Source organism: Ursus maritimus, unplaced genomic scaffold, assembly GCF_017311325.1.
Source record: "Ursus maritimus isolate PB19 unplaced genomic scaffold, ASM1731132v1 scaffold_12, whole genome shotgun sequence".
NCBI lineage: Eukaryota > Metazoa > Chordata > Mammalia > Carnivora > Ursidae > Ursus > Ursus maritimus.
The window spans coordinates 41477837-41766194 of NW_024423564.1; the positions used below are offsets into that span (position 1 = coordinate 41477837).

Genomic DNA, 288358 nt, shown 5'->3' on the forward strand with positions numbered 1-288358 from the left:
CTTGAATTTTATTTTTTCACCAAAATAACAATGTTTATTTTCTTTGGATCAATCTAGCTGCTGATCAAAACTATAAAAATCATCAAATTTCAATGGTAGAGTTCTCCATCCATTTTAGAGTACAGGAAACAAAGCCTGCAGATTGCGGGAAGTGACCTGACCAAGGTTACCTAGTTTGTTAGTAACGAAGTTGTTCACGGCTTTTATTTCTGAGGTTTGCTAAGTGTCATCTGCTACAGAGGACCCAGCACCAGCTCTTTCAAAAGCAAGGTAAGTTAGGGACTCTTCTAACCTGGGAGACTGAGATAGTGGCCTTCAGCAGAAGATGGAACTGCCAGGGCTATGATGCTAAACCCTGCATGTCTGTCTTCTCTCAAAAACTCTCAGCTAAAAGGACACTTCCCCAAGGAGAAGGTCTTTAAATTTAGGGCAGAGGGGATTGTGCTTAATTCTACCAAGAGATCTGACAAGACTCCTCTAAGAAGGAGGCTCAGAAAACATTAGTTCTAAGTATGAAATTAGCTCCAGGCAGATTGCAGTGGCTGCAGGAAGGCTTTTGAGTATCATTTCCATGTGCTTACAAAATTGACATTCTCATCAACAAATATTTGTTGAGGACCTAATATATACCTAGTACTCTGCACAGAGAAATGTAAGACAGCCTTGAGGGGCTTCCAGACTCGTCAATCCCACTGGCCAGCCAGAACCATGCAGAAAGGATAAGAAATAGCCAAAGCAGCCTATACCGAGTGTACGATACAGGGCAGGCAAAATAAAGGCCTGATGAACTCGCAGGAAAGAGAGATAAAGAGTGCTGTTAGAGAAGGTGCATGAAAGAACCGACTCTTGAGCTGTGCCTAAACAGATGTAAATGACAAGAATACCACAGGAAGGGCATTTCAGCTGCGGAAACAGGGCTAGCAAAAATGCAAGGCTCCAAGTATTGTGCGATAATGGAGACTCATTTGGTTGGGCTAGAGAGTACCTGTAAAAACAAGTTGGTGACAAAGTTGGAGAGAGGGTAGGGCAGAGTCCTCAGGACAAAAATGCCAGATGAAAGGCAACGAGGAGCCATCAAGGACTTGCGGGCAGGCGAAGTAAACGCTGGCATGATTCAGTATGATTACTCCGCTGGAAGTACAAAATGTGCAAAAAGGGCAAAAGATGGGAAACAGAATAGATGGAGAAAATTTTAATAAGATGATGAGAGTCTTGAAATAAAAATAAAGCATTCGATCATATAATACTATGACGCAAGAAACCAAGGATTTGGTAACAGAGTTTGGTTTGGAAAAATGAGCCAAGTTTCAAGACGGGTTAAGTTTCCCAAAGAAAATACCTAATAGCTAATCTAGTTTGAGAGAACAATGGTTAGAAGTGATATCAGAGATTGAGATAACAGGTAACAATGACGGTTGGCTGCTGGATGAGTCCCCTCAGCGAATGAAGCTTCCTTTGTGCTTACCTTACAAACCGAACAAGAAAAGAAAAAAAGAAAGGCAGGCTAGTGTCATAGCTTCTTGGAAGTACCATAGCCACAGACTGGTCTGCAACTTCTACCTGAACTTCCTTCCATAGTCTAGGCTTCCTAATGATCCAAGACCGATGACAGTGGTCAAGGGTCTGGAAGGAACCCACAGTCCATCCTTCTGAAAGTAAAACCTGAAGAGTGGGAAGCCCTGGTGACTTAGCCAATGCCTCCCATCTCAAAACTCCATTCGGAAGAACACGCTGATCACTTACTAAGGGTCGCATGCTGTTTTCAACATGACATGTACAATAACTTTTTTTTTAATTAAAGAAGGGAAAAATAAAAGTCTGAGTGATTACCTGAATACATAATAAAATGTCAGTGAAGGAAAACTGACACTGAGCTTGGAATTGTTCTCTTGATATTATAATACAGCTGTAAAATAAATCATAATCACTATTATTTACTAATGCTTACCATGTGCCAGGGCCCGGCTAAAATTATAAATTAAATTTATAATTAAATGTTAACTCCAACAAAAGTGCAGAAGGGAGATATTATTACTTTCACACTAACTTTACACACAGGAAAAGTGAAGCACACAGAGTTGCCACAGAACACACAAATAGAATACAGGATAATCTATGGTAAAGCACTAACGCATCAAACCCCATCCAGTATTATCACCCCAATCCGGGCGAACGTCCACTGACTTGAAATTGTAGTATGACTCGATCATTACAGACAAAAGATAAATTAATCAAGTGCACAGAAACACACAATTTGTGAGAGAAGAAAGGCTAATGGCTACTTTAACTACATGAATGACACAATCCAAGAAACCTTTTTATAAAGCTACCCTTGGTAAGAACTCACACGTCCAGTTCATTTAACAAAAAGGCACTAAGTTACGGTTTCTAGTCGGACTGATGGTTACATTTCAAAACTCATAATAGTGATGGACCTCAGCTTCACTAATGTCTCCACATACACTGTTTCAAGCAAAATATAGTCCATTTACAAGAAGTGCAGAAATGTTGTTAAACTTAATTAGATGTAATTGTCACACTTTCATTAGCTATTAACATTATGTAAAGATAAACTAATGCATAATGAGTTCTTTCATTGTCACATAATTGTAATTTTAATGATTACATTATGACCATTATAATACAGCGCATATTTTCAATTTTCCCATTAGTGGGCAATTATTTATAAGGTTTTCTATTACAATCTGTCCATAGAGACCCAGTTATTAATGTCTTCATTTTCCTAGAATGATGACCACAGTGTTCAAATCAATATGATGGCCACAGGGAGAATTGCAAAGCAACATGGAAAGAACAACAAAACTACAACCATGAAGTCAGCTCATTCAACACATGCCTGAGGATATTTCAAGATGAAGAAAAATAATATATTAATATTCTTATGAGAAGTTCTAGTTTATAAGGTTTTCTCAAGTCTATTTTCCCCTCATTTTTTGTGGCCTTAAATATCCGATCTTTCTTAAGTCGGTTTCCATGGTATGAAATATTGAATAGCCTAACCTTTGAAAAATGTCTTACGCAGTTTTCACCATTCAGAGAATTAAATTAACAGCCCACAAAGCCATTTCTGGGAAATTTTTTGAATTGCTCAGTCTCAAGGTTGTGCGTCAAGAAGTAAAATGCTGATGAACTGTATGATTCATCCTCAAAGATGATGAAGAGTGGGAGACATTTTTTAGAACAAAGGTAAAGGGTGATGCGAATGGACAATGATTACAATGATAGTGATTATAAGTCCTGCAAACTCACAGCAGCAACAATAATAATAACATCTGACAAGGTTTTCATTTTTAACCACTACCTCAGAAAGATCGCAGATCCCCTCATTATTCTTTCTGGTGAAGACTGACACTATTTGGTGGACGTGGAGAGGTGTCAAAGAGTATGAAAAGAGATTTAGAAATGTAGCACAGAAAACACCTGGCCTTAGCTGGTTGTATTACTTGGTCTTGAGGCCTCATATGGAGGCATCACAAGCCCCTCAGGGCTTCCCCGTAGCCCTTTGAAACCAACTTCACTACGTCTCCCCCCACTTCATTAGGGCTTCCCCGTTATGTCTGAATCCTGGGCACCTTGAGCTCTACAAGGTTCATGGAAAAAATTAATGAACTAGTTAGACGGAAACCCAAAACTTCAAAGGAGCTCAAAGCTTATTATCTATCTTGATGATAAAACAGAACAGATTTTAACATGGTCCAGTGTCCCTCCCTGAGAAAAGCTATTGGTCAAAGTGTTCAACAAAGATGTATTCATATCATTTGGTGATAAGATTTGAATATTTTATTTTTCCATCAATGGAGGAGAATCAAGAATCCTAGCACATGATATGTGATTTATCCTCAAACACTGGTAACATGTAAGACACACCTGAGGGACTGATTAAAATGCAGAGCCCAGAGATTATTAATCTATAGGGCTGAGGAGCTGTTTTATCAAGATGTTCCAGAAGATTCTGAAACAGATGGTCCACAGAATACATTCGAGAAACACTGCTGCAGCTGGTGCTCAATGCAATGGTGGGGAAGCCACATGGACCAGTAAACATGGCACTACTATAGGATTCAGAAGACCCTTGTGATTGAAGTTCCACTACAAGAAGAGGTGTGACCTTGAGAAAGTCCTTAAATCTAGACGTTTCCCATCCATGAGATGCATGTTGGGCTCATTTTGGAATTTTCTTACTGTGATCTCTGTACGAGGGGACCGTGAAGTTGGCAATAGAGATTATTGGGCTATGTACAAAATTCTGAAATGTCAAATAGGAATCATTTCTATATTCAACTCAAAGTCTTATTGACACATCCACTTTTTTGGTTTCTGGCCGGCACTCTATCACCTCTGGTTATCAGAATTTTTGATGGCAGTTACATTTATTTCAGATTTATGTAGACAGAAAAAATGAATACTACTTAACAAATGTAGTTCTTTTGTGGATAACATTTTTCAAAGTATAAAGCCTACAGGGGTAAAATTGCACAAAGGAATATTGCTATGAAAAATGTTGGGACAGAGTAGGGTAGAGATTTCTAAGTCCCATTCCAACCCTAAAAGTTCTTGACTGATGCTGCTTCTTAAATTAAGAAACTAACAATTCCAAACAGAATCATGCCATCCATTCAGCAACTGGGGAGTGAGTGTCACCTATGTGCCAGGTGCTACTTGAGGGGGCAGAGATACAGCACTGGGTCCGTGGGGTCCTGCTCTCCTGGTGCCTATAGTCAGGTGAGGCGAAGATGGACAAGAGCAAAACCATTATGTGTCAGGCCATGATAAGTGACAAAAAAGACAATAAAGTTCAGAGAGCAGGTTATGGGGAGGGGGGCAAACTGAGGGTATTGTCAAAGAAGGGCTCTCTGATGAGGCAACATTTGAATCAAAACCTAAAGACAATGAGAGATAAAAATCATAGAGGTCTCTGGGAGGTCTCCAAGACATACTGAGTTATAGAATACATGCTTTTCAAAAGAGGAAAATGATTCATCTTCTATATTATCATACGCCTTGCTTTAGCTAACATATTTATGAGCTCATGTTCTGGGAAGACTCCAAGCTTTGTAGAAAGCACATGGTCATTATTTCTTAACAGGGCTTGGGGAGAGCACAGGTGAAATCTCTAGGCCACTGATGATCTGACAGTTTTGTAAAGGTTGGACTTTGGCACCACAGTAATTTTTGCTGCTTCGAGAACACATCTTGGTTTGCCGCACATCCTTGTGGTCAACATATTTTTAGTTCACTCTGGGATTTGTTCTGTCTTGGCAGGGTTTCTCAGCTACTTTCATTTCCTACCTACTGACAGCCTGATGAGCGTGATTTATAAATATTAAAAATAAGGAGGTGAGACCGGATGCAAAGAACCTGCCAACACATGCCAGGACCTCTGATGAGTTCCCAATAAAATGAGAGAATATGTTTCAAGTATCAGTGCATCCCCCATGTCTAGGGCAACGTCTGACACTTAGTTAGCACCCAGGGAATACGGGCTCAAAGAATGAATGAAATGTTTGTAAAAGACTTGAGCACGTCTGTGCTGCCTATCTGAAACCAAAATAAAAACTCTGCCTGAATAGAATAGCTTGGTGTGAGCGTAGTGGGTGAGGGTGTGTGGGTGTATGTTAGTAAACAGGATGTTTTCAATCCTTTATGAGAAAGCATGGCAGCTGCTCCCCAAGCTCCTAGTAGAGGAAGCTGCCAGTTTTACATCCTTGAAAGCCCCTATTTGCATAGACCCTTTATAGAAGGCAGACGTTAGAAATGGAAATAGTATATGATCACCAAATCTCACTTGAGCTAGAAAGTTCTGCCTGTGGTTTGTGATTTTTGGAGATGTGTGTGTGCTGACAACAAAATTAACTTCTCCAAAGAACTGAGAATTGCCTACTCTCATCATCCCTCTCACTGTAATTTACATGACTTGACGAAATTAGACTGTTATTTCCATCGGGGTGATCTGCAAAATCATAAAATGATGTGTATTTTGGGAATGCCTAATTAACTCTCCTTAGTTCCACTGAGGTTTCAGCTACTAATATAAGCATTGCAAATACCATGGAGGTGTTCACATCTAATTTTAGAAACCATAAAGAGATACTCAAAGGACTTGAAAGAAAAATTTCTTTAGAAATCAGGCAGTAACAAGGATTCAAGTCAAATGGTGAGCCTGTGGGATGAAATCAGATACACAGTGATTTGCCAAAACATGCCTTGCAGCAAATAGTAAGAAATACTCTTATAGCTGAAGTCAATACTAATAATCAAAACAGCAGAATTACAGACATACACAAAGTCCACCCCTATTCACAGTTTTTATCATAAACATTACCTAATATTGATCAAGCTGTTTGTCATAAAAGTTTGCTTTAACATATAATCAGCATCTGAAGTGAGAGCCATGTTTCCTAGACAATTGCCAGCACCTTGTGTCATACTTGTAAATAATGGGCTACTCCTATTGAGCACCATCTGCTTAATATAGAAAAATGTTCATCTTAATTAGGAAATTCTTCTTATTATTTAATATTAACTGAGCACCCTCAATGTGCTTGGCAGCAAAAACACCAGAAACACACTCTCTGCCCACCAAGAATCCACCTGCTAAGGAAAATATGATGAACCAGTTATGCAGTCATTTCTGTTTTTCACATATTTTATGTAATTCTTTCCAGGTGACAAAGTTGCCAACAGTTCAGTCTTTAGAAGCAACTTCTCTTCTGACCAAGGTGGGATGGTGAACTATCAGATGAGTTATGAATGAAGTAAAGATAAAAGAGGAGAGAAGGGGCCAATTAATTATAACTATATAAAAACATTAGTGAAATTTGCTCCATTGATGGAAAAAAACATAATCCACTCCTAAGTAAACATGACTTTATTTGTTAAGGACTGCATAACACATTAGAAATACAGAATAGGTAGTAAACAAGTCACCTTGAAACAGCAACCCTTTTTTTTGTTTTGTTTTGCATTTACTTTCAGAGCTCTTGGCCCTCCACAATGATACACATAAGCTGTGGAATACTCATTTCATCATGAGGATATTACCATCTTAGTTAAAATAGACATAATGGCCAAATATCTACTGTCAACTAGAAGAATGAAGACAGATTGGCAACCCCTCCCAGAACTCTTCGACTAGATCTCCTTCTCTTTCCCCTACTCTCCACTCAACAACAGTTCAGGAAAATTTGACATGTTCAATATCGCCATGGTATAGGGAAGCATTCTTGGGGATAATAAACTGTTCATATTGGGAGACAGTTACATATATGGCTGTCATAGTGTCTTTGCCAGAATTTTCTAATAATAATTTAATTATCCTTTTAGTGAAAACCATAATTTTTCTCCAATAATTTAATATCTTAATTATTAATATCTCCAATAATTTAATATCTCCAAGAATATAATATCTCTTATATCTCCAATAATTTAATATCTCAGATATATAAAATATATATCATATATATATATATGATATATATATATATATAATTTTTTTTGGTATCTTGAATTCTAACTAGTTCTCCACTTCACCGGGTAAGAGGATCTCTGTCTACCTTGCCAGTGTCTCAATAAGTACCTGAAGTTTCCTTTTGTTTTTTAGCAATTTTCTTTAAATCATATGCCTTTTTTCATAAGAAGAACATACAATGAATGAGAAGAATGCAATGATTTTGGTCATAATGTTATTTTTTTCCCCTCAAGTTTTATTGTTTTTCACTAAATTAGCAATACCAATTGCCCCACTTATCCATTTGGAACATGGTAAGTCAGAGAATAAAACATTACCCAGCATCTTCATTTTATGGATATTATTTCCTAGATAACCACCTCACCCAGATAATTTAGGCAAAAGAGAACTTACATATTAGTGGAGGTAATGCTGTGATGATGGCAGTTGTCAAACGGTGCCGATACGAACTTTAAATGAATATAATTTGAAAGAAATACTTGACAGAGGGATAATGACTAGCTCCTATATTGTCAGGGTAATAAATACCTAATGAGCAAAATTGTAAAGCAAATAGTAGGTTGAGCATACACCCAAATGTTGATTCTTGACTCAAAGTCAGAGAACAGAATGATTTGTCTCTCTGTCTAGAATGATAAAGCATCCTTTCCTCATAAGCTAATGAGCAGCACCATCTGGCATGATTACAGAGGAGTAAGATCTTAAGAAAGTGAAAAATAAAACGACAGAGCTGTAGTTGGATTTTTGCAGGAGGTTAAAAAATTCTCACCGTTAAAAATATCATAATAAAAATAACTTTAGGTGTTCACATAACACTACACCAACAGTATAAAGATTACAGGACCAAATGTTTTCAAAATAATTGAATATAACTCCCGATATCTTTCTCTGCCACAGTGGTTCTCAAAGTGTAGTCCTAGGACAGCAGAAGGCTAGAGGCTGAAGGAGGGAGCATGCCTACTATGTCTGAGATGTAGTTAAGAAGTCCGTGTCGCTGGAGCAGAGTGAGCACGAAGGAAGTTTAATCAGTGAGGGTCAGTGAGGCAACAAGGGGCCAGATCACCCTGAGAGTAATGGTAAATCACTGTAAAAACTTGTGCTTTTATTCTAAGGGAAACAGTAGGCTATACCAGGGTTTTGAGTGGAAGAGTGACAAGATCTAAATTATGTCAAAACACTTTCATTAATTCTCCTCTAAATCCATGTACAAATTCACCAATTATTTCTGCAGTGGGTTGGAAGATACTCCTACCATCTTTTTTTTTTTTTCCTTTTATGAAGTTTTTAGAAAGAATTTTCGCTAAGGCAATTCACTTTCTTTGTTATCAAAGAAGAAAATGTTCTGTGGGAGATAATTAGAAGATAAAGTTGGGTACTGATCAGTTCTCCTTTACTTGGGTCTTTTGTTCCCTGTCTTCGGGGATGGTGGTTGTATTTGCTTCCTAGAGCCCTAGAGTATAACCTTGGGTTTGGGTGCTAGCAATTGTTTTTTCACCAGGCAACTGACAGGTAACAGAATTGTGAGTGAAGTCTCAGAACCTGCTTTGCCACGGACATGAAACTCAAATGGAAACCTGTATTTGAGGAATGGCTCTGTCAGCGACTTATTAAAAACCCAGTGCCCAGTCACAAAGTCCCTAGAGAAGGTAATAGATGTGGCAACCTTTGGGGAAGGTAGAGCGAGGGGTGGTCTGTCTGAATAGAACTGTGGAAACTTTTCTATCAAAACACAAACCCAGAACTTGCCTTGTTCGTATTATAGTGACCCCTATATACTAAAGAAAGAAATTCACAAGGATTTCAACAAGTGGCAAAGGGACTTGTAAATTGAAACAAAACAAAACACCTATCAGGTATTATTTTTTTCGTTCCTTTGCTCATCCATTCATTCATCCATCAAATGTCTACTGAATACCTATTAAGTCAAACATTGTATCAGGTGCTAGGGAAACAAATATATAAGAGCTGCTGTTCTCTCAAAGAGTTTATAGACTACCTGAAGACATCAGACATCAATGGCAATAATGCATGGTAGAGAGTGATGATTTCCATTTTTTAAAAAGTCCAAACGTTATGGATTTTCAGAGGAAATATGAGTTCTAATTAGAGATATTATAAAAGGCTTTAAGATATTATAAATGGAAGAGGTAACATTTGATTTGCTCATAAAGGATGCACTTGTGTGCGTGGTGATGGGATGAAGTACAATTTAGGCAAAGGGAACAGCCTCTGCAAAGCCATAGAGTCAAGGCTGTGTTAGCAGTCACCATGTGAGAGGCAAAGAGGGCCTAACCTGGATCAGTTGTAGTGGTGATGATAAAAGAAAGAAAATGAGCTATTGCTGAGGTCATTTCAAGGAAACCTGAAATATCTGTGGGCCATTTAGCTGAGAGAAGTAGAGTGAAAACAATACATTTGCTATTTTAGTGACAAACCACCACTAGGGTAGGTTGGAGAGTAAAATGGACATGGGCACAGTCCCTGTCCTTAAGTATGTCATCAATGAGAGAACGACAAATAAACACAGTGAGATCAGATAAATAATTCTTGTTGAATTCTTTTTTTTTTTTAAGATTTTATTTATCTATTTATCAGAGAGAGAGAAAGAGAATGGCAGGCAGAGGGAGAAGCAGGCTTCCCGCTGAGCAAGGAGCCCAATCTGGGACTGCATCCCAGGACCCTGGAATCATGACCTGAGCAGAATACACTCAACCGACTGAGTCACCCAGGCATCCCAATTCTTGTTGAATTCTTAAGACTTAAGATGGGCACCATGCTTAATCGGCCAGGAACAAAGCAGTCACAAAATTGGGATTCAACTACAAGCAGATTACCAAACTATCTGGGAAACAGCTACTCTTCACTTATGCATTTCTCTGGCTCAAGGAATAATGAAATGTTGTCTTGTCCCTTCAATCAAAGCAATCTAAAATAGCAGAATTCGAAGTATCATTTGCAGATTAACAGCACTGGCCTGGCGTGGAAACATGTTCAAAATGCAAATTCTCAGGTTCCACTCTAAATCACCTGAATCAGCAGGTGACTATAAGCACAATGAAGTTCAAAAAGTACTGTGTTAAAAAGAAAGAGAAAGAAAAGTACTGTATTGATTTAGAGGACCCATTCTTTAGTGAGAGAAAGAGCCAAGGAGGGAAGTCCATTTAGAAGGTCAATAATACCACACCCTGGTGGCGCAGTCATTAGGCGGCTGCCTTAGGCTCAGGGCGTGACCCCGGGCATTCTGGGATCCAGCCCCGCATCAGGCTCTTCTGCGGGGAGCCTGCTTCTTCCTCTCCCACTCCCCCTGCTTGTGTTCCCTCTCTCGCTGGCTGTCTCTCTGTCAAGTGAATGAATAAAATCTTTAAAAAGGGGAAAATAATAATAATAATACCACACCCGATAAGAAGTCTCTTATTTTGTTTTCAGAGAAGCAAAAAATTCAATTCAGCAGATACTTATAGAGCCCCTACAATATCTCAGACACAATTTTTACTTTGAAATGGTTGTCCAAGCAATTAAAAATCTAGTAATCCAGATGGATACAGTATAGCACGAAAAGCCTCAAAACAACCAACTTTGTCTTAAGAGTCAAGGCATACAACAATTGAGGAAAAAGAAAGGAGACTGTTCTTGGTTCATATGTTTTTTATGGGCAAGTGTATAACCATTCATAATATTCCTGATTTTACCCTCAGCTTGAACAGAGACAGAAATGGTTGAAATTAAAAATCAAAGGAGGGGAGAAATCCAAATTATAGAAAGAGGGAAGTAAACCAGTTTAAGAGATATTCCCCCGATTTTAAATAAACAAACAAACAAGGGAAGAAGTTAAAAACCTTTAAAGCCCTTATAAAGTTTAAAAGTGTAGATATATATTCTAACAACTCTTCTAATTTCAGGCCTATTTGTCTTTGAGTTTCACACCCTTTGTAGTGTTCAAAAGCCTTCATATTGAGGGACCGTTCACGTTCAGCTTAAGTGTCTGTCGGGACCTTCTTTCTCTACGATATAATCTGACTATTCATTTAGCTATTCTGTCAACTCATACCCTAAAGCCCAGGAGAACTTATTTCCCCAGGTAGAATGGTTGCAAAGTCTTGATTTCTACAACTACCAGTAGTCGGCACAGCCCTCCTTTTAAAAATATGGTCACTGAATCTTAGCTGTTTCTCTTCTATTAATCCTCAACCAAGCTGTCTTGTCAAATATATCATAGTTTTAACCCAGTGTGTGTGCATGCACACATGTGTGTGTTTTTAAGCACATGGCAGGATGGTACTGATAGCTTGATAAATTATAAACATCCCTTCCCTTCTCCCACTATTGAAATAGATTCTTCCCTCTTTTTTATTGAATTTTTAATTTCCAGCCCATGTGTACTATAGAGGAGGCCTAATGTAGGTCATTGGATGCCATAATGAATCATGGGAAAAATGAAGTCCCTTGTTTCCCAATGCTTGTTAGCATGAAAACAGAGCCCTGGACGCCTTATTACACTTTTTGACTCAGGAGCCCTATGGGCCTGCCCACGACTGCTATGTGAACTTATTGTTCCTGCCAAATATATCAGCTGGGATGGGAACATTAATTCATTTTAACAGAGGTGTGTCAACATTGCTCTTGAAAAAGTGCTGAGATGCTGTATTTGCAAAGACCATCTTCAAAAAGGAAAAAAAAAAGGAAAATACAGTTTTTAATACTGTGTCCCTGCCTTTCAATCCAAGAATTTTTCTACTTTGCCTATTTTCTGTTGGTCTAGGATTTCCTTGAGTTTATACCTGTTTATTCTGAGTTCCAAATAATTAGACATCTTTGTTTTCAGAGTCCAGGTAGAATAATAGTACTAGTTTGGGTGAATTAGGCACATTTCAGTGCCTTGTGGCTGACTCTCAGGCTATCACAGTGTTTTGTTCTATTTTGGTTTTGTTTTTGCCCCTGCCCCTTGCTGCCCTACTTTTATTGAGGCAGCTTACCTTCCTTGTAACCCAACTGAGGGAACTGAGAGTTCCCCAATTCTCAGGGGGAGGAGGCTTGAAACTTCTTCCCACTCTAGAAACCACAAAGGGTTTGCAGACCTAAGGGATGTGAGCCAACTTAGCCCTTAAAGTCGATCACATGGCAGCATAAGAAACTTTTAAAATGGCCAAGCTGAAATAGCAAAACCCAGGCGGACTTAACAACATGCCAGATGACAAACCTGTCTCCAACAGAAGGCAGTGAGAAATGACGCCTCACTGATCTCTTTTTCTCTCCTTAGGATGGAGGGGGAATGGATGGAGCGTGCTGGCAAATATTAAACACGCAGCCATCTTGATATTTATGAATCAGTTTGCCATGTTGACAGTGTCTTCCGAAAGTGACTTTCGTGCACCCTATTTCCTAAACGATCCTTAAAAGTAACTCCCTCCCTTCTCATCCTCTGCACCTGAGGCAGTAACATCTTGAAACATTGATCTATTTGCTGCTAGCTTTCATTAATTTCATCCATCCCTGAAGGCGGAGCCACATTGGTGCCAGCTAATTAAGACCTATTTAGGGCAGCTCAGGGCCCTTTATCAGCCCTAAATTAGCTTTGCGTTTTTAATGGGGACTATAGCTTTCTCAATTATTACTTAATTAAATAATGTGCTTGCATTTGCCAATGTATTTCTAAAGTGGGAGGCAAGCTGCAACTGCCCACCTGCCTATAGGTAAGAATATCTCACACTGGCTCTCTGTTGCTTCTCTGGGAGCGTTCACATTCATTTTGCGTCAGTACCTGGCTAGGCACCTAATCACATTCTTCAGATGTCGAGTGTGGCGCCACGTGTCACTGTCAGCCCTACATCACCTCTAGGGTATTTCAGTCTTAAGATGTATTAATGCAAATGTGTAAATGTCAGTGGGCTCATATTATTTATGCATACCAATCATTCAAAGGGGAAAAAAAAAGATCCATTTTGGTACAGATTATTTTGAATATAAGACCTTTAATTCCAAAGTTTTCTGGTTTGTTGCAGGTTGTTTCCCAGAAAAATATTTGGTTAAGTGAAAATATAAAGGTGACTGCCACCCCAAAGACCTAGAATTCTGGAGAAAAGTGGGCCCTAGAGGATGAAGAGAAAAGGACAAAATGCCTTCTCTTTCCGTGCTCTCAGCCTTTCCCACAAGGTCACTCTTTCTAATTGACAGGCCAAATAATTTTAGTAGGTAACTGAGAAGAAAGCAAATTAAATTTCATTTGGTTTGAAAAAGTATTCCAATATGCTTATGAGTTGGTCTAAACACATTCTAGGAAATTGAACACTACATATATTTCTTCTACTACTTCATATTTCCTCAATGAAGAATCCCTTAAGACAAAAATAAAAAGCACTGGAAAAAACGAAAAAGTGCACACCTTAAATGGGGGAGGGGTTTATATTTCTTTAAAAGGATTTTAACAGTTTGAAGACGCAAACTGAGAGCCAATTTTTTCTCTGAGAGACTCCATGTAGTCATTTTCCTATCATGATTCATTTTAACTACTAGGGACACCATTTTTTTATTTCTATAAATTATACATCACAATGGTGACATAACCTCTCCATTAAAAACCTGGTGATGAAAATGAGCATTTGCTAGAAAGTTCCAGTAAGTTCAGGAAAATCAACCAAAGTAGCTTTACAACAAAAGTCAAATTAAATGGACATCCTTTTTTCCTTACTCCCTCATGTCAACAATGGTATATCTACTGGACATATTCCTATTTACTTAGGAGAAAAAAAACATATATATTATATCTATATTATATATACATAAGATATATATATTATATATACATAATAAATATATATATTTATTTACTTAAAGATTTATTTGAGAGAGAGAGCACGCATGTGCAGGGGGAGGGGCAGAGAGAATTAGGAGAAGGAGAGAGAGAATCCAAAGCAGACTCCTCATTGTGTGCAGAGCCCCACGTGGAGATCTCATGACCCCGAGATCATGACCTGAGCTAAAGTCAAGAGTCAGACGTTTAACCAACTGAGCCACCCAGGTGCCCGAGGAGAAAAATACTTAAAACTTTTGTTAGGATAAAACCAACACACATTTTGTGAGCATGGACCCACATGAATGCTGGCCATTAAAACGTCATCTTGATGTAAAATAGTCTTAAAATGCTGACAGTAGTAATATTGCACATTGTGATATCATTCTTATTCTAAGATTGTTGTGTGTATGCTGTGGGATAAAACAGATGAGTAATTCCTTTGGTGTCTCTAGGACCTGTGATTGCCAATATGGCAAAAAGGAGAAACACACATAAGATATATGAGGTAAAATTAAAATGCGGTAGCCCTGAATCTGAATTGGAAATTTCAGTTCGAACACATGATGATTTTATCTTTAAACGACATGTACGGCATATATTGTTTCTATACTAGCTGTGTCCAATGGAAAGACCAAGAAACAAAGACAAACCTGGTAGCAATGAGCACCTGCAGCACCAAAGTTCTTTGGAGAAATGTCTGGATCCAGGTTTGCATCGTAATATATACAAGAAGAGCCTGAATCATCCTATAATACCAGGAATCAAAGAAGCTATCCAAAATTACCAACGGCATATCAAAAGGACTCCAAAACTACTTTGAAGAGAGTCCAATAGCACAAAATAGGACACTTTGAGCATAAAAACATAATTCTCATGGACTGAAATATTTCAAATATGGTTAAATATGTCAATGTCAATATTAATAATAACAAACTTACTGGTCACTTTTGGAGGATGCTAGGGAAGATGCCTTAGAACTAATAAAAGAAAAAGGATTGGTACTATCTTCTATCTCTCATTTAAAAAAATGTTTAATGAGGACAAGTTTCACTTTATAAAGTCTTAGCTAATATAGGTGAAAAAATGATGAAATATCACCATTTTGCAACATCTAATGAATTATTGGATTTAGACAATGATCATTAATGACTGCTAACATAAAAAGAGAAAACTAGATAGTATTCCTGCTGATAGAAGAACCACCTAATGGTCTTGGTAAGAAGCAAAATGACCTGAATCCAATAAAGAAAGCCTCAATATAGAAATACCAATGAACAAAAAACATCATGGGGGTACAACTAGCAAAAATTAGATTGTGGAATACTCTATTGGACAAATGAATAGTTTTTTGTTTTTTGTTTTTTTTCTCCAATAATGGGGGGGGACATACAGGTTAAGAGAAATATAGCAGACATATTAATTAATTGTAATGTACAGACCTTATGCTAATCCTGATTTGAGCAATGTATGGATCATAATGCTAATCCTAATTCAAGTTAAATTTTTAAAATATTAATAAAATTATTGGAGAAATTTGAAAACAAACTATATAATGTTATTAAAGAAATATTGTTGGTTTTTATGTAGGACAATGACATTGTGTTTTTTTATCTTCTAGAGATACATGCTGAAATGTTAATGAATGAAATAATATGATGTCTGGCACTTGTTTCAAAATAATCCTTGGGGGGGGCAGAAAGTGTAGAGGGATATAGATGCAACAATATGGGCCATGAGTTAATAATTACTCAACCAGAACAGTGAGTATACAGAGGTTCATTACACCATTAGTCTCTCTACTTTATAATTTTGACATTTTCCTTCATAAAAAGTTAAAAAATATTCTTGTTTGAAATCTGGCCATGAACGTCAGATAGGAAATCCTTAATAAAATTCACGCTGCTAAAGTTAGGACACAGATTTAAGTCATACAGCAGATAACAGGTCATTTGAGGCCATTTGGTCAACCTTTTGTCATCCCACCAGATTTTACCAAAACCATCCATTCTGTTCATTTCTAAAACACGAGCACAGCTGTCTTTTTCAGTTTGGTTGCAATACTCCATGATGCAGCCAGACACGAATAGACTTGGTGAGGAAAACGGAAGCATTAAAAAATCAATTTGGCTTTTTTTTCTGCTACTTTTATTTTGGTAACTTTACCCATCGAATGATACCTGCAAATTAATTTTATCAAGCAAGCTTTTTCCCACTATACAAACAGCTTTCCTCATCACAGCCCCATCACAGTAGGGAAATGAATCTTACAAAGCTATTCTCTCCCAATTCTCACTATACAATCCACACATCTGTGACAGTGTCCTGTCTCACTGAAAGCTCACAGCAAAAGCCAACATGATACAAATACGTAGGAACATACAGCATGCTGAGCTCTTCTCTGATGGCCCCAGATGATTCTAGGGCATATAGTTATGACTGGGGGATACCCTGAGGCCTGACTATGTCTAATGAAATACCAAATATATCTAATTAATTGCACTGCTCTGGGCTAATGAGAGACCAGAAATTTCCAAACCCCTTGAGATGGTCATATTTATATAGAATTGTGCTACATACCTACTCCTTTATCTCTCATACCTATCTCTTTGGACAGCTTGTGCTACACTGATTCAAATCTAACCACTGGGATTCTTCTAGCGAACTCTAACAGTGGAAAGGGCCAGCATTATGGCAATTCCTGTCTTGCATTTCATTAGAAGCTATGCATTTTGGGTGCTCGGAAGTAGGAAATGCTACGTTCAGCCTACATTATCAATAGGAGGATTGAGCCACATAAGATTTTAAAATAATTATCAGCATACAAATTATACCCAGAGATATCAGAAACTCCCCCCCCACACACATACCCTAATGTAGTTAAAAATTTAGATTTGATAATATTGAAGAGTGAAAGACATACATTTTGAGGAAATCAGATTGTTAACATTGGAATTATAGCCAATGCTCAATTTATCCATGGTATTACACGAATAAGTACAATGCACATAACTTAAAACTTTTGCAATTGGTATTTTCCTTCAACAGTTCTTTATTAGAACTAGAAATATGAACTAATAATTCTACTTCTCTTCCATATACTGGTTTTTTAAAAAGAATGAAAAAAAAATGGTAGGCAGTAGAGTCCTATCGAAGAATGAGGGGGGTAAGAGGGAGCAGAGAAGAAAAAGGAGATATAAGGAGAAGGAGAAAAATAAGGTGAGCAGGCCTCAAGAAAAGGAAGTGGGAAGGGTAGTTTACAGAAGGCTATGGAAAAAAAAAACCCAGATGTAATGAAAAATGCAAATTGGTTTGTTGGATAATTGAGTGAATGGTATTTATACCTCATTTCTCTTCAAGAATCCACTGTTAATGATTTTCAGTAATGCATAATTTCAATATGGTATTCCGCTGAACATACCGACATATCCGTTAGATACCAAGTTATGGTGCTCACGATCATAGGGTCTATCTGCATGCAAGAAGCTACACAACCTTATTAGAGAAGCAATAGCCTGCTGTGTTTTGTAGTCTCAGGTAAATTTTTACCACAACTTCCGAAGGAGTTTAGGTCCTAAAGTTCCTTAACATTTCTGTTTTGAAACAGAAACATGTATATTTCCTTTCGGCTAACATCCAATTTAACCAATAGCAAACTGAGCTAAATAAGAACAAATCTAAAGATATCTTGGGGAAGCATCCAGTATTCTTTGGATCCTCAAGCCAATCAAAATGGAGAGAACAGAAGGTAGTGTAGGTGGAATAAATGGAGCCTAGTTGCTGGCTCATCAAGTAATCATAATAGTCAAAAAACATATAACCATCAATTTGAGAAATAACTCTGTTCATTTGATAGCTGGCAAAAGAACTCAGCAAGAAACTAGCATAAAAGACAATTGAGGCTGCCTCTCAGAGGACTCACCTGTCTTTCCCAGTTTCCTTCTTAAAAATGCCATCACAGTAACTCATGCGCTTCTCTGTGGTCACGTAAATTTGGGCATTTGGGTAGATGTCAACAGTCTTTTTCAGCATGTTGTACACAATGCCATTGCCGTCTTTCCTCATATTGCGGAAAGGACCCCAAATAACATAAATAGTAGCATTTGCTTCCTTGAAAAAATAATCAGGGCTTTTTAGTAAAAGAGGAACGCTGGTATGGGACACAACTCGAATCATTGTCATGCGGCCAACATCTTCTTCATAGCCCTTGGTAGGGGCATTGTTCATTCTCCAAATGCAGGATGACTGATCTATCTCATTCCCCACCTTCTGGCCAACCATCTGACCTGAGTTTGACACTATGGCGCAAAGGTCACAGTCCAGTTGCAAAGGCTGAAAAACAGAGAAATAAGACACGGGAGAGACACGTAAATTAGTAAGTTCCAGCTATCCAAACAAGTTCCTCTGAGAAAATGAAATTCAGATATTGGGTAGAGCAGCTGAGTGTGGGATTTTCTGAAATACATGGACAAACCCTATAGTAGCTACCACAGGTTATCAAGCTAGGGGCATGCTTCCATTTAAAAAGTGAATACAGAGTGTTAAGAAATAATTTTAATTTCTATCCCCTTGTGTCGGTTTAAAATTAAATGGAAAAATAGTCATTTGTTTTCCATTCTAAATAATGACTTTTCATTCAAAACCATAATTTCAAATGAAATAAGGCAATAGGGGAAGATTTGATCTCTTTAATAAGGACAGTGGCTAAAAAAGGAAATGCAAAGGGAATATATCTAGGCATCAATTCTGTATTTTACTTATACGTATGAATAGTCATGTAGCAGTTGATGAAAATATGAAAAATTCAGCAAATGATAAGGTTCTGAAAAAGATGTTCAGAACCAAGAACTACTTAAGACAAATCTCAGGCTGGCAAAAACTTTACAAAAACCCTTTAAAAATTCCCTGTATCACCATGTTAACTGGCCTTTGTGTTTCTATTTATTTTAGATGGATAAGGAAAGGTTTCTTTTAAGAACTCAGGGGAGAGATGTACAGAGATAATAATCTCTAGTGCCGGTCTAACCACTACCCTCCTTGTTTTAAACCAATGAGGTAACAGAGACTCACAGAGGGTAAGCACCAACTTCTAGACCTTGCAGATGATAGATTCAAGTCACAGTGGTAGATTCAAATTTAGATCTTCTAGCTCTAAACCCATTGCTCTTTCCATTATTCAATGCATTCCTTCCACCCAGGCAAACCAAATAAATTCCTTTTGCCACTTTCCTCCTACATGAGGAAAAGTCACCCTACCTTTTAAAAGAGTGATAAAGGAGCAATGCACTCTGTTGATATATGTCTTTCTCATCTTCCTTCTATGAGATTCTACATTTTGTATCTGACATTTGATCCTGTATTTTCATGGTGCCTATTGGTCATTGATTCTTCTCACACTGGATACTGCCCTTATTTTATTAGTTATATTGTATTTTATTGTTTAACTTTATCTGTCCACCATACAGTAAACTCTGTAAGAGTCTGTCTTTTTCATTTTAGTCCCACTCCCCAGAAGTCCTTGGATTATTATAGGAGCCCAGTATACAGTGGTTAAGGGAGAACAATTGAATTAAAATAATTTATTAGGAGCCTGAACACTGAACTTAGTATTAGTGAAGAAAATGGACTTTTCCAAATTCATTGAGAATTGTTGATTTAGATGAAAGAGAAACACAATCCAGAAGAAACCTATCAATATACAAACAGGTCAATCTAGGTGGTTAAAATGAGAGGCAAAGTTCCTCCGAAAAGTCACCTGTATAATTACCATACAACTAGAACAAGGTGTCTTTCCTATCAGTGGTAGGAATTCAAAGTAGTTACTGAGCAACTACAATGTGCCATGTTCTAGAGGCTGGGGATTATTCAGCTGTGAAAATTGTAAGCAAAACCCCCTGACCTTACAGATCTTACATTCCACTGGGGGGAGAAAGGCAATTAATAAATCAGCATAGTATATATGTTAGATGAAGACAGGTGCTAAATAGAGAAAATTAAAGTAAGGAAGGGGGTTAGGATATGTGTGTGTGTGTGTGTGTGTGTGTGTGTGTGTGTGTGTTGGTAGAGTGACCAGAAAACACCTGGGGTGGGTGGGAAATGTTGTTTGAGGAAAGACTTGAAGAAAGTAAGAGGTCTGGCTATGGGGATTTGTGTGTATATGGTGGAGGAGGGGGAGTATTCCTGCAAAGCAAAACCAAAAGTCACTGCAAACACCCCGTGGTAGGAGAGGAACACGAGGAGAGCAACATGGCCTGCAGAGCACTGAGGAGAGTCAGTGGGTACTGGGCCGGAAAGATGGTCAGGAAGACATCACGTAGGCTATTTTACTCAGGAGATTTGGAAGGCTCTGAAGAGGGGAGTGGGTGATCTGCATTATATTTTAACAGCATTGGTGTGGTGCAGAAAACTGACAAAAAGGAAACAGGTAGAGACTTGGAGAATAGACTACTGCCACAATCATGGCAAGAGATGATGGTGGCTTGGACTAGGTTGGGTAGCAGAAGAGGTAGCAAGATGCTGGCCACACGCTGAACATATTCTGAAGGTAAAGCCTATTGGCTTGACCAGTAAGATGGACTGTGGAATCTGAGAGAGAGAGAGGAATCAAGGACAACTTCCATTTTTAGCCTAAACAACTGGAAGACTAGAACTGGCTTTAAATGAGAAGGCAGAGGCTTTAGGAGGGGCAAGCTCAGCGGAGAATAAGCTCATTTTCAGACCTGTTAGATTAGAGATGCTTTGAACACAGACTCCCTGCAGCTAAAGTTATAACAAAAGGATTCAAACTGCTTTAAAACACTTTTTCCCCCAGATTATTGAAGTCATATGGGCTCATTGCGGAAAACTTGAACAAAATAAACAAAAGAATAAAAACTCCCCATATTTCCACCACCTGACAACTTCTACAATATTTTGTTATTTTCCTCCTTCTAGACATATTAGGTTGAGAAATACTATTTATAAAATTTGGCAACCTTGGTTTTTCAACTAATTTCATTTCACTAAACTCTCCCATGCCAGTAAACAGTCCTTAGAGGTATATTTTTTAAAGAATGTATTTGTTTTGGGGGGAAATCTTCAAGCAGACTCCCCAACTGAGCATGGAGCACTGAAGCAAGGCTCAATCCTAGGACCCATGAGATCATGACCCGAGCTAAAGCCAAGAGTCGGATGCTTAACCAACTGAGCCACCCAGGCGCCCCTCTGTAGAGATACTTTAAATGCTGATACAATATTCCCTTATGTGGACAGGCCATAATGTACCTATCTGCCTACTGCTGGGCATTTGGCTATTATCTGATTTTTTCCTTTGATGAACATCTTTGTGTTTCCCACTGTATTTTGGATGCTAGCAGTTATTAGGTTAATTTAACTTTACTTATTTTGGTTTTTATTGTGCACCTGTGAAATATGCCAGATGGACAAATGTTTCCACTCGTTTAATGTCAAAATGAAGGATTTTGAAAAAACTTGACTGATTAAGTCCATAAAGGTCTACATATGAAGTTTCTTTTTTTTCCTACACAAAAAGAGATTCATTAAACTGTTAGAATCATGTAGGTTTTGAACAGGGCTGGACATGAGACCACATAGGCTCAGGCATGGACTGGATGTGCCACTGAGGTCTCACCATTTACGAAGTGTCTTAAAACTCTGCTGTCAAATGGACGGTCCATCACCCCTGCTACAGTAAGATTTCTGAACAGCAGGTTAGAATAGGTCTTCTCAAGGTGGGTGAGTATAGTAGGGCACTTGGAAATGGGGTTCTGTGGGTTAGTGCCACAGTGAAGACTTCATTGATGGTCAGATGGGGGCATAAGAGACTGCCTCTTGGGATGGGATAGTGATCTAAGACCTTCATGCAAGTAGGAGCCCACAGTTTTTCAGGGCAATAAGGAAGAACACGATATTCTTCCTGCCAGACGATTTGCAGCAGGGCGTAACATACATTACAGTTAGCTAAGTCCTCCAAACCCACTTAGAGTCATGCAAATCAATGCCTGATTTAAACTGTATGTGTCATATGGCACACTCCAACTTATCACCAAGATGCATATGGTGCAGGGAGGTTACATTCCATTTTCTGTTCCAAGAAGTTGCTTCACTGTATAATAAAAGCATTTTTGGGTATGGCCTCCACAAATTAAAAAAAAAAAAAAAAGATAGAAAAAAGAAAAAAGATAAGAAAGAGCCTCGGATGTGTTCTAATCTATAAATTTGCATCGGATTTCCTAGTCCTTGAGTGAATTAGCTTGTTGTGCTGTAACGAGCCTTAATTTAACTAATAAGAATCAGCATACTGGTTTCACTTGACAATTGTAACCTCTGAAAGTGATCAATTAAGACATCACAATCTGTTTCATGACAACATATCAGGATGCCGCAGCTGTGCAGATTATGAGGTCAGCAGCTGACTAACAACTTGAGGGCAAACATTGGCAACCACAGCCTCTTATTTATGTAACAAATATGCAACTGGGCAGAGGGCTAGGAATGTAATGGCTTGGGGGATAGGTGGTGATCTTTAAATCGTCCTTTTCCTTTCCGTACTGTCACCATAGCCAGAGTCGTAAGAGCCTTCCACGTACCTATCCTGCTTGACCACAGTCCTGCCTAGCTGCCTGATGTCCTCAATGAGGTACCAGGAGACATGACTCATATGGTGACACTCTATTTGCCACTTAGTTGCAGGGACCATTTTACAGTATGGTAGGAAAGCCAGACTGGCTGAATGCAACAGTCCTAATCATAATCAGAAGTTTCAGGTAACACCAAGAAATTGCTAAGGCCCAAGGGAGTCATTTATACGTTTGAAGATGTTTCAAACTATGGTAAGCCATGATAAAAAAGAAATACCTAGGCACAGATGGACGGTTTGACCCGAGAGTCGCACTTATCTGGTTATCTCAGTTCCTTTTATTAGCTTTATCGCCGCATCTTGGGATCTCAGCTTTCTTTGTTAAAATGTACTGCTGTTTCTTGAACTCGTTTATATTATTTGACTTGGGGCCCTTGCTCGAAAATGTATTCCGTATGTCTCCACTCGCTCGGTTCTGCCTCAGTAAGCAGTTTCTTCCCAGACTGAGGCCCTGGATATGCCGAGACCTTTGGAAAGATTTAGCCAGCTCCAACTGTATCAAGCCCTATCTTAGCTTTGAATTCTCCTTTTTAGTTGACTTGTCCTTGTTTTTGTTTCTTTTCATTAAGAACAAACTTGACATCTTCATCTTTTTCTCTAGTACATTCAAAGCACCATCAAGCCAAATGCTTTGATTGGGCTTGTGCTGTGTCTATAAACGGAGATCACCACAAATATTCAGCCGACTGTGTCTGTGCAACTGTGTCCCTCTTAAAAGAAAGCCCACAAATATCAAACACGTCCTTTCTTTCTTTTTTTTTAAGATTTTATTTATTTACTTATTTATTTATTTATTTATTTATTTATTATTTATTTATTTATTTGAGATAGAGCAAGAGAAGCATGAGCAGGGACCAGAGGGAGAGAGAGAAGCAGGGTCCCCGCTGAGCAAGGAGCCGGACATGGGGCTCAGTCCCAGGCCCTTGGGATCATGACCTGAGATGAAAGCAGATGCTTAATCAACTGAGCCACCCAGATACCCCCAAGCACATCCTTTTACTTAAACTCTAAAATTATGAATTTTTTTTTAATGGTAAGATCACTATATTTGATTTGGGTATTTCTCCCTCGCAAAAGGATACGAACTCTGTACCTGCATATCTGATTATGAACACTCAGCTTGGGGAAAGTTAAGAATTTGGCAACATCTATTAAACGACCAAGTAATTTTTACTTAGTACTAATTCTGTGAAAGGCCCATGAAGGATAAAATAATTTTAGGATTCTAATCAGTGTGAGCTTTTAATCTCAGTACACAGCTCTGAGGCATAGCAGAGTTCGATGATTAACGAGGGTCGAGTCATACACTATTTTAAAGGCCTAAGGGATTCCCTTGAAAAACAAGTCCTTTCTTTGCTAAAATGAATCATGACCTTTGCTTCCTTACAAGAAAAAGGGCTTGATTCCTGTCTTGGGCACAGGGAAAGGATGAGAGAGGGGGGAAGGGAAGAAACAGAGTAAGAAAGACATCTAAGCATAGTGTATTATACTTATTAATAAAAAAATGACTGAACACTTATTATGGGCCACTCATCCTGCCCGGCACTTTATTACATCACTCCATTCATTCTCATAATAAATTCTTCCTAAGCTGGACCGTTTTTATTTCCCATTATAGAGTTGAGGAAATTGAGATGAACATGATATCCAGTGGGTACTAGACATCTTTCAGGTTAAAAAGAGGAGCATATGTTTTCTTTCATAAAATACATTCGCAGGACTAAGGGAAAGATATTAAAGAAATATTAATATATAATATATAAATATATTTAATATATATTTAATATATACAATATACAAATATATATAAAATATAAATATATATTATTAATAATTTGCATTATTCCTAATACACATTTAGGCAAACATCTTAAATCTCACCCACTATTATATTAAAATTATTTATATTACATAATAAATTAATGCTTTGAAACATCTTGTTGGCCAAGAATTTCACCAAAAGAGGACAATGTTTCTCAACTGATGAGAGGCTCCTCAGGAATATTAGGGTTTGCATATGAGCAGAATTATCCTCTCTTCTCTGGCAATGGTATTAACATGGCATAAGAAATTATGTAGAAAATTTTTTCTTATTATTTTTGATTTGAAATCTAGCTGAAACTTCAGTGGAAGATAAACTAATCACGACCAATTTTTTTAGCCTCCAATGGTTCTCCACATCTTTACTTGTTTTTCAAAACTTTTTCATAACAGCAGTGAGTTGTGTTTCCTTCTGAAGCATTAAGTGATTATAATCCATGTTTGAGGAAAAAAAGGACATGGCAATGATGTTTTTAGAAGCTGATCAACGTGGCTAAAGGGAATACCTCCCCCTGCATGAAAACCTCCTGGACGTAAATTCACTTTAGAAGCCAACATGGCTGCTTTTAAGTACTTGGGAATCAAAGTTAGCTCAAGACTGCCAAGACTTTCTCTAACTCATGAGTCATTCTTCCCTCTGTACTTATGAAGATTCCAGAACACTGGCTGATTGGGAGACTATGTCCCTACTACAGGTCCTTTTACAGCCATGTCAAATTTTATTTTTATTTTATTAGATGCATGAGTATTTGGCACAAAAATGAACTTTGTTTGCAAAAATGCTGAAGAATGCAAGCTCAGGGAAATCAAGAAGGTCCTATATTTTCTGATCCTACGGGGGAGGGTGGGAGGAAGGTTAGCTGTTCTTTACCTCTTTTTAAGAATCTGTGACATTTTAATAATTAGCTTTATCTTCCTGTGTTTAAATATTATTTATATGGACCCTAGAAACCAATTTACCATGACATGCACAATTGATCCTTTCTCAGTTAAGAAAAAAAAAAGGAAAAATTAACAAAACTAACATACCACCCACTCTGATTGGCAAGCTTATTCTTTTGTTACTTTTCAGTCACTTTTCTCTTCAGATTAGTACACATATAGTTAAAGAACGCTTCTGTTTCTCTGCTTCAAGTTTACACACACACACACACACACACACACACACACACACATGCAGATACCTTCATCTGGCTAATAAGACCTCTCACTCTCCTAGCCACTTTTTCATCCTGCTCCTTACCAAACACTCTGGAAAATTCCCCTTTTCTCTTCTTCGGGTAAGAACCTGACAAATTGCCCTGTCTTTTTTGAATGATATATTGGGACAACTGCCAAGCACTTTACATTTTAATCAGCAAGAAGAATGAAATATTTAACCTTTCCTTTTTTTCTCTGTGAATAAGCGTAAAGACAAGATAATTAGAGCTTATAGAATAGATAATTAAAATCTGCGAATTAAAACTTGCAAAACAGTGTGGTTTCCCCAGCAAAGAGAAATGGCCATGTACGAAAGGTCACCTGTCAACTAGTTCTAGTTATTAAATCTCTGCATTTATCACTAAGGTGGCTCTATGGAAAACGAAGGTCAAGACATTAAATTATGAAACAGTCAGGATTAGAAAAGGTCACCAAAAACTCAAGTAAAATTTAACCAAACCTGCTAATTCTGCACCCAGAAGCAAGCAGACACAGCTAGGGATGAAACATTACACTGGACAGCACTAATCTCTCTCCCCACGCTAGCCCATTCTGAACATGAATTTCTATTTGACGTCTTGAAGTATAAAATGAGACTTGCTCATCGCAAATAAAAACAGGAGCTTCGATAAATATTTCAGAATGAAAATCATGTTTGAATCGAACTAGCTTAAATTATTAAAAACATTGTTTTACACTACTTTAATGGTTGCTTTCATTTCAACCATAAGAACGCAATTTAAAATATTGGCCACGGGCACTCCTGGCACCCTAAACGCTTTACAGGACAATTAGCAACTCACCACTCACTAATTTACTACTTTAATATTGAAACAAATGAGATCTTTGCTTTTCATCATCCAATTTGAATGAATTTGAACAAAGCAAGTTGAAAAAAGCTCCAGAGATGCACTTCAGTTTGCTGTCATTTATTCCTCTACTCTTCATGAATGTCTTTAGAGTTTTAGTTTTTAGAGGCTTCAACATGTATAATGATGCCATTGGGGAATAGATTTTTTCTTTATTCTCCTTGATGTTCTTTTGAGGTCTTTCAAGTGAAAGGTACAAAAGAGGCATTAACAATCTGGCATTGTTTTTATTGCTTGACAAAGAAAAAAATGTATTTTAATTTTTCCCGTGTTTCAGGAATGATTAAGCAAGCTGTTTTCATCTACACCGAGTCACTTTCAGCAGACCTCTAACTGTGAGCAAAGAATTGTGAAGACTGTTCTAGAGAGAAATCAGCACAGTTCAACCAAGCCAGCCTGTAAATGTACTTCCTTGCCCCTCTACAAACCAGCATCTTTCAGTTAATGCAGCTTTCAAAAGCAGTGTATATAAATCACACACTACGAGTAACGGCATATAAAAAGACAGATTTGATAACCCACGGTTTGGCTCTGATTCTCTGTGGATTTGGGATATGGCATTTACCTTGATTCCTACCTGGTGGCATTACATCTAAGCATAAAACTTAATATGGGGGTGCATAAAAATGTTAATGTCAAGAAATAATTCTAAAACAGGCAACATAAAGCTATGTTTCTCAGTTGCCATAGATGATGTGTTCTTTTTATTTGGAAGTTCCTTGAGGGAAATGGATCTGTATAATCATGTAGGCATGCCAAAGGAAAACAGCTTGCATTCTCTAGAGTAGAAGGCAAAAAATGAGTCTTCTCAAACCAAGAGTTTTCTCCTGTGGACTGCAATAATGGAAATAATTCATGTTTCACTATCTCTGGAAGGTCATAAAATCTGACTAATTTTGCAACCAACTTACCTCTGGATTATTTTCCTCTCAGGAAAATGTGCTCAGGACACAGTGCTAACATTCTACCCACTATGTCATATCAGAAAGTAAGAAACACACTGATTCATGCTACAGTATTGGTATCTTAACACATCACTCAATTAGAGACATGGTTATCAACTGAATTCAACAATGACCAGGAGAGCTTTAAAAAAATTATAATGGTGATACTCCACCCCTGACCACTCTTGAGGATGGTGCCCACATATTAAGTTGTTGTTTTTTTTTTTTTTTTAACAAGCTCTGCAGATGATTCCAATGGATATCTAGCTTTCAGAAATGTTGTCCTTCAGGAATGAGCAATGATAAATGAGGAGAGCATAATGCCTGATTAAAGAGATGAAAAACAAAATGGTAAAGGTGGATCCTGGGGTACTATACGGAGAAGATCCTAGGGTAGTAAATCTTGCCAATTAGAACCTTGAATACTACTAGATTGGTGACAAGTACTTACAACTGAAATCAACCCAAGAAGTCAGAGGCTATGAAGAACAAATGGAGAAGATATTGAAAGTATGCATGTAGTACCAAGCATGAGAACTTTTATTTACCACAAAGTTATGTTAATTATACAGCATTAGAGGTCCTCTGTATGTTCTGGCTAAAATTTGCTCTGGAAGTAAGGAAGAAAATCATGTTACCTTATAAATTTTCTTAATTGTCATGTGGAATTTCTGCCAGCATTTAAGGCTAGTGATCAATTGAACATTTCTTCAATACAATTTTTTCCCCATCTTGTTTCATTTTCTAGGCTGAAGGATACTTTGAGAGAAAGAGGTTGGTGAAGATGGACTGACTGCAAATAAAAGAGAAGGGCCCATGAATGGATCGAGAATCCCAGGAAGTTAGGAGTCAATAATGTAAGAGTATAGTTGAATGGTTATCCTTTGAAAAGATAGAGACACTTCTTCCTCTGAGACAGGAAGAAAGAATTAAGAAGGAGAGGAGAAACCTTACAAGAGAGGATTGCAATTAGAGTTTACTCAGATTCCCTTGCATTTCTAGAAAGCAAGTAAGGGTTAATTACTGAGCAATGGGATACTTAGAGGTAAGGTGAACTGACTTCAGGAGAGGGATGGACTTTTGAGAAAAAAAAATATTTTTTAAAGATTTTATTTATTTATTTGAGAAAGAGAGAGACTGAGAGAGAGAGAACATGAAATGGAGAAGGGTCAGAGGGAGAAGCAGACTCCCCACTGAGCAGGAAGCCTGATGTAGGACTCAATCCCAGACTCCAGGATGATGACCTAAGTCGAAGGCAGATGCCCAACCGACTGAGCCACCCAGGCGCCTGAGAAGATTTTTTGAGCAAGAATCAAAAGGATTGCCAGTAGTGCCACAGCCAGAATTTAGGAATTACAGATTTTTGATGAATGTGCTGCAAGATTATACATTCTTTCTAGTGCTGTTCAGGAGCACAGAGGCAGGAATGAAGAAGCTAGCCCACTTGATCCAGGGCTGGAGATTGTGGCAAGCGATCTACTGAAAGTTCATAGTTGAGAAATAATTATGAGCACTACTAACATGGATTCCCACTAAATGTGGGAGGAAATGGTGTCAAAAAGAGCAAATAGAAGAGATAAGAGATAAACTGAAAATGAGAAATTTTAAAAATAATAATATACCCATTTCATGTTAACATTTTTTCTGAAAAGTACTATATTTTTCACACAAGTAGTGAAAAGAGTAGCATTATTTATATTACATTTTTGTAAATTTCTTTAGTGTCTAGATTAATTGAAGATAGCTGGATTCTCATATCTGGTTCAGCTTTCAATTCATAGCAACGTATGTTTTTGGTTGAAGCAGAAGAAAAAAATCCAGCTTCACAAAGATATGTAGTAGGGAAAGGAAGATAATTGTAGATATTTTTCTTTGAATCTATACCAAAATTTGACAAGTGGCTATTTCTTCAATTTTATTTGCAATATGGAACCTCAGTAAAATTTTATACTATTACATTAGAATCCACTGGTCTATCTAACACTTTTCATGGATCTTTAACACTGTGCGTACATGATTTTGTAACATCACACACTGGTCTTTGAAAAATATTAGTGTAATGAGTTACGTCGATACTTGAAGTGTTGAAATTTTTCAATATATATTTTAAACATATTCATTGATATTATCACTGACCTCATCAGAAAAGCCTTTAAGTTTGGAGAAACCAGGAAGCTGATGGTGACAAATGTAAGTTTTCTAAAATGTTAATTTTGACTTGAAAGCTCAATTTTTGTCATTAGTAAAATAGGCTGTTATTTTCTTGAAGTGACAGGCTCACTTCATTCATTTTTAAGAAAATGTCTGCCAAATACCTAAATCTGAATATTCATAATTTGTCTGTGGGCTGTTATTTCAAGTAAAAATGGTATTCAAGGAAACTTGCAACTCATACAAAATTTTTCAGAATAAAAAAGCTGGGGAGCAAAATGCATCAATGTAATTTACAAAACTAAGAACATTCACAAACAAAAACAAAAATTCTACAGTCAACATTGTACTTTACATTTAATCACAAAATTTTGGAAATTGGGAATAAAACAGTGATTTCCACTTTCACCATTGTTATGCAATATTACACTGAGGTCCTAACCAGTGCAGCAAGGCAGGAAAAAAAAAATGAAAGGATAATAAATGGAAAAGAAGAAACAAAATATAATTACTCACAGATGATATGACAATATAAAAGAATGCACATACAACTTGCTATAATTTTTATTATACTTAGTAGGATTGCTAGATACAAATCAATTGTATTTCAAGTGTATCAGCAACAGTGAAAATTGAAGAAAGTATATCATTTGTAACTGCATCACAATAAAAAATACCTAGGAATAAATACAGTAAAAGATGTACAAGACCTCTGTGGAGAAAATAACAGATCTTTGATGATTAACATTTTTTAAAAAACTCTATATAAACGAAGAGATATAACATGTATATAGAATAGAAAACTTAATGGTGTGAAGATGTAAACTGTTCTCAGATTGAACTATAGATTCAAAGTAATCTCAATCAAAATTCCAAAATACTACAGGATTTCTTTCATCAAATTTTATAAGCGGATTGTAACATGCATATGAAATGCAAAGGGCCAGAAAAGCTAGAATACCCTGGGATGAAAAACAAGATGTTCCTGGCACAAGGATGGACAAATAGACCAATGGAACACAAAAAAGACCCCAAATAATCTGGGATCCAAGTACCAAGCAGAGTAGTGGAGAAAAAAAATCAGGCTTTGAAAAAAGGGGAGTTGGAAGAACTGAATTTTTTAAAAAGTAAATCTAGGCCCTTATTTAAATGCAGGTGAATTGGAAACTTGTATCTGAAAGACAGTAAAGCTCTATTAGAAAAAAATGTAGGAGAAAAGTTTTATAACATTATAATAGGAAAAATTTTTCTTAAAGAAGATACAAAAGCACTAACAATAAAGGAAAAGGCTGACAAAATAAACTATATTAAATTTAAGAATGGCTGTCTTTCAAAAGACATTAAGAGAGTAAACAGGCAGGGTACACATGTGTGTGTGTGTGTATCTATTCTCTTTCTTTCCCCCTGTGATGTGTGTGTGTATGTGTATACATATATGCATATATATATCCTAAAAAGAATCAATATACACATATAAAACAAATCCTTACAAATCAATAATAAAAGATAACAGACAGCCAAAGCAACAGAAAGATGGGCAAAAGATTCAGTCATTACATAAAAGAGGAAATTCAAATGGAAAATAAACATCAGAAAAGGTGCTTATCATTAGTAATCCAAAAAATGCAAATTAAAACAATGAGATGTTATTGCACCTCTACCAGGTTGCCTGAAAATTAAAATGTCTGACAATAATAAGTATTAAAAAGAATGTATAGGAACTGGAAGTCTCAAACAATAACTGGTAGGAGTGTGAGCTTTACATAAACATCTTGGAAAACTAAAGCAATCTCCTGTATACTTGAATATCTATCTATCTATCTATCTATCTATCTATCTATCTATCTATCTATCTATTCATATTTATATATATCCTAAGACCCAGGAATTCTACTCCCTGCCATATAGCTTATAAAAATGCATTCCTTTATATACCAGGATTCATGTACAAGAATATTCAGAGATGCATTGGTTATAACACCCTCAAATTGCAAACAACACATATATTCATCAACATTCTTGTGCAAAAGAATACTATCTAGCTTTGAAAAAAAAGAACATGTATGAATCTTAAAACATTATGTCAAGCAAAAGCCATACACAAAGGAACACATAGTAGAAGATCCTACTTATACGACATTCTTAGTAAGCTAAGAGAAGGACATTTTTTTCTTAACATAAGGAACATCATTCTGAAATCATAACCAACACCACAGTTAACAATGCCCTGACAGAGTAGCACTGATGTATTGTAATACGGTAGTTAAGTGTTCTTCAGAAATGGTGTGCTGACAACAAATATGTTGGCAAATGTCACGTACATTCTCTACCTCCGGAGATGGCCAATGCATATTAAATACTAAAGGCTGGCGCGCCTGGATGGCTCAGTCAGAAGAGCATGCTACTCTTGATCTCAGGGTCATGAGTTCAAAGCCCTACATTGGGTGTAGAAATTACTCAAATAAATAAAACTTAAAAAAAAAAAAAAACACCTGAGGCACCTGGGTGGTTCAGTCAGTTAAGCATCTGCCTTCACCTCATGTCATGATCTCAGGGTCCTGAGATGGAGCCCTGCATCCCTGCTCAGCAGGGAGCCTGCTTCTCCTTAGGGCTGCCACTCCCCCTGCTTGAGCTCTCTCTCTGTGTCAAATAAATAAATAAAATCTTTAAAAACAAACAAACAAACAAACAAACCCTAAAAGCTATAATATTTAAAAAAATACTAAGGCTGTGAAAAGTCATTCACTAAAGAAATCTGCCTCATTTTATTTAATTCGGAGTTTCAGCAAATTATTTGGAAAACTTACGCTCTTTTTTCTGTTGTTTTTAAAATTTTTTTGTTAGAAGTCTGATTAACATTTTATGGAGTAACGGTTTGGAAGATAGTTTGGAAACTCTGTACGAGATATGGTCTTTTCAGGGCTGGAAACAAGATGCGAATGCTCACTGATTTCATAATTATTTTACATTGTTCTGGAAGTTCTACTCAATATAATAACTGAAGCCCAGAGGCAGGGTTGGAGGAAGTATTAATACTGGAACAGAGGGGGAAAATCTTCATTATTTTCAGATGATATGCTAGTGTTCCTTGCAAACACAACAAACCAGAGAAATTTAAAGTGGTAGCCAGCCACAACTTGGATATACAAAATTACCATCCATAGTACATCAGCAAAAAACAGAACTACAATAGAAAAATATCTACTGTACAACAGCAACCAAAATGCAAAATACTTAGGGGTAAAAGCTGAATAAGAAATTTGTGAATACTCTAAGAAAAATGAACATATAGGCTGTCAGTACAGACACGGAATTATAAGTGGTTTTTTAAGGGAAAAAAATACTTGAGTTTCTACCTCCAGACTAGATGCTTGCTAAAGTTTATTTCAGGTCTAAAATCTTGTGTTCCACTATCGGACAAGCTAAATAAAACCTTTGAGTTATAGGAATCCAATATTAGGATTAAAATATAATGTTTATACTTGCTTCGGAGTCTCTTTCTTTCCTTTATTACTGTGGTAATTACAGTTTGAAATTCCTTTCTTGTTTGAATAATTATTTTTAAACTATTTTAAATCTTCTTCTAGATATCATGGGTTATTGACCCAGTAAATGAAATTACTGAGTCCACAGTATTTTAATGCTTTAATGAAGTGGCTTTCTAAAAGGCTCACTCCCTGTGACCATGTAACGCATAGCAATTAGCTAAAACTGAAAATTACCACCCTTCTAGTACCCAAGATTGTGGAAACCAGACAAACTAGAGACTTCACCCAGGATTCAGAAGATCAAGAGACAACAATAAATAATTCTTCACAGGATGAATGAACCAAAATGCTTCATCAAAAATTGTGGTGCCTCATGGCCACAGTTTTAAGAGCAGTTTTCTGACTTTCTTAGAGTCTTCTCCAAAACCTATGTAACTGGATTTTAGAACTCTCCATGGGATCATTTTGATAAAGGGCAATTTGAGCATCTCAAGCACTGAATATTGTAGCAACTTTACATATTTTGAAGTTGAAAAGAAATAAGGCCCCGAAGTTAAAACATTAAATGGGAAGGCACAGACAATCCAAAATGTAAACAAACTTTCATTTTTGTTTCATTTACACAATAGGCTTACTGACAGGCTATGAAAAGAATGGTGTCCTTTTCTTTCCTTCAAAGAAGGAAATCTGACCCTATGGAAGTTGTGGCTGTGTGACACACGTCCTCGTCACGGCTCCCCTGCCTCACGCCTGGGCTCTTGTCTGTCTGTCGCTGCGTATTGAAACATGGGGCCTAATTAACAAGCTAATGAATTACGTATGAATATATTATTGAATATACGGGCCTGACCATAAAAATAAATAAATAACCCTGTTCCATAGAATTCCATTTGCGAGGTGAAGTGAGAAGCCAAATAATTTTTCTAGTTCAGATTTTTATGAAAATGGCCTGCCTCTGTGTGTGTGTGTAACTGCTTTAAACAAACAAGTATTAATTTTCTGCAAAGAATAGGTAACGCTTCAAAAAAACTGGAACTTGTTGGGGTGCCTGGGTGGCTCAGTCGGTTAAGCATCTACCTGTGGCTCAGTGGGCCAAAGCCCCACATTGGGCTCCCTGCTCAGTGGGGAGTCTGCTTCTCCCTGTCCCTCTCCCTCTCCCTCTGCTGCTCCCCCTGCTTGTGCTCTCTCTCTCTCACCCAGCTTCAAGCAGCATAGCAGAGCACAGATACACACTGACTTTGACATCAGACTTGTGTTCAAATCCCTCTCTGTCACTTTCTAGCTGGGTACTTTCACATCCATCTCTCAACTTTGTGACTCTGTTTTAGAACTTCTCCCATTCATTGATTAGCCATCCGTGAGCAACCACTGTATTTTGCCACATGGCAACCCTGAATTAAATTCAACATTACGTTCATCCCCCTAAGTCATTCATGGGCAAGATAAATTTAGCTGAAGACAGCTGGGGGATATGAAAGAGGGCTTTCCCCTCCGGGATCTTCATTTCTTCCTAGTGACACACCCTAGACTCTATTTCTCTGCATTTCTTCACAAAGCAGTATATTTCTCCCGGTTCTTCCAAGCTGGTATCTTCAAGACTATCACTCACTCAGCCCTCTAAAGACTCTCTAGTTACCAGGATCGACCCTTCTCGGGGGTTAGTAGAGATGTATCCGGAACAAATCATGTGGTTGATAAATAAAGGCACACATACACACATTTTACAAGAGGAAATGGGGCTTTGTTATTTTCTGCATTGTATCATGTGAGGAGGATTCCATTCAGGAATAGTAAAATCTTTCTGCTTTGTCTTTAGCTCTTTGTTATTTTTCTTAGAAGATGTTAGTAATAAAGTTAAATATGTTTCAGAAGCATCAGACACTGGCTTCCTTCCTCTTGTTTCCCCCACAAGTCTGCTCAGTAGAGAGGTGCTATGAAGAACGCATCTGAGCAAAGGCTTCCGTGGGGGCAGGATCGGGACTGGAGAGCACGCGCTGTGAAGAAAATCATTCCTCTCCCTCATGACGAGAATAATTCCTCAGATCGAAGTTCTCCCTCTGCCCCATGGAGGAAACGTAAGTAACAACCGTGATCCTTTCTTAAGACCGCACTGCAAGCTTCAAAAGACAACCAAGGCCAGGAAAATTCCTCTAACGGTTATCTGTCTCCTCCGAGTGACAGTAAGACTGTTCCAAATCAAACACGGCACTGGGCTTTGTTTCTTAGAAACAAAAGGATAGATTACACTAAAATTTTAGAAAGAAAATTAATTTCAAAATAGATTTCCTGGCTGGGGGTTAGGGAGACTGTTCTCAAAAAATAAAGGGCTATTTGTAGTCTTTTTTGGAAAACTAGTAAGGCTTTATGCAGAGTATGGATCACCCCAGATGGCTGTAAAGTGTATAATGTATGCACAGGGGAACAGTTCCAAGCTGATATTTTTTTCCCCTGGAAAACTTTCTAATACTTCCACGTTAATAATGGGCCATTATCTTGAAATTGAAGCTGGTAAGTCCAAACACCATAGGACTGGTAGTTATGCTTTGAACGCGTTCTTGCAGTTTTTCAGCTGCAAGTTCAATGCAGGGTAGCCTACGGCTTCCCAAGTTGAGTTTTGACTCTTATTTCTAACCAATTGACCTGTGGTCTGGTTTTTGACTGCAACAGTAGGTCAATCAACAAAAATATCCTGGATGAATGAGCTGACATGGCCACCAAACCCTGAGTTCCAACTCTCAAGCTGGAAGTCGAACCCCTAATTTACTCTAGTCCCAGGCTGATTAGACCCATTATTTAATGAAGTCTCTCTTGGCTGTCTGTCTATCAAATTATTTGTATTCATGGAGAGAAAGTGATAAGCCAAAATGCTAATTATCCATTTTTCTAAAATAAAAGGTCCATGCTAAGAATAACAATGAGTTATTAAAATAGCACTTTTCATCTGACATAATACATCTTAACAAGCTCTTTAAGTCCAGGGATTTTCATTGCTGGACATCTTATCTACTAAAAAGGAAGATGTTTACTTTCTATCTATTCAGACTTTGCTAGCATTGGGCAACAGCTTTTGAATTTGAATGCTGTTGAAAAAAGTGAGATAAGATGGGGAATCCAGTCTTTAAAAACATTTTTTTTTAAAAAAACCCCTACACTTAATGCATTTAATGTATTGATTTATATGATCATTTTCCATGTACCTGAGTCTAAGATAATGATTCTCAGCTGGGATGAATTTTGTCCCCCAGGGGATATTTGGCAATGTCTGGAGACATATTTGCTTGTTATAGTTGGGGGGCAGGGGATGGTACTACTGGCATCTGGTGGGTAGAAGCCAAGGATGCTGCTAAATGTCCTACAAAGAACAGCAAAGCCACAGCCTCCCCAAAGAATTAATCAGCCTAAAATGTCAATAGTGCTGAGGTTGTGAAACTCAGATCTAAAAGAAATGAAAGAATTCTAATAAATAATTAGGCATTAGCTCTAATGAAATTTGGCTACATTAGGGCTATGAAATATATATATGCTCCTAATAGCTTTGCAACCTGTTTCTAAAGAATATGCAACCCTACAAAAAGTTCTGTCAGTGAGTAAACTCCTCTTCTACTGATCTCATCAGCACTACCTGCCCACAGAACCCAGGTTCGTCCATGTAAAACCAACCAGCAGGGATAAGCTCCATCCCCTGCCCCACACTCACAACACACACGCACACCTGAGGCCTGTCACACACAGGCGCTGCCTTAGCTCACCACCACCAATGTCACCACTGCAACAATTACACTGATCACTTTAAAAAAAAAAATTAGACATTTTGATAATTGGGAGCAAAGCGATTCAGGGAACATAACTCATGCACCAATTTGTTTTCTGTATAAAATTGTAGCATTAAATTTCCAACGTAACGTCCTAAATCATTTTTAACCACAAAACAACTTACAGGTTAACTTCTAGTGTTCCTAGAGGAAAAGTCAAGAGAAAACAGTTTATTTTCTAGACAGGTTTCTGTTTCCTTGGCACGCCAACTTTTGGCACTGGAGAGCTGTGAGAAACACAGTGGTTTGGGGTTGGCAAGCTCTGAGCATTTCAGTTCCCAGCAGCCAGGCTCCTCTGGGGCCTGCCAAATCCACAAAGCAACACTTAGTCTTTGGAGCCAAAAGCCCTTGGGAGGGAACCATTCTCTGTGCAAAAAAAATCAATATATGCTCCATTAGCTAAAAGGTTGATTATCAGTAGCAGAATCCTTAATAAATCTTAGCTAAGTTTTAGAATCTGAAGGATACTAGTATTATAGAAGTTTGGTAGTTAACAGAGTATCAATAACGTAGATGCCAGAGAGAGGCAACCATCTCTAAAGCCACCGCTTTAGTTAATTCCAAAGTCCCTCTTCTTGGCTCAGACTTAACTTATTTAATTCAGTAAGTTCCTTTCAAAAGTAGAACAAACAAAAACAAAAAACCTTGGATATTAAAGACAATAATAGGTGCAGACAGTGGGCAGAAAGAATCATGAACATTTATTTATTTACAACAACTTGCCTAAAGTTCATGTATACCCAATGACAAAATACTTGTTAGAATACAAGGTGCTCCACCAAAACAAAACACAGAAATAAAAGCACCATGAAACCAACATAAATAATAAATCATTCTATAAATAAATGAGCACAGAGAAATCTATCAAAGTCCATTAAAACAAGAATCATACATAAAACTGAGTTTGTGTGTAGAGGCTGGATTAAAGGTCAGTACGATACAATGATAGGAAGTGTAGCAGATCACTGAAAGGGGAGAAAGCAAACATCCAGCTGCTTTAAATTGTTAGCTATTATGGAAAATTAAATTATACACATTCTTTGTTTTTTTAAAATTTTATTTATTTATTTGACAGAGAGAGAGAGAGAGCACAAGCTGGGGTAGCAAGAGACGGAGTAGCAGGCTCCCCGGTGAGCAGGGAGCCTGACGATGCGGGGGGCTTGATCCCAGGACCCTGAGATCATAACCTGAGCCGAAGGCAGATGCCTAACTGACTTAGCCACCAGGCATCCCAAATTATACACATTATTAATAAATGGTATTAAAAAGCGAGGCTGAGAGTACAAACAGTATTTGCCATTCTGTAAAAGCAGAATACTAAATCATCTAGAAAACAAATGCATTGGGATGTTTGGCACCAGATCTTATTTTGCATTATTTTCTCAAAGTATGATCATTTTTTTCATTTCCTCCTTGACAGATAAATTCTGTTCCATACAAAAATCTTCCAGAAGAAAGTAATTAAAATGTTGATGTGTGCCCTACTTTCTTAATAGAAAACTTTTTTTTAAGAGGGTGAATTAAAACTGATCTCAAAGGTTAAATGTAATGAAGCGTGTCTAAGATACACAGTTACCAATTAAAAACATATTTGTGGTAATTAGCATTCAAAATAAACATGGAGATTGTAAACTCTAGAATTCACATCTCATACTCTCACAAAGCTGTGGATCCATGAAAATAACTGAATCAAAACACTAAGTACACAAAGGAAGACGCTGCCCTCTGGCATTCCTTGCTAGAAGAACCCTTAGGGAGGTTGCTTTGTTACTTCTGTTAACCCCAAATCCACAAGGTTCCCACTGTATGTACAATAAACTCCAAACCCTTCAGGCGGCTTCAGGCACTCTGGACTCTGGCCCTCTCAATCACAGCCAGCCAGCAAACTTCATTTGTTTCTTGACCATGTCATGTTCTTGCCACAGCCCCAGGACTTGGAACATTGTCTCTTTTTTCCTGGACTACTTTACCCTCTACTCGACTTGCCATTTTCACAAGTTCCTTCTCATCATGGAGGACCTAGCCGAAATGTCAGCTTCTCAAAGAAGTCTTTTCCTGACCACTCATTCAAGCTCAAAGTAAATCATCCTCATTAGGCCCTTTCAGAGCACGCAATGGTGTACCTTCAGAGACCCTTATCATCATTACAACTGTGTACTTCCTAATCCATTTACTCATTTATTATCAGTCTTTCTCATGAATCCCTAAGTTTCCTGGAGAAAGAGAACATTCTGCTTGCCACTGTATCAACAACACTAACAAGTTGCCTGGCCCAAAGCAGATGTTAATAAATATTTTTAAATGCATAAAAGTAGTTTCAGATGCACTGTAAATACCACACAGGTTAAAAGACTTAGCTGTGATGTTTACTGACAGAGTGGTTTTAGCACCATTACCCAATATCAATGTTAAGTAGGATGCTACTTTATTCACATAGCATCTCATATTTTTCAGCGCATAAATCATAAATTTTGATAAGTTCAGTGAATTCAGAGGAATCTCCAAGAATATAGAGACCTCTGGTATCACTGGGACATACGGTTTATCCATCTCCCATTGACTAATCAATAGTGTAAAATACACTCAGCGTAGTCACTGTCTACACCACATAAATATATGTCTGTGTGTACAGGAGCACGTGTGTGTGTACGTGTCCAAACTCACCTATAAGCAGATTCCTAGTCAGGGACCCTGCTGGACAGACTGTCCTGAAATAGACATGTCAGGATTTAGCCCCTGAGTTCTTTCTTCTCCTGAACTTTTTAAAAGATTGCTTTCTTAACCTACATTTTACTTTAATATCCAAGAGGTCTAATGTGAAATTTCAGATAAAGTATCACACCGAATTAGAGGGACTGGATCTAAAACAAACTTAAATTTGTAATGAAAAGGTTATGATTGCTGGAGAAGCCAGGATCACAGGACATTTCTTGTTTAAGCAGGTCTGTCCAAATTGACACAACATGAAAACAGAAGAGAGGTTAGAAAACAGGGAAAGTAAAGGATAAAATTACAGTAGGATATTCATCTAAGTTCAAGAGTACAAAATCATGTTTAACTCCTATGCTTGAGAAAAGAAAAAGGCAGATTTTAAGGGTCATTGGAAAAGTGTATAAAGCTTAACTTTCAACTGCAATTTTATTTTTATTTTTTTAAGATTTCATTTATTTATTTGTCAGAGAGAGAGAGAGAGCACAAGCAGGGCGAGCAGCAGGCAGAGGGAGAAGCGGGCTCCCCACTGAGCAGGGACGCCGAAACGGGACTCATTCCCAGGACCCTGAGATCATGACCCGAGCCGAAGGCAGACACCCAAATGTCTAAGCCACCTGGGCGTCCCTCACTTGCAATTTTAATGTTTATTTAATAATTAGATGGTTAGTTTTAAAAAGCAAGGAATTTGTTTGGTTCTCCATATAACTCCAGCATTCATAACTGTGCCTGCCATCTCGTAGGCCGTCAGCAAATATTTGTCAAAGGAACAATAACAGCAACTTCTATTAATGCTGTGCCAAACACTGTACAAAACCATTCATAGATAAATATCAATAACCATCACAACAGTCTTAGGAGGAAGGCTTATCATTACCATTTTATAAACGAGTTAACAAAATCCCAATAACTTCTCCAGGATCAGAGGGAAAAGCCAGCATTCACTTTTAAGACCAGTTGGCTACAGAGCCTACTTTCCCAGCCACCGCATTACGCAGGCTTCTTGGACATGCAGAATTGTACAGAGGCCAAATGCGGGCACATTTAAACGGGTGTGCAGGAAAAAAATCAGAATGTAAGATGAGCTATAGAGCGGAAGAACAGGGCTTGTTTCTGCATATCAGCTCGCCAAAGCTGCAAGCACAACGCCACAGGATATTATGGAGGAGGCTAAAGGCAGGATGGGGGTGGGAAAGGAGTCCAGAAAAGACAGATAGCAAATAAATAAAGAACTTATTCCTTTCCACAGTAACAACTATACCACTAGCTGCAACACTGCTAGTGCTGCCAGAAGAGCCCTACAGAAATGAGGCAGACCCTGTTTTTCAGAAGAGTAATAATGAAAAAATAAAGTCCTGTGGTGCTTTTCCTCTATTGGCCCTGCTTATAAATTCATAGCACAGCATGGAGGTTATTAAAATCCCATATGTGAGAGCCACACACAGCACAAAGAGATATGAATTGGCGTTCCATGGAGATAATGCTATCTAATGGCCAAAACAAGTAGTAGGGTTTCATTTTTATTCTGAGTACATGTGAAAAGGGCTCAGCATCAAACTACCGTGCATGGATAGTTGACCGTCCAAGGACTGTTTCTACCCTTCCTTCCTATGGATTAATAAGTGGGATATAAAGAGCAGGGCTATTATCTGCCCAAGTCTGGATATTCCTATGATATTTTTTCTTTGCTTACAACCGTTTGAAATAGAGTAGATTAAAAGCTTTTCCAGCTGCCCTGGCACAGAAGAAAACCTTCCCCTGCTCACCACATAGCATCATGGAAGCCCAGGGGTCTGAAGGAGCTCACGATTTCCACTCAAGAGTCTCCCAGAGACTCACCTCTATGCCCAGTGCAGACTGGCTTACATTTTGTTGTTGTTGAGTTGGTTTGTTCGTGGTTTTTTGTTGGTTGGTTGGGTTTTTTAGGGGGCCAGAAGAGGCTGTTGAATGTCCTATTACAGAAGATCAAATCTGACTAATCAGAGCAAATGCTATTCTATATGATCTGGCATTCAGAGTGGAAGGCGGCACCTAAGATCAAAAAGCCAGTTTTAAGAATATCCAATGACCCTAAACAACAGAAAACCTTATATCTGAAATTTCCTAAGAAACTTAGTGCTGAAATTTAATTAAGACAAAATACTAGCTATTTTTAATTCATTTACTCTAATACCAACCTTCAAAAGCAGGTAAATTTGTGGTCATAAACACCTGGACCAGGGTATGGGCAGAAGATACTACTCTAAGGAGCCAGGAAGTTTAAAATCCAGCTAGTAACACAAAGTAACTCTACAGCCTTCTTGGTAACCAACCCCCCCCCCCAATTTAAATAGAATCTAATTTAATGTAATTCAAGAAATGTACCATGTAAGGGATAACCAGTGGTAGGTCATTAATTAAAATGTGAGTGATTTCTGAGTTACTACATCATTCATTCATTCATTCTGCAGATATGTAATGAGCATCTGCTCTGGTCCATGACCCCAGCCTATCCTCATGAAGCTCACTATTGTGCTGAGAGGGCAAGTAGATCACCTCCTCTAGTCCTAGAGTCACTCTCAAAGAAAATTAAGTGGCATGGCTGTTGACCTATCAGTTCCTCAAGGAAACTTTAAGCGCCAGTGTAAAAACACACGATTGAGTCTTCTTTGGTGGCTTAAAATGAGAAGCAACAAACTCGAGAGCCATGGGTGAGATAACCATCTCCAGGCGGGTAGGCAGAGGACCAGAAAAAGGCCACCTCAGAACAAGGAGAATGCAGCAAGATGAAAGGCTATGTTAGGGAGAGCTAAAGTGAGTGCTAAGGTGGGAGAGTGAAATACTGGTTTCAGAGGGATGGAGCATCCTTACATGAACTTCAATATCAAACATCTCAGACCTCTTAGAAACCTCTACTGACCAGTGTCAACCATCTTACTACCACATCTGAAAAGACGAGATGTTGCGCTAGTAATTTGGGGTAAAAACTCTCTTTCAAGAATCCTCTACTCAGGGGTGATGAATACTCTTTCACTTGTTATCAGAAGTAAGAATGTAGACAGAGCAGGAAGGAATAAAAACCTCAAGGCTAGCATTGAGGAGGCCTGGGTTCTAGATTCTTCTCTAACACTAACAGTCATGAGATTATGAGACAAACAACTTTATCTTTTTATATTATTCTCTCATAGGCCAGTTGCAGATAATAGCACCTATCCTGTCCAAACTCTCAGGGTTGCCAGGAGAATAAAAGCAAAATGGATTTTTAAAAGTTAGGAAGGAACACATTTGAAAAGCTTACGCCTAATTTTCACAATTCAGTTCTGCCAGGTCTAAGCCTCCTGAATAACAGAAATTTAAAAATATAAATAAAAATATAAATAACATCTATAGTAACAGTAACTGCTATGATTTACTGAGTGCTTCACACGTGTATCAGGCACATACCTCATTTAATCTTTATACCAATCCCATGAGGTTCTTATAATTATTGACCACATATTACAAACGAAGAAGCTAAAGCCCTGAAAAGTTAAATGTTTTGTGAAAAGACACACATCTGGTAAATGGAACTCAAATCCATCTGACTCCAAAGCCTAGGAGTTAAACAACTAAGCTATTCTGGTTCTTACTCATCTCTCAAGATTCACTTCATTTCAAATCAGTACAATTCAATTCGACTCAACCTACAAACATTATTGGCAGTAGGAGGACTTAACATATAGACTTTCAGAGTTCAGGTCGTTTACACATTTGCCAAAAACAGACACACACATACCGTTGCTAGAAGCTCCCAGCCTACAGAGCCGTGAATGAACACTGCAGTGGAAGCACGGTGACTTGCACAGGGAAGGGACTGAGTTCACATGTCTTGGCACTCATCACTTGGTTTGCTAGCAGAGCACAAAGCTGCTCTTGGTTGTAGGGTGCCACCAGTGTTGAGAAAACAAATTTTTCCCCATCTTACTCTTAATACACTAAGTTATGCAGCTCTATTTAAGCTTCTGGTTCATGAGCCAAAATTGTCATCAATGTAAGCTCATCCTCATCCATGGAGAGAAAACAGAGTCAGTTCTCTAAATATCTTTGCCTCCAGCTTTCCAGAAATCCCATCTTCTTGATTGCTCAGTATAGTTTCAGGTATTAGAGGGATTTAAAACAAATGTATGGAGTGGCCCAATCCCCCAAGGTAGTTACAATAATAATCACATTTATTGAGTGCTCACTTTTGTACCAGACATTGTTTTAGGTAATTATTGACTCACTGAATTCTCAAAACAACACTATGACAGAGGTATTGCCATTACCTCTCATCAACATGAAGAAACCAAGACACAGAGAGTTTAAATGACTCGTCCAAATGTTAGACTGGGATTTAAATCTTAGTCCGTCTCCAGGGCTGTTTTACACCACTCTGCCTATGTGCGCCTCACAATGGGGGAGAAAACAGATCTGAGACGATTAAAAATACAATTAGTTGGCATATTTATTTCCATACTAAATAATCGATGAGAATGCTAATGGAGTTTAAAAGTAAGTTTACTAGGTGAAGGAAAGTTCATAGAGAATATAAAACTTGGGGGCGCCTGGGTGGCACAGCGGTTAAGCGTCTGCCTTCGGCTCAGGGCGTGATCCCGGCGTTATGGGATCAAGCCCCACATCAGGCTCTTACGCTATGAGCCTGCTTCTTCCTCTCCCACTCCCCCTGCTTGTGTTCCCTCTCTCATTGGCTGTCTCTATCTCTGTCGAATAAAATAAAATCTTTAAAAAAAACAAAAAAGAATATAAAACTTGAACCCAAGAAATTTCCCTGTTTGTAACGTTTGCCCACCTTTCTTCACCCAAAAAGCACTTCTACATTTAATCTTGAGGTTTTTTGGGTTTTATCATTTTTTTAAAAAACGTATTTTTAATGAGTTATAACACATATATAGTAAGAAAACAAAACACTATTCTGACCTGTATCGTTATAGCTTAATTTTACTTGTTTTGAAATTTACAAAGGAAATTACACATTCATTGTATCTGACTTTGTTTGCTCACATTACACCTACAAGACTCATTCTTGTTGTTGTGTGTAGCAGTAATTCATTAATTACTCCATTATGAATATATAGCATAATTTTTCCATTCTACTATGGATGAACAAAAGGTTATATTTTCAATTTTATGATCATTATTGTCTATTTTCTCTCCTGCCAAATGTACCCATTTGTGTCAAGTTTCCAGGAACAGAGTTACTGGGTCATAGGATAAGTGTATGTTCTCGTTATCTTTTTGTTATTGATTTGTAGCCTAATTCTATTGTGATCAGAGGAAATACTACATGTAATTATAATCCACTTGAATTTTTTAAAGACTTACTTTAGGGACTAGTATGTAATCAATTTTGTTAAATGTTTCATGTTTATTTGAAAAGAATGTGTATTCTGCAGTTTCTGGATGCAAAGCTGTATATACATGTCGTTTAGGTCCAGTTTTTTAACTGTGTTGTTTAAATCTACTCTATCCTTACTCATATTTTTGTCTGCTAGCACTAACAATTAAAGAGAGAAATAGCTATTAAAATCTTCAACTACGATTGTTGGATTGTCCATTGTTCTTCTTAGTTTTGCCAGTTTTTGCTTTAACTGTTTTAAGTGCATATCTTTTTAGATTACTGGATATTGCTGTCAAATCGCCCATGTAGTTACTATTGACATGACTTTTTCACTTTTAGCATGACTTCTTTCCTTAATATCTAAAATGTCTAATATCAGCATAGCTGTATCAGCTTCCTTTTGATTACAGTGTCTGCAGGGTATATCTTTTTCCGTTCTTTTCTTTTTCAACTTTTCTGTTCTAAGAGTTGTATATTCAGGTAGCATAATAGTATTTTTATATAGTATGTCTTTTAATGGGAATATTTAGACCCTTCATATTTAATATAACTATGGATGTATCTGGACTTAAATCTACCACATTGTTGTTTGTTTCTCATTTCCATCTGTTCTTTGTTCTTACATACTATTTTGTCTTTTTAAAAATTAATCAAGAAAATTTTTTTTATTTTTCTATTTTTTCTGTATTCATCTGTTACCCGTATATTCTTGCATTATTCTTTTTTAGTTGTTATCCTATAAATTACATCATTTTTTCCTTGATTTATTAAAGTATAATATAATTTAATATTTTCACCAATTCCCAAACATTGCAAGGCTCTTATAACACTTCAATACTTTACCCTGCTTCTGCATTTTGACTATTATTGCCATGTATTTTAGTTTCACTAGACATTATTATTTCTTTTTTGCACAAGGTTCATCTATATTTACCTTCACTTTAAACTTTTTTCTTGCTCTTCATTCCTTCTTTCTTTTTTTAGAAAAAATATTTTATTTATTTATTTGTCAGAGAGCGAGCGAGCACAAGCAGTGGGAGTGGCAGGCATGGGGAGAAGCAGGCTCCAGGCTGAGCAGGGAGCCCGATGTGGGACCCGATCCCAGGACCCTGGAATCATGACCTGAGCTGAAGGCAGGCGCTTAACTGACTGAGCCACCCAGGCATTCTGCATTTTTCTTTCATTTCTGTACTTCCATATAAGATCATTTCCTTTTACCTAAACAGTTCCCTCTAATATTTAGCATGAGCCTGATATCAACAAATTATCAGTCCTTGTTTGTCCACAAATATCTATTTCATTTATACTTTGAAGAAATTAGGTTCGCAGCCTGATTACTATTTGCTTTCAACACCTTGAAGATGCCGTTCTACTGACATGAATCCACCATTTCTGTTGAAAAGGCATTTTCAGTCTTACTATTACTCCTTTGAAGGTTTTCTTTCCTGATAGACTTCAAGATTTTTTATTTTAACTTAGGTTCAGTAGCTTCATTCTGATGTGCTTAGGTATGGTTTTATTTGTATTTATGATGCTTAGGGTTCATGGAGCTCCACGAAGTTGTTCCTTGAGGTCTTTACAAGTTTTGAAAAATCCTCAGCCAATACAGTTTCAAACATTACTTCTGCCACATTCTTTCTCTCCCTGACTACTGGAACTCCAAGTAAACATATGTCATACCAGTATTTCTCCAACTATTTATGATGAATATGTTCTCCTTTTATTTATAATCCCTTGCAGACCAATTCTGTCATAAAATACATTAAAGATTTTGTGGCTAAATCAGTTGCTATAAATATTTGTAAATACTCTATCTTTCTTTACTTATCTTGTCAGGGACCAGTATGAGACGCGGTCTCAGAATCATACTTTGAGATGCACCATGTTAGATTTTTTTCACTAGTCTCATATGTCTGTTATGCTCTTTTTTTTTTTTTTTTTGGTCTTTCATCCTTTTATTCTCTATGCTTCAATCTGTTATGTTTTACTAACATTCTCAGCTTTCCTAATCTTCTCTTCTACCAAGTGTAATGAGCTACTAAACACATCTCTTGCATTCTTTCTTTTTTAAAGATTTTTATTTATTTGAGAGAGAGAGAAAGAGAGAGAACTAGTAGGAGGAGGGACAGAGGAAGAAGCAGATGCCCCACAGAGCAGGAAGCCCAATGTGGAACTCAATCTCAGGACCCTGGGATCATGACCAGAGCTGAAGGCAGATACTTAACCAACTGAGCCACCCAGGTGCCCCATCTCTTGCATTCTTAATTTATGTTTTTCAGTTCTAGGATTTCTATTTAATTCTTGTTTATAGATTCCTGTTGGGAAATAATAAATTTGTAAATCTACTTTCTTAAACATATTAATTATAGTTATTTAAAAATCTGTCTGATAATCTCAATGTATCAATTACTTATAGTCTATTTGTATTTTCTCTTGAAATTCAGGTATTTGGTCCTGTTTCCTGACATGCCTGGTAATTTTCTATTGATTATTTGTACATTTTAAGTTAAACAATTATTTAAGTTCTTCCTACATGGAGGATATTGTTTTCTTCTGAAAGACAGAGCACAGACTCATCACCTTGATCCAGTAGGAATGGTCTATTTCCAGTTTGTGCTTACTATTACAGTCTAGCTCTTCTGAGTCTCAGTTGAGAGTTGGTCATTTTTACCAGGACCCTTCTTCCTTGGGAGGCTCTGACCCACAGTTTCTGCCTCTTCAGTTATATGGGATTGCTTAAATCCCTGCTTAGACTTTTGGCCTCATAACTGCTGGATTCTTCTTGGTTTCTCTTGTGCACTGTGTAAACTCCACAGACTTTTCAGGGACTGTTGCTTGCAGAATGCTGGCTCAGATATCTCTGGTTCCTTTTTCTCTGGGATCTTGGTCCTTCATATCATGACTCTCTTAGTATTCCTGTATATGAATTTTTGCCTTCCAATTCCACTGAAATTCCTGTAAGATCTAGGCCACTACTTTCTGTTTGGCCTCATGCCCCTTTTTGTATTGCAAATGTATCAAAGAGAAAAGACCACAGAGAGGGTCATGCTCACCTCAATGCATTTCCTTTTCTCAGCTTTCTTGACTTCTCAAATTTTAGTCCCCTTAGGTGCATTCTGATGCCTTCAAGCAGTAATTTATCCAGCTTCTTAGTGGGAGAGTTAGTCTGATGGCAGCTACTCCATTATGTCTGCAAGCAGGGTGCTCTTGTGAGGATTAAATAATAATAGCTAGCATTACTAAATAATAGTAAATATTCAACAAATATTTACTAACATTATTATTCCTACATATTAGCTAACTTTTAGCTCAGGGGCATCTTTTAGTGTAATGTTCCTGGGAGTCCTTACTCCAAACTCCCAATTCCAACTGCTCTTTATTCTAATACTTGCCCCTGGCATTATAAGTACACAGATATTGCCCTTAGGTTACACGGTCTTATGCACCAGACTTTCCCTGTGTCTCGTAATCTTTTATCACCATATTAACAGTCCTCTAAAGAAATGATTGTTTTTTTTTTAACAGCCCAAGCTTTTTTCAAACCAAATCTTATGTAGACCCCAAGTAAATGTATCCAAAGCTACCTATTTTACCCACTATTATCTTAACCCTCCAGATAGATAGATAGATAGATAGATACTTCTGAGTTACATGTCTTAGAGCCCAAAAGCTCTGAGGAATCCAGCTTTAAAACTACTACCATAGGGATAATTTCTGGACACTGCGTCTCTTAGAACAAAATAATACTTAAACATTAATACCATAATTTGGTAAACACTGTCTAGTGTTTTACCCCTTTTAGGTCCCACTAGAGAGAAGTTTGGCATGGCTCAACCCAAATTTCTGGTGATGTTTACACAACACTCCACTCTTTTGTGCTCACACCAGAATCCAAATTATCATTATATTCCCTCCATAATAACCTAAATATACATCAGAGCCGAGGTAGCAGGCCTGTTTATCATCCAGAATAAACAAACATCAGATGAAGCAGCAGACAATCAAAGACATGTCTGACTCAGGATAGTCTAAATGTCAGTCTTTGATTATTTGTTGCTAGAAGAGAACTACACAGGACTCAGAAGGAAGAAGGAAAGAGAAAAGACAAGCAACTAAACAGAAAGGCAAACCTTCTGGGTCCCATGTGCTATTGTTTAGGCACAAATCACATTAGAAGGAATAGAATTGAACAAATACAACAATTTTAAAACAATTCCAATCTTACTTTGGTTTATCAAAAATAGATAGATAATTGATAGACAGATATCTAATTCATAATCCAATTCTCCTTCCTCTTTTTAATAGACTTTTAAATTGAAGTATATCATTTAAAAAGGTAGAAATAATAAATTTACAGCTTAATGGATTATTTCAAGTTGATCACGAGTGTGTAACCGCTGTCCACAGTCATGAAATAGAATGCTACAGAGACCTCAGAAATCCCTCATGTCCTTTCCCAATACTACACTCTCTGTGCCCAAGAGGTAAACACTATCCCAAATATAGACTAACCTGGTCTGTTTTTGAATTTCATATAAATGAAATCCCACAGTATGTAGCTTTTAACATCTCATATCTTTTTTTGTTATTTTATGAGACTTGCCCACACATCATTCTTTTTCAGTGCTATATAGTGCTCCACGATATAAATAAACTATTTATTTATCCATTCTATACTGATGGACATTTTTATTATTTCCACATGTGACTATTATGAATAAAGCTGCTATAAACATCTATGTCCATGAAGTTCAGTGCTCACATATACGCATTTTATTTGAACATATACCTAGAAGTAGAATGGCCAGGTTATAGGATATGCATATGTTCAATTTTAATAGATAGTAATAAACAGTTAGCCATGGAAGATGTACTAATTGTACTCACATCAGCAGCATAAAAGAGGTCCATTTCCTGCCTATCCTTGTCAACACCTGGCTTTGTTGTCATTTTTGGTTTAGCCATTCTGGTACTATTTTTATTTCATTGTGGTTTTAATTTGCATTACTCTGATCAGTAATGCGGTTGAGCATTCTTTCACTTATTTATTGTCCATTTCACAATCCTTTTTTGTGAAGTGCCTGTTCAAGATTTTTGCCCATTTAAGAACACTTCCTGAAAGTCTCCTTCTTCCCTTCTCCTCTTCTCTCAGGAGCCTCTCCCTCATCCCAGCCCATGTGGCTGATTTGACACATTTCTTGCCCCCTCACCTCCTCTCATTCATTTTTCTTAACACAGATTGATGGTGGCCCAGCTGCCATAGTTTTTTTCTTATCTCTCTGTTTCTTCTAATACTCAGATTCTCCCCAGTGAAGGAGAGTCTGGGATGCAGCCAACAGGAATCCTCCCCCTTTTTCCCCTGCTGCTAGTCTCTATCATCTTCCTGTTTCTGCATCACCAAAAGCCTATGAAAATTCTCTTTCACATAGAAATCTTTTATAAGTTCCATGAGTTTTTCTAATTCCCTCTCATGACTCTACCACTCTTACCACTCTCTCATGCCATGTTGGCCACTTGGCACAGAATGAATGCTGAAGATGAGCTAGGAAAGAAAGGACACATGCAGGAGGCCACTCTAAGATCTTGGATGTCAAATTTGACCCTTTCCCAGAAGAAGCCTGTTTTTCTGGGAGATGAGCCACACATTACAAAGAGCACAAGCTGCCTACCAGCTCTCTTAATCTTCCTCTAGGGCAGACTCATGTCTCAGTAACCTCAAACCAAAGCCATTATCAGATTCTCTGTCCTTCCCTACCATGGAAAACTACTTGGCCACAGTTTGACAGGCACAGATGGTACCACCAGCTGCAAGTTTTTTGGGCTCTTGTTGACTGTAAACTGCCCTCAGTCTTAATCTCTTTGCAGTTTGCTCAGTAGAATGGGAGATGGGGCCAAACTTCTAATCTGGGAATAAAATTTATGGTGGGAGATTTAGCAGGGTCTGGTGAAGGGTGAGATGTGGTTAGGGCTATTGGCAAGATGCATGGGAAAAAAGCCCTGAAAGAAAATGTATGGATAGTCAAGTGAATTTGAAATTGTTTAAACAAAGATCAGGGAAAAGGGACAAGGAGAGGAAAATATTCTTAGCTCTCATGATAATCTTTCTGCTAGTCTGAAAATAGAGCCAGGTCTTTGCATCATGAAAGTTATGTATCAAGTAAGGAATGGAAGAAATAAAATGAAAGACCATTCCCCAAGGAAGTGCTTTCTCTGTGGTTAGAAATGCCTGTATGACCATTCTGATTATGTGAAGTGCCAGCCAACAGACCTGTATGATTTCCTGTACTACAGAAAGCACTAAGAAAGCAACTGTAAGAGTCATTTATCTATATTCTGGGTCCTACATAAAATGAATAAACATCATGAAGTCCATGCATTTCTATCCAAAGATCTGTCAACAAGGAAGCATAAAAGCTAGAAAAGACTGATCATGTATCTTCTTGCTAGGGACCAGACTACCAGTTCTGACATCTTTCTCTCATCCTCCAAAGGTAAGAACCTCTGAATCTATATCCAACTTTCTTATTTTTCACTCTTTGTTTTTCATATCCAACTACTACCAAATACTAAGACCATTAGTCTAAGTAGGGGAAGAGAAATGAGCCTAAAGGCCTAGAATAGGCTCTTTTTACCCCAAACATGGTTATATGTAAAATCTGGCCTTCATGGAAAAAAAGTAGAAAGATGGTGCCATCCATGCAGTTAAAGGAGTGAACAGTACCAGCAAAGGGGCATGGCTAGGGACACTATCTTCTCATCCTGAGGAATGGCACCATGACATTGTACATCTGCAAACCCTGGACCCAGGCAGGCACTCTGGAGAAAGTTCAGTTGTACAACAGCAAGTATTTGTTTGAGTTTTTGCCATGCGCCAGACACAACACTGAGAACTTTATATACGCTCTCTCAGCAAATTCTCACAACAATTCTAGGAAGCTAGTTCCACTATTGACTTCCTCTACAGTTGGGACTTAGAGAGTTTAAGCAATGGAATGAGTTCCCCCAGGTGGTGCATGTGAGTGGCAGGTTTATAAAAACCCAAGGCCTGGATACTCAACAATGTAGCTTTCTCTACTCTATACTTCAGAGGTCCTGGACAGGCTCCCAATTTCCAATTTCTGAAGCATGCCCTGGAAACATTTGATTTAGCGCTTTCTCCCTCTTCAAGATTTCTTTGGGCTATTTCTTCCCAAGTGCTTTGATCTTCATTTTTCCCATCTACAGTCTGACTATACACAGGTGAGTTTTTGGTTCATTTGTTTTGAGTGTGATTAGAAGAGGACATTTTGGTTTGCTAGTTTTATTTATTTATTTACTTATTTATTTATTTTTAAAGATTTTATTTATTTACTTGACAGACAGAGAGAGAGAGAGCCAGTGAGAGAGGGTACACAAGCAGGGGGAGTGGGAGAGGAAGAAGCAGGATCCCAGAGGAGCAGGGAGCCCAGTGCAGGGCTCAAACCCAGAACCCTGGGATCAGGCCCTGAGCCAAAAGCAGATGCTTAAGGATTGAGGCACCCAGGCGCCCCTATTTATTTATTTTTAAAATGAACTTCCAGGTAATAAAAAGTAACCCAACAGGTGAAAAAAGAATATAACACTAGTAGATTTTGCTAATTTATATATGAATATTGTAATACTCAGAGCAACCACTAAAAATACTATACAAAGTGATATGATCACAAACACTGTAAATAAATAAATATAGAACCCTAAAAAATGTTCAAGTAATTCTCAGGAGGATAAGAAAAGAGAAACATAGGAATGGCAAGTGGAAGAAACGAACAGAAAACAATAATATGGCAGACTTAAGCTCTAACATACCAATAATTTCCTTGCATGTAAATGATCTAAAAAGACCAATTAAAAGTCAGAGATTTCTGCAGAGTGGATAAAAACAACAATCCAACAATATGCTGTCTGTAAGAATAGATACAAGCAACACCTTAGATAAATCTCGAGGAAATTATGCTGAGTTTAAAAAGCCAGTATCAAAAGGCTACTTGAGTCCATTTACGCAACATTCTTAAAATGACAAGATGATAGATATAGAGTACAGATTAGTGGTTGCCAAGGGTAAGGAAGGAGAGAAAGGGACGGAGGGAGGTATGGTTATAAAACAGTGGCACGAGATCCTTACGGTGAAACTGTTCTGTATCATGACTGTGCTATTGGTCACGCTACACATGTGATAAAACTGCAGAGAACTGAACACACACACACACACACAATTGCATGTAAATCTGAATAAACCTGGTGGATAATATCAGTGTCAACTTTCTGGTTGTGATGTTAATCTATATTTCTGAAAGATGTTACCACTGAAGGAAACTGGGCCTATCTGTACTATTTCTTACAACTGATGGGAATCTACAATTATCTCAAAATAAAAATTAAAAAAAAAAAAAACTGGAGAAGGAAATACACACTGAGAAGTAGTCTCCTCTACTTCTGTCTCTGCATTCCTCCATTTTCTTCTCCAGGAATAACCACTGTGGCTCTTTTCTAACACATCCTGTCAGAGATCATCTACCGTCTCTTCACATATAAATATAGGTAAATGCATACACACATATAGGTTTATAGTTTTTACACAAATTTTAACACCATACCCACTTTCCCCCAACATTGTTAATTTATCTTTTTTTTTTTTTAAAGTTCTTATTTAAATTCCAGTTAGTTAACACAGTGGGGTATCAGTTTCAGGTGTACAATATAGTGATTCAACACTTCCATACAATACCCAGTACTCATCATGAGAAGTGCCCTCCTTAATCCCCATCACCCATCTAGCCCATCGCCCCACCCACCTCCCTTCTGGTAACCATCAGTTGTTCTCTATAGTTAAGAGTCTGTTTATCAGTTTATCTGTGTGTTTTCAGCAGTGATAGAGCTCCTCAGTTTAATAGCTGCACAGTATTTCAACCCATGAATGAATCCTGATTTACTTAACCCTTTCTTCACAAAAAAACATAATCCAACAAAAAACAGACACATAGCTTATTTTCAAATAGTGCCCATAATAGACAATACTCCAGGGTGGGCCAGTGATCACTGATTTTTTTCTAACCATGATCCCATACATACACCCTCAAAAAACAACCCTTGGTCCTGGGCTTCTGGAAGCCAGGGCCAGACCCTCCAGTCATGTCATGGTGTGCTGGGCTCTGAACTTAGGAGATGCTGACCGGAGGCTTATTTAGCTCCGTGCCTGTGTCCCTGGCTTTGCGTCACTCAGCTTCTCATTGTTACTCTACTCTATTTTTAGGCTTATAACTTTTCCTTAGCGAAAGTGAACCTGTTCATAGTTTTCTAAAGATATTTTCCTCCACTTTATGAGGATGCTCCCTCTCAGTTCTCTCCCAATTACCTAGAACACCCTCTTTTCTTATTTATTTACTTCCCTGCCATCTCTGCCATGACTTGTCCTCTTTGAATGAATGAAATAACTTTTCTCGCAACCCCACTTTGACAAGCAGCTCAATCAAAACTATAATTACTCTTTCTCCTTGAGTACAATGGAAGTAAGGTATTCTAATATGTCTTGCAAGTGTATAAACATGGATAAATAGTGTGGTGTTTACAATAACGGGGAGTAGGCACTCATATTTTGACATCGTATGCTCCCTCCACCTTTTTTCTTCATGGAGCACCTCCCCTCATCTCTGTGCAATTTGCAAACTCCCAAAGAGGCACTGTAGACAGAATGGCAGATATAAATTAATGAATTTTGCTATTAAAAAAATAAAGAGAAAAAGAAAAGCTGGCCACTTCCCAATGCCTATTGCAGAAAGTGCAACAAAAGAGCGTTTTGTTTCCACAACCAGTCATAGCTCAGCTCATAAACTGGTATGTTAGCTCATTTCTGCCAGCGAGTCAAGAAAAAAAAAGTGCTGAGTGAACTGAACGTGTGTGTCAGTATTAGTGTAAAATTAAGGTACTATACATAATGACATACCATGACACACATATAATCATTTCTAAATTATTCCATGTAATTTTATTTTTTTATTTTTTTTAAAGATTTTATTTATTTATTTGACAGAGATAGAGACAGCCAGCGAGAGAGGGAACACAAGCAGGAGGAGTGGGAGAGGAAGAAGCAGGCTCATAGCGGAAGAGCCTGATGTGGGGCTCGATCCCATAACGCCGGGATCACGCCCTGAGCCAAAGACAGATGCATAACGACTGCGCCACCCAGGCGCCCCCCATGTAATTTTAAAACGTATGTCTCTAACGTTTAATAAGTGTTCTCAATATATCCGCTGAGTAAACGTGGACGAATCAATGAGAATGCCTGTTCTTGTCAATGGTTTTTCTTAGATCATCTGTGTCTACACATCAGAGATCTGTTTTATTAGTGTTGCATTGCCTGCGATTATGAAAGTTTAATACAAGTTAGGTGATGAAGCTTTTCTTTGGCTTTCCCTCTTCAGGCAAATATTCTGTAGCCCTTGCAATATTCCATTATAAGCAAGCTCTGCCTTCTCCCTAACCATTATTACTCTGCGCAGCAGGACTATTTTAACGTCTGATCTATTCCACCAGGTGAAGCAAACAATTTAGACAGAGCACCACAGCTGCTTGATATAGGATGTCCTCATGTTTTTGCTCCCTTTTTTAATACACCCAAGCATCACATTTATTTTTTCAACAGCTGCTGCACATTGCACAGATTTCTTAATTAGCTAATGTTTGGAAAGCCCTTTGAAGATAAAAAGCCCTATATAAGTGCTAAGTGTTATTATTACCTTGACAAAAGAGTTCTCTTTTACCTTGGCTCACTGCAAAATGTGTGAGCTTTCCTTCTCTCTAACTAGTGCTAGTCAAACCACGGGCTACATAAATCACAGGAGAAAGAACTCAGAAATTCAGCTGTGGCCCCTGAATGCGGTGCTCGGGCACCCTGGAGTGTTCCTTCCCGTCTTAATGTAATATTTGCCAGGCACCAGGAGAAAAGAATGCTGGGCAAGGAAACACATTTTCAGGCTCTAGAATGCTCTGGGGGGAATGGAAAATAGGACCTTCTTTCTTGTAAGAGCTCTTTGCACATCAAACTTACATTTGTTTCTCTTGGCTTGATTTTGGAAAACAAAGCAAATGTTGAGCTATCGCAGACTGCATCCCTGCAAATAGATACCCATGGCCTAGAGATGAAAAATGATTTTCGTGAAACATAAATGTACAAGTTGCCTTCTCCCCTTCCTCATTACCAGGAGGCAGGATACTAAAGAAAATCTACTAAAATGATGGAAAAAGGCAAAGAAAGCCTCTACGGTTCAATGCTCACACCTTACCCCCCACCCCACACACGTCTTTGCTTATCAAAACACCATCCTTCAAGGATGTAGAAGATGCAGCTTCCATCCTGGAGAATTTTCCATTCTACTATTAATAAAACAACAACAGGGACGCCTGGGTGGCTCAGTCAGTTAAGCGTCCGACTCTTGATTTCAGCTCAGGTCATGATCTCAGGATCATGAGATCAAGCCCTGCACTGGGCTCCAGGCTCAGTGGAGAGTCCACTCTGGAATTCTCTTCTCTTGCTCTCCCCCTCTGCCCCTCCCCTGTTTGCTCTCTCTCTCTGCCTCCCACTCCCTCTCTCTCTCAAATAAACAAATGAATAAATCTTGGAAAAATTAAAAAATAAAACAACAATAGTAACTTCCATCAGCACCTATTTACAAGGTCTCATGCTCTGTGCCCTACATATATTATTTACTCCCCACAACACCCCAGAAAGGTATTTGTTATTATTATCTCCATCTTACAGGGGAGCAAACAGGCCCGGCAGTTCAAACGACATGCCCCAGGCTATCAAGTAGGTAATGGAGTCGTAATTTGAGCCCAGGTTTGCCTGGCCACAAAATGAAGCTCTTTCAACAAACTATAGCACTTCAATGTCATCGTCATTAGAGTCACAAGCATGGTACAAAATAAGTATGGTGTCACTCCTGCTACAATTTTGTATTCTTATAGAAAGGTAGTGGAGGTAAGAAGCATTCTGGCTGGTAAGATCAGGGAAGTCACTGGGAAAATGACTTTGATCACTTGGTGAGGAGACAGCTTTGCTACATTTGGCACAGTGTGAGAACTGGCACACTCAGATCACCAACTCATGGATTCACATTTGCAACTATTCCCATTTCAGAATTTATTCAAGGGAGAGAAGGCAAAAATAATGGAAATGAATGGAAAGAACAAATACCTGGGTCATGGAAATGAGCTCTGTCCTTTGGAGTTAATTTAAATAAATAATTATTATTTTTTTAATTTTTAAAGATAAATAAATTACCTAAAAAATAAATTATGCTAGTACCAGTTTTTCCCAATGGCACTGAAGTTTCAAATCTGAATACCTGGGAAGATACGACAGTGGCGACATTAACTGAGAGAGAAGGGACTTAGAGGAAGACGAATTGGGGACAGGGGAAATAACAGATTCTACCAAAAGATCCAAAAACTGGAAAATTTTCCATTAAAACCCCCAACTGTTAGGCAAGGACTCTGAAAGCAGCTTTAGTACCGTCTGCCCATGCAGAGCTCTTAATCAGCCTGCTTCTCCTATCACTTGAAAGCTGCTGTCTCTGCTTCCTGGTGCCAAAGTACACTTATGGAACAAGGACACACTCGACAGGCTCACGTGCCAAGACAAAAACACTTTTTGGTGTCCTCTCTAAATGATACTAGGAGTAGGAAATACTATCTGTTATTAAACTGCTCTAGGGCTGAAACACTTGTGAAGGTGGAAATCCACATTCCAGATCAGCTCCGTAGAAATCTCTTGGAACTGGGCACAATTCATTGCTCTCTGCTGAAAAGCAGGAACAGGGATAGTCAGATGCTCTGTGGTGAAAGCTTATTTGTGGCTAATATATCAGATAATGTTTTCAAGAACAACATCCTTGTGAGCCTTGTGATTCCTGTCAAGTAACTGAGCTTGTTGACCTACAAAATGTAGATCAAAGACCAAATCTGCATTTCACACAAGATTCCTTCCAGGCTCTGGAAAGAGAGCTGGCCAAGCTGCTGATTTGAAAACCCAAAACATAAAGCACAACATATTGTCTCTCAGAAGTTATAATGCAGGGAAGATGGAAGGGTTCAGATATCAGAGAAAGAGAATCATTTTGAATTTACCACTGCCAGCAAGTGCCATCAAAATTCTCTGTAATTTGGTTCAATCACCCTTCCCAGATAGATGCTCCAGTATTCCCTTTTTGGTCTCCAAGCTTCCTCTAACGGGAACCACTTGCCTTTCTGTCTCCCATAAATCTTGTATTTCCCACCTTCACTTCTGAACTCCGGGTTATCACTTTTTCTCTGGAATGCTTTTCCACTCCAGCTCCCCACACTTCCAAATCCTTTCCCTTGTTCAGTTCAATTTCTATTTCATATGTCACTTCCTCAGGGAAGCCTTTCTCTCAGGGAGAAGTATAAATAGCACGTCTGATTCATTTCTCATATGGAAACAAGTTATTTTCCCTGTATAATGATGCTGTTTAAAGGACATATTTTGGTAATGACTTCATTAGCCTGGAATCTCCTTGAGAGTGAGATCCATATCTGTTTCATCCTAGATCCTTTTTGGCTCTCAGTCCAGTACTTTGAAGAGCATTCACTTATTGCCAGGTACTATTCTAAGTGCTGGAGATATGCTATGAACTAAGTTGGCTAGCCTTTCTGACCTAATAGAATTTACATTCTAAAGTATCGGACAGACAAAAAATAAAATAAGTAAGCTGTGTAGAATAGCAGATGATTACAAGTACAATGAGGAAAAATAAAGTAGAGAAGAAAAATAAAATAGGTCAGGGTAGTTGAAATTTTAGATTGCATGGATGGATGGATAGATGGATGGCTGGGTGGATACCTAGGTGAATGGAATCGTTACACGGTTAAAAAACTGACTTTATCAGTATGTGTGGGGGGGACTTACCCCAAACTCTGCCTATTCTTTATATAAATCTGGAGCCAAAAAGGTAATGTTCATCTCATCTACAATAATTTTAGAGAAGTAGAGGACAGAGAATCTGATTTCTCAATTTATTGCTATATTGACTTCATGTGCCCCTGAACAAGTTACTTTTGGTAACCTTGTTAAAAAAATTAATGCCTATGACTTTATGAAGAAACAGTTTCTTTAGGTCTGAAAAAGCATGCTTAAATCTGGAAATATTCCCATAAAAAGAATGATCTTTTCCAATGAGAATTAATCAATGAAGATGGAAATATGAGAAGGAAGATTTTTACACTGAAACGTGGATGTGTTATCTGTTTATGCTAATTTAAACAAGTCTAGAATAAAGACCGTTTTCACAAAGCATTTGGGATTTCATATCTTCAGACCCAGAGTGGCCAGTTCCTGTATCACAAAGGAGTTCATTAGGTTTATTATTACTAATTTACTAATTTTTATTTGCAACATGGAATGGTGAGAATCATTTCAAATGTGTCACCATTCTAGAGACACAGGAGTATCTAGTCCAAAAGGGTGAGAACATTGCTCATGCTTGGTCTCTGTTGCATTGTCACTGGAAAAAACAGCAACAGGTATTACTTCCTCTACATTATTTCACAAATTGATTTCAATCTTAGGGAAAATATGTCTTTATGGCTAAAACTCTACTTCAGACTCAGGGAAACACCACCCAATGAGACTCAATGAATAAGAACATTTTTTCAATGTTCCAAGCTAGCTCTCTGAAAGGAGAAAGCACCATAGCCATCCAAGGGCATTTTCATTTCATCATAATTTTCAAGGCTCATGATATCCTGGGTTGGGAATTTTCTGCCTTTTGTAGAGATAGTGTTGCTTACTGTCTAATGTGGCCTCTGACATTTCACTCCAGTCTCAGCCTCCACGGTAAGCCATGCACTCTTACTTGTTTCCTTCCCCTCTTCATTCCTATTATCTGAGATCCTAAGAGAGGAGCGGACAGAAAGCTGCAGAAGAGGGGCGGGGGAGGTCAGCAATCACAGCATCAGTGAAACGGTTTAATCCAACGACTCAGAATCAGATTGTCCAAGTTCATCTCCTAGCTCCACAATTGCTTTCTGTGTGACTTTGGGCAAGGTAGCTCAGTTCCTCTGTGCTACTGTTTTTCCTTTGGTAAAATAAAGATACTGCAATAAAGTTGCCACGAAGGTTCAATAAGATACTATCTATAAATAGCTTACAGACAGTAAATGCCTGGTGCATGGTGAGCTCCATGTACATATTTGCTATTAGTCGTTCTTCCTGCAAGAAGAAGAGGGAAAAAAAGAGATTCTTCTGTGGCCATGGTCCCAGCTTTCTCTGGCTAGGATTCAAAGCAATGTCTAGGCACGTTGACAGATTGGGAGGCAGGCCTCTTGAAGTGCGTGCCTGTAAGGGATAGAGGGGCTTTCTGGGAAATAATTCTTCCCAAATGCTGAGCCCCACAGTTTGGACCCAGCAACAAAGCCTTGGTCTTAGTGGAGTTCCGGAAGAGTTTTTCTGATTACATCTGATCTGACTCCAGACTAGTCTCAAAAGTCAAATAGAGCTATTTGGTTCTAGGGAGATAATGAGCTATATTAAAAAGGAAAGCGATATTTTACTAAAAATTCTGGAAAACACTGGAGAACAGACAACATGATTCTGGGTCTGTCTCTGAAAGAAAGAGTGTAAGACACTGGTGGGAACAGAGAGGCGTTATCCTGCACCTCAGCAGGTAGTAGTGGGGGAGAGCGGAGAAGCCATAGGCACAACCTCTCAGTGGTCAAAGACAGCCCAGATGGCACTTCGCTAAAGTAGGGCTAAAACTGCTGATTACCACAGCCTTCTGAATGCTGCTGGAACCAAGATAATAGCCAAATTGTTGCTTTGTTACAATATGGTGATGGCAACATGGCTCGTAAACTATAAAGTCCTAAATAAGTTTTACCTGCTAAAGCTTATGATCCTAAAACGTCAGGGAGAGGATAAATAATTTCATTCACTAAGCATTAAACAAATACTTCTTAAGTCCCTCTTACGTCCCAGGCATGTGTGTTAGGTGTGAGGGATATGAGGGAGGAAAAAGCAAGCAGGTTTCCGCCCTGGCAGAAATGGCAGTCTGGAGTGGTGAGAGCCACAAGTCCCCAGGCTACTCGAAAGCAGTCAGTGCTCCGGAGGGGAAGGTTCACGGTGCTGTGGGAGCACTCGAGGGGCATACAGCCTGAATTTGGGGCAATGGTGAGGGCTTCTTCCCTGAGGAGTGACTTCTACGCCAAGAGCTGATGAAAAACTAAAATCTAGCCAGGCAGAGAGAGGGAGGAGGAGCATTCGGAGCCATGGCAACGGTATGTGCAAGGGTCCAGATGCTTGCCTTCGAGAACTTCTGTAAGCAGGGGTCAGCAAATGATGGCTTCGGGCCACTGCCTGCTTTTGCAAACCAAGTTTTGTTGGAACATGGCCACGATCACTTGTTTGCATACTGTCTGTAACTAAAGTCATGCTGCAATGGCAGTATTCGCTTCTGGTCGGCAAAGCTTGAAACAGTTACTATCTGGACCTTTACAGAAAACAAAATTTGCTGAGCCGTGGACTAGATGAGAGAGGGCAACTGGCAAAGTGGTCGGCACTCTCCCAGAGAACTTTCTCCAGTATGATCCTGGTTTGGGATTCCACAGCAGTATAAGCAGATGGAATGAGTGGACAGTTACACTCTTCTGTGCACTTTATAAGTCAAATTCACAGCAATAGCCCCTGTGGCACCATGAAAGGTGTCTTTGTGGCATGTTTTTACATTTGTGCTTCAGGGAACCTTTTTTTTTTTAAGATTTTATTTATTTATCTGAGTGTATGTGAGAGAGAGAGAGGGCACAAGCAGGGGTAGTGGCAGGTAGAGGGAGACGGAGAAGCAGGATCCCCGCTGAGCAGGGAGCCCAACTCCAGGCTTGATCCCAGGACCCTGGATCACAACCTGAGCCAAAAGCAGATGCTTAACTGACTGAGCCACCCAGGAGCCCCTTGCGGAATCTTTTTATAAGAGAGATTTTTATCCAAGTTACTGGAAGACAACTAACTCACTGCATGCTGCTGAGACCAAAAACTTTCTAGATTATGGCCTCAAATTTCCAGCAACATGAAAAATAAACACACTATCTGACAAGTTACATACAAGCCCTCTTAAGGGGACATGCAGAAGGCGGACGGCACACCCAGTGTGGCCACACTGTCAGTTCCTGGCATCCAGTTCAGAGCGCTATCTATACTGTATAAGCAAAGGACCTTTACTTTGGGGCTTTATAATAAAAGCTTTATTGAACTTTTGCCCTATTCAAAATTTAGTACATGCTTCTCTTGGAGCCTTCTCCCCTCCCCTTCTATAATCCTACTCTCCTTTGTTCTTAGCTATATTTATTTCCTTTGCTCACAAGGATTCAGATAAATATTCCCACGTCTTGTTCCCATAATACACTGTGTGTACCACAGTGTTTCTTTCCTGCCATCTGCCCCAGTCCTGTCAGATCCTTGAAGGCAAAGCTGTGTCCTTTTGGCCATTTTAGGTCAGTGCCTGAAATATTTGTGGGAACTCAGTATATAGTTACTTAATGGATAAATGAAAAGGAAAAACTAATAATGGTGGAATTAATGCTATGGGATGAAATTTTACATATAGTTTACTCTTTAGTTCACAAGCATAATTACATGAATAATGAGCCCTGTGTTTCTGATATCAACCCCCATTTTCTTCACACTGAAGAATTAGCCAGGTGTCGCTCAGAGAACTTTCTCTTTTCTGGTGTAGTTTATGTCTTGTTCTGGTTTCTTGGTCCAGATTATGCAGGCCCCCGATTCTCTGCCTTGGAGAACTACCCTGTCATTTTTGAATACTGACCTGCTAGAAAAGTCACTTCCTTACATAAGAATTGTTAATACTTACTGTAAATACTTCTCAATCTCTCTTCTAAAAGAAGTTTAACTAGCTGTATTTCTGTGGAGTTTTGTTTATTCCAATTTTCTCTGCAAAGTGCTAGCTTCCAAATCTTACGCCTAGCAATGGTCCTATTTATCTGCTATAGTTTTCTGTTTTCAGCACTTGTATTTTCTGCCAGACCAGGGAGATGGGAGGGGGTTTTATCCAGAAGAAAAGATGATTTCTTGATTGATTTCAAATGATGACACCAGGGGTACCTTGATACTTGCCGGATGGGAACTTTCCATTTAATCCTTTTATACCCATGACTATGTAGAAGAAATCAAACCAAACAGGGAAAGACCTAAACCTTCTCAACAAAGTAAGGTGTCTGAAATGGGAGAAAGATCATGGTACATGGCCGTCGTGTTGCAACCTTGTATCCTTATATTTATTCTTATTCTTATCACTTAATTATTTTGGTAAGTAGATAATCCATGCAGGAAAAAATCTCATAGGTGATGTTTCAACAAATTCATGAATCGACTAGAACTGACCACGCACAGTTTTTTTTGCACTCAGGACCTACTGTCAAATGTTTAAAAATATAAATAGTAGACACTCCATTTTAGAAGCTAAATTAAAAATCTAAGGAGAAGAATTTTGGAGGGGTCAATCAGATTAGGTTTTTAAAAGATCATGGACTTGAATTCACACATTTCTGGCCTGCTTTGAAAGCCAAAAAAGGTGCACTGGACACAATTAAGCTGAGTTAAAAACTAATTTCATGCCCAGACTGACTTACAGGGAAAACATGGCATAGGGGAAAGGAATTCTGAAATGGATTATGAATCAGCTTAGAGAAAACGAATTCAAGAAGTTAATTCTGAAAATAAGGAAACCTTCCAATGTGAAAGGGAGGGACTCAGTCTGAGGTAGTAAGGCAATAGTTTTTTCTGATGCTGGCAGTTCTCTAATTTCACACCTACCACATATGTTTTGTCAGGGATTGTGGATAAGACAAGGACTTGAGGGAGAGAGTAAAGAAGAGAGAGAAAGCGAGGAAAAGTAAAAGATTGCATTTACAGATATAAACATCCATGCCATTGACACAAGAATGATAACCATGACTTAGACTAATGAACCTGATCTTTAGGAAAATTAAAAAGAGTGTAAATGGCTCTGTTAGTTTATCAATTTTCAGAACATAGAAAAATGGAAAGACTACGCTTGTCATTATTTTAAAAGAATTCTAGGACCTATTTTTACATACATACTACTCAAAGCTCTTGTGAATTCTTTCTTGAAAAGATCTTAATTATGTGGATAACACATTGATTTTCACTGGCACAGATCTCTGAGACTCTTAGGTCCTGGAATTATTTAAAATATTACAAAAAGGGGCGCCTGGGTGGCACAGCGGTTAAGCGTCTGCCTTCGGCTCAGGGCGTGATCCCAGCGTTATGGGATAGAGCCCCACATCAGGCTCCTCCGCTATGAGCCTGCTTCTTCCTCTCCCACTCCCCCTGCTTGTGTTCCCTCTCTCGCTGGCTGTCTCTATCTCTGTCGAATAAATAAATAAAATCTTTAAAAAAAATAGAGTAAAATAAAATATCACAAAAAAAGTCAACTCGCTATAGTGTCAACACAAAAATAATAGCTTCAACTTCAGTAAGTATGGAAAGGAATCTAATTGTTAAAGAGTTTTGTAAAAAGATGGATTTGTCTTAATAATTCTGTCCAAAGTGTCCTTGATCCTTCAGAAGGTCAAAAGTCACTCATTTCCATAGTCTATCCACCTTACTGCCCAACATCCACTAACTATTTTTAGAGTTTTAAATGTTCCTTGTGCTGAGTTTCACAATATCGCTCTGCCTAAAGAAATATTTGGTACCATTACTGTCAGAGAATAACAACCTAGAATAAGAAGGCTTAAATCACAAAGAGTTTTGAGAACTTTTTAGCATATTAAAATATTCTTCCTTCACTCTATAAGGGGAAATTAAAGACAGATCTGATCTAAGAACTTTATATTTCCAAATACATTTACTTTAAAAAAAAAATCACAAGAGCCAAGAAATGGAAGCAGCCTAAGTGTCCACTGGCAGAGGGAAGGATAAACAAAATGTGGTATATGCATACACTGGGATATTACTCAGTTTTAAACAGGAAGAAAATCCTGTCATATGCTACAATGTGGATGAATGTTGACAACACTATGTTAAGTCAAATAAGCCAGTTACAAAAAGCACATTCTCTAGGATTCCACCTATATGAAGTATCTAAGTAGTATTTAAAAGTAGTCAAATTCATAGAGACAGAAAGTTAGAATGGTGGCTACCAGGGGCGGGGGAGAATGGGGAGTTGTTTAATAGGTATAGAGTTTCAGTTTTGCAAGATGCAAAACATGAATGTACTTAATACTATTGAACTGTACACTCAAAAATGGCTAAAATAGTAAATTTTATGTTATATTTTTTATCATAATTTTAAAAAAAAGTAAGTTATGTTTCTGACTCATTTACATTTAATTCATTGCTCGTTTGCAGAGAAAGCAGAAGGCCACGAAACCCTTGCCATGAGCCCTTTAATTAGCCTCTAGCTCTTTTTCTTAGACACAAAATCTCCTATTTTGACAGGATTAAACGAACAGGAGTACATGAAAGGAAAGGTTTAAATTTTCCTTGAAATTGAGATGCTGACTCCCAGAAGGCCAATGAGGTTCTAAACTTGAAATGTACACTTGACAATCACTATTAATAACTAAGATATACCATCAGACCAATTCCCCAACCTACTTATTATGTATGAACACAAGCAATTATGCCTTTGCACAACACACATACCATATACCACAGAGCATGCAATGAAATTAATGCATAATATAATCTAGCATGGATAATTGATAACAGGAATATTGATTAGCCACCAGAAATATTTCATCTCAACATTTTGCATTTTCATTATTAAGCAAGGAAATAGACAGGTGTATTTATTACTAAGCTATGGAAAGAAATAGCTGGAGCAGAGAATATTTGAAATTGAGACCCAAAGCTGTTCATTCTCAACAGAGCACTAGTTATTAAGTTATATAGCTTAGTGTTAGGCTCCAGGTACTGGCACAATGAAGAAAGCATAGTGTTTGCTCTAGAGATCTTACCACAAAATGAGGAAGATAGCTAGACCTTTATAAAATTAGAATGTGAAGAGAATTGAAGAGCCATAAAAAGGGGGGGTGGTGCTGCTGTAGGAATACAAAAGAGAGGAAAAATTAGACGAAAGCCACAGACTTAGGGCCATTTAGACTCTGCTTAATGACATGAGAAAAAATGTACCCATGTACATTCCATTGTGAGGAGTTCTGGCTGACTAAAACTTCTTTCTTAGGTAAAATGAAAGTATGTCTCCTTTAGCATACACTTATTTGGAGGACTAACACATTCATTCTTTCCTCTTCCGTCTACATGGCAACGCTTATTAGTTATTAGTAATTAGTTAATTCATTTATTCAAATATTCATCAAAGTGGGTGTGGAAAATCCAAGAGGAGCTGACTTGGCATTTGGATAGGAGACTCTGGAAGCTTGGAGAGAAGTTCCAACTAAAGATGTATATTTGGGAATCACCAGCCGACAAATGGGGCTTGAAATCCTCCATTGTTTCTCAAGCTTTTCTTCTTTCTTCTCACAACTCTCCAAGTCTAACCATTCATCCATCCTCATTGATTCTACTGTCGGTTTAGCTCTCTTCTCTTTCCCACAATCACTATTCTTTCTTATTTTAGTAGTGCCGAATTGTCTCCCTGTACCGAGTTTTGTGCATTTCCAAACCATTCTCCACACTGCAGCCGGACTGGCCTTACTACGTGAATTTGCGTGGTCTGCTATAAAAAAGCACCACACACCGAGTGGCTTACACAACAGAAATGTACTGTCTTACAGTTCTGAAGGCTAGAAGTCTGAGATCAAGGTGTTGATCTCAAGGTGGTATTAAGCCCTGCTCCTTCTGCCGATACTAGGGGAGGATCTGCTCCAGGGCCCTCTCCTAACTGATAGTTCCTTGGCTTGTGACAATGTAACTCCAATCTTCACACGACATTGTCTCTGTGAGCATGTTTATCTCTTTACGTTGCATTTTTTAGAATAAGGACACTAGTCATATCCTACTTCAGTATGATCTCATCTTAACTAATTACAATGACCCTATACCAAATAAGGTGTCATTCTAAAGTACTGGGGTTAGGATTTCAACATATGAATTGGGAGGGAGACGCAATTCAACCCATAACACCTATAAAATAGAAATATGATCTTGTCATTTCCTTTTCAAATGATCTAATAGCTCTGATTGTCCCCAGGATAAAGTCTAAAATGTCTTAACATGGTTTACTGAACTCTTTATAATCTGGCCTCTAGTTTCTCTCGTGTTTTATCTCTTGGAACGGTCCTTCTCCTTAGAAGCTTACTCTCAAAGAGCATTAACTCTAACAGAAATGTGGAAGTATACCCATATATAAGTAAATACAGTGCAAAGTGTCAAAAGGAGTTTATTATTAACATTCAGAAGAGGAGGTGATTACTTCCATTAAGTTTTTACAGAAAAGGAAACATTTGAGCTGAGTCTAGTAGAGTGGATAGAATTTGGGCATCAAAGAGATGGTAGAGAAAAATCTTCCAACTAGAAATAAAATAAAATAAAATAAAATAAAATAAAATAAAATAAAATAAAATAAAGGCAGCAAGGAAAGAAATCGGAAGACTGGTGCTGGGGAGTGTGTGAAGGAAAAATGTCAGAAAACTAGATGGTAGAGGGCCATGAATATTACGCTAAAGATTACAGATTTTTTTCCCCCTTGGCAGTAAGATTTTGCTAAAGATTACTCATGATTCCCATTTATGTCTCACTCTGGCTCCTGAAGTCCCCATCTTGTGTACTTTGAGCTACCTACTTGAGCTTGCCTCTTTGGATTGACCTTAATTCTTTCCTCTAAGCATGATTCCTTCCTTCCTGCTTTCCTCCCTTCCTTCTGTACTGGCTTCCTTCCTTCCTTCAGTACAATTATACTTAGATCTCAATAAGAGTTCACCCAAAGTACCGACCTAGGACAGGGAAAGCTCAGAGAGAGGGAGAATGCCTTGGTGGCTATTATAATAGCTCATGTTGCATTATGCTCAGGCATAGATTAGTGCCATGATTTGGCATCAGTCCCAGGAGATTCAATTAAGATTTACAGAATTAGGATGCCTTTGGCTATCTTCCTTTTGTTCATGATACTAGCTTAAGTTTTAGTTAACTTTCATTATCATCTCCACCACCTGCTTTATATCTATACCTTCCCGGTCCATCTCGGCTCCCCCTATGTCCCTTCAATTGCTTTACTTTTCTTCATAGAGCTATCCAATGTACTTATGTCATTTTACTTATGTTATTTTTTTTGGGGGGGGGTCACTCTCTTCCATTCATCCACTAGAATGTAAGCTCCATGAGGCCAAAAAACTTTACCTGTTCTATTGTTCACTGATGTACCTCTGGAGTCATAAACAGGGCTTGGCACATGGCAGACACTCAGTGTTATTGAATGAATTACTTTATTTTGGTCTTTATATCTGGATCCCATCAACAGCATTCTAAACAAATTGTCTTGCTTCTTAGAAGACAAGAAATAGCATCAAGAGTCCAGTAAACAAAGGTGATGAAGGGTAGACTCAAGAAACATCCAGGAGGTAGAATCTAAAGGATTTGACAATTCCGTAAATGCTAAGAAAAGAGGAGAGAAAGAAATCAAAGATAATTCAGATTTTCAGTCTGAGTAAGTAGAAAAAGAAGGAGTTACTGGCGAGGACAGAACCAGGAAGACGAGTGAAGGAACACGTTCGGAGATTAATGTTCTAAAAACTGATTAACAGTATAATTATAATTCCCTATAAAACATCACTTTGCACTATAATATATTATTTTGAAAAAGCAGAGAAACGTGATAAATCCTCGCATTCAAATAACCTTCTTTAAGCCAACAGTATACACATGCAAGATAATACCATATGGGAAGGCGAGACAGAGAGAACCAGAACAAAGGAATTCTGACTTTGATAGATTAAACCCTTGACTTGATAAATGGTTCATGCAGATCAGTAATGGGAAGTCTTACGTGCCAACACAAAGAGCCAAAAATAATCTTGTAGGTTTAAAGAGTGAATGAATGATATGGCACTCTGAGCTTGGAAAAGCCTCAGCTGTGATCATAAAATATGTATCAAAAGCATTGGCTCTCTGAGTGATACGTAAAGTTCCTGTCTGGCTGTGGTGGAAGTTATTTTTTCTGATACAGAGTGGGCCAAATTCAGATTACAGATTCTACATTTTGTAATTCTTCTAGCATAAATTGCTGCAAACCAAGCAAAATCCAGGATATGCTTTTTCTTGGTTTGTGGAGAAGGTGGCAGTCTATAAAGGGAAATGAGCCAGCAGATTTATCCTCTTTATCACAAAGGGAGATCACAATGCATGTCTCAAAGTGGAACAGAAAAAGATCACATATCAGAAAAAGGACCGAAAGGAAATATACTAAAGTGGAAATTTTCTTTGGAATACATTTAATTTCTATCTTATTTCTTTGCCATGTATATTATTCTCCAAGTAGAGAAAATAAATTAAAGGTTTCTTTAAAAAAATTATCACTGATTCAAGCTGCTTGGCAATAAGCTCACGGGTCATTTTTTAAAGAAATTCTGGCAGTATGGCATCTCTACTGAGAGAATAAATTGACGGGGGGAGATTTTATATCAACCCAAATCATTTTGAGTTTAAGGAAAAAAAAATCCATATGATTGTTTTGGAAACAACCAAAGTATGGGCAATTCTAATCACTCTGATGAGATGGTGAGTATATTAAATTAAATGGAATTCATAGATACTCCTTAAATTCTGTTTTAATCAATAAAGTCAGCCCTGGTATCCAAAAATTATTTTAAAAAATTCAGTATTTTCTACCTCTTAAAATTTCCCTTCCTGTCTCAGTAAAAGCTTACCAAAATAGTTTTGTTTTGTCTTCTTTGCTTTGTTTTAAGATATCATAAGAGAAAAGAAAAAAAGCAGAATGCAAGGGGTAAATAACCAATTTGATAACCAAATACAGATAAATGTAAAATTCTCAATACTGGTTACATTCCCCAAACCAATATTCATAGACTTTCTGGAGCAATAGTGGCAAAGCATAACTAGTCATTTGAAAGGAAATAAAACAGAAACCTCTTCCCTTTACACTCATTTGCACAGGCACATACCTTATCATATTCCATAACATTTTCTCTTTTTAAAAATTTTAAAAAATTTTATTTATTTATTTATTTGAGGGGGGAGGGGTAGAGGAGGAGGGAGAGAGAATCCGAAGCCAACTCAGTGCTGAGCGCAGAGCCCCATGCAGGGCTCGATCTCACAACTGCGAGATCATGACCTGAGCTGAAACCAGGAGTCACAGGTGCCCCCCATAACATTTTCAAAACATAAAAACTGATTTGATTTTAAAACCAACTAACCGATCGATCAAAAACTTCCGAATACAGCATCCCTTCAGCATTCAGTGATTTAAGAGTCGTCATTTGGATCTATGAGAATTCAGCCAAAAGTCCATTATGTAAGATATACACTCAAATACCTACTGTAAGACAGGTTATGGTTCTAGCTATTGAGGATGCATTGTAAATGGAGCAACAAGGTCCCTTCTTTCCCAGAGTTGACAAGACAGCAGTGGAGACCCAACAAGAAAGAAAGAGCCATACCCCAAATTAAGATAAACTCTAGGACCCCTGTACAGGACAGGTGATGGCCCAGAGGGAAGGTGGGCTAAGTTGAAGCCTCAGGACCACGCAACAGAGGCCCAGGGAGGTGGCAAAACTGAGCAGCCTGGGACAGGATGGTAATCCCTGGGGCAGCTACTGCAAGTCTGTGGCAGTGGCAGCAGCAGAAGCAGGATGGCTAATGGAAGAAAGAGAAGGGTAGAGCAGTTTCAGCACTACTTTGCAGTCATCTCCCTTATCAGGATGGGAGATGCCATCTTGTGTGAGTGCTATGTAAGGAAAGATGAACCTGGAAGAGCCATGCAAGGGTAAGAAGGCGGCCTCGACCTTGGGCTATACCAAGACCCACCTGCTAGGGTTTATGCAGTAGGCTGGGGCTGCGATGTCCAAAGGGGTCCAAGTCTTTGTCTGATTGTCAATGTCACGGTGAATGGCGAGTGGGTATGAGCCCGTAATATGGAAGGCAAAGTTCAGCTCCTGGCTGACCCTACTGGGGCCTTTGGGGAGGGGAAAAATTTATTACGAGATGATTCTTCATTGCCACTCTTTGGAATTGCTTGGCTTAAGGGTCTCTCCATGGTAATGGATGAAGGTGTGGTGAAGGCCCTGAATGCAGAGCCTGAAGGGACAGGCTTCCCCTGCAGTCTGGCCTCACCCACCATCTCATAGCTCTGAAGCCTACACCCAGAAGCCCTCCTTCGACCCTTTACTGCCTCACTTGCCCAGCCCTGGGCAGGAAATCCCGGCTCAAAATTAGATGGGGTCATCCCGCTGGAACCTTGGCCAAATTTCTGCAATAGTCACTCCGGTTCAAAACAAAAACAAAAACAAAACAAAACTGGACATGGTAACTTCATAGTCACTGGAGAGGGGCCAGCATGGATTATAGGGCCAGAAGGGAAAGCCTCTCTGAGGAAGTGACAAGTGAGCTGAGATTCTTCAGAAAACATTGACTAGCTACAGGAAGGCCAGAGACTAAAGAGTAGCCATGTAGAGGAAACAGCAAGCAACCCCACGGCCAAAACCCTGTGAGGCATGTTCTGAGATCAGAGGGAGGCCAGTGTGGCTGGTGGGGAAGATGTGGGCAGGGTTTCTTACCGGTTATGATAAGGAGCTGGGCATTGATTCTGACTGCAATGAAAGGCCAATAGAGATTTTAAGGAGAGGAGCCAAGCAGTCTGATTTATATTTTTGAAAGGTCCCTTGAGCATCTCGGAAGAATGGGTGGGTGGGGTGGAGGCCAGAGGAGGAGAGTGGAGGCAAGAGACCAGTCTAGGTGAAAGTCAGTGGTATCTTGGTGTAACAGGGAAATTTAAGAGAAGGGGACAGGTTTGGGTTGGGATATGGAGGAAGGCAGGCAGTTAAATCTCTAGGATGCGTCTTGGGTTTTTGGCTTGAGAAACTGAGTGGATGTCATTGTCACTTACTGAGATGAGAAGGAATAAAGTGTAAGTGTGAAGAGAAAACTATTTTGAATATGTATGTAATTGGGAAAACTCTTACACAACCACATGGAAGTGTCAAGCAGGCAATGGGTTATTTAAGTTAGAAACTCATGGGAGTCGTCTGGGCTGGAGGTATAAATTTATAGAAGAGGATTTAAAGCAATGGGATTGGCTAAGAGGACCCAGGCTCAAGCTCTTTCCACTCCAGCAATTCGACATCAGCCGGAAGTGACAAAGCAATCAAACAAGTCTGAAAATAGCCAATGAGGCAGAGGGGAAACCAAGAGACACACCCATTCTGAGCAAGTCACTGTCAGTTCATGAATCCTATGAGGCCGGTAATACCCACGTTGTAAGAAGAAAGTTGTCAACAGGGTCAGAGGTGGTTGAGAGGTGAGGTCAGCCAAGGTCACGAATGAGACAACTGTGTTGACAACACTGATGTCACAAATGTCAACAAGGGCGTTTCAGGGTGGAAACACTAACCTATTGTTTAAACAGAACTACACTTATTTTCAAATTATAAAACACTTGAATAAATATTTAAAATGTAACAAAATAACGAAGGGCAGTATTCAAACAGCTTTACAACAGTGTTTCTCCACCTTTATTTCATAATTGCCCCTTCAAAGACTCTTGTTTCCTAACTGCACCGCCACTCCTATGAAATGTTAACACCACAGATAGACTGTATATCTATTTATGGAGTATAACCGTTAAAATATCAAAGAACTTTTGCCCCACCCTTGGATCAGTTTTCACCACCCCCCCCATGAAAGCAATATCACTCTGGTTGAGAATACTCACATTATGATTATAGGTTGCAGTTAAAGTTGCATTTAGGGGAAAGTGTGTAATTACTCATCGTGATTTATCATTATAATTTATTATCCAACCGATTTATTTTTGAAAGGAAAGAGGGTACTATTGGTAATTATATTGGGATAGTAGGCATACACCAAAATGTCCCAGATAAACTGGGATGTGGGACCCTCCTACTTCTTATAAAACTCTGAAAAAAAATTATAAAGATAAAATTGGCAATAAATCAACTCTAAAATGGACAAATAAACCTAAGAGCTGGTTTATCAGAAAAATGAACAAAATGGTCAAACATTGAAAATCTAAGAAAATGAGAAAACACAAAGCAAATTAAAAGTTATAAAAAGAATATAAACACATAGATATAATGATTTAAAATGTATTACAGAACACTATATATACTTTATACTAAGAAATTTGAAAATCTAGGTAAAAAGAGACTTTTCTGGGAGACTATAAATTTTTTAAATGGACTGAGGATTTAAAAACAGTTATATTTCTGCTTTTGTTTCCCTTGCCTCAGGAGGCATATCTAGAAAAAAGCTGCTAGGGCCAATGTCAAAGAGGTTACAGTCTGTGCTCTCTTCCAAGGTTTTTATGGTTTTAGGTCTCATATTTAGGTCTTTAACCCATTTTGAATTTATTTTTGTGTATGGTATAAGAAGGTGGTCCAGTTTCTTTCTTTTGCTTGTAGATGTCCAGTTTTCCCAATACCATTTGTTGAAGAGATTGTCCTTTCCCATTGGATATTCTTTCCTTCTTTGTCAAAGATTAATTGATCATACAGTTGTGGGTTTATTTCTGGGTTTTCTATCAGGACTAAATCAAAATAAAAAGCTTCTTCACAGGAAAGGAAACAATCAACAAAACTAAAATGCAGCCTATGGAATGGGAGAAGATATCTGCAAATGACATAACCAATAAAGGGCTAGTATCCAAAATATATAAAGAACTTACAAGCTTAACACCCCAAAAACCAATCCAATTTAAAAATGAGCAGAAAACATGAACAGATATTCCTCCAAAGAGGTCATCTAGATGGGCAACAGACACATGCAAAGAAGCTCATCATCACCTACCATCAGGGAAATGCAAATCAAAATTACACTGAGACATCATCTCACACCTGTCAGAATGGCTAAAACCAAAAAACATAAGCAACAACAGGTATTGGCAAGGATGTGGAGAAAAAGGAGCATTCGTGCACTGTTGGTGGGAATGCAAACTGGTGTAGCCACTGTGGAAAAAAGAGAATGGAGTTTCTTCAAAAAGTTAAAAATAGGTTTACCTTATGATCCAGCAATTGCACTACTGGGTATTTACCCAAAGAATTCAAAAATACTAATCCAAAGGGATACATGCATGCTGATGTTGATAAGCAACATTATCTACAATAGCCAAATTATAGAAACAGACCAAGTGTCCATCCATTGACGAATAGATAAAGAAGATGTGGTATATACACACACACACAATGGAGTATCACTCAGCCATCAAAAAGAATGAAATCTTGCCGTCTGAAACAACACGGATGGAGCTAGAGAGTATGATGCTAAGCAAAATAAGTCAGAGAAAGACAAATATCATATGATTTCACTCATATGTGGGATTTAAGAAACAAAACAAATGAGCAGAGGGAAAAAAGGAGAAAAAGAGAGACAAACCAAGAAACACTCTTAACTACAGCGAACAAACTGATGATTACCAGAGGGGAGGTTCATGGGGGGATGGGTGAAATAGGTGATGGGGGTTACAAAGTGCACTTATAATGAGCACTGGGCACTGTACACTCCATTGTACACCTGAAACTAGTATCACACTGTATGTTAACTAACTGGAATTAAGATAAAAACCTAGAAAAAAAATAGTTATAGATTATCAGGAAAGACACTGAAAATGTTAACAATGAAATATGTTTAGAAAGAAACTTAGGACATACATTTCTTTAGGAAGCAATTATTTGAAATCGTCAAAAAACACATAAGAATATGCTACATGATCTGTTTTCAAGTTGAACGAAAAGAAAGTTATCTAATTCATTTTATAAAGTTAACATAAGCCTAAATGACCAGAACTTGACAAAATTAATACACAAAAAAGAAAACTATAGCCCAATCTCACATATGAATATGGGCATCCCCATGCAAAAGAAATTATAGGAAATTAATCTATTATCACAAGCTGGTTAGTATGCATGACCCAGGACAAAATCCACCTTACTTCTCAACACTACATTACACTCTGAACTTTCATACTTAATTTAACACTTTTCTTAGTCACATGAGCAAGAGTTAGAGAAGAATGGGATGCTGCAAATCCTTAGAACTATAAAAGTGAAAAATGTGTCAGAAAATTGAGATGTGGTGTTTAAAATAGTGTGATCATATATCAGGATAATAATGCTTAGGAAAGCCCCAGTAGCTTACAGTTTGCCTCACAATTGCCAGCCTTATATTAGTGTAAGCACTAAAAGGCTTCTTCACGACACTAATATTTCGTGTTTTAGATGAGATAAAACAATACTTTTAATCCATTATCATAATTTTAATCCATGTCACAGAGTTGCTGTAATAGAAAGCTTATCTAAGAAGCTGGAAAATGTGTTTATTTTCAACCTGTCTTAAGTTTAAAAATCTGAGACATGATTCACACGTTTACCCATCTTATTGATAATTCCTTTGTTAGACTATTAATTGCACTTGAGCTGAAGAAATCTGTCTCAAATTAATGCTTCTAAAATGTGTCACTCAATGGACATTTTCATGGGTTTTTTTCCTTAAAATTACTAACTCTCAGTAGTTATACCTTAAATTAACCAAAGCTTAAACAGTCCTTTTTGAATTAGGTCCTTGGTAAATCTTGGGAGGGACATACAAGCATGATTACATTCATCTATTTTAAACATGCTGAAAATTCTGGACTTTGAAATGGAGTTTTTTTTTTCCCTTATTTTTTTTTGAAAAAATTTAAATCAGTAGAAAAGTTACATGACTAAGGAGCTGAAACGTGTATTCCCTGCACTTAGAACCACCAGTTGTTAACATCTTGTCACATTTATCTCTTTCTCTCCATCCATCTATCTTTTTCTATTTCTTTATATATCTATTTTTTGCTAAGCTATTTGAAAATACATCGCAGACCTCAAGCTCTTCCAAATCTCTTGCATGCTGCGTTGCAGACCTCTGTGGGAGCATGCTGTGGTCCCTCAGTATGTATATTGTAAGTCTAATGCTAGTCTCTATGTAAGCAAAATAGAATTACCAAATTGAGGAAATTTCATAGGGAAGCAATATTTTCCAGTATACAGTCCATTTTCAAATTATGGGAATCAACGTTAGAATATAAGTCCTATTTATTGGTTTTCAACTTTTATAATCAAAGTATAAAACCTGGAAACTTTAAATGTGGTTCTAGAACAGAACATGAGCACCCTCAACAATGTAATGGGCGGGGGGAAGAATAGGGCACGCACGCTTATCTTGGTGGATACACAGGGGAAGCTGCCTGAAGATGATGCGACCAAAAATCATGTAGCATTTACAATTAAAAAGAAAACAGAAGAAGCAAAACACTAACAAAACCCTCAGACTTTGTGAAGGGAATGGGCTAAATTCTCCCTCTTCATGTATGGGAACAATAAATCATGTCTAACGTTGAGAAATCAAGGAACAGTAAACTAAGGAAATAAGGCAGGAGGGTGCTACCTCAAAATGTTCATCTAGTTGTTCTCTGTGCATTTCCCTCCAATTAGTTGCCTCCTTTGTACCCCCAAGAGCTATTTTCCTCCTTCCATCCTTACCCCTAGGCCTTACCACAGGGGGAAAGAGAGATTCAAAGAGCCAGACTAAGAGGTTTGCAGAGTTTTTCCTCTTGCAGAGACAGAATGAGACTGAACTTGGAGAAGGTGTGAGAGAAGGGAAGGGCCAACCTAGTGCAAGGGACAGAAATGCATCATGGCGGGAAAAAGCAGCCACTCCCATCAAGGCCTGGACAACTGTGCACAAGGGATTCAGAAGATAAGCTCCCCGACCATGGACTCCCCCACTCCAATTCATCCTCCTGGATGGCAGGTCTGGCATTCAACAATTGGGGACACTTGTAAGACCTCCAACTGAAACAGGGTAAAAGGGAACTTTCCTCTGATAAAGGCGAATCTAGAGTGAACCAGCAGGGACCGTCCCTATGAGAGTACACGGAGGATGCATCATCCCTGGTACTGGGATTATTCAATGCTATACAGGCAACTATTGGAAAAACTGAATTGTTTTAAAAATCAAGGCACCAGAGACTATGACAGGAAAAGAAGCAGCAGCATGAGGAATTGCTGCTTTTTATGTCAGCACTTCTGCACTATTAGATTCTTGACTATGTACATTATTACTTTCGTAAAATATTTAAAGAGAAGATTAAAACTAATGGTTTTCATTATTAAATACCTACTATGAGCCAGGCACTGTGTTGGGTACTTTAAATACATTCTTTGATTTATTCTGCAAAAAAAATTTAAGTATTGTATAAATAAAGCTAGGGACTCATTGCTGATTTAATGAATGGATTATTAAATGAATGCACAGTGCACGTCTATCACGGTGCTTGCATACACAAACAATTACTGCATGAAAAGCTTCAAACAATTTCAGAACTCCAGTCTTGTCCACCAACCACTTCATCACATATATGATCATTTCTGCCTGGATTGCATAAAATTGGCATCTGCTTTTTCAAAGTTCTTGTTTTTTGGGAAAGAAAGAAAAAGGGAAGATCTACCATAAATGATAATTTCAATTTCTGTAGCCTCACTCTGCCTTGGAAGTTCTCAGCCTCCAATGCTATGGAGGAGAGGTGGTTCTTCCTGGCATGGAAACCCTTACGTTAGAGTGAATAAATGGACACTTGGCATAGCACTTCTGAAAGGTTGCCGACCTCTGCTCAGCTGCCTTTTCCACATCAACTCTCACGTGCAAAGGAAATCAGAATGTATAGGTTGCTGGGAAAGATACTTCCACATTCTGAATTGCACAAAAATCACAAGTGGTCTCTCACACTAAATTAGACTTTCAGGGTAAATCAATAGGGTCAGAAAGTGCACAAGACAATAAAACTACAGACTAGACAGTCAGTGCTAAATAATAAGTTATTTCTGTCTGTAACACAGTGTAGAAAGTTAGAAAATAAATAACAGAGGCCATTTTTCAAACACATTCAGAATGGGCTATTTTAATTTGTAGGGCTAAGAATACAATATCCTTTATGGTAAACACTTGTTTTCGGAGCTTCTTGTTAGTAAGCTTCTAGGAAGAACAGGAAAAAAAAGTTGTCTTATTATACAAATACTGCTGTAGCTTGCAGAGAGAGGATAACGATTAAAATCTGTCAATAGATTTATAAAGTTCCATTTTCTTTACATAAGTTCCTAAGATGAAAAACAAACAAAAGTCATAATAACTAATATTTATTAAACACCAAGTACCAGACACCAAGCTAAGCACCTGACATACATTACTCCTAAAAGTACCTTCTGAGATAAGATGCACTCTTGTGGCCCCATTTTGATGGTGTGGTTAAGCAACTTGTCCAAGATCACTGTTTTAGTCTGGGTTTTCTAGAGAAACAGAAGATGGATGGATGGATGGATGGATGGATGGATGGATGGATGGATGGAGAGACAGACAGTTTCAGTTGGGTTGTTATATATAGATATATAGGGAGCGATAGATTTATTATAAGGAATTGGTTCACATGATTATGGAGATTGAAAAGTCAAAAATCTACATTTAATAAGCTGGAGACCCCAGAGAGCTGATGGTATAAATTCTAGTCCAAGACCAAGTCCAAAGGCAGGAGAAGACCAGAGTTCTATCTTGAAGACAGTCAGACAGAGAGAAAAAAAGTCTTCCTTACTCAGGCTTTTATTCTATTCAGGCCTTCAACAGATTGGATGAAGCCCACCCACACTGGGGAGGGCAATTTGCTTTAACTAGTATACCGATTCAAATACTAATCTCATCCAGAAACATTCTACAGACACACAAGAAATAATATTTGACCAAACGTCTGGACATCTCATGCTCCAGTCAAGTTGACATAAAATTAACCATCACAATCTCAGAGCTAATAAGTGGCAGAGTAGAAACTTGAACTCAGGTAGTCTGACTCCAGAGTCCTGGTTCCTAACCACTATGATATACCCTTCTCGCATCCAGTAAACAAAAGTAAGGTAGACCCTATAATAAGTAGTCAATTTCATCAGGGGTAGCAGTATAGGAACTCGATAGTTGTTAGGGTACACCAGAATTTCAATATCTTAGTTACAACAATTCCTTATTAGGAGAGAATATCATATCATATCATATCATATCATATCATATCATATCATATCATCATTCTATTCTAGCTATTCTACTGTAATATATATGACAAAATTTAGAACATAATTATTGTCACAAAAATACATAAGAAGCATGTGTCAAAAATACATTAAAATCATTAATGAGGGAACCAGCAAGGCAACAAAGCTGATTTAAAAGAGAATACAAGAAACTGACAGGTAAGGAAATAGGTAGACAGGTAGGTAGGTAGGTAGGCAGGCAGGCAGACAGATGGAGGGATGGGTGGGGGGAAAGACTGCTGCAATAACATTTCTAAGATATATATCCAAAACTGCCTAATGGTTTAGAAAGCAATAAAACCTGAACATTTGGAGTTATCATCTCTACTGTTTAGAAGTCATTTGCTTCTCTATTAGACAGTACTGATTTGCATCTTCCTAGTTTTATATACATTAACATCAACTTTATAGAGCCTGGACTGCAATCAATGGTAAATAATAAGCCAAACAAAATTATATGGTCCAACGAAGTCAGAAAAACTTTAGGAAAACATGTTAGATAATGCTCTGGTATGACAGTGAAAGGATATGCAGTCATCTTTTTGTCTCATTTCCAAATTTTAGATTCTCTTTCTTAAAAAATAATAATGTATGAACAAATATCATTTCAACCAAAGCTTTCTCTGCATATATACAGTAAGTTAGCTCCAGATTGATTATGCTAATAGTAATGTCTTGAATGTTTACTGAACTCTTACCATGAGCCAGGTAGTACGCTAAACTACCCTCTGGGACAGGAGTCCTTACAGTTTAGGGAGCCCCTGGGGAACCAGCTAGCATAGCCGTTAAGAGTATTGGCCCTATACCCTGGCAGATGACTATTTGAAGACTGGCTTTACCACCTTCTATCTATGATGTTGGAAAATTTACTTACCTGATGTAAGCTTACTTCTTCTACTTTGCACTATGGAGGATAAAAAGTGGTATCCAGCTTCTAGGGTTACTGTGAGAACATACTACTCATGAATCTACTGTGAATCAAGAAGAAAGCTGGCATAGTTCCTGTACTCACAGTCTAAGAGTCAAAAGAGAAACAATTAACATAAACTATATGCCAGGTGAGGATAAGTAGCATAGAGAAAATTAAAGCAAGATGAGGAGGATGGGGAGCAGACGGAAGTGATGGTAATAGCCGTCAGGGGAAAATTTGCTTAGCAAGTAAAGTGAGAAGAGCCCCAAAGGAAGCAAGGGAGAAAGTCATGAGATTATCTGGGAGAAGACTGTTCTAGGCAAAATAAGAACCACTGCAAAGACCCTGAGGCAGGAAAATTAGTTTGATCGAGAATAGCAAGGAGGCCAATGTGGATGCAATGGAGGGAGCAAGGGAGAGAGTGGGAGGAAATACCTGCAGAGATGGGGGTGGGAAGTGGATCCTACTAAGAGGTGGGGTTGAGGAGTGGTCCTATAAGGATATTAGTTTTACTATGAATAAGATGGGACATGACTGAAGAATTCTGAACATAGGAATGGCGGCATGTGCCTTCAATTGAAAGGACCATGCAGAGGAGATAATGTATGTGAACTCTTAGCATTGTGTTTAATAAATGTTACTATGTTATTACTTTTATCACTAGAAATCGTATTCCAAGATAGAGATACTTCCCTGCTAGAATTTTCACAGACTTTGCTGTTAACATCTTTTCTGTGGGTGTCAGATATGGCAGCAACTAACAGGCTTGGTTACCTGCCTCTTTTCTCCTTTGCTCTTTTGTTCATTCTCTTATTCCCTTCCTTCTCCCTCACCCCTTTCCTCTTTACACTCTGTCCTCTCTCTATGCCCCTGCTCTCCCGCCTTGCTGTCTCCCTTCTTTAGCACTATTTCATCCTACTTTTCCTGAGGAAAAGGCTTTCAAGAAGGCTTTTCTTGAGGTTGGTTAGTGAGCATGGAAATGGGATAGGTAGAAGGCCAGCAGCGGCAGTGTCTGCTCCTCACTGCCCAGGAGAGGGAGGCTGAGCCCACATGCAGGGTGATGGTGTCTGCTAGTGTCACCTGCTCTTATCCACCCACAGTAAGGAAGGCTGGCCTCCCCTGGCACAGCGGCCGTCACTAGGGGTTCAGCATGCATTGGCTGTGAGTAATCATCTGTTCCTTTACACCAGAGCCAAGGATACTGAGGGTTTAGCACGACAGACAGGGTGGACTGGATGGGACATGATGGAAGGCTAGAGCTGGGAGCAGTGTGTGACAGAGGGAGACTGGAGGAAGGCCGGAAGAGCCTAGGAGGACCCCAACAAGGGAGTGGAGAAACACTAGATCATCAGGTTGATAGCTCTCGCCTTCCATGAGTTTGCTGAGAGAAAGAGAGCTGGGGAATCATGAGAGGACAATATTTGTTCCGTCCTTCCACCCCAGCATGGCACTCATTCTTTATGAACATACTCTCATGCAAATCTCATAATAACCCCATGAAGTATAGTGTATGATTCCAGATCTGGCAGTGTTCAAAATTGTTGATCTTTCTTCTATGCCCTACTCCTCTCTAGGGGCAAAAAGAAATAGCTCAGTGTAGTGGAAATGGTATTCTTTGAAAACCTAGTTATTCTTCTAGGCATTGGAGACACAGTCATCATGAATAAAATAGACAAAATGCGGGTCCTTATAGAGCTCACATTCTAGTGGGGAAGACAGACAATAAACCAGGTAAGTAAATTAGAAAGTATGTCAGGTATTAGTAATAGCTAGGGAGAAAAAATAATGCTGGGAAAGAGAGTAGGAGGGGAAAAGAGAGCAGAAGGGGGGTGGTTTGGAAGGGGAGACCCAGTAGTGTCCTTAGAAGCATATGGTGAAAGGCTCCTTTTAGACCATGTGACTCCATAAATAAAAATCCCCTTTAAAAAAAAATCTATTTTTAATTCAAGTGTGATTAACACATGGTGTTAGTTTCAAGAGTACAATATAGTAATGCAGCCATTCTATACATGACTCAGTGCCCATCACGGTAAGTGTACTTTTAATCCCCATCAACTATTTCACCCATCTCCCTCCCCACCTCCTCTCTGGTAATCACCAGTTTGGTCTCAATAGTTAAGACTGGTTTTTTGTTGTCTTTTTTGTTGTGGTTGTTCATTTGCTTTGTCTCTTTAATTCCACACATGAAATCATTCGGTATGAAAAGCCCCTTTTGCAAACATAGGCTTTCCCATCTTCCCAGAGTAGCCAGAGTGAACAATTCCCATTCCTGGTCTCTAACAGTGTCCTTGGCTTCTTCTCAGATTCCATCTCAGGAAGGCCATCCCTGGCTGCTGGAAGTTGCTTCCCTCATCCTATACCTGTGGTCCCTCCCTTCTAGCATAATATCGTGCCTGTCCTTTCATGCCACTTTCAACAATCTAGAATTCAGTTGCCTATTCGTCCATTTGCATGTTGTCTCTGCTGCCATTTATATTCTGAGTTCCAGGAGGCCCCAGAGAAGGTCTTGTCCCACACCCGTCCTGTGACCAGTGCTTAGCTCAGTGCCTGTCATCTAGTAGGTACCACGGCCCTTTGATAAGTAAATGAATGAATATGCCACTTGAAGCAATTCTCAGACTGCCTTAATTCCTCTATAAAAATTTGCTTTGCAATTACCTTCACTAGCACACTTATCCTATAATGCAAGGGAATCCTGCTATTCCATGGCATTAACACGCTATTGAGGCTTTAAGAAAATACAAGGCAAAGAATATCAAAGCACTTCAAAGCGAAAGGGACGTGTTTGGTCCTCACTTCTCTGTAGTCCACAGGGTTTTGCTTTAGATGTTGAGGAGAAGAAAGGAACAGGAAGATAGGTGTTTGTTCTGACCTTGAGGACAGGGGAAGCTGCCTATATACCAGGAGTTGACAGGCTCTGGTTCCTCAGAGTTGCTCTCGCTGTTCATCCTGGCTGCATGCCTGGTTTCTGTCCGGTTTGGACTATTTTCCCAGGCATTCTAGGACCCGGATTCAGCTCCCACACAATTCGGAGCACACACAGATCTCCCCTCTTTTTCTTGTCACTTCTCCTGATTTGGAGCTGCTCATCTTGCTTAGCCTGCCTTCCCTCTCCTCTTACAGTCCCTCCAGACTGCAGAGCAAACGGATATCAAAGCCTAAGTTTTATAAATGAGGCTCTTTCACAGAAAGAGTGCTAAGGCTGAAGAGGTCCATTTTACTTTTGCTACTATGCGTCTCAAAAGAGAAAGCTTCCCTACTCAGATGATAAAGCACTCACATTAATCTTTCAATTCTGAAGATATTCCATTTATCTATCAAAAAGTAGGGAACGACAGCTTAGAGAAACTCATTTAGGGGGAAAAAAAATCTAACAGGATAATCAAATAATGCCTGAAATGCCTTTCAGCGACAAGTGGATTATTCAGCATAAAGAAGGCTGAAATACACACACATCATCTATGACCTTGCCGTGGTCATTATGAGATTAGAGATACAAAATGCACTGAAAAAGTCCCTTAAACCTAAGATGTTAATGGGTAAGCACGCGGGTCAGCTCTAGACTCTGTGAACCTTCTGGGTGCTTCACACCCTAAGCCGCCTCCAATACCCCCATAGTTGTGGAGGAGAGTCTTACGTCCAAACACAAAGCCTTGTGCAGCATGTTGGTATTTTAATATTCTCAGTCTTTTATAAAAACTAGACCATTTCACCACCTGCCTTAGAAAAAGAAGTGTGTGGGGATTATATTTCAAATATTTCAATTTCATCCTTTGGCAGAGAGCTTGATTCCTCCTGGGGGATTAGTTGCCAGCGAGGCTGGGCTGTCGGAAGCTATCCTAAGTGCTTCTCACTGGTCCCTGGCCAGGTAGGGTTCAAGGTCTCTAAATTCCTCAATGATTTCTTTCCCAGAGTGGCTGTGAGCCTTCATGAGGGACAAGTACACTGCTTATAAGCCCCAGTTGGCTTATGGGGAGCACCTCCTGACTGAAAGGTGTAAGAGGTGAGACTGGCCACAGTGGCAATGATCTCCCAACCATCCTACCCTGTCCTCACCAGCCCCCCCGCCCCAAAGCTTTGCCAATCTGAAAGGTACACACACACTCACCAGCATCTCTGTGCTGGGAAAATGCTTCTCTTTCTGGGCCTCTGTGCACAATTCCCAGAGCCTGGGGCCGTCGGCTGTTTCCTCCTCACTGTTCTTCAGACAGAAAATGAAGGTGGAGGGTCACTTGGCAGCCCCACAAATCCATTTTGAGGGGCCACAGCAATGATAATACATAATATTTGCCAAGTGCTTTGAAGTTCACCAAGGGGTTTCATATATTTTGCCAGGAATTCTCACAATAGCCCTGTGAGGTAGTTATTATCATTATCCACACTGGCTCCTTCCCTGTCCTTTGAATCCTGAAGCAAGCTAGGAGAATGTGTTCAGGGCACGCGTTCCTGCCTTTCCTCGCTGAGAACGGTCTTCCTTCAGATACCTGCATGGCTTTCTCCCTCACTTCCTTAAGGTTTCTGCTGAATGACCTCTTACCACAGAATCCTTCCCTGAACGCCTCCTAAGAAACAGCCATGGACGTCAGCTTCCTTACCTGCTGTCATTCTCCCTTAACAGCATGTAGCACTTACATATCACCTACACATCCACACATTTTTTGTTGTTTATTGGTCTCCTGTCACTAGACTGGAGCAGTAGTTGGTCCGTGTTGTTCACTGCTCTACCCCAAGTGCTTAGAGTAGTGCCTGACATATAACGCGTAATCAGTAAGTAACTGTTGAAGAATGAGGCCCATTTCACAGTGGATCCAGCCCTGTTTCACAGCGGGATATTAAGAGGAAAATGTCTGACTCAACATACTAGTGTACTATCGCCACAGTAACAGATTACCACAAACTTAGTGGCAAACAACACAAATTCATTATTTCAGTCATGGAGGTCAGCAGTCCAGAACTGGGCCTTCCTGGGCTAAAATCGAAGTATCCACTGGGCTATGCTCCTTCTGGAGGGTCTAGGAGAAAATTCCTTTCCTTGCCTTTCCAGCTTCTGCAGGTGGCCTGCATTCCTCGCCTCATGCCCCTTCTTCCAACCTCACTTCATCTTCAGAACTAGCAGCACAGAACCTTTCATCTCTGACTCTCTTGTCTCTGTCTTTCACTTGAAAGGACCCTGGTGATCACACTGGACCCACTCAGGTCATCCAGGATAATCTCCTCATCTCAAGATCCTTGACTTCATCACTTCCGCAAGTCATCTTTGTCAGAGAAGCTAACATATTCACAGGAATTAGGATGGGGACATCTTTGGGGGCCATGACTGCCTACCACACTCAGTGTCACTCAGTTAGTAAATAGCAATGCTGAGAATACACTATAGGTTAGGCTTTCCAAACCAGTGGATGACTCATCAAAAAGAAGTAAAAAGAACGCTGAGAAAGTCCCTGATAATAGCATCACTACCAACGACAGACAGCTGGTCATGGCCTGGGAACCATTACAGCCTCTTTTACTGTATTCTCCTCTTGATTCCACCCTAGGTAGATACTCTGGCAGATAATCCCAGATGACTGTGATGCCTGTAGACTTAGTTTCTTTATCTGTTGACAAACAGGAAATGGAGTTGGTCCCAATTCTTTGGGTGAGAATCAGAGACAAGGGTGCTCTGGAGTAGAGTTTCTCAACCTCAGCATTACTGTTAGTTTGGGTCAGATCATTCTTTATTGGGGATGAGAGTGAGTGATGGCCTATACACAGCAGGACATTTAGCACAGGTGTCATCCTGGCCTCTCCCCACACCACCTCTCTCCCAGTTATGACAACCAAAATGTCTCCAGATATTTATAAATGTCCCATGGGTGGGGGAGGGAGCAAAAAAATAACCTCAGTTGAGAACCACTGCCCTAGAGGAAACCATCCTAAATGCCACAGCCCCGGTGTGAGGGGAGAGGGATGCATCAAACGTCCAGGAGTTTGGAATTAGAGGTGTCTTTGTCTTCATCTACGCTTAGGCCCATCACTTATAATGCAGGATTCTGGCTGAAATACATTTGGCTGCACCAAGTATAAAATGCTTCCCCATACTGCTGGCAAAACATAATTAACCAAATGACAATGGCTTTCACATACACATTGATTCCTGTAATTTCAAGTCTCCATTACTAGATAAATCAACAGCAGAATTATATTTATCAGCAAAAGCCTCCTCTCCTGGCAGACTTTTCATTAAATATATTAATCCTAGAAGAATAATACTTTCCCTCAGCTTTGCAAAGCAGTCCACCCATAAAAATGTTAATAGCCACAACATCATTTTCAGTATGCGGCTCCTGCTTTCGCGATGCGGCTCCCCCCCCTCGGCACAGCTGGGGCCTTTCTGAAGATAAGATGCACTACAGTAAGAGGCTGGTCTGCGGGGGCCACGCACCTCAAGGACGTCTGGGAGAAAGCTCATGAAACCGATAATTCCTTGTCTGGACATGTACCACTTCACACAGTCCTCTGGAAATGTCACTGTGGCCCAGAAAGGACAGCAGGGTTAATATCACTGCACCTGCAGTACTGGAGGTAAGACCCCATTCAGTGTGACCAAGTCATGCTAGAGAACCACAGAGGAAGTGTCATAGCCCCCACGGGTCTCACGAGCCCCTCAGGTTCTCTCCCAGGCTCATACGTGTTGAGGTCAGAGCTTCTCAAACATGCAAGCAAACGCTCTGGAGATCTTAGTAAAATTCAGATTTTGATTTAGTAGGTCTGGGATGGGCCCTGACTCCATATTTCTTTTTTTTTTTTTTTAAGATGTATTTATTTCTTTTAGCAAGAGAGAGCATGTGCATGCAGGGGGGAGGGGCAATGGGAAAGGGGAGACAGAATCTCCAGCAGACTCCCAGCTAAGCACGGAACCCCACGAGGGACTCGATCCCATGGCCCTGAGATCATGACCTCTGCCGAAGTCAAGAGTCAGACACTCAATGGACTGAGCCCCTCAGGCGCCCCTGATTCCACATTTCCAACCAGCAGCCAAGTGATGGTGGCTGAGGGCCACACTTTAGTTATCAAGTGCTAGACAACCTGCTCTTAAGCCCCTCACCCTTTAGACTGCTGAACAAGGCTTCATGGCAAGAGGAGCACATCCCTGCATGGAAACCACCGGTAACCAGTTCTACTTCACACACAAAGAGAAGTTTGCTGCCTCGGTTACTCTGGATTCCAAACCCAGTGGGAGAGATAATTTCATGACTTATTTCTGTACCACGATAATTGCACAGTAGCTCTTGCCATTTATTAGCACGCACATCTGGCAGCTCTCTTGCCTGCAGGCCAGCAGGCTCCGACTCCAGAGTCCTGCAGAGCCCGGGCGAGCATCCAGTTGCTGACACAGCAGCCAGAGGGTGCTTGGGGACTGCAGAATGAGTGTGCACGGTGTCCAAGGGGGCCCAGCCTGTCCTCTGCTTAAGCAACAGGAGGGGACCGATCTGGGTGAAAGCAGTGTCCGGAGATCAGAGGCTGGCCTCTGCCCAGGACATCATTTCTCCAGCTGCAGGCAGATTTGAATAATTGGGGCTGCGAGGCAAATGCAGATGCCTTCTTTGGCCTGTGAAGTGAGCCCTGCTAGTTTCCACTGTGGCGGCACATTAGCTCATCTGGAGGAAGCCCTGGCTACTTGATAATGCAGCTGCTGTTCACAAACATGCAGCAGGCCAGACCAAACGGGGAGAGGCGGGGGTGGGGGGCGGTAACTAAGGAATCCCTTCGGTATGGCTGGACGGGGGGCAGGGGTGCATTTCTGTTTAGATTCAAGACGTGAGATTTTCCACAGCTCTCACCGTTGCCCGTGCCACTGAATCAGCCTTGCCCTTTGACCTTGACCAAGTTCCCAGCCTTTCTCTTCCCTCATATTTTCTCTCATCAAATGAGAATAAAAAGAGCTCCTCTTCACAGAGGTGCTGGGCAGTGCAGTGTCACAAATCAGGCATGGGGTGGGGCAGGGGGAGGGGGGAATCCGAGACGTCCTCATGGACCTCACCACTCACAGCTGTTGCATTTGGGACAAATCAGTTAAACCTGGAGTGACTTAGTTTCCTCACCTGTATAATGAGGTTAAGATCCCAATGATTATCTCACGAATTTTTAATGGAGATCAAATAAACACATGACTGTTGTAAACTACCCAACATGCTGAGATTCCATCATTGATGGCGAACTCGATACAAGGGCCTTGTTTATACCACAAAGACACACTGCTGTTTAGAATCCGAGCTCTCTACGCTACTGTCTTGGGATTCACTTATGTAGTAAATTTAAGGGCACTCCATGACAATCATTACAGAAGACAGGAAGTATTCTGTGCCTTGCCATGCTAAGAAAAACGATACTAAGGAACATGTTTTAGATCAAAGTTTCATTATTCCAAAAAATAATTGAAACAATGCCAAAAAAATTTAAGATAACTGAGCTCAGCCTCGCCTCCCTCATGTAAATGCAATCTACCCTGTGTTCTTCCTCGTAAGCTAATGGCACTCCAAGGAAATCCACAGTGAGGAACTGCAGCTTCCCTCCAGCCTGCTCAGCCAGCTCTAGCATTTTCATCTTCGCCTTGTGTCAGGCAGACTTCGGGAGGGCGACGCTGCCCTCCAGACCTGTTTATTATCCTTCACTGAAATAGGAGTCCTTATTAAAATCTACGTAGCCTGTCCAGCTATGGCACTGCTGGCTGAGCCCAAGTTGGAAAAACTGAAAATAGCAAGTAAAAAGAGGAAAACAATTTTCACATGGTTCTTTTGGATTAATAAAATCAGTAATTTTATCAGAAGTAAGTTATTATTCTAGCATGCTGGAGATACATGGCCAGTCAACCTAGCCTGGTGGACAAGGCTATTATTGTAAGAGATAGTCATGCAACTAACATGCATTCCTTGAGCATCTACCACGTGCTGTGCCATGTGTGGTAACTGGGAAACAACTGGGGAAAGGAGGTATTTTAAATCCTCAATTAATTACTTGCTTGGTCTTTACTGAGATAGGCATCAGCCAGAGTTCTGCTCCCAAATGATCTTTTGAAGCATGTGCGTGCAGGCATGTCACCAGGGAGTGAGAAATGTAGAGTGCTCAGACCAAACTAACAAAGTCAGTAGAGGATTGAATGGCATCGACTCAAGCATTTTGAAAGAGTTAGAGTAATACCGTGAATACGTGTACCTCCTGGGTATGCATCAGAATCACCTGTGAAGCTTTCTAAACATACCTATGCTGTGATCCAGCCTAACCTCTAAAAAGCCCAGCCTCTCAAAGCATGCTTCTAGTACCAGAAGTATCAGTACTACCTGAGAATACATTCTAAATGCAAACTCTTGAAACTGACCTCAGATCAAGTGAATGTGAGACCCTGGGGTTGGGGCCCAGCAACTGGTGTTTTACCTAATCCTTCAGGTGAATGTTAAAATTTGAACACTGCCTCTCTAACTTATACTTTACAAGGCCTAAGGTGTGCTTATAGAAGAAATCAGTCTGTCGGTGGATTACTGCATACTATTGTGGTTCCCACAAAAGCAAAATATAAAGGGAGAAGTCTCAGGGGAGGATAATTAACATAATCATGGAGACAGAATCCCATTCCTCTGAGTTCAGACTAAAGATACATAAAGTTAGTTAACAAGTTTAGAAAATCATAAATGGTATAGATCAAATAAGCATGGATTTGGTTGGCCAATGCCAGATTACTAGGAAGCAATAACAACAAAGAGAAACTTAAAAGCAGAAATTTTTAGAATAAGTATAAGCAAGGACTGCCTTGTCCAGTGTGTAATAAACACATGGAATGCTACCAGGTGAAATCATCTTTGAAGGTAAGAGAGAGTATCTTACTAACTTTATTCATCAAGAGTCAGTAATGCTTAAAGTTATAGGTTCAGATTTTAGATCAGATTACTGCGGTTCTTCCACCTAGTAGCTCTATGATCTTGGGCAAATTAATTAACTTCCCTGTGTCCCAGGATTCTAATCTATAAAATGGGAAAATACTACCCACCACACGCACTGTCGTGATTAACAAATGTGTTGATATATGTAAAATGTCGGTAAGCACTTGATAAATGTTAGCTACCATAATCATTTTCATAAATTGTCTGTATGTCCTATTGCATCTGGCCCATCACTCAAGTATTGGTCGACCTAAATTGATCGATCTTTTAAGTCTTAGGAATCTTACCATGTATTCATAGACGAGGAGTGAAACGAAACATGGATAAACAAGGACAGCGAGATTCATTGGGGAGTGAGGCAGAGAAGATAATTGTTTCATTTACTTAGATTAATAAAAAAAAATTAATGAAGGTTGAGATAAATTGATGGATATCAACTCCATAATTGGAAATTATGAGAACTTAATGATATTTCAACTGAATTACAGAGATAAAAATAGACTCTTAAGACTAGAAAGAATCTTGGCGAGCACCTATTTCCAAAACAACGTAAGACTATATATTTGACAGCATCCCTGTGAGTCTTGATATGAATACTTCCAGTCATGAGACCCCATTATTTGACAAGACAGCGCATTCCAACTTTAAACAGTTTGGATGTCCAGAAAGTTATTACTTATATTGAGCTCAAATCTGCCTTCATACTTTCTGATCGTTGATCCTCCTTCCTGTGATTTTTATAAAATACAAATCTTGCTGAGCATTTCCACCCATTGAATATATTGTGTGTGAGGAGAGTCACATTTCTGGATAAAATCAATCTGTTTTTCTGTTAGGGTTGAAATAAACACTACACTGAAATTCACACATTATAAAATATTTTTGGATGTGCTTCTCTGAGTGGAGGCACTAATCCTGGCAGGAAGAAAATGAAAGGGACTTGAGTTATAAAGAGGATCGTACCTTTAAGTGGTGCATGGTTACGAAGCGGAAGTCAGCTCTGCACACAAGTCCGGGCAACATACGGTTAAAGAGGCTCTGATAGAAATATGTTGAGGCCACACAAAGAACAGAAGCACACCAAGAAAGAGGAGGTTATCAGAAAAGGCCTGGAAGCAGAGTAGTTCACCAGGTAAACGAGGGGAGGGCCAGGCATTTGAAAATTCAGAAAGGTACCAAATATACTGTATTCTGGAATTCAAAGTGATTCAGGATGGCCAGAGCACTGAGCACCACAAGAAGGGGGAGCAATGAGAGATATGCCGAGAGACGGGCAGTTGTCAGAGTCTGTAGACCAAACAATCTTAAGGGCTCTACATGGATTCACAACACAGGCTCTAAGCTTGTAACCACCTTCTCTGCTACCTCAAGGAATGCCATTAGCCCTGAAACACTTAGCAGAGCCTACACACGGTAAAAACCTGGCTCATCATGGCCTTATTTCTTTCCAAGAATTGATATTGACTCTGTTCTGTAGAAGGCAACTTAGAGTCCAGTGAAGTTAAGTGCCTTACCTCAATCTGAATACTATGGGGACCAAAGTAGGAAAATCAATCTTACAATTTGCCGAGTCCCAACTTTTCCAAACACTCCTGTGTCTCCTTCATGCATTAAAAGCAAGAAAAAAAGAAATGACTGGGTAAAGAAAGTGCACCCCACCTCACAGCTTCGGTGAAGTGGAATTGATGGGATAGATGCCAGTTGTTGGCAGGTCAGTGATGAGTCCCCCAGCAGAACATTCTGGTGGGTTCAGCTCCCACAAGACATCTGAACCAAATGCCTTGTTTTCCCTTTGGGGAACTCCACTGTTATTAAACCAAATAAGCTCCATTAAAAATACTGAGTTGGTGGAAGGTACTCTGCCCTCATTAGTGTGCCGACACAGAATTAACTCCGGGTAAGGAAAATTGTGAGTAAAAGGAAATTTATAACACTAATGACTTTAACAAATCTGAGCTGATTAACAGGACGCCATGAACTGAAATCCTTGTGTTCCAATCAATCTTCCAGTAAACTTCACGAAAGCACACTTGTGGGAAAAAAATCCATGAGATATTCCAGGCAGGTTTCTTCATAAAAAGAGAGGACTAATTGGAAAAGACACAGTACACTGACGAGTAGGGTGATTATTAGCTAGTAATTCTTTAGTTACCACTGTTTTTGGTAAACAAATGTCTACATTTACATTTACACTCAATCCCCCAAATAAAAGGAGTCTCTGACACTTTTCAAACAAAGACCAGCATCCCCCCCAGACACATACTCATCAGCACAAAGCCTGCCCTAATCAGTAGGCAGTAATGGGGAATTTCGGGGATGGGACATTTTCATGCTAAGACTTACTGGCGTAGGAACCTGCAAGCAACTGATGAAACAACAGGTTAGAAGAGGAACTGATAGCAATCCATCCAGTATTTATTTTTTTTATAATAGTTTTTTATTATGTTATGCTAGTCACCATACAGTATATCCTTAGTTTTTGATGCAATGTTCCACGATTCATTATTTGCATATAACACCCAGTGCACCATGCAATATGTGCCCTCCTTAATACCATCACTGGCCTATTCCAGTCCCCCACCCCCTCCCCTCTGAAGCCCTCAGTTTGTTTCCCAGAGTCCACAGTACTTAAAGAGGTAAATTGAAGAACACTTAGAAGATGATGATTATGAACAAGAAGTAATGTTAATGAAGCAGCATTTGAACGGGAAAGGGGAACAAAGGTTCTATTCAATCATTACTTAGCTGAAAGATTAAAGAAGCCTTTGGATGGTTGCACATCCACCGAGCGAGTGCAAAGAGGAACACATCTGCATAGAGCCCTCGGGCATTCGTTTGCCCGATTAATTTTCCATTAAAGATAGAATAAGCTTCTCCTCATAAGCTGCAGAAAACACCCACTCCTTTCTCAGTCCCGTATTCTACTACTCATTAACAAGCAACCTTTCTCTAAATCAAACTATGTGGTTGTTCATCTCCCCTGCACTGGTCAGGTGAAACCACTACAAATCTGAGTGACGACATTCGACGATCATCTTAACAGGGTCTTACTCAGAAGGAATGGCCAAGAGCCTCATGTCGTCATCATAGCTACGCTATCATCTATTAGTGCTCAGTATCTGTTTCTACCTTCTTCTGGGTTCTTCCCCTATCCTGCAGAATGAAGGCTGAAAAACAGACTTCCCGATCACTACAGTCCTCCATGGCGTTTATTTTTTGCCTGTGGAATGCGCTCCTGCAAGCTGAAATGCAGAGGAGATGGACACTCTTTCTTTGGTGGTGGCTGAAGTGCAGCCTTGGACAGTTGTGAGTTTTCACAGCATTTTCACTGACTAGACACCATATTTGTGATGTGGAAAGATTATAACACTCTCGGGAACCTCCTGCAGTTATCTGCTCTTGAGTAAGTTACTTCAGCTCTCTGTCTCTTGGAGTCGTCACCTGCAAGTAGTGGGATGATAATGATATCCATTGCATAGGGTTTCTCTGAGGACTAAGTACCTGGCAAGAAGCTGGGGTATTATTTCTGCTGCATATAACCACCTAGAAGAATGCCTGGCAAAAAGAGGTGCTCCATAAGGGTCAGCTAAGATGATGACAATAATTTGAGACCAAAAGGATATAGCTGATCAAGGAAGAGACTGAATGTCAGAAGACAGAGGAGAGCTGTGTGGCATTTTAACAAATTACTTAGTCTCTCTGTGCTTCATTTACTTAATGTTTCTAATTCAAACGGAGACTATCCAGTTCACAAGATTATTTATTAAATGGGATAATATGTTTATAAACTTTGTAAGGCAAGAAGAATTATGCAAGTGTTTATCAATATTGGTGACAATATTAAGTGCTGAGGGGTTCATAGGAAGGAACCATGACTTCTAAGGAGACTCAGGCAAACTACCATGGAGAAAATAGCCTTTGGACAGGGCTTTGAGGGATCCGTAGATTTTCTACATAGAGAGATGGCAGGGAGAAGCTTTCCAGTTTGAACTAAGGCATGAAGGTGAGAACTCGAAGGACCAATATAGAATATGTTATTCTTCTTCTAACATCTTTTTCTAGCAGTCATGCCACATAAGCTTTGAGAAGCAGTTAAGCAAAGGAATCGTAAGTGAAATCTCCTAATTGGCTTTCTGCATACTTAGCATCACTTACAGAAAAAACTAGTTATGGGGGCAGGCTGCACTGAAAAGAGAAAGCTCATGGGCATGATTATGTAGCCTACAGAATTTAGGATTCATTCTTCTGAGTTAAAAGCAAAAGAGAAAAAAGAAAGCTTCCTCCTAGCAGGAAAATGTCAAGGTGGCTCAGGTGGTGAATATTATTCTGTTGCCATGATTCCTGTGTTTTTATCAGCATAAAAATTTGTAACAGAGGCACAGCTCTCGCTGAAGAGATGAATGACCTCATGTTAGGTGACTCCATTCCCAACCTCTAAGTGGGGATAACAACAACAGGCTGAGAGTGGGTTATTTAATGAAAAGGAGAATTATAATGATCATGCTGGTTTCAAGAAACAAAGAAGCAAATTGACCACAGACCCGTGCACAAAATAAATAAATAAATAAGCAAACAAACAAATAAATAATTCTGGAGATGATGAGGGCACTGGAATCAGTTCATATGCATGCTCCCACGGATATCAAAAACAAATCTGCCTCTTTGAAGTAGATGTTCAAGAAAGAAACACAAGGGCTATTTGGCATATAGCTCAGCACCTAAAACTGTGCCTCATTTTCATCCTCAGTGGATTTCTGACAAACGGTACCAATTTCCACCTAATTTTACATCAAGAGCATATATTACCATAGACCATGAGCTCTTTAATTTGGGAACATCAACATTTTCACTCTGAAAGTCTGTCCTGAACACATCCTGCCTGAAAGCTCATCTTATTGCAACAATACAGGGTTAAAAGGCTCCGTGCAGCCAGAGATGAAACACAGCTATCAACCACACTGCTTTTGAAACAGGGCTTAAATAACTTACAAAACAGCACTGTGTCTTTTGAAAAATGTAAGGAGAGAAGTATGAGGTCAACTCATCAGCAAGATAGCCAGAACGGTGGCGTTACGGTTGTTATGCCTACCAGTACGATAGAGTAAAAAGTCAAGAGGAGAGCTTCAGTCTTGTACTCAGTCCAGATGTGGACAGCAACAAGATAATCAACTTACATCAGCTCATAGCAGTAAGTAAAAGTCTTAACTCTTATATTCATTATCCAACCAACAAAAGCAAGCAAGACCAAGTCACATAAGACAGATACAGGGAGTTGAACCCTGAGCAAAGGAAGTAGGGGGCCGGTATGGAGAATAACATATCAACACACTGGATGCTCTTGATCATATGACTAATCCTGGAGTTCTGGAGTCCACAGTTCAAGACTCAGCCCTTCCACCGTGAGCAAATGTGACTTGGAACAAGTTCTATAACCTTTCTTAGTCTCAATTTCCTCAACCACAGTATGGAAGAATAATGTTACAAAACTCATATTATGAGATATTTTTAAATTCACTGATTCATTAAAAGACTTACATACTGTTAAACTTAATTTACATGTTAATTTACTGAGCCATGATGGCTAGATGTTTGGTGAAACATTACTCTGGATGTGTCTGTGAAATTGTTTTTTGGATGAGATTAACATTTTAATTGGACTTTGAGTAGAGCAGATTATCCTCCATAATGTGGGTGGGCCTTATCCAATCAGTCGAAAGCCTATTAGAACAAAGCTAACCTCCCCCAAATGTAAAGGAATTCTGTAAGGAGACTGTCGTTGGACTCAAACTGCAACTCAAGAATGCTAGTCTACCCCATCATATTTTGGATTCACCAGGCCTCCACAATCACATGAGCCAATTCCCTAAAACAAATCTCTCTCTATATATATACACACCTCCTTTAGTTCTGTTTCTCTGAAAAATTCTGACTAATGCATACATTATGAAAAAAAAAAATAAAATTGGTAAAGGTGGTTCAAAACAAGAAAGTACCATCTTGATAAGTTTCAGGAGAAAAATCATAGAGTCCTTTCAATAGATGCTCAAAAAATCATTGACAAAATTCAACATGCACAGATATTATTTTAGAAAAGTAATTTTAAAAGCAATTGGATTCTTCCTTAATAAAGAAAATCAAGTCAGGTCAATTTTATACCGAGTGATCAAACATTAGAAGCACTCTTTTTAAAAATCTCTTTAGAAGCTATTGTTTACAATTGTTTGATAAGCTCTAGTTAATACAATAAAATATTGAAAAGAAGGGAGAAAAAGATCATTTAAAAACACTGAGATTGCACAAGGAAACAAAACAAAAGAAACTTCTAAAACTTAACTGGAACTCACAGAAGAGTTCAGTATAACAGACAAATGCAAGACAAATATATAACGGCCTTCCCAAAACAAAAGGAAAAAGGATTATAGAATAATGTAGTGATAAATTGTTAGCAATGGAAAAGATATACACAAACTTTTATATATACCACAATTATAACTTCATAACCATGTTTGCATATAGAGAAAGACTAAATAGAAAACTAAGGCATAACAGGATATTTAAATGAAACTACTTCTGTCTCAAGGGTTTTGGGAGAAACAACAAAGACCAGAAAACATATAACACAGGTGCACAGTACTTCTGCACATTAAACCTAGGGGGGAAACTACCTATACAGGACATCTGAAGTTATCGCAATGCTTGAACAGCATTTACCTTATTTATCTGTGGCATATATAAGAAATGTGAAAGAAGCATTTTTTGAGGAAGAAAGTAGTCCCTCTGCTCATCCTCAAGTTCTCCATCTTTTCTGGAGCAGAGATGTGATTACTCTATATAAATGCTAGCTCTTATTCTAAAAGGCAGTACGTGTGGTGGTGAAGAGCAGAGGCTCTGGGGCAGGGTACAAATCTTAGCAACTCCCCTCAAAGACAATGTAACCTTCGACAAGTTACTTATCCTTTCAGAGCCTCTGTTTCCTTATTTGCAAAATGGGACAATAATAATGTCTAATTATTAGAATTACGAGGTTTAAATAGATTAGTATATGTAAAGCATTTAGAATGGTGTCTGGCACATAGCAAGCACTGTATGTGTTGGCTCACCATCATCATCATTATTATTACTACTGTTATGCTATTTGTTAACATCTTTTGAAAGATGTCATGCTTTTGAAAACATGCTTTTGAATCTTGTGAGCTTTGGGAAAGATAACTGAAAGATACATAAGTGTCCTCAATCCAATAAACATTACTGAGCCTTATTAGAAAGTTATGGGCAAGGGGTGCCTGGGCAGCTCAGTTGGTTAAGCGTCCAACTCTTGGTTTCAGCTCAGGTCAGGATCTTAGGGTCATGACATCCAGCCCCATGTGGGACTCTGTGCTCAGTGAGGAGTCCACTTGAGATTCCTTCCCCTATCCTCTCCCTCCCAGGTTGCACACTCTCTCTCTAAAATAAATAATAAATAAATAAAACCTTTTTTAAGAATGGCAAAAAAAGAAAGTTATTGGCAAAATACAATATCATACAGAACCCCAAGAAGTTATTTGCTTATATCTTTCCTTCTAGGAACTGTACAAATCATCTGCACTGCCACAAGTGGGCTGCGTTAACAAGAGAGGAAACTGCTTAAGTGCACGAGGACAACTAACAGGAATTGAAAAGCTCAGATTGATTTCCAATGTGTTTTTGGGAGAATCTTTGAGGAATTTGAATTTTGTAAGATTTCTGAGGACTACAGGAATTATTTCTAGAATACTCACTTTTCCCTCAAAGTACTGTATTCAGACAGTGATGTATTCACAATGCGTTTGTCTTATATATCTCTTGCTGTGGAGCTGGACTAGTATAAATTTCAAATTATTTTGAAGTACCTCTTTCTGTGGTCTTCCTCATCTCAGTTAATGGCAATTCCAACCTTCCAGATACACAAATAGAAAGTCTAATGCTATATTTAAACATAAACTTCTTATTTTAGAACAGTTTTAGATTCACATAAAAATTGAGAAGACAATAGAGAGTTCCTAAATACCCCACATTCAGTTTCTCCTATTACCAAAATCTTGTATTAGTATGATACATTTGCTATAATTAACAAACCAAATCTGGTAAATTATTATTAACTAAGGTCTATACTTTATGGAGACTTCCTCAGTTTTGACCTAATATCCTTATCCTGTTCCAAGAACACATCCAGGATACATTACAGTGAGGAGTCCAGTATTACAGTACAGTATTGGTCATGTCTCCTTAGGGTCCTCTTGGCTTTGGCAGTTTCTCAAATTTCCCTTGTTTCTGATGATCCTCACAGATTTGAGTAGTACTGGTCAGAATGGTCCTCAATTTGTTTGTCTGGGGTTTTTCTCATGATTACACAGGAGTTATGGGTTTGGGAGAAGAAGACTGTAGAGGCAAAGTATCATTCCATGGCATCACACCAAGGGTATACACTACCCACATGATTTATCACTACTGATGTGAACCTTGTTCACCTGGCTGAGGCAGTGTTTGTCAGGTTTCTCCACTACAAAATTACTATTTTTCCCCTTTCCATATTGTACTCTTTGGAAGGAAGTCACTATAAGCAACGCACACTTAAAAAGAGGGAGAGTACTCACACTTAAAATACTCCAAGCAATATATTTATCTAGATATTTTAAATTCTATTTTTTTTCAATGATGAAAACAGCTCTGAAATGTTTCACGGGTAGATACTGCTTTAAAAATAAAGGACTTAATTCTAGTAATTTTTTCTAATAATAAATACAATACCTGCTCATTGTAGAAAAAAATGGAAAGCATGATTAAGCAAAAGGTCACCTAAAATTTATCATCCAGACAGAGACCACTACACTGAACATTTGGAGCTACTGTCTCCAAACCTTCTTTCTAGGTCTATATTTCAAGAGCTGAAATAATCTCTACATATACTACTCGATCTTGCTTATCACCATTCAACATTATGAAAAATTGCTCTGTGCTTTTCGACAAAAAGAGTTTATCTTTACAATTCCAGAGCCTACCATGGGCGCAGTACATAGAGCATGCAGCAACTGTGAGCCAGTGACCTTTCTGACTTGATGAACTGACCAACCCTCATGAAACCATTTAATGAGATTTGCTGACCAATGCAATCTCGGGCTCTGCCTTTCCCCTCACAGGACAACTAAAGTCACTGACACAGAATCACCAATTTGGGGCCTTGCAAAATTAATTAAATCAGTAAAATAGTATGTAGTCTATAAGGACTAAAAGAAATAAGGGCATGTGAAGTGCTTAAGTACACAGGTCTGCGATCCATTATACCAAATGCCTCGAACCAGGTACATTTTGGAACTGAGAAGTCTTCCATTGAGGAGGATGAGAGATCAAATGTGCAGGATATCATGGACCACAACTAAGCATAGGGAAACACGTTGTAATCAATGGAGATATCTTCGATAGCAAAGCATGCAATCATCACAATAAACAGACTGTTCCCTTGTGTTTTATAATTGTTAATGGTGCATTTTAACACTCCCTTGTGTCTGAGTTGTGGGAACACCCTCCCGAGGAGTTTCAGTCCTTTTAGGCCCAATTTATCACTAGCTGGAGACCAAATTTGGGGTTGATTTATCATCTTGCAGGTTTCCTAGAAATGCAAGTAGTAAAATTTAAACTGTAAGACCACTAGGGTAGAGGTCTAGCATTTTGAATTTCCAGCGATAATTTTTTGTCCTCCAAAGCCCAAAGATATAAATAAGCCTCCCTATCTGCACTCTGTGCCAGTTTTCAGGTTTCTTCCATAGCCTCCCCTTTCACTAGGGCAGAGCCGGTAAGGGCCCAGCTTCAGGGCTGTGTGGAGGGGGAGTTGGGAGGGGAGGGTTCTCACTCTGCTTTGGTGGACCCAGGCTTCGCCTTCTGTTCCTGCGTGGTCGATATTACATATTCCCTCAGCTGTTGATACTAATAAAACCCCAGGAAACTACACCATCCGCGTTCATGCTTACCTCTCTTTCCATCCCTTCTCTGTTCTGGTGCCTAAAGATTTCCTTCCTTTCTGGCAAGGCCAGCTGGGCATTAAATAAGGTATGCTATTTTATCCACCAGGTCCTGATGTTACAGCAAGAGAACTGTCAGGTTCTCTAAGACCACCATGTTGCCAGACCACCACTCTTCCTTTCCTTTTCCTTTTAAATCAATCATCTATTTATTAACTACTTAAAATTTTTCCATTAGCCAGATTGCTCAATAAACCAGATATACCATTTCCCAAGCCTTGGGGGATACTATTTGATACAGGAGCTGTAGAGTTACTTTTGAAATGAAAATTCTTTAATAAATATTTTTCTTTTGTAAGTAAGCCTTTGTAAGCCTACTCTGGAAAATCATTAGGCTGGAGAAATCACAACTCAATGCCATCTACTTAGTGACAAATTATCTTCCAGACATTGAGTACAATTGTTTAATTAAAATTACTTGGACGTTCTCTATTCTTATCAGCAGTGGAATAAATCTGTTGTGCTGAAGTGTCAATGCCCTTTAGGTGGTATTTTTCCAGGAAACTTGTAACTGGGCCTTTCTCATTCTCTTCCTTGGTGAACCCCAATTTTAGTTTTTTTTTTTTTTTTTTTTGGAAAGTGGGGTTTCTTGCTGATCCTTAGCACATGGCTGGAACTGAGCAACCACTTATTAAATATCTGGGGACTAATATTCATGGTTAATACTAACTGCCACTTGATGAATGATTTTTGTGCTAGTCATTCTGTCAGGCTGTTAGCTGGAACTTGAGAAAAGCTGAACCAAAACACTTACCATTGGGGCCCTAGTTCTATCATCTTTTTCAACTCTCAAATCAGGGTACTCTTTCGTGGGTGCTCTGTTTTGTCTTTCTCTGCTTGTCACAAATGAATTTCAATTTCTCATAGGCCCCTTTCAAGTGTGTTAACATGGCAGTTGGCAAATGGGCATTTATCTACCTCAGGTTCTATAATGAATAAAATTCCCTGTATCTTCCTGGGGAACCAATTACTATGTTGAAAACTATGATAATAATGGATCTTTCATCAATAACAAATGTGATTTGTAAAGTGAAAATCAATCTATTTTGACTGATGATGCCTCATAGCAATAGGGAAGATTTCATCTGAATAATTATAATAAAACTATATGATTTATCAGTTGAGTAAGACTAGAAAGTCAGTAAGTAATCAGTCTTGTCTGGCCCTTTTCTGGCTTGAATGACCTTGGGAAATTGTGACCTTCACTTCCCTCTCAAAAGAACAAGGTAGTTTCCTAAACACGTGTCCCTGATCAGGAAGACAGACAGCGTGCCTCTCTGTGGACCCGAGCTGACTGATGGACTGACAGACGTGCCTCCTCACGCACAGCCTCCCAGTGGGTATGAAGTATGGACCTGGAAAGATAGCTCCTCTCATCCTGCAGGCAGCACCTTGTTCAAAGAAGAGTTTCAGAATGTTTGGCTGTTGTTCTTATAAAATACCTACAACATATAACGTACGTATCAGCTGGGATTCTGGCTGCAAGTGACTAAAACATAGCTCAAGGTAGCACACAGAAAAAGGAGGGATTTATTAGCTTTTACACCCAAACCACAGAGGAGGGCAGACTGGCTTCAAGAATGGCTGGTCTCAACACCTCGCTTTAGCTCTGCAACCGATTTCTGCTTCTCTCAGTGTCTTGGTCTTGTTTCCTCCAGGGAACACAGCCACTGCCACCCAGAGAATCACATCTCAATGGCTCTACAACCAACGAAAAGAGCACAGCATTACCCAGGAAAACAATGAACTCTGGGAAGAGTTCAAAATGGCCCATCTTGAGCCATGTGTCCATCTCTTGACCAATCACTTGATTGGCCCATCACTAGCCGGAATTTTCTGCTCACCCCTGTCATCAGAAGGGAGGGACTATTTCTGTGATAAAGAGGCGGTGGAGAGGAGACAAGCAAATGAGACACCACATACACCTACCTGGCTAATCCTATATTTTAACCATTTAATTATGTAATATAGCATATATGCATACAGTCTGTGTGTATTTAAGAAAGTATAAATTGTTCTGTGAGCATGAGTGTATGTATAGATTGCATGCATGTAAGTATATATACGTATTATGTCTTTCCTGTATATTTGTATATATTGGTTCATGAATGTGTGTATATGTATATATTACCGTTTGCCAAGTATGCATGTGGTTTTTCCCTTTTCAGGGATCCGATTCACATCCTACATCAGCATTTGCCAGTGAATGCACTGTTTATCTTCTAGTCCCTAGAGTAAGTTGCATTCCAAGCAGATTGGCCTACTTATTGACCCAACATGTGTCTGATTTCCTTCTCCGGGAAGTCAGAGGATCATGCAGGCCTACAGCAGGGCCTCAGGGGCCCCTTGGGCATGGGATGCCATGTTTATGTTGGGGTACACAGAGGGAAGCATTATTAGACGTGACCCCATATGTAGTTTTCAGGACAGCAGGACCAAAGTAGGAGCACTCCAACACTCGGGGTCACTAGCCAAACAAAATGAGGAGGCAAGACATTAGCAACAAGGCTGACAGAACCAGAAAGAGGTAAGGAATGGATGAAGGGAGTGTGAGGCCGTGGTGATGTCCAGCACAGACAGCAGGGGTTCACCTTGACTTTTGGTGAACTGCACTTGGCCTATTGGGAGTGGTAGGAGCTGAAGGAAAATGGACAGTGACTATTCAGAAGCTTGGCTCCTGCTCTCTTCCCCAACTCAACTTTCTCTCTTCTCCCTATCCCATGCAAATCTTCTCCTACGCACAGGTCTCACCTCTCCCACAAAAGCTTCCTGGAGTTATTCTAGCCCGCAGTTCTGTCTGTCCCTCCCATGAGGCACTGGAGGAGGGACTGTCTTGAGATGCAGCGATTGCTGGGGAGTTTCTATCTCACAACCACATTGAGAAACATCACCTCTTGTCCACTCAATAAATATATGCCCTTGTACTTAGGAAAAAGATAAATTATCTTAAAAATGATGAACCCAATATGCACATGCCAAATAAGTAATCTTTATGATATGTTAATTTAGTTGTTTCCTTTTCTATAACAATTTAATAGTTGAAATTTCTTTTGCTTTACGATTACACAAATGTGAATATTCAGAATTTAATTAACAATTAAATTGATCAGATTTAAACTTTTGGAACATTCATTTGCATATAATTGCTCTCAATATACTTATGAAAAACCCAAAGCCTATATTCCCAAATATAGAAAACCTATTCATGTCAGCTTTAGTTACGTGTGTACAGTTATCTGAATCTGTGGAGTGTGTGCTTTCATTGCCAAGAAAGTCAGCTCTGTTCCTTAATTGTTGCTATAACCACAATTCAGGAAATTCTATTGCAACATCAATATGTTATGCACATCTTTAATTAGGCTAGTACGGCCTGTCTGTCACAGCAACTGATCCTAAGTATTCTTATTTAGTCTACTTGAGGCTTTAAAATGTTCTCATTTTTAAAAGAGGCATATTTCGGCCTCATTAAATTGTTAGGCAAATCAATATGCAGCCCTACAACTTGATTGCTATGTTCCAGAAATCCCATGTTTCTTCACTTAGCACATCTTTAGGTACCAGCCGAAAGGGCACTCTTCCACAAATACCAGAACTCCTCTGCAGCTCCAGCATGTTACCTTCTCTTGTCAGATGTGAGGGAGACATCTGTCACCCCCACTGATCACCAGGAAGATCTGGCCAGGCATCCTATTGATCGCCAGACCTTGAACCTCTTATCTAGTAGTTAATGCAAATAAGTTGCAGGTTCCTTGCTCTGAGCAATGTATTCACACCAGGTCACCCAACAAAAAAAGACAACACAATGACTAACTCCATGGTCTAGAAACCAAACAGATTCTAGCCTGAAGTTCATTTCCTTCTCTTTCCTCAAAATCTGCCATGATTTCAAACAGGGAGAAACAACTGCTAACTGAATCAAGCCCTATGTATCTTAGTCTTTTATACACCTTCTCTATCCGCCTCAATCAATCAATTTAAAACAAATCATTAACACTTGCATCAAGGAGAAAGCAGAGTTCATGGGTTATTGCCCAGCACTGCAATGGATTTTTTGGAAATACACTGAGTGTCATACACTTTTTACCGTGTCCAAGGTCAAATGACAACACAGTAAGTCTGCCCTAACGCTACAGGTGGGGTCTGACAAATGCAATCCTATTAAAATGGAGAGTTGCATTATTAACACAGTAACAACACTGGAGGGCACATCCGAGCATCTAGTGGGTCAGGAATTAAAGTGGGGTGCAGCGCAGGGGGAGTACAAGGCCTACTGCAAAACCTAAATTATTTTTAAAGATAACCAGAGTTAAGTGTCTGCTTTTGGCAGTCCTAGGATCCTGCTTCTCCCTCTGCCTGCTGCTCCCCTTCCCTGTGCTTTCCCCCTCTCTCTGTGAAATAAATAAATAAAATCTTAAAAAATAATAATAAAACCAGAGAATCAATTTAAGAAATCCAGCTCTCCCCAACATCCACTAAATCTTCAACCTAATTCTGCCACCCCCACCCCCACTTCGTTTTAGACAGTACTGGAGAGATACTCTTTCTCGTAAACATTTTTGCTCATAAAACCTTTGTTTCGTGGCAGCAATGTCTGGTCCAGCTAAAGCATCAGGCAATAAAGCCATCATCGGCAATGATCATGTTTGCAGATGTTCTAGGTCTAGAAATCATTGCTGGCATGTCTACATGCTCAAAAAATTCTTGGAAGTCTGGTGGTTTCTAGAAAGCTTGTGCTTTCTTCTGAGAAACTTCTGAGAAAACCTCAAGGACCAAGATATTAAAATAAACACATTGGCTTGGTGACCACTTGACTCAGCTAAGCCATGGTTATTGACCCTTCTCCAGATTAAAATACAGTGAAGAGGAACATAGGAGTGGGTGGCTACCTTTGAGGCAAGGTGCAAGCGTCACTACTGAAGATGTTTGTCTCATAATATCAAGTCTACCCCCTATCATTGAAGCTACATGACTTTGGTTCTTGAAGACTTTTTCTTCCTTTATTTAAAGCAAGCCTTATTTAAATGCAACCATCTCTGAGGAGGATTACCTCTGAAGCCATTATCCCGTGAGGACCAGCGCACAGAGCATTTGGGAGGAAGAGTGAAGCATGGACACGGGGGTGGGCGTGGGATGGAACTCTGAGAAGGAAAGATGAAATCAATGAAAAAGGAGGTAGAGGGACACCAAATTTGCTTTCCTCCCAATTTAGCCTACAACTGTTAGACTAAAATTATTTGAGGAAAATCTGTCCTTCCTTTTGGATGTTATTTTATTGTGTTTTCAACTTCCATGCAAAATTTTCTGCTCATCACCTACAATCATGTTACAATATGGACCTCTCCTTCAGTCATGCATAAACTAGAGGAGTAAGTTACCTGTCTGTCTGTTAGTCTCTGCATAGGATGAAATTGCCTATTTTAAATATTTCTAGTTTGTTTTAGATAGCTTAATGCCCATTGCTTCTTTTTAGTTACTTCCCGCTGTTAAATTAGGTGAAATGCTTTGAGTGATTTCTGGTCAGTATATACCCTCCCTGGGCTCAGAATAGATTTTTTATTTTTTATTTTTTATTTAAAATAGACATGCAAAGAAGTGAAACAAAGTGAATATGTGCTTAATAAATAGGATGTAAATACCCATGTAACTTCCAACTGGATCAAAACATAGGATATTGCAAATATCCCAGACACCCAACCTGATCACAAACTGCACATTTCTCTCCTCACTTCTATGATGATGATTTTCTTCCTCTTTTTTTTTATTTTGTCGTCTTACCTCCTATCTACATCCCAAAGATTCTTGCATCTTTGGTTCAAAGTCATTCTTCCATAGTGTCACACAGAGCTGTGGTTCGTTCATTTTCGCAGCTGTAGCGTATTCCAGTGTATGTAGCACTATTTTAATCTTCTCCTTCTGACAGATAGCTGGGTTGCTGCCAGGTTCTAGCTGTCATGAATGATGCTGCCACACATGCCATCCCTGCCCCTGGTGCCTGTGCTCTTGAGTGCCTCCAGCGAGCACACCAATGCCTGGACATGCTGGGGCATGGCATATGAAGATCTTCAACTTTATTCTGATAGCAGGAAGCTGTTTCTTCCAAAGTGCTTGTTCCAATTTATATTGCCCATCCTAGTGTATAAGAATTCCTAGTGTTCTAGGGGAACGCCTGGGTGGCTTACTCGGTTGAACGTTGGACTCTTGATTTTAGCTCAGGTCATGATCTCAGGGTTGTGAGATCACACCCCGCATCAGTTGGACCCTGACCTGAGCGTGGAGTCTGCCTCTCTCCCTCTACCCTGGTATTACAATAACTGGTATTACAATAACTTTGATGTTGTTGTCCTTACAGAACTGGCATGCCAACCATGCCTGTGTCCCTCAAAACTTAAAAACTCTTTCCAGTAATCATGCTTCCTCCCAAGATGGACCCTCTGCAGGAGCAAAATAATGATCAATATCATCTGGTAAAGTCATTGTATTAAGAACTACACCAATACTCAAAAAAAATTTAAAAAGAAAAATATAAATAGAAACTATATCAACAGAATTTTAAAGATAGCCTTGTTGATGTGACTAATTAAATAAGTGCATTTCAGGTCAGTTTTCCAGTTCTGCTCCAAGATTCAATCCATTAATATTTAGATAAACGAAAGGGTCTTTAACATTTGGTGGGATTTCCCTCATGAGAGTAGTTCTTGAGACACTGTAGTCACATGTTTCATTTTCTACCTGTGACAGGCACTTGTGAGATGATCAACACAATCCAGTAATTATAGAATATTCAGTGATGGCCGAAAATGAAAGTAACGGAAGAGGAGAGTGACACAAACTATTCTCCAAGAGATACATTTTTATATAGGCAATCGATTTATTAGGACACTCAACAAATGCAAGCCATGGACACTTTTTTTAAAAGGAATTTAAAACTAACGAAAGAATAAACATCAAGCAAAGCTTTGTCTTTTTACTATAAAGGTCTAATAAAAAGCCTGTAAATCCTGCAGCTACAGAAACAATTTTCAAAGAATCAAATTAACCAGAAGCAGTGACTCAAGTATGATATTGCCTACAAAAGGGGACGGACCAAGCTAGCTTTCAGTATCCCTCCCTGGATGCTAAGAATAGCTCTCAGGACAGGAGCAGCTAGCTTTCTGCATGTAAGTCTCCTCTCTAGTATCTCTACGAAATGACCTGTCAATGGGATCTGATCCAAAACTCTTCCCAGTGATGTAGACACTCTGATGACTTGTACCCTTGTCGCCAACAACTTCAAACAGACTTGGACTTTGCATCTATGAATATTAACCTCACATTTACCCCACTCTATAGAAACCAATAGTGAAAACAATTGTGTTAACCACTTCTATACACTTCACATATTTTGGGAGGTTCATTATTCTTTACTTCTCTCCAAGATACAAATTCTTGCTTAGAAAAGTGCTACTAGCTCAGTGTAGCATACTTTCTAGCTGTCCATATACTTCCATTCTCTCCTGTACGACCAAATGGCTATGAAGATTTAGAGGTTCAGTGATTACGGGACTTAAATGATTTTAACCCCTTTAAATTTGGAAACTCTTTAAATCCCATTATCTCTGCAGCCATGGAGAATTCTAAAATCAGCTTGGCCTTTCTAGCTCTAGGTCTAAGGATTACAGAGTTTTAAAGAATAGAAATGCTTCTCTGCAGTTCTACAAAGAGCTGTCCCCAACCAGTTCACCTCCAGGAAATAAAGCCAGCCCGTTCCCCAGCCAGTAACTGCTGATCAGAGTTCTGAAATAGAAAGATATGTATGTTCTGTCACAAACCACCAGGAAAACAAGTAATTGCCTCCTCGACTCCACGTGAAGCTAGTGAATCCGAGATTCGATGTAGCGGGGGCCAGCAGACTTCAGACAGGTGTCTGTAAATGTCGAAGAATGAGAAAAGAGCAAATGCCAGGGACCCAAAGAAGCTTAGAGAGGCAAAGAGAGTGAGTTCATGAATCCTAGGAAACCCTCCGAGGTCTTACCTCTCGCGTCCTCACATTTATGTATCCATAGTGAGTTCGAAGGGGCCGCCTGTAGCTGTGGGAGAATGGTATCCATTTTGTGCCAGGCTGTCCAAAGCAGTTTAGCAGCAGTGGGAAATTCACTTCATTTACAAGACGCACAACCAGCAGGAAGAGGAACGCTGCTATGAAGCTCACTGCGATCATAGACTTTCTCTACAAAACATTAAAAAAGAATGAATGAATGAACGAATGAATGACTTTCAACCAAAAGTAGTCACAGAAGGAGTTTCCGTTATTTATCTCTCCTTTTCTTTCAAAGGGATCAAAGGACTCTTCACTTAGGATATTTCACTTGGAGACAGAATGTAATCATTTGGTGACCAGGTTGCTCTCGTGAGCCTCTGAGAGCAAGTACAGCAACTTTCTTAGGTTATCTTTCCTTCCATACCTACCCTTCTTTACTTCCCTATATTCCTCAATAATGTCTATTCAATTTTCAAAATGCAAATCAAATATCCCCAACTATAGGAAGCCCTTCTTAACTGCTCAGCTCCCTTCCACCATCATCCCTTCACCCCAACCTATCTACCCTGTAGAAACAAGCAGTCTTGCCACTCCCATACCTTGAAGGCCCTTCTATTGGTGCACACGTTTCATTGTATAATTATTTATATGACTTCTCCTGCATCTAACTGTGACATCCTGGAGAACGAGAATATACTGTCATACTGACCTCTGTATCCCAGGTCCTTAACACGGTACCTTACATATAGTAGGCGTCCAAGAAACATTTGAGTGAATCAATGAATGAATGAATGGATGGATGGATTTTTCACATCCTTGCAGACACTTTACCAACAATGACTTTGTTTCTTTATCTAGCACCCACGACAGGGAGGAATCTTTGCCTGTGCCAAAGGATATACAAAAGTAGGACTCAAAAAGCTCAGAATTTGAGTAGGACAAAAACCATGCCAAGCAGCGTAAGAACATCCCTGTAAACGTGTTGCTATGGAGCAAGAGCAGGAGCCACGGCGTCTGGCTGGGGTGGGGGAAAGCAGGGATGTGGTTGAGATTGAGCCAGATAAAATGCATGAGTTTTTTTCAGTAGAGATGTGTGAGTGAAGCTTTCCAGGTAGAGGGAACAGAGCAAGGAGACAAAAAAACATGGGGTTATTCATAGCTACATCGCACTTTGTCTTCCGGGGGAACAGAGGAGGAGAAAAAGCTCGAAACAAATGATAACTTGATGCACTGCCTGAAAGACCAAGCTGAGAAGTCTACTGAGTTTGCTAGGTGATGGAAAACCAAAGGAGGTTTTGTTTGTTTGCTTGTTTAATGTTTTAAAGGTGACTTGTAAGTTATAATCGCACATCAGTGCTGAAGATGTTTTAGAGCAGGGAGACACTAAAGCCAGGCAGCAACTCACAGGAGGCTACTCCACTGGCTCAGACAAAAGTAATGAGGGATGGGAACTACAGCAGTGGCAAGGGGAATACAAGGGTAGGAAAAGATATGAGAAACTCCATGTAGGTGATAGGCAGAGACCGTGGCTCCTGATTGGATAGAGGTGCAGATGAAAAATTCAGAGATGCCTGAGAGTTCGAGTCTAGGTAACTGCAAAAATCCTGGTCCTACCAAGAGAAACCAGAGTGATCAGAGCAAGAACCGATGTAAAAGAGTAAGAGGATAAAGCCCTTGTCTTTCAAAGTCCTAGTTTTCATCCAGATGGTGGGTCATCTGAATGGAGCCACTCAGGAGTCAGGTGGAAGGTCAAGTCTAGAGCAAAAAGAAAGAGCAGAGCGGAGGAGGGCAGATGTGAGGAGCAACTCTGCCTTGAAGTCCAGAGTGAAGACACAATGAGATATTCCTCCATGAAGCTGGGCATGGCCCTTGATTCTTCTTCAAACGTAAGGGAAGCCAAATAACTTTTCAGGAACGACTGGATATGTGTTGTTGTGTTTCCAGCTTACCACTTCCTGGTGAAATAAGCTTCTTTTTGCTCTTCACAGAGCGTCCCAAAGGAGAAAAGAAACCCAAAGCCAAACCCTGTCCCTCCCTGGGCCACAGTCACAGTCTCTGCAAGGACAGTGGAATAAGCCTCCAGAAGCCAGAGACCCCAAAGGAAGTCTTCACTCTTGCTCAGCTCCCATAATTTACAAAAGCCCCATCCCTCTGTCTAGCCAGCCTGATTTTCCAATCACCTGAAAGTCCCTTGAGTTCTGCCTCCTCAAAACCCCTTATCTCACCACTAACTATCACCGCCTTACCTCATTTAAGCTTCTAATCATGAAAAACTGTTTTAATTTGCTCCTCTGTGGAATCATTATGTCCACAACATTGCAATGTGTCAAGGTAACAGCTTAAATGAGGTGATGGATCTTACAAGTTTAAAGGGACACAGACCAGAACAGATGGCTAAATAAAAGCAAAGAGGCCAGTCACCCATTAAGTAAACAGGTAAGAACCTTTTTTTACTGCCATCCGGTAGCTTGCTGCAAAACAGCAGTTTTCTTTGAAGGAGACCCAGATGGGATTTGTGCCTTTGTCTATTCCAGAGCTCGGCAGGGCTCTGTGGTTCTCCTGCTTGCTGCACTGCATTGCATGGCTGGGGGTTTGGGGACAAAGGCACAGAGGGCCTTTCTGAATTCGCTGATCTCGCGTAACCACATACACACAATGCATACATGAGAGGAAAATAAATCAACCATTTGGAGAGAAACTTCAATATGGAATGAAATCACAGTTGTAAGAGTTCGCTCCCTAGTAATCCATGTCTGCCTCCCATGTTTTATCAAAGGGAACCAAGTAATGAGCACAGAGAGGATGAGGGGAGCAAATGGAGAGTAGAAGCCAGACAGACTCCTCTGTGCTTGACCTGGAATCATATTCTGCAGTGGGCAGAGGCGTTCCTTTCGTAGCTCAGGCTTTGCCTGGACCAGATTCTTTGCTTTCTTTATGTTTCAATATTCTTCTTTAACATGAAAGCATTCTCAGAGTGCTGATATAAAACCACCCTGAAATTTCACTAGAAAAGGTATAATTTCAAGCACATTCTGTACTTCAGACAGCAAGGACAACAGGACGCCACACTGACACGCATCCTTCTAGCAGTCATTCCTGCCAAATCATGACCTTGAACTTTAGCAATTACAATAAAGCCCGTGGATGAGGCTTTTGGAAGTCTACCATACCAGAATGCAGTGAGAATGTGTTTGCGTTTGTGGGCGGGATGTGGGAGTTGGGGAAGTAACAAAATACTAATACATATGATATATAGGAATGTATTTACTCCTCCAATTCTCTCACTGAGCCCATGCCCTGTACAGACTTGGTGAGGGGCTGAAAAGCAGAAATAAAACCCTAAAAGACATAAAATGATGCCTCCAAAGAGTCACAGCTTCGTGCAAATGGCCAATAAACAGAATGGTAAAATGCCACATATCATGTGGTATGTGCCGGCCCAGGGGAAGCGGGAAGGGCTGTGCATGGGACAGTTCGGGGAATGCTTGTTTGGGGAGGCAGTATTCAAATGGAGTCCTGAAGAATGAGGAGTTAGACAAGTGAAGATGGGAAGGGCATTCCAGGCAGAGGGAACAGCACAGACTAAGGCCTTAAATTGGTCAGCAACCTGCAAATGATTTGGTAAAGAATACACAGACTGTATGTGGTGGGAGATGATGGTAGGGAAGTAGACAGGATTTGAATTCAAACACAAAAAATAGTAAGCCAAATACATTCAGTCAGATGCAATTATCTGTCCCATCCACCTTACATTAGGATAACGAAAGGGTAAATGCATAAAAGTGCTATGCTTTATGGTTCTAAAACTTTCTTCACTCTCCAATCAAGTGAAAATGTATCCATCACGTCATCTTATTTGAAACTGCCATCTAGCACACCACAATGCCTTGTTTCCAGTTACTTAAGTTTATTCCATCAGTGACTTATCCAAGCAATTGTTTGGAGTCCAGCAACACTCAGCAAAGTAGAAGACTCTACTTATTTCTCTGCTCAATGGCTAACAATCTGTTTATGGAAGTGATCCCTGCTGTCTTTACTGAAATAATTGGGGCATCTCCAAAATCCAACAACCAGCAACTATGTAAAACAAACAAACAAACAAACAAACAAAACAAAACAAAAAAAACAATTAAGTACTCATCAAGTTTATAAAAGACTCGATTTGACAAACTTTTCATACTGCAAAAATAGGCATTAAATTTAATAGGTCATTCCTCTAAGATCAGAAGTATGAACTTTAGGGGCATCTGGCTGACTCAGTCAGTAGAGCATGTGCCTCTCAATCTCAGAGTCGTGAGTTCAAGCCCTGCACTTGGCACACAGCCTACTTAAAAAAAAAAAAAGTATGAACTTAAAATAAAATAATACAACGGGTGGAAAACTCACCGTTCTGGCACACAGTGAGTACTCAAAAGTATGAACTTAAAATAAAATAATACAACGGGTGGAAAACTCACCGTTCTGGCACACAGTGAGTACTCAAAAATGGGAGATGTTATCATTATAACTACTAATTGCCAGAGCCTTGTTGGCCATTAGCCAGTTGGTAAGAACTGGCCAGCCCATGTGAATGCATGATAAAAACTTGGAGATATCTTTTCTCAAATATTCCAAGCAGCTGCACTGCCTTGAACTATTCTGTGAAACTTATCCACACAAGCTCTGAGAGAATGTCACTGTGGCCCAAATAGAGCTGATGAATTGCTTCAGGGAAAGCTTTCTCCTTCTTTGTTCCTCATTTTGGGCAAGTCTGAAGGGGCCTTTAACAGCTGAGACATTTAGAATTTAATCCCCTCTGTGCTGCAAAAATATGCATCAGAAATGTGGCATTCCAGTTGCTTGCTCTTTAGAGTTGGAATATCATTTATCAGACTTATAGCAGAAATACCTATTTCAAAATAAAACCCACAGAGAATTCATGATTTAGGGAGAAAACAATTGCAAATATTTGTACCTAGCAAATTTGCAAGCTATATTAACGTTCATAGGTTTTTATTCTTTCCACCACAGAATTAGTCTTTAACCTCGGCATAAAGTCTTTACTTTTTAATTTAGTCAGTTACTAGATTTTTTGTTTCTTTTTCATAAATGATTAACAAAGGTATAAAGCTGTATTTTTCCATTTAAATAGTATTATTTAGTTACCAAAGTAGTTGCTTTCCAGGGTAAAACTGTATATATTTTTGTCCATATGCTGTCATTCATCTAATAATAAATATCTGTATTGATTGATTATTTATATCAGTGCTTAAACCCCTCACACATTGATGAGTGCCTACCCATTACATATTTGTGACCTTATCAAATACAAATTCTTCTCTAATATAGAAAATTGTATCATCAATTTAATTCTACCTTGTGTCATTGGCCAAGCTCCTAGTGTGGTTCTCCCAAAATACAATACAGCTTCTTCTCATTTGTATAAGGATGAATTAGCAAAGCTCAGAGTATACAGATAAAATCTTCATTTGTTTTGTTATCTATTGAGTCAACAAACTGGATCCTGCTTATTAAACTACAGTGAACTCTGGGGAAAACATCACCCATTTGTTGGGAGGGAGGTGAGGAAAGGGAGGTAGTAACAGGGGGCCAGACCTAAATCGGTAGAGCCCATACTTAGGCAGCATAGCTGGTGACAGACTCATTGAGGTCATCAAGAAGGGGGTAGTGAATGTCAAACAAGGTCAACATAAGAGAATAAGGAGCATTTCAGAATCCACAAAGCTGCTGAAGAAAATGTGATGATCTAAAAGAAATACATTTTGGGAGTAGGCTTTGAGGAGGGCAGAAGGAGTACAGCTAGAGAGGCAGAAAGGGATCTGACTATGGACGGTCTTGTACTTCATGCCAAGGAGTCTGGACTTACACCCTAGAATCCAAAGAAGAGATCTAAGTGTGAGATAGACAGGATCAGATTTGATTTTGGGAAACTCACTCTGGACATGGTGTGGTCAATGAATGAGGAGGTGGGAAAGACCCTCTTGGGAAAGATAATGACAAGAGCAACATGGACCACTTCATCAGGTATCACTAACAGATGTTCAATTCTCAATTTGAAAACTGCAATTGTTACTTTTGGTGACTGGTTTTTCTTCTCCTAGTAGGGCACTAGGATTAAAGTCCAGACATAGTATATATGTATAAACATTCATCATAGTCTTAATAGAAGATAATATTTAGTGAGTGTTATTAGTTGAAGAAATGCTTCTGTAATCCTCATTTTCCAGACAAAGAAAGAGAGATGTAGAGAGTTTGAGAGACTTGTCCAAGGTCACAGAGCAAGAAAATAATAAACACGGGTATTTAACTCAGATATTCCGACTCCAAAGCCTGTGATCTTGTGTATGAATTAACTAAGTTGTTAATTTTACTCATACCAAAGGGAACACTCTTAGGGGACTGGTTCAGAAATTTTAAAAACTGGTACTAACCCTAAGTAGATTTTGTAATACGTTTTGTCAATAAACAAAATAATTCATATGGAAAATTAAGTGGCTGATCTGAAGCACGATAATTATATTTACCTCAAAATCAGTAATTTGTGGGCAAATTTAATTCTGGCTTTATTCCCAGTACTAAAAAGACAACTTCAGGGTCCCATTGGTTAGCACTCAGGGAAAATAAAGCAATTATTCTTCTACTTCTGCTAGAGAGTATTAGGTCCCCTTTGTCAATCAATAGTATGGAGTCCTATTACCGTAGTTTCCAGGAACCAACATGATCAAATGGACATGTCTTCCTTTCTTAGCACCACAATTCTGCAGTCCTTCTATTCAATGAAGATGCAGCGAAAACAGCATAATGCTGATGGTTTCATTAAAAAAAAAATAAGTAGTACACAACCTTCAATATGGTGACCTGCTTTAAGAATTTGGAACCCATGTCAACATGTCACCATCAACACAGGTACAGTCCATACTGAATTACAGATGCAACAAACAAAAACCAAGGCAAGAGAGTTCTCAGGGGCACCACGGTCATACATGATCCTGTGCAAAGTCCTAGGGAGAAATCACAGGTGGCCAAAATTTCTTCAGGGACTTTTTGCCCAATGGAGACTCCCTATCGTTGCAAACACTCTAGAGAAGTTCAAGTTCACATGAGCACTATCACACTGAACTTTCTAGCACTTATATTAAAACCATAATGAAAACTGTCAATGGATATTTTATATGCTACACATCTTTCTTATTTGAGGAGGGGACTTAGGTTTTCCTGTCCTGATTTGATTTTCAGACTGCTACAATATCAAATGAAAACAATCATGGCTACATTGACTGAGTTCGTTTCATTTTGAAAAATTATATAAAACCAGTTTATCTCATTTTGCCTTTCATCTTTATCATACTGCTTCAGCATATGTCCTTTCACGTGGCAGAAAGGAATCAAAATTCTTCAGAAACACAAGATAGAGCTGAAGATTGGTACTGAGTATGTAGAATGAAGGAGCCCAGAAAGCAAAGTCTCTCAGTGTGGCTGTGCAGATAGACACAGAGAAATTTAATCCAAAGGGCCAGTTCTCATGATTAAGAACATCAGAGATCGGGACAGATAGCCCTGAAGTTACTTCTTTTTTTCATTACATTCTTGAACTTAGGGGAACAAATATCTTCCAGTCTGCCTGTTGTTGTCTCTCTGTACCCCTGGCATTCTGTAGAGGGAAGAGAGGTGCTAACTAACCAGAGATGATGAAGATACTTAGGTAACCAGCCTGGGTGATTTTGTTTATTCTCTGCCACCTTACAGAACACTGGCCTTTGTCTGGTTTCTGCAAATACCTGCTTGGCATCTTTTACTCTTACAGAGATGAGTTTGTCTCTTAGAATCCAATTCTTACTTTCAAGGTGTTCAGGACAAAGAAGTGGAATATAAGGATAAATTCTGGTGATCCTGGTGTCATTAGGGAGGGAGTCATCCCCACAGGCATCATGATAATGATGAAAATGACAACCATGAAGACGATGATGGGACCCTTTATTTTTCTGTGAATTGATGCGATGTTGATATCGTACAGCATATATCTTTGAACACCCTCTCAGACCTGTCACCCACATGATTCTCCCTATAACCAGTGAAGTAGGAAGGGAAGTGTGGATGCTTGGAGGTCTCCTGTCCCATCTGTCATTTCATCCCTCCCTATTTCAGGCTGGCATCTCAACATTCCCTAAAGTCCTTTTGCTACCCAGTTTCCCGTCACTTTGTCCAGACTGCTTCTTACTGCACCTTGCTATTTTCTACCATTCTCATCTCTACAAGTGCAAATTTAACTCAGCTCAAAGGGCATTTCCTCCTTAAAGCCTGTAACCCTCTCTGGCTTCTAGGTGGCCAATGACAGTGAGGTGAGATGGGATGGATAGAGAAGGAAGATCAAGGAAAGAGGATAGGAGGAGGAGAATGAAAAGGAGGGGCGGGAAGGGAAAGGTTCCCCTATAATTTTTGTTTGTAATAATTCATTAAGGGGTGCCTGGGTGGCTCAGGTCAAGATCAGAGTCATGAGATCAAGTCCTATGTTGGGGTCCATGCTGGGTGTGGAATCTACTTAGGATTCTCTCTCTCCTTCTGTCCCTCCCTGCCCCACTCACTCTCTTTCTCTCTCTCTCTCTCTCTCAAAAAAAAAAAAAAAAAGAAGAAAGAAAAGAATTCCTTGAGAACGTGAATAAAGTCTGAGAAACATCTCAGGCAGCATTAAGCACAACATCTTGAATTTGGGAGATATTCAGTAAATATGTGTGGAAGAAATAAAAGAATGAAGGAGACAAGGAAGGGTAGAGGATTAAAAATTATTCTCTTCTAAATTCAAGTGGTAAATTATCTGAAAAGTTTCAGATCGGATCATTAGGGGAATTACGTTTTCTATGAATCAAATCATTCTTTTTTCCTCTTAATTCACCTCACTTGGACATTTCTGTGTAGATTTGATGTGGGCATGGTGGGCGGTGGGGGGAAAGGGTTAGGATGGGGGAATATAAAGTGAAGTAAGAAGAATCTGAGTATTCTGAGAATTGATTTGAGGTTCCTGGTAGAACTTGCAGATCTGAATGGTAGTAAACCTGCTTAGAACAACATCCTTTATCCGATACATAATAAAAAGATTTGACGAATTCACATTTTTTAGAAAACCAACTCTTGTCTGAGGATAACACTTAAAACATGAATCCCGGGGCACCTGGGTGGCACAGTCATTAAGCGTCTGCCTTCGGCTCAGGGCGTGATCCCAGAGTTCTGGGATCGAGTCCCACATCAGGCTTCTCCGCTGGGAGCCTGCTTCTTCCTCTCCCACTCCCCTGCCTGTGTTCCCTCTCTCGCTGGCTGTCTCTGTCAAATAAATAAAAAAAAAACAATCTTAAAAAAAAAAAAAAAACACATTAATCCCACACCAGGGAATGAGAAGTGGGTAACAAAAGGATACCCTGTCCTAGTAATAAGGACAATGGCACATTTTCTGAGGGGAGGGACTCGCAACAGTCTGCTGTGTGCTCAGCAAGGGCTTTACAGGGATGAAACGGATTCTCACCAGCAGCCTATCTGCAGACTCAGGGTGGTCAAGTAACACTAAGTAAGTCAATGTATGTCACCTTGGGCATGTTGCTCTTAACCTCTTTGTGCCTCCGTGCCAATTTCTTACTTGAAATTGGAGAAACAGTAGTACCTACCTAATATGATCGCTAACAGTTTAAATGATTTACTACATATGAAGAACCCCAAAAGCACTGCCTGGCAAAGGGAAAGTGCTCAGTAAATGTTACCTCTTCTTAACAGTTATTTCATCAACTCTGAGATACCATCAATTGTTATCGTTAGATACATGGTTACTCTAAATACAGTAGGAAAGAAAAGCAAGATGGGGAGTCTAATAATAGACCTCTGCAAAAAGCTAAGACGCCAAAATGCTATTTCCTTAAAGTTCGAATATCCCAGAAATAAAGCTGCCATTCAGAATGGCACAGCAAGAGAAGAGAAAGGAAAAATAATCTCCCCTGAGAATTCGAACCACAAGCAGGTACTCATGCAGGTTTTTGATACAAGTTCACACTACCGGTGTGATTCAAGAAAAATCTCAGTAAATAATTCAATTTAAAGTGGTCTCAGGTTGGCAGTATCCCCAGGTGACCATTTGAAACAACGCAAATCCTATCTGGGAGAATTTAACTTCGTTGCAGGCTGGTAGTGACTGCAAGGTAGTATTGAGAATACAGGCAGCTCACTCTCAGACGTGTGGAAAAAACATAGTAAAATCAATGAAGTCTGGTGGTATCAAAGTCATCGTCATCACTATGATCATCATCATCATCATTCTAGAGAACAAAGAGAATCGGGAATGGGACCTGGATTATTCTAAACACCTATCCCTTACCCTGTGTTTTAAAGGAGCCTTAACCACAAGTCCACAAAGAAAGAATAACAATGAGCCCTGAAGTTGCTTGGAACATTGGAATTCACCAACATAGAAGCCTTTTCGGTTTTTTTTCTTCTTTTTGAAATTGCACAAGTTAAAAAATATTTTTTTTAAAGCCTTCTTTTTTTGAACATATTTCGATGACCCTGGGCACGTATGCATGTCATACTGCATCTCCATGCACAGATGTCAACTGTGGCACCTCCCGGCATCTCTCTAAGGAATAGACACTGTCCTCTTGTAGGTCAAAGCAGAGCCCTGGCAGAGGAACACACATATTCAAAAGTCTTTGCTGAACACAAGTAGAGTTTTGCCAGAGCACAGGTCTCATGGTAATAATAAATTGTACTGTGCCAAGAACACTTGAATTTCTAAGTAAGACAGTTTTCCTATCGATTCTGGGTTTAATATTGCATTGGCAGTAATTTGAATCGCTCATGCAACATAAAGCATATTAGTTTATTACTTATAGTCTCCTGTGCTAGAATAGCAAAGGCAGAAAGATCTCCACTGTTAAGCAGAAGCCTGGAAATACACGCACGATGTCTGTTATCAGTGAGTCTTTGATCTATATTATTATCATACACAGATCAGTCAATGCCATATTTCCAACAGCACACAAGCCTTCTCTATTTAGATGTCCCAGAGGCAACTCAAATTTAATAGCCCAAATCCAAACTGATGATATCCTCCCTCCCCAATCCACTCTTCCTCATCTACCCTGTCCTTCTAAAAAGCTACCACTAAAGTTACTTTAGAGCCCCAGTAACTAAAAGCTCACCCTACTTAGCTATATGACTTTGAGCATCTTAATTTTCTTTGTCCATGTTCCTCATCTGTAAAATCTTCAAGTCATTGTGAAAATAAATAATGAGATAATGCGTAAAGGACCTAGCTTAGTGCCCAGCACATAGCAGGCAATCAATGAGCATTAATTTCCTTAGTTTCTCCACTTATTAGATCCCCTGCCCAAGTTACTCTGCCTTCCAGGAATGTCTTCTTCTTTCCTTTCTCTGTGAGGAAAACTGATAGTTATTCTTCAATACTAAATCTAAGCATCATCTCCTGTGAAATGGTCCTGACCCTCCAGGAAGATTTAAGAGCACTTTGTTCTGAAGCATGTTTCAGATCATATGGTAATTATTTGATTGCCCATCCCCCTCCATCATTCAACCAAATTCAGAAAACACATGCCCCCCCCCGCCCCGCATTCTCCGCAGACATTGCTAATCAACCCCAGCACCATTTCCCCCTGAGTTAGGATGCAACTTCAGAATCCTATCAACACAGTGTTCCAGGCAGTAGTGGTCTTCATCAATTCGACCTCGTATATTTACCTCTGTAGCACAAGACAAGTAGCAGCTTGAGGCCAGAACTATGCCTTGATAAGTCCGTAACCAAGGTGACCACAGGTAAGGCTGTTATCCTCTCTGGGCCTTGATTTCTTCATCTGTAAGATGGAATGTCTTTAGGATCCTAGATGACTCACGAAGGATCCAATCCCTCATGTCTAATGACAATGTAATGAGGACCCAGGGACCCTGACTGGCCAGAGCTTGTGTCACTATGAGTGAGGCTTACAGCATGGCTGTGTACATGGCCCCACGCTTGGTCAAGGCCCATTTCTTTTTTTTTTTTTTTAATTATTATTTATTTATTTGACAGAGACAGAGACAGCCAGCGAGAGAGGGAACACAAGCAGGGGGAGTGGGAGAGGAAGAAGCAGGCTCCTAGCGGAGGAGCCTGATGTGGGGCTCGATCCCACAACGCCGGGATCACGCCCTGAGCCGAAGGCAGACGCTTAACGACTGCGCCACCCAGGCGCCCATTGGTCAAGGCCCATTTCTTATCATAGAGTTAGGCATGCCTTCAGAGACGCGCAAATTGAACCCCGTGTCTATGTAATTGAAATAGAAATGGGGTGAGAATTTGTGATCTTTCAACTTGGTAGATAGCAGCTGCCACTTACCAAAGCCTACCTGATTGCAGCTATTTTGCACCTGCTGAGAAAAAGTTTGCAGCAAAAGAGATTCTTTCCTTTTTAACCCTTATCTGAACAGAAGCTTCCATATTTTTTCACCCAGTTGTATCGAATAGAATCAGGTTCGGTCTCTCATACATATACAGGCGGAAGGGTTAACACACCTGGTCACAGCACCCCCACTAAGCCCCGGCACTCCCAACAGGAGTTTTAAAACTGGGAGTTCAGTTTGTTGAAAATCTGAAATCAAAGCAAGGAGAGTATGAAAATTTTCATTTCTGTGCATATTTCTTAAAATAAGAAAATGTCTGTTTTTGTATCTTATACGTGGCTGCATAAAGATGAAGATTTCTCTGGAGATTATTTGTTCGTTCTACAAGTCAAACATTCAGATTTGTTCAGTAAACATTATCATAAAAAATATTCCCAAAGGTAGTCCCAAGGGAAGACTTACCAATAAATACATGTGAAGAAACAAAGGCCATTCCTCAAAATTTAGAAACATTCAGTTGACAGGAGTTAACTTGTGCGAGGTCTTAATATTTTAACTAAAATCTCAGCTCCGGTACCCAAGATCCAGCCCAGGTGGGTATTCTTTCGCCAGAATTAAGTCCCAAGGATTGAACTTGCACAACCACTACAGGGCTTGGCCCACGGTACACTGAATGTCCCCTGCATATCTCTGTGCATTGTTGCGATGGCTGGCTTAATATCTCTTTCCCTGCTAGGCCGTGAGTTCTTGAAAAGCAGAAGCTCTATCTGTCTTGTTCCCTAACGCTTCCCCATTGGCAAAAGCAGCCAAGCCAGACGTCTTGTGGACACAAACCTTGAAAACACATGAATAATCTGTGAACAGTCCTAAAAGGCCAAGTGAGGGCGGCATGGTTCACCGCCTTGAACCATGTGTCTATGGGCCTGCCCAGCCACAAGGGCAAGGCCACCTCCGTAGTCTAGTCTATTCTCAAGCGCCTAACCACCAATTCATAAGGCGATGCTGAGGAAACACACATTGCCTGTTCACTTAACAATATTTACCAAATTTGTTTGGTAATTTCCCAAAGCGCAAAGATTGGCCCATAATCTTAGCACATTGTGATATCTCCTTGCATTTTGTTACTTTTAGGCAGTATTTTGAAAATCAGGTTTTGCTTCTGATTTTAACAAAGGCTTTTCTTCCTGAGCAAAAGAGATGAGCAGTTCAGCAAGATAGGGCAGCTTTTATCTGCAAAAAATCTGCCTTTCAGCAGAGCAGACAATATGAGCAAAACGGAGGGAAACACATTAAATATTTCCTATATGTGAATTGTGATTCTCTTCTCCCGTGGGATGTGCAAGTGGCAAGATAGTTTATTCCCGTGTGGCTCTGATAGCAGGTCCTGAATACTCTGAATATATCACTTTTATTGCCTTTTATATTGAATTACTGTGAAAGAAAAAATACTTTTGTGAGAATTCAAAATCAAAATACTTTAGGAGCTTTTAGAATCCACCTCCAGGACATAAAGAAAAGCTTAAGAAAACAAATATTTCAGTTCTGCTAAGGGATACTAGATACCACTCCCACTGAGCGAGGGCCCCTTCACAGAAAGGGAGACGTTATCAAATATTTATGCTGACTTTCAGGGAAAATGGTAAGTGTTCTATTTGGGGTTCAGGTACTCTCAGTCCTGTCCCTGCTGCTTTAGAACTTGCCACGTAATGGGACAAAATTTGCCCCAGGGAGCTCTGACCTATAACATTTCGGCCCTGCTTGTTCCTTCTGAAACCTGGCTTAAGATGCCTCCTAACAGCGTTTTTCACTAGAAATCTCAACTCTCCATGATCCATTCATCGTAAAGGTTCTTGTTCAAGATACACCATTTCTTATTTTTTCAGATACATTTTTGGTAGATTTCCTCTTTTTTCCATGCAATCAAGAACTCCACAAACCAAAATAAGTTGTTTCCATCACTTTCATTCCAAGCTTGTCATTTTCTTTTTTTTTTTTTTTTTTTTTTTTAAAGATTTTATTTATTTATTTGACAGAGATAGAGACAGCCAGCGAGAGAGGGAACACAAGCAGGGGGAGTGGGAGAGGAAGAAGCAGGCTCATAGCGGAGGAGCCTGATGTGGGGCTCGATCCCATAACGCCGGGATCACGCCCTGAGCCGAAGGCAGACGCTTAACCGCTGTGCCACCCAGGCGCCCCTAAGCTTGTCATTTTCTATTTAGGTGAGAGAAGGTTGTCTGTAGGCTGTAGGGTAAGATAAAGTCCAAGTGGCTCAGCATGAGATAAAAATCCCTTTATGATCTGACCTCTATTTGTCCAGCTGAGCCCTCAGCCTCCCCAAGTTCATACTTCATACTTTAGCTAGAGTGAGCATCTCATGGTTTTTGGAAGATTCCATGCTTTTTTGATGGCTTCATACATGGTATAGTTCCTTCTACCTAAAATTTCAGTTCACTGGGGACGCCTGGGTGGCTGAGTCGGTTAAACCTCTGCCTTAGGCTCAGGTCATGATCTCAAGGTCCTGGGATCCAGTCCTGCATCGGGCTCCCTGCTCAGCAGGGAGTCTGCTTCTGCTTCTCCCTCTCACTCTCCCTCTGTACACACACAAGCTCTCTCTCTCTCTCTCTCTCTCTCAAATAAACAGAATCTTCAAAAAATAAAAATAAAATTTCAGTTCAGAAAAATTAAAAAAAAAATCTGTCTTTAGACACCAAAAAAAAACTTCACCTCCTCTCGGACATTTCCCCTAGCCTTTCTATTATCTTATCAGGAAATTAGTCCCTAAATTCTTGGGGAGTTCATAGTCAGAGAATAGATGGATGGATGGAAAGATAGAACAAACAAAGTTAAATACAAAACAATTTTTATATACATAAAATTTGTATCGACACAGTCATGTTATAATTGTAGTACCACTAATTCAGCACCTACTAGCACTTGGAATTATACTGGGCCCTTTGCACACACTTCCTCTAACATTAACAACTGCAATGCATGTTAATACTTTTATTCCCTGTTTCATAGTTGAAGAAACTTTTGGCCAAAGGGGATAAATGACGTGCCCAGGATAATAGCTAAAAAGTCATAATTAACGTCAAGATGCAAACCAGACTGTCCAAGAAGCTAGTGATCTTTGCATTATGCCTCAAGAATATCTTATCTCATGGTCCTGTAATTATTTAGTTATATACCTGTCTACTCCATTAGATTACAATGCCTTGGAGGAAAGAACTACATTTTGGACCCTCGTCCTGAACTCACTGTCTGGCACATATTAGGTGCTAAGAAATGGTGAATTGATAAATTAAATGAATATAATAATTTGCCTCTGTGCTTTTCAGGTGAAAAATATTTATTATAAGTGGAAATCAAGATGCTTATGTATCTCTTGATGTTTTGTTTTAATCATTTTCAAGAGGCAATGGTAGTCAAAAGAAAAGATGATTTGGAGATAGAGAGACTATGGTCTACTCTCATCTCCACACTGAACGGATTAGTGCCTATCTACAGATTTCTAAACTGTAAAATGGATATTATAAGAGCCCCTTTTTCACAGATTTATAGGGTTTAACTCTGATAAAGCTTATAAAAAGCCCTATCTTCATAAACACCAAAGTTCCATACAAATGTTGACTAATGCTGATCAACTACAGAAGATAATTTTCCTCAAAGAATATTTGTTTTAAAATATTACTTGTGTAACAAGAAAAATGAGGGCTAAAGAGATTTAATATTTTCTACAAATCAATACACATTTACTGAGCGTCAACACCATGCTTGTATGGGGTCTGAGTTCAGTCTGTTCTCCTAAAAGAAATTTGATGGTGGCAGAAAAGAAGGAGAAAACTAAACTTGATATCTTTCTCATTAAGATTGAAATTCTACAAGGGCAAGAACTGTGTTTTTGTTGCCAATACATCATCTAAGTATTATATTTGGTATACAGGTGGTGCTCAATGAACATTTGTTGCATATACACTCAGGGTTCTCTGTTTAGTAAAATACCATCATGGATAAAGGTTTCTAAGATAAGGCATGGTCTGGAAATGGAGGGTAAAAGCAAAGAGAAAAATCAATTTTCTATATAGAAAGCAACAGGAATTTTTTTTTAAGGTTATTTATTTGAGAGTGTGTGCGGTGGGCGGGGGGAGACAGAGAGAGAAAGAGAATCTCCAGCAGACTCCCTGATGAGCAGAGAAACCCACACTGGATTCGATCCCATGACCTTGAGATCATGACCTGAGCTGAAATCAAGAGTCAGATGCTTAACCAACTGAGCCACCCAGGCGCCCCGAGCAACAGGAATTTCAGAAGGAAACTTGCAACAGGAGAGGAAGAAAAGGATAACAAATGAAAAGCAGCCCAGGAAAGGAAGAGCAAGCCAGGGCCTCTGTGGGGTGACCAAAAAACATTTCTTTGGAAAGAAAAGACAACTCCTGAACTTTAATCATCTAGTGATATTACAATTCAAAGCATTTTGCTCCATGAAAATGTATTTTCTCCCTCCCCACAACACACACCCATAATTTCCCCACAGAAATTAGCTCTGGTGACCAGGTTTTATGCTCTGTCCTCTAATTCCACCTCTCTGGAGCTTACCCTAGTGAGCTAACTGCAGACACTCAAGAAACGTAGGTTGGCTCCTAGACAAGTACACTTTACCTTTCTGACCCTGCAATCTGGAAAATAGTAACCTAGTGCTTCTCATGCTAACAGTGAGCACTGAAAAAAGAAATATACATTGTGTATTTGACACATAGTGAGTGTTTCCAAATGTCTATTCCCCTCCCTGCTCCTATCCTCTGTCTATTCATCCTACATCATGAGACCAACACTCTGTAACTCTGTAACTCAGTGTAGCAGAGGTGGGAACACACATAGGCACACACTCAGACTCAAAACACCTCACATTTTACCAAATGCAATAGTACTGGAGTCCAACATCTCCAAAGAATAATACACTTGGTAGAACATTCTGCGAGTTTCTAACTACAAAGGCCCGTGCTGGTAGCACCTTGAAATACCACCTTTGGATCTCTTTAGTTTGAAAATCTTCAAGAAGCTCCAGAAGCTGTTTGATACCAAAGAACATACCTATTTTCATAGCTTTAAACTATAATTGCTAAGGCTCTCCACTGGGGGAAAAAAAAGTCTCAAAAAGAAAGAAAACATCTCAATAAAGGCTTCTGGAGGAAAAAATCTCACACTGGTTTGCAAAATTCTTAACAGAGCTCTTTCTTCTCACTATGGAGTGGGGAAGCTGCCAGGTAGGGCAGATTTACAATAGGAGGAGCAAGGAAAAAGAATCACAGCGCTCCATAACCTGATCAGGTTTTGACAAGTTGAACATCTTCCCTTCCTCATCACAAATTACGAAATTTTGACTTATTTTACCTTCTAACAGGTGAAACAAATCTATAAAATAAATAGAATCTTCCCAGGACATTTCACTTGCTTAGAGTAATAGGCAAGTGCGTTAAGTTCCCATAAATTAGATGCCTAAATACACCAACTAACAACATGCTACCACATACCCGTCACTCTGCTTCCCTTAAATGGGTTGAACTTGACCTTCAAAGACCTTGAAATACAAAAAAAACCAAAAAAACAAAAAAAACTTATTCTTTTCTGACATTTATGAGTGTCTTTTCTGCTTGACTGCCTTTTACCGCCTGGAAATAATAGTGAAAGCATTGTAGACGAACCCAGCTATAAACACTGACAAATAACAGGAAACGTAGACAGTTTTATTCCGGGCAGGTTAGAGCTAATCTAATCAAATCTAATTCCCTCTCTTTCTGTAAGCCTACCACTATGTTCAATTTATTTTTTGATTAGAAGTGCAGTATGATGGTCCTCGTTGGGCTGCAGTTAGACGATACTGAGGTTTACACAAACAAGTCTGATGAAACAACAGATTTTAAGATGGTTTTTTTAGAACACAGTCTCTTATGAAAGGTAAATTCTAAGGAGATTTTTAAGGAAAACTTTTACTCAGTGCTTTTTGACTCTAAAAATTTATGGATTGGCTCTATTCTAACCAATAATAAAATACACCTAAGAGGAAAGTGTTCTTTGGTTCTGGGTTTCAGAGATTTAAGAAAAAAAGCTCTTTGGAAATACTGACTAACAGTAGTAAAGACATTACATTACATTACATTATGTATATTTAAATACTGAATAATGGGAACAGTGAGACTTGTATTTAAAGAATAGTTAGCAATTCGGCCAGCAAGGTACAAAGAGCTATTTTCTTTCCATTGAACAAAGCTATAATCCCTCATCAAAAATGGAGCTCCCTTAGGGAACACAAAGCAAGGAGCCACGGCCCCCTGATGGTTGTGCATAAATGACCAGTTTGCCTTTATGTGAAAAGTTTTCACTGACCAGAAAATTGTTCTGTTTCTCCAACTCCTTTAATTATGGTATAAACCCTATTATGGTACACCCTCCTACCTATACACACACACATGCTTACTTCTCTCTGTAGTGGACCAGTTCTTAGGTAATGCCACCATCACGTTTTAATGTTTTATATTTGGAAACAGAGTTTTACTGATGGTCTCAGAAGAAGAAAGAGGAAAGACCATCATTGTGCTTTATCTTCAAATTAACATTAGTATATGATATGACCTTCGTATAAACACTAGGAAACCCGATAACGATGTTGTACACCTGAAACTAATGTAACATTGTATGTGATCTCTACTTCAATAAAAAAAGTTAATTAAAAAAAAAAAGACTCAGAAACCTTCCACAATATGTTGGGACTTCAACAAGACATTTAATGTTTCTGTATCAAACTTGAGAATGAGGTGAAGAGGGGCAGCTCTTAGTGGTTTGTTACAGAATGAAACATACGCTTACCACATGACCTAGCAGTCACACTCCTTGGTATTTACCCTAAAGATCTGAGAACTTATGTCCACAGAAAAGCTGCACACAGATATTTATAGCAGCTATATTCATAACTGCCAAAACTTGTAAGCAACCAAGACGCCCTTCAATTGGTGAATGGATAAATGAACTGTGGTACATCCAGACCATGGGATATTCAGCACTGAACGGAAATGAGCCATCAAGCTTTCAGAAGACATGGAGGAAACGTAAATATTGCTAAGTGAAAGCAGCCAGTCTGAAAAGGCTACTTACTATACAATTCCAACTCCATGACATTCTGAAAAAGGAAAAACAATGAAGACAGTAAAAAGTTCAGCAGCTGCCAGGAGCTAGGGGAACAAGAGGATGAATAGGTGAAGAACAGAAGATTTTTCGGGCAGTGAAACTACTCCATATGTTACTATAATGGTGGATACGTGTCATTATAAATTTGTCCAAACCCATAGAATGTACAACACCGAGTGAAGCCTAATGTAAACCTTGGACTCTGCGTGATAATGATGTGTCAATGTAGGTTCATCATTTGTAACAAATGTACCATTTGGGTGAGAGATGTCCATAGTGGAGGAGGCTGTGCATGTGTGAGGCCAGAGTGTACGGAACATCCCTGTACATTCAGCTCAATTTTGCTATGAACTTAAAACTGCTCTAAAAAAATTGTCTGTTTAAAAAAAAAGTTGTCATAAAGAAAAAAGGACAACTCCCTTCAGTATCATTTGGGCTTGGTTCTAGTCTGGGTGTTTCTACTAACCAGCTGCGTAGCTCCGGGCTCTTTTGGATTGATTTGGTTTCCTTATACTCAGAGTCGGTAGAGAGTATGAATAGATTTAACATTTTCTAAAGTCATTTTCAGCACCATGTGGAAATTTGTGTAAGCCTAATGATCACACAAGAGGGCTAAACGATAGCTCACTGTCACCCCCGGGGAGAAGAGGGCCTTCCTGGCATGCATCAAAGCATCCACAGTTTTCTGTTACCAGCTTTGTTGGTCAACGCAGCAAAGATATAACATTGTGGCAACAACGCTACTGACAAAATTAGCCAATGAAAAACTCTCAAGAAGGTAGAAAAATGGGTAAAGCCAGGATGATTCAACTTTACAATGATAAATGGGACAAGTTACAAATTCAGCTAAAAAAAAAAAAAAGCCTTTACTCCAATAAAAGATGGGTGGGAACGTTTCCTTGATATTACTTAAAGACAAAAGGACCTGAGGTTTTCGTTGACCAGGAAGTTAAAAATGATTGGCACAGCTGTTAAAGAAAATAATTAATTGAGGGAACTAGAGATTAATCTAGAGCACAGAAAACTGAAGGAGTGATTGAGAATCAAAATACTCACATGGAAGAAGGAGTTGGTATATTGTTTTTTGGGCAAAAGACAGAACTAAATCTGCCAAGTAGAAGCTCAGAAAGGTGGATTTTGACTTCATATAAATAATCATTAACTTCTGTTTCATATATCAGAAAGTTTTTCAAGGGTATTTAATATGTCACAGGCATAATCAAGATGCAGAACTACAGAGACAGGCACAGCCTCATGCTCAAGGGGCTCATAGTCCATGAATAGGCAGGCTTTGAGAGGAAGTGAACATTCCAAAGGAAGAAGGCATGCAAGGGCTTACTGATGATTTTTAAAGGGGCACCTTTACTGAGTCTGAGGGATTTACCAAGTTAAACCTCTTTTTCTTAAGTGTCCATCAATGGATGAATGGATAAAAGAGATGGGGTATATATATACGTACACACACACACACACACGTATATTATTCAGCCATGAGAAAGAAGGAAATCCTGCCATTTGCAACAACACAGATGAATCTAAAGGACATCATGCTAAGTAAAATAAGCCAGACAGAGAAAGACAAATGCTGTATGATTTCATTTTTATGTGGAACCTAAAAAAGAAAAATGAAGTCAAACTCAGAAACAGAGAGTCAAATGGTGGTTATCGGAGGCTAGGGGTGGGTGAAATGGGGAGATGCTGGTCAAACGATACAAGCCATCAGTTACAGGATGAGTAAGTTTTGGGAATCTAACATACAGCATAGTGACTATTTAATAATACTGTATTTTATACTTGAAATTTGCTAAGAGAATAGATCTTAAACGTACACACACACACACACACACACACACACACACTCACGCAGTGGTAACCACGTGAGGTGATGGAGGTGTTAATGAACCTGATTGTGGTAATCATCTCACCCTGTATTTATGTATTAAATCATCACACTGTACAGTTTAAATGTATACACTTTATCAATTACTCAATAAAGCCATGTGGAGAACAACAATTTTTTTTTTCCAACTTGAATTCCGAGCTACTGGTCCAAGGGGTGGCAGGGCATTTTCTTTAAAAATTGTTTTATATGAGCTCATCTTCACGGTACTCACCTCGAGTGTCAGGACTTCAGTCATATGGAGTACTCAGATGAAAAGAGGAGGACTCACAGTTACCAATTCATTCATTCTTTCAACAAATACTTCATAAAGGTCGCTTCAGATCTACCCTGGTAATGTCAAAAGCTCACTAATTTTTCATGAGCATTCCTCAGGACCCAGGTCTCTCAGTACATAATCTCCTACTATACCAAAGTCAACATTTCTAACAAAATACTTTTAAACTGGGATCAAGAATACTTTAACTTCCCATGAGATGAGGCACCAACAACTGCTCATTTTCAATGTTGCTGTCAGAATATTAAGTTCCCGAGAAGGTTCACTACTCATTACTGGTTCCGGCAATGTTTTATGACAGGCTACAATGAATACAAATCCCAAGAATTATCTCGGGGGCTTCTCAAAATAGTACTGTAAGATTTCCTCTGTGAGGCTGCTAAGTCGTGTGGCTATAAATCTCCCCCTGCTTATTCAATTTAAGGCTGCAAGCCTAGAGAGATTAATGAGATAAGTTGTCCACTAGTCAAGGGAAGAACACAAGATCTATCCTATCTTATTTCATCTTCTGGTTTAATCATTATAAGTGTTATATAATGTGACATTCACACATTATTGAAGACATTCAAGGAACAAATTGCATATCACTAATCAGTGGATCATTTCTCATTTTCATTTCTTGCAGGCTCTAAAATTAATGATACTCTCCCTTTTCTATTAAATTTCCCTTTTTAAGTTATATTAAATAAGAAACTGAACATGGGAACAATAAGCATTTCTTTTCTGTTTTGTTTTGTTTTTTTGTTCTTTTGCAATTTCGGTGCTTTTCCCCAAGCTAATGAACCCCAGCAGTGTTAGAAAAAGGCTTAAGAGCAGCAACCTATTTTGTTTCGGTTCGTTACATCTCTGACAAGCAACTTGCTCCTTCAGGATCCAAAATGCTCTTTTCCCACTTGATTCTTTCATGTGTGTTATTCTCCTCTTAACTTAGTGGTTGCAACACACTTGGATGCTATTTCCAGTCTGCTAATTGGGTCCAGGGGAGTGTCTGGATGGACTGGGGCAGCAAGGCCATGACGAACTTGCTGGGCTCCCTGCTCTCTCCCAGGATCTGCTCTGGCTGGAATCCCGTCTGTCAGGGCTGCCGGAGCGCCCCCTGGTCTGGGACAGCTGATGGATGTGGGCAGTCTGGTCCCTGGCATCACAGCCTTGATCAGCTGGGGAAGAAGGGGCTGGTCCAACCATCCTGATCTGCAGCCCCAACAATGTACTGGGGATTTTAATTAAAAAACCCTTTCAATATGCCATTGTGAAACAGTGAAGAAGCCTCATCAGAAAGCAGCTCAGGGTTCTCCGAAACTTAAGCTTTTCATAGGCCCCAGGAACCCTTTTTATTTTAATGTATGATGGCCAATTAGAATATCCATCTCTTCCTGTGCTGCTCAAAACAAGCCAGTGTCCATAGGTTACTGTCCCCGCCCTCCTTAGTACCTTCTCCCTTCACAATTTAAGTGTTACTTCATCCTGACATATCTCAGTCGGAGCTTTCAAATTTCAGCCGTGGATGGAGAAATCTGTGCCTCTTTTGGCATGATGACTTGGTAATCAGGTCAGGCTGGCCATTCTATACAATCTTCTCCACCCCCATTTTATTCCCACAGAGCTGTCCACCTGCAGGAAACATGACGTAGTTGATCGATCAGCACAAGTGAGTAAAGAAGCAGCAACGTTTGGGGAAGCCCCCAGTGCTACCACTAGCAAAGAGGTCACCCACTGCACATGCTCCAGTCTGGGGGAATGTGAGGCAGCTGTGGAATGGAAGGGGAAGAAAACTCATCACACTTGAATTTGGAACAAAAATACCTAGGGCCACCTGCGTGGCTCAGTTGGTTAAGTGTCTGCCTTCGGCTCAGATCGAGTCCTGCATCGGGCTCCTTGCTCAGCAGAGAGCCTGCTTCTCCCTCTGCCTTCCACTCTCCCTGCTTGGGCATGCTCTCTCTGACAAATAAATAAATAAAATCCTTAAGAAAAAAGAAAAGACCTGGGTTCTGGTCCTAGACCTGCTACTTACTGACTGTGTCACTTCTCTGGGCCTCAGTTTCCTATGCTATAAGATTATATCAGCTTAAAGAGCAGCTATAGAAATACACCCAGATACCTAAAGAGGTGGCATTCCTAGCTGTGGTAACAGAAAAATATGGAAATAACATAAATATCTACCAGAAGGAGAAATGGATAAGTAAATAATGGTATATTCCTCCCACGGGCACACAGCAGTTTAACAGAATGAGATCAGCATGTTTTATTAGGGAATGATCTCCAAGACATGTCACGAGTTACAAAAAAAAAAAGCCGGTGGTAGAAATTATACATAGTATAGGGGCGCCTGGGTGGCACAGTGGTTAAGCGTCTGCCTTCAGCTCAGGGCGTGATCCCGGCGTTATGGGATCGAGCCCCACGTCAGGCTCCTCCGCTATGAGCCTGCTTCTTCCTCTCCCACTCCCCCTGCTTGTGTTCCCTCTCTCGCTGGCTGTCTCTATCTGTCAAATAAACAAAATCTTTAAAAAAAAAAAAAAAGAAATTATACATAGTATATTATCATTAATGTAAAAAATGCAAAATAATATGTACTTTTAAAAATAGGTTTATCTGTAAATGAAGAGAAAAAAAGTGTTGCATAAAAACTCATACTTAATAGTGGTTAACCCTGTGGAGGGGAGCAGGGAAAGACACCCAAAGGGAATTTTTATGCTTACATGTAATATGTCAATTTTCTTATAAAAAATATATTTCTTTCCTAAATGTGTAATTTAAAGTTATTTTTAAAGGAAGACAGTGCTTGTGAGATAATGTGTGTGAAACTACTCTGAAAAGAACAAAACCTGGCAGACGTGAGCTGTTATCATTTCCTCTGTCCAGCCCAAGCCACTCATACCCAGACCATTGGCCCCTTGGCCAAAGTGGGAAAAGCAACTCATTCCCTCCTCAGCTCTGTGCTCCCACCACCACTAGCTTCAAGAAAAGACCCTTTGGTTAGCTCACTCTGCAAATGACCAAGAAGTGACCTAAGACTGGGCCTTGGTAAATGGGCCTTGGTAAATGCCTGCTGATTGAATGCTCTGTTGATGAGTAGGCATCAAAGTACTTCTAAGCTTCCTTTTGGATTCCTTCTATCAGTGCTTCATTAGGTCTAACTTAGTAGAGTTGATTTAAGTCAGTGTTTCCCGAACACTTCTTTGGCACACACACACACACACACACACACTTCCCAAAAGGGCAGTATTTTCCCCAATCACGCCATTCATGAATTTTTGCCCTCTTCACAGTGCTGTCACCCTTGTTGAGAATGCATGATTGAAGCTGACAATTCTTCATTGTGTCCCAGGTACTGCTTAGAGCATCACCCCTGCACCGGATGAGAAATCTGAGGCACAGAGAGGTTAAGCATGTATCTGAGTTGAGTGTCAAGCCGGGATCCCAACCCAGGCAGTGCGTTCCATCTATGTTCATGCTGCCTCCTAGAGAAAATGTGCCCCAAAATGCTAGAGAAAAATATCTTGCCGCAGAGAGAGAGATCAATGGAGTTTATCCTGAATGAAACTGTCACCTTTTCCTGTATTTGTAGCAAATAGAGGCTGAGATTAAAGGTAACACCCCAGAGTGTAAGTAACATAAGGTCCTGTAAACATAGGTTTCAAGAACACAAGTGGGAGAAAAAAACAAACCTGTTTTTATCGGAGTTTAAAAACGAGGTGAGAACATAACTGATTCCACAGGCCATACACAAAAATCAGATTTTTGCGCTCCCTACCATCATACACTGATGAGCAAAGTACAACATGTTTGTTTTCCTGCTCCCTGCAAGGGAAGCCAGGTCAGTTGGTATCGTTCTAACCTCATCATCCAAGACTCCAAAAACAGTGCTCTTCCTCCTGGCTCCGGCCATTGCCAGAGGTTTGCTCACATACCTCTGCACATGGAATGTCCTTCTCTCCAGGCATCCAAGTCCAACGCATTTTTGAGGGTCTACCTCAAATCCAATCTCCCCCCCATCCTCAGACAAGACCACCTCCTGCCCTTTCCTTGGAGATGCCCACCCACCAGCCAGATAGGATTTCTCCCTCACTTGAGCTTCCTAGGATTCACTGAGTGCGCCACTCCGCGGAGGCTCTTTGCGGTATGGGCGGACTTCAAATTTCGGTGTGCCACTCCCTCTGAAAGACCTTGAATCTTTGGTGAGAAGGACTCATTAGGACTTACACTTCTAGGTATTTCTCCAGGGCCCAGCAAATGGTAGGTGACGGATGGGTTGGCATGTTTGGGCGACTGGTGTCTGATGTGGTTTGCTGGTCAGAACGTGCCTATTCAAACATCTATATAAAGGCCTGGGGCAGGGAGGCATTGTTTTGGTCACTCTGAAAGCAAAAGTTGGACCACTAGACTTAAAAAAACATTATTATTGGATATAAGGTTGGTGAAAAGAAAATAATCCACATTTCAGCTCTGAGCTTCCACAGTAATTTTATACCATCCTTTCCCCCCCGAGCTTCTAGGCAACAGTCATAGCTTAGGTCCCCAGGCTAGAATGGTAGCAGCTAAACATCCTGGTAAAGAGAAGAGCTTGCCCCATCAGTCGAATAATGGATCAATATTCTCCCAATAGAGAGCTGGAGATGTCATTTCCTGTGCTACTTCTGCGGAGGGCAGTGGAGGTGGCCAATAAGAGTGTGGCTCCCAAGGCAGGCTGATTGCTAATCTCAGCTCCGCTGCTCACAAGCTGTGTGGCCTCAGATAAATCACTTAACGACTCTGTGCTTTTGGTTTCTTCATGCATAAAATGGGGTTACCAAATAACAGTATTCCTACTAAAAGGTTGTGGTAACAGTTAAATGTGGCACACTTAGAAGACCATCGTGAGCTATGCTGCTGTTTGCAAAAGTGCAATCACTTTTTTATTCTACTATAAAAGGTGCATATAATCAGGAAAGAGGAAACTAGCAGATGCTGTTTATGTCTGTATAATGTGGAAGAAGAACGAACTCACCCAATGGATAACTTTTAATAATGTTTAAACTCTCCGGGCATCATTGTGTACATTTCTCACATGACAGTCATAAAGCAGGCTTGCTTTTATAATGCCTGTGATTTTGGCTCGAGATGATGGAGTCACTCTTTAATTAACCTGCTGCTACCAGATGATCCTAAATAAACTATTCATCTTCTAAATAGATGAGCTTCTCACACCTACTAAAATGAATCCAAAGTAATTGCTGTTAGCTTGGCGGGGGGCGGGGGGAGGCTTCAGCTTAATGTGACCACATAACTCCATTCTTGAGGGGATTTATGCACCATCCCACACCCTGATGCTGTCAACAAATGGCAGAAAAATAACCTACAACTGACGAAAACAAACTTATTAAATAACTTCAACTACCCTTAGTCTCTTAACTGAGAAAATTATCTCTATAACAATGTTGGACAGAGGCTACGACTGAACTGACAACCAGACACACACTGGGATCATTTGTGCAAAATAAGAAATTACTTCACCTAAAAACACTTTCCACAACCAAGGACTTGTGAGCATTTTCTCCTCAAGGCTGGCACTGTCTTACAAAGAACCCACTGCCTACTGCTCCTTTCTGGCCCTGAAAGGTGGGAAGGCTGAGCTCATTTCTGGTTTAATAATTTCTCTCCCTCTCTCTCTCTTTGCCTCTCTCTCCCACCTCTTTGTTTCTTATTGATTTCTTCCTACAACCATCTCCGGCAAGATTAGAAGACCAGAATTCAAAACAGATTGAAGTATATACACTTTTTAGTGTAAATTATTTCATTTCACCGGGCTTTCTTTCTTGTAAGGCATTTTAAATGGTAGATATCTTACTGAATCTTTCATAAACAATCTCTAACCCTGTTTCCCAGAAACAATACAAGTGAAAAGGAACTGTGTGACTTTCATTTAGGTGACAAGGTCTTCATGTTCCAATTGTTCCAGCTTGTCCAATTTCTGCTTTCAGAGTGACCAAAATAATGCCTCCTTGCCCCCAACCTCTATATACATTTCTAATCAAGGCCACAGTCCCTAAGGCTCAGGCTAGAACACTTCCTGCCCCACCCAATCTCAATTTTGCAGTTTCCATCTGCTTCTGGCCATGAGGTCTGACGCTTTGTAACATGGACCATGGCACTTTCTGGAAGAGAAAGACCACTGTATTTCAACTCACCTGCAAAGAAGAATGTGGGCCCAAGGTCACGACCAGGGATTGACACAAACCTCCTTCCCAGGACTCTCATGTACCCAGGAGCATGGGGTAAAAAGGAAGTAGACTAGCCCACTCTTCTCTCTGCCTTGATTCTCCATGGCTGAGTACAAAGGGAGTGACTGGAGAGGCCTGTAACTCTTCAGAGTTCTCCTGGGTGACCGAAAAAAATCAGAATAAGGAGATGGATCCTCCCTTCTAGCAGAATGTTCCTTATGACATCTTTGTCTGTGTTTGTCTGCCTAGTTCAGTATGTCTATCCTGGCTCTCCACTGATCTCATTCTCCTTGCTTTTCCATATATATCAGGCCGTGTGTGTGTGTGTGTGTGTGTGTGTGTATCTGTCTGTCTGCCTGCCTCTCCCTCTGGGTAGGTGTCCTTCTTTATCCCCCTCTTTTTGTCTTTCTGTCCGTATCTTTCACTCTGCATGTGTCTTCCTGTCTTTCTCTCTCCGTTCTGACTCTGTCTGCCTTGGTGAGTGTCTGCTAGCCTGTTGGCCTCTCTCATGGTTGCTCAGCCTGGGCTGCATTAAACCTTTCATGGGGCCTAGACACTGTACCTTCATGGGCTCCTCCCTTCATTTTATATATAAATATAAAAACATATTTTATGGTTGCACTAGCAAGAGGCAAGTATAATCCAGGATGGATCCATTATTGTATATTCATTATTATTATATTCAGTTTTTCTTCTGATTCAAAAAAATAACTTAAGACATTTTAGTGGGCCCCTAAAATGACTGCGGGCCTCAGGCAGTCAGAGTATCTCTCTGTCCCTACACACACACACACACACACACACCCTACATCCTTCCAACTAGGGGACTGGCCTGCCTTCCCAGCCTAGAAAAAGTATAAGCTAGGTCATACAGTCTCCTTCTGCTCTAAGCTTTGGGGCTAATGTTATCTTGTTCCTGTATATTCTTTTACTTCTCATAGGTTAGGATGACAGCATTGGTCTTTTCCTTGTGCTAAGACCAAAATAAAGATAGAAATAAACCAAGTGTGTGCTCCTGCCCAACTTAGCTCTAGGTGAGGCTCAAGGAGCTCCCCAGGAAGCCAGGTCTGGTCCGCTAGACACCTGCCTTAGGGATGCAGCTGAAGCCCTGGGAAGGACTCAGATGCTCCTTTCTTTGTCTTGTTTCCTGCCTGTCTTAGCAGGAGTGCTGGCTGGGTGGAGGCAGCAGGATGTGCAGCCATCCAACTCCCTCGTATTAGCACCCCGTTGTGACAGGACTCACACCCAACATCCTCTGGATGCCTTGGCATCTCACACCGGAATTATCTGCTTGAAGGACTAACAAAACAATGACACATGGTAAGGGTCAGGAGCAATTAAATTTGATCACCTTGACCTATGAAGACTGAGAAACCTTACCTGAAAAACTTTAATAATCATGTGCCTTCAAACCTAACCATCATCCACACTCTATTCCCAAGACATAGTTTACAGGTTTGATATTTGGTTCTTCAACTTGTTTCTATAATAGTCCTAATTAAAAAGTCCCCCGTAAAATCCCTAAGCTTTTTGCTATCTCCCTGGGAAATAGAATAAAATGAAATTGATTTTCTTCTTTATCAGCAAAGCTTATAAATTGAAGGCACAAATCCCAGGAAGCCAGCACATTAAATTTATCTTAATGCTACTAATTGGACAAAAAAAAAAAAAAATGCCCCTTTTTTGCTTGTTAAAGTTTTGAAAAACAACTAAATCCCACCTGTTTCAATCATACTTTTCTATTTCTTTTGGCCCCAGTATAATAGAAAATGGTCCAATGTGCTTTTTAAAAAAGATTTCTCTCTTTTGGAAGAATTATTTGACCATTTCTGGCCCCAAACTTTTTCTTTTTGTCAAGTTTTTGCTTACAATGATGTCCTCTTCCTATTTGCTTTTATTTGCTAATAGATTTCACTGTCTGATCCTTTGTGTTACCTATATGCATTTATCTTCTAGTTTCCTTCTGGTCTCAGAAACCTGTCAACAATTCACCTTATCTAAGACTAGAGGAAAAAATTAAAATTATAAATCTAATAATGGTAATACTTGAAAGCATAAATTTCTGTCCTTTCAATATCCTCTGCATATCTAACTCAGTTCTCTGGCATTTCCATTGGTTTGAACCAATCACAAAATTATCGTCTTCCACCAAGCAAGGACACAGAAAGGATGAATGACAAAGGGATCAGGTTCCTAATAACATATTCATGAAGGTTCCCTTTTGTATGGTCACATGGAGTCTATCTATAAGTTAGGCCCAACATGTGAGATTTCCAAACAATTTGAATCCCAACATCTGAAGAAAAAATGCCACCTCTTCTTTATTAGCCCCTATGATCACATTCAGAGAGGTTCACCTTGGAGAGCACAAACAAAAGAATTGCAGTGAAATCAACAAAGGTGGATGCCTGCATTTCTATTTCCTGACTCCTCCCCACCTCAGCATCCTGGAGGAAACTCAGAAATCATAGGAAAACCAGAGCTCCATTGCAGAGGAAAAGAATCTGACTGTTGAAAGTGATAACAAGACATGCAAGGTTAACCCCAGCTTCCGGTAGAACAGCAAAGGGGGCAAGACGTGGAGAGGCACAGTAGTACCGACCAGGCCAGATCTTCTTTTTCTGTTTTATTTCAGGAGATATGGTAGGTCCTGGTCCCTTGTACCTTCCCCGATGTTAATGGCACAACGGACACTGAATGGACCTCATGTCACTATGCAGGCCTACGTAACACTTCAGTGAGGCTACCTCAGACTGCCTGAATGTGTTTAGCATAAAGCCTCTATTATAGCATACACAAATAGATTTTAAAAATTAAAATAAAAATTAGTATTAATTTGGCTGGCAACGTAGTACATCAAAACTCAAAGTGAGTTAAAAGAGAAAATGTTGTTTCTTCTTTTAAAGGAAAAAAACAGATTTTCAGTACTATGTAATATCAGCGAATAATTATATCATAGAAAAAGACAAGGGCACCTGGAGGGCACAGTACGTTAAGCGTCGACTCTTGGTTTCAGCTCAGGTCTGATATCAGGGTCGTGAGACTGAGCCCTGCATAGGGCTCCCTGCTCAGCACAGGGTCTGCTTGAGTTTCTCTCTCCCTCTGCCCCTCTCCCATCCTCATGCATGTGCACGGGCACGTGCTCTCTCTCTCTCTCTCTCAAATAAATAAATAAATCTTAAAAACAAACAAACACAAAACAAAGCTGGTATCTTAGCTGGGGTGTCCTGGGGTGCTCCGGAGTACTACGGAAGCTCAAGGGTTACTGTGGGGGCAAAAGACAAATCCACGGAAGGAAGAGCCACTTCTATGGGTTTCGCACAATGTGTCTTCCATAAGCTACTCTTGCAAGAATGACTCCAGTGCTTTAAAAAATTAGTTTGAAAACATAGAGAATTCCTCCAACTTAAGAAAAATCACAATAAAGGTTTTCCCTGAGAAATAGAAATTTGTGCCATTTAAAAGTATTTTTTCCAGGTGTCATTGCAGCATAATGCTAAAAACTGGAAATGAGCTAAATATCTGAGCATTGGCATATACTTTATAGAGTTTTAGGCAATATTAAAAATGATATTGCAGTTTTAAACATTTTGACACGGAAAAACGCTCATAATAAACTTAAAGGGTTTAAAACAGATAACAGAAGCTTAAGTATGGTAAAATCTCATTTTACAATGTTCGTGTATTTATCACCTATGAAGTTTTATATATATATATATATACACACACACACACACACATATGTGTGTGTGTATATGTAAGCTATAAATGCACTTATACATAGGAATATATTTATGTATCCATAAATCTCTTGCCCCCTTTTCCCACCCTCCCTCCTAAAATCTGTCACAAAAGTTTATATAACCAGTCTCCCAGGGTAGGAGAAAGGAAGAAAAGGAATTAAATAAATGAAGCCAAGACTCTTCAGCAGAAAGAAGAAAAGATGAGAAACACATATAACATCATTTTCGTCTCCTCACACAAGGCGATTATATTTTGTCACTAATCACTTCAGGTGACTTGAGGGCATGGATTCTGGATCAAAAAGACTTAGAGATGTCCTAACTTTCCCATTTCCAGTCTCCATGCATCCTGCCTTCTCCATTAACCTTTTCCTACCTTTGCCATGACTGTCTGAAGGCATTTCTGCTTCTCTGCCGTCATCAGAGGAGCTAATACAGGTAAAGCGCACAGCACAGCACCTGACACCTCGTATGCACTCAATCTCTGGTCCCTTCTTCCCTTTCCTTACTGTCAGTTGTGCCTAAAAATGTGTGCGTGATCTTAAATCATAAGAAATCTAGGCCACGTGAATGAACATTTTCTTGCAAACTCCAAATAGGCCACACAACTGTGTAGCAAAGTGAGGTTTGGGGTCTTCCCAAGGACCAAACATTTGAAAATGAGAACAAGATGCTGAATAAACCCAAACCACAGCCAGTTTGTAGTCATTCTTCTCTGGACCCGGCTCCAGAGCTGCATCTAAACAGAAGGGCGCTGTCTGTTGGCCCGGTTTCACTTTCCAACACTTTTCCCAGTGGTCTTGGCCCCACTTGAATTCCCATCTGTGTGCCTCTGAACACTGTGCGCGCTCTGTGCCGAGGGGGCGCGGGCTCACTGCTGGAGCAGCTGGCGCCGGCTCTCCCGGGGGCTCTGCAGACGGCTCTGTCTGGCCGGCTCCGTGGCTGAGAACGCGGCCGGGGCTGCAATCTGACGCTCCCTCAGACTGGAACCGAATGAGAACACGCTTTGCGAAATCCACTCACCCCTTTACTACATTAACACAGAAAATAAACTCACAATTAAGTGTGCTCTTACTTCATGTCGTTGTTGTTGTTTTCCTAAGGCCTCTAAGAAAAAATCTGCAGACTCAAGAGAAAAATCTATGTTGATTTCTAGACAACATCTCAGGGTAATGATCTCTTCAATTAAAATAATAAAAAACTTGCACTGAGGTGTCTTCACACAAATATCAGTTAGTGGCTTTGGGCAAGTTATTAAAACCTCTCTGGCTTCAGCTTCCTTATCTGTAAAAGTCTGTAATGATGGTGAGTACTCTAAGGGCTATTATGATATTAAAGAGTCAAGTTTATAAAACCCTTAGAACAGTGCATGGCACAAAGTAAGCATTAGATAAGTATCTGATCCATAGCTACACACATACATAGACACATCCCTACCTACGTACGCACTGCTGGGCCCAAGGAATAGACGTGGGTGGGGTGGGAGAAAGAAGGCAAGAATCAGAGAGCATCTACTCTTTGTTAGGTAATTTCATCTCTATGACCAAATGGGTATCATTGATCCCATTGTAAAGAAAAGAAAACAGGCTCAAATAGAATAAAGAGACTTCGCCAATTCTGCAAGGGACGGAGCTGGGATTTGAACAGAGATCGATCTGAATCCACATCTTTGTACCACACTGTGCACCTAATATTAACAATGATGATAACAGCTAGCAGTTCTTTCTTTCTCAATTCCATGCCTAGCATTTCACTAAATTCTTACAAGCATGCTTGGTGATAGTCCATAGAACCAGCCCGAGACCGCCCACAGTGCATCCAACTCAATCTTCTGTGTCCAGTGGCAGCAGCAAGGGAAATGCCAACACAAGATCATAGTCCTCACCCCTGACCCAAACAATTACAGAATTAGCTCCCAAAATGGCACACTAGGTATTCGTTCACTGAAATAAGAAATGTTGAAAGAACCACAGAAGAAACATAGTCCATGCACACCAACTGGAAAAGATGAAGTTAGTTTTAAGATGAAAACGAACATCGGAAAGCAGTAGCTTCTAATCTTTCCTTACTCCGTTAGCAACATACTCACATAAAAGGTAGAGCTATACAAGTGTTGAAATAAATATAAACAGGAGTTCTGACATTTTTTCCAACTTTCTACTTTGACATCACTGACTCAAATGGTAGTGTGGAGAAAGAGAGAGACAGAAGGGAGGAAAGAGGGAGAAATGCAGGGAGCAGGAGACTGAGGTGAGAGGAAGGAAGAGGAAGAGAAGTGGGGGCAGGTGGCGGGGGGAGGAACAGAAGAGAGAATGACAGATGAAAGAAGGAGAAGAAGAGAAGGGGTGAGGGAGAGGCAAGAAAGAGAGGGGAGACAGAAAAAATATTTATTGTGCATGTACTTTCTCAAAAAGCTGCCATGTTAGGAAAGCATTTAGAGCTCCTCTTGTTGGAAAACCCTTATCTCTACCCCGTGTCTGAAACTGCATGTATGAAGAGGATCTCTACTGAATTGTGCAAACTTTCTGCCCAGTTCTTCCTACTTCATCTGTGGATTCTGGAGACAGCCAGGTGAGGCTCCAGAGGTCAGCGTGCCCAGGGAGTGACAGTGATGGTCTGGCTCGAACAAGCAGGGGGACCTCCTGAGGCCATGGGCGCGGAGGACTCCGTTTCTGCGTTGGACAGCAGCTGGCAGGCACTACACCGGGCACTCTCAAGTGCTGTACTCACTCCACGACTGCCACTCCCTGCCTCTGACAAGCCATCAACAACACTAATCATCTCTTCCCCACAAAAAAGTCTTCCTTCCCATTCCTCCTGTAACAACATCCCCCGAAGCTCTGGAGGCCTGTTGGGACAGTGCAGGTTGATTGATAACAACTGTGTCTTCCAGCAGAAGATTCCACCCATGAGGATCCCAGATGGCGAGATGACTTGCGGTAATTTTCTCACTGAAGAACACTGGGCTCAGGCATCCAGGCCATAGTCAGCAGAGAATCCTTTCCAGCCCAATCCACAGAGGAGACTTTTTACAGCCATAAGCCTTTACTCGAGTTGTTATCGGAGTTTTCCATCACTGACTGTTTAAGGAAATATTAAAAGGCTCCACACAGACTTCTGCTTTACAATTTCAGTTCCCCAGCCTGGCTACGTGGACGCACACAGTCCAGGGGAAGCATGCTGGTGATGTCTGCTATCTGCTTCCTCGTGTGTGCAAAAATTCTTCCCGGGGGCCAGTCGGCCTCCTCAGTGAGCAACAGGGACAAGGAGCAGTATAAAGTGCTGTCCCACCTCTGCTGACTTGGGGGGGATGGGGGGAAGGTCATAAAATTGGGCTACGGAATGGATTATCCATTCTGGTCATTGCACTCAATGCTTAGAAAACTCTGAACATCCTTTTTGCCTGAGGGAAAGCACAGTACAATGAATAAAACCATTCTGGAGTGAAACTCTCCTCATTTTAAATCCTGGCTTTGCCATAAACACATTCACTGACTTTGAGCGAGTTACTTGACTTCTCTAAACCTTGGTTTCCTTGTCACTGAAACAGGAGAAATAACACCTACCTTGAAAGGTGGGGTTTAGTAAGATCCTGTAGATGTGGCAGGCGAATGTACTAAAATTATTTTTAAATTGTATCATTCTACTTTGGCTCTTTGTTCCTTCTCATTTCAAGCAAGTAGGCAAACTCTCATCCCTACCTCAGCGATTTGGGCTAATCAAAAAGTAGCAGTGAACAGGTATCAAAGGCCCTTCTTATGTAAAAACTAAAGTCCATTGGGGAAAAAAAAAAAGCCCAGCAATATTTCAAAAATGTGATGTTGAAAGATACCATTTATAATAGCACCTAAAGACAGGAAGACCTAAATTAGTAAAGATATGAATAGATAAAGCTACAGAAAGACTCAATGTTATAAAATTATGAAAATATCAATTCTCCCCCAAATCTATAATTGTAGTGTATTTCAATAAAAATACTGGAAATTTTCAAGCCCATTATAAAGTTTATGCAAAAGAACAAAGTGTCCAGCATGGCCAAGACACTACTGAAGAACAAGGTACAGGGGGTCGGGAGGTGGGAAGAGACCTGCTTAATCAGATTTAAAGCTAGTGACAGTGTGCTGCTGCCACAAAGACAGACAAACAGACAATAGCACACAATGGCGAGCCCAGAAATGAGTCCACACATATATGGAAAGTTGACAGGAGACAGAGATGCCACTGCAGATCATTGGGAAAAGATAAATGGTGCTGAGACAATAAATAGCCATTTCAATAAATAAATGGAATAGGATCTCTCTTTCAGGCGAGATCAATTAAAGATGTATGTGTGTGTTAGAGTGTGTATGCATGTGTGTGTGTGTGTATGTGTGTATAAAATGCAGTTGTAGTATGAAACAATTTTTATAAAGCATCAAACTATAAATCATAAGGACTACTTTGATAGATTTAATCATCTAATTTTTTTTAACTTACTAAAACACATTATTTTTTTAAATGAAAAACAGTGAAAATATAAATTGCAAACTGGGAGAAGATTCTGTAACGTAAATAACCGACACCGAATTAGTAAGCACAATATATAAGAACTTCTCTAAGTCAATTTAGAGGAGAAAAACAACCCAAAAGCAAAACAGGTAAAAGACATGAACAGATATTTCACAAAAGAGGAAATAAAAATACTAATAAACAAATAAAAATCTTTTCTACCTAATTTGTCAAAAAGTAAACTGAATCACAGTTTACACAGACCAAAGTGACAATTATTTAAACTACTGACAAAACCAAACATTGGGAAAGATGTGGAACAACAACATATCTTATATTCTGCTTGTATTGAAAAGAATTTCATCCTATTTTGGAAAATAACTTTCATTATCTAGTAATATTAAAAACTATGCATGATGGGGTACCTGGGTGGCTCAGTCAGTTAAGCATCCAACTCTTGATTCTGGCTCAGGACATGATTGATCTCAGGGTCGTGAGATTGAGTCCCATGTCTGGGCTCCACATTGGGCATGGTGCTGCTTAAGATTCTCTCTCCCTCTCTCTCTGCCCTTACCCTACCCTCACGCACTCTCTCTCTGTCTTTAAAAAAAAAAAAAAAGTGCATCATCTCAGTTAGCAATGTCATTCTCAAATATCTACGTACATGTGGCACTCCTTCCACGCAGGCACCAGGTCACACAAGAGATGTCTGGCAGCATTACTCATATGGTCTCAAACTGGAACCAACCAAAGGTCCAACAGTAGACAGATGAATGAACTGTGTTTAATTACACAATGAAATGATGTATCGCAATGAAAACATCCATCAACATAGAGGAATTCCATAAATGACGTGGAATGAAAACAGCCAGTTGTAGAAGAATATACATAGATTATATCTTTCCTATAAAGTTCAAAATCATACAATGCTAATATACTGTTTGGGAATATAGAGAGAGAATAAAATTATATAGAAAAGCCAGATATTGATAAACACAAAGAAACCTTATCTCAGGCAGTGAATGTGGGAGGCACCGCAAGGGCCTCCAACGGAACTGATAGTACTCTAGCTCTTAAGCTGAGTGGTAGCTCTGTGGGTTTGCATTACATATATTATTCTTCAAATATCTTATACGTTACATACAGTTTTATATGTATAAAATATTTCAAAATAATTTTAATGAATTTGTGGGATCCAATGAAGACCAATAAGAAGTTAACAGAAGTTTGATAGGAGAGGAATTCTTTAAATTCTGAGAAGGTACTCCAAGCCAACTGTTTCTCTCTCCTTCTGGAAGATGTGGTATGCAAATAAAAAGTCTGGAATCGCTTTAGCTATTCCCCCCATCCTCCAAAAAGGAATAGCTCTTAGGATCAACCTCATCAGTCAACACAATATGGAAGAATCAAACCGGTACCACAGTGACACTGGTAAACTACTGAATCAAACCAGTCCTAAAACTTGCACTAGCAGTGGATAAGCTAGATAAAGAGGTTAGTAAATCCCCTTGTTGTTTAAAAAAAATAAATACTGGGGGCACCTTGGTGGCTCAACCAGTTAAGTGTCTGACTCTTGGTTTCAACTCAGATCATGATCTCAGTATCATGAGATCAAGCCCTGAGTTGGGCTCCGCGCTCAGCACAGAGTCTGCTTGAGATTCTCTCCCTCCCTCCCTCTCCCTTCCCCTCGGCCCCTCTCCCTGCTCATGCTCTCTCTCTCTCTCTCAAATAAATAAAAATCTTTGAAAAAAAATAAATACTGGAGGAGATAATTTTCTTAAATACTAAGAAAACTGTCAAGTAAAAAGAAAAGATCTATACCCACATCTCCAACCATGGAGACTCCAGTATTATCCAGGAAAGACCTGAGGGTGGTTCCTAGGCACTATCTGGGACCAGAGACAACTGGTCAAGTACAGACAAATGAGCAACGATCGAACTTTGGCACAGCACTAACTTTGGCACAGCCCCAACAAAGGTCAAGTTTAGACTTCCTGCCACCCAAGAGGGATGGAGCTTTAAAATCAGAATTTAACATTTCAAAAAATAAAATGTGCTATGTCTTGCATATTTCAGTTTATAGACCAAGATTCAACTCACCTACACTGGCAAAGCTCCAACACAGAATTTCTCAAAGTAAGCTTTAGAAAACCCTACTCTCTCATGAAGAAAGGTTTCATGGTTATGCATGTTTAGGAAATGTATGCTACAACCTGTTCCTATTGATTCACAATGCACCTTAGAATATTAAAGCCCTCCAATGAATCTTCCCCTAAATGCATTTAAGCGATGAACTTTTCTAAAGGAACATCTATCACAAGCTGAGAAACTGTAATTGCTAAACACATTTTAGAAAACACTGTCCCCATAGAGCATAGGCGGCCAGCCTCTCTGTCTACAGGGACGCCATACTGTCATCCTCTCACTCCGCGTACAAAGAAGAACTCTAGGCTCCATTTATTGCCCCCTCAGAGAGTAACATTTTCCCACTTCCTAGTGAAGCAATGGCCTTCCGCCAGGTTTGAATTCACCACAAGATGAAGTTTGACATTCCCCAATTTTGAATGCTTCTGCTGTCATAGTAACAAACTGTTGGTGAAAGTCTCCACCAGTAACCATCAAATCACACGAGTTTGTCAAGAAAACAGTAAGAGAGCACTCTGGAAATGCATTCCCTTTCGACCCTCAGACCCTTAAAATGCCCATGTTTGCATTTACTCTTTCCTTTGGAGATTAGAAATCAGACAGAGAGGACTGGGAATAGCATCTTAAAAATAATATCAGAATAATATTAGAATTTAATAGGTTCTGAGTATAGAACTGCTGACATTCTTTTATTGATTGAAGAAGTTTGGGTCGTAGAAACAGCTTTAACTCATGTTCCACTCAAGGTTTTTGAATTGCTTACTAGTGGATTCCTGATGTGGAATGATGAGTAATGGGAGAAGAGGCTGATCAGAGGTAAGGTTGAGCAAAGTGAAATGCCTGAATTACTAGAAGTTGGGAGAGGTTGGGGGCAAGCTGGTGAGGACTGCTCATGTTTGCTCCAGCACGCTGTGTTGTTAAAAGAGTTACAGAGACAGATTCACAGCTGGATCCTCCAACCTCACTTTGCTTAGCAGGTGTGTTTTTAAAAGGCTGTGAGTAAATTAGAATCTTTATAAAAACTTTAAAAATTGAATATGAGTGGGAATAGGTTCAGAGTCTAGTACTGAGTTGGAGAATTAGGATAAAACTTGCTTAAAGAATACATAATATATATGCAGCCACAACTGCACACATACATAATCTAAGCATAGTTTGAAGGAGTTTTTCATTATTGAGAGAGGACAACCAGGTAAAATTCTCTCCGTCAATATGTTTTACAAAGATTAACAAGGAAAAATACTACAATATTAACTATGTCTTACTTTAGATGTTGTAATTATGGCTAGTCTTTTCCTCACTTTTAGTTTTATGTACACTCCAAAATTTCTGTGATAAATGGGACTCTCACTTCTGAGTCATATAACGTGTTCCCACTGAACAAAGAAGTAGTGACATGCCACTGGCTTTGGAAATGGTCAGAGATTTTTTTACAATAGCCCTTCATAGTATATAAAGCACAGGAGTGGTACAAGTACCATGTGCATGGGGAGGTAAACTTCCAGGAACATCATTCCATCAAATGAATATAACAAAATTTACTTACACATCTTGAATGGGTATTTAGATTGTTTCCGATTGTTCCGCATTTGTAAATCAGGCTATGATGTAAATCTTGGCTCAAATTTTAGCTTTTTCTTTTTTGAATAAAGTCTCAAAAGTAAGATTAATGGATATTAATATCCCAAAAATCTCAATGCATATTGGTTTCTAGATTGATATACCAGGAAACATTGATAAACCAAGAATGTACAAGAGGGTCTATCTTAATCTGTTATCTTTAAGTATTAAAGATTTTATTTAACCTTTGCCAATTTGAACAGAAAATGGTGTCTTGGTCTAGTTTAGTTCTCATCTTCTTTGATTACTAGAGGGTTATACCTTTTCCTGTAAGTTTATTTGCCATTTCTGTTTCCTCTTTTGTGAATTGTGACTTCTTCCTCTCAACTTCATTATCCACTGATGTCTGGGTTTTTTTCCCCTAAAGACGTATATAAACTTCTTTACATTAAGCTTATTCACCTTTTGTCAAATATGTGTTACAAATATTTTTCTGATTGTGTTTTAATTTTTTTGTGATAAATATTATGGTTTTTTTTCCCCTATTTTTTCTTTGTTTTTAAACCTTTAAAATCCTTCTCTATTCAGGGGCGCCTGGGTGGCTCAGTCATTAAGCATCTGCCTTCGGCTCAGGGCGTGATCCCAGCATCTGGGATTGAGCCCCACATCAGGCTCCTATGCTGGGAGCCTGCTTCTTCCTCTCAGACTCCCCCTGCTTGTGTTCCCTCTCTCGCTGGTTGTCTCTCTGTCAAATAAATAAATAAAATCTTAAAAAAAAAAATCCTTCACTATTCAGTGATCAAATAAATATTCACTAAATTTCCTTAGAGTTTTTTATGATTTTTTTCATTTAAATTCTAATCCACCGAGATTTTTATTTCTGTCTATGATATGAGATGAAAATAGAACTTGATGTTTCCCCAGACAGCTAATTTTCTCAACATTCTTTCCTGGCAATACCCTCTTTATCAAATACATTAAATTATTCTATATACCAAGATGTATTTCTCGTATAATAGAAAAAGTGTTATAATTTTTTTAGGTTTATAAATGTAATGAACATCTTGTCACTGAAAGGACCATAACTGAACCCTCTGAACACTTTTCAAATGGTTCTCTTCTCCCCACACCTTCCCCTTTTATCTGTTATGTAAATACTGATCTGTCCATCAAGTTCCCTAAGGTACAAGTACAAACTTCTGTTCCCATTTTATGTAAGCTCTGTCTGTTACCCATCACCTCACTGCAGTGCCCACCAAACTAGCGAGGACGCAGAGCTACCCCTTATCCTCTCGATGCTCACAATTCCTAAGGCACACACATTGACTGGGTCAGTCAGCCCCAATGGTGTTCTGCGGCGTGGCTGCGACAGGAAAGACTTGAAGTTTAAGAAGAGGACACTTGAGAGATGAAGGAAATAGTAAAATGAATACATCAAGCTGCCTCCTTGGAACAAAATTAAAAAGAGCATTCTAACTCTGCTGGGGCTCACTCAAAGTGACATTAAGTTGAAAAGCGATTCATGGTTCAAGTACAAATGTAATGAAAGAACACTGGACTACAAACAAGGAAACCTGAGGCTCTCATCCTGATTCTGCCTCTAATGACCTTGGACAAGTCAATGAACTTCCTATGACGTTAGATCTCTCATCTGTAAAATGAAGGGCTTGACTATGAGAGGATGCAGTTTGGAAGTTCACAGGCCAATTGTGCAAATGTGTTTAGTTTGGCTCACATAATGTTTTAATTTCTTTTAATGCAATGGAGCATAGCATTCTGTTTTTTCTAAAAGCCCCTACCGTCACGCAGCTGGTTTCACTTACTTATGTTCCCTGTCTGGCCTTGGAAGAGAGATAAATGATCCCTAAAGTTCCTTCCTATGTTATAAGTTTATAAATCTATCAGAAATCCATGTTAACTGTGCCTGCGAAATACCCTGTAACCTGACCGCTTCTAACCACCTCCATGGCTACCACCCTGCTCCAAGCCACCAGCTTCTCTCACCGGGATTATTGCCATGGCTTCCTAACAGGTCTCTGGGCTTCCAGGCCAGCTCCTTGGTGGTCATTTCCCAGTAGAAACGGCCAGAGTCATCTTTTTAAAATATAAATAAAGTCGTCACTCAAACGTCACCTAATCAGGGATACCTACTCTGACCACCCTGTCTTAAATAGCAATCCCTTTCCCCATGCTCCTGATCACCCTTCATTTCGCCATAGAATTGTCCCCTTCTCACATGCTATGTAATGTACTTCCATGTTGTGGGTTTGGCTGTTACAGCCCCAGTGCCTGAAATAGAGCCAGGCACACAGGGGGTACGCAGTAAACAACTGTGAATAATTAGGACTCCAAGAATAATTTCTCTATCTCCTAGAATAAGTTCTCCTGGTTCCAAGAAGTAACACCAGTTAAGTGTCATTTCAGAATGGAGCTAGGATCCTGTCTTCTAACCTTTACTGTTACAGCAAACCACTTTACATCTACTCAGCAGCCTGGAAAATTCTCAGCAAGGAAGTCACTTGCCAAATCAATGAGGGTTAGGGAGACTTTCATGTGGTAAGCAGGCTGGTCCTTTATTAACAGTAGCCCACAAAGACGTGAGTTCAAACAGGAGGGAGACTTCTTTTCCACAGCCATCAAGTAAGGAATCGATAGGAGGATTAATTTATAAAGCAAACAAGGCAGCCGGTCCCAAAAAGCAGGCTCGGGGATGCTCATATGAAATAGGTCAAAGTTCCATGATATCATCCATGTTCTTTGAGCCCATCATCCCTTGGGGCCATCTCCAGGTCTGTTTGCTAAATTCAAGGTATGCTGACAGTAAGATCTTTTGTTTCTCAAGAGTAATACATCCTCTTTCAAAGACTAGAAAAGGTCAAAACCCCCTCTCAAGCCCCCCCCCCCCCAAACCCTGAGCTGCTTGCAACAGCTTTCGGATAAATCTCTTTCAAATGTGGGCTGTATGAGGACATACTCCTTTTGCAAAGGTGACCAATTTCACTCCTCCTCCTCCTGCCCCTGGGGCTCTCTGCCATTCCCACCCTTCCCTCCCTCTCCACACATTTCATCAACTGAAGGTGTGGCTCAAGTCTGCTCACAGACTTTGATGTCACAGACCCACACAATCTGGAAATAAAGAAATAAAGAGAGATGGGAGGAACCATTATAAGGTTGCCTACTTTTTATTTCATCAAGCAAATGGACTCTTTCTAAAAAGACCTCAGCTGGATATTCCGACACACTCCCAGGAAACACCAGGTACATAATCACAAAATAAGCTTAATAATTTTAACTTCATGAAATACTTGTTTTTCTCTCACAGCATGAGATGTAGGTCAGAGAAATTTTCTCAGGAACCAGCATTTGGGGAGCACCAATGTAAATGCTCCCGAATCCCTCATCTGGAGATAAAACGTCAGCGTGAGCCTGACTTTGGAAGCACGGCTGTGATTCTCAACTTGATGCCTTATGCAAGGACGAAAGAGAGGAACTGGCCTTGCTGGGTTCCAGGCAAACATACATTTAGATTCCCCGCTAAGTCACTAGGCTCTGGAGCAGTTAGTCTGAGAAGGAAGACAGAGCTCATTAGTAAGGTCCTGGATTTTGAACGGTGTATTCATAGTGGATACGACACCGCCCAGCTCTTTACGGAACTAAGCAACTAGCTTTCCCTCTTCCTATTCCTTTCTGAATCCTTCAATGGCTTTTGCTGATCAGCAAACAGCGCTTGGCAAGTGACCAAATATGCATGGCCTTATACTAAGAGAGCCACGGTAGGATAGTCAATCCCATTATAACTGGGCAGCTATCAAATAAAACTTTAAAGCAGACAGTGCAAAACAGTGGTGCACAGGCTGAATACGGCAGCCACATATTTGGGGGTGGGGATAGAGGTACGAGGGAATATATATACATACACACACATATACACACATATTTGTTGACTATGTTTAAAAATTATGGTATTTACTTAAGACCGGATTTGACTTTCTTGAAAAATCTAAAAATTTGGCAACAATGGGCTCTCATTCCAGTGCGGCCACCAGTGCCAGGAGCTGTGCAGAGACAGGTCATACCCTCTTCCCTGGGCTGAGTCATTTCATTACCTGCCTGGAGGCTGGAAGCATCTGTGTTGATGACCCTTGGCTTCACATATAGAAGGTTATTTATACTGCCTAATCTCTACAAGGATTGAAAGAAGCTTAGAAGAGACAGACAACAAGAAAAAAGGGGAGGGAGGAAAAGAAACAATGCAATAAAGCCAGGAATGGGGTCACGACCCACAGTGTCCACCACACAGGTCTATACTTAGCGGAGATGGGCTGCGAATGTAGTTCCCAGCTTCCCCATAGCTGACCATAGCTTAGAGCCTGAGACCAAAACAAAGTCAAATTTCCTCCCTTTCGTGAAATACAATCTTTCTATAGTGATACCACTAAATCCCATGAAGCAATTAAACATGAGACAGCACTACAAGGCATCATAAAGTGCCCAAATGTGCAGTATTGGTGACAAAGTAAATTGGGTGGTCCCTGGAGGCATAGGGGTGTGACAAAGGAGCCCTCAGTTGGGCCTGGGAAGATGGGCACACCACCCGAAGCTGAATAAAGGAAAACAATACCATCAAAACAAGAGGAGAGAGGTGGAATTCATTCAGCTGTCAGGTACTGCCCTTAATTTCCAGAAGATCTACTTTTCTTCCTGAAGTGTTTTCTTGATTTGGGTTGTTGTCAAACTACAGGAAACGCGAAGATAGTTAAAAATGAAATGCCTCTTAGAGTTTAGTGCATAAGTACCTCAGCTTAGAGACTTTGGGACCCAATTTCTTTCTCTCTTCAAATCAAGATGACTCGTGCAAAACTGACTAGTTGGGTGTGGGGCTGAGGGGAAGGGCTGGCTGCCCCTGGGCCACGCTCAGAGCGACAGTCACTGTCCTTCCTGGCCCCAGCACCCCAGTGCAATGTTACGGTTTTTGCTTCTTCCTCTCCCTTAAATCTGCATCAAGCACCATCAAGACAAATACCGGCCACTACTTGAAAATCCCACCTCCATTTCTTTTTTTTTTTTTTTAAAGATTTTATTTATTTATTTGACAGAGATAGAGACAGCCAGCGAGAGAGGGAACACAAGCAGGGGGAGTGGGAGAGGAAGAAGCAGGCTCATAGCAGAGGAGCCTGATGTGGGGCTCAATCCCATCACGCCCTGAGCCGAAGGCAGACGCCTAACCGCTGTGCCACCCAGGCGCCCCCCCACCTCCATTTCTGTGTGTCCCTGATGTAGAACTCGTGTGGCCTGAGTGAAATTAACGGCAAATCCATCCGGCAAAGCAAAACAAATCCTGAATTAACAAATAGCACCACTACCACTTCTCGGTTTATTAGTGGAGAAAGATGTATTTCGTGCATTTTCTTCAGTTCAATACCTTATCTGTATCAGAATGAGGAACAAAGAGCTTATCACATCAATAATGGAATTTCAAGCCGCTGTGGGGACAGGACTACCATTTTTTTCCCTACAGAAATGGAGATCTGTAAGCTCTACAGGGAATGGGCTCTCTCCAGACAAATCAATTAAAAAATTATAAAGCATTTTGGTCGCTGAGTCAGATGGACATGAGAACATCGCGTACTTCTTCCCCTCCTCTCTGTACTGAAGAAGATAGAAAGCTGGAATGTTTTTTCATGAGATATCGACTACATCCTCATATCAAAGCAGTCACAGTCATTACAGAGACTGCCAGTATTTCTGTAAGAAACCCTATCTAGGGAGGATTTACAGAATATTGGCTGCTTTCGATTCACAAAGAGCTGATTTTAAAGCCCGGGTCTCCTTGCCATGAATTCGTTTCATTTGCATATCACACATAGTCAGAACAAAGCCATTTCTTGGTCCTCTGACCGTTAGCAATTTTACAGGGGTGACAATTAAGATAACAGTCTACTTTCTTCAGAAAATATGTATTTTTTTTAAAAATTTGAGAATCATGAAGATCAGATTCATACTCAGCCTCAGTACTGACATATTTTCCTTTCAGAATCTTGATCTTATTTTCAGTTGGGCCCTGAAGGAAAAGTGGTTAACAGTACAATGAGGGGAATACAGCTGCTCTTCACTGGTAGAGAAGGAAAGAGGGAAGAAGAGAGGGAGATACAGTGAGGAATGCAGTTCTGCCCCGTCTGACTTTGGACAGCTGCAGGACAGTGCTTAGGCAGGATGAGAAGGCAGGCAACAGAGCAGGCAACTTTAGCAAGATCCTAAGTGAAGCGGATGAGTGACCAAGTCCAGAGAGGTCACTATGAGCTGGAAAGAGAAGATGGATAGTTCCACGGGTCCATCAAGCAACGGGTCATGACCAAGAGGTCAGGCCTTGAGGACCCATAATCTGGAGAAGGTAACTGGGGACAAGGGGGTCAGGAACCTAGGAAAGAGATCTTAACATAGGTCCTTGTCTGCCACTGCCCCTGTATGGTTTCTGCTGGATAGCTAGTTTGTGTACCATACCCCGAATGCCCCTGCTAACCACTATCTTGAGAAGGTAGAGAAAGTGACCTCCCTCCATACTTCCATCAAACAGAATGTGTAGAAGAACGTGTTGCTCAGTGTTCAGTGGCTTCAGGACTCTGGAGCATGTCCTTCAGACAATGCCAGGAATGGCAGGTCTTGATCTCCTTGGAACCTGGCTGTGTAAGGAGGGAGAGGCTACCGACAGTTGCTAGGCTAAGCTGCTACACTGTAAAAGCTTGCTGCACATAGATCCAGCAGCAGACACTTGTCCAGTCGGCTATTCCTGGACTCCCTTGTATGTAAGTTTCCCCAATAAACCTGTCTCGGTCTCTGTCTCTGGGTCTTTTCTTTGGACGCACCAGACCATCATTCACCTTTGGCTTAGAATCTCCTGGGGTGCGGCTACATAGCCCTACGGGAATTCTGGGCTGGAAGGAGATCTGGAATTCTCTAGAAAGATGTGGTCCTTGGCCAAGGTTGGGGAGCTGGCTGGAGCAGAAGGGCTTTGGCTTCCACTGCTGGCTCTCAGCCCAGTTCTCTCACCATTCACCATGCTGCCCTTCAAAGAGACCTGAGCATGGCTCTCCATAGGATACAATCCAAAGACACTGCTTAACTGAGCCATTTGTGACTGATTCTACAGAGCAGCTGAGCCTAAGATTATAGGTGGCCACAGAATCTAACACATGGCTAGAGAGGTCAGATTTCATTCCAGATTGTTTCTGCCCACAGTGGGACAAAAGGGAGCAGAGTTACTGGCTGGAATGCTCACAGGGAGAATGGCAGCAGGAAGTTCAGATGATGGGTGGCTAGAATCTAGACAGAGCAGGGAGATGAGAACAAGAGATGACACCTACTAGCTAGAGGTTAGTCCAGGCCCTATATGAGCAACCAACTCTCCTCCTCTAGGCATCAGAGCGCCTTGCCTTTATAGGTGGGAGGTCACCTCTGCTGTCCATCTGAAGATAAGAACATGTAATGATAAGAACAGTAAATCTGATCTTAGCCAGGAATGCAGGGTCTGGTCCCAACAAAGGAGAGACTTCAGGCTCTACTTCCTCTAAGACAACTTCCTCCAAGACCCAACATCTTTCTGGATTAAGGGCAAGAATCCTGGCAGGGGAGACTTGAAAGGATCTACAGACCTACTTGATAGAGTCATCTTGATACTGAGGAAGAGATGTCCTGGGAAATAGAGCTCTAGGCTCCCAGGAGAGAGAGTTGCTTACCTAGTGCTCTGTGCCTCCATGCCTGCCTTGTCTGCCACTGTGGTCCCTGCAGCAAGGAGAGGTTCTTGCTGGAGAGAATGTGCCTGATAATACATGGTGAAGGAATAAATGAATTCCACTACATCCAATTTTCCACTACTAGCTATTTGCAGGTGGTGAAGCGACCCCGGGAATTTACAATTTCTTTCTCTGAAAAATTGAGGGAAGTTGACCATAGCCCAGAAAAGTTGGAAGAACTCATTATATAGTCCATTTGCCTAGAACCTCAAGCATGATTTTTCTAAATATGATCCTCAGACCATCTACCGGTGAAACTCCAGATTCCTGGTCCCTAATCAGGTCCACTGCATCAAAATCTCTGGCAGGGGATGGGAGAAAACACAAGAATCTGAAACTTTCATAAGCACTGCTGGTGATACTTATGCATACAATAATTTGAGAAACACTGAGATTTACATTTATTGAAAAACACTCTATAGTAGGCCCTAAGTTTGAGATTTCATACACACTTTCTTTTAATCCTTGTAATTATTTTATGAGACAAGTATTATCCTCCTTATTTTATAGATAAGGAAACTGATTTGAACAAGTCATGCAACCAGTAAGTAGCTGAGCCAGGATCTCTTGCTCTTACACACCAGAATTAGTTCAATGAATGCCAGCCACAGAACCAATGATAAAGAGAATGCTCTGTGTGTTATTTTCAGTCTTATTTTACTTTAATTTTGATGAAAATATATGCCTTGTGGTATAGAACTACAAGGAAATACGGCTGCAATTGTGGTTATTTACATTTTCACAGCCTATCAATGTGAAGAGCAGTAGGGGCAGAAAGAACATAGGAAGGAAGGAAAATAGCAACACGGATGGACAATGAAATGTTTGTGCACTAAAATGAAACGTTACAATTGATTTTAGTAGTCTTGATTTAAAATTATTGCAATGCTGGCTTATTATGTTATAACATGCTTAGAGCATGACATTGTACCAATATTACAACCCTGCATAGCCACCATGACTTGCCTACAGGTATCCTTGGAAGGCCAATGTAGCCACAAGTGGTCTCAAAAACTTGAATTGTGGAAAAAACAAACTAAAAAAAAAAAAAAAAAAAACACACACACACACACAAAACCCATGATTCACTGAAAGCTGCCATATCAAATTTTAATTGTGTTTACTCTAGCCAAAGTATCTTTTTTTCTTCAAAGCAGTTGTCAAAGTCAAATATCACCTGTATAATTATTCCTGGAGCAAAATGGCACTGAGTTGTAGCTTCTGGATGCTGTAAATGCTCTCTTGATGTCCCTGAAAGAGCTACCAGGCTTCATATAAGGCACTGATAATTTATCTTTTGTAATCCAGAAGGATAAAGGCCACTCCTTAAAAGTACCACTATGTAATCAAGGAAAACACATCTGTAGGTAAAATAACCTAGTAGAAAAAGCACTGAAGTTATAGCCAACAGTCATGGGGTATAGTTTCATCAATGATCAGTTTGGTGTTTTTCAAGCCAAAAAAGACATCTCCATCTTGTTTTAATGTCACAGTATCTCCCATTACTATTTCAGAAGAGTTTAATGAAGATTTATTAATTCAATAACTATGAAATAGCTTTGAACACATAAGCTGATGTTCTAATCTCATGAATGAGGATCACATCTGAACAAGACCACGTTTAGGTTTGGATTCTAGGAGCTCCTGGAACTCTTCCTCACCTCCTACAGAGCCACTCCACTGTAAGCTCTTCCATATACCATCTTGAAGGATGGATTTAAGTAAGTCATTCCTGCAAAGTACTTTGAGCAACTCACAGAAAGAGACATTTGAAGCACAAATTATTATTTTTATAGAAGATATTACAAGAGTAGGGCAGCAGATAGTACAATTACCATTCACTGAAGAATTTCCTTAAGTGCGTATGGCGGACATGCTTGGTGAACCAAAGTATTTTCATGGGTCTTAAAGGTTTAAACTAATAACACCTACCTAGTTACTGAAGATAATTTGATGACTATAATATATAGACAGATAGGTTCCTTATAACAAATGAATTCAGCACAGTATGAAGAAAAATTGAAGTTACTACTACTATGCTGATGTGGCTGCCTAGAGCCAACCCCAGCTGCCTCCTGACACATATTCTGCTCGTTCTAATAGAATTCAGACTATGACTTAAGTAGGTTTCCTCATCTGTAAAATGAGGGGGACAGAGGTAATCTTTGTGGCTCCTTCCAGCTCCATGGTTTTTGTATGCTGTACAAAGTAACAATCGTATTGCAATGGTACACCACTTGGGAACAACAGATAGAAGACACAAGAAGTGCTTTTCCTGGGCCACAAGAAGGGCAATGCTGACTTTGGTTTAATGAGTGATTCTAATACATTAACAGAAAGAACATGTCAACTGCCAGGTATCAGCATGAGAGAAACACGTGTTCAGAGGGGCAAAACGTGTTCACCCAGCAGTCTCCAAAGGAATAAGACACTGGAGCTGAGGACCGAAACCAAATCTGTTACCAGAAAGGTAACTGCTTTTGTGAGGCATGACTATTTTGTCACTTTCCCAGAGCTTCAGGATTACATGCCTAAATAACCTCCTATCTCTGTCGATTCCATGCTCACTAAGCTACCTTTTGATGAGCAGTTCAGTTTCTCGATAACTCCCTTAAGAGAATGGGGGTGGGAAGGGGAGAGAAGAGGGGACAAGAGAGCACAGAGAGCCCTTGATATAGGGACTTGAGATGTGACATCCCTACAAAAAGAATATCACATAAATTAATTCTGATTTAGAGATCAATCATGATAGTATCAGCCTATAATATTTATTGAGCACTTACTACGGTCCAAGCACCTACTCAAGTGCTTTACACGCATTTAATCAGCATGGTAACTTACAAGGAAAATCCCATGCTATTATGGGGAAACTGAAGCTGAGAGAGATTAAGTAACTTACCCAAGGCCACACAGTTAAGAGCCGCAAAGGATTAGAACCATAACCTCTATATTGTTCTTCCAGTTTAGTTTTCCTGAGGCAGAGACTGAATTGGATCACCTGAAAATACTCACAAAATTAAAGATCAGAACTGAAACATGGTGACTCAGCTAAGACACTGCTCCTGAGAATCCCTGCCTGAGGTACTCTTAGGCCATATCCTCACAGGTAGGGCCTTTCTCAGTGAGCCTTAGAAAAGGAAGAGCTTCCCCAGCTAGAACATGACAAATAGGAGATATCACACTCCCGGAGGTTGGGAACTATGACCGTGAATGGTCCCTAAAGTTTTGGAAAGGGAAATACGGAATGTTTGGGTGTACCTTTTCAATCCCCAGGGACAGATGACATTCTGAGGGACGATGAGCCACGCTCTCCACTCTCCACAATCCACTCCTGGATAAAGGTCTAATTACTATCCACTCTATGTCCTGCCATCCTGTTTATCACATTTGCTGATCTGTTTCTATTTCCACGGCCACCCCTCTCATCCCAGATTTCCTGACCTCATGCCTAAAGACTACAACAGCATCTTAGCTGCTTTCCTTGCTTCTAGCCTTTACCACCTCTACTTTAGTCCATACAAAGCAGCCAGAGCAGTATTGTTTTCATCATACACTTAATTAAATCATCCAAATACCAATATTAAAGAAGAGGCATCAAAACTAATGAGGAGTTTTAAGCTATACTCTCTTCTTTTTGCCTTCTGTAAATCCCTCCTTTACTCTTGTAAGGCTTACAGTAAAGGTTCCCATATCTTTACAAATACGAATTTCCAAAATATTGGGCCCAATAATACATAATCATAACAGCATGTCATGAAATTAGCATGGGCAGAGCTGGGTTAGAGTCATGGTTCCACTAACATGAATAAATTTGGTTTATCAAAGAGTCCCAGTTTCCCCAAGTATAAGATAGGGACAAGGAGGGTATTTTCCTCATGGGATTGCTATGATGATTAGGGGATGGTTGGTAAAGGATGCTGGACACATTTTCTTGGCATACAAATAAGTCCTCAGTAAATGTTCACTATCATCATATCATCATTATTGCAGCAATATGGCTTAGTGGTTGAGAGCCCAGACACTGGAGTCATAAACACATGGTTTGGGCAAATGAAAATTAGGAGGCAAGATCTCTATAAATTTCACCCAGTCTTTTTTCCATGTGAAAAACATTTCCTTGGCAAAATTATTTAAACCTCTAGAGCTTCTCCATCCCAGATACTCTTGAATATCTTCCAGAAATTTGTTAGAATAAAGATATAGGAAAGAAGAGGCAAATATTGCCCAGAACAGTAGTCCTTTTTTAAATCTCTTTGATCAACAAATATTTATTGAGTCTCTATTACACATCAGGCCCAAAGATAAATGGCACGGTCCTGGCCTCGGAGAACTATTGTCCTAGTGTTAGTCAGAGGACGTTTCTGCTGGGTCCCTGCAATATGGTTGTTCTTGTTAAGAGCACCTGCTCCACGCACGGCTCTGTGCTAAGCCCACCGCACACAGCATTCTGTTAGTTCTCTGGGTTATTCCTTGACAGCAGCACTATTTCTTCCATTTTTCATATGAAGCAATTGAGACAGAGAGGTTGGATGGCTTATTCAAGGTCACACAGCAGGTGGGTGGTAGGCCAGGATTTGGACCAGCATCTGACTGACTCTACCACCTAGGTGCTCATCACTGGGCCATGTCTCCTGATTGTCCAAACATCACCAATACACAGTCGTTACCATACAGCAGCTGCAATGCAGACAGCAGCAACTTTCAAATGGAAAATGTACCTACTTTGAAAAAAAAAAAAAACACAGAACAACATGAATGCCCATCAATAAAAGAACAGTTGAATAAATTAAAGTGTATCCAATCCAACAAAAGAATGATGGAATAAATTATGGTGTATCCAAACCATGTTGTAAAACCATTAAAAGAGAGACACAAATGTATTAACCTGTTTGGATGTTCCTGGTATATTGTTAAGTTTAAAAAGGAGTCTCTTTAAAAAAAAAAAGGTAAGACTGTTAAATGAAAAAATGAGGGAACAAGGGAGAACATTAAATTTAATCCGTGTCTGTACCTAATTTTCTCTAGGCTCCTTCTGATTTATCAGCAAAGTAAAATATCCTTCCAGTATAAACTGCACCCCATGAAACATACATGAAGAAGTATAGAAAAGCGGCTAAGAGTATAAGGTTTGCAGTCAGACAGATCCAGGATCATATCCCATCTCTGCAACTTACTACCTCTGACCTTGTACTAGTTACGTATCTCTAAACCCCAGCTGCCTCAATTTCAAAACGATGATGAGAAGATCCCACCTCACAGGGATGTCCTGATTGAATGACATCATGCAAAGAAAGTGTTGAGCACAGTACCTGGCATGTAGCAAGTGTTCGATACGTAACGATTACTACTTTAACTATTTTTTAATTGCCTTAGAGATCCGCCTTTGCTAAAAACAGAAATCCTTCTCAGATTGACATTTAAAAGGCCACCAGCACAAAGAATATGCTTAGGCTTCCAGGAAGGTACTTGTGAAAGCGTAGGCCTATGAATAAATGACATTTGATTTTCTATTCCAGCATCTTTCCATTTCAACATTTTCTGATTAGGCAGCCACATGGTACTCTCTAGCTGCTCGGCTTCCCTCCCACATTTTCAAATCGGGACTATTTCAAATGTGAAGTATGGTCCCCAAAGCTTCCTGCTTGCCATGATCACAGATCACCCACAGGTCTTTGGGTTCTAAGGCCCTGAAGCAGGTGAGGTAATTAGCTCAATGAATACAGCCCAGTTATTCCGTGCTTCAGCCGGAAAAAGGAAAAGCAAAATGAGAGCAAGAGTGAGAAAGGAGGACAGATGGATCAGCCCCTATTCACCCTCAGGAGGGTCACTGTAGGTTCCAGAACAAGTATATACGAACAAAGGAGAACATTTTTAATTTCAAAGATTCCTGGATTTTTGGACGACCCCAGCTGCTTTGTTATTCAGAGCAAATAAATACAAGCTTCTCAAAGATGAAAATGCTACTGCCCAAGTTGAATTAAATTCAACTGCAGAGTGTGAGTACTCAGCACCAGTATGTAGATACTAACAGAGATACGGTCAAAACCATATAGATCACGGCACCTGTACCCGCTATCTCGTCAATGCAATCGATGGAGTACTGGTTTCTTTTAAACTATTTAAAGGGGCCACTGGTATTAAAGTATGGGCTTATCCAAGACAGTTGGGCTTAATTTTTATTAGAGGAGGGTGCCAGTGGCGGTGAAAACAGCTAACATTTATTGACCATTGGTGAGTTGAGGGGCACCATGTGGAGTGCTTTGCCCAACAATGCCTGTGATGAAGCAGGAAGAGGTGAAGTCACCATTTCCAGGGAAGCAGTGAGCCAGGATTTAGACTCACGCAGTCTCTCCTCCGCGCCCATGCTCTTCCCACGAAGAGCTCTTCATCACTTTCCTTTTACGCCTCCGGGTGGTCCTTGGTCCCCCAATGTATGTAGCATTCAGTTTCATCTGCCATTAGAAGTGTCGATTGCTGCAGCTGCTTCTGATTTTTTTGTAAGAAAATGGTAACCTAGAGCATTTCACTCTAATGCTTCCCACCTACATAATTTTTTCATCTCCTAAATGAAATCATGGCCATTTCAGCTGAGCATCATAATTCTATATTCTTTCAGAACATGCATTCGTCTTTTATTTTCCTGAATGAGGTTTTGCTTATAGCATCTAATATAGGAAAACAGGATTGAAAAGGCAGGGAGAATATAAATCTTCTCATAGAAACAAGATACTCCCCTCACATTTGATTGAGTTTAGAGTTCTCTGATGCCCTCCATGCACTAGAAAATTTTGGAGGAACTAAATTTCGAGGGCCCACAAATATATCCGAAACAACCTTGCTGGGTTTTCCAGGTCTGCTGTGTAACCTGGTGGTTTCTATTTCTTCAATCATATTATGCATCCTGTCATACGTAAACTCCAACCCTTTCGTTTGAGTTCGTTGTGTTTTCTTATTGCCAGATCTTTATTTCCAGCTAGACTGCAAGCCCCTTGTGGGCTGAAGCCACATTTTACAATCCCATGCACACCCAGCCCTCCTACAATACCTTATATAGAGCAGGCGCTCAAAAGAAATTTAATTAAATCAGAGATAATTTATTTTTTTAAGCAAACTCCAATTCGCTGAAAAGTCCACACTCTAGACTGTATTACTTCCTCCACTATTGCTTCGTCTCAAGGGAGCCTTCAAATGACAATAAAATTGATTTCCTTCCCCAGCAACCTGAAACCCTGATGGCTCTGGAATTATCATCTGAATATAAACCCATCCATGTTAAAGGTACCCAGTTCTTTAAAAAGCTAAGGAAGTAAAGATCTGAAGAAGCAATATTTGAAGACAATATCTGACCTTCCAATTTAAAGATGATGTAATTTTATAAGGGGGTACATTCTACTTTTAAAGCTGAATTGTATCTTATCTAGCAAGTGCTTAATAAATATTTATTGAATGAATATCTTCTTCCCCCCAAAAATGAAACTGAACACCTCATCTTACTTTACAATTGAACTTCACTATAGAAGTTGGAGATTGGTTTATGATGAAAAACACTTTGGATGACACACGAATCATTTTAATTAAAGACCAGTTCTACTTTGAGAACATATCAATTACATGCGACAATTTTAAACATGAAAAAGCCACTGCAATATGCTTATTGCTTTTCGATGGGACACTATAGCTTAAAGGTCACGGCAGTTTTCAGGATCATGAACGGGGCCCACGCACAGTGTCTGAGTCAGAGGTAGGCCAAATGGGCAGGGCTGCCAGCCAGAGCAGCTCCACATCCATCTGCTTTATAGGGTGTGATTCTGCATAAGATTCAATGTAATGAAAGCAAAAGCACTCAGGAGTGCAAAGATACTGGACAGAAAATACAATAACATCATCAGGCTTCTAACACACCCTTTATTCCAGTGTCATTCAGCAGAATAGCCTGTCATTTTTTCTCGGTTTATATCAACTGTGAATCTCGGCCCATTTTAGAAGCTCCCAGCTTCTGTTAGGGAACAGTGGGGTAGGCCAAAAAGACAGGGACAGAGCATAAGCAGAGACTCAAGAGGGGCAATGACAGAGCAAATGAAGGAGACATTTACTGGAGTATGCGTGGCAGTACAAGGACCTACTATGGCTGAAGAGCACAACTACGGAAAGGCACTAGAAAATTCTTTGAGCTAGATCAGGGGCTATGCAAACCAGTGCTTTTCAAACCTGACTTTGGCCCAGAATTGCCCTTGTTGAAAACACAGATGCCTGAACTCCACCCCAGATTTCCTAAATCAGAATCTCCAGGAGTGGGGAGGGACCCAAGCGACTATATATTTAACAAGTTCCTCCAAATTATTCTGAGGCACACAGGCTTCAGAGCCACTATTACAAGCCATATCAGTGTCATTCTTGGCAATGTCATTCTTGGCAATGTAAATTCTTGACAATGTAATTCTCATAAAATCAATTTTTTTAAATTAAGAAATATCAAGACATTTTGATTGGTGATAATAAAACTGTATATGTGTAATAGAGGTATTAAAACACCTTCCAACATTCAGGAAAATTAACTGTCACTTTTAAAAATTGGGGGCTTCACCATATGCTCTGAAACCTTCTTTATAAACATGACATCATGATGCAATGACTCCCTGTAAGAGTTCTATACTTGCAACAGGGGAAAAAATTCCCTGTCTCACTCATAATAACTAGCTGCTTTTGACAACTGTCAGATTTTCTCATTGCTAACATTTGGAGATTCATCAGAATGAATTGCCAACCAGACATCTGGTTTTGTAAGTTTCTTTGGAAATATAATCAGTAGCCCTGAATATGGACAGGATATTCAAAGTATTGTGAATGCCTCAGATTACTCTGATTTTAACTTTTGTGACTGGGTTTGTTGTGTTTTTTTTCCCACTCCTGTGAAATCACTGTTCAATGTGTCCTGTTTATAACTTACACAGCACTTGTTTCCTCAAGACTCCTGGAGATTAAAAAAAAAAAAAATCCCAAGTAATTTTATGTTTTCAGAACTTCATGATGTACTCCCAACTACGTACTCCTACTGGGGATATCTGCGGCCATCCTGTGAACCCATGATAAATACCAGGGAGAGGAGATACATTAAAATCTTACTAAAACAAAACAAAATAAAAACAAAAACTCTAATGTACACACATGTATCCTCCAAATTAATTTTTTTAAGTGACTTATGGTTTTTTGGGGGGGGGGTCAATACAATTTAAACTCATGGAAGCAGTGGGATGCCACTGATGATACACTTTAACATACAGCTACCCTGTTGTGAAGCAACTTGTTCAGGAATTTTCCCTTCTTCCCATTGCTATTCTCTGCACTTATAATGGGGGTCTCTTGCTGCCTGAGTTTTAGTGTCTTTTTGTTATGATTAAAGAATATTACAAATAGCTGGACTGCTCTTACATGAAGATTACCCTCAAAAATTACTACAATTTTAAAAAGTGAATAGATTTGCAATCAATTCAACAATGGCTGTTCCAAAGAAATAGAATCAGAAAGAGGGAGGGAAAACCATTACCTTTTTCTTTTCTTTTTTAAATTACAAAGGTAATTTAATTCTTGTTAGAACAAGTCAAAGGTACACAAAGTAGAAATACATATTTAAACTATTTTAAAGTACCTTAATTTTTACCTTTAAAATATTGGATTCAATTTTGCTAAGCTTGATATTACAAGTACCTGTATTTTTTCCTGACTAGTTAAATAAGTTAGACTTGGAAAGCCTTTCTAGCATTTCCTAATTGTACTTTACTCTGTGTGTGTGTGTTTTATCATTGAGAGTTTTTCTTTAATTCTTTAATTCTATCTTTGTCCTGTATCATTATACTTTATTTTTCCTCTTCCTTTATAGAAGTTCTCATAGAAGTAAATGTATTTGATTTCTATTGTATTTCCTTATATCATTATTTTCCTGACTTTTATGTTATCTTTTGCTTTTTTAAAAATATTTTGGTAAGAACACTTAAGAAGAGATCTAGCCTCTCAACATTTCAGGTGTACAATACAGTATTGTTAACTATAGGCACAATGTTGTGCACCAGAACTTAATCACGAACTGAATCGTCTTGCCCAATCGAAACGTCACACCCGCTGAATAGCACTGCCCCATTTTCCCCCTCCCTACTACTACCTTATGCTTTCATCCTTCTTTCCTCTCCACCTTTTCAGTTTCAACTATTATTCTGGGGTAGCTCTCCTTTCCTGGCACATGAGAGAAAAAGATCAAGTCCTTAGCATAAAACATAGCTTCTTGGTAGGAACAAGTCTTTCAACCAGAGGCTGAAAATTCACGTTCATTCAGGGAGCAGGAGGCAATAAAGCAGTGAAACAAGCAGGGAGCAATGGGGACTGGAACAAACCGCACTGGAAAGCCACTTAAATACGGCTGAATTTAAATTTGCAACAACCAAATCAAATATATCCAGGGGCCGAATTCAGCCTTCCAGGGCCAGTTTGCAACCTCTGCAAGATTTCATTCCCAATCTCGGTTTATCTCTCTCCAGACAGGAAGTTCAATTGACTCTTTCTTATTTGCACCAATGGAAAGTGCTATAGAATAGATAAAACAAAAGAGCAGATAATTCAAAATCTGCATACAGATGGCCTCAGTGTGGCACTGCTTTTCCTACAAAATTTATCATTTAGCAATAATTGAGCTCAAGCTAACCCTGCATTAAAAATAGTTTGCATTCCTCCCAAGCCCAAATAACTCAGGGGCTCTAAGGGAGGAGGAGGGTGATAAAATGACTCATGAATGTAGTCAACACACAGGGCCCAACAGCTTAATGTAAAATTCAGGATGGTTTTAAGACTAGAAATTCCCAGGCAGACTGTGACAATAACTAGATTCCCAATGTCTATGGGACATTGAATTTAGTCATTGAATTTAGCCTTTCCAGATGGTTGAACCTGGTAAAATAAAAGCCAACTACAGTCTTCCCCTTACCATGTTGCCATTGTCAGGAGGGAATAATTGGTCACAAAAATAAGCCTTTGAAATCATATCCAATGTAAACTCTGCCCACTGCTTACCAAAAATGGAAACCACCACAAAAGGAGGATAATTGTCATTTTCCTCTATCACAAAAAAAGACTTCTAACACACCGAACAGGGGAGAAGAGCCAGCTTTGCCATCCTGATTAAGGGTGAGTCACTAATCCCACAGCGGCCTCCTTCATTGCAGCTAAGCACACCAATATCCAGCTTAACACTCATTTTCTTCTCAGAGCATTAGAGTACTATTCTCCTCTGATCCACTTACACCCAGAAACAGTAACTGTCCTAAGAACAGAGGAAAATCACACCCTAGATGGCATATATTTAGAACTCTACGGCATTTTATGGTTTCAAGGTTTCGTATGACCATTTGCATGATTCCTTCCATCTGCAAAAGCACAGAAATAAAGTCATTTGCCAAGGTCACAGAGAAAATGAACAGAATGTGAATCCAAGCTTCGCCCCTTCCAGACCATTACTTCATTCACAGAAGTCTTCTACCTCATTTACCACCTTTTCCCTTAAAACGCTGATTGGCCACTGAGAACCCTTTCAAGGATCCCAAGGTATGTGCGGCACACACCATCCTTCCACAAGAACAGATTGTACCCCAACAGCCCATCCCGTCTGCTAGAATCCTGGCAACTAAGGAAGTCAGAATGCTCTGCAGCGGGGCCTCCTGTGCTAAAAGAGTAAATGACGCCTGGTTTGCTTGTCTTACCATGTTTGCAGCCAAGCTTAGAGTTGTCACCATGGTGATCAGGGTTCATGTAACTGTATCAGTAATTTTCCATGGGAGGCCATGCTCCAATCAAGCCCATCTTAAATAAGGAATAGCAAAAGAATTCTGTCATTTGACCAAGTCTGAGATACAGCCTAGCCATGTCACACAATATACTAAGTCGGATGCTTCCCCACATTTTCAAGACCTGGCGTGTTGACATAATCAATCTCTTTCTGTCATGGTCTCAAAAAAGCTTTGATTCTGTGTCAGTTCGGGTTCATGTGAAGCTTTAATAGTGAAAGGCCTCACATTTTAAATGAGCTCCTCCATCTTTGTGTGAGCCAAAAGACATCAATGACAGTATTTTTGTCCAGAACTTTAGGGAACTCAGCAAACACTCCTTTCTACTTCCTTCTTCAGAAAGGGAATAGGGCATATTGTTTGTTACCAATTTACTGATGGAAAACAATGCAGGAGAAAGTTTAAGGTGGAAATAATCCTAACTGTAGAACCCAAGCCTCCCGGGATATTTTTTAAGACAAAAATTATACTCTTCTCTATATTACATTTCCTTCAGACTTGCAGTCTTGGAGGGAGTGTATGTGCATGTGTTTCATATGAAAATCCTGACTGGTAATATCCCAGTACAGTGAGCCAGAGCACTTCCAATATTGGAAAGAAGCTACACGATGCAGGAGTGGTAAAATTCTATTTGATATCCTCATTTTCTCCACCTCCTCCCACTGGTATTCTACCATCAAAAAGAGAATCTGATCGATCGGTTCATGACAGTAGACAGTGATTTAATTTCTGACACATGGCGATAAGGTAGACTTCATCAGCAATCTTTGATCCATGAAAGATTGCCTTATGATCCTCCCCTCCACAAACCTCATTTAAATTGAATGCTATCACAGAACAGCTTACCAATTAAATCACAATGTCTTAATATTACAGAAAAGAGATTCTTAAATGCAATAACAGCATTTCTCAGCTGTGTTTACAGCCTTGGACAGTGCTATTTAAATACCCCCAAGGATATAAATTTTAGGAATAATTTCACTTTGCACAATTGCAGTTCACTGGCTTGAACCACACATCTCTCTCAGCATCAGCAGCATTCAGGAATGAGAGTCTGGTCCCCAGTCTAAGAAATTAAGAAAAGGAACCATGCTCAAGGGAACTGGGTCAGATGTGTTAGAAGTATCACCTGTATTTTTTTCCAGATTAAAGCATGCACACACAGCCTTTTAAACATATACATGAAGTAGCTCCCATTTGACAAACACATGCAAGGGTCTGGCTCAACACTACATACGTATTATCCTAGTCATTCCTACAAAACCCTTGAGGGGAGTGTTTGTTTCCCATCCCAGTGGTAGCTACTGAGGTTCAGGGAAGTTAGGGCAATGACCTCAGATGAGACCTATAAGCCTGGATCCAAATCCCTCCTGACTCTAAAGCCAGCGTCCGTGGAACTACTGCAGTGCTGTGTTAGCCATCCCACGAGCCATCTCCACGGGCCTATGTGCAGCAGTCACAGAAGCGACTGTGCCACGTACAGGACTGGATGAGCCACTCCAGGCTTGGCTTCTGGCCCTCCATGGCCAATTTAGCATCATCAAATTCCCCCCGTTTGGTTTTCCTGGTTTTTGTTGCCCTGGTGTAACTCTCCCCACCATCCAAACAAACAATTAGCACATGAGAAGCAATTAAACCACAGTATGGACTAATCTGAAATCTGGACATGTTTGCCTTTAGGTGGGTAGTTTTAATCATATTCAGGGCAGTAAATTCATTCATTAGGACCTTTATCTAATATCTTTTCTGAGTGGGGCACTATGCTAAGTTCTGAGGCAAGACAGTCACTGCTTGTCTAGCAGTTGACAGGTTGATAAGTGGAGTTTGTAGACAGGGATAGACTGAGAGAGAGAGAAAAGAGGAGAAAGGGATTGGAGAATGCATTGGAGGGACCAAGAGTGAGACACTGGCAGGAGAGAAACTTGTGAACAATCACAGAAGTATGATAAGAACTATAACAGAGGTCTATGCAAGGTCCTATGGGTCTCAGGGATGATTCTGTAGAGTTCAGTTTGGGTCTGGAAACTTAAAGAGTGAGTAAGAGTTCACCAAGCAGAGAAGAAAGAGACAGGACACTCCAGGCAGAAGAAAGAGAGTGGCCAAGGATGTGGATGTGCAGAAGACCATGATGTGATCAGAGATCAGAGAGGAATCTAGAGCTATGAGTGGTAAGGCTAGAAAGGGAGGCCAAGGCAAAAGTTAACAGGTCTACATAAGTTGTATAGAGAGTTTAGACGATTCTCCAGGCAGTGGAGAGTCACTGCAGATACCTAAACAAAGGACTGGTAACAGGTTTTGAAAATTAATTTTGGCAGAAATGTAGACCAAGGATTAGAGGAGAAAATGGGTGCAGGTAGAGTAGCTTTATGCAGTACTGTTCAGGAAAGACACAGTCCAAATCAGAACGAAAGTGGTGGGTAGGAAAGGAAGGAACATAATGGATTAGAACTGGTGACGTGGGGGTGAAAAGAGGAGACTTTGGTAACTGGGGTAGGTGGCTCTGCCATGACCAAAGGAGTAGCACAGATCAGTGAGGGTAAAAGAGGTGAGAAAGACGGAAGAAAGGAAGTTCCAGGTTTAATGTGTGGACCTTGTGCTGCCAAGAGTTCTATGCAAAGCTCTGTGGGAGGCAGGTGGGAATTCAGGGTGGAGCCCAGAAGAAAGGTCAAGGCTGTAAACACAGACTTGGAAGTTCATCGTATTTGGCAAATAGTTGGTTATTGGTGACATTCATCATTCTCTGACAGAAAAATGTGTGTAGAGCAGCCAACTGAAGCCACAATACATGAAGTGGGGGTGGATGGAAAGTATCTGACATCATTAGTGAATGATTTTTTAAAATTTTCTATTCCTTCCAATGAGTAGAAGCTCCTGGGCAGGCACCATAACAGATCTCCCTCGTGTGTCTCATAGCTATTTTGATGGTGCTAACAAGCATTTGCTGAGTTGAAGAAGTGTGGTTGAGAGAGAGCGGTTAGATAGACAGCCCTTGGAAATGTACTTGGACGCTCCTGAGATTGCAGACAACAGCTCTTTCTCTTTCACCTCTGCAAATGAAATTCAGGTTTCCTCCTGGCTGATGGCCTCTGCTTATTTTCTATGGATTAATGCTTCCAAGTGAGCTGGAATTGACTTGCCAAGTAGTCTAATTCACTTGGCTGGTGTGTCTCACTTAAAAAGCCATTAACAAGTCAGATCAGAGAGGTTAGGAATGTCCAATTAAAGCAATTGCTGCAGTGTCCAAATGCCTAGCAGCTGTGCCCTCCTCACACCACCAGCCTGCTATGAAAATAAGATTTGAACAATTCTTTGATGGCCTGGCCAAAACTCTGCCTCGAAGCCACTGAGGCCTGACAAGGGCAGGCTAGAAATCATGAAGCATCCTCTTGTATGTATCTCTGTTTGCAAAGGCCTAAAAGAAACTTCTGTGAATTAGGCCACTGTTTCTCAGATGTGATACTCAAAGCACAAGTGACAAAAGGAACGACAGATAAAGTAGACTTCAACAAAGTTAAAAATTTGGGGCTTCAAAGGATTCCATCAAAAAGGTGAAAGGGCAATCCACAGATGAAGGAAAATGCGTGCAAATCATATACGAATAAGGGACTTGTATACAGAATATATAAAGCACTATTACAACTCAACAGTAGAAAGACAACTCAGGGGCGCCTGGGTGGCACAGCGGTTAAGCGTCTGCCTTCGGTTCAGGGCATGATCCCGGCGTTCTGGGATCGAGCCCCACATCAGGCTCCTCCGCTAGGAGCCTGCTTCTTCCTCTCCCACTCCCCCTGCTTGTGTTCCCTCTCTCGCCGGCTGTCTCTATCTCTGTCAAATAAATAAATAAAATCTTTAAAAAAAAAAGAAAGAAAGAAAGACAACTCAATTTAAAAACTAGGCAAAGAATTTGAATAGGATTTTCTTGGTAGAGGATGTACAAATGGCTAATTACACACATGAAAAAAGTGCTCAACATTATTAATCACCAAAGAAATGCAAAGCAAACCCATGAGATAGCACTTTAAACTAAGATAGCTAAGATAAAAAAGGTGGGCAATAACAAGTGTTGGCAAGGATGGGTAGGATTACAGAATAATGCAGCCACTTGTAAAAACAGTTCGGTGATAAAATATAACAGTTACCATTTGATCAGCACTTCTACCCCTAGGTATACACCCACGAGAATTAAAAACCTCCACGCGAAAATCTGTATACAAATATTCATTGCAACATTGTTCGTAAGAGCCAAAAGGTGAATACAACAGACGGTGGATGGATAAACAAAAGATGGCAAACTCCTGGGATGAAATATCTTCAGCAAGAAAAAAAAAAATGAAACACTGACACACGGTACAATATGGATGAACCTCAAAAACACGATGCAAAGTGAAAGTCAGTCACAAAAGGCCGTATACTGCCTGATTTCATTTACACAGGAAGTCCAGCAGAGGCAAATCAGTAGAGACAAACAGTAGATGGACAGTTTCCAGGGGCTGGAAGAAGAGGGCATAGAACCAAATGCAAATGTGTGCTTGTTTGGAGGGGTTGAAGAAATGAAGAAATCAGGTAATACAACTCTGAGTACACTAAAAACTATTAAATTGTATATGGTAAAAGAGTGAAGTTTATGGTAAGTGAATTATAACTCAATTAACTATTTTAAAAAAAGAAACTGAACACATACATCTCCCAGGGTCACCCCCTCAACTGAGAACATAAACAGCTTCCATCCATGAAGTAAGAGGGGTACACTGGCCTCCAGAGTGTCTAGAGAGCCATGTTAACGCAAAATACATCAGTGCCTGGAGAAGAAACGTACTAATGCCTGATCTTAGCGACTTCTGGTTTGCAGGTGGCCACAAATGGGGCAGTTTCTCAGTCTTCCTCTGTCATCCTCTTTCCATCTTTGTTTTTGTGAACAAAGGAGGAAAAGGGAAGAGAAAAGCGGAAAGGAGGGGATGGGGGAGAGAGAAGGAGAAAGGAAGGAAGGAAAGAAGAAAGAGGTAAATAGTGGGGAGGAGGAGAGGAGATGGGAAGAGAAGACAAGAGAAGCAAGGAAACAGGAATTTGCTTCTAAAAGAGCAGTTCTGGAAAACTCATGCTTCATGTAGACAATCCACATTATGGATCTTCAACCAAAAACAAAGAAAAATAAAACATTTCTGGGCTTAGGCTAATAGCTATTTAGTTCCACCCCCTTTCTTTAAAAATTAAGGGGCAGTGATTTGATTAGAGAAAAGCATTAAGTACGCAAAGAGCTTTAAAAATAGGGATTGCTAGACTTAAAACCTATTCCCTTCATTCCAACGAAACTAATTGCTCTCAGTTTCCTTAGATTAGATTCAGAGAGAGGTTAGCTGTTATAACTACACACTTAGGGAGACGGTGACATTAAAAAGGCTGTAAAGGAGAACAAAAACAGCCTCAGCTTTGATATTGCGAATACATTTTAGAAGGGTTTTTAAAAGAGGAAACAAAAGAATGTTTTCCTTAATGAGAAAAGTCAAAGCTAGTAGCCACTGATTGTGGAAGCTGCTCTTGAATAAAAAGAAAAGGTAGGAAAATAACAATATCTACCATTGTTGAATGACTTCTATAAACCACAGATTATACATATAAAACTTTTTTTAAGATTTATTTATTTTAGAGAGAGAGAGAGCATGAGTGGGAGGGGTAGAGGGAGAGGGAGAGGGATAGAGCATCTCAAGCAGACTCTGCAAGGAGCACAGAGCCCGACATGGGGCCCGATCTAATGACCCTGAGATCAGGACCTGAGCTGAAACCAATAGTCAGATGCTCAACCAGCTGAGCCACCCATGTGCCCTATACATATAAAAATTTTAATCCCAATAACAGCCCTGAAAGAACCATCACCTCCATTTAAAAATAACCCTGCTTCCCAATTCCCACTACCCATGTCCCATATTTAGAAGTATTAGACAAATCATAAAATGGGCAGAAGATATGAAGAGACACTTTTCCAATGAAGACATACAAATGGCTAACAGACACATGAAAAAATGTTCAAAATCATTAGCCATCAGGGAAATTCAAATCAAAACCGCACTAAGATACTACCTTACGCCAGTTAGAATGGCAAAAATTGACAAGGCAAGAAACAACAATTGCTGGAGAGGATGTGGAGAAAGGGGATCCCTCCTACATTGCTGGTGGGAATGCAAGTTGGTACAACCACTCTAAAAACAGTGTGGAGGTCCCTTAAAAAGTTAAAAATTGAGCTACCCTATGATCCAGCCATTGCACTACTGGGTATTTACCCCAAAGACACAGATGTAGTGAAGAGAAGGGCGATATGCTCCCCAATGTTCATAGCAGCTTTTTCCACAATAGCTAAATCATGGAAGGAGCCGAGATGCCCTTCAACAGATGACTGGATTAAGAAGTTGTGGTCCATGTATACAATGGAATATTATTCAGCTATCAAAAAGAACGACTTCTCAACATTTGCTGCAACATGGACGGCACTGGAGGAGATAATGCTAAGTGAAATAAGTCAAGCAGAGAAAGACAATTATCATATGGTTTCTCTCATCTATGGAACATAAGAACTAGGAAGATCGGTAGGGGAAGAAAGGGATAAAGAAAGGGGGGGTAATCAGAAGGGGGAATGAAGCATGAGAGACTATGGACTCTGAGAAACAAACTGAGGGCTTTGGAGGGGAGGGGGGTGGGGGAATGGGATAGGCCGGTGATGGGTAGTAAGGAGGGCACGTATTGCATGGTGCACTGGGTGTTATACACAACTAATGAATCATCGAACTTTACATCAAAAACCAGGGATGTACTGTATGGTGACTAACATAATATAATAAAAAAAATTTTAAAAAAAAGAAGTATTAGAGGATGTCTACTGATACTAAATAATAATACTTTAATATCTAGAGCAGCACGGTCCAATAGAAATATAATATGAGCCATGTATGTGACCTTAAATTTTCTAGCAGCCACATTAAAAAATAAAAAAGGGATTTCATGTTAATAATATACTTAACCCAACATATCCAAAATAGTATCATTTCAACATGTAATCAACATTAAAATTCTTTTATTTTTTTAAAGATTTTATTTATTCATTTGACAGAAAGAGAGAGAGCAAGAGAGCACAAGCAGGGGAAGCGGCAGAGGGAGAGAGATAAGCAAGCTCCCCGCTGAGCTGAGCAGGGAGCCCAAGGTGGGGTTCGATCCCAGGACCTGGGGATCATGAATGAAGCCGAAGGTAGACGCTTAACCGACTGAGCCACCCAGCTGCCCTTCAACATTAAAATTCTTTAGTAATTTGACATTCTTTCTTTAAATTTTTGTACAAAGCCTGTGGAATCCAGTGTGTATTTTACACCTATAGACTATCTCAATTCAGAATAACCACAACTCAAGTATTCAATGGCTAGGGGCTACCATTTTAACAGTAAAGCTCTATAGGACTGTACAGATTTAAAACTATGACATGCATTATCCTAATTAATCTTTACAATAATTCTGTGACATGATGTGCAGGTAAATAACCTGAAACCCAAGAAGTTAAGTGATCCAACAAAGTCACATAGATTATCACCATTTTTTTTTCAATAAGAAGGAAAAGGTTTGAATAAGTAAATAAAATGTTCACATAGCTGTTAGGTGCAAAGCTCAGTCTCAAACCCAGTTCTGCTTGTAGGTTCGATGCTCTTTGTAAGGTGCTTTACAGTTTGGCATCTCCCAGGTATCTCAGTTACACTCGGAGATAGAAGGAGGAAAAAAATGAGTATTCAGGTAGGCTAAAGAGCCAGAACCAGAAGACCCAAAATCAAATGGTTCAAAGACAATAGTTTATTTTCAAATGTTCCAGGTCAGTGTGTGTGTGTGTGTTAGTTGTAAATGTTGAAAGTTTACTCTGCTCAGCGGTTATTCATGGACTCAGGCTGAGAGCAACTCAGTGGAATGGCTTCCAAAGTCACTCTGGGCAGCCCCATCCCAGTCCTTTGGAAGTGGGAGAAGAGCACAGAGGAGGGAGGGGTTGTGGGAAATTAATGGCCAAGCCTGGAAGTGGCACACATTACTTCCGCTCACCTTCTGCTACGAAACACTTAGTCAAGTGGTTACACTTCACGATAAAGAAGGCTGGAAATGGAGAGAAAATGGTCCAATGAAAGAAAAATAGGAGAATGGATTTGGGTGGACAGCCAGCAGTTAGTGTTCAACATGGCTAACTAGACTGAATTCTGCCAGACACAGAGACAGAATGCTAGCAAAGAGTAAAACAACTTAGAAACTTTGTATGAGCCTGGAGGAGGAGGGGCTGGCACTTTTAAGCATCTTTTATGTAAAACACCATACTAAGGATTTCAGGTAGGTTCCCCCAATTTAACCACATGAAAATCCAATGGGATGGGTATCATTTTCTCAATTTTCTGAAGAAAAAAACTAAACCTTGCCAAGGTGAAATAAGTTGCCCAAGGACAAAAAGCTAGTAATTGTTGGAGAATGCTGTCACAATCTCAAGCTCTTTCTATTGGACCACACTACTCATACAGAACTGCCAGGAGAGAAGCAGGGCAGCCATTTACGGACTGTCTGGAGGACAGGGCCCTACGTGATTCATTACACGTGTTATCTTCCTTCAGCTTCCCAGCAAATCTAAAGACGCAGCTTTATTTCCTGTTTACATTTCAGGAAACTAAGACCCGGAGAGGTTAAGTAATTTTCCCAATGTCATATAGCTAAGCTAGTAATAGTTCTAGATTTGAACCCACCTCCGACTTCAATGTGTATAGACTCTTTCCCCCGAATTAACGTATGAATGGCCACCTTCATAGGAAAAGGCAGAAATGAGGCAAAGAATGAAACCTTGTGCCCGGGAGGAGGAAAGAAAGAGGTAAATAAATAAAGGAAGAGAGTCCAAAAGAAAAACACCAAGGTGCTGATACAGGACATTTCTTGAGCACAGGGCCTTCTATGCATCTATCTCAGCCTTCCATCAGATTTTATAACAAAGCTGTGGTTGGAAGTTGAAGTTTCCTTCTAGGAGAATTCAGGGTCCTATCTCCATATTCTCCCATTCTCCCCCAAGGAGGAAGAGTATTGTTATTGCCAAGTCAAGTTCAGGGATGCTGACTTGGTCCACATATTTGGAAACTGGGAAGTTAGAAGGAAAAGCATTATTGAGGTAAAATGTCCCTTCTTCTATGTATTCTCTCCATGTGACCAGGGAGATAAGAAGGCTGGACCACTCCCCTCAGATCCTTCCTCCTATGGGGCCAACCTGATTTCCCCAGGATTCAACTGGTAGCCCACCAGCTCTGCCAATACTCTTGGGGCCAAGTCTCCCTACTAGTGTGCTCACTGCTTGCTTACTGGGCCTTATACTTTCTTAAACAGTAAGAATCCAAAATATTGGAGCAGGCTGAGTGGGAGAATAAGACTGGTTATCTAGACTGCTCCAGATTTAAAAAGACCTTAGATGTTTTGATAAAAAGTATGGACTAAAAATCCCTAGACATGTAAGTACCTGTACAGTCAGGCACTTATGCACCTGCTATGCCCTGCCCTTGGAAAACATTCCATCTCAGAGTTATTTCAATTCTTCCACCCAAAAACATCCTATCCATCCTTTACAGCTGAAGTCCAGAGTCATCACTTTAATGAACGCCCCTCCCCTCTCCTCTCCTTGGCTGGCTCCTTCCCCTCTGAGCTCTCAGAGATCTTTGTGTATTGTCTTCAGAGGCACTAACATAGCATTACTATTACCTATGGCTGCTTCATCCATTTCCCCGGCTAAACTGTTGAGCTCTGGAATACAGAAGGTCTCTCCATGTCTGGTGCCTGGCACCGGTCCCAGCAGGGGACAGACCTTCAACAAATGTCTATGGATGAACTAAGAAATGAAGGCTTCAAAATTCCCTGAGATGGCCCGCTTGGTCTTTGGTGTTTCAGGAAGCTCAGCTTCTCCTGGCTAAAGGCTGACACATGCTGTGGGCATCCTCTTGTGCACTTTTCATTCGCCATAATGGCCTCTTCTTATCATGCATTTTATTGATCTGAGCATTGAAATTTATTATTTATTAGATTTCTGTAATGGCTTTGCTCCAAAGAGCACAGTGTGATATGTAGAGAACTCCAGGGCAACGGCAAAAAAGACCAGAACTACGGAAGCACAGTGTCGAAAATGGAGGGGAAGGCAGAAGCCACACGCTAGGAAGGAATGACCAGAGACAGTCACTGCTCTCGGAAAAGTGGCAGCCAGGCCGGGCTCCCGAAAGTCCTGTGCTACTTCTGGTCTCAGCCCAGCCCTCATCCATACCCATGCTTTTTGACAGGCTGGGAGAAGAAAATTGTATGGGAAAGCACTCTGAAAAGTTAAAAGCATCCTATAAATGCAAAGTAACATTATTCCATTATCATTAATCAACATCAGCATAATTCATTTGAGAGTAGGAAGTGTTTCATATTCAGGCAAGTGAGGAGAAAAGTTTGGAGGATCTATCTTCACCTAAGACTACAAGCTCTTCTAAAGCAAAGACCCTACCACATTCACTTCTGCACATGGCACCAAGCCCAGCATTCTCATCTCCAGAAAATATTCATTTTGTCAGGAGTCCCAGTGGATGACTGGCTGTTAAATGTCCCTTAAATAAATTCCTTCCATCATATTCTGAGTTCCAATGGAAGATGGCCCCACGAGAAAACAACTGGTTTTCATTCTTCCAGTGGCAGTGACTACCTGATAAATTCTAAGCCTACGGTACCCATTCAACTTCCACCATATTTTAGAAAATCAGGCAAGGAAGGATACAGATAAGTGTATCTCAAACCTTTCAGCTTTGTTGACTAACCGCTTCCATGAGCCCAAAGGCACAGCTAAAGTAGGTCCCCACCTCCCTGCACTTGCAATAAAGATAAGATTCTCTTCAGATAAGAATTCCTGAAATGATGAAATGATTCAGTGACTCCATGTAGGTCCTTCTGTACCTTCCCCACTAACCATCAATCTGACCCTTCCTCACCGGGCTCCAGCCCCACTGCACTCGCTCAACTGATTCCAAGCCTGGTCAGTAGCCCAGCCCTTCAGCACACGCCCGTATCCAACCATGAGCTTTCTGAGGGCAGGAGCCCCACTTTATCGGTCTGGAGATTCCTTACACTATATCAGGGACTGTCCACTGAATGTTAACTAAATCAGAAACCCACCACTAGTTTAAAGACATTATTGACAAGACCAAAATGACTATTTTTATGTCTGTTTAGTTAACAGTTTTTATACAACAGCTGAGCTTCCTGCCTAAAAAAAAAAAAAAAAAAAACACGGCAGATCCTTGATTATGCAAACTCCATATATTACACAGAAAATTGCATTTACATACAAAGGAAAGAAAGGAGTTATAAATTTTTGAAATCTTCTTCCATGACTCCAAGTGTTTCACAATCAAGTTGAGCTTAGTCTTTACAATCATAAACAACCTGTGAAGCTTCAGCCACATGAAAATCATATCACCTCTCTAGCCTCAGTTTACCCAGTTGTAAACTGGGCATATTGGAGATAAAGAACCTACTTTGAAAGTTTCTGTGAGGGTTAGAAAGAAATATAACAATATAGTCCCTGACACATAGTAGATTCTTAAATAGTAATTATAATTATTCATATTGTTATTCTTTAGGATGTCTACTTATCAATATAACAATTAAAGCAAACTCTCACGTAGCACTTTACATACTCATTTAATCCACACAATACCTTATGAGGTGTTATGGGTTGAATTATGCCCCTCCCCAAAGTCATATGTTGAAATTCTAAACCCTAAGACCTAAAATATCACCTTATTTAGAAACAGGGTCCCTGCAGATGTATTAGCTACATTAAGACGCGGTTGTTTTGGAGTAGAATGGGTTCCTAATCCACTATGATTGGTGTCCTTCATAAAAAAAGGGAAATTTGGATACAGACATGCACACAGGCATAATAACCCTGTGAAGGTGACGGCAGAGATCAAGAAGACCAAAGACTGCCAGCAAGCCACCAAAAGCCCTCGGAAGGAACCAGCTTTGCTGACACCTTGATCTACGACTTCCTGTCTCTAGAACATCTAGCCTCCAGAACTGTGACACAATAAATTTCTGTTGCTGAAGCCACCTCCTTTGTGGTACTTTGTCACAGCAATCCCAGCAAACTAGTACAGGGGAGTATTTTTTATGATCCCCATTTTAAGGATAGGGAAACTGAGGCACAGGAATTTACCTATCATTTCAAGTGAGAGGCACCTATTTACTTATTGTTCTAAGAAAATAACCCTGCCTTTCACAAGCATTCAAAACAGGTTAAGTTTTAGCACTTGACACTCACATGGGTGAATTTGGGCACTGAAAATGTGGGGAGTAACTTTCTTTCTCTTTTGAGCAACAGAGCAGTGGCTCGGAACAGTTCCTGCTTTTCTCTTGAGAGCTGGAGACCATCAGTTGAATGATTGACTTTGGTGCCCTCTGCAGACAGTGTCCAAGTGTCAGGCCCCTGCTTCCTCGGGTGTAACCACTAGTGTCTCTGTGGAGACGCTGCAGCCCACTCTTCTTGGTTCTGGAGGGGGGGGCGGGATGTTAGCATCTGATTATCTGAGTAGGGCCCTCCAGAGTGCTCTTGTGAAGGAAGCATTTAAATGTAAATTTGATTGATTTGCTATTATTGCTTATATTCCTCATCTTCCATGGGCCCTTTGGGAAGAAGAGAAAGGAATCCACTCATTCCTGATAAATTGATCCTAGATACCCTGGTTAAAAAGCCAAGACTGTCTATTCAATTCTTGCAAAGCAACATCTTTCAAAGCAACAACAAAGTGTCTGTCGTGGCTGCCATTGTGTACTATAAAATGTGCTTTAAGAGTGAATGTTCTTGGAGTTGCTACACAGAGAAACTCAGGCGCAGAGCCCAGTTTACAGTATTACAGCAAGAGATTCTAGTCAAGAGGGTCAAATGGACATACAGAGCATGAAGGGCTTTGGTTAGAGCTAGACGTCATCCTTTCTGCTAGGATTTGCTGCACAGTTCTGCAAAGCACAGGGTTCCAAATTGCTTCCCATTGGCCTGGGAGAGACCCTGACACCCCACTGGGAAATAGCCAGTCCTTTGGGCAATTCCTAGGCACAGGCATTAAAATGCAAACACCCATTGCTCCAACCCAGGAACCTAAATTACTCCTGAAGCATTCCTCAGCTAAGGGTTAAACACCAGAGATGGATGGGGGTGGGGAAGGAAGAGGGGGGTTCATGGGCTCAGAACCTAAAGGAGGAAAGAGGGCCCAGGCCACCACAAGGGGAGGATGGAGGAATTTGGGAGGAAAGGAAGCAAGAAGCACCCGGAGCAGGTGGACGGTTAGAGAGCTATTTCCCCACCCTGAGAACACAGGGTAAGGAGGCAGGGCAGTGTAGTGAATAAAAATCACATGGTCTTGCATCACACAGAATGAGTCAGAGCTTCCTCACCTAATCATTGTACTTTCTTGGGCAAATTATTTAACCTCTCAACCGACACTTAAACATCGGTTTAATAAAAATAATACCAGATGGCAGTACTTCTTAGGCCTTTTAAAAATTACTGCCACCCCAAGAAGCCTTTTAGATCTCTTTTCTCATTGCCCCCCATTGAATATAATACCAGAGATATACCACATACCTGTTTATAGATTGTTATGTACATCTGTGCTTTACACATAAACAAAGTAAGATTATTTCTCCATTTTTGCCCTTGGTGGAGATATTGCCCTGCTATGGAATAAATGTTTGTATCCCCCCAAAATTCCTATGTTGAAACCCTATATGATGGTATTTGGAGGTGGGGCCTTATGGGAGATAATTAGGGCATGAGGGTGGAACCCTAATGATGGGATTAGTGTCCTTAGGAGAAAAGGAAGAGAGCTAGCTCTTTCCCTCAGTGCTCTCTCCACCATGTTGAGGATACACAGGAAATGGGCCTCACCAGACACCAGATCTTAGACTGGGACTCTAAGATCTCCACCTTGATACTGGACTTCTCAGCCTCCAAAGCTGTGAGAAATAAATGTTTGTCATTTAAGCTGCCCAGTCTATGCTAATTTGTTATAGCAGCCCTAACTGACTAAGTCACCCCCCATTGATAAATGCATGCCATACGGGGACGTTGTTGAAGAATAAATGATATACGGGAGATGAAGCCCTTAGCACAATGCTTGGCAGCAAGGGGCGATGTTTAAAATCTTCAATAATAGGCTCCACACTGGCACTAACACGTCCAGTATGGGCATTGTCCATGTAGATGAGATAAATGTCCCAAACCGCTGTTCATCCATACCAGTTCATACCCTTTGTGGTAGATTAAGTCAGAGGTCACAAATCTTTACTCTCTTGTAAAGACATCCACACCCCCGCCTTGCCTTGGCTTACATTTGTTGGATGCCCTTCATCACTCCTCACTTTGGGTCTGGCCTGTGTGCTTTCTTTGGCCAATGGATGTTAGATTATTCTCAACTAAAATGTTTAAGTCTCTTTTTATAATGTTGCTGCTAATCCATGTTTTATCCTATACCCATGCAGGTAAATTTTTGGAATCAAAAGTAGGTCTTTATTCATAACTCTCTTAATTTTAATCATATTAGATACCACCAAATCTAACTAAACTGGACTCTTCCAATGATATAATCTGAATTAGTAGTACTAGTAGGGGTTTTAGTTATAATAGTTCCAATACTGATATTATTATTACTGGAAAGGGATTTCGGAGGAAGTCAAGGACGGAAGGAATAAGGAAGGATGGGCATAGTGTTGCAGCAGTAAACATGAATTGAGTTTTTACTATAAAGTCGGCACTATTCCAGTCCATTTAGAGATTCTGCTCTGATCCTCTAACAATCCTATGAGATATGCACTTCTCATAGGCCTGTGTCTCAAAGGCTTGGCAAGGCTAAGTCCACTGTCCAAAATCACATAGTTCTAAGTGGTAAACCCAGAAATTGCTCTGGCTCCAAAGCCCAAGGCTTTAAGTTCCTATAGTAGAGATATCCTACTGGATTTCATACTGACAAAAGGTTCATCTAGGTCTATCCCTACTCGCTAGGTCCTGTAAACCACTCAGGCCCCGCATAAATACTCAAGATGGGTTCACCATTACTCAACCATAGCCTTATCTGGTTGCTTCTTCCAAGACACAGAGTACCCCAGTGGAGGAGATACAACAGTCACCTAGTACTGGGAGGCAGGGACTTGCTGTTCACAAGAGAGAGAACTGGGAGCAAGTTATTCATAGTTCAGCTATAGCCCTACTATCCTGGGTAAGAGAGATCTGAAGCAGGACACACAGAGGATCTTAGAGAAAGAAGCCCTCTGGTCAGAAAAACTGCTTAAAGGATCCCCCTCTGGGAGGGTCAGTTGGATAAAGGGCCTTTCCTCCCTTGGCCAAGATCGCCAAGACACAGGCAGGCTTGGTCCCACCTGAGTGGAATGTGGCCTGGGATTCAGAGCCCATTCATGCCCCTCTCAGGCAAGTCCCTTGGTTCTGGCCCAACTTACTCAGCTGTAACCAACAGCCATGGAATAGAGTGAATGGTCTCTGTTGATCCCAGTACTATTCCCACCACCACTAGGTTAAGCCCTGCCAACAACACAGAAATAAGCCCAGAGGCCATGCGCTATGTTCCGAATGTTTGTGTCCCCTTCAAAACTCATTGGTAGAAATCCTAGTGTCCATATGATGGTATTAGAAGGTGGAGCCTTTGGGAAGTAATTAGATCCTGAGAGCGAAGCCCTCATGAATAGGATTATTGCCCTTATAAAAGAGACTCCAGAGAGTTTCCTTACCCCCCCCCCTTCCACCATGGGTAGACACAGTAAGAAAGCATCTGCTGTGAACCAGGAAGGCTTCACCCAAACACCATGCTAACACTTTGATCTTGGACTTCTCAGCCACCAAAACTGTGAGAAATAAATTTTTGTTGTTTATAAGCCACCCCGTCTATCGTATTTTGTTATAGAGCCCTAACAGACTAAGATCCTACCATATGATGGGTAAATACTGTCATCTTTGGGAAAGCACACTTCCTTAGTCACAGATAGTCATCTTTTCAATGTTGCTGGTTACTGATGCTTCTCTCTGTCCAGTGTAGACCACTATAAATAAAACAATTCTGAACATGCTTTTTTATGAAGTACTACACTGTGCTGTGCTAAAAAGCTGGATTCTGATGCCAGACTTCCAGAGATCAAAGTGTGACCCGGTTCTATACAAACCATAAAACCTTGGATAAACTAGTTTCTCTCTTCTGAAATGGGAATGATGATAGTACCTTCTTTTAAGTGTTGTTGCCAAAATTCAATTAATTGTTTCTGCTGTCCTTACATAACAAACCACCTAATTATTAATGATTTAAAACAACAACCATCTTAAAAATAGATTACCATATGATCCACCAATACCACCTACAGGTATATATCTAAAAGAATTGAAAGCAAGGTCTTGAAGGGATATTTGTACATTCACATTCATTGCAGCATTAGTCACAACAGCCAAAAGGTGAAAGCTACCCAAACACCTGACAGATAAATGGACAAATAAAAAATAGTATATACATACAATGGAATATTATTCAGCCTTAAAAAGGAAGGAAATTGTAACACACGCTATAACACAGATAAACCTTAGGGACATTGTGATACGTGAAATAAGCCCATCACAAAAAGATGAATACTGCATGATTTCACTTATATCAAGAATAATCAGAGTCACAGAAACAGAAAGTAGAATGGTAGCTGCCAGGGATTGGTGGGAAGGGGAAATGGGGAGTTGTTTAATGCAAACAGAGTTCGGTTTTGCTAGATGGAAAGTCTCTGGAAATTGGTTGGATAGCAATATGAATATATTTAGTGCTACTGAACTGTATATTTAAACATGATTAAGATGGTAAACTTATGTTATGTGTATTTTACCACAATTAAAAATTTGAAAAATAATTTAAAAACTTAAAAAACAACCATTTTCTTGTCTTACAATTCAGTGGAACAGCAATTTGAACTGGACCCTGCCTGCAGTCATTTGGTGGCTCGGCTGGAGCTGGTTCTTCAAGATGGCCTTTGTGATAGTTAGTTTTATGTGTCAATCTGACTGGGTCAGGCAGGGAATGCCCAGATATTTGGCAAACGTTCTGGGTGTATCTGTACGGATGTTTCTGAATGAGATTAACGTTTGAGTAGGTAGACGGAACAAAGCGGATTGTCCTCCTCAGTGTAGGTGGGCCTGATCCAATCCATGGAAGACCGAAATAGAACAAAAAGGCTGAGTAAGAGAAAATTCGCTCTCTTTATCTGACTATATTTGAGCTGGGACATCCATCTTCATTTGCCTTTGGACTCAGGCTCTGACTGGAACTTATACCTTTGGCTCTTCTGGTTCTCATGCCTTTGGAGTGGGACTCAAATTATATCATTGGCTCCCCTAGGTCTCCAGCTTGCCAACTGCAGATCCTGGGACTTCTTAGCCCCCATAACTGCATAAGACAATTCTTTATAATAAATATCTTTATAAATCTAGATCTATTAATTCTGTTTCTCTGGAGAAACCAGACTAAACACAGCCTTGCTCACAGTAGTCCTGCTAGCTCTCAGTTGGACCTTCCATCTACATGGTCTTTCATGCTAGCCCTGTGTTCCAAGAAGGTAAGGGAGGAAGCAGTGAGGCCTCTCAAAGCCCTACCTTACAAGGTGCAAAACATCATATTCACCATAGTCACTTGGTCAAAGAAAGTCACAAAGTTAACCTAGATTCAAAGAGTAGGAAAACAGACCCTCCCCTCATTGAGTGGGGAGGGACAAACATCAAATTTACATTGTAAACACGCATGTATACCCTTATAAGGTAATCATTACAATGATTTTCACAAAGGAACTACCATTTATGGTAAGTAGAGTAAAGCACCAAGGACCAGTGCCTAGCATATAGTTAGTACTCAATAAAGGGCAGTTACTGTTTTGCTGTTGTTGTTGTTGTTGTTATAATTCTTCGAATTCAAGAAATACTTGCCAACTGACAAATCGGAATGGACTTCGATCTTTCCAGAGATTTCTTCTGATCACAGAGATGAGGGAAATTCATTAGTTACTAATAGGCATCTGTATCTCATAGTCATTATATATCTACATATATAAGATACACATTATATATTATATATATTGCATATAGATACAAAAGGTGTTATATACCTAAAATCTTGTTTTTAAAGATTCATTTATTTTAGAGAGAAAAAACGTCAGCAGGAGCAGGGGGAAGGGCGGAGGGAGAAGGAGAGAAGCAGACTCCCCACTGAGCACAGAACCTAATGCAGGTATCCCAGGAACCTGAGATCATGACCCCAGCAGAAATCAAAAGTCCACACTTGACTGAGCCACCCAGGTGCCTTGATCTGAAGTCTTAAGAAAAGAAGGCAAACCAAAAACAAAAATATGAAATTTAATAATGTTCATCTCATGCTTTTTCTATAAACTGATCTAATTCAGTAGGTTAACCCAATCATAATTGCATAAAATTAAAGTATTTTGAAAAATACCTGGACTCTACTATATTACCATAAGATCCTAAAAGCTCAACTAATAAAAATAAAAGATAATTTTAAAATAAAGTAGATCTTTCACCACGAACAATGTTTAAGTTTTTTTGCATCCTTCATTTGCTTCATTTTATGGAAGTTCCATAATTGTAACTTTTAAATACAGTAATAACAGAGTGAACACAGATAATGAACTCAATGCAGAAGAAACCAAATATAATAACAAAAGAAGGTGTGATATGGTTTCATACTGTTCGTAGGCAATTTTCCAGCTTCTCATCTTAGTACTCATATGTGCTACTTAAGGTTTGAGGAGAGGTCATTGCTAAAATGTCACTGAATTTTCATTTGAAAAAAAAGACTTGCTTTTGTTTCTCAGTCTTGTTACACTGGGTCCTATTATCAGTACAAACAAGAGTGTGAGGAAGTTGAAGCTGCTAAGCCAACTCATCTATAAGCAAGTACTAGCCCTTTGGTGACCCACAAAGGTCAGACTTCCTATTTCCAAATCTTTGGAGGATAATATTTGAAAAGGTTTTCCTTTATATTCTAACATTAAAAAAAAAAAAGCCATTGGCCATTGATCTCTGTGACAAAGAGGCCCTCTGCTCCTCCCTACTTGGTGCTATGAGAATGGGGAGCACCATCAGATAGTAATGCATGCATTGACATTTAGTAATGTGCTTTACAACTCTGCCCTTTCCACACATGGAATGGCAACTGGGGGCCATGATGCATCCCTCTCAGGCCAACCACGGCCCCCTCAGAGTGAGGGAATACTAATGCACCAAAGGAGCAACAGTCACATGGAATTACCCATCTGCAAAGATTAAAAAGTGCTCCTGGATAATATCATTCCTTGCCCAACTAGGCCCAGTGGAAATAAGCAAAAATCAACCAAATGAGAATATGCACAGGCTAGTTATTCAGTGTTTACTACAGCAAGGGAGTCAGCCACTGTAACCTGTATTCTGGCAGAGAGGCAAAGGTGGGCAGAGGAGCAGACAAGCTTCATAGGGGAAAAAAGGAAAGACTTTGGGAATAGGGGAAGCTGGAAGTGGGTGAACTAGAGTCACAGAGAGGTCCTAGGTAACTCATTAAGAGAACATATTTGGCTTCCGCTGGTTGGTCCTAAGTCAGAAGTAGAAACAAGAATTCGGGAAGTCGTCAATTACTCATCAAGCCCTGGCTGTTTGAGGCCTATTATTATAGAAGTTATTGTTTAGCTTCCTGGATTGTTACTAGAGATAGTTACTAGACTGCTTCCAAAAGTCTAATTTATAGCAGGTGGCTGCTTGGGCTATTTATTGTAGATAGGGGTTAATTTCCTAGGCAGATTGCTGAGGGTCATTGGTCAGGGTTCCACTTTTATATATGGTCTGGCACATTATCTGTTTGTATATTTAGTCTCTCGGCCCTAAATGAGACAGAGCAAGCACATTAAACATTACCCTGGTGAGTCTAATTTGAATCTGATAAAGCCTACTTGAAGGCAGCTCCCTTCTCGAGGCTGCCTTATTAACTGTTCAGATGTCTATTCCATATTTATCATCTGAGAACGATCGTCAGCATACAGGGCTCTCTCTCTGACCAGCGTGAGCTTCTCCAGACAGATCCCATTGTTTATATTGCTTCATTTCAAACTTAAAAATGAATATACAGCAAACAATTTGAATAAATCTACTCTCAGCTAAAACAAAAGGAGTTACACATTTTATGTTTTCTTAACAATAGAAAGCACATCTCATTTACAGAGATAACATTTTTCCTGGAAGTAAACCAAGTGCGATGTCTGAGGAATGGATAATTAAAAAATAATTTGCAAGACTGACATAACTGTTCCTCTAGAGTTCTGAGAACTGCTTCCTACAGAGTTTTAAAAGGCTGCCACAGTTTGACCCAGAGTAGAGAAGGGACAAGGAAATGGGGTGGATTCAGTTGAACATAAAGTAGAGCAGAAATGAATTAAAAAGAAGGTTTCAAAGCTGACCTTTCCTTCCGGGGTCACCTATGAGTCAACCTGGTTAAAACAAATGTTTATGGAAAAGAATTTGATTTGGGCCGTAAACTCCCAGGTTAACGCAAGACAGAGAAGAACAAGAATGTAAGAGTAAATGTCTGAGAGAAAGCTATACTTTAGTCTGAGAGCTTGTTCCTACAGGAGTCATGATTTGATTCATAGGATTACTAAAACCACAAGATTTTTGCTTAAAATTTGGTATTCCCGAACTATAATGTTCTTAAAAATTCTTAAGTGGTAGGCAAACCTCTGTGCCATGGTCTATTTCCAACATATCAATAGAAAAAAAAAAAATCTATCCTCATCTAGAGCAAATGCATTTTGCTACAATAGGGCATCTTTTTGCCTTGACATCCTAACCTCAATTCTCTTGGGCCTGAAGCATAATTGTGGCTGATTGGTGTTTACCTCCAGATACACACTTTGTTAACGAAGTAATGAAATTAAACGTTCCACAAATGAGTACTTGCAGGTTTTAGATATTTTCCCCCTGAACACAGGTTCTAGAAACCACATACACATTACAAAGGAGTTCTACACAAGTATAGACTTGGCTGCAAATCTATTGCTGCACTTTGGATATACGCTATCTGGTCACATGAGAGTAAATAATACTACAAATAGCCTAGTCGTTAGGGTATTTACCCTACCCTTCATAGATGCTGATTACGACTGTAATTGAACTTGTTTTTTTTAAAGATTTTATTTATTTGACAGAGAGAGAGACAGACCGCGAGAGAGGGAACACAAGCAGCGGGAGTGGGAGAGGAAAAAGCAGGCTCCCAGTGGAGCAGGAAGCCCGATGTAGGGCTCGATCCCAGAACCCTGGGACACTTAATGACTGAGCCACCCAGGCGCCCCTGTAATTGAACTTTTGAAAAGAGTAACAGGTTAGTTTTGAAATTTTCTTCCCTAGAGATTTTTAAAATATCAGGCAGAAACTCACCCAGTCAACATTAAGGTGACACACTAAATTGATGCTAAAATACATTCCAGTGAATGTGATTTAAATACTGGTATGTTCATGACACAACAACACATTTGCATTTATTTAGAATAAAAATTACAATTATTGTTTACAATTTTAATTCATTTGGCAAACATTTACAAAGTACTATCTATGCACTAGATACAAAGTTGGTGATAAAGATATAAAGATGGGTAGGGGCACCTGGGTGGCTCAGTCGGTTGGGTGTCTGCCTTCGGCTCAGGTCATGATCCCAGGGTCCTGGGATTGAGCCCCAAGTCAGGCTCCCTGTTCAATGGGGAGTCTGCTTCTCTCTCTCCTTCTGCCCCTCTCCCCACTTGTGCGTACGCGCTCTCTTTTGGTTTCAAATAATTAAATAAAATATTTTTTTAAAAAAGATATAAAGATGAGTAAATACAGACCCTGCCCTCAAGGACTCCACTGTCTAGTAAGAAATTAAGCTAGGCAAACAAACAGACGAACAGTGTTAATACTATGTGATAAATGCCACAGGAGAGACTGATATCGAAGTTCTTAGGCAGCCCAATTGAGAAGGCAATTACTTCTTCCAGGAAGGACCTGGGAAGGCTGACAGTCAGCCTGGGCACCAGAACCATACTGGAGGTTTACAGCCAGCATCTGTTTTTGATTGATTGTTGAGGAAGGAGACAAAGTAATGAAGGGCATTCCAGGGTGCAGACTTAAAAGAAAACAGGGATACACTTCATGAATGTACCTGTCATTTCCAGTTTCCACCTGATATTTCCAGTTGCACTGGGTTTTGATTTCACTGTAAACTCGAATCACTTTTGGAAAAACAAACGCACACCTATATTTCTACATGATGAAGAAATAGTTCACTTTTTTATCACAAAAGTCAGTTAAACCCAACCCAGGAACTGGAATTATTCTCTACTATTTCCAACTACTGGGATTCCAGTAAAACTCCATTTGCCAACACTAATGAGATGCTTAATAACTATATTTGTAATTACTTTTAATTGAATGCAACCCTCTAGAAGAAAAAAGAAGTCATTCCAACTAGACAAAGAAAAGCCACCTAGGCTCCCTTGAAAGTAAATGGGCCCCCATACCAGGGACGTCTGTCCCTGGGTTGTCCCTGAGTGCCAGGCCAAACGTTGATCGAAGATATACTTTAGGAAACAAACAAAGTGAAGTCTCTTTTTAGAAGAAATGCAGAGTATTAAGTCAAATTTCAATATTTCTCACCCTCCACTATCTGCCAGACAAGAAGAAAACCCAGAGTGCTGTGTTTTATACCCACAGTCTGGGTGCAATTGATTTACTTTCATTGGAATCATTCATCTATCAGGGCTAAAAACATAAATGTCAAAGCAGCCATAATATATTTGCGCCAATAAAGTCATTGGTTATGCTTTCACACCACATAGAAAGAGAGGACTTTATTAACCTTCATGAGGATTAAATACAAAAACAATGTTCAAGGAAAACACCCGTGAGTATTTTGGGTGACTGGTGTGTGGGTGGGCGGAGCGGGATAGGATGAGGCAAGTGAGCGAGATGCGTAGAGGAAGAGAAAGTGCCTCTCAAAACAGAACAGCTCCTTTCAAAGCTTGATCTTTGGTTCCCATACAACACTCATCCCCTCTCCCCCCAGTTTGTCATCAATTTCTCTCCCTTGTCCAATTCATGGATGCATGAAACTTATTAGCAAACTGTTTACCCCACTTTTCCACCAGCTATTATCTAAGTAATAGTATACCCTCACCAAATGAGAGTGCATTAACTTAGTAACTACGTTCTCTGAATCTAGTGAAGCATATGGCAGGTTAGAAACTGTCCTCAAAATCGTGACATAGGTAGGACGCCTGGGTGGCTCTGTGTGAGGGTCTGTCTTCTGCACAGTCATAATCTCTGGGTCCTGGGGTCCTGGGACTGAGCCCCGGGTCGGGCTCCCTGCTCAGCAGGAAGTTTGCTTTTCCCTCTCCCTTTGCCCCTCCCCACTGCTTGTGCCTCCTCTCTCTCTCTCAGGTAAAAAAATAAAATCCTTAAAAAAAAAAAAAAAGAAAAAGAATAGTGACATGGGTAGAACTGCCTTTGGTGCTACCTTAAATGCTACTGGGGTGTGTGTGTGTGTGTGTGTGTGTGTGTGTGTGTGAGAGAGAGAGAGAGAGAGAGAGAGAGAGAGAGAGAAGGCGGTGTTAGGGTGTTCCTTTCCTTTTTTAATGGGCCTGTTTTTTCCTCTGATGTCTGTACCAGCTTTCTTTCTTGCCTCCATCAATGGCTCATCTCAGGAAAGGAACCTCTGACAGACTCATTCGGACTAATACACACATCACTTAAAAAACAGAATGCATTCTTCACAAGGGACCAAGCCTTAAGTTAAAGCAACGAGTTTCTAATTATGAAATTTCTGGCATTCACGTACAGACATGGGGACTGGGTGGGGGAGTTATTCTTTGGACAGAAGGCATAAGATTCAAATATCAGATTAAATCCCATTTCAGCAAACTTAGAAGTCCTTTAAATTCTTCAGGCAGAGTGGACTTTGATTGCATCCAATATATTGTGAAATAAGGAAGTCTCTGCCTCATGGATTAGCAGGTAGGCACTCTGTTTCTCAGTAGATGAAAAATAAAAGAAGACTTCCAAAGAGATCACAAGAATCACTCTAGTAGCTACTGCTCAATCCAGGTTCTCAATGTACAAATCAGGAGGCCGCCATCTGTTCACGTAATGCCAGGCAGACATCTATGCAGTCTGAAGAGAAGCACGCCAACTCTCCTGGGTTCTTTGCTGTTGTCAGATGCCCACAATATGAACAAACTCTCCAGGGGACCACGGCACCAGACCAGATCTCTCTTCTCATATAAGGGATGCGCATACTTACCATCCAAAGTCACTTGAGCAATAGTGCATTTTAAGATGAGACAAAGGCAATCTTGTCATGCAGAACTTTTTAGCAGACTGATTTAGAAGAAATCTTTCCACCCACCTAGGCCCCTTTGTTCTCCTTGGAGATTTAGTGAGAAGCTTGTAAGTACCAAAATCAGTCTCTACCACCAGAAATCCTTTGTTTCATAAAACTTAAAAGAATCCATTATAACCTGTTTGTGATGAAGAGAGAATCGGTATACTATTATTTGATACAGGAGACCAAGATACCTCATCCAGGGGACAGGCAACTTAATGTTCTGATTATATAAGCCATTCATCTGCAGGAAGGCAATGCTGATCCCAGCACTAGGACTCTGTCGGTCTGTCTTAATTCCATCCAAAGACAAAGTCAGTCTTCCCTCCTTTTGCCTACTTGTTCAACAAATATTTAATGAGCATTTACCTTGGGCCACCACTGTCCGCTGACAATATATGGATGAACAGAATACATTTCTTGTCCTCAAATTTAGTGGGAAAATAGAATCAGTGTTATGAAGGAGGCAAATAGATGAGAAAACAACACTTTGTTTCTGGCAAAGGAAATATAATCTCTTCAGAGAAGGCGGCCGTGGAGTAAAATCTTGAGGGTAAAACAGAAGTTCACCAGGCAAAGCCAAGGATGAGGAAAGGGCCTTACAAACAGAATGACCATCAGCTTCAAAAGCAGGGAGGTATGGAAGAAAATGCTGAATAGGTTTATGTGAGGGAAGCATCATACAGCTGGAGGCTGCATGTAAAGTGGGGCAGCTGTGCTCCTTATTAAAGAGTTAAGATATTCTAGAGTGGATCAAAGATCCCTTGGACTCTGACCAAAACTCTGGATCGTCTACACATAAAATGTTGCCTACAGATTCAGAGTGCACCAGTTTCCTGACTGTAATTTGTGGACCTAGGTTTAAGAATTCCGAAAGCTAGAGAGATACGAAGCAGAAAGTTTACATAACCAAATTGTTTTGCAGAAACAAAAGCATCCCAGCATCGCTGATCAGGACAGACGGGAAGTGTGAATTAGTATCGTCAGGATGACAGAGGCCATTGCTATGTCCCAGAGCACACCACAGCATAGCTTCATAACTGTATTGATCAACTGCAAGATAGTCACACGGATTTATATAAGCTCTGGCCTGGCCTGGATACTTCCAAACGCACATTCCAAATGTCTAATTTGTAACACTCAGAGAAAGAGCTTTCACTGAGGCCAAAAATGAGGGGGAAAAAATGGATAAAAAGCAAATTTCAGAACCCTCCTCTTCAAGAGGGTGGCCACCCAGCAACAGTGCAATCATTCCCCCTCTTCATCACTCATATTAAATAGCCAAAAATACCAGTTCAGTCTTTCAACACAAAGCTCATGCCAAGAGCCGAATAATAAAATTTGCGGGGAGTGTGAAATAGCAGTGATATTTCTTGAGTCGGAAGATTTTTATATTAATAACTTATACAAATGATTTCTACCCCTAAGTTAAATTAAGTGAAAAAAAAATCTGTTACTCATTATAGGGAACAAACAGAAACAAAGCCTATCTCTCCAAAGTTTGCATTTAAGTCTGACAAGAAATGCATATGACACTTTCTTCCTCTTTTGCTTTGAATTGCTGAGCACGTGAAATGAAAGGAAAGTGGGAGGGCAGGCAAAAACAGGGTCACAGATCCTTGCTGCTGAATCACTTAGGCAAGGAACTATGACTTGGAATGATGGATGGAAGACGATCTGAATGACATACGACAAAACGTATTTCCAAGGAGCACTGGAAGAGGGAAGCTATGAAGCCCAGCGAGAAGCTGAAGCTGGGTCAGAGCCAGAGTTGCTCCCATTGTATTTTAAGGTACCCAGGTGCAAAAGGCTGCCCTTGGTACAGCCAAATCCATGTCAGCGTGGTAACACACGACAATAATAGCTTCATTGCAGGTTAGGAAATCACTGGTCTTAGGGCGCGTACTTGGAACTAGAACCCAGACCCTCTGGACTTTTCCTAAATCTGGGGCTCTTTGCAACATAAAACACAATTTTATAATATAAGACGACTTTGTAGTTTTAAGGTTTCTTGGGAAATGAATCAAAGTATGCCCCATGACTATGATCCATGTACCTCTAATGTTTCTTTTTACTGAGGGTCCCAGAACCAAAGAGATTCTTGATATTTACTCCACCATTTCACAATTACTTCTTTCTTCCCCCAGAAGCAGTCCTGGAACCCCTGATTTACAAGGGCTTCCTGCCTTATCCCCAGGAGCATCACCATCCCAGGCTGCACCAACCTGTACCGATCACTCCAAAGCCAACGTGGCCACTGGGTGGGAATCAGCTGCTCAGCAGGCTTGCCCCTCAACTAAGGGTAGAGGCCTGCCTGTGTGACGAGTGCAACCTTCAAACCATCAGACTATGCCCCTATCAAGCCTGGGATGGTGTTCACCAGGCAGCTTTTGCAATATTTTTCAAACCACAAATGTCACAATCAAGAACAACCTGAAGGTCTTGCTCTCGCAAGTATCTCTGAGAAGATGATGATCCCAAAAACAACAGGGCTTATTCCCAGGTCCTGGCATCTGCATGAGCTATTTCCTTGGTTCAGACCCCCTACTCCACCCCACCTCAACAGCTTTACCAGGTTAACACTCACTGCTCCCCCTGGATCTGGCTTACATCCTACTTCTTCCAGGAGGAAGTCCTTGCCAAGCAACCCCCTCGCCAAGTCAGTTAGGTGACTATCCTGTGTGCTCCCACAGTGCTTGTCCCTAAATTATAACGATCTGATTACTTGTTTATATTATGTCAATAGATTATAAGACCTGCAAAGGCCTCAGTAGCCCTATTACCTGGCATATAATAGGACTCAAATATTAACTAAATGGAATGAATGACTCAATTAAGGCATGAGGTACCTCACACATGAACCAAACTTTTAAAAATACTTTTACTCTGGGTAAAACGGATGTGTTTGAAGAACAGCTAGAAACAATGAAAATTCACTTATTTCATATGCATAACCTCAACCCTCACTCTTTTCTGTCTCTAATGTGTCCCCAAAAATACAAAGTTAGGATAGAGCTTCAAGAAATTATCTATAATCATACCACCGAGTTTCAGGGCAAAAATTTGAGAAGTCTTACCCTGTCCTCAACCTTTCGACATTTACCAGATTAAGCGAGCTTTTCTGAAACGGGAACCAAGGAACACTCAAAAAATGAAGAGAAAACTGTAGCAAAAAGAAATTAATTGGGAAAATAAAAGTTTCTACTCAAGCAGAGTTAACCATTATGGATTTTCAAGGAAAAATGATGTTTGTTAATAACAGTAATAAGCTTCATCTTTATTCACTGATAGATGCTTTCTCTGTAACAACCATCATGAGTCAGAGGAATGACTCAGGGCTGGGGCACAGCAATTCGTGTGTCCCAGAGCAAGATCCAGAATCATTTTCCAGGTTTCTAGAAATTCAAGTTTCTACTCCCAACTTCCTTAAAACAAGAACTCTACCTGGGTTACAGGAGCAAAGTCTATGTGTCAAATGGGTCACCTTATATCATGGAGTTTTATTCAGTTACAGAAAGAAAATTGCTCACTAACAAATAATGTCATGTCACATGACACGGTCTCCAGATCCAATCCTGCAGCTGCCTCGTGCCACTTAAAGACACACTTAGCAACATGTGGTCAAAGCCCAACCTCCTTGTCACTCTTCAGAGCCCCTCATCACCAGGAAAACCTCCATGTGGTGTTTCTATAGATGCGTATTTCTGAGCACAGCGGGGGGCGCTGTCCTAGAAGACCCACTTGGTCCCCAGCACCTGCTCGGCTGCAGAGAGAGCTGAGGAGAAAGTACCAGGCAGGGGTCTCACATCTACAAGCCCAGAGATCTGCAGCCATGCACACGCTGCATCTACCCCAGGATCACTCAGAAACATTTCATGAGTTCTCCATCCTTCAGGCTCCACTGGGTTTTCTAGGATGAGGAAAAGAACAAAGTCCCAAACTTAACTAGGGGGCTAGGAAATAGCTAAGAAGAGGACAGAAAGGAAGCAAATTACTCAGTCTTAAAAACAGACAGCTAGGGGCTCCAGGGTGGCTCAGTTGGTTAAGTGTCTGTCTTCAGCTCAGATCATGATCCCAGGGTCCTGGGATCGAGCCCCACGTTGCGCTCTCTGCTCAGTGGGGAGCCTCTTTCTCCTTCTCCCTCTGCCCGCCACTCCCCCTGCTTGTGCTTGCTCTCTCTCTCTCTGTGCCAAATAAATAAATAAAACCATAAAAACAAACAAACAAACATACAAAAAAAAAACAACCCCAACGCCAGACAGCTAAAGACAGGGCAGGATCAGCCATACACTGAGTGGTCACTTATCATGTTATCATGTGCCAGGTACCCAGCTGCAAACATGAAGCAGTTCATCTCCCTGAGTCATCCCAAGGAACTTCCTCAGCAAGAATTAGTACCTCCTTTCACAAAGACAAAACCAAGTCTCAGAAAGTTTGAATCACAAAGCTAGTCCCAGTTCCTCTACTTACTATGTGACCTTGGGGAGCATATTATATGAAATCTCAAGGCACACTTTCCACAGCCATAAAAGGGAGATAATAATATTATCTACATCATGGGATGGTTATAAGGATTCAATGCAAAATGCATGCAAATCCCTTAGTGCCTGATATGGTAAATGACTAATAAATGTAAGTAGCGGAAGTTACCATTACCTACAGTAAAAACAAGAACAACAGTAATAATGGTAGTAGCAATAACCAGTATTACTAGGAAATGGCAGTTAGGATTCAAATACAGGTTCTTCTGATTCTAAAGACTTTGCTCCTAATTCTTACACCTGCAATACGGTACTTAGCTAATAAGAATTAAGATGAATGAATGGATGGATGAAGGGAAGGGAGGGGGGAGGAAGAGAAAGCGGGGGGAGAAGAAGGAGGTGGGTAAGAAAAAGTAAATAAATATTTTATAAATACTGATATATATATATGAATATAAAATATTTTCTGCAGAAAATGATGATCAGCATTTCTTCATTTCAGAGAGGTAATATGCACACGTTGCATTAGTTCTTTAAATCAGGTGTTTTATAGAACATACCATTTTCCTCACCACCATACCTCCAGCCCCAAGCACAGAATCCTAGATGAGGAAGGTACTCAATAAATATCTGCTGACAGCATCCTCTCAAAGGAGATTTCAATGAGAACAGACGTCCAGCTGTTCAAGCCTCTGAGGTCTGTGAATTGGACAGGAGGCTGGAAAGGCTCCCCACCTGGGAAGGCTACGGGGCCCCTCTGCCTACACCCAGGCTAGGTCCCCAGGCTAGGTCCCCAAGCTAGGTCCCCCGGGCTAGGTCCCCAGGCTAGGTCCCCCGGGCTAGGTCCCTAGGCTAGGTCCCCAGGCTAGGTCCCCTGGCCTAGGTCCCTGGGCTAGGTGGCCTCGTCAGGCTATCAGAACCATAGCCAGCCCCAACCTTAGGTGTCTTTGAATTTACAGTTGCAAAGTGAGTTCTTCAAGTTACAAGGGAGTTGAGAAGTGGTCACCCTGGATGGTGGTGAGGAGGCACCATTTATGCAAAGAACGAAAAATTCAGAAGTTCTACTGAACATAGGAATAAAGATTTTGTTGGATATAGGACAATAATTTAGACTATCTCACCATGATAAAAATAAAACATTTGATTCACAAAGCTTTCTCAACCTCCTTCTGGACTAAAGACTGAAGGAAAAAATCTACTTCTAAAAATGAAAGGGATTTAGGATCACAATTTACTTTCCTCTTCTCCTTGAGAAAAACACACAAGAACACAAAACAAAGTAACCGAGGACTTCTTAAAATTTTCTGTCAATAAAGGAAAGTTATTAAAGAAGTAGAGAGAGGTATAAGTTTTTCCACAGGGAGTTAAAGGGTACTATTATGATTTCGAAACTTATATGTTAAAAGACCTTTGAATTGATAGATTTAATCGTGTATGAAATTAAAATGAGGTGTTATCTTAAAAGGCTGAATTTATTGTTGTACTATTCAGCATTTTAATATACGCCCAAGGCTGACTGTTTATCAGAGTTGGCATTTTTAAAATAACAAGGGATGATGCTAATACTTTTTTTTGTAACAAGATTTGTAATTTATGTAGCAGGAACAACTTAATGTGCCGGTGATTTGTCCTCCTGCATGTGTAATTGATGACAAAGCACTAATTTTTACACATCAAAGAAATTAAACCTAGCTTTCCTGTGCCTTATTGACCTTTACTGTATCCAGAGTGGTTCAGAAGAAACAAATTACACTGCAGTAAAGTTTCGCATTTCCTTTCCACATTGGATTTCATTCAACGGTTGCCCAAAAACTGCTGATCAGTGAATAATGTTTTGTCTTTGGAAGATGCTATTCCCACTTAATGTGGGGGGAGAAAAGAAAAAAAAAAAAAACAGCTTGAAAGTGATCATTCTACCCATACGTTACTAAATTTATCCTTCAAAGATGCCGATTAGGTGGCCTCCTTCACAAGAAGTTTATTCAGGCCAGAACAGAAAATTCAAGATACAATTGGTGAGATCCTACAGAAGCAGATGATCCTGAAGACTTATTTAACAAGTATTTCTTGAGCACCTCTGAAAGCCCAGCACTATCCTGGCACTGGGGATATATCAGTGCACACTTCAGACAGCAGTCCTGGACCGCATGAGGCTCACGATCTATTAGAGGAAGGCACATAAATATATACATGTATGTGTGCATGTGCGTGTCTGTGTGAGAGAGAGTGCGCACTCAAGGAGTGGAGTGATAGAGAAAAACAAAAAAGAAAGGGGGATAAAGAGTCAAGGTAGGGGTTGTGATTTGAGTAAAAACCTGAGGGAGGTGAGAGTAAATTGAACTGACATGTGGAGAAAAGGTATTTCAGGAAGAAGGAAGGGCATCTCCATCCTGAGATGGAGAACATGCTGGGGAAGGGGTGAGGGACATTTAAGAACGGTGATGAGAACAGCATGACTGAGGCAGAGGATGGAAGGGAGAGAGTAGGAGGTGAGGTAAAGGGTGAAAGAAAATGTGCAGGTAGTTGAACTGACCAACTAGCCTTTAAATCCACAATAAAATCTATGAGGTCTCTGCCAATCTCCAGAATCTGGCAATCCCGCCTTCTCTAGAAAGCACTATTGTCAGCAAGCTCTTATCTATACCCCTCTCCTACAGCTTCTACTCAGTGGCTCCCTGACTACCCTCTGGAATGCCAGGGAGAGGAACTGAGTCTAGCTTCCTAAGACAGACCAAGCAAGCAATGTCCAAGACTGTTACCTCTTCCTACTGCTCTCTAAGAAAACAAACTTCCCCTGAATGCGAAATGCTACAATTGCCAATGTGCTCACTGTCCCGACAGAATTCCCTGAATATACTCTGAGCACGCGTGGGGCATTCACACCTTCACGCAGCATGCATTTTCCCATGCAAGTAACATTTATGGACTAGGCAAATCTGGAGTGAACAGAACTAAGCAGGACCTCCCTAGCCTGGACTAGGGGTTCCTTGGCTGCACGTCAGGATCACTGGGGGGTGGGACAGGAGAAGTTAAAAATCCCAATGCCAAAGCTGTACCCCACACCAGTTAAATGAGAATCTCTGGCAAAGGCCCCATCATTAGCTTTTTTAACTTCTCAGGGGCACCCGTGTTCAACACTGGGTGCCTTATTCCTACTGCTAAAACGAACTCTGGCAGTCACATCACATGGTGCATGACACTCATTGTTTTGAAGTCCCCAAGTCTGTCTGCAAACTGAGGTTAAGCCGCACGTCCTCTGTACGCCATTACTGCAGTTTGTCTTTGAATTAATCAATATAAATCATCATATTTCTCCTTATTGAACCCTAAAGGATTAGATTTAGACTATCTTTTCAGTCTACTGACGTCCCTCTGAATCTTATTCTTATGCCAGGTTATGCCACCCACAAATTCAAGCATATATCCTCGTTGTTTTAAGAGAGAGAAACATTGGCTAGGTCAGAATGGAAACTGAGCGATAATATTCTCCTAGGTGCCTCCTTCGAGACTATTTTCATGCTAGCCTTTCATATTGCCATATTTGATACTCAGGACAACCCTGCAACATAGGTATTATTATGAAGATGAGGAAATGATGATTCAGAAAAGTGAAATGACTACCTGGGATCACACAGGTTGAATGAAAGAACCTAGAATTGAAGGTAGGTCTAGATCTGATTCCAAGTCTCTGTTCTCTTCATTAGCTGCTTATCATGGTTATTTAACTACTTAGAAACTCACCCAACTGTCTTATTACCCAGCAACCATTGCTTCAAAGATAGAATGAGGGGCACCTGGGTGGCTCAGTCCGTTAAGGTTCTGCTCAGCAGGGAGTCTGCTTCTCCCTCTCCCTGTGCCCCTATCCCCTGCTCATGCTTTCTCTCTGGCTCTCTCGCACTCTGTCTCTGTCTCAAATAAATAAACCTTAAAAAAAAAAAAAAAAAAAAAACATAGCATGAGAACCTTCCTCTTTTCTTTCAATAAAACTGAAATGAACTGCATCAACCTTATTTCTCTGATAGTCATTCAACAGATATTTATTGAACACCTTCTATGCTGCAAGCATATTGAATATTGAGAACTCAGCAATGAAAAAAATAGATCAAAAATTCTTCCCTTTATGAAGTTTAGATTGTTATGCCAGTCATAGAAGAAAATGAAATGAATCTGTCATAACCTAACTTAGTGAATCCTTGATAGCTCCTAATTATCATAATTTCCTTTTACAAGTACTCAGAAATCGTCCTTTTATTATTTGCTGCAGAACCTTTCCTAGAATTTAAATTACAACAATCTCAAGAACATCTCATGTGCTTAACAAAAACAAAACAAAACACAAACACAACAGCAACAACAAAACGGCATAGTGCTGTTAAAAAAAGAAATCAACTAAATAAACTTTAAGATCTTACTGGCTTTATTCAGCAATTTTTGAATTGGGCAACATCCAATCAAACAGATAGAAAGGAGCTCCAAAGAGCTATACAAGGCAAGAGATTTTATAAGTAGAGGGGCACAGAAACAGCAGTTGTTGTAGGCAAAAAAAGCAATTATTATTGCAAGGTTCCTTTTCTTTAGGGGATGTTAGACGTTCACCGGGCAGATTATTCAACTAATGCTGATCAGATGATTCCTGATTGACTGGTTTAAGATTCCATTTCTGAGAGAGCTGAAACTGTAATTAAGTTTCAGTCTGAAGATGTGGGCTTAACATAAGTGACTTTATTTGGGCCTACTGTCTGGTTTTCAACAGTGCTTTTAAATATATGAGTAGTGAGAAAAATCTAAAAATTTGGTTGCGTCATGAAAAGATGAAAATATAAAAGCTAGCTCTCGATATCACTGCTATCTAATAGAGCTTTCAGTGATGATGAAAATGCTCTTTGTCTCTGCTGTCCAGCATGGTAGCCACTACCCTCATGTGCCCACTGCATGCATGAAACGTAGCTACTGTGACTAAGGAAATAAATTGTTAATTTTGTTTAATTGTAATTAATTACAATTAATTGTCATTGTAATTGTAAGTGGTCACATATGACTAATGGCCATCATAATAGGCCACACAGCTCTAAGGGAACCTAGGTTATAAAATGACTAAAAGGGAGGATGGCGGGGACGGGGGGAGGCAAAAAAAACCTTTTTCTTTTTTAAGATTTTATTTATTTATTTTGAAAGAGAGAGCATGCACAAGCAGGGAGAGGGGCAGAGGGGGAGGGAAAGGGAGGGAGAATCTGAAGCAGACTCCGCACTGAGCACAGAGCTCCATGCGGGCTCAATCACCAGCACGAGTTCATGATCTGAGCCAAAACCAGGAGTACGATGCTTAACCGACTGAGCCCCTCCCAAAACATAAACTCACTCTTTATGGCCTTTGGTAATTGATTTTTCTTGGGTTTCTTTCAAAGCAGTCCTGAGAGGCAAGCAGTTCATTAATACATTCCTAAAAAGTAAGCATTCACTTAAGACCTAAAACAAATTACATAGTGGTCATACATGGAACTCATGAGCTTTGACTCTGCAAACACATGTCCTTCATGGGATTTTTCACAATTAAGAACGTGTGCCTGAATTGGTACCTGTTTTCCCTTAATCAGATGGTGCTGGCCACCAGAGGTAGGTGTCCTCACCTGCCGGGCTATGATCAGAGAACGCAGACTCCAGAGATTTCAGAGGCAGAATATACACCTGGCACTATTCACCTCTCTAAAACATTGTGTATCTTTTTGTTGTTTCAATGTGCATATGACTTTACAAGGTCTCTAACAAATGCTCAGCTGGCCTGTACATTAGCACATCCCTGTGACTCCACCAGAAATAAGAAGAGCAAAAGGAGGATATTCTTAATGGGGCAGAAACCAGCATAGGTACAGCTCTGGTGAGTGTACATTGTTTTGGGGTCAAATATTTTTTGGCATAATAACACTGGGAAACAAAACCAAGGTGAAACTTTACTGTTAATTAACACAGGGTAATATAACAATCCCCAAATCAAATTTGGGTGGCTTAAAACACAATAAAGATTTATTTCTTGATCAAATCACATTATGCTCCCATGAGGGTTGATGAGGGGCTCTGTTCCACGCAGTGTTTCAGGGACCCAGCATGCTTCCATCTTATGTCCCACTATCCCCTAGCTTTTGCACTGTATCTTTTGCATCTAATCATTGGATAAGGGAAGAGGGAAAATGTGGAGGGTCATGCAGGAGGACTTTTAGCAGCCAGATTTTAAAGTGTCATATGTCAGGATGCCTGGGTGGCTCAGTCGGTTCAGCGGCTGCCTTCGGCTCAGGTCATGATCCCAGCGTCCTAGGATCGAGCCCCACATCGGGCTCCTTGCTAAGTGGGGAGCCTGCTTCTCCTTCTGCCTGTTGCTCCCCTGCTTACGCTCTCTCTCTGACAAATAAATAAAGTCTTTAAAAAATAATAATAATAATAAAGTGCCGTATGTCATTCGTACCAAACCCCAATGATCAGAATTCAACCCCATGGCCCTAACTATCAAAGAATGAAATACCCAATTCCAGCTATGTGCCCAGGAGGAAAAAGAATGGGAGTCTGGTGAACACATAGCACTATCTTTGCCACTAGCACTAATTTGGATTATTGGGAAGTAGTCCAGCCTGAATTAATGAAGTCATTCATTTACTCATTCAGTTATTCATTTCAAGCATAAGCAATAGATTTTAGCTATTTGCCACATGTTTCCAAAAAGAATGGGTCAGACTTTACTAAATAAACCTCAGCTGTTTTCTTTCTCCCATCCTGTGTCTTAGACCCACCACTGACACCCACAGATACTATCTAGCCCAGCAAGTAACTGATCAAATAGTGCAAATAAAAAATTCATGACCAAGAAAATGGCCCTTATTTCATTACACTGATAAGCTTCCTTATAACAACCCTGAAACATTTCATGATTAATCCCCAAAGAATTTGCATTTTTTTTTATCATGCACCTGCATTTCAAGATAGTCTGGGAAAAACACTCTCTTCTCATGGAAATCACTTTTACCCCCGAAAAAAATCTAATTGTTGAATTTGTTCAATATCGCATGGTAGACATGAAAATAAGTCCTGATGATCCTTAAATATTTGGAGATTCAAGGTAGATAATAAAATCCTCCTCTTCATTATCATCATTACCAAAATTGCCCGTTAATGTTATATACAAGGTGGGTGCGTTTTCCCAGATAACTAAGGCCTCTAACTCCTCTTCATAATCCAGATCCCGGGAATCTGAACTCCAAAACATCAGGAAGTATTTTTCAAATGATCAAAAAAGAGAAGCTGCCAAAATAAGTCTCTTGATTAAAAATCAACATGATTACTGCAAGCACAGGCTGGGGGCCAAGCCTGCCAGGCCCTTCGAGAATGCTGCTTATGGGACAAATACGGTCCAGAAAACACCAATTTAATTTTAACAAAATGAGATTGCCTGGAAGCATTTCACTATATTTAACATAGTGGAGCAGTTTCCAAAGATGAGGCTTAGATTTCTGGATATAACAATTAGGACGCCATCTAAGGGGCAGGATCCAAAGTCTAATTATTGCTAAATGGAGTGTTTCTCTGAGGGTGGAAATGAAGTCTTTAACATGACTGTATCAGCCCAAATGGACGGGAAAGGTATCACTAAAATGTTGTTGCTTTATTATCCACTGGATTTGTTCAGATAAGAAAGTCTAGTAAGTGTGGGTTACTATGGAGTGAACTGTGTCCTCCCAAAATTCACAAGTTGAACTCCTAACCCCAAAGGTGACTGTATTTGGAGATGGGGCCTTTAAGTAAGGTTAAATGAGCTCAGAGAGGTGAGGCCCTAATCCAACTGGTGTCCTTCTAAGAAAAGGAAGAGACCCCAGGGATGTGTACACAGAGAAAAAGCCAGGTGAAGATACAGACCGAAGGCAGCCATCTCCAAGCCAAGGAGAGAGGCCTCACCGCAAACCAACCCTGCTAGCACTTTGATCGGAGACTTCCAGCCTTCAGAATTGTGAGAAATAAGCGTCTGTTGTTCAAGCCACCCAGTCTGTGGTATTTTATTATGGCATCCCTGGGGAACTAACACAAAAATGAGTACAGAAAGCTTTAGGCCACATTAGTACAGGTGCCCAGGCGAACAGATAAATTCAGTTCAATGTAGATAAGGTCCAAGCCATAGATCTCTGAACAAAGGGCAACATCAAGAAATGTTTGCTAAATGGAACTGTACTATCCCTTCAGCCTACGAGGCAGAGAACGGGTATTTATGGCTCCCACGAGGGAAACAATAAAAAACCTAAGGTACCTGCAGCTCTCAGATACAACGACAGTATGGCAAAGAAGGCTGCCAAGTCATTACACTGCTGACTTCCAGAAAATGCAGTCCCGACGACAAGTGGGGCTGCTCGGGGCACTGACCAAACTGGGTGGAAAATGGAGGCTGGCTTGTCAGAGCTCCTGGGGACAAGGTTATCTTAATAGAGCTAGGCTGCTTGAATATAACTTGGGGGCAGCAATTGTCTAGGGAGAGTGGAACTCGGGCAGGCAATGGTACTTCCCGAGCTCCACGGGCTCAAATCAGATTGGTAGCTCTGACTGCAAGTCCCCTATTCAGTAAAGAATAACTGAGGGCACATAATAAATCATCCTGGGCATGTTAAAATGCTAGCAAATGCCAAGTGGTTCTTTAACAACTTTTATAAACAATTTCTTTTGGCCTCTAATCCTTCATCTTGGAGAACTGCAAGATTCCAGGTGGGTAAGCATGTCTTAGTCCCCCACAAGAAATACCTCCACCTCTCTTTCCACCTTTTCCTCTAAAGATACCTAGCCAAGCTGAAGCAGCCCAGCTACTGGCCCATATGACACCTTTGTGCATTTTAGGATAAGGCTCCTCCCCTTGGGGGATGCAGCCCTGTTCCAGGTGCAAGACTTGGCTAGGCAAGCCCGGGCTGGCAGTCAGCCCCCACTTGGCCCCTTGGCCCAGCACGCTTGAGCAGGATGCAATCTGCACAACCGTATGAGATGCTCTGATGTAAAGGAGTTTGTGAAGCCTCATGAGCCCCTGTGCTCACGACAGTAAAAAAGTCCATGCTTTTATTTACAGCACAGGCTCAGTGGCTGCTAGAAACATTCAAGTACAATGGACAGGGGAGAGAAGCAGCCATTATAATGGGTCAATCATGAACCTACTCTCAAGACAATGCCACTTAGCAATTTACCATGTGAACATTAGACTATCAGCTCCGCAAATACTAAGAAATCTTTGAAACTAGAAGAATCAAATAATAAAATGCCCGAGAAAGCTCTCACATGTAAGCAAAGTGAGCCACTAAACACAAAAGCTTTGAGAAGTACAAAAGATAAACTCTTCTCTAAAGATGAAGCACAGGAGGTTTCTGAGACCAAAGAAACTCAAAACTGGGCCAAGAAGAATTAAGGCAAACACCGGGGGGTGGGGGGGGAGCACAGGAGAGATAGAGACACTCCATAAAATCCTTATCAGCACTCATTGTCTCCAGAGAAGTGGGGGGGGGGGTGTTTATACAATACAGTTAATCCACTTGAAAGCACATTTAATGTGAAAAACATTTATGATGCATATTATTCCAAGTAACAATGTGACTGGAAAACAGTGGAGGCAGATGTTAAAAAAAAAAAAACTAAACCAACAATGACTTTAAATCCCCCATCATCCTAACAGAATGAGAATCCTGCTACATACAATGCAGGCACGCAGATCCCAGCTGAGGACAAGAATCAGGGACAGGTGCAATGACCCACCCGACCTTTCCCAATCCACGATGATGGGACTTCTACTTGGGCCCACTGTCGGTCTTCTGAAGTTGGTCTCAATGAACTGACGTAAAAAGTCCCCTGAATGCCTCCCTCAGAAAGTCAGACTGAAAGTCCTTGGATTTCATCCAGAGCGGCAGAGTCAGACCCTGGAAGGCAGAAGTGCATGGCTTGAGTCTCTGTTCTGTTTCCAGCAGGTTCTGACCTATTAGAACCTCATCCTTTATAGACAAATCCTCCAACCAAATGTCTTGTTTGGAACTTTCGTTGCTCAAGCAGACATGCTATAACAGTGGCTAAATTTCTATGATACCAGCTATGGTCTCCATGTTTGTGCCCCTACCAAAATTCATATGCTGAAATCCTAACCCTCAAAGATCATGACATTAGCAGGTGGGGCTTTGGTGAGGTGCTAAAGTCATGAGTGTGGAACCCTCATGAACGAGATTAGCGACTTACAAAAGAAGCTCCAAAGAGATCCCTTCCCCTTCTGCCGTGTGAGGATACAGTGAGAAGTCTGCAACCCAGAAGAGGGCCCTCATCCAACCACACTGACACCCTGATCTTAGACACCAGCCTCCAGACCTGTGAGAAATAAGGTTCCACTGTTTACAAGCTACCCAGTCTGTGGGATTTTTTTACAGCAGCTCAATGGGACTAAGACAACATCCTATCATTTGCGAAGCATTCTGATATACAAATCATTGTCTTTATAGTCATCAGGACAACCTGCCAATAGCTGCCCATGTCCCTCAGAGGTGTTCCCTCCAGGAAGCCAAGATCAGCCCTCAGGAAGATGAACCTGGAGAAAAGTTCCCAGCAGGCCCTGAGATGGGGAAAGGGCTATTTGAGTGGAGAGTTTCAGGGTTTTGTGTCCCTGTGGAATAGAGGGGATGGCACAGTTTCCAGGAGAGCCATCTCCCAGGTCCTGGGGACTTGTCACTCATGGTGGGGAGTAGGTGGGACCAAGCACTAAAGCGAGTCCCTCTGCAGCACAGGGGCAGGGGCAGGGCCTGGTTCCTTGTGCCCATGTCTAAGGACATTGCAGCTTCTTTATGAAGCAGGTTCCAAGGTCATTTTATATGTTAGGCTCGTTGGAGCATTTAAGGTGAAAATTTAATGGTCGGTAAAGAATATGGGCTGTGGGGAATCAACACTGGAGAGAAGATAAATTTAACATCCATTTTTTAGCATCAGTCTGAAAGGGGGGCAGGTAACCACCCTTACTGTATATATAATGCTGCCAAAACTCCATGCGTAGGAGCAGAGGGAGCATAAGGTGAGGTGGTGTAGCCCAGGGTTTGGTGGGTGGGAAAGCGCGTGAGCTGGACACCATGGGAAGAGGCCCAGGGTCTGCAGCAAGACTGCCACCTTATTGCTCGCTGGCCAGCTACACCATTTGGGTTCCTAATTTGTAAAACGGGGCTAACATCTACCTTACAGTACTGCTAGGAGAATTAAATGAAATTGTGTAAAATGCTCAGCAAGGTGACTCAATAAATATAAGTTGTTACTGCTAGTCACCAGGATGACAGAAAGAGGAACCAGAAGCTGAAAATAATGGATTGACAACACCCTCCTAGGATGTGGTAGAAGCCACCTGAGGCTTCCTCCTTTGGGAATTGTTGAGAAATGTCAATGGGATGAAAAATAAAACAACACATCGCTTCCTCAAGGGGGACAAGCACTGCTCCACAATATATTGTGTAATGCTGCTAATTTAGGGGAATGAAAAGTATTAAATCTGTCATATAAAGAAAGACAGGTTAACCTGAGCAAGGTGAATGGAGTCATTTTGCTGGAAGTAACCATTTAAGCATGAGTTTAGTGGCCCAATAGAAATACCTTCACTGTTACAATTGTTGTTAATAACCATCATTACTTATTGAGTGCTTTCTAAATGCCAACACTTTGCTAACTGTGAACATTAGCACTACACCTTACACATCCCTGGAAGGTATGGATGTGTTCAGTTTTGCTCAAAAATATTAAGTCCTTTGCCTAAAGCTGTGTAACCGGAAAGTGGAAAGGGTGGGATACAAATCCAGAAATAACTCCCATGACCATACTCCTTCTTCCACCTCCACTCCAAAGCCTAGAGGAAAATTAAAAGCCACCAGCCCTCAGCTGTCTCAGGCTGACAACAGACAAGGCGTGCCTATACTTATCCTGAAACGTGGCATTATTTTCTGTGCTGCTCCCCTCCTTCACCATGGCCTCATGGAATTACATCATATAAGACCTCACAGGATTGTTTTATGGTCTCATATTTCTGTTTCTTGAAATATAAGCTTCTGGAGTCCAAAGACCATGTCTCACACTTTGTTATACCTTTCTCAGTAGCTAGCACCAAGCCATAACATGAAAGGAGCTCAAGAAATGCCATTTGAATAAATGAATGATGTCCTAAGAGAGAAGTAATGTAAGAACAAAATTGGGAGAATGTAATGATGATGGCTAGGGTGAGAAACATAAAGGCAACTTCATTCAATTCCAAGATGGGAAATAATACTGACATTTGCTGTTTGGGGATCCATGGTCTAATCTCCATTAACGTCCCCAGTGCTTAATCTGTCAGTCACCACACACAGATTTAGTCCTTACTGCCAGGTATTCATTCTCAATTCTTTGAAGCATAAAATCGGCAGCATCCGATAATATAGCTGTGGAAATGCTTTTGGTTTCTTTGGGAGAAAAAAATATATGCACTTTCATTATTTCTCACTCCCGTTGTAGATTTCCTTCCTCTTTGACAACATCAAAGTAGCAGCAAGGGTCCCATTCATAAATGCACACTAACTTTCCCTCAGGGGATGCCAGGGAGGATGAACAGGATGCTCCTTGGAAAAGGGGCTCGGGTCTCTGGCTGGCACATCCAGGCTCCTATCCGCTCCTCGTCCCTGCTATCACATCCACCTAGACTCTGGGCTCTGAGATTAGTCTTCTGTAGAACACAGGGAGCCAGGAGCTGACCTGTACTTTGAGGAACACTGAGCAGGGAGGGAGGTAGATGGGGAGGCGTAGTGTGGCCCGCCCACCATTAGGAAGTCAAAAGGGGAGACCACAGATCACCAAGTGCACAGTCGGCGCTTTCTTCTAAAGCAGTCATTCTCTGCGGTGTTGACATGGCAGAGCATTCAGACATGGAGCTCTTCGCTCAGGTAGCAGACCATTGAAATATTGATATAATATACTTTTAAAAAATGCCTAAGGGCGGTGGGCCCAAATCAGGTTGAAACTGGCCAAACCTTCACTCAGCACACATTTAATGAGTGCTGACTCTGGGCCAAGCGTTGTACTAGGGTAGTGGGACCATAAAGACAAGGATGAGAACTTGCCTGCCCTAAAGGGTCTCGCCATGTAGGAAACAAAAGATGGGAATAACTGCAGTAGTGGGGAAGTTCTGGAACTGCTAACATTTACTGAGTGCCCACTCTGTGCCCAGTATGTCCTAAGTGCATTTACATATGCCACTTCATCCAAGTGGGCATAAGAACCCCATGAGTTAGGACACTATTATTATGGAAGATTCCAAGGCTATTAGTACTCTGAGAGAGTACGATGGAAAGCCAAAGAACTCTTTCATGCCATCTCTCATTCAGTTTTCTTAAAGTTCTATCAAGCAAATCTCCCATACCCCATATAAAAAGACTGCTATTGCTTGATTTCAGCATTAAGACACACATCCTACAATATGGAATTTTCTTTTTCTTTTCTTTTTTTTTTTTTTTTTAGAGAGAGAGAGACAGAGATCGAGAGAGAGCAAGGAGGGAAGGGGCAGAGGGAGAGGGAGAGAGAATCCCAAGCAGGTTCCATGCCTAGGGCAGAGCCTGACATGGCGCTCAATCTCACGACCCTGAGATCATGACCTGAGCCGAAACCAAAAGTCGGATGCTTAACTGACTGAGCCACCCAGGTGCCCCACAATATGAAATTTTCTGAATAGTGCACATTTGGGAAACATGATCCTGGATACCCAGGCCAGTGGCCCTTCCCACACACACCCTTGATCCCACCTCCAAGGTATAATAAAAAGGACTCCTATCATCACAGTCCTGCCAGGACAGGTCTACCCTACTGCCTCTACAAACAGAAACTAAGCGTGCTTAGAGAGCAGATTAATGGGGCAGTTCTCAATGCCATTTCCTCCACTCTAGAACGTAAGCTAATTCTGGCAGATAAGAGGATCAAGTTTTAATCTATAAGGTTAAATAAGTGGTGAAAATGTACACTAGCAAAAAGAATTTATAAGAATCCCTACAGTTGCAAATACCTCCATCTCAATCAGCATGCTAATTACAAATCATTTTTATTTATTCATTAAATATTTACTACTTATATTTTATCACTACTTGCTCTTATTCATTTTTTGGCACTCAAACATAGACTTTCTTGTACTTTTCCTCAACAGTTTCACACATTAAATCACCCTTTGCCCTCATTTGACTATAATCCTCAGGAGGACAAGGTCTCTACCACGGGTGCTAAACCCTCCATGTACATCAGACTCACCTAGGGAGGCTGTGAAACTTACCAACCCCAGCCCGATCCGCAGGTGTTAGTTAATTGATATAGGGTCATTTTTGGAGCTCTCCAGAGCTTTGATCTAATTCTTATAGGTGGCTGCACACTAGAATCATCTGGGAAGACTTACAAACCAGTGATGTATTGGACCCTCTCCAGAGACTATGATTTAATTGATTTGAGTGCCACCTTCATTGATCTGAGGGTGTCCTTCACTGATCTGAATGTGTCCTTCATCGATCTAGGTGCCCCCTTTATTGATCGAAGCTTCCCTGCCATTGACTTGAGTGCTGCCTTCATTGATCTAAGCGTGTCCTTCATCGATCTGAGTGGATCATTCATTTATCTGAGTGCTGCCTCCATTGATCTGAGTGAAGCTTTCAATGATCTGAGTTGTAGCCTGGGTCTCAAGATTTTTTGAAAGTGCTCCAGGTGACTCCTTTGAAGCCAAGGCCGAGAGCGACCTTCCATGTCTTTGGCATATACCCTAAGACCTGGCCCAGCACTTGCAAATGGCTGACAGCCATTAAGGTTTTCTCCAATATATAAAAACAGTTTCACTTAAAATATTCTAAATTCCGATTCTACAACTTCCCACAAATTAATCAGGACCAATAAAGTTTAATTACATGTTAAAAGTTACTGTACTTGGATCCCTATAAAGCGGGAGACCTGATTATCTCAGGAAGTATTTCCTTCCTTGACAGGCAATTTCTTCACAATTAAGATGAACTGAAGAGCATTCCTATCTCTATATTTAACACCAGTGGCCCAAAGGTCACATCAATATACAATAAACCAGTACTTTAAAAATGCAATGCACTAAGGCCACATATAGATGACTTGCCAGTATTTTTTAAGACCCTAGGCAGATTTTTCACTAAAAACATTGATCTCAACATCCAAGGCTGACTGGTTTCATCAGCATAAAATAGGCAGTCTCTGACTGCAGATACTTCACACTTCACTCCTCTCATTTGATGTTGTGTGATATCACCTCTACTTCCCTTTCCAACAACTCACGGTACACATTTATCAGTTCCTCCTGTGGCGTTTCATGAAAGCCATGACTGGGGGAGGCTAAGGTAGAAGGACTTAGAAGATAGGCAGAGGTGCTCTTCACTCTCATTTGATGCTCACCTTTATAAAAGCAAAGCTTAGGGGTTTGCCTATATATATATATATACCCCCCCAAAACCTTGCAGAAGCCTTGCACAAAGAAGGTTCACAATAAATACTTATGTTGAACTTCTTTAAAGTCTTGGGGCTAAATGCATATCTGTGTGTTCGTACATACATGTACACACACACACGCACACACACACACACACAATACACACATAATCCATACACACCACCTTAAAGGACTCTCTTAGAAACACCAATGGTTCTCCCCTGCTCTCTGGGTAAGAACATTGCCTTTGAGTTAAACTCAAAGTCAACGGTATATGCATGGCTGTGTCTTTCTGTGTGTCTTCCTTCTATTGTAGCCGGATAATTCCCGATTTGCCCTCTGTGTCCTTCACAGTTATCTCTGACATCGAGTCACTTTACCCAGAAGGAGTGCTGAGTCAGTTAATTACCTTTGCTTTAATGTGGATTCCATTATTTTACCAAGTCAATGCTCCCAGAGCTTTGGGATAAATTTACTAATGCATTTGCCAATATATTTTGCACATGCTGAATGCTGTGTACATGGAGGTTATTAGTAATTATAAACTGGAAATTGCCACTCTGCATCCAAGGACAAATTCTTGCCATTTTGCATGTCTTCCTGTTAGAATCCCAAATGATACTACTCAAAGGCACTCTACTACCTTTCTGCAGAAGCCTCTGATTTCCTCCCCTTTTTACCTTTCTTTTCCCTCTTACTCTTTTAATTCAGTAGGTCCACTGAAATACAGTTTATTCTTTCTGGCCTTCCTTTTTTGAACAGCTATTTTCTCCCTACAATGTACGTCCTAGATTCCAGAGCAGAGAAACCACTATTTTTTTCTACACACAAGAGGACTACAAATAATTGTCATCAGTGCCAACTAGCCATACAACTACCTATAAATTCAGTTTCCATCTCAATGATGAATTCTCTTTTGCTTTCAGGTTCTCAGTCTCAACATAAGGATTTAGTAATCTGGGTTTGGTTTTTTTTTTTCTTTTTTATACACTGCCACATTTTCTAAGGCTACTCTGGCTGGGATAGAGTAGGAGAAGCCTAAAAATTCAAGTATGGATGATATTTTTATGGTGCTTTCTATGCCCCTGAAAACTTCTGTGTCTCAAAATATTTGTTTTTATTAATTACAGTAATAGCTTCCACTGTCTGAGCATGTATTGTGTGCCAGTATGGACCATTTCACATGCATTATTTCTCCACCCCAACAACCTTGTGTATTATTAACCCTATTTGAAAAGGTGCCATCAATTTTCACCTGGACTACTGATACCATCTTCTTCCTTGTCTCCTCACACTCATGTTCTCAATACAGCAGCCAAATGATAAAATGATTTGTTTTAAAACACTATACATGGGGCGCCTGGGTGGCTCAGTCGTTAAGCGTCTGCCTTCGGCTCAGGGCGTGATCCCAGAGTTCTGGGATCCAGCCCCACGTCGGGCTCTTCCGCTGGGAGCCTGCTTCTTCCTCTCCCACTCCCCCTGCTTGTGTTCCCTCTCTCGCTGGCTGTCTCTCTCTGTTAAATAAATAAATAAAATCTTTAAAAAAAAATAAAATAAAACACTATACAGATCATATCACTGCTTTCCACTCTACTCCCCTTCCTTCGCCCCGTCTCTCTCCTTGGAAACATTAATGCTTTCCAACTGCCCTTTGAGTAAAGGACAAAATCCTTAATATGACTCTGCACTGGCCCCTACCTACCCTCCAGCTTCACCTCGTAACTTCCCCCCATCGCCCTAGCTGTCAATATGACAGCCAGCCCATTTCCAGGATGCTCCACGCTCCCTCCTCAAAGCCTCACCAGTCTCCTTCTTCCTTTACCAACTTATTCCCAACAATTCCTTCGGTTCAAGAATCCTTTATTCGGGGAGGCCTTGCCTGACCTCTCCACATTCGTAAGCTCTTTTGTAGCACCAAGACCCTCTCCTCTTCAGCACTTAACACAACCGGAATTTGACAAATTTGACTCATGCCTGAAAGCTCTGGACAGGTGGCCCTCAAAGTGCGGTTCTGGGACCAGGAGCAGCAACTTCACCTGGGAACTTGCTAGAATTACAAATTCAGGGCCCCCGACTCAGAGCTACTAAGTCAGAAATCTGGAGGCAGAGTGTAGAATCTGTGTCAACAAGCTCCACAGTTGATGAGAATGCACGCTAGAATCCTAGGAGGCCTGCAGACTGTAAGTGCCAAGAGGGATTTTTTGGATCATCACGGTATTCCACCCTATTTGATGAATGAATGAGTGAATGAATGAATGATGAAAAACCTAACTCTGAAAGGTTAAATTACTTGACCAAAATCAAAGATCTAGCAAGTAACAAAATCAAGAAGTATGACTATCACCAATTTTGAAACCATTTTTCTTCTCATATTTCTGCTGAATAATACCTGGACTAGCTCCTCAGATTTCCCTTTCCCTGATATATTTTTCCATATCCCCTCATTTATCGGACACATACAGGATACTAGTTATGAGAACAAAGTAAGGGCACCTAAAAGTTTCTAAGAACCTTACTTTGGGATGTTAAAGGCCATAACCAGGATGACATGAAGTGAGTTTGTAAAAGTCACTTTATAAGATTTCAATTAAATGAACATAACTGACATTTAGAAAATAACAACGAGCCGCATAAAGACCAATATGATGTCTACAAATAATTGGAAATTACATGATAACAAAAGTATATATTCACAATTTTCACTTAACTAAAACATTTACATGTGACACACATAAAACTCCCCAATTCATTCTAGTTAGAAGTCAATTATCCATTTTCTTTATACCTTTTCATGCACACATGCATGCACACTACTCTAACAACCTATTTAGTAGGTGATCATATTTAGGGAAGTGCTTACTTTTTAGTTAAGTGCAACTATTGATCTTTCATCTCTCATTATAATAATTTCAAACCACAAAAAAGTTAACTTTAAATTCTTATTTTTAAAGTAATAGAAAATTCATATAAATGTAATTCTAATGTCATCACTTTAAAAATGTTTAAGGTACAAAGTGAAAATTTCCTCCCTTGCGTTATCAACCCCATTTTCTCAGAAGTAACACTTTTAACCTTTCGGGGTTATCTATCACAATATCTTTCTAAACATATAGACACATATCTCCATTTCCATATACAAATACATGTGTCTACATACAAATATATATTTATATACAGACATATGTTCAGTTTCTGAATAATAAAAAAGGAATTTTTTACATTACATACATTACGATACATTTGGCTTTGCAATGCTATCCTATGAACATAGGAACCTTGTGAGGATATATATTATTAACAATCTTCAAATGTCAAAGATGCAAAACCAGTCTTCTTCGCAATGGTTAAAAGCATTAGGTCATCAGAGGGCCCTATTTAGGCTGGGTTCCCAATGCACTTATTTCAAGGACCAAAAAGGAATAGGAGCAGAAAATAAGAAATAAAGTCTCTTGGGAGAAGGGTTGGAAGAGACCTTTCATCCCAAAGGCACTTCTGGTCACCACACCCTACCACCTCCTAACTACCACTGAGAGGTTGACTCTCTTCTCCTTGTCTGCACATCAAACTTTAAAAGGCTTAGATTACTAGACCTGGAACCAATCATTACTTACACACACACACATCCTCCGTTTGTTTTAACAATCTCGTGTATATCGTTACATTTCTTATACTTACTGTTGTAATTTTTCAGAAAATATCAGTAACATTTAAACCAAAGTCTAGCTCAACCTAAAGCCATCAAGTAATAGTCAAATTATAAAAGAGCTGGTTTTATGGATATAAACAGAATATGATAACCACCATCCAAACAAGAAATAAAACTCTAGGCAATGTAGCCGATTTCATTGCTCCCATGAGCAAAAACCATCTGAGCTAGTTCAAGCACACGGGGTGATTTATTAGAAGGAGACAGGGGTCTCTTGCAAACCCCTTTATTGGAAGGATACAGAAATCTTTGTCTATAAGAGACCCCAGAAGCATGGATGAGTTAGGTCTTGGAAACTCACTGGAACTGGGGACTGAGATGCCCCAGGGAAGCCTGGGAGTCCCTTCTCTCTGTTACTAGTCTCTTCTTCTTTCCCCTTATTCTTCTATTTCTATAGGCCTATTTTCTCCATTTCCCTATTGACATAGCAGAAAATAGCCACATCCAAAAACATACTGGGAATTTGGTAGAACCAATTACAAAGTCCCAGATACAGAGGCTGACTAGCATAGCTTGGTATAGAGGTTCCATCAGTCACTGCTGAAAAGTTATATTATACAAAAATGGCTTCTCCCGTAGTCACCACGTGGATAGTTGAACAGGTGGAACTACCAGGAAAGAGGACGTGGCACTAAATTCGGGAGATAAGCCACTACAAATTTAGTACAAATTTTAGTTTGCCTAGCTATAGTTTTCCATTTGAATACACAAATAAGCTCTCATTTAATCAAGAGTCTCACATTTTCTAGTTGGGATGGCTGTAAATCTCAACTTCCCAACTCCTTCATGACAAATGGGACACATAAATTAGAAAAAATGAAGACTGCCAGACCAGAAAATGTAAGGCATCTAAGGGTTTTAATTTAAATATGAGCTACTGAGCGCATTCCATATTATGTGGGAAAAGTTATGAAGCATCTTATTTTAATTAATAGAGCATTGAAACTATTGCTGAAATTTTAAAGCATGAAATCCAAGTACACAGCGCAGGATTTTCCTTAGAGTCAAATTAGCATATGGCCACAGGACCCAATTCTGAAATAGTCATGATAAATCACAACAATTTAGAATGCACTGGATCTTAGTTTCATGTAAATAATACATTACTGCTTTCAAAGGTTAGGTATCTGGAGCACACACCACACAAGAAAAAAAAATCATACAATATTGTACAAAGCTGATCTTAGAGACTTGGTTATATGACATCATAACCCTTTGGTGATAGCTCCATGATCTCTAAATTAAAGTTATTACTTTTTCATCAAAAGTGGCTTTTATAAAACAGAAACAGTTCTACTACTCATCAACTCCAGAAGAATTTTTTTAAGGAAGTGGCAAGTGATCTCTGGCTGAGGAAATTTGTCTCCATCACAAAGCCTACTGCATAATTCAGCATCCAGGGCCAGCGTCAACCCTGCAGAAGCACAGCATCTGTCTTCAACTCTGGATGTTTTGACTCAAGAGCTTCTAGTCGGGTGATACCAGGGGCAAATGTGGTGAACTCCATAACCAATCACACCCTTCTGTTTCTTGGAGGTTCCAATAAATGCAAAATGACTCTAATGAGTACCTAGGACTACAGGAAATTTAAATCCACCGAAGGAATGAAAGGGCTCTGAGCCATGGACACAAAGATTGCTCCTCTTCATGGGGTTGAGCTCTTCTAAACTTCCCTGACACTGCCACATCCTGGTTTTCCTCCACATTCCCCCCTTCATCAGCCCCTCCTCTTCTGGCTGGACCTGAACTTAGTTCCCTGCTCTTCACACTCAATGCATTCTCCCTCAGCTTCACCCAGAGATTCAACTTCCATCTAGTTACTGATTGGCTCAAATATATCTCCTAAGTTCCAGAACCAAAACAGCACCCACGGATGAAAATCTCCACTTGGCTCTTGCAAGAACTTCAAATTTGACATAGCTAAAATCTAAGATATTCTCTCCTGATCCCCCAAATAAATCTGTTCCTTCTTCTGTGCTCCCTTCATCAGTGAATAGCACCGCCACCTTTTTCAAGATCCAAGCCAGAAACGTCGAGTCAGCCGTGATTCCTCTCTTTTCCTCACTGTTTGTGTATAATTAGTCACCAATATCTGTCAATTCTATCACTTAAATATATCTCAAGTCTAGATACTTCTCTCTATCCCTACAGACACTCCCTTAGATCAGATGGCTTGTATTTTCCACCTACTGCAAAAGCACTCTAACATGTTTCATGCCTCCAGTCTCACCAACACCCGGACGTTCTCCACACTGCTACCATAGTGATTGTCCAAAGGTATAAATCTGTTCATGTCACTCACTTGAATAAAGCATTACAACTTCCCTCCACTGCTCTTAATATAAGGGAAAACTTGGTAACAATGGTTCACATCAGGAGCAATTTTATCCCCCACTCCCAAGGAACATTTGGCAAAACCTAGAGACATTTTTGGTACCTGGGACAGAGAACAGGGATGCTGCTAAACACCTTATAATGCTTAGAACAGCCCCCACTCCCACCCCAACAAAGAATTCTCTGGCCCCAAACGTCAGCAGTGCTGAAATTGAGAAACTGAAAAGACATGCGGACATTGCCTAACTTTTCTACCTTCTTGTGATTTCCCACCTCCTACACTGCCCCCTTTGACCCAACCTTAATAAGCCAGCCAAATTAAACTCCTTCACAAAAACATTATGCTTTCATTTTCTTCCAGGTCTCCCTACACACTATGTATTTAGGCCAGAAAATTGTTCCCATAGTTTCCCTGCTTTCTTCACCTGAGTAACTGAAAGCCACTCTAAGGCTTCAGCTCCAATATCACTTACCCTGGGACCCTGGGAAAATATCCCTGCCCCCTCATCAATTAGGTGCCCCCCTTCAGCCCAACCACCTCCCTGTCCTTCCCTATTTTATAACAGCCTGTTGACTTACCAGTAACCCAGACTGGTTGATGCCCATCTTGGGTTTTTTTGTTTGTTTGGTTGGTTGGTTCTCAGCATCTAGCACAAAGCCTCACACGTGGTTGGCACGCACATATTTGTCAAGTGAATGTACAATTTTAAATCAACAACAATGGTAATCATCAAACTGCCAACACTCTTCATTTAGCACACCTTCATCGACAGCCTTAACATCAGCAGTCTTATCTATACTTCTGAGCCCGGGAAGAAAGTAAGCTACAGAAGGTTCAGAAAACTGCAAAGATGCCCTGTGACATTAGTCAGGGTGCTTAGAGCTGTTGAAAATTATGCTGGTGAGTAAAACCACTGACAGGTGAATTTTTGGAACCTGGTCACCTGGCTTTAATAGCGATTAAGTGCGGCGAAACAGAGCATGTTTTCAAAAGTAAATACTGCATCGGGTTATTGGTCAGAGAAGAAACACATAAACATGCAGGAAATTTTTCAATTCTTGGGAAAAATTAAATGAAACAAACCAAACTAAACAGGAAGAATAAGCAGACATCATTTTCCATCTAAGGCTATCAAATAATAGGCATTGGCTTGCTGGTTACCTGGGAAAGAAAAGGACACAGAGCAAATTCCTCTGATTCAGAGTTTCAAGGAATGTGCTACCCAGAAGAATAGCGCCAGTATCACCCAGGAACTTGACAGAAATACAGATTCATGGGCTCATCTCAGACCTCCTTAATCAGAAATTCCAGAGGTAGGGCCTAGCAATCTTTGCCTAAAGAAGCCCTGTGGAGCATTCTGCCATCTGCTGAAGTTTGGAACAGTCCCCTAATTCATCCCATAACTATAGCAAAATTCCATCTTCACAATAACAACATTTAGATAGGTCCTACTATGTACCAGGCCCTGTTCTAAGGTGTTTAGACATTAACTCAAAAAATAATAATACTATTACATTCCCACTCTACAGAAGAGAAAAAAACCCATGGACAGTATCATTCTGTTCCAACAAATTGCGGAAACTCCTGATTTTCCTTGAGGACAAATTACCCCAGAATCTGATATTCTGAGCTTTAGGACTGTTTGCTAAAACCTTTCCATCTCTTACCAATCTCATTTAAGGGTTGTCCATCCCCACCCCACACTCATTTCAGAGTTCCTATCCATGAACTTTATACTCAAACCAGGTGCAGGCCTGTTCCTGGCTTCTTTCACGGAAGTCACCCATAACACAATTCCTCTAGCCCAAGAGTTCTCAAAGCACAGTACACAGATCTTGGGGCAGGGGAAGGAGGAGTCCATGAGACCCTATTAGGGGGCTATGGGGCCAAACTTTTTTTTTTAATAATACGAAGGTGTATTTGCCTTTTTCACTTTGTTGACGTTGGTACCAAAGACACAAAAGCAACAACAGGTAAAAGTGCTAGTGCCCTAGCATGAATGAAGGCACTGGCACCAAACTACCTGTAATCCGTGTTCCCCAAGGCCATGCCACTCGCAGTAAAATAAATAGCAGTTCCAATTAAGAGTGTTCTTGGGGCACCTGGGTGGCTCAGTGGGTTAAGCATTTGACTTCCGCTCAGGTCATGCTCTCAGCAGGGAGTCTGCTTCTCCCTCTCCCTCCACCCCTCCCCCTACTCGTATGCACATGTGGGCACACAAATAACTAACTAAAATCTTTTTTAAAAATGCCTTTTTTATAAGACTTTATTTATTTGGGAGAGAGAGAGCAACAAAGCAACAGAGGGGTGAAGGGCAAAGGGAGAAGCAGACTCCCTGCTGAGCAGGGAGCCTGACGCGGGACTCGATCCCGGGACTCCGGGATCACGACCTGAGCTGAAGGCAGACACTCAACCGACTGAGCCACCCACGCGCCCAAAAAAGTGTTCTTAATGGAGCAGTAAGAATTATTAATCTAATTAAATCCTGAATACACACCCTTTTCATAGTCTATGAAATGGGAAAATGAATAAAGCACTTCCGCATGTGTAAACACAATGGCTGTCATGAGGAAAAGCACTTGTGCAACTGTCTGAATTGTGAGTTCAACTAGTTACTTTTTTCATCATACATGGTTTTTACTTGACTGGAAAACTAACAAAGTATGATTATTTAGATGCAGGCATTTGGCAGGCATCTGCTTGAAAATGAATGAAGTAATCCTACCACTTCAAGAAAAACAACTAACAGTACTTGATGCCAATGATAAAAATCTAGTTTTAAGTGAAAATTAGGATTTTATAAAACTTGAGTCTGCCACCATGAGCTTGACAGCTTCCCAGTACTTAAAGACATTTCTGATGAGATATTTGAGTGGTGATATTAAGGAATGCAATTTTGGGCTATTGTGTAATGAAATGTGTCAACATTTGAAAGATCTGCATTAACTCAGTGAACCGATATTCTCAAATGACCAATGCAAGATGTTACAAAATCATACACGGGTAAAAAATCCATTCCAAGTGCAAGCTAGACCAATGGATTTTAGCATAACAGAATATGAAAAGTTCATTGATTCAGTTTCAGATTTCATACTGCAACTAACCTTTACAAAACTACCACTTGCAGGTATGCTATAATAACAAAGCAGAATGTCCACAATTATCTAAAAAGGCTATTCCAACGTACCTCCCTTTCCAACTACGTACCTGCGTAAGGCCGAATTTTCTTCATCTACTTCAACCGACACAACATATTGCAACAGATTGAACGGAGAAGCAGATGTGAAAATCCAGGGGCCTTCTATTAAGGCAGACATTAGAGACATTTCCAAAAAAAAGAAAAAGAAAAAAAAATTCTGTTAACATTCTCACTAATTTTTCTTATTTTGGAAAATATAATTACTCCTCCTAAATATATATTATTTGTGTTCACATGTAATGAGTTTATTATTACTTTTAAAAGAATTAATAAATATTTTTACATCTTCTCAGTTTTAATTTCTAATATTATGAATATCAATAGATAAAATTCACATAAACAAAAGCTTTTAAGATTCTCAGTACTTTGTAAGAGTACAATGGGGTTCTAAGACACAGGTTTAAGCAGTACTGTCCTAGTCTCTAAAACCCTCTTCCTTTCATACAGTTCCATGAGATCCTACTCAGTGTCTCAGAGTACTTCTCTTCCGAAAGTCTTCCCTAGCTTATTCCCTACCAACTCTAATCGCTTCTTTAGTCTGTAGTTCCTCATTGTTCATACCTTTACACCTCTGTAGGCCCAATTTGAGTACACAAGCAATAAGCAATATGTCCGGGCTGGTTACCTAATGCAACTCTGGGCAAGCTGCTTGCTCTAAGCCTCAGTCTCCTCATTTGTAAGACAGAGATAAGCCGTGCCTACCTACTTCATTAGGGTTGTTGGGAGGCATATGTGTCCCCCTAAAATACATATACTGAAGACTTAAACCTCAATGAGGCTGTATTTGGAGTCAGGAAGTGATTAAAGCGAAATGAGATCATGAAGGTGAGGCCCTGATCTGATGGGATTAGACTCCTTGCAATAAGAGACATGGGAGAGCCAGCTGTCTCTCTTTTTGCCATGCGAGGATACCATGAGAAGGTGGCTGTCTATAAGTCAGGTAAAGAACCCTAACTAGAACCCAAGTCAGCCACACCTTACCATGAACTTCTAATCTCAGAATGGTGAGAAAATAAATTTCTCTTGTTTCTGCCACCCAACCTATGGTACATTATTATGGCAGCCTGAGCAGACTAGGACAAAGGATTAATAAGATAGGCAAAGCATTTAGCACAGCTCCTGGTATACAGTAAACACAATAAGTATTGTTATTATCAGTATTTATTCCACAAATATTTACTTAGCAGCTACTACAGTTACACCAAGGCTTCTGCCATCATGGAGCTTATAGTCTGGGGGGACGCAGGTTAACTTTAAACAAATAATTATTCAAAAAAATACATAATTATAGTTGTGTTAAGTGTTGTGGAGGAAGTCTAGAATGCTAAGAGAAGATATAAAGGGATGCATAATTGAAAGGGAAGTAAGCATTAAGGAAGGCATCTTTGAGAAAGTGGCATTGATGAGAAGTATTACGCATCTAGATTCCTTAAGAGAAGGGGCCACGGCTTGCTTTTGTGGACCTTGCACAGGGTGGAAGTATCTGCTACTTTCATTATGGATATTTTCTTCTGTCTAATTTAAGCAACATTCAGAAGCATAAAGGTTTCTAGTTTTTATATGACACTCTTAAACTTAATGTTTACTCTGGCTTTTATATGAATGTCCTAAGCTTACTGTTTATTGAGAATTACTAAGAGAAGTAAAATTACCTTCCGGGGAAATTGAAAAATGACCTTTACAGGCAAAAAAGTAGACGATAAAAGGATCAACAAGCAAAAGTCCCCAGTTTCCCAATTCGCCTGACTAATGTTACAATCAAAAAGAATTTAATTCATAAGGTCAGACTCTTCAGAGAAGTAAAGACCAGTAGGTGAGAATAAGGACACATGGGAGTCTATGAAAGTAGATTCCAGTCTCACTGTTAAGTGATTTTTCCTGATCAAAGAGCAAAAGCAGTGAAAAGCTTTGAAAAATGATCCACAGCGCTGAGAAGTACATTGCCATGAATATTCCTGTTAAGGCGGGATATTTTAACCACCTGGCCTCAAAACAAAACATCGTCTTACCAAAACACCGGCCCCAGCAACAAGGAGACACCAGAAGGTTGAAAAACAGCTACGACTTCCTGTTGGCAGCAAGAGTGGAAGGGGTGTCTGAGGCTGTGTGTCAAGATAATAAAATATTAAAATGTCTCTCTCTTTAACTTGTACTTCGGCTTTCCCACAGACGTTCTGTGAGAGCAGGACTCCTCAAAAATTCCTTTCCCAAGTCAAGTAGAGTGCAGGCAGGCTCTTGATAAATCATGAAATGTAAACTGTCTAGCAGAAAGAACTTTTAGCAGGGAGCTAGTAGAGCCTGGTACCTAACCTCAGTTCATGACTACGGGCAAAATTTACCACATATCTGTGCAAGATTCTCCATCTCTCACACTCAGATGATGGACTTTGAAGAAATGCTGTTCATGTATAAAGATGCTCTGACTTTTTCGAAATAAGAAAGTATTAATTTAGTCAAAGCAAGATGGCCAACAGACACATGAAAAGATGTTCAACATCACTCATCATCAGGGAAATGCAAATCAAAACCACAATGAGGTGGGCGCCTGGCTGGCTCAGTTTGTAAGAGCATGCAACTCTTGATCTCAGGGTTGTGAGTTCGAGCCCCATGTTGGGTATAGAGATTACTTAAAAAGTAAAATCTTAAAAAAAAAAAAAAAAACACACACACGATGAGCTATCACCTCACAACTGTCAGAATGGCTAAAATCAAAATCACAAGAAACAAGTGCTGGCCAGGATGTGGAGGAAAAGGAACCTTGTGCACGGGTGGTGGGAATGCAAACTGGAGCAGCCACTGTGGAAAACAATATGGAGATTCCTCAAAAAAACTAAAAATAGAATTACCATATGATCCAGTAATTTCACTACTGGGCGTTTACCCAAAGAATGTGAAAACACTAAAAAAGATACATGCACTCCTATGTTTACTGCAGCATTATTTATAATAGCCAAATTATGGAAGTGGCCCAAGTGTCCATCAATACGTGAACAGATGAAGAAAAAGTGGCATACACATACCCACACGCACACATGTACACGCACACGCAGAGAAAGGAATATTACTTAGCCATAAAAAGAATAAAATCTTGTCATTTGAAACAACATGGATAGAGCTAGAGAGTATTAGGCTAAGTGAAATAAGTCAATCAGAGAAAGACAAATAACATATATTTCACGCATACATGGAATTTAAAAAACAAAACAAACAAAGAAAAAAGAGACAAACGAAAAAAAAGAGTCTTAACTGGAGAGAACAAACTGGTGGTTACCAGTTTGGGTGGGGAGATGGATAAAAGAGGTGATGGGGATTAAGAATATACTTACTGTGATAAGCACTGAGTCATGTACAGATTGTTGAATCACCATACTGTACACCTGAAACTAAGGTAACACTGGATGTTAACCAGACCAGAATTTAAATCTGTTAAAAATAATTCAATGCAGTCCCACATTTTAGGCCAGCATTAGCTTCTTTAATTGCACGATGCCTAGCACTGAAATTTAGTATATATAGATCCAGAGTAACTCTTCCAGTATAGAGATGTAGAAGGCATTTTGAATTGACTAAGAGAGTGGCCAAAACAAGCTATCACTCAGGTCTCCTTATTCTTAACCTACTGTTTCTCCCCCACCGCACCCCACAGTGTGCTTCCCTTCACTTCCTTTAATCCTGTGACCAACGCTGACCTTTACTCTCACCTCCATTGTCAGTGAGAGCAAGCCATCACCATCATGTCCAACTATCCTCAACTTTCCAACTTCCCTACTTAACCCTTTCCAACATTCAGGAGAATTTATGTGACTTCCAACCTTTCCTCCCTCCGATCTCAAAAGAACAAGGGGTCACTCATCCAGTATCTGCATCTCAGTCCCTCCTTCTCCCCAGAAACTTGGCCACTTCTCTTCTTTCTCTTCAATCTCTTATTCCCAAAGGTCTCCTCTAAAATACAAAAGTGATCACAGCTTGTCCAAGTTAAAAAAAAAAAAAAAAGTAGGGGCACCTGGCTGGCTCAGTCAGTGGAGCATGTGACTCTTGATTTTGGGGTTGTGAGTTCAAGCCTCACAAAGAGATTATTTTTTTAAAAATTAAATCTTAAAAAAAAAAAAAAAAAAAGTGCCATGAACCCATGTTCCATCTCTGACGAGGACTTTCTCCACATCCATTCCCCCTTGCACGTGGCCAAGCCTTGAAAAGGTAGTCCGCAGAGTTGTTCTCAAACATCAATGTGCAAACAGATCAACTGAGCAGCACGGTAAAATGCAGATTCTGACGTAGTAAGACCGGCAAAGGGCTAAAGGCTAAAGGCTCTGAATTTCTAAAGTTCCCAGGTGACGGTGATGGCACTGGTCTTCAGGCCAAACTCTGAGAAAGGAGTTTCTATACTTCTACTTCCGCTACTAGAATCAACATCCATATTTTAATGAGCTACCGGGGATGGGAAACTGCCTGATTCCATTTACATATGTCCTTTCAGTGAGAGCACCTTTATCCTGGGGGCCTCAAATAAATATAGCTCACGCTTATTTACTTTTTATTTATCAGTCCCACGGTTTTTACTGGATGACTAACAAGCTTTATCTTAAGAACAGACCTCTCTGTGTTAAAAAAAAAAAAAATGCTGAATAGCAAATTACATTTTTCAACAAATGATGAAAACATTATTTTATAAATCCGATCAATAAGGATGGGTCAAATTTCTGAAGCCCTTGTGGACCACAGACAAGAATCTTTTCTGCACATTCTAGCTGAAATTTGGAAGAAATTGCCTCACTAAATAATTTCATTTGTGTTTGTTTGTGTGGGGTTTTTCTTGTTGTTTTGTCTGCTTTGTGTGCCTTGTTTTATTTTTCAATATGATGTAAACCAATTCCTTCCAACTTCCAACATATGTCTCAAAGCTTGCCAAGAAGGAACTAACAACCATTTCAAAACAGCAAGAAGTCACTGGGCTGAAAGCTTGGTGTCCTGTGTACTTTTCTAACAATTTTCCATTGTTTTCTGAAATCTTTCCTTCCTTCCCCTCTCTGAGCCTGACTCTCATCCTACTCTACCCTCCAAACTACTCACAAAGATGGCAGATAATACAGTCTTTGAATCCTACCACTATCACAGAACACTCCTGAACAAATTACCATCAATTACTAGACTGGCGAAATGTCGTGTCATGTACTACATTAATTTTGTTGCGTTAATTAACAGCTAGACACAATAAGTCGTCTTCAAATGAGGATGTTAAGATTCTACCCCAAAAGTCAGAAGGTTCTCATAAGGAAAAGAACGTCCATCAATCAGATGGACTTTCCTTCATCAGTCACAACTGAGCTCTCTGAGTTCACACTCTACTGCGATTCAATGATTAGAAACTCATGCCTCCAGCCCCACCATGTCAGTCTCCACATGATAGCCTTCAGTGGTTCCTTCAAGCCTCCAAGATGATGCTCAAACTCCTTAGCATGGACCATAGGCCCTTCAGGGTCGGCAGCTGGACCCAGCGCCCACCTGTCTCTGCAGTGTGGTCCTTGTGCTCTCCACGTGCACGAGCTATACCTCTCCCGAGGGCCTTTCCCTTGCCCACCTGCATGTGGGGCAGTGGGACAAATCTAATTGCAAATTAAGCTAACATTTCCAATTAAGATGAAGGAATTTCAAACTTTAGACTATTTGTTGTTGTTGGATTTACTCTTTGCAGGCTTCTGATCTCTGATGAGTCATTCTACTCACTATTCCTCATTAGGTCCATGATTCTCAGATTAAAAAATTCTAGATTCACTCATTACAATGACCAAAGTGAACCTAAGTCCCTTCATATTTCACTCCACTGTCTACTGGCCTGCTGGCTTCAGCCCAGATCAGAGAGAGGACTCCAGAAGCCCAGGGTAACTGCATACAGAAATGGATACAAAACTGGCAGAAAGGCCCTGTGTGCTCGTCGCTGGTCTCTGGGTCCTAGAAGCTGTGGACTTATCACAGGGGTGGTGGTGATAGAGGTAAAGGATACAAATTCACTTTAATATAGGAAAAGAATTGAAGTGCTTACCCCCATGAAGGTGGGCAATATACACAAAGTATATTTTCCCAGAGCAGGAACAAATTCCCTATAGAAAGAACATACAGCTTGGCAGGGCCAGGATCTCTCAAGGAAGTTCCTGTTCCCATTCTCCTTTGGGGAAAAGGGGTGGGATTATACTCTCCTATGCCCATCCAATTCTTCTGGAAAGACTGGCTCTAGACCTGTTGCCTAACAAGAAGCTAGTACCTAGTTAGACCCTAGGCAGTCGGAGGGCTTAAAAGACTAAGTAAATGGCAGATCAATTTCCACATACAACAATCCCTTAGCGAACCTCACAATCCTGATTCTGCATAAGCGAATTCCTTCCTACCCCCAAACACACCATAATAATCACTTTTGCCTTTACCTACTACATACAGATTATGTCCAAATTGCCTGCTATCTGTCATAAACTGACTGATTTCTGAACACAAATCAGATCCCAAGTTCCACATGCCCCAAGAGCTCAGTCTCAAAGTGTTTTCAAAGCAAAGAACAAACAAAAAACCCCCTAAGGTATAGATAGGTCTCTCTATCAAAGGTCAGAGGATGCAGGGAGGCACAGAGGCTCGAGGCAATGCCTAGGATGGACCCAGTGATGGGAAGTTAGCTGCTCTAGACCTGTAAGCACCGCCAGGAGTGGTCTCCATAAACACAGCACTGCTCACCTGAAGGGAGGGGGTAGGGAAACCGAAGAATCAGGAGAGACGATCTTCAATCAACACCTCTAATGCCTAAGCCGGGTCTGCATGTTGACATCTGTAGGTTGTGCAGCTATCCCCCTACCTTCCAGCAGGATTACAAAGTACTCCAGGGAATTCTGGAGGAAATACACACTTCATTGCCTTTTGTAGCAAACATGGCTGCCTGAATTCAGGGGTTTACACAATGTCCAAGGATGTTTTTAGTTACCAGTATCATAATCTGTAGAAGAGTGATGCTTAAATCCAATAATTAATTTATCTGGAGGTTGCAAATTTATTGAATCTAGCCAGTCAGTTAACTGGAATGCACACACATACTGAGTGTGAAATATACCTATATATCTTAGCCTAATCTCTACTTTACTCCCAGGCCTCACAATGGAATATCAAGCAAGCAATTATACAACCATAGCATGTAAAACAACCAGAATATTTTGGCTAAAGAAGCTATAACTCTGAAGCGTGATACACTCATCTACTGCGTGTTAAAACGAAGGCAATAATTTGTTTCAGTGTCATTTAGAATGCACAGCTATTCTGCAAAAAAATCCTAAACATAAGAAGACCAGAAGGAAACTAATTTCTTAGGAATTGGTGCTGGAGCTAAAACTTTAACAATAGCAGGAGGTTAAAATGGCACATTTTAAGTTTAAAAAAAAAAACTCGGGCTTGAGGAAATGGGAGGAACAGAGGGAAGAAATGGATATGCAGTTTCCTTGGAAACTAACTGTAGTATTATTGCAGCAATAAGCCTCAGGAATCATTGTTTAGAGGGCGAAAATACTGCTCATCTGCTTAAAACTGGACAAGGGTAATTTAGAACCTAAATAATTGTGATCTCTGTGAGAATCCTTGGGGAACTCTAAAGACTGCCGCAGAGTGGAGGTGCTCTGTACAAGCTCATACATCTACAGAGGAACACGAGGAAGCCCCCCTGCGAGGTTACAGAGAGCAGACGACCATGGTAATGACTTAGAGGTACAATTTCCAGGGCATTGATATAAATGGCGCCACCAGGCAACTCCCTCTCCAGCCCTCCTCGACCCTTACTCATGTTCTTGTGAATACACCACAATCCCAGACAAACAGGTTTGCAGGGAGACCGAGCCTCATTTCTCATTCCAGTTCTACTGCTCCCTTGTTCCCTGAGCTTGAACACCTCACTAACCTCAGTGGGCCTTCTCTGCAAAACAGAGAAAATACCACTTTCTTCTCAGGGTTACTATGCAAGCTAAATGAAGGAAGAAACACCCCCAGAATATTGCCTGGCACATAGCAGAGTATACGTGTGAATGCCATTTCTCTTCCCAATGGTCAGTGGGTTTACTTTGAGAGCTGGCTGCTTCTTTCCACCACAGAAAATCCCAGACAAACAAAGTAGATTTTGTATAAGAATACATAGCAGGAGGTCTTTACAGAGAAACTCAGAGGGTGTGGCAACTAGTCATGTCACAGTTGGGGTATGCGGCCCTCTCTATCATTCGGATACTTAAAGAATCAAACCTGCTGATGACATAAGGATGGCATAGGCTAAAGCTCACATGTGGATGAGGAGCTGAATTGAATTCAGATTGTCTGTGTAGTAAAGTATTCCTCCATGAGGACAGGGACGATACCTGGTCTGTCCACCTTTATGTCCCTAATGCTAATGCAATACCTAGAACATAGTATATATTCCAGAAAGCATTTGTGGAATGAGTACAAATGGTAGCAAGGGGTCCCAGGAGCTTGTGGGCAAAGCCAGGTAGGGATCAGGAGCCAGGAGTAGAATTTGGATTGAAAGCACAAGTGAGAACCATGGACAAGGCAAAAAATGCTTCCTTCCAAGACAAGTTCATACACGCATTTAACAAATATTTAATGAGTCCCTACCATGTTTCAGTCACTATTTTACATGCTCCAGAACATAAAGACAAAAGCCCTCCTCTCCTGGAGCTTACATTCCAGAGACCCTCAGCTGTGTTACAGTACAGTCCTCCCCCTTGTCCACAGGGAGTCCATTCCAAGACTCCCACTGGATGCCTGAAACTGTGGATTAAAGCAAACCCAAAATATATGTTTTTCCTATACATACATACCTATGATAAAGTTTAAGTTATAAATTAGGCACAATAAGAGATTAACAACAATAACTAATAATAGAACAATTTTAACAAGATACAAAAATAAAAGTTATGTAAATACGGTTTCTTTCTCTCACTTTATTTTATTGTACTTTACTCACCCTTCTTGTGACGGTGATAAGATGAAGTGAAGTAAATGATAAGGCGTTGTGTCATAGCTTTAGGCTACTATTGACCTTCTGAGGCTATGTCAGAAGGAGGACCAGCTGCTTGGTTGACTGTGGGTCACCGAAACCATGGAAAGCAAAACCATGGATAAGGGGGGACTACTGTAAAATGGTTTATGTGTCTGTCTCCTTCAATTAGGTGTGAGTTTCTCCCATGAAAGGCCTGTGTCTTGGTCATCTCTGATTCGTCAGTGCCACAGTGCCTGCAAGGTCACAGGAAGAATGAAGTAGTTTTGAACTGAACTCAAAGTCAGGCATCAAGCGAAGCAAAAGCAAAGAACATTGGTTTGAGTTAGGAAGCAACGCAGTCCTAGATTTGAGTCCCAGCTCTACCACTAACTAACCTGGTGACAAGTTACCTCTCTGATCCTATAAAGTGGAGATAATGGTAGTCCGCAGCTCACAGAGCTATAATGAGGGCCAGATGACAAGCTGCCTTGACAGGACAGAGGAGGCCGCTTGGTCAGGTAATGGAACCTGCTGGGACACCTGGGTGGCTCAGTAGGTTAAGCATCTGCCTTCAGCTCAGGTCACAATCCCACGGTCCTGGGATCAAGTCCCAAAACGGGCTCCTTGCTCAGCAGGGAGCCTGCTTCTCCCTCTGCCTCTGCCTGCTGCTCCCCTTGCTTGTGCGCGCTCTAATAAATAAAATCTTTAAAAAAAAAAAAAAAAGGAAATGGAACCTGCTGCTCTCAGATCATGGTCATGATCATCACGACTCCTCATCAGGGACAGAAGGCTGGCCATGCTCAGTGGGAGAACGTGAACGGAACACTGGGGCAAATCCACGCCTGCAAAACTTTTCATCAAAATAAGATAGTCTGGTTTTTAAGAACCCTTCTCCATGCCTAACCATGTCTAAAGGAGACTCCTACCCAGGCCAACACAATTCGTTTTGTGTGAGAAAGCATCCTCTGATCAGCCGCAATGACCTGCCTACAGTGAGCCCTGATTTCCAGCCCACTTCCAAACAGCACCAGCTCCCACTGACGGTCCTCATGAGTTGGTTTGTTCCTAGTGACCATTCTCAAAGGGTCAACACTCAACTTTGCACTTGCAGTCTCAGTCCTGGGCAAACTTGGAAGAACTAGAAGCCCCTGGGCTGGCCATACATTTCCTAACTCAGTTTTGGTGACTTGGATAAGGTAATTTATCTATCATGAAGCAGAGACAACTTTTTCAGAGAAATACTCCCGTGGAGATGCTTTTGGCTCACATAAGGGATGATCACATAACACAGTTCATGACTGGAAATGAGCCGAAGTAAAAAAAAAATTATAGAAAAATATATAAATAGTTATTAAAATGACTGGGGGGGAGAAAAAGTGGCAAAGAGAAACAAGAGACACACATACCTGTAGGTATAACTTTATATGGATGCATACATCCGACCATACGTTGATGTATATGTATATATATTACAATGAACTGATGTTTCAATAACATGCAAATGTACATACAGTCATTACTCATCTCTACCCTCCCCAAACATATATAGAACACATATACGCAATTACATATATGTGCACAAATGATTTACTTGTTTCTACCCCCCAAAAAAAATCATTTCTGAAATTTAGTATAGAAATCAACAACAACAGAAAAGCTATAAAAGCCTGAAAGTCTTGTGATGCTGACTATTTTTTAAGTAAATAATAATGTAATAATATATCAAGGAACAAACTGGAAAAATAAGCTTAAAATAAATTGTACAAAATGTTCCCCAGACAAGTCTAAAATAGTAGAGCTAAACCAGTGTACAGAAAGTCCCCTAAATTCTCATTATATTACCATAAGATTGACAGTAACTACTACTTCATTGTCATTCCTTTCTATTCTTCTCCATAATCATATATTGAACAGAGCCCCAGATAGATGGCAGGAGAGCTGCATTACACATGGCAGCATCTGCAAACTCTGTAATAGTCCACACGTCTAGCCTTAGACACCAATACCATAAATACAGACTCCATTTCTCAAACGACAATTTTGCTCATAGGAAAATAAGTGGCAAGTCAAAATTCAAATGACTGAAGTTGTTTTAGGTAATTCATAGGTTGTAAAAACTAATGAGAAGTAAAAAAAAAAAAAATTACGAGGGTATTACAACTCTCCCATTAAAATGAAAATCTATGTTATAACTTTATGTTCTTCAAATGCCATACCAGACTGAAACATCAAGCAACACATCAAATGTTCTGTTCCTAAAAAATGACTTTGTTTATGTGGAGTGATAACTTATTAATTTTCAGAAATACTTGCCTAGTTATCCTTTTAAACCAGAATCATCTCCCATTCTACATGACCATCGAAGCTTATGTTTAACCAGCAATTCATTTGAGTAACTAAAATGAAAATAATTGCCAAAAAGGCCAGAGGGCATTACATACAAATATACAGACACACACATGCACACGCGCACATGCACACACACACACAGATACACTTCAAGAGCAACAGGGTAAAACTAAAAGCAGATAGATAATCATGTCCCTAAAAAGGAAAGAAAACCCTATGAAGTCATCATTATGAACAGTTTTATGAATAGCACTAAAGGCGTTAGCACATGTATGAGAAATGATCGTGCAACAAGATTCAATCAGCCAAATACCAGTTTCATGCTGCAGAAAAGATTATGTCTAGACTGGTTCTCGAAAATGGCAGTTGTTACTCTTTTATTCTCTCTTAAAAGCGGCTGCTCAATACACAGAGGGCAGTCTGCATTTGGGTGCTGATTGGACAAATGATTGCCAATAATCAGATGGCATGATTTATCTTTGGAAAACCGTGGAGCAATTTTAAGGAACACCAATAATTTGAGCGCTAAGCATTGCTCACCATAGTGAAAATGCTTATTCCACTTCAATCGTCAAACCCAGTGTTCAGAGAAAACAAATAGAGTGAGTTTGACACTGGACTCTCAAATTTCTGTCAGTAGGATTTGTGGATAACTCAGGGTGATACTTGACCACATCGTAAGAGAGATTCAGCAACTCCTGCAGGTATGAGAAACAAGCTGATTCGAATTTCTAAGTGTTCGTGTCCTGTCATAGCATTAAAATAATCATGCAAATCTGCCTCCAGCTGGTCTCTGATTTGCATTCATTTTTTTCTGTTTGAAATGATTTATACATACTTGTACTAAATTCTAAATTCTAATTTTAACATTCAGTCTTGGAAGAACAGACATTTACAATATTAATAGTTAGCAATTATTAACATTATAAGTGTGTGGATGACACCAAACCTGGTTAATAAGCAAACTATCTACATGAGTGTTCTTCACAGAATTGAGCACTAACCATATTCTTTTTTGGCTAATGTTAAAAAAAAAAAAGAGAGAGAAGCCATCTCTCATGGATATTACCTCCTTAACACGTGGAGGACAGTCACATAAAATATTGCATGTTGATTAAGTATAAGAAGACAAGGGATGAATCTTCACAAATCCTATGTAATTGAAAAAATAGAACACTCTCCCTCTGTAGTTGTATTTAAGTGGAAAAATTTACACTGTGGAAGTCCTTACTTACGCAAAGGTCATTCGAAGCAAAAATCCAGGAGCCATCAGCAGGTAGCCCATACCCTTTTAGGAGAATAGAAACAATCAAAACTTCCCTTCTAGAAAAGTCATACAGGATGAGAGATAGTCCCTGGATTCTCCTTCCACTGAAATCCAACCCATGCCTGAATAAATTGTCTCAAATCAAAGCTCAATTAATACTAACAACAGGGACGCCTGAGTGGCTCAGTTGGTTAAGCATCTGCCTTTGGCTCAGGGCATGATCTCAGGGTCCTGGGATGAGCCCCACGTCAGGCTCTCTGCTCAGTGGGGAGGCTGCTTCTCCTTCTCCCTCACCCTCCTCCCCCCCTGCTCATGCTCTGTCTCTCTCTCTCAAATAAAGAAATAAAATCTTTTTTTAAAAAAGTTACTATGTGCTTTATAAATATTGTTTTACTGAATCATAATATTCCTATGCAGTAGATACTATTATTACCCCATATTACTGATAAGCTGAGATTCAGAAGATGGGGTAACTTGCTTGAATCAGTCACCCAGCAAATAGCAGAATATTAACAACAACAACAGCTATTGTATTTTTAGTGCTAATTGGATCTAACACTTTCCCTGAGAAACTTAGGCATCTGTTCTAGTCCGCAAAAGAACCCAATGAAATAGAAGTGGTCTGCATTTTTTAAAATGACGAAACTTGGAGCCTGAGAAGTAACAAGCTGATGTCACCAACAAATAAATGATAAAGCTAAGTTGAAAATCCAGTTCTACTAATAATACACGAGTACTACTAATAAATTCATTCAGTAAATATTTTCTGAATACCCATTATGTGCTGGGTACTGTTCTAGCCACCAGGGATCTGTAGTGAACAAAACATAGGTCCTGCCCTCACAGAGCTTGCATTAGAGTATTTTTTTTGCATTAGAGTATTTATTACAGCTTGAAAAATAATAAACAGAATGCCAGGTGATAAAATGTGCTACGAGGAAAAATAATGCAGGAGAAGAGTAAAACATTCTAGGGGCGCCTGAGTAGCGCAATCGTTAAGCGTCTGCCTTCAGCTCAGGGTGTGATCCCGGCGGCCTGGGATGGAGCCCCACATCAGGCTCCTCCGCTGGGAGCCTGCTTCTTCCTCTCCCACTCCCCCTGCTTGTTTCCCTCTCTCGCTGGCTGTCTCTATCTCTGTCGAATAAATAAATAAAATCTTTAAAAAAAAAAAAAGAGTAAAACATTCTAAAATGAATGGAGGAGCACCATTTGTTACAAGATGGTCCAGAACAGACTCTCTAATAAGAAAGTAATAAAAAATAAAAAGTAAGGTTTGCTCAAAAATTGGTCAGACTTGAAGAAAAGTGAGGAAACCATACACATACCTCATAAAAAATTTGCTTGCAGGGGTGGTGACTGGGTGGCTCAGTAGGTTGAGTGGCTGACTCTTGACTTTGGCCCAGGTCTTCATTTCAGGGTCTTGAGATCGAGCACCCCCACCATGGGCTCCCTGTTGAGCAGGGAATGGGCTTCTCTCCCTTTCCCGCTGCCCCGCCCCACCCCCGGCCCACGCATGCGCGCACACCCGCGCGCGCTCGCTCTCTAAAATAAATAAATAAATCTTAAAAAAAAAAAAAAATGCTTCTAGCAGGGGAAACGAGGACAGTTGCCCAGGGGCAGGAGCGCGTTTGGCCAAATGAGAGACAGCAAGGAGGAAATTACAGCCAGAGCGGAGTAATCAAGCGGCAAATAAGTCTGAGATGAGGTGAGAGAGATAAAAGGGGGAAACCACATCGTGGAGGGCCTTGCAATGTTTGCCTTGCAGTGTTTGGCTTTGACTCTGAAAGAAAAATCTCCTGAGCAAAGAAGGAAGGGATTTGAGTTATATTTTAAAGGATCACTATGACTGCTGCGTTAGAAGACTCGGGAACAAGGGCAAAAGCTAGGAGACCAGTTAGGAGATTGTGGCAATAGTCCAGGGAACGGGTGATGGTGGCTCGGACCAGATGTGAACAATAGGGATAGTAAGAATAGATGGCTTCTGAGTATATTTGAAAAGTTTCACTATTTAAATGTGGACAATGAAAGACAGAAAGGAATTAAGAATGACTCCAAGAATTTTGACCTTAGCAAATAGAAGGACAAGGGGACATTTACTGAGAAGAAGCCTATAGAAAATCTATCAGACTTTAAAGTCCATGCTCTCTTGAAATGGCCATGTACCAAAAATTAGTTTGGAATTCCATTCAGACCCACCTTGAGTGTCCAGAACTGTCCACGAGGCTGGGACACCCTAGAAAGTGGAGGTTCTAGTACCATGGGGAAGCAGACAGGTGTCATGCCGAAGGCTAACCTGTGAAGCCACTGATCCAAGGCTGAAAAGGGACAGCAGAACCAGGATAGCTGAAGGGCAAAATCAGAGCTCGAAAGGATGGCACACAGGGATGAAACAGCCCAGAGAGGCTGAAGGTGGCAGTGGCCAACAGGGAAGAGGGAAATGAGAGCCACACAAAACCAGTGAGTGAGGGTTTGCATTGTTCAGTCTGGTCTTCCCATACGTGGCCTGTGGAATCTAAAACAATGCTACCTGCAATTCAGCCAGCAGCAGTTCTGCTTGGAACGAATTTGCATATTCCTCTCCCTCAGATATTTGAACAAAGGGTTCCAAAACATCCTCCCTTTTTCTTATCAATTTCCCTCTGTCCTACCCTGTCTCTCATCTTAATTCAAACTATTGACCTTGATCACTAGTTTTCAAACCAAGCTGTCCACCAGGAAATCTTAGAAATACAGATTTCTTAGACCCAAATCAGATAGGCTGAATTGGAATCTACGACAAAGAAAGCATTCAGCGAGCTTTGGAACCAGCCCCGCCCTCACGTCCCCCGTGGTTTCTCAATAAACATCAAAGACAGTTACAACTTCTAACTTGAACATGGTCTTGTCTCCTTTCTCTCCATACCATTAGGGCCCCTGAGTTTGTCCCACATCTGCTGAGTTTTTCCAATTTCTTTTCAAGAAATCAAAGGCAGAATACTTGCCTGAGAAATTATTCATGCTCCTGGGTCTACTGAAGCCCTATTACATCTATCTCCAAAGTCCAATACGAGACCTTTCTTTCTAAAATGACTTTCCCTTGTGAGAAGGCCAGATATTTCTCTGCTTCTTTACACGCTGTACTCTCCTGTGTGGTTGCTCTGGATACTTTAATTACTGTTTAATCTTCCTGCATTTGTGCCTTAAGGCAGAGCCTACGAAGGGCACAGAGTTCAAACTCATGGCCTCATAACTCGCCACAGGTTTAACATTCAATAATCATGACAATTCGAACCAAAGACCAAAACTCCACTCCAACTGCCAGGAATCCAGGGGTCAGTCTGTGCCAGCCTTGTCGGCTGCATATGTAATTTTCATTTTATTCTCCTCCTGTTACACTGGTAGATGACTAGTCCTGTTCCCTCCTTCCCAGGGAGGGGTCCTATTCTGTGAGTGCACTGCTCCATCACTCAAGAGTGATGAAATCGGTGGAGCAACTCTGGGATAGAAATGATTACTGAAGGCCTGTTAGGAGACGCCAACAGAGACTCTATATTAACCAGCATTCCCTCTGTACGCAGCGATCTGAAAGAAAAAGGAAAGAAGACTTTCAGCTGCTACGGTATCTCAGGGAATCATCTGACAGCTTATTTATTAAATGCATTTCAATATTAATTCTCCTCTGCACCATAGCTGACCTTCAAAAAAATTTACAGAGTCTCAAGAACACAAAGCAGGATGGCCGAGGGAACGCTGTAATGGGAAGAAAGCTGCACATAAACTCGTTTTCTCCTGCGCACTTACAGACAAAAATTGGTTACCATTAAATACAACCTCAGGTAGCTGATCTTTTAATATAGAACCTAAGACACAGATAAATTAGAACCCAATTAATTGGGATCCCAATTATTTTTCTCCCTACACATTTAGGGGCAGAATGCAAATCACAGGAAGGCACAGCAATATAGAGAAATCAGCTCCTTCTCAAACATGTCCTGGGTCCAAAACACATTCTGCCTTTTCTAGTCCTGGAAAATGAGAACTGCATGAGGAATAATGACTCTCAAACAGCCAGGATACACACAATTATATTTAATCTCCTATATTTATGAAGTCAAAATGTGGGTCAAGAGGCTTTCTGAAAGAGGCTCCCATTTAATTTTGATTTTCACCGTGATAATATACACGTAACAAAATTTACCATCTTATTTTTAAGTGTACAGTTCAGTATTAAATACATTCACATTATGCAAACATCACCACCATCCACCTCCAAAATTCTTCTCATCTTGCAAAATTGAAAATTTGTACCCATTAAACAACTCCCATTCCCCCTATATTCACCTCTTAATCAGAAAATTCTAAACAGAACTCCCCATTCTTTAAACATCGTCTAAGGTTTCATGCTAACATAAGGTGAAACTAGAGCTATCTTTCTTTATGATTTAAATCACATTTAAGCCCAGTTTACACATTATGCTCAGGAAAGAACTGCCATTTTGTTCCAGAAAGTCATGTTTCATCATCAAGTATCCATATGCCAATGTTGATGGGTGTTACAGACTGAATGCCTGTGTCCTCCAAAAATTCATGTGTTGAAATCTAATCTAATCCCTAATGTGATGGCAGAGCCCTTGGGTTGGATTAATGGCCATATAAGAGGAGGCCAAAGAGCTGGCTCTCCCTCTTTCTACCATACGAGGAGACAACATGAAGTCAGCAGGCTGTAAACTGGAAGAGGATTCTCACCAGAACCTGAGCATACTGGTACTCCGATGTCCAGCTTCCCACCTCCAGAACTGAGAAATAAATTCCTGTTGTTTATAAGCCATCCAGTCTTTGGTACTGTGTTCTAGCAGCCCAGATGGACTAGGACTCTAGGTAACCAATCACTACAGTTAGCCTAACCTGAACTGAAAGTCGCAGATATCTTCCTTTACTCTTTCTGAATCCATTTACACCATTCATTAAGATTAGAGCTCTTTTCACAAGACTCTGGGAGATGACTACCCATAAAATCACTTTTTAATTTCTTTAAAGCACTAGGAGAAATGACTACCTAGGATCTCGTTGGGAAAAAAAACAAAAAACAAAAAACAGTGCTTGGAAATGAGCATGCAGGAAGTCCAAGAAAGCCGCTGCAGTGCCACAATGAGCAGGTACAATACAGAGACCAGCTGGGCGGTGGGCGCTCGTCCTCGTCCAGCACACCCAGGAGGGCGTGGACGCTCTGTGGAGCCTTGCAGCCCCAGCATAAGATAAAGCTCTGCATCAGTCTTTCTTGTTTCTGAGTCATTAGTTTCAGGGTGGGAAGACGTTAGAAAACCTTTCAAGCCACAAACCACATATCTTAGGGAGATGGCTAATTAGAATTCACCCTAAACTGTGACAGAATTAACAGACATTAAATAATCATTATTTATAATTGGGGAATCAAGTTACCCAAGAGAAAAAAGGCAAAGCTCAGACTGCCTTGGTTAATGTTTAAATTGGAAAACTAAAAGGATAAGTAGTTCTTCAAATGACCAATAGTTAGTAACTTAGAAAATATTTGTTTTCTGGAGAAGTGATATTAAAATTGTGATTGGGGTCTTTGTTCTTTTTTTTTTTTTTTTTAAAGATTTTATTCATTTATTCGACAGAGATAGAGACAGCCAGCGAGAGAGGGAACACAAGCAGGGGGAATGGGAGAGGAAGAAGCAGGCTCATAGTGGAGGAGCCTGATGTGGGGCTCGATCCCGGAACGCTGGGATCACGCCCTGAGCCGAAGGCAGACGCTTAACCGCTGTGCCACCCAGGCGCCCCTGGGGTCTTTGTTCTTAAAAGAGCACACAAAAATGATTTCATCCACATGCAGCCAAAGTATAGGACAGTCTGTCCTGAGTTCTGGAATAGTGGTTAAGGGGTAATACAGATTATACAGGGAAAAGAAATTTTCTTCCTCCTTTTCATGGCAAAGTATAGACCTGGAGGAATATTTTTAAAGATTTATTTATTTACTTGAGTGAGAAAGAGAAAGAGAAAGTGCAGGAGGAAGGGACAGAGGGAGAGAGAATCTTAAACAGACTCCATGCTGAGCACAGAGCCCCATGTGGGGCTCGATCTCACAATCCTGAGATCAGGCCCTGAGCCAAAACCAAGAGTCGGTGGCTTAATGGACTCCAGGTGTCCTGCTGGAGGAATATTTTTAAAGGAAAAAACGTCCTTAATATCTTTGTTTCTTTTTCTGTACCTCTTTCCCATCTTCTGGCACTTCTCTTACAAGGACCATGATATTCTCAAACTACCTTAATTTTACTTCTCTCTCAACTGGGCCCCCATCTTGGCCAGGCCAACCCCAAAGACCTAGCCTCAAGGCAGCTGACCTCAAAACAAATGGATCAAACCAATATATGGATGAAATAAGCCTTCATATTTTCTGTTTTACTCTAAGATGATAGCTTTGCAATATGTAGCCTCAAAAAAAAGTCAAACTGCAAAGAAAACATGAAAACATACTCTCATCTGATGAGCTAAAAATGTTTAAAAAAGAATGAGACTGTCCAGTACGAGAGGGTATGAGAGAATAATAACTCCCCCAAAGCTCCAAGGCAGTGTAAACTGAGTCCAGCCTCTCCAGAGGGCACTTTGGCTATACACATAAAGGTCTTAAAAAAAGCAAACAACCATAACACTGACGCAGCAAAAACACGATTGAGAACTATACAAAAGAAGTAATCAAAGGTGTGCCAGAAGATGAATGTGTATAAAGATGTTTAAGATGTCACTTTTTAAAATAGTGAAAAATCCATAATTTACTGATTAATGTGAATGTCTGACAAGAGCAGATTGTTAAGTAAATAATGGGACTTTCATACAAGGTAATACATGATACCATCAAGTAGCACATCATAGAACCGTATTTGTTGATATGGGGAAAAAGCTTCACGCTAAGTGAAAGGAAAGGATAGACTAGAAAATATATATACGTATTATATTACATCTACAATTTTATATTTATAATTTCTATTTAGGTAATTTATATAATTTTATTATAGATGTATACATATACAAAATAAATAAAAAATTAGACATTCACAAAACTGCAAACAGTGGTTAACCGTTTTTTTTCCCTTGTGCTTGTCCACGATTTTTAGGATTTCTGTATTAACCATGAAATTATCTAGAACATTTTATAATTACTTAGGAAGGGTTATTTATTTTATTTTATTTTAAGATTTATTTATTAGAGAGAGAACGAGGCGAGTTGGGGGAGGGGCAGATGGAGAGAATCTCAAGCAGACTCCCTGCTGAGCACAGAGCCCAAAGACGATCCCAAGACCCTGAAATCATGAGCTGAGCCAAAACCAAGAGTCAGATGCTTAACCAACTGAGCCACCCAGGTGCCCCAAGGAAAGGTTATTTTTCTAATTTAACACAGAACACTGAAAGCAACAACATCAATAGCTCCAGTAGAGAAATGGCAGGAGGGGGTGGGAGGCAGAAGTTGTTGGTTTTAAGTACAGAGAGTTTATAAGTGGGAGATTGTAGACTGTCTCTATGGGATATTAAGATTTGGGATAACACTCTCCCCAAAATGCACACATACACTAACCTCCGTGAATACCTGTTGGGTTAAAAACAAATAAAATAAATATTTATTCCTTAAAAATACATTCCTACCAATATACAATTCCACCTTTATAGTTTTCCCAAAATATTTGTTCCCTCTACTGTAAGAAATACTGTACATCCTGATGCTTTAGAACACTTGAAATCATGTAAATTATTCCTGGGGAATGTTTAAAAATTTATATTATTTACTCCTGAGAGACCATGATAACATCTTTCCAGATTGCTCCAGTCTGTGAATCTAGTATTTTAATTTCTAAGACGCAACAGCAATGCTTTGTGCTGGGATCAATAAAAGGAAATGAACTACTGTGGTTTGTCTGCCTTTTACTAGACCACCCCCCAACACTTATTCACAGCCCTGAGTGTATCAAAACTCCATTTGCAAACTAAACTCGCTTGTCTGATACATAAACAAAGCTAAACCATGTACAGTGCAAACCACACTCATGGCTTTTTCTCAGGACCACGGATGGATCTCTCTTCCCACGCCAGATCCCTAACCAGTGAAGAGATAAACAGGCCATCAATAAACCAGGCTCTGCGGAATCCAGGGTTTATACAGACCTTTGAAATAACTTCTTTATAAACATTTTTGTCTCCTCTCTCTAGCAGCATAGTTTATTAGAACTATCTGCATTAAAAAGAAAAAAAAAAAGCTTTGGAGATAGATGCCCACATTTTCTTCCAAATATATTCCTTTCATTCTCATTCCACAAAATCAGCCTTGCCATTGATTAACATATCCTTTCTCCTTCCTAATTTGTTTATTTACCCCTATTCTTGAAGATGATGATGGCAATTCCTAAATTGGCCATACTCTTATTATGGGCTTGAGGTAACTGCACAATGTGAATATGGTACGTAAAAATTGCTGACATATTAATTCTTTTAAATCCATCCAACTTGTGAATTGCATAACTGGCCAAGTAAGTGATGGCTGGACTAAGAAAATCTAACTGGAACCAATGCTTAGAAATCCTAGGTGAACATAAAAATACTTCTAAATGTCTACTTAGGGGTATATATAATGTAAAAATGGAGTATTTTCAAACTTCGGGATCATGCCAATGTCTGTAAAGCTGTCATGCTTTTCTTTAATAGTTACCATCTATTAAAAACCTACTCTATGCAGGGGTGCCTGGGTGGCTCAGCTGGCTAAGTGTCTGCCTTCGTCTCAGGTCAGGATCCCAGGGTCTTGGGATCCAGTCCTGCATTGGGCTCCTTGCTCAGTGAGGAGCCTGCTTCTCCCTCTGCCTGCCGCTCTCCCTGCTTGTGCTCTCTCTCTCTCTGACAAATAAACAAATAAAATCTTTAAAAAAATAAAAATAAAAACCTACACTTTGCAAGGTGTCACCCTACTCTGAAGTTTTCCGTTGGTTAAGTGGGGCCCCGTTGGAGTTCTTCTCCTGGTGTAGATGACTTATCTGATCTGTGAGCCTCCTTTGTGGTCCAGCTCCTTCCTCCTCCCATCTTTCCTGGGCTTGAACTGCCCCCAGAGCACCAAAGTCTCCAATGCTCCTCCACACCCCCACCTCCACCGATGGGTGCATGTGGGACTGCGTAGGTAATTCTGGGCACAGCATCAGGGAGGCCACTCACACACAGATCTAAGCCCCACACTCCAACCTACAGCTAGTGACATTTTGGTCCTCCCTCTACTGGTTCTTTCATCTAATTTCTCAATTCATCCAGAACCCGGGCAGGAGAGTGAGTATGGCTATGTGGAGGAAGGAGGGTTTCTCAAAGTCCTCATCATCTTGAGCATTCTGCCATGAACTTTAACAATGTGAAAACGGGCAAAATACATTTGGAGGAATTAAGGCTAAAGGTGCGTGGCTTTGAACTTCACTGTGCTTTACTAAGCATGGGCCATAACCGTTTTTAACTGTGGCAGCTTGCAGAGCTGGTACTGGGTCACAGGACTGGAATTATAGCGTGCAGCTACCTTTTAGCTGTTATGGCAACACTGGGTAAACACCAGATGAATTCTGTACATTATCTCGAATTTTCACAACAATCTTAAAAAGCAAAAGCTACTATATTTCAGCAAATCTTAAAATGCTACTAAATATAAGACACATCACTATTTTACGTAATCAGAAGAAACAAAGAAAAAAGCTGCCAATTGAACTGTAACATGTTCAGTGTTAAGACACATCCAAGTTTTAGAAATGTTAAAATGTGAAAAAAAATGTGAAAAATCAAGGAATCTTACGGTCAATCAACTACAGTAGTCACTTCATTTTTCATTCAAGGAAACTGAGGCTCAAAAAGAGTGAAATGTCTTTGTATGATCCCACATATAGAAAATGGCAAAGTCAGGGTTCAACCCACCCATTTGGATCCACAATGCCCATTCGCCCAACTCTAACACATGGCCCAGGGCACACTATAATTTTTAGGTAGATGATTTGTTTTCAACTTTAAGCATTACATATTTGTGGATTACTGAACACTCGGCATTTTGCTCAGCCTTCAGGAGACCTAAATAATGTGAAATCAGGGCTCTTCCCTCATGGAACTTTCAATCATCTCTTTTGATGACTCAAGAAAGACACACAAACTCTAGGAATGGTTTCTTAAAAGCATATGATTAAGTATTGAAATATGCAGCACCGACTAACATGCTATAGGTCTTTAGAGAAGAATCAGTTCAGAGGTGGTGAAAGAAACCAGAAAGGAAGGGGGGAAATGGGACCAAAGGAAGGCACCCCAATTCTGAGTTAGGGTTCTGTCGCCTGAGAAGGAATCTATAATAACAACCTCCACTTACTGAGCACCTACTCGGTCCATGCAGGACTTCTCTCAGCTCTTCAAAACACACCACCTGCTCTCCTGCCTCTGAGGTTAAACACACGCTACTCTGCCCACCTGGGCCAGTCTTTCCCTGCCTCTGGACCTGGTTACCTTATCTGTCCTTCACACTGACCTTTGGCACCATGTCCTCTGTGAAGTCTTAAGTGATCCCCAGGCCCAGCTGGATTCCCTCGCTAAGTGCTCCTACAGCGTTCCCTCTCTTAAACGCTTTGCAGCCCTGGAATCATTTGCAATTATTTGCTTCAAAGTTTATAACCATTATAGTTATATATCCATTAGACCTGATCATTCCATGGTGGCAGGGACTTGGAGTATGCTTACCACTCTGCCTCCAGGACTAACTCATAATAGGAGCTCAAAACGTTGACTCAGCGTTACCTTGACTGAGCATTTGCAAGCCTCATCTCATTTAAGCCCCTCTACTACACTGTGAGGTCGGTACCGTAATTTCTCCCATTTTACCAAATGAAGACGGTGAGGCTTGCAGAGATCAGTTAACCTATGTCCCACAACAGAGAAGTCAAACTCCAGCCAGATGAGCCTGACCCCAAAGACATGTTGTTAACCATTAGGCCATACCTTCCTCCTGCTCAAATGCAAAGACATGGAGGCAGGAATAAAATGGCATTTCATGGGACAGAGAGGCTTACCTGGCTACAATGCACGATACATAAGGAACAGATTCAAACTAAACATGTATTGAGGACCCGCCATATGCCAAGCGGTGAGCTGAGCACCTCTGACATGGGTTATCTTATTTAGTCTCACAATTACCCTATAGGTTTGGATTTATTACTTTTATGATGGAAAAACAGACTCAGACAGGCTAAGTAACATGCCCACCCACACAGCCGGTAAGCAGAAAAGCCAATGTAGTGAGCTGTAACTTTAGACAACAATGGACCCACCAGGGATTTTAGCAGATTTGGGAGACCACTTTTTGGGCTCCCAAAAAAAAAAAAAAAATTCCTGACCCTGTTCCCTGAGCTCAGAGCCAACTATCTTTGGCCGATTGACACTGACAAATGTCAATTTCCAATAACTTCTTCTGACCAGCTCTGATCTTTAGTTACGGGGTTTTGACAAAAGGCTGAAAATGTAATTGAAACACTAATGGACACTGTCATAATTAAATAACATTTAGAAAAGGCAAACCAACAGAAATTCACAGACTCAGCATTAGGCACCATGTTAAACCAGCATCTGTACAGACTGTGTCCAAATCAAGGGGTGGCCCTTCAAGGCAAATTATGTGGCTCATTGCTAGGGCAAGCCAGAGTTGGAAGAGCCAAATTACGGATCAGCTCCTCAGTAAAATTGAATTTGACACCTCTTTCCTCAGGAGATTGGGAATTATCTTCCCAACATGCACTTTGGAACATCAATGTCAGCCCATCTGCTATATAAATTTAGATCTCAATACAGTATGTAAAGCCTTTTTCTGCTGTGGTCATTAGCAGAGAGAAAAACCTCCAAAGGTCCCACCATTAAATGAAGACCCACAGCATCCGTTCGAGCCTCTGGGGGAGCCTGTCATTCATTCTGCAGCTCTTGGGGAAGGACCAAGGGGAGGTGTCTGGGAAGCTAGGAGAACCGTGTGCCGGAGGGTCAGGAGACCTGGGTGCTGGCCCCACTCTGCAGCTCCTAGCTGTATGACTGTGGTCAAGTCAAAAAAATCTCAGGATTGCAAAGAATATTTAAGGTCTGTTAGCTCAGACACTTTACCAGTATTTGAATGTCTTTCGTGACATCACTGCTAAGTGTTGATTCAGTTTACACTGTACACTCAAGTCATAGAGTAATCACTACTTCCATCGCCTTTCTAGTGCTCTGTAACTTCAGAGAACCTTGGAGATGCAACTGTGACCTGAGCACTGGAGGTTGAAGAGAGCCTGAAGTCTGAAAAACAATTAGGTCTTAACAATACTGGAGAATAGGAAGAGGTCACTAGTCCATCTTTATGGAAAGAGTTATCAGTTATTGACCAAGGTGAAGTAGTCATGTAAAGTTCCAAAAAATACAAAGGAAAAGGGGAGTCCTGGATACAAGTGGCTTGCCTGTAGAACGAAAAGAAAACTCTTAACATGTTGGAGCCAGGTTGTCTGCATACAAGGTTTGGCCATAGAGAAAAAAGATATGTAAAGTATATAGCCTGCCTATAACAAATAAAATTGATTATGTAGCAATGCTACTCTAACTGCGGTTGTGAGCTGGTGAAGGTCCACACATTGTTATCAGGCTGCAAGGAGACGGGAGCTTGCACTAGATACCCAAATCAGCTTTGTCACAAAGTGTGTTGCTTGCTGCGGTTGACTTCGTGTGTGCTTGTGTGTGCACCGAGACTTTCTCAATGAAGGAAGCAGCGTATCGATTTACACTGTGAGGCAAGCCCCTCATCTTGGCCCAAATGGTAATAAACAGTTCACAGACCGGCTGCTCCGTAGAGCGGTGTTAGAGAGTAATAGGGTGGGCATTTCCCAATGGGACTCTAATGAACCTCTAATGACAGCTCTTTCTTCATTCCGTGCAGCACAACTCCCCAAAGCTGCCAAGAGCAGACACATCGTTTTCTCATTCAGAGCCTGATGCACTGTCTCACCTAGACCCTTGTAGAGCCTCGACAGATCCCCCTGGCTTCAAATTATTCTGACACACACCGAAACCAGCCTCACACTGCTACTACAGGAATCTTTTGGAAACATATCTAAATATTCACTCCCGGGCTCAGAATCCTCTGAGTGGTCCCCAATGCCTGCTAGAGTAGGATTAACTTTTTGAGTTTAATCGCCAACAATTCTTTGCTACCCCTCAATCCCTGGGATTATCAGTCATTCCCAAAACACATCATATCCTTTCATCCATCTGTGCTTTAAACTCACCTTGTTTCCTTTACTCGGATCACTCTTCCCCTTCTGTCTACCTATAAACTCCTATTCATCCTTTAACAGCCAGTTCAGACGACACCTGCCCCAGAAGTCTCGTCGACTATCCCAGAAAGAACTACATACTCGGATCCTCTTTGGGAAGCAGTTTAGTGCCACGATTAACAGGGCAGGCTCTGGAACTTGACTCCACAACTCCCGTCCGTATAACCTGGGGCAAGTTACTTAACATCGCTGTGCCTCAGTTTCCCTGTCTGTTTTCTCCAACATATTATAAGCTTTGAGAAGGCAGACATTTCATGGGTTTCACGTATCACTTCATCTCTGCGTGTAGCACCATGTCTAGCACACAGAAGGCACTAAGCCACTTCATCTCTGCGTGTAGCACCGTGTCTAGCACACAGAAGGCACTAAGCCAAATGGGTGTGCAATAAATGCAGCATGCTACGGATGCGGGAAGCCAGAAACAGGCTGACTCCAGGCACGTCCATGGCTCAGAAGCAGTTCAGAAAAGAATGCCAGGCCTAAATTCCCCAACCTAACTCACCATAACCACAGAAATAGCCACCACTTTGGACTCGCACTACTCTGCTCTCCATCCCCTGGAGAGTGTCTGTAATTTCCTATCATCACCCTCGTTCCCTGAAAAGTGGAAAGAGAAACTGCCTCCCCTCTCCATCATCACTCACCTCTGCTCAGACCACATAGGAGCCTGAAACAACGGTGGGACCTCTGTGCTTGTCAGCAAAGGGCCTTGCCAGGGTTCCTGACTCAGCCACTCAACAGCTTCGTGATCTTGGGCAAACTCATGAACATTGCCCGATTTCCTCATCCATAAAATGTGGATAGCATTTTCAGCCCGTTGTTAAGGAGAATAAGCAGGTAACACAAGAGTGTATAGTTTATATTATAAAGTGCTAGGTAAATATCAAGAGCTATTACTAGATAATAGTAAAAGCCACTAATTACCAGGTACTTAACTTACTGACAGGCACTGTGCTAAGTGCTTTGTACTTTTTCTTATTTAATCCTTATAAGCAATGCAGTAGCTACTACTATTCCAGCACTAATTAAAGTACCTGTAAGCAAGAAGGGCTGATTCTGCTTGGCTTAGGTTGTTTTGGTTTGGTTTGGTTTGGTTTGGTTTCGTTTTGTTTTAATAAGGAGAAGACAGAGAAGAAGAAGTGGGGATTGGGTTGCTTTTTGTGTGTGTGTTTGTTTGTTTGTTTGTTTTCAAATATTGGAGTCGTTCAAAGAACTAATCAATCCCTAAGCATCCAGGCCAGGCTGGGTGGGGACCAGAGGCCACCCCGGACACTGCAGTAGCCAGAGTTGACATACCTGCTCCCCACACTGTAGGTATAATGATGCCTCCACACCAAGCGTCCCTCCCTCTGTATTTCAAATTTCTAGGCTAGAGAAGCTAACTGTCCTGACTCAATCAGTTCTGTGGCCAGGGAGAAGAACCACGCTGCACAGGCAGCGCATCATTACTGAGAGGGGGCAGTTATTTAGCAAGCCAGCAAGACACTACTAAAGGGGTCTACTATGTTCTCATTTTGTAAGTGAAGACTCCAATTTTAGAACTCATGTTTGCTCAAGACCCTGTGGCTTGTAACTGATGGAGCCAGGTGTCAAGCCAAGTCTCTGATATTAAAGCAAGAACTCTGAAACTCCCCATTGCCTATTATCCCACAAAATAGATCCCGGAAATAGCTTCATGAATATTTTGACTAAGTTGTCAAAAATAAATAAGGATTCCTTCTTCCTTACCTTCAGTGACCATCTGCTGGGTGGTTATGAGCCAGCCTCTGTAGCCATCCCACCAAGATTTCAATCCTGCCTCCTCCGTTTATTAGCTATGGGACTTTGAACAGCGGCTCAACTTCTTTGGGCCTCTTTGTGGGTTACTATGAGGATTAAGTGAAGTAATATATGCAAAGCCTTTAAAGCCATGCATAAGCAAAAGATCCAGGATAGAAGACATAATACTGAAGAGCAGCAAAGTTAGAGGAGTCACACTAACTGATTTCAAAACTTACCATAAAGCTACAGTAATTAAAACAGCACAATATTGGTGAAAGAACAGACATTAGATCGATGAAACAGAATACAGAAACAGATCCACAGAAATTGACTCAAGTGATCTTTGAAAAAGGAACAAGAGCAATTCAATCAAGAAAGGACAGTCTTTTCAACAAATGGTGCTGGAACAACTGGCTCTCCAAATGCAAAAAAAAAAGGGGGGGGGAGGAGAAGCTAAACACAGACCTTACATTGCTCAAAAAAATTAACTCAAAATGGATCATAGATCTAAATGTAAAATGCAAAACTAAAGAACTTTTAGGAAAGAACAGAGGAAAACATCTAGGTTACCCTGGGTTTGGAAATGGGTTTTTAGAGACAACCCCAAAAGCATGGCGTAAGTTAGACTTTATTAAGATTTAAAATGTTTGCTCTGCAAAAGATACTGTTAAATGAATGAAAAGATAAGCCCCAGAAGGTTGCAGATACTTGTAAACACATATCTGACAAAGGACTTGTATCCAAAGAATTCATAAAACTTAACAAGAAAGCCCAATTAAAAATGGATTGGGGGGGGGGGGGCGCTGGGTGGCTCAGTCGGTTAAGCATCTGTCTTCAGTTCAGGTCATGATCTCAGGGTCCTGGGATCGAGCCCCACATCGGGCTCCCTGCTTGGTAGGAAGTCTGCTTCTCCCTCTGCCTCCCCTCTCTGCTCATGCTCTCATGCGCTCTCTCTCTCAAAAAAAGAAAGTCTTTTAAAAAAAGGATGGGGGGGATGACTGGATGGCTCAGTCAGTTGAGTATCCAACTCTTGATTTTGGCTCAGGTCATGACCTCAAGGTCATGATCTCAAGGCCATGAGATCAAGCCCCGCCTCGGGCTCCAAGCTCAGCAGAGAGTCTGCTTGAGATTCTCTCTCTCTCTCCCTCACCCACGGCTCTTCCCCCAGTTCACACACACTCTTTCTCTCTCGTTCCCTCTCTCTAAAATAAAGAAAAAAATATTTAAAAAAAATAACAATAAGAATGGATGAGGGATCTGAGCAGAGATTTCACAAAAGAAGATATATTGATAGGAAATAAGAACATGAAAATATTTAACATCATTTGTTATTAGGGAATTACAAAATAAAACAAGAATGAGATACCACTGCATACACATCAGAATGGCTGGAATAAGAAAAAAATTTATAGTGCCAATTGTCAGAGAGGAGATGGAGCAACAAGAACTCTCATTCTTCACTGGTAGGAATGCAAACAGAACAGCCAATTTGGAAGACAGACTGAGAATGTCTTACAGAGGTAAATATAGTCTTAGCATACAATCCAGCAATCTCACTCCAAGGGTATCTACCCACCTGATTTTAGAATTATGCCCGCACCAAAACCTGCATGCCAATGTGCTAACAGTCTTATTCATAATTGCTAAAAAATTGGAAGCAACCAAGATGTCCTTAAATGGGTGAATGAATAAACAAACTGGAATATATTCATTCAATAATGGAAATGGGCTATCAAGCCATGCAAAGACACCAGTAAGTCTTAAATGTGTATCGCTAAGTGCAAGAAATCAATCTGAAAAGGCTACGTACTGTATTATTACAATTACACGACATTCTTGAAAAGGCAAAACTATAGAGACAGTTAAAAAGTCAATGGTCTTGGGGCACCTGGGTGGCTCAGTCAGTTAAGGATCTGGACTCTTGATCTCAGCTCAGGGTCGTTGAGTTCAAGCCCTGCACTGGGCTTCATGCTGGGTGCAGAACCTACTTTAAAAAAAAAAAAAAAAAAAAAAAAAAAAACTAGTTTCTAGGAATTGGGGGAGAGTTAAATAGATGAACAGATGAAACACAGAATTTTTAGCATAATGTTTAATATATGTAAACTTAAAAAAATCATTTAGAAGCTCAGGGGAATCTTAGGATGAAAAGCAGAATGTGACAGAACAATCTAAGAGTATTACAAATGTATGAACCAACCTTATTAAATAATGAAGAAAATAGGTGCTACCTAAGTGACTTGGGAAATGAAGAGACTGTACATGAGCACTCCACTCTAGTTGATAAATCTAGCGCCACAGGGATATGGGTCAACAATTCAGATAGCGGTATACACGCGTAGTAGACTGAGCAATTAAGTAAATGCAAGGCAGATGGAGTGAAGTTCATCACTGTTGGAGTAGATTATAGATAAGCCAGGGGAGGAGGCTAGAATGATCCATGTGGTAACTCATCAGAGCTGGAGATATCAGTATGAACTCTTAGCGTACTACAGATACAGATGGCTAGATGTAAGCACAGTTATAGATTAGGATATGCACATATATTTCCCTCCTCTGACAGCTGAGAGAACCCATAGGCAACAGAATACTTGTAGCAACAAGCATACCTGGAGCCCGATCTTGGTCTCTAACACCATCCTCCAATAAAAGAAACCAGGGGTCCTTGGAGAAATGACTGATTCTAGGAGTGGATCAGGAGAAGTACCAGATGGGCCTAGAATATCTTGTAGTGCCAGAAAATAAGAAAGTGCTCAAAGACAACAGCAGCAAGAACGAAACTCACAATGATGGAGTAGGTCAAAGGGGCACAAGAGCAAACCGAATGAGTTTCCAGTGGCCAAATCTGGAAAAATTGGAGCAAACAAAATTAAGCAGTATTTTATTATAACCCAGACTATAAAATAAATCTCCATGAATCCATACTGATATAAATAAATAATTGAATAAATAAATACAAGGGCAAGAAGAGACAAATTTCCTGTGCAGAACTGCAAAAAAAAAAAAAAAAATGTGTAGATACTCTGCCATCAAGGAGGTGAAGCATATCTCCCCGTTCTTTAGGTGTCGGCAGCACATAATGACTTTCTTCCAAGGGCACATTATGGCCATGGGGGGGAGGGGGGTAGTAACTTCACAGGGAGGAAACCTGCCAAACACTACTTCAGCTAGGCAATAAAGGTCAGTACCAACCATGGTAAGTCAGTATATGCCCTTGGTAGGATGTGATGAGAACTGCAGTTTATTTCTGTGGTCTCCCTCTCAAAAATCCATAACCCCATTCTAATCATGAGAAAACCTCAGACAAATTCCAATGGAGAGACATTCTACAAAATACCTGACCAGGACTCCTCAAAATTGCCAAGGTCATCAAAAACAAGGAAAGTCTGAGAAACAGCCACAGCCAAGAGGATTTTAAGGAGACATGACAACTAAGGTGTGTGGTACTTTGGATGGATGCTGAAACAGAAAAAGGACATTTGGTCAAAACTAAAAAAACAAAAACAAAAACAAAACCCTGCATAAAGCCTAGACTTGAGCTGATAACCATGTATCAGCATTGGTTCAGTAACTGTAACAAACATGCCATTCCAATATAACATGTTAATAATAGAGAAAACTGGATGTATGCTATACAGGAACTCTCTGTACCGTCTTCACAGTTTTTCTGTAAATCTAAAACCATTCTAAAACATAAAGTTCATTAAAACAAACAGAAATAAGCCATACATGGTAACAACTATAAAAGTATTAGCTGTAACGATGGTGGAAGCAGTATTCCTGAATCTGGGGAAGGCGCTGGGGGGATTCGCTAAGCGAGTCCTTTATGTTCTTCCTGTACAAATTCAGGCTCACAGGCCCAGAAAATAAGCTGTCACTGTGCTAGCCACAAGCAACCACCACTCCCAAACCCTGTACCCCAAACTAGAACAGCACTGCCAATAGCTCTCTGGATTAACGCTGGTGACCTTCTAGGGAGAAGAAGCTCCTCCATTCCCACAATTAAAGGACAGGTCACCTATTACATCCTCCAAGGCTGACAAGAAAATAAATAGATAAAGAGATTGGTGGAAACGTAAATATTTCAATAAAGAGATGCTTTGTAATCGGAAGCATCTGACCAAAGGCCAAGGAACTGACCCTACAAAGCAGCTGCTAGATGACCTAAAAACCCCAGAAGTCAGAATAGTGGTTTGTTAAATGGTAGAACTCCCTGATGTATTGAGAGTGAAATATGGCTTATATTTCCCTTGCTTGACGTCTTAAATCCTCTCTCAATGGAAAATCTCCCGTCAGGTTGATCCATACCAACCATGGGCTCTCTTCAGCTCTCCCCAAAATAAACAGGATCAACAGCCCTCATCTCCCGCCCAATCTCAACACAACCGTGCTGCAGCCACATGTAAACCAAGGACGTGGGCAAAGGAGAGGAGCAAGCTGGATGTACAGCACTTCAAAGGTGCGTGCTGCTCTGGGAAGTGTAAAAAAGTCCCAGGGTTGCAATCACATTTTATTAATGAAACACAAATAAGCAGGGACTATGCTTAATTTACAACAGGAGTTTCCAGACACTAATCTTCCCCATGCCTGGCTGGGCAGGAGAGTGCTGTTTTGTTCATAACACACCTTCAGAGTGGAAGGTGAGACACAAAGTAGCATCTTAAATGCAGCGGGCTTCTGGGGACTCCAACTAAGAAAACCACCGGAGTTTTTCCCGGGTACTATTGCTTTAAGAGTGGCGACAGTGCCCTCTAGTGGGAGAGAAAGGGCCCTGCATGCAGGGTGGAAACCTGTGCCCATCACCACAGGTTCCTCTGAGGTACCGCGTAGTTGGTTCCTGCTTTCTGTTTTCTCCTTTTCATAATCCTAGTGGTGTTCCAAGAGAATCGTCTACCCACATAGCACAAGAAAATTCCTAGGGGAAATGAACGAATCCATTTTCAGGTAGACTGCCCCAGGTTCAGCTTCTCTTCTGATTGGAGTCGGCCTGGATTTGTAGCTCATTCTCAGCACCGAAAACACCACCGACTGCAGATCCCAGAGCTGACATCTCCTCGCCACTAACAAAGATCAAGCCAACTCATTAAGCCAGCAGTAAAGGTGGTAAAGAACACACCCAACTGGGGGGGAAATGGCCCATTTCCAGGGGGCCCACCTTTGGATAAACACCAGAAAGGGGAAGACTTCCTGATTTCAACAAACCATTCTCTCAGACATAGGAAGATGAGAAGCAAAGGGGCTCCGAGTCCATGCCCTGATTCAGAATATGACTGTCCCTATCTAGGTCACCTCATGAGAAGGCAAAATAAAGTCACTCAAAGAAAGCCATGTTTATTGTTTTAAACAAAATACAGTTTTTTAATTTAAAAGTTAGCAACACAGAACAAGCTATACCAACAATAAAACAAAAAATCTGACTTGAAAAAAGTAGGAATGGACTGCCTTCCCTGGATTCATTCCATGTTTTATTGAAAAGAAGGAGGACTATGACTGATTGAAATCCCCTCCCACAGTTTGTTGGCCGGAAGCAGCCATTTGGTCTCATATGTGCACATAGGCAGGTGAGGCCCTGACGTGGGAGCAATTCTAGGGGCTGAGCTGTCTCCCAGGGACTCACAGGTACTCCCTAGCCAGCCCATATGTATTTGGAGCCCTGGGAAGCAGGAATGGAGTGCCTGGCTTAGTTGAAGTCATTCTGGCAGCGAAAAGGGAAGGACAGAGCATTAGCGGTGTCCTTCAAGTACAGGCAAAGGCACAACTCGCAAATAGGCATACCCACAAGAAACAGTACCCACAGCTGTATTCAAAGGGGTGCAAACTAAAGGGGTGATGCTACTTCATCTTCCACCCATCAGATCGGCAAAATGGAAAAGAATGACGCATCCCTACTGAAGAAGATCTGAGGAAAAAGACACCAGGAACCACGAGGTTTTCAAAACAAAAATGTTTTCCCCGTTTCCCCATTTCTGGAAACCAGATGCATCCCCTTAAAAAATGTGCTCAACGTAGTAACATCCAGTAATTCCCTTTTGGGAATTCTAAAGAAAGCTTTGAGCAAGCTTTCCCAACACGAAGCTCTTTTTCTCAAAAGTTTATGAATGATCGCATAACAGGACTTAAACTTTCAGCTTCAGAGAAATAAGAAAATGAAGACACAATTCAACTGCTAAAATGCATCCAAGAATTAGGGAACATGATGAGGAAAGCTCTGGATCTTTTCCTCACTTGTCCAGGGGACGTGGTCTTTGGCTAATCCATGATTGGAAACCTCTGCTCAGAGCTCAGAATAATTTGTCATGTTTCTAGCTGGTTTCAGGAGTTGGAATCCTACACAAGTATTTTGTTTCCAATGTAAACATTTCTGGTCTGCTGGGGTCTTTTGTTTCTGCCAGAGGATCCTCAGTGGATGTGCCCCCCTCAGCACAGGCTGCTCCAAGCCTCAGGCTCAGCCCTGAGAATCCCACAGATGCTTCACTCTTGGCATTCTCAAAGGCTTGGGGGGCATTTCAGAATCTAAGAGAGCCCATCCTTGCCTAGTGCAGTGCTTTATAAACAAGCCCGACCCTTTCATCCGGAGGAGCTCCACAAACGTGTGATGTGCAAAAGTCACACACCTCATCACACCTGCCGGGGCATGCTTAGAAGCTGCTTCTCTGTGATAAATATTTGCACCACGTCTTAAATAACCTGGACAGTAATGAGCCATTGTTAAGGCGATGGCTGTCGGGCTCTTCCAGGATGGATCAGCCGTGCCCTTGGAAAAGCAAAAAGCTAGAAGACCAAGTAAACACTGAAGACATGACAATGACAAAAAGACATGAATAATAAATGCCTTCGAAAATATGATCTTCCTGGGAGACTTTATTTACACACTCAGCCATTTTTCGCTCTTTCTCTGGCTCTCAAAGGGGATTTAATCCCTTTGACAATTTTTCACTCAGAAAAAGACTAACAAACCCACGTTGGGGAGGGAAATATTGTCCCATTAATCAGGTGCAGGAAGCCTCATAAATCATGATGAATCTAAATTTCTACCTTGAGTAGCCAAGTGGAAGGAGCACTAAAGTGGGAGTCAGGAAACCTGGATCCTTGTGACCTTGCATCTCAAAAACAGGCTCTGTGACCTTGGGGCTCAGTTGCCTTTCTGGGTTTTGAATTCATTCTGTGTTTAAAAAAAAAAAAAATGTCCGGGATCCTTTCGAAGGTGAATATGGGATAATAACCGTAGCAGAGCTGGCACTCCATCACATTCCCTCAGCATTTATTATTTCGGAGCCCGCGGACCTGACTCGGACAGCCAGCCCCTGCATCTCCTCGCCTGAGGCTCTCTGGCCAGCAGACCCTCCACCTCCCCGGGGAACTTGGAAGTGCTTGTGCTGCACGACATCCCAGACTTTCCCAGTGGGATTAAGCTCCAGTTGCCTCAAGGATTGATAGCTTGACAATACAACTTCCTCCCCTATCTCACTCTCCACTCCCCCACCGGTGCTTCCTGGGATCATCTCTCCTATAAATTATGTGCCCTGGAATCCTTGTCTCAGCTTCTGCTTCTGTGGGAACTCAAACTAGGTTGGGGAGTTATATGCCTTTCTATCGGGGGCTTAGTCTTTTTAAATGGCCTGTCTTTATGTGGTTAATCCTTCCTTGTGATGTAGGAAATAGGCAATTTTCTCCAGTAGGCTGACTGGCGTGTAAACTTTGAAAGTAACACAGCTTGCCATTGCTGTCTCCCTGCTAATATCTCAAGGCAGCTCCTCCCGGCTCCTCCTGAGTCCTAGAATCCCCAGCGAAGGCAGAGGCAGCCAGCTAAATGCATCTCCTCTCTCGGCAGCAGAACTGAGGGCCACAAGACCACGTCCTGTAGGAGAGGGTTTACCAACATGTTACTGCACACTCAGAAAGGGGCTCGAAGGCCAGCAACGTCAGGTCGTGAAGCAGGCTGAGTGGCAGTTGTGCCTGAAGCTTCGAGGTCCAGCCACTCCTTTTCAGAGTCCAAGTGGTTGAAATATAGGGCTACAGCCGGGCATGGAACAGAGGTGCAGAGAGGCCTAGCTCCTCGGGGACCTAGACCACCTATAGCTTGGCAGCGACCGGCCAAGACCTGCTGAGGTATCCACTTCTGGGTCCTCGCCCACTGCACATCTGGGCTACCCTGAGGGCATCTCTGGATGGATCCTTGCACCCAGTCTGAGGTGCTGTAGTTGTCTCCATCCAGACAGAACAGAGGTGGGAACCAAGCCGTGAACACACCCTGTTTGTGCACCTGGCAGCGTTTCACCAGGCCCAGCACTGCACGGGCCATGCTCCCTGGCAACCTGCCGCACCCCAGCCAGCAGCACGGCTTTCCACGGCAGGCTGCAAGAAACAGGCCCTATCCACAGAAAGGCTGAGATCACAAAGATGGGATGAAGGAAGAATATGCTAGAACTTCAAGGAAATACCAGGACCGGAGTTGTGAATGATCCAACGGAAAAAGGCAACTAAGAGGGAATAGTCTGCATAGACGGGACAAGATGAAACCCCCACACTCACGGATCTCACATCACCAAAGGCAGAGCTGACCAGATAGATCACCGTTGGCTTTACCTGACACCTTTAAAGAAGAGAGTGAGCAGGAATAAAAGAGAGAAGGTAAAAGGAAAGTTGGCGTCAACTTAAAAGAATTGCCCTTCACACCAAAGCACTCCATGTCACAGCCAGCCCACCGGTGTGGTGATTGGAGAAGAGGCCCTTATAGGCAACATAAAGAGGCTCTTAAATGCGGATAGAAAAATGTGACCTTCAGTCCTAGCCAATCTTAGAGGTCATCTAGCCCAGTCTCCTCATCCTGCAGAGGGGGAAGGGCAGTCCAGAAATGTGTAGGCTTTACCTGCGTCACACTGAAGCCTCCATTCTCCTGAACAGAGCTCTTCCCAGCACCACTGCTGGACAGAACAGACTCACGTCATCTTCATGCCCTAGGAAGGGCCCATGTATTTAAGAATGTCACCCTATCACGGGGCACCTGGGTGGCTTAGTCGGTTATACAGTCTGCCTTCAGCTCGGGTCATGATCCCAGAGTCCTGGGATCGAGCCCCACGTGGGCTCCCTGTTCAGTGGGGAGCTTGCTTGTCCCTCTCCCTCTGCCCTCCCCCCAATCTCTCTCTCTCTCTCTGCACTCTCTAATAAATAAAATCTTAAAAAAAAAAAAAAAAAAGAATGTCACCCTATCATCCAGGAAATGTCACCCAACATACCAAACACCTCCTAAAAATCCTCTCTTGCTTACAGATCTGCTTATAAACTAATAGGAAATGCCAGACTCCCAGGGAATATACTCCTTCCTACTGCACTAGAGAGTCACCTTCACGTATGAGCCTTTCCTTCTCCATGTCTGGACACGGCAGACAGAGACCAGCGATGATCTCCTGCTTCTCACTTTACTTAGCTGAATGGCATGTGAAGGCAAAATGCCGCATGTTTGTCTTTGAAACCAAAATGATTTGACTATTATGTGTCAGGCACACATAGGATGAAAAAGATTCAGGCCCCAGGACCCCACATACCAGAAAAGCAGAGAGTATAAGCTACAATATCTTGGCCATTTAGTGAATGATCACCAGGCACCACACACCGTGCTCCAAATTTTACATGAATTATCTATTGGATTCTTGCCTTGACACTATAAGGCAGGCACTGCTATCCCCATTCCACAGACGAAGAAACTGAGGCTTAGAAAAGACCATCAACTATGGATACAAACTAGTAAATGGGAGAATCTGGGGATAAAAGTCTGCCTGGTTTCAAGCCTTTGCTATCCCACCTCCCAAATAAATACATATTTTTACTCATTTAGGTAATCCCCACCTTGGAGCAGAACACACTTAAGGTGGTGATATATGGAAAAATAGAAAAGCTATATTAAAAAGGGCTTGGGGGGATTAGGGAGGGTTTATGAGAGAGAGGACAAGTTATGGCTTGGCTGCCACTGAGCCCCCTGGGGACAGGAGACATGCTGCGGAAGAGAAAGAATGACATACTTTCCTGTGGCTCGGTAGAAAGCCAGCGTCAGCAACCTTAAAACACACACGGGGCCTAGTGCCGCCCAAGAAAATGTACTTCGCAAAAAAAGAGCATTGCAATTTCCCAGCATTTGTTTATACATTGTGGGAGTGTCTGAATTCTCTCTAAGGGAAGGGAGGGGAAGCCAATAACAAAGAGAAAGAAATTGAAAAATATATATATTGGGGGGAAAATTAAGCATATTTGCCTGAAAGTAGAAACCTATTTGCTCAAAAGGAGGGAAAAATGAAATGCAAAAATGAAACCCAGAAAGAAAAGAAACTCCTCGAGCGCCTCACAACCCTCCCATCTGAATTCTCAGACCACTCTCTCTTCCCATGATGAGCAGTTGAAATTTCTGCAACCCAAGCTTTGTTACATACCAAAGACATGCCTTTCGGAAGAAAAGAAATGTTGAAGAAAGAAACATTCTCATTCACAGTCTCTTGAGGACGTCAGGGGTTGGCCTCAAGGGCTTGATGAGGACACACACGTACGGAGCATAATGCCGAGACCCACTCTGTGCAGCCGGAGACACAAATGCGGCTTGTTTTACCAGAAACACAATGTTGCATTTGTTGTATTCATTTATACATTTACTGAGCACATGCCACCGAGAAGTAAGAGGCAAACACGAATGCCCCATGCTCCTTGTTCAGCTTACAGATAACTGGACTACCAGGCAGCCTGTACTTACTGATAAGACAGGTATAAACAACAACATTCCAAATGAGGGAACAATGGGGAAAGAGCTCCAGTTAGATGAGACTTTCTGGGAGACACGGTACTCAGGACATCAGGCTCTGAAGGGTACAGAGAGATGATGACAGATCAAGACAAGGGGCTTCGAAAGAGCGAATACACACAAGAGCAGAGAATCGACACTGAGCACAGGCAGGAGATGAAACGGCAAATTCTCAGTCATTCATTCAGCAAGATTTGAAACATGTACCAAGTACCTCCTAGGGGCTAGACACTGCCGCACGTGCTTGGAAGACAGCACCATGGACAAAACGAACACCCCAGTCTCGTGGAGCTTACATTCTAGCTGAGGGAAGACGGACAATAAACAGATGAAATAAGTAAATTAAGAGGTGTAAGGACTATAAAGAAAAACCAAGCACGGAGGAGGACATGGAATGCTCGGGAGGGTGGTTGCAATTGGTTGGTCTAAGAACACAGATAGTCTTGAATAAGAGGTGAGGCGTTTGAACTTGATTTGATACCCACTGAAGAAGCAAGGGGGGTTTTCTGAGAAAATGCTTGTAAAAGGCTGGCGGTAACAGTCGGTGGTCAGGGGAAGTTAGCTACTGGTGGCAGCAGTTAATCCGGGACGAAATTGAGGATACTAAATTTGCAGCAGCACATGGGATCATTGGACATAGCATAGGAAGTACAGAAGCACGTAGCAGAGATAGCAAGGAAGAGACTAGAAGGTGCATTTCAAGGCAACTGGTCTCACTAGCTACTTCCCAAAAGGGTTCTACCAGGAAAGAAATTTGGGAATGAGGCATGCAACAGCCCAACCCCACCTGGCAGCATAGTAAAGGTTCTGGGCTGCCCTGTGGTTAAACCAACAAACAGAACCATATTTAATTCTGTCGAAATCAGCATTTTGCATTCTTTTCCTGACCAATTCATTTTTTAGGGGTCGCAGGGAGGCAGAATACCTAGTAAAACCTGGCAGGATAAACGTCATGGAATGTTGATCAAGAGGGAAAGTAATAAGACCCTGTACCTTGGAAGCAGAGGATGGATTTCCAAAAGAAGGAGGAACAGCTGACTGACAGGCCGGGGCGACCAAGTACTTGACTGGGAATGGAGAGGCGTGCGGGAAGGAGGGTGCAGGGGAGGAGCCGTGAGAGTCAGAGAGGACAGGATGCCAAGATGCCACTAACGGAATCCTCCAGAACATCTCCATCAAAAGGCGAGCCACCTTCTGGGAAGGTACAATGAATGCTAACTCACTTCCTCTGAAAGCCTCCCACCTGACAGCAATAAGAACGAGGAATTAAGAAAGGGATAATCTTCCTTTTGTAAAAAGAGAAGTTACGGCGTTAGACGGGCAGCATGCTCGATCAGCCCCGCAATCAATCCTGAGGGGATGGGAAAGGATGGCAAATTTTGAAGCAACAAGAAGAGGAGAAGAGTGTGGTTTCGAATTAAGCCTCGTTTAATCAGGCTAGGAATGTAAAGAACATCTTAAATCATTAATCTCGAAAAGCCCATCTTGTCCACTGACGCAGACGTGTATGATTCAAGCATCTCTTTTCCTCAGCAGCTCTGCAGTTTGTATTTACTAAATTGCCTTCCACCTTTTAGATGGCCATATGTTCTTAAAAAGCAAAGACCTAGGACGCTATTTATGTTTATTGCCCAAGTTGGCTTAGAGAACCAACAGGTACGGGCCAGACCATCAATGTCACCTCCGACTCAGAGACCTAATTTGTAAATTAATCTCTTGTAAGTCCACAGTGGAAAACACACACACACACACACACACACACACACACACACACACACAAACTTAGACCTAACATAAATTTCTTTTCTGATTCCACTACTCAGGAAAATGCACTGAGAAAACAGAAGATGACTTACACATGTTAAAATTTTAAAGCCCCTATTAAACTGTTACGTGAAATTTACCTCATTTTTCAACATATATAGAATTTACTTGCTAGCTCATAAATGGCATCAATTCTGTGACATCATGACAACAGTATTCAGGCAGATATATCCATTTAAACAGCCTTGTGGTCCTGAATCGATGTGAGTTTCAAGTCACTAATTATTACCATAATTTTAAGAGAACACCACACCTGAATAGTATTTTGACGCAGAGGTATTCAGGAGACCCATGCTGCTCCCACAGTACTGTGGGGGACTCGAGTCAAGCTGCAGCTTCTGATTCGGAAGGTCTGAGGGGAGGCCTGGGACCCCACGTTTCTAACCTGCTCCCTGGTGATGCCCATGCAGCTGGTACATACCCCCCCTCTTTCAAGGAGCAAAGCAATAAACCATCTTCCTGAAGCTTAAGTGAGGGCAATGTGGTTTGATGAGTGAAGCTGGGTGAAAGCGACTGAGTCATTTTTTTAGTTTGTCTGATGATTCCTGCTAGACCTTCTGGATAAACACTGCCACCCCTATGTCTGGGAAGACCTGGAAAGCTCAGGTTCTAAAATCATAGTTGCAAAATGAAAAACAGCAAATACGAAGGGAAAATATGACATTGTAATAATAGTATAGTTTTGGTGCAAGGCTCTCTGAGCTGCTAAAAATAATAAAGGAGGAAGGGAGTTTTTAGGTGGGCATGATCTGAGGTCCCAAATTTGGATTTTTATAAAAACCCAGCTGATTCTTAGGAGCACACATGTTCTAGACAAGTTACTGCAAGATAAGTATTCTTCTCATTTTGCAAGAAAGAAATTGGAAACTCAAGAGATGCCCAAGTCCACCCAACTCATGACAGAGCTAAGATTCAAACCTAGGAGGTCTTCTGGCACCAAGTAAGGAGCCCTTTCCTCTAAATTACACAGCTTGCCAGGGAGATCCCCAACCTGTTGTTGGTACCTATGTTTGAGAAAATCATCGATGCCAAATTTTCAAGAACTACAGTATTAGGAACTAACAGAGGAGTTCGGTTAACCAGAGTGGGCATGGGGAGGGAAAGAGGTGTAAGGTACTTATTAAAAGAAGTGGGGAGCACGAGGAGCCCGCACAGGCTCATGGTCCGGACGGAGTGCAGGCTCCACTAGGGAAGGGGATTCTGTCCCTGTTTTCTTCACTGCAGACGGCCAGCTCCTAGAACAGTGCCTAGTCCACAACAGGTGCTTAATAAAGAGGTGCTCTGTGATTGAACAAATGAATGAACAAGGAACAGGCCAACACATTCCAACATTTATGGAGCTACTGAGTTCTTAGGAGAAGCCAAGCACTATAGATACAAACTAACACACAGTCCCTGGCTGCAAGCAGTCAACATCTATTCTAATTAATACTTCGGAAAGAAAGTTATGGTTTCTTGCTTATGTGACATTTGATGTTCCGATTGCTCCTTCCTCCTCCCACTTCCTTGACCTCTGGTCAGGCGACAGGGACTTTTTGCCTTCCTTAGGGGAAAGGGGCAATGCTTACCCCCCTCTCGTTCTGGGCCCAGTAGCCTACTGTTATCCCCAGCCCCCATTTCTTAATGAGGTATCAGATGAAGTGGCAAAAACATGGGCTCTCGGGCTCTCAAGTTTTAAAAATCTGGTTCGTTTACTGAGCACTTCCATGTGGCGGACGCTGCTCTGAGACATTATTGGCGCCCATCGTTTAGTTCTCATAGCAACCGTGTGAGGTGGCATTATACAATTTTGCAGACGAGGGGACTGAGTCCAGAAAGTGACTTGCCCAAGGTCAACCAGCGAGGAGGTGGCCAACGACTTAAAACCCGGGCAGTCTGCCTCCAGGGCCCACTCTCCCAACCATAATTCCAACTACCTCTCCAGGTGACGACCTCAAGGACCCCACAGTCCTCAGCACACACCAGAGTCACAGACATCTTCTTGGGCGTGTGTTTGGCACCTCGGACTGTGTGGCAATAATCCCACCTGCTTTAGTAGTTAAGACAGCCTCTATTTCTTTTCGAACAAAAGCTGCATATTGCTATTAGATAACCGTCCTTCCAAGTCCTTACCTCAACCTGAGAGTGCCACAGTGTAATTTACTGAATTGACAGAAAAATGTTTATGGATCCTCCAACATACGGAGGCAAGAAATAGAGAAAAGAAAAAAACCACAGCGTCTGATATTATATTCCAATGGAACTGTTCAATTTATTTTTTTCATATGTTTTAAGTCCTCTTCTTGGATATAACCTTTTATCACAGGAAAAATGGGTGCTGAGTCTGTTATACTTCCATGTCTGAACACTCTGGTTGCAAAAACACACACACGGATACAAACACACACACACACACACACACACACACACACACACACACACAGAGCTTGGTTATTAGTCCAGACTGGGTCCTGGACAAGTGCCCCTGTGATCACCTAACAAGGCTTTGACAAGTCAGTTTGCTAACGGGACCATCGAGCGCCTGGAGAGGAAGTACGTGTTCTTTCTACAATCACTGTAAAAATTCTCCTCTTTTTAAGGACAGAAGACAAGTCAGTGGTAAAGAGATTACTTTTTAAATAAATCTAAAGTTAGTTTGAAACCCTTTCCTGCCAAGATCCATTTCATTAAGTGCAAAAATAGGTTCCTTCTCACGGCCCAGAAAGCCCACCATAAGGGTAAACAGGCTAAGTTGAATTTTCCTAAAAACTTGTTTTAAAAAATATCACGACACACTAGCTTAGGCATCTAATTTCCTCCTGATAAGAAAGTAATCCCTCCTTCTCCCTTTCTCTGCTCTGTCTGCAGGCCAACATTTTCAAACAGAACAAAACCAAAGAACTAGAAGACACAGCGCACCCAGGTCTGACGCTCCTCGAGAACGGACCCGATGCAGCTACCAGCAATGCGGTCCGGAAGCAGACGCGAGATTTAGAAGAAAGAGTCAGGTGTGTAAGATGTGAGGCGTGCCCTCTACCAGCTGGTTCTGCCCATTGCACTCCCCGGGCCGCCAAAGCTGGCTGCTCCCTCACTGGTGGAAAAGGCCTGAACCATGCTTCTTCCCTGTCTTTAGAAAGGCTATGAGTTCTCTGATAAAAGGTACTTAAGGTCCTTCACAGTGTTTGTTCCCATTCTACTTATCTCCTGGAGGCAGAGATGGCTAACCGGCTCCCCTTCTTTCGCTTAGCAGCAAATCTTGCACCCCGCCCCGTTCGAAGCTACGCCATCGCCCCTCCTTGCTGCCGTTGGTGGCCGTATGTCCTAACTCTGTGGGCAGCCATGTGACTTGGGAGTGCCAGGTGCCACCACACCTCATGAAAAGGAGGCTGCCTTCCCTCCACTTCCTCCTGGCCAGTGGTAGCAGCGACACACCAATTGTGACCATGTGCACACGGACAACACCCCAGGAGACGGTGGAGCCCCAAGACAAAAGAGACCGGTGTCCTCGGAAGGTATCTTGAAGCAGAGCCAACTACCCTTTCTAAATACTCAGCTATGTGAGTATTGTATGTGATTTAATTGCCACTGGTTTTTTTTTTTTTTAATCCCTTTGTGACAATAGCTTAGCTTCTTGCGTAACAAATTCACTATCCCGGACTCCTGTCCCAACAAAGATGGAATCTGCCCACCCTTCTCCACATTCCCTCCCGTCTCCATGTCTGTGCCTTAGTGGCACCTGCCTGTCGTGGGGTGTCCTCTTCCAGACTAAATGGGTTCACTCTCTAAGGCCCAGGCGTTAAATGATACCCGTTGCTCAGAAATTCTGTTGCCCTTTTAATCTAAAACTTAGGCTCCCTGGAAAGATCTCTGTCTCATGAGTGTATTCCTTCATGTCTTCAAGGGAGGGGCAAGCAGTATTCGAAAAGTCTAAGATGCTGCATTGCGCCTCTCACGAAGATTTGAAGGAATATATCCTTCGACTGTAGTTGTCATGAAGAGACAAAAGCACATGCTCAAATACCGAGCACAATGAAGATACTCAAACAATTTTGCTTGTTCCTTTCATTTCCGGAGAGGAGGAGCTATCCATGTTCTTTATTTCCCCCAAAACTTCGTTTTAGAACGGGGCATATACCAGAGATTTTAATAAATATTTTAAATCACAAAAATACCCAACTGGGGTTTTTTTAGGCTTTTTTGGTATAAGCAAATATGATGTTGACCATCTGCATAGAAGGCAAGCTTCAGTCTTTCACACTTAAAAAAAAAAAAAACCACAGGCTATCAGGGCACCTGGGTGGCTCAGTTAGTTAAGTGTCTGACTCTTGGTTTCAGCTCAGGTCGTGATATCAGAGTCATAAGATTGAGCCCCGTGTCGGGCTTTGGGCTCGGTGTGAAGTCTGCTTGAGATCCTCTCTCCCCCCTCCCTCTGCCCCTCCTACTCTTTCTCTCTCTCTCTCTCTCTCAAATAAATAAATAAACCTCTAAGAAAACACACTCACACACATGCTATCTTTTGTTAGATCTTGACTCCCCTCCTCTGACCTGGATTCTCTAGGACTTCAAGTGACTTGAACACAAGCCCTCCAGGGGCCACGGGGATACCTCAGAGCTGTGGTTTGCTTCAGGGATTGGCTGTAAGGAATATCAGACTCCCTCAGTTTGGCATGCCAGTGGTTGGACCACCTCTCAACCTGTCCCAAGAGAGACAGGTAGACGGACATCCACGCTCACTTCTTCCCTGAGTTATAGACAAGAGAAACTCTCTTCAACCTGGGAATGGCCCAGCTCTTAGAACTTGTCTTGATCCACTGCAGAAATTCCTTGGCTACGTGAATTGTCTCTATAATCCAGCATTATAAAAAGACCACACTGGCCAATAAAAATGTGCCTTCGGCCTGCCACAAAGGAGACGGGCATGTCCCTGGTGGCAGCTCAGAGACAGAGCTGCCAGGGACATCACAGCGTGCAGCAATGCGACCAACTCTCCAGGCTACAAAAAGGGTCCTTTAACCATCCCTGCATGCACCCCGATGAACTCAAATCATTATTTCAAGAAATACTTATTCGGTACCTACTACAGGCAAGTCACAGAGGATACAGTAAGAAATAAGACAAAGACTTGAGGTTTTTAAAGTTCTATATGAGAGGCAGAAATGAACAGGTTGTTTTAATATAATCTCATAAACATTAGGTTAAGGAAGTGTAAGAATTCTGGGAGTGGCTGAAGAGGAGGACAGAAAGGTAAGCAGGGGGGCACCTGGTCCCCAGGGGCAGCAGGGATGAACCCAATCCCCATCAGACTCCAGGGAGGTGTGGAGCGCCCCCATTTCTGCCCCTTACCTAGCAAAAGAAAGGCCTTCTGTTTTTCAGCAGCACTGCAAGGGCAGCCAAAAGTACAAGGGGCATGAATCGCCCGTGGTGTTAATGAACTACCCTGTAAATGCCAAACGGGCAGAAGGCAAAACTTCTCTCTCCTCAAGAGATCTTGATTTCTGCTTCCACGGAGCATCTGATTAATCCCTTTCACCATCAAAATCAATAAGAGCTGAGACAAGAGACACGCAGGGGAAGCATCCGTTTCTGTAGTCAGAAAACCAAAATTAGACCAATTACATTGTTCAAGAGCCTAGATTTCGTGGTGAGAGGCACCATATGAATAAACCAATGATTGATAGATACATCTAACACGAGCACTGAGCAAAGCAGTGAGGAGGTAAAGAGGTTCTCTTGTTTGGGAATAGCTTTTGGTTTTATTACAGGTGGGGACGCAGATCTTATTCACATGCTACTCCCATCCTATGCTGCTTTGAACTTCCTCTGTCACTGGGAAAGAGACATGCATGGAATTTCAGAGTTAAAATCTTAGAGATCATCTAGCCAGTTACTCGTTTTACGGGTAAAGATGCCGAGGTTCAGAGAAGATAAATGCCTTGCCCTGCTGGTTAGTGATGAAACCAGAATTAGAACTCCAGTCCTGAACTCAGCTGAGTGCTTGTCCCACTAATCCCTGGTGAGCCTAGAAACCTGCACTAGACAAGTATTTATTTGAGGAAGATTATGATTTGCTTAGAGACCTTTTTCCTTCAATACCCCTCTCTCTCTGAGAATCTGTGTCACTAAACATAGCTATCAGGGCAAAAGCTGTAGCTATTTAAAAGTTTTCAGCCTGGCTTGCTACAGGGATGAAGGCCAAGGCACAAATGTGCCAAAAGAGAAAACAAAGCCCCTGTCACCAAAAGAGGGTGTTTCCCAAGTTCACAGTATGTGTGCATGTGAGGGTGTGTGTTTGTACGTGTCCCTGCATGTTTCGACATGTATATCTATGTGTGTGTAAGGAGGAGTGCTGTGCACGTGCATATGTGTGTCTGAGAGTTGTGAGTATGTGCGTACATGTTTGGGAGGGTCTTGTTTGTGGATGTGTATGTACGCGTCTTTGCCCATTACGGCTGCTATAACACAACACCACGGACTGTGTAGCTTCTAAACAACAGAAATTTATATTTCACCATTCTGGAGGCGGGGAAGTCCAAGATCAAGGTTGCCAGCATCTTCAATGTCTGGTGAGAACTGGTTCATAGACAGCTGTCCTTTTGCTGTGCGCCACACGGTGGAAGGGACTAGGGAGCTCTTTTCTAAGCATACAAATCCCATCCGTGAGGGCTCCACTCATGATCTAACCACCTTCCTAAGCTCCCCCTCCCACCTTCCATCACACTGGGGGTTAAGATTTAACATGAATTTGGGGAGGGGGTACAAACATTCAGTCTCAAGAAGTATCATATATGTGTGTGCATGTGTTTGTGAATGTGACTGTGTGTATATGTGGGTGTATATTTATACATTTTTAAATTCTACCTTATATTTATGGGGGGGGTTAAGAGAATAGAAGAATCTTCAAAAACTGCTTTGAACTGGCTTTACAAAGTTATGCATCTATCTCAAGAGAGATTTACTGGGGGGGTCACTGGCCTGGCAGCCCTTTTTAATGTCTGGTGGACAGAAAAAGGCACTGTACTACAGTTCTAAAGAGTAAATGGAAGCCTGAAAAATGCATATAAGAAGCTTTGGCATACCAAGTCAAAAATACTCAGGAGATTTCACTTCTCTCCATATTAGACAGAAATCATGCAAATACTTGTTGAGGAGAGCATGGAAATTCTATTCAGAAGGCTGTTTGTACCTGCATATAATGACCCACTGGGGAGGGGCTCAAGAAGAGCATTAGAGGGGCAAGGCGCAAGGACCCAAGCATCAACTCTGGCCGTGTGGCTAATGCTGCCTCTTTTAAACACTGGCCTGGAATCATGCAATTGTTTCAACTTCCTGGCTGGCCTCATCATGACCTCGGGAAATGGCCTACACTGTGTCCTCAGGAAGAAACTTGCAGGACACATCACTGCTAGGACACTCTGCTGTATCACCCTGCTAACGTACTATGCGCTTGTCTTCCTAAGGGCCAGGTACCTGCCCTTTACAAGTCCTTCTGAAAATGATGTTACCTTTTCTCACATTTAAAAAAAAGGGTGACATTTTTTCAATTAGCATTTTTTTTTTTTTTGACATTCTGACACCGTGATCTTCTTCATTAGACTGTAAGATCTTTGAGAGCAAGGACCATGCTTTTTTTCTCCATATCCCCAAGACCTGGCATGGTGCATGGCATATGTTTAAGTGAATGGAGATACTTCTTAATATATGTCTGAGAAGCATGGAGACTGAAGTTTGACCACAAAAGAATGAAGATTTGTTCTTAAGATGATGCAACAGCACTTAGGTAAGTCTCCCAAGTCACTTAACTACAGGCCAATACACTGAGCTACTTGCCAAAAGCTTAACAAGGAGTGTCTGGGGCAAGGATTTGAGGAAGACTTCCTTGGGACACCAGTGAATTCAGAGTCGCAAGCAGCTGAAAGCAAGAAGAGCATATTTAAATAGACATTTCCTGCTGAACCAGATAAGCATTTGGCTTTGGCTACAGGATTAAATCCCTTAGAAGGATCTCCAGCCTAGCGATTCACCATCTTGAAACCCACGACAACGCACATTTTCTCTTGGCACGGGCATGGCCTCGACTTAATGAGAAAGGTAGCCCATAATGCCTCTGGCTCAAATACTGAAGATTACACATAAAGGATTATTAAATCAAAATCTTCTGAGGTCATGGGGGAGGGGGGAAATTCTGCTGTACTGGAAGTTTCTACTTTAAGCAAAATATCCTGAACTTTCCTTGCAATTGTTTGGATCTTATCTCAATCCATTTCGTACTTTTGGACCATCAACACCCACCTCATAGGAATGTGTTTCTACCAACACACTTCAGCTGTGGAGCATGTTTACTTAGAACAAGTTAAAGGAAGTCTTCTCGTGCGCATGCAACTGGCCACTGGGCCCCAAGAACTCTTCCAGACACCAGCTCTATAAAGCAGCCAACGACTGCAGGTACCTAAAAAGGGGGGTAGGAATCTGCGAACACTCAGGCTTCCCTGAAAGACGTAATCTAATAGAACTGACCAAGTCTGCAGAGTTTTCTGCCAGGGAGTCACGTGACCTAGCAGTCACCTCCTCTCTGTGTGAACAGGCAGGCTAGCGGCACAGAGGGTGGCAGGGAACAGGCTCCCTGGCAGGCAAACCTCACTTTCAGTCCTTCCTCTGTCTTCTTGGTTGTACAGTCTTGACCAAGGTGCCGAACCAATCTGAGTTTTGGCTTTCTAATAAAAGAAAGTAGCTAAAAATATCAACTTCATGAGCTACTGTGAAGATTAAATGAGATGCTGTTGTTCAAGCCCCAAGAGCTGCCTCTGACACCGGGCAAATGACGGCTAGGATGGTGACGAGGATATGGATGAGAACTGCCATTTCTGAGCCCTGCAGATTCAGCACACTTGGGGGAAAAAAGTCTCACCAAAGGGTTAGTGACAGAGTCTGCAATTCCAAATCATCCTCACCAACGGAGTGAAGACACAACTTCCCAAATATTTCAAACCTTTTCTAAACAACAATAAAAAGGTTCCCGGAATTGGTAGGCACAAAAGACGTCACAGAATTTTGGAGTCAAATGCTTCCCCAGCTTTGATACTTAACCAACTGCGAAAGTTATTTATTACCCAGCATCTTCTGGGTCCTCTTCATCTAAAAGAAATACTTCACACACACACACACACACACACACACACACACACTCTGGTGAATAGTCCCCTGGAGGACTTTTTTTTTTCTCCTGTAAAAACTAAGTGGGATAGAATTAGCTTAGGAATTTCTACACATAATCACAGAAGATACTACTTAATAAGATTAAAATTGAGTTTGTCAAAGATGACTAGATAATATATTATAGACTGCAAATTTAGCACTAATTTCGAAACCCTCACACATTAGCGAGTCCTATAAATTCATTTATTTGTAAACTGTACATCAAGGAACAAAGCATCTATTGACAGCAAAGCTATTTTGGAGAAAATTTGCCTCCCCACAGAAATAAATGTATTTAAAACAGCTATTGACCAGGCTCCCGGCATTTAGGAAACCTTCTGAATTTGGATTCTGAAAGTGTATTTATAAGTGGCCTGTAGCTGTCTCTTTTTATTACCTATTTACAATGAAGGATATGAACTTCTAAAACAGAGCCACCTGTGTTAAAAAGGTTACTACTCTACTGTGAGCCTGGTAGGGGCCAGCAGCGCTGCTTCTCGGCCCTGCGTCGTGGATTCCAGAAGTCTGCACATGAGGGGCGCCTGGGTGGCACAGCGGTTAGGCGTCTGCCTTCGGCTCAGGGCGTGATCCCGGCGTTCTGGGATCGAGCCCCACATCAGGCTCCTCCGCTATGAGCCTGCTTCTTCCTCTCCCACTCCCCCTGCTTGTGTTCCCTCTCTCGCTGGCTGTCTCTATCCTGTCGAATAAATAAATAAAATTAAAAAAAAAAAAAAAAAAGACTGCACATGAGCAAGCACGAAGCCCTGACCTCTAAAGGGCCCCCATCCTGAGCCAAGGTCTTTAACAGAGCCAGGGCAGAAAAGCCTGGGGTGTGCAATCAAATCACACAGTCACGGGTACAATCTGGACAGAGCCAAGCCTTTCAAGAGCACTCCGCCACAACCCAGCTCGGGACGTATGTGACACCTGGAATCAATCATGTGTGCCCAATATTATAGCAGAGCCCCACACGCAAGAATCTAGGCTGGGAAGAAAAGCAGAACATTTCACCCCATGGCTGCGTGCCGAGTTGGGCCTGGAAGACACAAACACCCAGAAAGGCGGAGTTCCACCCCAGTTGGCAGGTACCGCTACCATGGACGTCCTCACCTGACAATCCGTTCACACCATGGTATAATGAGGTGGCATATTTGATGGCCGCTTAAATGCAAAGTCAAAAGAACACAGGTTTTTGAAGTCAGCCCCAAGCCAGATGAATTTTGACTCTGGCTCTTCTTAGCTCTATCACCTGGGCAAGTGACAAAAACTTTCAGAGTTTTCATTCCCCCAAGTGCAGAAAAAGGGACAGTAAGGTCCACCTCACCACAGTGCCGTAGTAGAGGAGCGAACTGATGTAGAAACACCCACTTCATTCCTGTCGTCTCAGTAGATACTCAGTATTTACTTCATCCTTAAAACAAGCCATGTGACAACATGCAAAATCCACAGCTTTGTGCAACTGAACAAACAAATACACAAAAGAGAGTAAAAGGAAATACACTAGAATCTTAGCCACCCTACCTTTCTGTGGGGGGTTAGGAGTAAGTTTTTTTCCTCCTTTTCCAAATTGTTTTAAGAAGAAAATGCGACTTTGTAATATCAACAGTTTATAGTTTTTGTAAAAGGGAGTTGTAAAACAGGTTTTGAAAGAGACAGTTTGTCTGAAGATGGGTGGTTTTTATGACACGAAAACAAACCAGCATGTTCTCCGAGCAGCCAGGTTCGGTCACCATACCTCACAGGAGACACAAACAGGAGTCAAGGGAGTATTCTGGAGAGCCTCAACAGGACTCACTGTCGCGGGCTGCACCCACTAACAGGAAGCACATAGCTAGTGGGCCTCCCAGGATACTGGAGGCGGTCCATACCCTCTGGGCGTCCTTCTGGCAGCCACCTTAGAATGGGGCTCTTCTCAACACAAGTATTAGAAGCCATTCAACATACTGCAGCCCAGGCACTGGCCTTGGGACTTTTGGAGCTTGTTAGGTCTGTGGAACTGCAGGTGGCCGCAACACCCACACATGCTGCGTGAGACTGTGGCAGCAGGGGACTACACCGTGGCGCCAGCCTCTCAGATTCTGGACACACAAGCTGCCTGAAGCCACTGCCTGATACACACCCTTTGAACTGCAGCTTCTCACTGATGTTGGGCTCTGGTAAAGACTGAATGTCTGATCACTGAAGCACTTTTGTGACCTTGAGGCCTGAGGGGACCATCCTTGCCTGGGTTCTCACAAATCCCACTAATAAAACTGGACAAGCCCAGCAGTTCCATCATCAAACGGACATGGCACATCCAAGACCGATGCAGGCCAGGACCCCAAGGGATCAGTGGACTCCGGAGCAGTTGTTAAACCTGCCAGAGGAGACGGAGCATCCTAGGAGACCTCCCCTAGCCACTTGGGGACCACCACTTGAAGAGGTTCTGGTTGAAAGCCTGGCCTGGTTGACGAATGGTTCTGCAAAACTGAAAGCTGGAGGAGCCCACTGGGCCGCCATGGCTACCCACCACATGGATGGCCACCTCTTAATGGAAACTAGAGGAGGATGCTTTACCCAACGGACCGCATGCAGTGGTGATGACTGTGCAAGCCACCCCCACCTAACACACCTCACTAAATCTTTACTGATTCCTGGGCCATGGCACATGGTCTAGTCATTTGGTCAGGAGTCTGGCAACTAAAGACTATTAAGGCCCGGGGGCAGATAAGGGGGTCACAGAAAGGCACGATACCAGAATTCCCCTGGTAGTGTTAAGAACTTCCAAGTCCCCTGTACTGGTGGGTGAGGTTATGGGACATCCGAAGTTTATACAGGATGTAACCTCCTTATGGGGATTGAATGATGGGGCTGGAAGTCTTGGGTGAAACAGCTAGAGAAATGGGTTTCTGAGGAGGTGCTGGCCCCTGGTTTAGGATAGAGGGATTAGATGGCCATCCTTGGATACTCTACACCTCAAGTGACACAGAAACATCTCCTGCCTCAGGATGCATGGGAGTAAGGGAGGAGAGGGGACACTGATCTCTCTCTCCCCACCCAAGACCCATAGTGATGTCTGGATTGATAATACCTTCATCAAAATCAGCACTGCTGTTGCAAAGGGAGATGACCAGAAACAAAACTGGATCTGACAGCCAAAGATCCCTTTTACCTCAGACTCCCATCTTAGTGGCCTGGCTAGTCCACAAAGACACAGGATTTCCTCAGCCCGTCAGTGGACCCACCCATCAAGTGAGCCCACTGATACAAGTTAAGGTGCAAGATCATTCCAATGTCCTCTGCTTTAATGTCACCTATAACATGATTAGAAAGGACCCCTCGTGCGGTAAGGTGCTGCCAACTCATACAGGCAATTTGGGCAGAAGCCGATGTATACATTTTTCTTTCTCTTTCTTTCTTTCTTTCTTTCTTTCTTTCTTTCTTTCTTTCTTTCTTTCTTTTTCTTTCTTTCTTTCTTTCTTTCTTTCTTTCTTTTTTAAAATATTTTATTTATTTATTTTTGACAGAGAGAGACAGCCAGCGAGAGAGGGAACACAAGCAGGGGGAGTGGGAGAGGAAGAAGCAGGCTCCTAGCGGAGAAGCCTGATGTGGGGCTTGATCCCAGAACGCTGGGATCATGCCCTGAGCCGAAGGCAGACGCTACACGACTGTGCCACCCAGGCACTCCCGGTGTGTACATTTCATCTTCACGCCACAAGCTGACAACAACAGGCAGAGACAAGGCATAATTGAATTAATCAATGGCATAAAAACCACACCCTGACGGAGGTCACTTATTCTCCCCTGGAGTAGGTTTCTCTGTGGACCTTAAGAGGTAATGGAATGCATTTCCCCTGAAGAAGAGTCTTGCTGCCTCAGGGTCCTAGAACCCACTGTCCACATGATAACTGTGTGGCAGGTTGGAGGGTAGCCATCTGCCGGCTCATCACAGGGCAGCAGGTGACATCCTTCCCAAGGGGCGGACTAATGACTGGTTCCACCTGACTGTCCAAGTCTGAATACCAGAATAGCATACAGGCCCTAGAAAAGATAATACACAAGCTAGACAAGCTGGTGATGAGTAACTGGACTCTCCTTCATTAGCTTCTGGCAGTACAGGGTGGAGTCTGTCATAGCCAACAACTCTTGCTGTATGGACATCCATGATTTGGGGAAGGTCAAGACAGAGCTGAGAAAATCCACACACTGTTATCAGTGAAATCACAGTCCCCATTAGTACTCATTCTTTGACCTTTTTAGCTCTACACCCTGATTCCTGGGGTTCCTGGCTGAGAGACATACCCCAGAGAGGTCTGATCATCCTCCTTATAAGATCCTATTAGTGGCCATGACCACATGCCATCTCATTTGGGCAGGGACGCTCTGATCACACCCAGACCACATAGGATATCCCTCCATCTCCATATTCTGGGTAGGCATTTTCTTATCCAGTGTGACATGCTTTGTTTGTTCATTTTTCCTGGCATCAATGAGAGCTGAGGGTGGATGACTAAGGAAGTATCCCAGGACAACCAATGGGTTCTCTGGGCCTGGATCATCCCTTATATGGAGGCCAGGTGCCGAGCTGTCACTTGGCCCCAGATTCTTCTTCCTTATTAGGAGAATTTGTTCCCTCTTCTGGGTAGGCAGCAAATTTCCTTGCATTAAGTGTGTTATATCGCACCTGGCCAGATCCATTAGTATATCTGGCCTGCCACCCCCCGCCTTCTCCTCAGGGAGGGAATGGGGTCTTTGCCAACAGAAGGGTATGTGCGGTTCAGGCCCCTAGTGCCAGCCAACAGGAGGGAGCCACTGGCCAGGAGAGACTGGGCCACACTACAGACACTTGCTGCCGATCTTGCTGCTCACTTCTTCTTTCTGAGTAAAGAGCTGTTCCGACGAGCACTTTGTGTGTTGACTTGGAGCCCTCAAGTGGGCACTGTTATGCTCTTTACCATCTTTCATGCAGTGGGAATCCTCACCTGGGACTGTTAGCTGGATCTTCCTGCTCCACACATAACAACATGTCAGGTAGCAATAACTCCTCTCTAGAAACACAAAGCAGGGTACGAAAAAGAGAGATGCGGGCAGAATAACAGAAGATGAAGCTGGGTCACATAGAGCCTTTAAGATGATGTAAAACCATTAGATGTGTTCTACTGTGATGAGTACAGTTGGGGGGGGGGTGTGCGCATGGTCACCTACCTTGTGTAGACAGTCTCAGGGCACACCTTCCAGGGTTCCTAGCACCCACGGGAGGCTGCCTCCCTGAAGGAGTAGTCAGCTGTTCCATCGTCCGGTCATCTCAGAAGACAGACACCACTGACACATTATCAAGTGCCTTTGCGGAATCTTTATTCCAACCTCTTGGTGCTACTGGAAATAATACCTTCCTCAGTATCATGGTGAAGCATAAATGAAAAAATCGACATAAAATGCTGAAAACAGTGCATGCCATATTCACGTAATAAATGTTTATTATTTCACCACACAGTACAATATACAAATGAAGTTTATTGTAAATACAGACAGAGCCTTGACTTTATTTCCATTTCAGATTTGCGATAAAGTCTACACTTTGTAACATAGTTCTTGCCATACTCCTTTAGTTACTGTTTAGTTCAGGCTGCTGTAACACAAATACTGTAGACCAGGTGGTTTAAACATTTCTGGAGGTTGGGAAGTCCAAGATCAAGGTGCTTGCAAATCCGTTGTCTGACTTGTAGAGAGCCACGTTCACGATGCATCCTCACATGGCCAAGACAGAGAGACAAAGGACGAAAAAGAAAGGAAGAGAAAGAGACAGAAGGGAAGCAAGCTCTCCCGTCTCTTGCCATAAGCCTACTAATCCCATCATAAGGGCTCCACCCTCATGATATAATTACCCACAAAGGCCCAATCTCCAAATACCATCATGGGGGATTAGGGTCAATATATGAATTTGTAGGGGGGGCCTGCAAACATGTAGTCCATAAATTACCCCTTGACCATCCTCTGTTAACAAGAGAATAGGAAATTCATATTTTTCTGCCAAAGCAGATACAGTTTCACTCTGCTGCCCATAAAAATATTACTAAGGCCCTGGAGCTCTCATGATAGCTTTTAATGCTGATTAATAGCCCAGGCCCCAGGGATAGTCATTTTTCCCCCGAGGATGCTGTTTGGACCTCTCCAGGCTTCCTGGGCTCCCCGTAACAGCAGCTTCCTCATTTATACGCCAGCACACATTTTTGAGGCCACACATATCACACAGCCCATCACAATGAGAATACAAAAATCTTAAAGAGGATTTCAGAAACCTATTTCATACCTCAAAACTCCCCTTTTAAAAGCATCAGTGAAGAACTGAGAAACCTTGAATTTTGTTGTAATGTTTCTTATATGCTTCATGAGAAAGTTTTAAGACAACACGATCTAGTTTAATGAAGACATGAAGATGACATATTTGCTGGACTCAAGAAGGCCAAGAGAAGCCGTTTATCAAAGATTCTGGTTGGAGTTGTTTAGAACTACCATTCGAATGTCCACTAGGTGCTAAACCCTCATTCATTCTTTTTTAATTCTTAACACAACGTGGCCAATACATATTATTAACTCCATGCTACAGACAAGTTAATGGAAATACGGAGCAGTGACATCATTTGCTCAGAATAACAGCAAAGCTAGGTCTCGAACCCTTGGCTCTGATTCCAAGGCACACACTCTTTCTTCTGTTAGACGCTGCTCCCCAGAGCAACAGTCGTCAGGGAACCATATCCTTTATGTGAGCATGGAGATGCTCATTTGATTTAGGAAAAAAAATAAATGCTCTTCATCATGAAATGTATTCACTTAGGTCTATAAGAGACATTCATTCTTCACCAATGCAGAGGAAAAATGAAAGACTTTTCCCTTATGGGCACCACTTACCAAGTTTCATGGATCGTAATTAATGCCATTTGAAACAGGGGCCTAAGGTTAATGAGTGAGTGAGAGAAAGAGGAAAAGTAATATAGGGGAGAGGCATTAAAAAGGCACTACAGAGATGGAAGGGCATGGATAGAAAAAGTATTAAGAAAATAGAAGTGTTTTTGTGTTCTGTTTCCCTTGAAATATTAGAAGTAACTTCCTTATCAGCAAGACTCCTGAGACAGACCTCTGAAAATGTCTTTCAAGGCAAAGAAATGAGGCCCTACACTATCCTACACTATTTGGGGGGGTTCTATATTAACTTAAGCCTTGCAAATCCAATAAGATTTCCAGACAGAATCCCAGGAGACCTTGCTGTCTCCAACATCAGCAGGAAGATTTACACTAACCGAATATGGCTTTTCAGCGGGGCCCGCTCAATTGGCTCCATCTGTCTAAATAGGATTCTAACACAGAGACTGGGAATAGAAAGTAGGAGACTGGTCTGGTGGGTGTCGGTGGACACTTCTGCACGCACACAAGTTGCAGATCCTGCTTGGTATTTAAAAATACTCCAGGATGAAGCAGATCTTGGTGTTAAAGAGAAAGCAGATAAACCAAACGTATCAGCCCGCAGATCCACAAAAGGGGAGAAGATGCCAGAAGCAGTCAACAGCAAAGATTCTGAACCCAGCTACAAAAGAGTCTGCTGTTTGCTGATGGGAAACACATGCGTTGTTGTACAGAGAAACCCGCTTCTGATCTTCTGAGTGTATTCTAGGTACTAAAAGAAGATGACAAAGGATGCTTTATGGCTCTTTCCAGATGGACCACAGAATCTTGCCGCACCAAGTTGAAAGACGTTCGATATGAATCTGAGTCCCAAACAACCATTCGTATTCTAATCACAAGCTATCAGTGTTTCATCATCCTGTTGTATCTTACCCTAAACAGTTTCAAATCCTCAGATCCTACCAAAGTCACGAGCAAGTGGGTGGGACACAACACAAATGCAGAGTATAAACAGCTCAGAAGGACAGTGAGATGCTACCGTGTCTCCCAGCAGAGGGGGTGGCTCTGAGGGAAAGAAGCAGGACCTGACTGGACACTAACGGGCTATATAACTGTTACATCACACTCCTAAGTCACATCTTCAAGGAGACATGAAATACACCGTCCAGCGAGAAACAAAGCCCATTTCCCACATTTCACATTGTCAGTGTGACTATCTCAGTCTCGCACTTGGCCATCATTCCTTGCAACTCTCTAGAAGTTAAATACTTCATTCCAGGGGTTCCGGGTAGGTGCTGCACAGCCAGAAAGGCATAGGCTCTCATAGAGATCTTGTCTCATGCACATCTCAATTATAAACTGCTCTAAAGTTGCCACTGGGTCTTAGGAAGTCCAGGGGAAAGCAGGTTGGGTAAATGAAAGCCCTAGTCACACACGAACGCAAAACAATTATTTTGAGTCATTAAGTGTGACTCTCCCTCATCAGGTCGTTCACCAGTATGGGCCAATCAGACCATCCCAATGGCTGGTAAACAGTCACTAGGACCCTGTGCCTCCCTGTGATCCAGCAGCTACACAGCGGAGAGCTCACTGGGGGAGAAGAACCCAGTCGGGGGGGGGTGGGGGATGGCCAGCCGGCATGGTTCTGAGTGGCTGTGCTCTTACCCCACCCACAGGCAAGGAGCCAAGGGATGAGAGTCCCACTTGTACTTCCCATCCGATGTCATAACTACCCTGAATAGCTGAATTCGTTATTCATTTACTCCACAAAGACTGACCAAGGTTACTGTGTGGGTGAGACGCTGCACCGGCTCCTTGAGATGCAGATAAACAGGCACAGGCTCCCTGATGTCCTGCATTCACAGAATGAAGGGCAGGGAGAACCAATTAAAGCAACAACCGTGGCCCAGCAGCACTGTCAGGATGGCAGCAGAGAGGAAGCCTGGAGCCCAACAGGAGCACTAACCTAAACTGAGAAAGAACTAGCCAAGACAAAGCAAGGGCAGCCGGACTTGTGAGGCAGAAAGATCCGATTCGGCTGGTGTCTACAGAGCTGGGGCTGATGGGGGAGCAAGAGATGAGGCTAGAAGGAAGCCAGAAAATGAGCGTCCTCGTAGGCCATGTAAAGGAGTAGGACTTGAGTCTAAGAGCAAAAATCTTTATGTTCGAGAACAATCACAGCTGTACCGAAGAGAATGGGCAAGAGGAGAGCAAAACTAGAGGCAATGAGGTGGGGAGTGGGGCGACTGAGGCAGACACAGAGGGAGAGATGGGGTCGTGAGCTAGAGTAGCAGCAGAGAGTCTGGAGAAGAGAGTACATGCAAAAGATTTAGAAACAGAACTGACGGAGCCCGCATGTTGACTGGTGGTAAGGATGCAAGAGCATCAAAGATACCATTGCCTGGGTGCCTGACTTGGACTAGTGGGTGGATGTGAGCACCATTCCCTAAGATCTGGGACAAAACAAACACGGGAGGAGGAAGAGTCCAAGTCCCACTGAGGACATACCAAGCTTTGAGGTACCTGCAGGGCAACCCAGTGTGGTCATCCAGGAAGGGGCTGAGCTAATGATGTCAGGAGAGGGGTTGGGGCAGGAACACAAATTTGAGTGTTACCCATCTAAAGATGACAAGCATGGATGGGATCACCCAGGGACAATGTGAAGGGAAAAGAGGAGGGGAGGGAAGTGGATGGAAGGGAAGGAAGAGGCCGAGGTCAGAACTGTGAGGTCACTCACATTTAGGGCTGGCTGGCTGGGGGCACCTGCTGAGGAGTCCTAGAGAAAGACAAGAAGAAGAGGCTAAGTACCAACCAGGAGCACCTCAGTGATCAATAGCCTCAACGCCTAAAACCTGAACAGGATCTGATTAGTGGGGCCAGGATCGCAAAGGCAAGGGGTAAGGAGGGGAGAGGAAATCCTGCGGGGAAAATTAAACTCACTCGATGTTCAGCTCTAAGAATAGATTACAGCAGACAGAAACTTTATGGGCTGCTTCTTGGTCAAACAGGTTGAGGGACCATCCCAGAGAAAGATAAGGTAAGCCACAAATGTAAGCCATATTTGTAATCTTAAATTTCAAGTAGTTACATTAAAAAGTAAAAATAAATAGAAGAAATTATTCTAATACATCTTTTATCTAACCTAATATATATCCAAAATATTATCATTCACAAAGTAATCAATGTAAAAAATTATGAATGAGACATTTTACTTTTTTTTTTTTTTTTTTTTTTTTTTTTTTTGGTATTAAGTCTCTGGAATCTGGTGGGTACCTTACTCTCACAGCACATCTAATTCAGACTGACCACCTTTCAAGTGCTCGGGAGCCACATGGAGCTGGTGGCCACCATATTGGATAATGCAGGTTTACAATTTGTATACAAACAACTTACCTCTTCCCAAATCTTATTTAAACAAGTAAAAAACCCTGAGGAAGTATATGATCAACAGGAGCTCTCTAAAAGGTCTAGGCAGCAAGCAGGATATCAAATTCACATGAAGAAGAATTGAGACAACTGGGGAGCCTTTAACACTGTCACAAAAGGAAAAGAAGCTGGGGACAGGCCGAGCTCATGCTCACTGCTGAAGAGTAGCACAGATGGTGGGAGTGTGAAAGGGAGATGAGCTGGTTCCCTGGGAGGAGTAAGTCAATACAGCATCTCATACATGGAGTACTGCATGTCCCCCTCCAGGGACGTGGGGGAGGGCTGCAACTCGCTCGTGGAGAGAAGCCCCTCCCCGCCGACGTCAACGCCAGCTGAAAAGATTTCTATCTGGAACTTCTCAAAGTCTTTTAGTCATGTCCTCACATCACCTTGCAAGGATATATGTGATCTCCTCACCATCGGGACACCAACGGGACTTGGAGTCCCTGCTCTCTATCCCCACCTCAGCAGCAGCAAGGCGGGCTCCCCAAAGAGGAAGAGCAGACAGGGGAGCATCAGATCGCCCAGCTCAGATCACCTGGCACGCCAGGAATCACAGCCAGCAGCCCAGCTCACTTTTGCAGGCCTCACTTTTCCAGGTTTTGGACCTCACCACTGTACCTGAAACCAAGAATATTCTTTCTCTCTCTGAATAACCCCAAATATTGTCAGTTAGAAACTCTCACCCCTAAGAGAGAAAAAAGGGTGAAATGTTGACACCTGGGCCTAAGGAATGGAAGCACGATTAACCATAATAATGGTTATACAGTTAACGCGCCAGGCTTTAAAGACTGCTGACATTTGCTAGCTGTGTGACCTTGAGCAGATTGCTTGACCTCTGCAAGAGTTCCCTTATCTGAAAAATGGGGAGAATAACCATGCCAACCTCAGAGAGACCTGTGAGGATTCAAATGAGTTCTTGCATTAAACTAAGTGTATTAGAAATTCAAATGAGGGGCGCCTGGGTAGCGCAGTCATTAAGCGTCTGCCTTCGGCCCAGGGCGTGATCCTGGTGTTCCGGGATCGAGTCCCACATCGGGCTCCTCCGCTGGGAACCTGCTTCTTCCTCTCCCACTCCCCTGCTGTGTTCCCTCTCTCGCTGGCTGTCTCCCTCTGTCACATAAATAAATAAAATCTTAAAAAAAAAAAATTCAAATGAGTAGAACTGGGCCTGGAACATGCTCAGAAGTATATAAGTGATTACTATTATTCTTTGCATCACCCTTGGGTGTTCCGCAAGTGGTAGCTATTATTATTGCTATTAAAATCTCTACTCCTTCTTCTAAAGCTTCCCTCAGCTATTACCTCATTCTGTTGGCTTTTGCTGTCAATGCCACTCTACCAATCCACTACGTTCCACACACAAAAGCACACTCACATGCTCACTTCCATCTGATGTCCCCCCCAGGCACCTGAGGTTTCCCCCTCTTCCCATTCTTAGCTCAATGGTACTGTACATAATAACTATGTGCCTGTGTGTTTGTCACGTTCCCTACAGCGCTGCTTCTTAAACATTGACGTGCAGATCGATCCCCTGGGGACCCTGCTAAAATGAGCTCGTGCACCCCCAACAAATTTCCAGGTGATGCGGACACTGCTGGTCCACGGCCATGATGCCAGGAGCACTGCTGTAGACCCCAGGGTCCCCCAGAGCCTGAAGATGTTGGCTCTTCGGGTCTCCTGCCCTCCCCTCAGTCCCTGGTTCGTGGCAGACGCTCAACGAACTCCGGCTGAACTAACTGGAAACCATGCCACCCATTCCTGGAACTCTGGCGCCTCCTTTGTAGCTCACCCACACTTCCAGAATCTTGTGAGGTACTCTGAGGTCAAATGACTATTCTCAGCCATAATTACCCCCATATTAAATTCACCCAAAAAACTCTGCTTAGTCAGGAGCAACTCTGGGGTGTGAAAACACTATATGCAGGGTCACCCTCTCTCCGGACAGGGTAACATAATGTGTGCACACAATTACAAGTAGAGCAGAGCTAGCCAAGGAAGCTCTCGAGGACTCAGTCATGCTGAGAAATTCTCTGTGCACAAATGAATGCTCCCTGCGCTTGCAGTGGACAGGCCATTCACCTGTCTGCCTCTCCACCTCCTGGCATACACAGGGACACATGTGCCCCAAGCTGCTTGGTACTGGGAGAGTATCAAGCAAACAAGACTTTCTTTTACAAAAGTGTACTTTTCTTTAACCACCTTGGCAAGGAAGCATAGGGGAGGAGAGAACATACCCCATCCGCATTTAAAGCCTGCATTTAAAGCCAGCTTTCGGGGGCCCTGGGTGGCTCCATCGCTTAAACAGCCAGCTCTTGATTTTGGCTCAGGTCATGGTCTCAGGGTCCTGGGATGGAGCTCCGCATCGCATAGGGCTCCATGCTCAGTGGGGAGTCTGTTTCAGGATTCTCTCTCCCTCTGCCCCTCCCCCTGCTCATGTGCACTCTCTCTCTCTTTCAAATAAATAAATCTTAAAAAAAAAAAAAAAGCAAAAACAGCCCAGCTTTCATTTATGTGTTTCTTAAGTTCTTGCTACACGCAAGGCACCATACCAGGGTCTGAGAAAATGCAAAATTCTCTGCCCTCACTGAATGATCCTCTCAAGGAGAAAGACAGAGGACACACTTACACACACACACACACACACACACACAATACGGTCAGGAAAGCTAAATGTTCCGATGGGAAAATAAAGCAGGACAGAAGAACAGTGTTGGGATGGTCAGGCTGACATTGGAAGGCAGCCCCGAGCAGATACAATTTCAGCAGAGATGTGAAAGAAGGGAGGGAGTAAGCCTCGCAGAGATCTGAGTGAAGAATGTTCCAGGCATGTTTAAGCAAGACCAGGAAATCTGGTGTGGCTGGAAAACAAAAAGTGAGGCAGAAAGAGGAGCAGTGAGACATGCAAAGCCAAGAGGGCCAGACGGTAGGGCCCATCACCCGAGGGAAGAGATTCAGATATCTTTTTCTGAGTAAGATACGAACGTCCTGGATGGCTCACGTGCAGAGGAGTGGTGTGACCTAACCCAGACTAAAGTCACTGCAGCTGCTATGCAGAGAAGAGAGAGTGGGGAGGCAAACGGGGTGCAGGGTGAGCAGCGTCAGATCAATGGTCCAGGTGAGAGAGGGTGTGGGCAAGGGGGAGGACAGAGATCCCAACAGGATTTGCTGATGGAACGGAGGGAAGAACAGAGGCAAGACCTTGGTTTGGGCCCTAAAACTTGGTGTGGTGTGCAGAATAATGGCCCCAAAGATATCCATATTATCTCCAAACCAGTGAGTATGCTAGCGGCCCTGGCAAAAGGGACTTGCATGCAGTTAAGTCATGGAGCTGTCGATGGAGAGATGCATTATCTGGCTGGGCCCAATATAATCGCAAGGGTCCTTATAAGAGAAAAATGGAGGCAGGAGGCTCAAGTAAGGGAAGGAGATGTGGTGATCAAAACAGAGGTCGGAGTGATGCAGGGCAAGGATGCGTGGAAACCGAGCAGCCTCTGGAAGCTGGAAAAGGCAAAGAAGAACGGATTTTTCCCTCCGAGCCTCCAGAAGGAACGCAGCCCTGCCAATCCGTTTTAGACTTCTGACCTGCAGAACTGTGAAGTAATAAAATTTATGTTGCTTTCAGTTGGTGGTGATTTGTTACAGCAGCAACAGGAAACTACTACCCCTGAGTTCACTGTGCTGCCTTTTATTGAGACAGAGAGCGGGGGGAGAAGCGGCTGGAATCAGGAGCTCTGTTAGGTCATGCTGGATTTGAGGCGCCCATTATCTATCCAGGGGCAGATACCAAGTAGGTAGATGATAACCGGTCCTGCAGCGGCGAGGGAGAGGGGAGCTGCATGTGACCTTGAGCAAGTCCCTTAATTTCTCTGAGTTTCAGGGTCTTCTATAAAAGAGGAGTTATATCTTCTTTATCTCAAGGATCAAAGGAGACATTTTATACAAGTGTTCAAAGAATGCCACTAACATAAGGCATTTATTATTCCTAGAAATCAGCCTCTAATCCAAAAGCAATGGGAATCATTTTTCAGAGACTTTCTAAAGTCTTCTATCTCCACAAAGCTCATCATATCCCAGGAAGCTCCACAGAAAGCAGTGAGCAGTACTTGGGGTGAAAAATGGCCACAATTCTCAAGGAAACCCCAGATCGCCTGGGGCATTCCCAATTAATAGAGCCATAAGGAAATCCCACCCTCCCCACTCTCACCGCGTGCTACTCTCTCCCCAACTCCAGCCTGGCCAGCCTGACTGTGACTAGGTCATGGCCAATGGCTAAGTAATGAGATGAGGATTCCCTTTCCTGCTAAATTATTAGTGAGTTTTAAAGAGTCTTAGAGCCCAGAGAAATCAGTCCAAACCCCGACCAAATGCAGGATCCATTTATTCATTCATTGCGTGATGATTTGCTGAGCACTGGAAGAACCAGGCCCCGTCCTGGGTGGAGTGGAAAAGGGCAGGGAGGTACTCACAGAACTTATTCCTCCTACAACCTCTCATCCACCCTGGGAGGCATTTTCTCTTCACAAGTCTCTGGAATCCTACAGATCCACCGCTTAGGGTACCCTTGGGCCAATTCCCAAATCTGTCTGCATCTCAGTTTCATCATCTATAAAATCAGGATCATGATTCCTGGAAAGCATTTAGCATAGGACTTGGTACTCACTAAGGGCCCAATAACTGGCCACTTTAATTGTTACAGTTATTATTGTTCAAATATCATCTCATTTTTTTTTATAAACAGCCTAAAATATGTCTCCCTGAAATATCCAATATGACAGACTAACTAAAATCCCTCCTTCTCCAGACAGCCCTAAAATATTTGAAGGCACATTTTATCACTCCTCTTCATCTTTCTTCTAGTGTAAATATACCAAATTCCTTTACCAGCCCTCACAGAACCCAGCTCCCTGAACTTCACTGCCTGTTCTTACATATATTATGTTTGGCTACAGCCCTCTTAAAATGTGGTGCTCAATGGAACATCGTGGTCTGACCAATGTCAAGTATAATGGAACTGGTACAGAGAAATATTTAGCATTAAAGGACTTAATAATCAGTGTCTCAATTACTCAGGAGCAGCAATTCCAAAGATCTGTGACTTGTTCTGGTGTGAAATTTCACTGAAGTACAAATCTGGATATTCCAGATGATGCACCTAGTGTTTGGGAGGGTTACTGAGGTTCCAAGGGCCCAGCATCTTTCTGCAAATAAGATTTGGGGATTCCCTCCTTGTCCTGAGGTACAATAATGCCCATGACATGATTCTAAACTCAGGGGCTTATGAAAACTTGACAACAAGCAGGAGAAGTTACTTCAGTAAAAATGTATTCACGTAAAAAGCTCTGCCCAGGAAACAAACGTGATCCCAACAGAAACATGATCCTAATAGAAACATGATTAGGGATAAACAAGGATCCAGATAAACATTGCCATGTTCACAAGTCTGGAGGTTTGTGGTGGCCTCTAATGTATCTTTCATAAATGTCAGGCATCCTCTGTCTACGTATCAATGTAGCTGAAGAATGCTCTGGGGCTTCTGCACAGGAACAGCGCAGTGGGTACAGAGCTGAATTAAGAGACAGGTCCCTGAGACCCAGCTCTGCCAGGCACTGCCTGACCTTGAGAAACTGCTGCTCTTCTGGGTCTCAATCTCCGTGCCTAAAAAATGAGAGGTTGGATGGAGTCAGGGACTCTTAACCTACTATCCAAGGACAGACAGGTCTGGGGAGATGTTTACCCACTGAAGTTTAAAGGATATGAATCTGTACAATTTAGGGGTAAAAGAGCCATAGCATTTATCAAATTCTAGGCATTGTGGTAACTGCTTTATATAATAAAACCTGTAATTGCCAATATTTAAGAAGTTACTATGTGCTTTGGGGCACTGGGGTGGCTCAGTTGGTTAAGTGTCTGCCTTTGGCTCAGGTCCTGATCTCAGGGTCCTGGCACGGAGCCTCGAGTCGGCTCCCTGCTCAGTGGGGATCCTGCTTCTCCCTCACCCTCTGTCCTCCCCTCCCCCAACTTGTGCTCATTCGCTCTCTCTCAAATAAATAAAATCTTTTTTTAAAAAGTTACTCTGTGCTTTATAAATATTATTTTACTGAATCATAATATTCCTATGCAGTAGGTACTGTTATTACCCCATTTTATTGATAAGAAAGCTGAGATTCAGAAAGATCGGGTAACTTGCTTGAAGTCACCCAGCAAATAGCAGAAGTAGAATTTCCACACAGGTCTGAATCCACAGGGCCTGTTCTTACCCACGATACCACGCAGCCTCCCAACCAGCTCAGTAACTAGGTAACAAGACTAATTTGGATATCGCACCACAGTGTGGAATTGTCTTTAATTTGACCACTCTTCAGGCTAGCACTTTCTCAAATCTCAGCACTGGTTGGCAGAGACTGTTCATTCAAATTAGCAGGCCCAGAGGCCAGACCGGTGCAAGCGACCCTGCCATTAGCAAACTTGCTCTCTCCAAGAGCTGATGATGCAGCAAAGACAGAATTAGGAAAATGCAGTTGGTCACACGTAAAAGTAAACCACGTTTTTAAATTTATGCTAATATTATTGCTGTTTGCATCACCTTCAAAAAGAAAGAAGACCTGAGTGGGCTGTAAAGACTCATAACAGCGAACACGCCACAGGTAAAATTTCATTTCTTATTAAATTTTTACAATCAAATCCATAAATTATTTTGTTAAGTTGCTAAAGTATTTCTGCTTATGCAGCAGAGTTTCCTTGGGTCACATTTCCATTCTTGAGAAATGTTAGATGAACTTAACTTCCCCTGTTCCTTTGTATCTTAAACAAAACTAGAGGATAATTGACTTTCCATGAATTAACAAGCTTTGAGGCTCATTTACAATCAGAAAATGGGCCTAAAGCAGAATTATGATATATTTCTATAAATATCTGCACACACAGAAAGAATAATTCTTACATTAGTAACAGAA

General features: G+C 41.0%; 1 protein-coding gene across 1 annotated transcript; it reads right to left on the minus strand.

The window, feature by feature from the left end:
* Nucleotides 1-18185: 18185 nt before the first annotated feature.
* ST6GALNAC3 (ST6 N-acetylgalactosaminide alpha-2,6-sialyltransferase 3) lies at nucleotides 18186-141204 on the minus strand. Its single transcript, XM_040626588.1, is given in 5 exon segments — nucleotides 18186-18608; nucleotides 108451-108689; nucleotides 140501-140553; nucleotides 141000-141107; nucleotides 141200-141204. Coding segments are annotated over 5 exon segments (819 nt in total). The 3' UTR covers nucleotides 18186-18194.
* Nucleotides 141205-288358: the final 147154 nt, after the last annotated feature.